The sequence below is a fragment of the Xiphophorus hellerii genome, chromosome 5 (genome assembly GCF_003331165.1).
Source record: "Xiphophorus hellerii strain 12219 chromosome 5, Xiphophorus_hellerii-4.1, whole genome shotgun sequence".
Lineage (NCBI taxonomy): Eukaryota > Metazoa > Chordata > Actinopteri > Cyprinodontiformes > Poeciliidae > Xiphophorus > Xiphophorus hellerii.
In genome coordinates, this window is record NC_045676.1 from 30385154 (window position 1) to 30618583 (window position 233430).

Genomic DNA, 233430 nt, shown 5'->3' on the forward strand with positions numbered 1-233430 from the left:
CCAAAGATGCAAACGGCCCCTTATCAGGTGACTAAATGTTCTTCCGACAAGCAGTGACAGCCAATCCGGGAAGACATTTCATGTGACATTTGGCGGTTTCTTTTTTTAATTATTTTTTTTAAATGTATTTCAGTAATATGGGTTACATACGCATATGTGCAAAGGTGTTAATAGAGGAGCCATGATTTCCGGAAGGCAGAGTTTCTTTTTCCTCTTCTTCTTCTTCCATTTTTTCTTCTTCTTCTTGAGATTCATTCGCAGTTTGTCAAAAAACTCCTTACCGCCACCAACCGGTAAGGAGTGTAGACGAAGGAGGAGTTTCAGAAGAGCAGGAGTTTCTTAAAGAGACAAAGTCCCAATTTTCAGGCAATAAATTAAGTCATATTTCTATAACACCCGAAGTTAACATAGTAACTTGATTGTGTTATTAATGACACCAAGTGCCTGAAAAACACATTATGCTTCCCCTTTTCTTCTTTAGATTTTCATGTTATTTATTCATCCGGATTCCAAAACCATGTTGACAATCCAATACAGCATGACAGCACTACCTTATGTGGTTGTTTGAAAAGAAAGGCAAACGCTGTGCAAAAGTCTTGTGTCACTCTTAATTTGGTTTTATTTTCCTTCCAGCCAGTTTGGCCTTCTTGTAAAGTTTTGGTTTTGATCAACTGTCTTCCAGACTTTCTGGAGGGTTTTAGAGGTTCTCTTTAAACTTTAGATGGTTCATGACTCGGTTTCTGTTCAGTGCCTTTATGATTTTTACTTGTTTGCCACTTAGCTGGGATCTCGAACTCTTAAGCGAAGAAGGCCAGTGTTGTGTGAGCATAAAAATTTGCAAAGAACCAGACTTAAATTTGATATTTGTGCATTTTGTTACCAACATTCAGTCACAAAAACAGGTAAATCTATAAATACTGCCAAACATCAAAATTTTGATCTCAACAAAGTGATTCTCAAACTGAGAATATTGATCTATTTGGAGATGATAAAAACTATTTTCTTTTAGTGTTTGCTGGATCTTCTCTCATTTGTTTTTATGCATGGCTTTCAGGTACTTCATATATGCTGGAGACTGTTAATGAATCCGGACCGATCTTAATTTTTTATCCAGTTTCCTACTTTTTGCCACATACTGAACAATGGGCTGTCCTGCAAGCTCCCAAAGTCTCCAGAAACCTTTGAATCGTCAGAAAACCTGGAGAACTCGAGACAACGGTTACAAAAAAAGTATCTCGCTCCTTAGATGTGAAGTATAAAAATGTAAGTCAGTGAGTTTCTGGAACAGCTTTGATCTGAAACATTCAACACATATTCTGTTAGCTCATCAAAAATGTCAAAAGTTCTGACTGATTTCGTCGTTCTTCACCTATTCCTTTTTCTTCTGACGTTTTTTGACTCTAACCCTCTGCCAGCTGTCCTAACTCCAAAACAACAAAACCTTTTGTTCGTTAGGCTTATGTTTCTATTATTCATAAACTGCCAGCACCTCTGATCAGGATTGTGGGTGGTTGGTAGATGAGATAAAGGTTTTATTGGGTGCAAGGTGAACATGTCCATGTGAACGGCTAATGAGATCCAGAAACAGACTTGGTACATCCAGAGAAGTCAAACGGCTGAGCAACGGTTAAACTAAATACGTGAGTCCGTGTGGGATGGTGCTTGGACGTTGCTTCCTGTCAAGTTTGCCCTTTGACCTGTGAGCTTTCCGTCTCTCCAGCTGTCTAGAGGAGAGGCTCTGCCACAGAGACGGACGTAATCAGATGGAAGGTCATCCTGTTGTTTAGAAACTGCAGGGAGAAGAATCTCTGCTTCGGTCCAAACTACCTAATGGTCCAACTGGTTCCTGCATATTGGGAGCTCGCCGCGGTCCGTGCGTATGAAGGTTCATTGCACTGGGCAATCAGAGATAAAGGGTTTTAAGAGTAATTAAGCTGCGGCTGACTGCAGGGCCTCATTAACACTGACGACCTTGTGGCATGACAACAGGAGCTGCTATCGCTCTAACGATGCACAAGGAGTGGACCCACCAGATCACAATCAACACTTTGCACGCGGATGGAAGGATGACTCCCGAAGCATTCAGACATCATGGCACATTTAATCTCACACAGTGATTACACCAGCAGAGCCACTGCTCTGGGCTGTTTGGTCATTCTCTGTGTAAATAAAATGCTTCAGTAATGACAGTAGCCATGAGTAACTTGTGATCCTGTGTCATCTCTATGAAGCAAGCGTCCTGTTAAATAATGGAGTTTTAAAAGGGTCAGTGTTATGTAAAATACAGGTTTTTTTTGAGGATTTTATCACGTTATAATGGTATTCCATCATCAAAAACGTACCTGGAGTGTTGCTTTGATCATTTCATCCGTGTTTGAGAAATCCTTTAATTTCACATGGCAACCATTCAGCTGCACAAAATGCCTGGGTGGACCTAGCCCCGCCTACGAGAACGAAGTTCCACAGAGCTGCAGTTTTCCAAGCTTTTTACTCCCCCACTCAGCTCCTTTAGACTAGCCATTAGTAATTAGCAAACACCTGCTGGAACTATGTATAATGAGCTCATTATAGGAGCTACTTCTTGTTACGTTGTTAAAGGGTTAATGCAGGAGAGACGCTGTGATGATTTCCTCAAGGCGGAGTTTCAGAAAGAGCAGGAGATTTTAAAGAGACAGAGGCCCAATTTCCAGGCATTAAATTATCAAGTCATATTTCTTTTAAGTCATATTTGATATATAGAGCATTTTTGGAGGTAACACAGTAACTCAATTATGCTATAAAATGCCACTATGTGTCTGGAAATCAAATGATACTGTCTCTTTACAGTCTGCGGATGATGTGACAAAGTGTAAAAAAAAAAAAATCCACGAGGTGTAAATATTCTTTTGCAAAGCTATGTATAAATGTAATGTGATGTTTGTTGGAGTAGCTGTTCTTCGGAACCTGTTTTATCAGAGAGAAAGCTCCTCATCAGAAGAACCTGGTCAGGACGATGGCAGAGGAAGCAAAAAGTGAAGTCGTAAAGATCACAGCTTCAATGGAGGCCATGACTGCTGTAACGTTCACACCAAACGAAGCTGCTGCACTGCACCAAACCCTTTCCTGTGTTACATCCTCTTTTAAGTGCTGCTAAAACTACTAAAGAAGAAGAAGAAAATGAGGAAATTCAAACATTTCAGACAGATCAAATCTGAGCGCTAGAAAGAATATTTGAGTTATTTTTGAGCAATGTATTTACTATTTGCTTCTCAAAAACCAACTATTGTTGTTCCACATAAGAACTTTTTTGTTTAGCTTTCTGTGCTGATCTGTGCTAGAAATAAGGAAATGGATGCAGGTGATCAAACCGGTGTACTGATCAATCTTAGACTGGTCAAAGTTCCTCAAACTTTGACCAGTCTAATTTTGAGGAACTTTGCCCAGATTGAAAACTGTAGCATTTTTACACTTCAACTGAGTTTTCTGAGTTCTTTTTAAAGGGTTCTGTAGAATGATGATCAGGAGTCAGTATCTTACCTGAAAAAGGATGTCTTTCTGAACAAACTGTGGTTAAATAAACATAAAAAAAGTTCTGATTAGAGAATCAAGCTAGTGGTTAATGTGTATGAATCCATAAAACATGAAAATCTCAACAGCATTTTATTCATCTTCCAATTTTTTTATGCTGAAATTTTAACTTTATGGGGGTCTAGAGTTGATTCTTTCAACTTGGAGTTGATTCTTTTAACTTTGAACTTTTTAATTAAATTGGCATAGACAGACATTTCTTTCTAGCACTTTAGGAAGCAATTTTCTTCTGCTATCTTTTGGGATTTGTCTTTATGGGTTTCTGTGATTTAATTTCAGGCTCACACTGTTTAGCTGAGGAGAGGTTTCTGGACAGGTCCGAATATTTCCCCTTTCTGGGTTCATCAAAAGTCTAGAAAATAGTGACCCAACAGCTACATCCCAGGGACTTCAGGTTCCTCTGTAGAAACGATGGTAGTCAAACCAAACTCCCGGCAGAGTTTAATGAAAGGTTACCCTCCCTCTTGCGGGGTGTTTGGCTAATCCTCGTAAAGACGTATAATCCCCAGGAAGAGCAAATATTACGACCTGCTTTAATCGCTCACACAGAAAACCTGGTGGGGGAATTCGATACGATTGTCTCGTTTCTGTTCTGAAGCGCAGACGGGCAGGAGCTAGCTGAGCGGGACTGAAGGGTGAAGAGGAGCTCTGGCAGAGGGACAGCGAATAGCGGGTGGCTCGGAATGACAATTGAGGCCCGAATTAGCATATTCAGATTGGGGGGGGGAATAAAAGTTCTTTAAAAGACAATGGCAACTGATATGCAAAGAGAGCTGGCCAAAGAAACAAGCTCCATACCTCGGCCCAGTGTTTGCAGCAGGAGGGGTGTGTGTGTGTGGGTACATGGGTGTTTGTCTGACCCAAACCAAGACGGTCCAAGACGCATTTTTGCAAACATCATAAAGCCATAAAAGGGGACGCTATGAAGAGGACAGCAGTCTTTAGAAGCAGGAAGAACTATTTAAAGACAGAACAGTCTGTGTTTCGATATCCAGGAGAGTCGACGGTCCACTCGCTTGTTCAAAGTCTCTCTCTGTTATGAGCCATGTGGTCCATTAGTGTCCTGCTGCTTTTCTAATCCTCATTCACATGTAATGGCCGACATTTCATCTTAATGTGTTAATTCATTCTCCGGCTGCTGAATGGGGAGTTTGAGTCCACAGAGACACTGTAATGAGTCCCACACCGACGGAAGAATTACAGCCGACAGAAACGGGTTAGAATGCAACAACCCATTGCAATGCTTTGTTTGGGATTTACTCTAAAAAATATCATAACGCAAATGCTCTTAAAGGGCTGATTGTGCTGTTAAAATATCAATGAATTCTTAAAACGAAACAATATTATTGACCATCTTTTTTCAGTCCCTCCAGGATTTGGTGTTTGTGGTGCTAATTTGGAAATAATTGCAATACTTACTCATGACAGTAAATGTGACTTTTTATTACTTCTGAGTTCTGAGTTCTGACATCAATCAAGGCTGAAGCAGCTGTTTAGTACAAGTAAGAAAGTTTTTGACAATTTTTGAGAAAAATCTGCAATAAGCTCCCAATTGTCAGTGCAAAAATTTGAGGGGATTTGTTGATTTTTACATGAATTTCCACAATAATTCTCAAGAAATTAGAGGGACTGATTGATAGAATTTGGCAGTAAACAGCTAAAACTCGCCATTACAGAAAATCTCTATCCGCCATCATCAGCGGCTATGCTAACTAGTTTAACTATTTACAACAAGCTATGCTAGTTGCAGTGTAGCAGAAAGCAAGGGAGAGAGAACGAGCAGCACCACACGAGACAGTGACTGACAGCACTAAGACCCGCCTCCTGGCTGTGATTGGCTGTTTCTAATTAGCATAGGAGAAGGACGAGGAGATCAACATTTTAACCGATTATCTGTTTCATACCAAACTGTCACGATATACTGACAGTTTCGACAAATATGTAATAAAGTTATTTTTTAAATAAATGTTACATACTGCAGCTTTATGGAATCATATTGTATGGAAATGGCAGAAAATTTGAGCGACTGAACTATCCCCAAATAACTGACTTTTGAATTGTATTTTGTATGTATTCATGTATATATTTTTAAATATATATTGTAATTCATCATGCTGCTAATGAGAAGTACCAAAGTCCTTATTGCAACAGTGACAACAAAGAGGATTCTGATTCAGTGTCCAGCCAGCAGACGGTCGGAGACATCAGACAGACAGACAGTAAGTCTTAGTCGGCTAATTGGCTTGTCCAAAAGATCTCTGATTTTCATTCAGTCAGGCTCCTAAACGTTGGATGCAAAAGGCCAACAGCCCCCTCTAACTGCCCCCCTCGCTCCCCGCCCCGGTCAAAGAGCAACACCCAACCCCAGATGTGGTTCCTCATTAATGCGGGGGCAGGGGACGACCGCAGGGATCTGGTTCACGAAAGACCTGCTACTCTCAGCTCCAGCCTCTCAAATGGCGGCGGTGATAAATCCTCTCTGCCTTCCTCTTCCGCTCTCCTTGAACAAATCAATCAGTCAAGATGCAAAACGCAGCAGCAGCCTGTGTGGACCGAGGGAACCAGGGGGGCTTCCTGGCATTGGAATTACTCTCTACATGTGGGGTCAATATGTGCAGCGCCTGAGAGTGTGTGCTGGAGAGGGAGTGTGTGAGTCAAACGTAGAGAGAGAGGAGGGGCTCTGGAGAGGGGGTGTTGTCAGGGTGTACCCCTCCCTCTGAAGGGCTATATAAAACAGAAGGGGGGGGATATGTTACCTTGGTCACTTTGAGACAACCTCACACTGGCTGGACCCACAGATCCTACTGGGAGCTGCTGACAAGTTCTAGGAAGGACGGGCTCACAGTTGATGGCTTCTCTCTGTTTGCTGGACTAGAAACAAGTTGGGGGAGGGCAAGAAGACGGAGCATCATCAGTCCATCCAGCACCAGAACCAGAACCAGAGAAAGTTTCCAAACTTTTGGAACATTTTCACAGCGGCGGCTCAGCCATGAAGGTCTTCAACTTGCTGTACTTGTTGGTGCTGATCACAGCGTTGGTGGCTCCCGTGTTTTCAGTCAGACCAGGTAAGACTCTACACAGCGACCCCTGACCTCACCTAACCCATACCCCACCCTTAAACCTAACCCTAAACTACCCGGCTCACTGTAACATTTACTCAACCACTTTGCTAGACCCTCAAAAGCAAACAGTTTGGTTTACATTAAGTTTAAAGATGTCAAATTTGAGAATGATGTAAATGTAAAAACTGATTTGAGAAAACAAATGATTAATACCTCCCCCAATAAAGATTGTGCCTTTTAGCTAAACATTACTAAACAAAAGCTAAACAAAGTGTTGAAACTGCACCACAGCAACTCAAATAGCAGTTTTAAGCTTAAAGACATTAACCAGTGAAAAATACCTAGCTGAATTTTATAACAATATCAATAATAACAATAATACAGTTTCTGAACAGATAATTAATAAAACATACCGATAGACGTTTAATTTTCTGCCAAAAATTATTATTCCATTTCTGTTAGCGGGAGGCTAAAGTTAGCATGGACTTGGCTGTTCAATAACGGGCTACTGCGCCGTTAGCTGGTCGAAACCAAATTAGTTTAAATTCTGTTCCACACTTGGTCAGTCTGCTCTGTAACTTTTGATTTTTTTAAATAGTTTGCGATCAGTGAAATCTTGAAATCTTCGTTGTTTTTTTTTTGTTGAAAAAAACAAAAAACGGTTTTGTTTTTTTGGACCCCCCCCCAGCCCTCTGCAAATTAAGACTGTTTTTAGCCTGTTAATCCATCTCAGAGGGTCACATATGTTCTACAGGTTTAACGGTCCTCCTAACTATTTTTGCGAACGCACTAAAAAATAAAATAGGAATTTCTGAATTAATTTGTTTCTGCGGTAAATTTCAAGACCACCAGCTCTGGTTGGCAGTTTAGGGGGTGAGGTGGCGGTCGGGGGTTCATTTGATGACGATGATGACGATGATGATGATGATGGCTGAAGGGTGGAGATGGCCGCCGGCGGTCGCACAGCAGCCACGAGGGCGACCCGGTCTGCAGCCTCCGGCGCTGCGGCGGGCTTTTGTTAATCGCCATGCAGATTCCGCAGCAGGGCCAGGTGTGGACGCCGGGCTTCAGGCGCTTCTTCTGGAGGGAGGCAGCTGCCGCTGGTGGAGGTGGGGGTCATAAAGTCATCCAGCAGTGGACCTCCTTCTTCCTGGGCTCGGCCTCCAGCGGCCTCTGAACCACGGGCCCAGAGAGGATTTATTGGGGACGTTCAGAAATAATCACGTGTTTGGTCTCTTTCTCTCCCGCTGCCCAGCTGCTGCTAAACGACTCGGCGCAGTAAAACAGTCGCAAGTGTTCACGAGGGATCAAGTTTATGGCGTAGTTCCATTTATAACCTGACCACAGGAAATCGATAAGTATCCTTGGACATTTTTAAAGAAGTTGTTCCATTAGTTTGGCTGTGTTGATGCAAACAGCATACAAATTTGTAAGTTTTATTTGACTGAATTTAGGGCATTTTTGTCGCCCTATAGCATTTTAGTTCCACTGAAAACCATTTAATTTTATTTGTTTAAATTAAAGTAATTTTAGTTTCCATGAAAAATCTTGCATTTTGTTAAAATTCCTTCCAGACAGTGGGGTAATGTTTGACATAAAGGTTAAGCATTGAAGCATAATTTTGTTTATTTATTTATTTTTTTTAAAAAAAAAAGGGTAAAATTACGTCATTAGCCAAAATGTTCCTGCAATTTAAGTACCGGTAAAAGCAACTTTGCAAGAATAATTACAATTAAAACTCACACATTTTCAACTTCCAAGTTGTTAGAGTAAAGTAACAGGTAAAAAAAAATTATTTACAAGAATGTTTGCACAAAATAAATAAACAATCAATGTTGCTGCCAATTCTTGACATACATATGCTCAGAAAATAATGGTGGGAAAAAACTACTTTGCTTGCTAAAACTGACTTTTAGGGAATAAAAATGGCGAGGACAGAAATTCAAAATGGCGTTCATTTAACCCTGTTAAGAGACGGGGTCCATTGGGCCCCACAAGCTTTTTATCCTGTGCGCGGTGAGGTGGGGTAGAACTTACCCAGTATGCGTGTCTGCAATTTTTTATTATTTTCTTTTTGTGTGTGTGTGTGTGTGTGGTTTTGGGAACTGACGGTCTGATGGAACACACCATAGCACTTGGGAAGCGTGGGGAAAACGCTTCTATAAATATGCTACATATAGAGTAGCATATGGTGCTATTTATAGAAATTTATTATATTTCTAAAACAAAATTTCATAACCAGGGGAGAAAAGAGCCGAGTGCCGTGCTAAGACTGCTGGAGGGTTAAAATAAAATTGTACCTATAATATTTATAATGAATTTTAAAAGAACTTTTCTTTGCGTCCTTAAAACAGCAGTGAGGTGTAAAAAAAAAATCATGAAACCCTACTGGACAGCCTCCAGATTATTTGCAGGATTAAATGTCTGAACAGCCATAACCAGCAGCTAACGCTCGTCCATGTCTCTTGTGTTGGTGTATTTTAAATACAGTCTTGTCTGTTTCAGACTTTCTGAACCTGAGGAGAAAATACCACAGACACCACTGTCCACACAGACGCTGCATGCCTCTTCACTCCAGAGTCCCGTTCCCCTGAGGTGAGCCGTGTTTCTGTGAAGCAGCTGCGTCATTTTGGTCGAGTTTATGGTGCAAATATCATAAGACAAAACTGACTCGCGGGGAACTTTTCAGCAATAAATACGGGCTTATTTTAAGTCGGTATTTTCTTAATATTGATGAAGAAAATATTTGTGCCTTTGTCAGATTCACGTATGTTCTAAGTGAAATAATCTGCCAAAGGAACAAATGCTTTTTCATTAATATTGAGACTTAAAACAAGCTCCTATATCTTGCTGAAAATGTACTTGTGAGTCAGTTTTGTCTTATTGCAGAGGTGCTAAGAGAGTTGAACTAGAAACTAGATTAAAAATACTTGGTAAGATTTTGTGTTTTTGCAGTGAAGCTGCATGGAGCAAAGCTGGGTTACAGGCCAGGCAGTTAGCAGGGTGGCTGTGATCAGCAGCAGTGGGTTCACGCAGAACAAGGGAGCGTGGAGGAAAAGGTTGAGGCATAAATCCAGCTAATGATGGAGAGAAATGCTTTAATGCAAGAGAGGCGATTCCTGCTCATTTACTCTGACGTCGTCTCAGCAGGACATTAAAGAAAGTGTTTTTTTCCATCCCAGGCCGAGGAAACTCTTCAGAGGAGCGCGGCTGTTTGTGATCCTCGGCGGCGTGGATGGATCAGACAAGACAGACAGACGCAGGAGGTGGAGGAGAAAAATCCATGAAACGCCACTCAGAGACGGCCATGATGCACCGCCAAAGGGAGAACTTCAAAGTCAGCCTCTCCTAGAGACTCGAGATGAAAAACTGTTCATTCAGGACAAGAGTTTAAACCATAAAAGCTGACAGCGGCGCGGCGCTCACAGGTGTGACTTCAGAGACGTGGAGCTTCATCCTGGAGTCACATTTCATAACCAGGAGAGGGAAGATTTATCATGAAGAATGTTCAGCGTTTAGCAGAAACGCTGCAGACCAAAGAGACTGAACAAATCTGTTTAGAATGTATGTATCTATGTATGCACTTCAGCTGCTGACTGAGAAACTTTTCCACCCGTTTAATAAAATGAATGTGCAGTTCTATTGTTTTTACCTTGCCCATTCTTCCTTCAAAAAAAAAAAATAAAAGAACTCAAGTCAGGTTAGATGGTGAACATCTGGAAAGAACAACTTTCTAGTCTTTCCACGGATTCTCAATTGGAATCAAGTTTGAACTTTGACTAGGCCATTTCAAGACAGTGATAAGGTCTGATACAGTCGGCTCCATTGCAGTTCTGGCTGTGAGTTTATGTCTGTTGGGAGGCGAACCTCTGTCACTGCTGAAGACGAGCATCCCCTCAGCATGATGCTGCCACCACCACCTGTTACAGTTGGACTTGTGGAGTTCGTGATCCACAGTGGACCTGTGGACAGATTGTCCCGCCTGAGATCTGCGTTAAAATACGGCTGAATCAGTTGGATTAATCACCATGAATCAATTTTTGAAATAATGGTTGACTGGAGTAAAAAAAACAACCATAAAATACATTTTACATTTCAGATCAAAAAGAAATATGTAAAAGTATTTTACCCAGAAGTCCTTAAGTGGAATATTTTTAGCCTCACCAGATTCTAATTCTGTAAAAAATAAAATAAAATAAAATTTTAAAAATCTCATGTTCATATTAAAAAATATATTTTTAGCAGGTGCATGCTTTGTTAGAAATGATCAAGTACACCAAGGAATGCTGTTATTGTATTTTAGGAAATCAGACTTTTATTTTCTTATTAAAAAACAGAATTTAAATATTTGTAGTTTTTAAGAGGTTAAGTGAAAAATGTGAAGAATGTGTCCATTACAAATTGTCCCTGTTTCAATGGAGACGCAGATAGTGACGGCCTCCCTGTTACCATGGCATTAAACTGAACATATGAAGCACAATAGTCCTGCTGTTGCCGCTGCAGCTGATCTAAAGTTCAAGTTAAGACGAAAGGAAGTAAGAAAAATCAAAGATTTTATTGATTCACAGAATTAACAACAAAACATGTCAGAAAAGTAATGCGATCGATAAACAGTGCATGTTGACCCAGGTAGATGATAACCTCTCTGTCCTTTGTGCAGATGCTCTTACTGCTCTGTTGCTTTCAGAGGAACAGACTGGAGGTCAGAGGTCAGTGAAGCTTGTAGAGCAGAGATAAAAACCTCCGTCACCTCAGATCTGTGACCCACGACTCCATCTCCTCCCTTCACCTTCCATCTTCCTCCTCCTCCTCCTCCTCCTCCTGCGTTATCAGTCCATCTCAGGTGCGGAGGCCTCGGCGGTGGAGCCGGCCGGCTCAGTGTGTGTGAACAGGTGTGTTTGCTCCACTTTATTGCTTCAGATCTCCTCTCAGAGCGGTGGAGCGATCTTCCTCCTGAGAGCTGGAGGTTTTCATCAGCAGGGTGAGCTCAGTGCTGAGCGGTGAGGTTGAGCAGCCTCTTGCTCAGTAACGTGTTGTGCTGTTTCAGGTACTCTATGAGGTCGGCCTGCTTCTCCACCACCTCCTCCAGACCGGACAAGCCTCTGAGACACAGGCAGGACATGCAGAGATTCAGTTATCAAAACACCTGCCTGTTTTTTTTTTTTTCTTTCTTTGGACTGTAGCTGCTTTTCTACTCATTTTTCTACTCATAAATGATTTATTTTATGATGGATTTAAATCCAAATCCACCACCTTCATCCTTCAGTCGATCTGTAAACCAGGCTTAAGTTTGGTGGGAGTTAGCAGATGCTAAGAACACTTTTTTTCTGTACACACATCTGTCAACTTTAGCATTTTCTTGTTTCCAACTAAGAACATGGAATTTAGTTGTGTTTGTATGAACTTTTAAATTTAAAGGGGCAGTATTATGTATTTTCTAGGCACATAGAATAATTTTATAGCACAATCAAGTGTGCTACCTGCAGTTGCTCTACAAAATGCTGAATATATCAAATATAATTTGAAATAAATTTGACTTGGCAATTTAAAGGCTTGAGATTGGGCCTCTGCCTCTTTAAGAAACTCCTGCTCTTTCTGGAACTCCACCTTCAGGAAGGCATCACAACATGGCTCCTCTATTAACCCTTTAACAAAGTTTTAACTGGTGTTTCGCTGAGAAGCAGCTCCTATGAAGAGCTCAGCAGATGTGCAGCTTCACCAGGTGTTTGCTAATTGCCGCCGGCTAGTCTGAAGGAGCTGAGTGAGTCGGAAGCTCAGGAGATTTCAAACTGCAGCTCTGAGGAGGAGCTTTGTCCTCAAAGGCGGAGCTAGGTCCACCCAGGCATTTTGCACAGCTGAATTGTTGCCATGGGAGATTAAAAGGTTTCTCAAACATGCATGAAAGAATCAAAGCAACACTCCAGGAATGATTTATTTTATGATGGAGCATAACATGATTTAAATCTAAAAAAAAAGTTCATTTTACACAATAAGTAAAATGACTTATGTAAAAACACTGGCCCTGTAAATCTTTGCCATGTTTTATTTGTTATAAAAGTATAAAAGATTTGATGACAAAACAACAGGCCACTAAACCTAAACCAATGTGACTGTAATGAATGACCGATCCAGTGGATTCCCTCTCTGTGGGGGTCAGCAGGTCAGAAGATGCAATAAATGCTTGTGCAACATATGACAGTAAAGACGCATCTGGAGGTCGCATTTCTCCTACTGGTCACAGAAATATCATATTTAAGCTCCTTTTGCAGAATTCATATTTTACATTCCCATGTTAAAACTTAAGCTTATTTGTATGAATGAAACTGTGATAGATTAAACTAACACTGATGGAGTTAAATTTTCTTACAGGACACAGATTCTCATTAAGATTTAAAATCCAAATCTTCTTAAGGGAAACTGCAGATGTTCATTTTCTGATCTGAGTGAATGCTTTGGGTTGTCGTCATGGTGAAAGAGGAAGCTTTAGTGTCAACATGGCACTGCCTCATTCTGAGGAGTTAGCTTATCCTGATCTATCTCTCTTTTTTTTATTTATTTTTAAAAAAAAAAAGGTTTTATTGGCTGTAGTGGCCTTTATGTGATAGTGAATTGACATAAAAGTGGGTAATGAGAGAAGTGGGAAGACATGTGGCAGAGGTCACCAGCCTGGGAATCGAACCTGCGACAGCTGCATCAAAGACTAAGGCCTCCATATGTGGGTTGTACTTAACCCCTCCGCCACCACAGAACCCTGTCCCCGATTGATCCATCTCTGGAGTTATGCTGCTGCAGGCTAAAGCGGCTGTAGGACAAACTGACCACTTTTCCCTCAACCTGCTACTTTCTTCTCCTACAACTCTGCAACTTGCATTATTTTCTGTTATTTCAGCTGCTGTCTTTATATTTATAAAATGACCTGACCTTGTGGTGTGAGTGTGTTTTGACTTGTCTCAATCATAGAAAGTGCTCCTCGGTCACTTCTTTTGCTCCGTCTTCTCAAACGCCAACCAATTTCAGTTTTAGTTTTTTTGTTGTTGTTATTTAGTTACAACAAAAGCTAAAGCTGAACTTGCTGAATGAAAATCCCCCTCAGTTAAATGACCTGATTTTGCGGTGGGGGTGGGCGTGTGTGTGTGTGTGTGTGTGTGGTGTACCTGAAGCCGGTCTCGGTCGGCAGGCTTGTGACGCTGTAGGTGTGTGAATGCTCCTCTTGGCTCACGTCTGGTGCAGCTCGCTGTCTGTTGAACTGCATTACCTTGACTATAAAAAAGACACACACAGCGACACATTTAGAGGCTTCAGGTTGTAATCTGAGTAAATGAAGAACATTAATAGCTGTGCTTCCATTGACAACAGAATTGAGAAAACAGAATTCACAAAAGTGCCATGGAAACAGTCAGATGATGATGCTACTGGGGAAAAGATGAAGAAGACGACAGGAAGTGGCAGAAGGATGACTGTGTGGAAAGTTTCTTAACTTATTCACGTGTGATTTTAATTTTAATCATTGCTTATTTAATAGAAACACCGCAAATGCGTTTCTTTCGACATTAGCGGAACCTAGACAAAGATTTGCACACATTTGTGATGGAAAGGCGGCTAATGAGAGGCTTCCAGCTGGGTGTGAAACGCCTCCCGTTTGTCTCTTTACTGTTTTTCCATTTTTCCAGTCTCACGTGAACCGTTCCATCCTACGCTCAGGAGTCGTCGTCCTCCGCTCCCCAGCCTCCAATTCTGACACCCTGAGAGTCCACCTTAACACTTGGGGCGAGATGTGGGAACAACCACAGCACAAACACACGGCGGCGTTGCCGGGAACCGAGATAAGAACACGAAGAGGTGTGGATGACGTGAGGAAGGCCGGCGGGATAAGACTCCAGAGTGATTAGCCAGAGGAAACAGAACCCTATCTTTACCTGAACAGTTCAGCTTCAGAGCATCCACACAATATAAAGAAATACTCCACATTCCTGCATAATGAGGTCCTAAATCTATGTGTGTGTGTGTGTGTGGGTGTGTGTGTGTGTGGGTGTGTGTGTGTGCGTAAATGAAGCTGCAGTAAGCAAGTATATGACGGAGAGAAAGAATGCTGAGAAGAGATTAGGTAGAGAACACGGCGGGAGGAAGGATGGATAATGCAGTTGACCTTAAAGTCAGAGAACACTTTATGAAACGAAATACAAATTAGCTCATAAATGATGTGTAACAGAGAGGGATGAGACAGAAAACACATGAAGAAGATACAAAAATGTAAAGAAAGATGAGACGCCAGCTGAAACCTGTCCATGCTTAGAGAGCATTCCCGACTCCTGCCAGTAGGAATGTCACCAAAACAACTTCACTGAGCGACTAGTTGTCCCTACAATACTGCCGTTTTGAGATCATTTTCACGTTATTTAGATGTAATGGAATAATAATGCTACAACACATTCTCAAAGATCACAAAAACCTTAAACTCTAATGAACATTTCATACTTTAACTGGGAGACGTTTTAAATATTCAAAATAAACTTTTCAGCAAGATATTGGAGTTTGTTTTAAGTCAATAATTCCTTAATGTTGATGAAAAAGTACCAGTTCCACTGGCAGATTATTTTACTTGTAAAATGGGAAAAATATCTTGTTGTAATTGAAATGGTTTGCCGGTGGAACTGGCACCTTTTCATCGAAATTAAGGAATTATTGACTTAAAATTAACTCCTACATGTGGACAAAAAGAAATTACTTTTAAGTTAGTTTTGTCTTATTTAAACTGTACAAAGATATTTTCACTAAAAAAAAATTTTTTTTAGTGAAAATAAAATATTTTTAAAGTAATTCTTATTATAATAATAATTATTTTAAGCTCTAAAGTAATTCGAGCTTACCATTTGAAGGTGGGAGCATCACATTGTCCCTTCATGCTTCATAGAAATGGAGAATAAATAGTGAATTTTACTGAAACAGTCCCGATAAGAATTTGAATGGGTGTGTTTTTTAAAGCAAGACGACTCCAAACACACGCAGCCAAGGATCGTCTCGGCTGGTTTAGGAGAAAGAAAACCAAGCTGCTAAACTGTCCCAGTCAATCCTAAAGGGAAAAGAATGACTGGTGAGGAATTGTGCAGAAGAAGATGTGGAGACAGCTGGTGTGAAAGAACGTACTAAAACCTCTCTGAGCAGCGCGCCGTAGTTCCTCCAGACCGGAGACCGTGGAGCTCAGACGATGAAATAAGGCTTTCTACAAAGCGTATAATTCACCTCAATAAGCAGGTTCTCTGTGCAGTTTCATTCATAACACACTGTATGTGTGTGTTAACTGGGTTGGTAGTGACATCTGGTGTGGAAATCATCTCAACAGAAACCGATGACATGTTCAGTACTGATGTTCTGCGCAGTAAATCAGAGCTAACCACCGTCTGTAGCTGTGTTTCCATCGACCATATGGATTTGACAGCTTGAAAATAAATTTGTTTAATGGAAACACAGCAATTTAAAAAAAAACAAATTTTTCGATAAAAACGAAGGATTATTGTTGTTGTTTTTTGTGATTGAATCGAAATTGGCTTATTATGCAAAGCAAAACTGCAATGGAATTTTTTTTTTTTTTGCATCACATGAGTCACATGATCCACAACCGGATGTTGTCACTGGCAAAAACCACAAAGAAGAAGACAACAGGAAGTGGTTGGAGGATTATGGTGCGGAAGGTTTTTAAATGACTGACTGTGTGAACAAACTTTATTAACATGTAATTTAAATTGTGAACGTGTTTTTTTTTTTTTACATTAGCAGAATATCGACAATGTTTTGTGTGCCTCTGTAAAGGAAATCCAACTAGTGACTCATAATAAACGTCACAACTGTTTCAATTATTATGGGAGCTAAACTTCACACCTCCTAGTATCAATCCTGAGCTTTCATTAAAGCTTTCTGCAGCTCGTAGCCTGGATATTATTAAACAGAGAACCTTCACAGCGTTTCAATGCCGCCGCCTTTCCTCTCCTCCAAAATCCAAACAGCCGATTATTTAAAAACTGTGTATTTTTCACAGCTTTCATTTCTACACTAATGCCTTGAGTAGACTAACAATGCAGTCTATCTATAACATAAACACTGTCACAGTAGATTTAAACCCAGAAAGGCAAACGCAGAGTGACAGGCGGCTAGCTGTAGCAGGCGGTGTGGAGGAGGTGGCACATTTCACGCCTTCCTGTCAAGAGACTCTCACGTGGTGAGACGCAGTCAGACTGCTCTCATCTGAAGCCTCTGTCACCCACCTGGAAGTGCACATTTCCAGGTGATAACAGTGAAGCTGCAGAAGTGCTAACAGCTAACGGCACCACACGAGTTTAAACAGGAGACAAAGGAGTCGGAGTACTTCCAGGGCTGCTGGGCGGAAATAAACGGGAATCACAGGAGCGTTGTGGTGGAGGAGTGTGGGGTCTGGGATTTTGTTACGGAGAGAATCCCAGTGTGGCCGTCTGCTTCCAGGTTTGACACGCTGGACATTCAGACGTGGTTTTCTCTCTGAGCCTCTGAGGATATTGAATCAGTTCAGACTCTTTGCTTGTTTTCCGATTAATCCACTATTCTCATTTTCAAACCTCAGAAAACCCGCAGATATAATAGATCAACAACAGGTTGACTGTAACTGAAACGTTAAAGGAGAAATATGATGTAAAATGGACTTTTTGGAGATTTGTATTATATTATCCCCTCATCTAAACCATACCTGGAGTTTTGCTTTGATTCTTTCATGCATGTTTGAGAAATCTTGTATTTTCCAGCCACGCAGAGCCATTTTATAGCACAATCAAGTAGTTATGAAAGTGCTATGCATATCAAATATGACTTTAAAAAATGCCTTGAAATTGGGCCTCTGTCGCTATAAAACTTCCTGCTCTGTCTGAAACTCCACCTCCAGGAAGTCATCAAAACATGGCTCTTCTATTGACCCTTTAACCATGTTTTTACCAGCGTCTCATTGGGAAGTAACTCCTATAATGAGCTCAGCAGATGAACAGTTCCACCAGGTGTTTGCTAACTCAGAGCTGCAGTTTAAGAGCTTTTGCCTCACAGAGCAGCCCTCCCCGTCAACTCCTCCGCTACTCAGCTCCTTCAGACTAGCCAGCAGCAATTAGCAAACACCTGGTGAAACTGGACGTCTCATTATTTAAGCTACTTCTGAGTGAAACGCTGGTAAAAATTTTGTTAAAGGGTTAATAGAGGAGCCATGTTAAGATGACTTCCTGAAGGCTTAGTTTTTAAAGAGACAGAGGTCCAATTTCAAGGTGTTACATTACAAAGGCAAATTTCTTTTAAAGTAATATTTAATATACACAACATTTTTATAACAACTGAGTTTAAAATAGTTACTTGATTGTACCATAAAATGATACTCTGTGTCTGGAAAACACACAATACTGCCCCCTTAAAAAATTACCAGAATGTCTTTATGCCAAGAAGAAATGCATCAACTATGTAGGGTTATGCTGCAGGTATCAGCATCCTTGCTGGTGCCATGCGCCCTGCGGGGCTCGCATTAACTCCGGCGCTGGCAGAACAGAAGGATGTGTTCTAAGTGGAGTCCTTTGAAGGCTTTGATGTGCACGCAGCTCTATAGAGCAGAGTGCATTCATGTTAAAATGAGAGGCAGAAACATACAGAGGAGCTCAAACAATCAGCCCGCATTTCAAAGAGCCGCTGAACGAGGCCTTCCTGTGTGGACTCCATAGCTGCAGGCGTCCATCTAGGAGCCATCTACTGGCGTCAGCGTGAGCTACCAGGAAGCGTTGCATGGTTTGACCATGCTGGACCGGCCTGATCTCAGTTGGAATGTGACTGTCAAACACAAACACATACCCCAGAGGAACACCAGACTAGATCAGCTGCCCTGTAAACACAGGGACAATACCTGGGTGGGTTGTGGGGGGGGACAGCGCTCCCCTTTGGCTAAATTAAATCCTCGTGCCTCTTATCTTCCCTCTGTGGCCGGCCGGTATCTCCCCCGGGCATCTGCGCCCTTCAGCGGCCAAACAAACCTTTAATATGGATTTCCTTTCAATCCAGACTCTTCGATAGCAACATCCTCTGCTCCACCATCTTCAGCAGCAGTTTCCCCATTACACGGCCAAAAGAAAAGCTGAAAGGTGAGGTGTCACCTGCAAATCCTGAATCGTTCTAATGCTGATCAGCCCATCGGACGGGGTTACTTTAAACTTTATGTTAAATTATTAACATAAGATGTTTAAATTTAACTTTAAATATCTCTTGAGACTCTTTTCATGTGACAGCCTCTAACATACACATTTTAATGGCTTTTCAACAGGTATTGTAATTGTAACGTTAATTGAAAGTAACACGCAGTGCAGCCATTTCATTAAATTGCAAACGGCTGCATGACATTTCATTTCCATATGAATACAGCTGTTCCAGGAAGGCCTTAGAGCAGTGGTCCCCAACCTTTTTAGTACCGGGGACCGGTTAAGTGTGCGCTCGGGTCGGGAGGACCGGGGGTGGGGGTGGGAGGTGTAGGGAGGAGACGGAAACCTATGCTGTTTGTGGGCTCAATGTTGCCGCGCAAGACGTAACCGACAGAATCCGGTTAAAGGATTTTCAAAATAAAAGACCCTCCAGACTCAATACATAACACGGAAATATTTAATTATTTCTTGCGCGGCCCGGTACCAATTGCCCGGGGTTTGGGGACCACTGCCTTAGAGGATATTATGAACAAAGATCAGCAGTATGTAACTTATATAAGAATGTATGTTTTTTTTTTTTCATATTATACTTATGTTATATTTTCACTACGTCGTGAAAGTATGAGACAGATAATCTGTGAATAAAAAAATAAATAAAATAAAAATTGAGCGTCTGCCTTTCCTTAGGGTTCTGCTGTCATCTGAACAAATAAGTTGCTCAGAAACGACCAATCACAACTTGGAGGAAGGTTTTAGTGCCATCACTCGCCCTTGTGTAAGCGCTGCTCAAACCCTGCCCCTGAATGATAAGCCTAGTTAGCATAGTCACAGATTACGACAGATATACAGTTTTTCTGTAATGTTAGTTGTTTCTCCACCATTAGCACACGTAGCAACGCGTACACAAGGTTGATTAACAGCACTAAGCCCCTCTTCCTCATCCTGACTGGTTGTTTTTGATCGTGTGCAGTTAATTTCTTCAGACAGAAAAACACAGGGAGGTGGAGTAGATCGATCTTTTCACAGATGATCAGTTTCATATTAAACTGTCATAAGATGGTGATCATTTTAACCAATATGGAGAAAACAGGTTTTTGTAAAAGTTACATACTGCAGCTTTAAACATCCCACAGAGCTCTGATCAATCAAACATGGCTGCCCACATTAGCCAATACGACTAGCACCAATTTTTTCCGTTAGTGCTCGGTTCTACCTGACCTGACTCAGGTCATCTACCATTACAACCACCTCAATGTGGGTTCGGTCGTCACGATGAGACGGCCTAAATAACGAGGTGCTGTTGTTTCTCATCGGCCATCAAGTAGAAAAGTGTCTGGACCTGGCTGCTGGACCACTGAAGTTCAGTGTTGCCACCTTGCTTCAGGCTTGGAATACGCTCAGTCATTTCAGGACGCTTTTAAAAACGCTTGGTTTGATTCTAGTAACTGTCTCGTGAATCAACTAGTGAACAACAAAGAGCGGCAATAAAATTCCCTTTTTTAAGAAAACTAATTAAAAATGCTGATGAGTCATAGCAGAGCACTCTGCCTTTTTCTTTTAAATCTCCGGGGAGTGTGTGTGAATGGTGGGCGGGGCCAGGAGCTCACTGAGCTTTCAGGCTGAGGGGGGATCCATGTCCTCTGCTTCAGAGGCTACACCAGGGGTGTCCAAAGTCGGTCCTGGAGGGCCGGCAGCCTGCATGTTTTAGTTCTCTCCCTGGTTTAACGCACCTGCCTCAAATGATGGCTCGTTAGAAGACCTAAAGGTTGTTGGTACCACCAGGGAGAGAACTAAAACGTGCAGGATGCCGGCCCTCCAGGACCGACTTTGGACACCACTGGGCTACACCAACAGACAAAAACGGCTAGAAGCCGTCTGCTAGCAGGCTTAGGGATACCAACTTCCTCTGAAAGGTTTAATACAAACTTTAAAAAACAAAAATAAATCCAACTTCTAGATCCAATAAAGTTGGATTTATTTTTGTTGAAAAAACAAAAATAAATCCAACTTCTAGACCAACTCCAGGACTGAAGTTGGTATCAAACTCCAGTCCTGGAGGGCCACTGCCCTGCAACCTTTAGATGTGCCTCTGCTGCACCACACCTGAACAGAATAATTAGATCATTAAGGCTCTGGAGAACTGATCTACACAAGAAGGAGGTCATTAAGCCATTTCATTCCAGTGTTTTGTACCTGTGGCAAATAAAAAAACTGCAGGACAGCGGCCGTTGAGGACTGGAGTTTGACACCCCTGTTCTAGATGAATAATTAAGAAATTTTTTTGCAGAAACTTTTCTGTAAATGTTTGTCATTTTAAGTGCTGTAATTCTGCCAGTTCTGATTTGCTGAGGATGCTCCAATGACAGACTGTTTCACTTATAACATGGGGAAAATGTCATGTTCTAAGTCAAATATTCTGACAATGGAGCTAGTATTTTTCATCATATGAAGGAGTTATTAGCTTAAAACAAGCTCCTATATCTTACTGAAAAGTTACTTGTAAATGACTTATATCAGGTGTACCATTTGCACTAGAAACTGGACTAAAGTACTGGGTAAGAGTTGTGCTTTTGCAGTGAAGCTAACTAAACATAACTAACCCGTTTTAGATTTCTAGTGGAGACAAAAACAGAAAAGACAACTGGATGGGTTGGGGAATAATCCTGAAAACTTTGCTGGGTGTTTGCGATAGAAGCAAAGGATGGACCCGGAGCTGAATGGCTGATTGTCATGCTGCTGAGTCTTAGAAAGGCAGGGCGGGTATTGTGATGCAAACATGCTCAGATAGAGTGGGGGGTTAGTGTGTGCGAGTGTGTGTGGGGGTGCGCGCGCGTGTGTGTGATTGGGCCTAATGTAATCTGCTTTGTGTGTCTCTGTAAAGGGAGCTGATCATTTTCTTGTGTTAGTCTTTTCATACGCGACCTCAAGTACAACAAGGAGCCATCTGCGGCATGTAAAATGCAGACAAATACCTTCATTTTAGAATCAATTAACAAAAATAGCAGGTTACAACTTGGAACAGAAACACCGTTATGGTGTAAACTTCATATACAGACGTAATAAGAACCCAAAGCAGCATTTTTCCAGAATCCAATCATTGTCTGCTGCGAGGAAATGTTTGTAGATGCATTTCCACAAATGTGCGCAAAACTTTGTCTATATTCCGCTAATGATGAAAGAACAACATTTTACATGTGTGGTGTTTCAATTAAATAAGAAACGCAATTAGAATCACATGTGAATAAGTTTGTACACATGATAAGTCAATGATAAAAATGCTGCACCATCATCCTGTCGTCTTCTTCGTGGTTTGTGCCTATGACTAATGAGATGTGAAAAAAGTGTTTCCATTGTGTTTTTGCAAACTAAACAAAGTTTGATATGGATTAAAAAATAATAATAATAAGAAGAAGAAACATTTCGCCCTAGTGCCAAAACTTATTATGGAAATTGCTGTTTCCATTGTGTGAAATTATTTTCTTAATATCAAATTACCAAATTATATGGTCGATGAAAACACAACTTCTCACTCTTCACCCTCCAATTTACATTAAATATACTTGAGCATTTTTACAATTATTTATCCTTCTATGTAGTTATTATTTCTGATGAATCATGATTATAAACTAATGCTACTGTACACAAGTACCATATGGTTGGGTTTATATGAAGGAGAGCCAGAAGAGGCCAACCTGTCTCTGAATGAATCAGTTATTATAACACTCAACAAGACGACATAATAATCATTAGAAGGTACCACTCTATGATAAAGGCTGTGGTATCAAAATTTGTGTTTTTTTGTTGTCGTTTTTAAAGATGTGAATACAGACTTTTTTATTTCCGAAATAAAAAACGTGCAAGAGAAAGCAAAAGTCTTGAGTTAACATTATTTCTTTGTATTCAAGGAGACATTTTTCATTTATTTGAACTTTCTTTAGAAATTTGGCTTTTGTTTCCCCCTCTTATTTGGAGTTTTTCTCTGATCCATTCAGATCTGAGAGAACTCCTAAACTCACCAGGAACCAGCACATAAAACCTTAGAACTAACCAGCTTCAAAGTGGATCTTTATCCACAGCCACAAAGACATGATTCCTTTTACAGAATCGATGGAAACTTAAAGATGTGGTGGAGGGATGCATCTCTCATGTTCTGCTTCAGATGTAAAAACCTTGAGTATATGATTTTCTAATTGGTAAATTTGCAGTGTTCACCATAGTTTGTCTTCTTGCCAAAAAGCTGAGTATCAATCTCAACATCAGAGTCCTGTGATCTACATTAAGCATCAGGTAAGCGGTTAGAGTTTACCTGTGTAGTAAAGGAGGCATGGCACGGCCACCAGAACTTCAACACCCAGAATGCTGAGCATCACAGAGACGTGGATCGTCTGCGGTAACCTCAGAGCCAGGAGCAGCAGCAGCAGAACATTACCTGGCACACAGAGAAACACGAGCGCTTTACTGCCATCTTGTGGAGAAATGTACCCTTTACAGAAAATTATAAATATTGCGATGCACTGGCGACCAGTCCAGGGTGACCCCGCCTCTCGCCCATTGACAGCTGGAGATAGGCACCAGCAGCCCCCTAAGAAAATGGATGGACGGATGGAGTTTAGATTTTATTTATTTATTTTACATCTTGCATCATTTTTATTACACTTCCCAATTTTATGTGACATCGTGGTTGTATTGTAAAAGAAAAAAAAAAAAAAGGAAACGTCTTAATTAGTGTGAAAGCGGCATCTGCGTTTCCATTAGCCATAAAATTGTGCATCTTGAAATTACAAAAATAAACTCAATGCCAACACGCAAATTTCAACAACTCAATAAACTCGATAAAAAGATTTTGCGCCAGGATGGTTTTCCACCTGTATGGAAAAAGATGTACAGTATTTGGTACAACTGCAATGGAAACACTTTTTTCACACCACACTAGTCAAGTGATCAACAGCGGGATGTTACTATTAGACGTCCCTTCTGATTGGCTGATAGATGATGAGCGCTAGCGCCATGGCTAAGTTATAAATATATCTTATTTAGCTGTTTTACATCTCTCACGGTCATGATTTCTCATGACTTATTTCAAGAACAAGCTTATTCACGTGTAATTTTAATTCAGTTTCTTATTTATCGTAGTCACTGCGATAGCAAAATAGTGCTTTTTTTCGACATCAGCACATCATAGACAAAGATTTGCTCACATCTGTAATGAAAACACAGCTGTGTGCCGTCCCACCTGTTGAATGTATGAGGAGCGGCAGCTGCTTGAGCCTCTGTGTCCGTCTGTAGAAGCTCAGGTATCCCCGGCTGCGGACGCGGCTGTGGTGGTGGTGCGTCCAGACAGTGAGCAGCAGCATCAGCACCCACAGGAACACCTTCCCGAACACGATGACGCTGTCGCCCTGCACGCTGCCCAAAATACGCGAGCACTCCTCCTCCTGGCCGAACTTCAGCACGCACAACACGCCCACACACAATGACAGCACCACGTACACAACCTGAGGACACCAAGAGAACAGACGCAGAAACTGGTTTAAGTTGAGGAATGTTGTAACGGCGACGTAAAACACAAACTATAATAACAGAAAGGTAATAAAAGTGCGCACAACGTACGTGCATTAGAGACAGGAAGCCAGCAGGACAGGTTATTGGCACAGACTGAAACTCTCTCCTCATGGCAGACTGGAGGGCATCAGCGGAGATCAGCGGTCCGTCCACCAGAGAGTCCTCCTCTGTGCTCTGCGTCATGTCTGCTGACGAGCCTGCCTGCTGGAGGAGGACGCCATCTTGGTCAAGACAAAAATGCTTTTTTTCTCTTTTTTTAAAGGTTTTTGGGGGAACTCGTGGGCTTTATTTTTCAGCGTGCACGCAAGAAATGGAGAGTGAAGGAAGAAGTCAAGCAGTCACAAGGTTGAGAATCAAATCCCGGACGGCTTTGTTCAAGATTAGTGGCCTCCATACATTTAATTTAATACCCACTCCACAACTACACCACGAATCGGCTTGTCACAATAACACATTTTGCTGGACGATAAATAGGCCCAGAAGTTATTGCGATAAACGATAATATTGTTGTTCTGAGACCATTTTCAGGTAGTGTAGTGGTAAAGGCATAACAAATGCAAATACACCCACTCAAAAATCGATATAATTTCAATTCTAATGAACATTATTTTAAAGATCCAAAAGAAACAAATAAAACAACATAAATAACAAATCAAATGAATTACGAAGTGTGTGATGGGATGATATACTGAAGGTGGAATGTCACAAAGAGCAGGAGTTTCTTAAAAAGCCAACAGTCCAATTTCAATGCGCTAAATTGCAAAGTCACAATTTATTTTAAGTCATGTTTGATATATTTAGCATTTTTATAACCATTGGAACTAACAGTCACTTGATTGTGCCTACAAAATACCGCTCCTTTAACTACGGCCTTCAGATTGTCTGCATTGTTGGTTCTGGTGTCTCTGATCTTCCTCCTTATCTACACATCTGTAGACTGAGGACTGGTGAGTGACCTGGCCAATCAAACACTGACATCATGGTCATTAAAGCCGGTGTGGGCACTTCTGACTGAGAAAATGGCATGGCTTCCCAACCAACCCCAGAATGTATAAACTTCTTTGATTCTGTACATCTTCCTCCAGACTCTGGGAGTTATTTTGATCAATCTTTACTTCTGGCTGTGCGAACAGCTCATGTTTTATTAATCTCCTCCTGATTCTAGCTTTACTTCACAATAATTATAAAACTATACCTTGCATTAATTAATACTAAAGAAGCCCCAATCTGGTATTAAGTCCATATACTGCTAACTAACAATCTTTCCAGTCGACTGACATTTCTGATTTGAACACTTGGATGGACATTTTTCCGAGAAACTGAAGTTGAGGTTTTTGTTAGTTTAACGCTCTAATAATTAGTATTAAAGGGAAATATATCACTGGATGTCTGAGTAAGACGGAACTTATTCAAACTGATATTGTAGAATCTGATTTATAGGCACTAGTAACATTTAAACTCGACATTAGCCTTAAAAATTACCCGGAAATGACAGATAAACGACAAAGAAAGCGGGTTATATTTATATTTGTGGGTTCTTCCAGACTGTCCGTCCTGAAAACATAAAGAGTTAATGAAAACTTACTGCCTAAACGAGCCTAAAATTCACCCTGTTTACAACTGACAGGTCGAACTAGCTAACGAGCTCTAAGGATATCTGACTGCAGCTAGCCGTTAACATGGCAACCAGTGACCGTAAAACGACAGGTTACTTACTGCATGAGGAGCAGGTCTCGCTGACTCCATGAACCTAAGAGTATGTTAAAGATCATAGAACAGACCAAAAACACACATCTGTGCGTTCTTCCTGATTTTTATTGGCGGTGGGAAGAGCATTACCGCCACCAACAGGTAAGGAGTAGGGCTACATGACTCAAAAAAAACAAACACTACTAACTACTACTATACATACAGTACATCCATATCCTATTAATTGGTTTCTCTAAAATCTCCTTAGGTGTTAGTGTGTGCGTGTTTAAATAATATTTAAATAATATTTATTTAATAGGAAAACATCATTCAATCCGCCATCTTTAAACCCAAACTAAAAAAAAACATTTTCAGCAACCGCTGCTGTTTCTTTGTCCTGTCTGTCTCTGTGTTGCCCAGTGATGGACTGGCGATCTGTACAGGGTGTACCCCGACTCTTGCCTGAAATGTCTCGCTGGACATAGGCACCAGCAACCAAGGGTGTAAGAACACACACACACACACACATATATTATAATCCCAATTAAGTACAACATAGTGGCAGGTTGCCCTCAGTCAGAGGACGTGAAAGCCAACATGAAAGCAAGTGAAAACTTATTTTACTGCATTATTATCCTTTTTCACTTCTCTACAAAACTACTGTAAAGTCACTACTTTAGGTCCAATAAAAAGAAGGAAAGTAGACAAAAACACACCAGATTAAACTGTTTTATTGATAAACATACACTTGTTATAAAAGACAATCAGAGCTTTGCTGCACTGAGGGCCAACATGGCTGTGAGGTGTTTACACCAAGCTGAGACAGAGGAAAGAATAAATCTGTGGAGAGGCAGCGCTTAGACAAAATAGAAGAGGTTTCAGGACATTTTGATTCACCAGGAAATAATTAACTTCATGTCACTAAGCAGAGAGTGGGTTATTTGGGGAAGTAGTGGTTCTTCAGACATTATTTGCTGGTATATAACTGTACTTCGAATCAAATCACATACACAACACTTCTATATCAGGCATGCACCCACTCACACACATTGTGCCTAGACCCAAAGGTCAAACTGAGTGTACAACACCTCACTATTGCATTCATTACGTAAGGCACTGATTCAGATGCAGTCTGAGAAGAAAGTAAAGCCAAAACATCAAAAACGGGAAACTACTTTGAGTAATTATTCATCAATAACATGCAGAGCCATTTTTGTAAAATGAAACTTGAAGAACAGTTTCTGTAAGTTAAAAAGGATTGTAAAACATTAAAATGATTAGAATGGTGTCAAAATAAAATTAAAGGCTCACTGTCCTTCCGAGAAAACACCACAATAACTTATATATGTTTTTATCATGCAAAACTGTAAACACAAAACCAAAATCATGTGTTAAAAGTTAGGAGTAAGGCATTACAATCATCAAGCTACTTTAGGTTATTCAATTTGAATCACCTTGCATCGCATTTGGAAATAATGGAGTCGCATGAGTCCAAAAGCAGGATTTAAGGGGCCAACATTTAATGTTCAGCTTAAGGGTTTAATGTTCAGCGTGTAACGAAGGAAAGTTCAGGCATAGATGTACAAACCTCGAAATGTGTTTGTTTCCCCCCATGAATACATCAATGCCAGTCACATTAAAACAGGCGTTTACATGTGTACAGTTAAGAAGTACATCAAAAGTATGTTGTCAAGAGGTTCAGTCCAGTTTAAAAATAAAACAAAGCAAAAGAGTCTGTTGTTTGTGCAATTCAGAGTAAAAACAGAATATTCCAGAGCTTCCAGGCTTTTCCCAAACAGCCACACTCATGGTTACAGAACTGGAGTTTATCCCGTCAGCGCCTCCAGTGTTGTAGTTCCAGTTAATCACGTGGTTCTTATAGAGGAGTGGGCTGACCTCTGCCTGCATAAAAAAAGGGGGGAAAAAGCAGAAGTTTTGTTTCTGTAGTGTTGTCTGCAGCAAGAGGATGTAAATTTCAAATCTGAATGGATTGAAAAACATGACATCATGTGTTTCCAGTTGTGCCTCTAGAGGGCGCATCTGACAATTCAAGAAGTATTTGAAACAATAAAACCTAAAAAAAAAAAAAACTTTTAAGGAAGAGTTTGCCAAAAAATCTGAAAGTAGAAATCTATTTCTTTTCAAAACTCAAAGGAGAAAAAAACAAGTTTACAATTCAGCTGCTGTTGAAGCAACAATTTTTATTCCAGCCTCATACATTTCATCTAAATATTAGATTTTCAGTTTGTTATCAAACTTATAAGGAGGCTGTCAAATGAGACTGCATTTATTCATTTTAAAGTTAAATTGTTTGTTTTCTGTGATCTAACCACACATTTTAAATGATTCTTCTCTTATAGTGCGATGGCAACATTTAGTCAAATGATGAAGGCTGAGTGCTGCGTCTCATCAAGCACATATACAGCTACTGGATTTTATTATACTTTACTATATTGTTAATACATTTTCAAAGTGATTTTTTTTTCCCTCCGAGAGCAAAAGTCAAAGTGCTGAAACCAGTGTGTGTTTTTTTTGATCAATGTGAATGTTTTCCCACCTCGAGATGCGATGTAGCACTCATAACAGCTCAGCAGTCCGTTCCGAATCCTGACGTCGGTCCCTGCTGTAGCGTCACCCAGTTGCCCTTTGCATACGCCACACTGAAAAATTAGATATTTTTTATTTTTCATCTTCTTTTTAGGAGTCTTGGATGACCAAGACAAACATTTTTCCTGTGAGGCTAAATCCCATTTCAGTTCTAGAAGCAAAGCGTCCAGACTGTATCTGTTGACTAGTGGTAAAGGCTTTCAAGCTCTTCAAAATGTAGTTTTTAGGAGCAAATTTAGGCTTTATCCAATCACCCTCTCTATCTCTACCGCTGTCCATTTGGACCTGCAGAGAACAGTGGTATGAAACAGACCTTAAAACACTGCATGTGGAAAAACAGGCCCAGAGTGTCAATGATCATAGCAGCTCCTCTTCCCAGAGGTTTGGAGCAGCCCGAACAAAGTCGCTTCCCACTGACACACCTGAAACAAACACAGGAAGAAAACGGCGGGCGTGACCTGCTGACGCCTGGACGTCTTCATGCGTCGGTGTGTGAACATTATTTACCTGCTGGGAGACGGAGGCTGAGGTGCTGAAGGGGAGACGTCCTGGTTACCTGCTACAGCATCATGTGATTCTGATCTGAATTACATTTGGGATGCAGGAAGTTTAGTCACATTCAGTCTTTGATGGCTGTGAACCACCAAGTTCAGTCATCAAATACGAGCTTCTTGTATTTTCTGTGCATGTTTAGGTCTGAATGTATTTCATAGATCTTCTTTAAAGATTTCAGGATATCTGCTCTGCTTTTAAGGATAATAAATGAAAGTAATCCATTAACCAGTAACATAATACTAAGAGTTGTTGCTGCTAAAGAAGGCTCTACAAGATATTAAATCATGGTCTGAACTCATGTTTTTTCACATAGATTTCTTAGTATGGCTACATGGCAACAACAGGGAAACTATTTACATTGTTCACTACATGTTAATTATTTTAGAACCTGATAAATATTATTATATTCTCATATGTAAAAATACTGTAATAAATTCAGAGAGGGGTGCACTTAATTTTTACCGTGACTTGAGGCAAACACTATTAAACTCTGCATTTATCATGTTTACGTTCACCTTTTGACATTTTGCATCTGGTTGGTCTGAGGGCTGCGGTCCAGAGATGACGTCTTCCACATTTCCTGTTTCTGTGGGAGCTGTTCATCACATCCAGGATCTAGCAGAAACACACAGCATAACGTCTCCCATTCACTGCGGTTCACACAAAAACTTGGACATAGTGCTGAGCACGTGTGCTTTATTCTCACCCTGGAAAAAATGAAGCTTCGATGCGTGCTGATCCTCACTTCCTGTGTGGATTTTCTGTCCGTTCTGCTGCAGAGACACGTTTCCTCTGACTGCGGCGTTGTTGTTTTCCTCGGCAGAAAAAGGCGCTGTGGCCATGCGCTCCAGCTGCCTCTGCACTGAGGCTGAGGGACTGAGAGGGGCCACGGTCTCTTCTAAAATTCGTCTTTCCTGGTCGAATAACCCGGACGGAGAACAGAAAGAGGAAAATCTAGGATAAACCGACCAAGAAGAAAATGATTTTTGCTTCCAGCGTCTCCATCCATGTGCTCCCACCTCTTCATTGTGCTTCCTCTCCTCCTCCTCCACCTCCAGCTGGGCTTTCTCCCACTCTTTCTTCAGCTTCTCTTGTTCTTTCTGGTATTGTTCCTGATGACAGACACAGTTTATGTTCAATGATAATCATCAAAGGCGAACACTCACTCACACACACACAAATGTATCACACAGACATACAGTTCTGGTCCATTTGTCATGGACATACACATCATGGTAAGTTTAAGATTTCCAATATATAAACAGCTGCTTTTCTAGGATGCAGTAATGATCCAACAAACAACATCGATGCATTTTTCAATTAAAAACTGAACTGAAAAGATTCGATTAGTTTTCAATGTGAATGTTTGGTTTTCGTACAAGGCCCAAAAATCTCTCATCTGACACTGGCTCACTTATGGAATACAAGAACTACTCCTAAAATAATGACCTAAGTTATTGACATGGCCATTATTTTAAGAAGTTGGCAATATGAAAGGGACTTTCAATACACAGAAAAGATAAACAGCCAATGATAGTAAAAGTTGCTCCGTGAATTTGGAATAGAACCACGCAAAGTTAGCTTGACGCAGAGAGAGGCTGAGGTGTTAACAGCTAATGTTTGCGCAACTGTAGCGACTAACCTCAGATAATACAAAACAAGATATATCTGACTAAAAAGAGAGAAAAATAAGTTCAAAAGAACAAGAACCCCGCCCCCCAAAAAACCCAAATGACATCTTCGACAAGAAGAACCCAAACGATTCAGTGACAAAGTAGCGTTAGCTGAAATTTATATCGAGCGCATGGGAACATTAAAGACGGACAAAAATAGTGATTTGTTTTATGTCGTGATATATATGTTGTACAATGAGCCATTGTGGATAGATAAAAACAGGAGTAAATTTCTGCCAAAAACCTCAAATTTTCTAGAAAAAGAACTGTACATCTTTGAACACCAAAAGTTGAAAATTTGCAAAAAATAACTCAGAAATATTGAGATTAAGCTCATACATTTTCTAGAATGAACAAGGAAATGTCTTGGCTTTAAAAGTTGAAAATTTGCAAGAAAAAACTAAGAAATTTAGACATGAATCTCAGAAATTTTCTAGAAATAACTTGGAACTTTCCGAGTTTCAAAAATTACAATCACTGCACCCTAGAAAAAAGCCCAACTAAAAGTCCAATATGAGTTTTGACAGATCCATCCAGAACATCGCTTCTCTCCAGATATACAACCTCACGCTGCAGTACCTGTAGGAGGCGCTCCTGCTCCTGCTGCCAGCTTTCCAAGCGCTTACGCTCCTCATTGGGGTCCCAGACCCAGTGATTAACACGTTTAGCCAAGTTCAACATGGGGGTCTCAATCTGACCAGACCCAACCAACAAGCACACCAACACAAAAAAAACACACATGTATACGAAGCAAAAGGGACAGAAAGAGAGGAAAGGTGAGGACACAAGCCTGACTACAGCGACCACTGGAGACGAAAGGTCAGGATGGGGTCAAATCTGAGGATGGAGGAGAAACAGAAAGGAAGAAACGGAGCTGAAAACGTAGAGATACTTACAGTCATGTTGCTCTCCTCCAGCCCCTCTGTGGAAAGACGAACATGTTAAACATCCTGACTGCTGGAGGAAACAGTACAAAGTTTTCAAGATGACAGAGAAGAGCAGATTTACCGGAGACACTGGGAGAGTATTCTGGTAAACTACTGGGTGATTGGACAGGCTGAGGATTCTCTTTCTCTGCTGGAGTCTCAGTGGCTCCATCCTGAGGGTTACATTTAAAATAAATAAGCTATTAAAGCCAAAAGACTGCCTCCAGATATTTGCCTCTATCAGAAAGTGAAGCAACAACAGTGAAAGACTAGAGAACTATGACAGCGTATTAGGACCATTGTACATGAAAAAAAGAGTAGATTTCCACCAAAAAATTCAGAAATCTCAAAACTTTTCTAGAAAAAACAAGGATATTTTTGAGTTTGTCCTACATTTTTCAGTAGAACATTTCTGAGAATAATCTCAAAAGTTTTTCAACTTTTGAAACTCAAATGTCCTTTTTTTTTCCTCCTGAAAATTGTTTGGTATTAATCTAAAAAATGCTGATTTTTTTTTTGTAGAAATGTACTCCTCCATTTTTTCCCCATCTACAATGGGCCGGACACACTGTCATTCTAAAACACTTCCTGACCATTGTGGTGATCTTTTCAATGTGCTGTTCTTGCTGAGGTCGCTGTTTTCTGTTCATGTAAATGTCTTAAAATATCCAAATAGAAACCAGACACCTGCTTTACATGATAAATTCTCCCAGGGAAGAAATTAAAGTGATATAACAACAGATCTATGTTCTCTACTGTACAGTTTCTCACATGCTAACATACTAAAGCTAAAAGCTAACTAAGAGGTGGAGGAAACAGCTGAGTCTACAGGAGGCTGGAAAGTATTCCGCCTCCTCTGTATTCCTTCTGTTTTTCTTTCCTCACATCATGGAATTTAAACGTTTTGTTCATTTTGACTGAACTACACATTAAACCAGCTCAGAGTTCTTTAGTGCCTTGCAGAAACATTTACACCCTCTGAACCTTTAACCTTGTTTTTCTTGCTAGCACAAGCTGATACTGATCCAAACTGACTGAACACTTTTCTTTTTTAAATGCAGACATAAACGTACTGAATTACTAATTTATCTGAAAACATCTTCACTAGTACATCACATTTAAATACACCGGTAGCTTCATAAGCTTGGTCAAACATATAAAAACAACTTTAATTTGCTCAGTCAATGCAATTAGGAGTAGAACAGTCAATGTAAAATAAATAATAAAAACTGAAACTGACAAAAACAAAAAGTTGGTGAAAAATAAACTTCAAACAAACTTTCTTCCAAAAGATTCAGAAAGAACAATTAGGAATTTTAAATATAATGTAAGATTAAATAATAAAACACGATGTCACTCAGAGCTCTAAGTATAGAATAAGACTGAACAGATCTGCCCTCATGGATCAGACACATTATCATCGATACCCCATCTACAATTTTTTTCAATACCAGGACCGATTCAGATATTAATGTCTGATCTCTAATCTAAAGACTTGAACAAATTTCCATCTGGGTTTGGGCTGCACTTAGTCACTCTGTGGGTCATAAGTTCAGGGGTCATCTGTAGTATTTGTTTTCAGTCTTGGTTACGTCTGACCAAATCATGTTCTGTACTCAGAATATGACGAGATGAGATATAACTTTCTGGCCCTCCGGAACAACACGAAGTCACTTGTTGGTTTTATCTCTATAAAATCAACCACTGACCACAATAATACTAACTTTGACAATAAATTGTGTTGAAGCTTTGTTTCTGCCTCCAACTTATTAAAACATATTCAACAATCTACTTTAAATTGTAAAACTGTAGAAAAAGCGTGATTATGAAACTACCTGAGCGTCGTCCTGGACGTCCGGGTGGAGCGGCTCCACGTGGGTCTTTGTAAGTTCTGTCACGATGGTGGTGGTGATGATGCAGTTTCGGCCTGCGATCAGGGAGTTGATGGCGGAGCCTGAAGTCAGGGCTGGCCTTTCGGTCAGTGGAGGCTGCGGCTGCTCTGCGCTGTCCTCTGGGGGATCCACTTCCTGTGTGTGCTGGGAGGAAACGGCTGGGTTTTCCTGTAGAGGGTCCGGAAGGGAAGCAAAGTCCTCAGCTGTGTCTCCGTTTAGCCGCACAGACCCGTCCAGCTGACAGGAAACAGAACAGCAGTTAGCATTTACACAGTACATCTTTGATGCAAGCTTTTAAATAAGCAGCTAATTTTATGCTAACATTATATTAAAAAAAAACATGTTTGTGTTTTAAATATCTGAAATTCTGCCAAACTGTCGTGGAAACACAAACCTTTCCTGTTTTATCCAGTTTTCACTCACGTTGTTTTTTACTTTTAAGCAGTTATGATGCACAGTAGCAAAACCTGAAACTGCTGCCGCACAAGTTACTCTACAGGTTGTTGAGTGAGTGAGTTAGCTGATGCCTCCAGCCTTGCTTAGCTCATTGTGAGAGGCGGAGCAGCTAAAGCCTTTCTTCTGCCTACATCTCCCAGATGTATACTGTTATTGATTTAGTGTCCAGCCCTGCTGTAAATCCATCTAAACAAATATTTTTTTGAAATGTTCTATCATTTAGTTGATCTGGATGTTTGGTGGGACTTGGTGAAAAATAAAATCGTCGTCAGAATCTTATCAAAATCAGAAAATTGATGGTCTTCAATCAAACTCCAACGATGCTGAAATCGTTTTCCTAACCAATGTGTTTGCTTTTCTGTTGAACTGTGCAGAATCAGTCTCACGTTTAGGGTGAAAAAGGTATTAAAGTAATTTACTAGCATCTCATTTTTATGTCAAAAACATATTGTCACAGTCCTGAGATTCACAGGATTAGACGACAGAAACGCAGCGCTCCTACCTGTTGGACCTCCACATGTTTGTGTTCAGGAGGAGAACACCTGGGCGGGCAGTAGGGCTTGGCCGCCAGCAGCGGGAGCGGTCTGGAGGGCGCAAGGGAGGGGAGTTTGTGTTTGGGTTGAGGTGTAGTAGCAGGTTCAGTGGGGGACTGAGGGGCTTCTGGGTCTGGCTGATTCTTATGCTCGTCATGAGGGTCTGTCAGGTGGGAGGGGGGCTCAGGAAGCTGTTCCGACTGGAACTTCTCACTGTGTGAGTTTGTGTCTTTGAGTTGGAGGGCATCTGGTGCAGAAGAGCTGCTGAGGTTCACACCAGACTGATGTTTTTCATGACTGTCCTCTGTCTGTCCACAGCATTCCTGTTCGGTGAGACCGTCTGTGTCCTGCTGGTTTGGACGCTCCAGCCTCTCTGAGTCATCGGCGCCTGACGTTTGGCTGTGCTCCTGCTCTGTCTGGTTCAGGAACTGGTTAGGTTTGTTAGTGCTTCTGGGCAGCTTCAGGCTGTCCAGTGTTGCATCGCTGATGGTGAAGCGGAGGGCGTAGCGCTGTAAAACCAAAGCTGCCTCCTCTGGAGTCGCTGCTTGTCTGTACGCTTCACACAGCTCAGCTTCCCTGCGTTCTCTGAGAAACAGGAACCAAGACAATTTAAAGGGGCAGTATTATGTTTTTTCCAGGCACATACTGTCATTTTATAGCACAATCATGTTCCTACTTCTTCAGTTGTTATAAAAATGCTGTATATATAATAAGACTTACAAAGTTTCTAACTTTGTAATTTAAAGCCTTGAAACTAGGTCCCTGTCTCTTTAAGAAACTCCTACTCTTTCTGAGACTCCCCCTTCAGGAAGTCATCACAACATGGCTCCTCTATTAACCCTTTAACAACATTTTTACCAGTTTTGCTCTCAGAAGCAGTTCCTATAGTGAGCTGAGCAGATGCTCAGTTCCACCAGCTGTTTGCTAATTGCTGCTGGCTAGTCTGAAGGAGCTGAATGGGGGAGCCATAGGGGAGTGTTGCTTGGAAACTGCAGCTCTGAAGAGGAGCTTCATCCTCAAAGGTGGTGCTATATCCACACAGGCATTTTGCACAATTGAATGGTTACCATGGAGATTAAAGAATTTCTCAAATATACATGAATGAATCAAGGCAACACTCCAGCAATGTTTTTGATGAGTGAATAAGATTAGAACATGAAGTGAAGCTTAAAGAATTTGATTTTACAGAATACTGCCCCTGGGTGGGTAGAGTAAGAAGTACAGTGTAGTAAAGCTACTCTTCAATGTAAATTTTTTTTCAAAATGTTACTCAAGTAAATGTAACTAGTTGCTACCTAACTCTGGCTGTAAATGTGCTACTCTCATGTTTAAAGTAAAACTATCTTACACTTACTTCTCCTCCACGATCTCCTTGTAAGTCTTAATGCTCTTCCTCTTATTGCCATCCACTCCGTTCCCCTTCATCCTTTTCTCCATCCTCTTCCTCTCCTCCTCCTTTTTAATCAGCTCCTGTGACGTGCTGCGGCGGTGGTTCTTCCAGCGGGCCAGGTCCTGAGACAAAAGTTCACAGCGTCCGTCAGTTTCAGTCTGCTGAACGCTACCTGACGCACGCCGTTTGAGGACAAGAAGAGCCTCACATCCTGCCACTGGTCCTCCTCTTCCACGAAAGCGTTGCTCTGCTGGTGCATGCGTTCGTATCGTGATGGGCTCAGCGAAGGGAAGTGTCCCGCCTCGTCCTCGTTGGCCATGTCTCCCATACTCGAACTCCTGTAAATGGAAAAAAACCCCAAAAAACACTGAGGATTTTGTCCGACAGAAAATCACACGTGTTGGTTTTTCTTGTGTTGCACACAGTTTGGAGCGATGTGTAGCGTGCGATGATAAACAATATGCAGTCCATACTTAAAAAGCAGCAGGCAAAACAAAAAATTGTACTGAACAACAGAAACGACTGGCAAACCCCCCCCCAAAAAACCCAGCAAGACATATGTGAAGGAATTTACTGATTTCAACCTAATAATCAGAATCACCTTCAGGTTTATAAATGTATAAAACACTGAGTTACAAAACATTTTTTTTGGAAGTTGTCTATGTTTTTTCAACTGAATTAGGACTATTTTCCACAGCTGAATCTGGAAATGACATCTATTTTTCTCAATCAGGTCAGGTTTTTATTCTAATGTCATTTAGAGAAATCTGATACTCTGACTGAATTGATGACATTTTTGTGACATTATCAGTTCATTTCCGTTAATATTTCTCATCCAAAAAAGGTTTTAGGAGAAAAAAAAATAGTTTTCTAACAGAGTGTATAAAATAAATGTTACGACATTTATTTTATACACTCTGTTGGATTTCTGTATATTGAATAATAAGGGTAAGTACATGTAAATTGAGCATTACGTCTTCATTGTGTAAAATTCTCCGTCTCTTTCTGTCCTGATGGAATCTCTCCTCCTGCTCTGGTTATCACTCATTGATCCAGATTCTCAGGAAACCGATCCATAAGTGAGAGCAAGTCATGCATTTTGATGCTCATGTTGCTCCATAGTCCAGAAAATTGTCCTGATTGCGCAAAACCAATGTGATTTTTTAATTCAGCACATCCACCATGACCCAAAACAGTTGAAAAACCCCAGATAATTTTTTTTCTGTTGACCAGTGTGATCCATCCGTCCATCGTTCAACTGTCTCTACAGCGTTTCCATTGACCATAAAATTGCGCAAATTGAAATGACATAGTGTTTTTTTCCATTGGCAGATTATTTCACTTATAAGGAATTACTGACTTAAGACAAGCTTCTATATCTGAAAAGTTCCTTGCACGTTAGTTTTGTCTTATTTCAAGAGGACCGAGGTATTTGCACAAGAAACTTGAGGAAAATTACTACAGATCTTGTGTTTTGAATAAATGAATCAAACGTTGTGGCCCAGCAGTAGCAATGAACAGTCATGAACATGGTTCCAGCAGGTTTGGGTGTTGCAAACGGTCTTTGCAGTTTGTTAACCAACACATTGACATGCAGCCCATGCATATGTCACCATGCAGGACGTCAGTGAGAGCGAGTCGGTGAAACTTACTCGTTGTCTAAGAGAAAAGCAACTCGTCGGCTCACCCTATAACAGCAGCAGAGGGGAGAGTTTGAGGATAACAGGAAGGCACGCCTCAAAGAAGAAGGTATGGAAGGTGAAAATGAGACAAAGTTCAATTGTTTCCATCATTGATATGAAGACATGACGAGCCGAGCAGAGAGAGAGCAGCTGTGATGTCAGTACTATTGTCCTGTTGGTCAAATCAGAGAAAAGATGAAAAATCAAACATTACTCTCACATCATTGGAGGAAGCTCATCCTCCAGCCAGCATGGTTTCTTTTCCCGCCTCATCTTCCCATCCTCGCTTTTCTCCTCCTCTCTTCCCACCTCCACCTGCTCCTCCACCCTCCAGGTGTGAGCCGAGGGAGGACTGGGAGGACATATGAGTGAGGAGGAGGGGGAAGAGGATGGTCCGATCGCATTGATAACAGCTGCATCAGGGACCTGCCTGCCCGCCAGCCCAGGACACGTCGGGCTGGACGGGGCTTTGAAAGGCGGAGCTTCAAGTTCCGCTGACATGGCAACACAGCCGCTGAAACAACGATCCAATGACAGAGCCAGGATTAACAGGAAACACATCGACACTCATCTGAACTGCTACCACAAAAACTGCCAGTTGATCGCCTTGTAGGATAAGTTCACTCTGATTTTAAATCATTGTCTTCTGATTTGTTTTGGCAAACTGGACCTTTCTGTGCTTTTAGCAAGTAAAAACATTTGCTTGTTCCTGACTAAAATACAGCAATGAAAACGATAGGAGATTTGAAAATTAGTTGTTACTAACTAAAATAATGTCCAACTTTACCCTGTCAAAAATTACACAGTTTCAATAAAAGAACAAAAGTTAATTCAAATCTAATCAAATGAAAAAGAAGTTGTCAGCACGTGCATGCTGTGGATAAGAGATTGCTTCAAAGGCAATGATTCAACAGAATCAGGAGCAAAAATTCAACCCATTGTAACAGCCAAATGTATGGAGGAGAATTAGGGCCACTGAAAAAAATAATCAGACTTTTCACATAATGCTGAGTTTAATCTCAAAAGCCTGACTTTAATCCTCTGACAACAAAAATATTTATTATGAGGGAAAAAATCGGAATTCTTAGATTACGGTTAAAATTCAGAGGGGAAAAAAGTCAGAATTCTTTTATTTATTTTTTTTAGTGGCCATAATCCTCTTCCATGCTCATGGTCTTCACTGTTTTATACTATGATTTGGACTAAATTTTCACTGAATATGCCAGATTGGATATAATTAAATTAAGCTTTTACTGAACTGAACTGAATATTAGCATATTTAGATTATCTTGATGTAAGAAGTGATTTTTTTAAATTCATACAAATACCCAATCAGAAAATAACAGACGTGTTAAACCGTATTGTGAGCAGAGTGAACTTATCCTTCATTTTGATTCAGTTCTGAAACATTAAACCCAGACAGTTTCACACTGAGCTGAAACCCAGCAGCCAGTCATGCCAACCAACGCCAGAGTTAGTGATCCAACAGCTGAAGAGCAGAACCATGTTAGAACTGAAAAGAGCTCATAGTTTCCATTAAGGCAGCTAATCATACATCAGCTATCAAACACTCCTGTAGCAAACCAGAACCAGTCAGTTCATTCAGAAATCACCAGGAAACCTTCTGATGTTTCCCTTCAACACACCACACTTGCTCTGTCAGGTATTCTAGTTTTAACTGCAGCGGGTTAGAAACACACCGGCCGTGTCTTCATTCCATCTCAGGAAATACCTTCCTCCGTCCATGTCTGCTCTGAGTTTGGATCTGTTGCCTGACTGCTTCCCTACAGTCTCTGAACTGATGTTGCGTCTGACCGACCCAGGGACCGGCAGGAACTGATTGAAGCCCTGATTTCCTCTGAAGGCCGCCGCTTTCTGGAATGTCCCGCTCCTCTGAGCCACCATGTCGTCTCTGTCCAGATCGGGGATGTTCTTGTCTCTATCGGACTCATCGGGTTCGCCTTCAGTTTGGATCGGTGCTCTGATCACTGCAGGCTTCAGTGAGCGGTGAGGTGTTTCTTCTGGGATTCTGGGCTGCTGGCTGGCCGCTCTAAAGCAGAACAGTCTGAACTGAAGTAACTAAACACCAATGATGAAGAAGCAGGCAACACCATTCTGTTTAGCAGCTTCAGCATCCTGCTAAGCACGGCAAACATCCATTTTCAGCCCACCTGGTGCCGATGAGCACTTCCTTGTTGCTAGGAGGCGCAGCATCAGCAGCAATTTCCCCTCGGCTGCTCCAACAAGACCCGGGCGGAGGCAGGAAACGCCTGAAATCTGCTGAGCCAGCTGTTTGTTTTAGGAAAGCACCTGTCCTCCTGGCCATCATGTCGTCCTTCTGAAGGTCGGGGATCCGCTCCTCTTCCTCCTCTTCGTCTTCTGCCTGTGCTCTCTGCTCGTACAGAGCAAAACGAGCGTCTATCTCGGCGGCCGTAGGGGTGGGTTCGGCGGTCCAGGGTCGGTGTTCCGCAAGGGGAGGGGAGGCTGCACAGCCATCCATGACAACACTATGGCATACAGCAGCAGAGATGGGTGACTGACCCACAAACTGTCGCAACGATTCGCATAACACGCAAAGCAACAGGGTAAGAGGAGAGCAGGAAGCAGAATAAATAATAATAATATGTTCTGCTTCTCCAAATTATGAAAAATTACCTAAAAGTGGGAAAAACCAAAACAAGTCCAAGAAATGATACATCTCCTAGAGCTGACTGTAACTCTGATAGGGATTTAAATGATGTTTGAGGTTAATAATTACACATATTCCTTCTGGAAATATCCATGCACACACCTTAAAAGCTTGGTATGAGACTGGGAGACAATTAAGATGATTAAATAAGGTAGCAGCTATTGCTGTTGCGATTCAGCGGCTTGTTTACACGACACCGGAGTTTCTTACACGGTGTTACACCACATTCTGTGACCACCGTATTGTGATCATAAAAAGCACTGTAGCATTATGCTACTATGCTACGCCAAAACCAGCCTAAAACATGCAGGATGCCAGCCCCAGAGTAGCAGATGAATGAAGTACTGAAGCCTCAATAAAGTTTTGACGCCCCCTGAACATTTACGATCACATCTTTCAAAGTATTTGGGGTGGAGGGGATTGTGTATTTAAAATTTAAAACTGTTGCATCATTTTAGCCATTTAAATCTGCAGTATGTAACTTCTATAGAAGAACGTCACTATATGTGTATGAGACAGATAACCTGTAAAAAGATCGATCTCCCTGTGCTGCTATTGTCTCAAGAAAACAACCGATCCCGCTCATAAACAACCAGTTAGAGTCAGGTGGAGGGTCTTGTTCAAGCTCGTGAATGTGCTGCTAAATGTGCTAATGGCGGAGAAACAACTTACTGTTACAGGAAAACCGTTTACCTACCGTCTGCAGAGTGCAGAGAGTGTTCACTCCGACATGATTGACAGCGCTAAGACTCGCCTCCTGGCTCTGATTGGTTGATTCAATCACATCACTGGGAGAAGGCAGAGGAGCTTGATTTTTTTCATATTATCTTTCTCATACCCTACTGTCACGACATAGTGACAATTTTAACAAATGCGTAAAAATATATGTATATTTTTATAAAAGTTACATACTGCAGCTTTAATTAAGACCCATCAGATGCCTGATTCTTCTTGTAGTTCTGCATGCATCGTGCAGCTTTGTTTCCTACTGATACTACAAACAGATCAATGCAACGCAGAGCAATTCAGAAGTGCTTTCAAACTACATGAGGTAGCGAAGGGAAATTTGCCATTAGGACCCTGAAACATGACGCAATGAGGGTAAAAAGCAGTGTCCTGACTACCTACTCCATGAGTAAAGCAACAGAAAGGGGCCAGTGCTGCTCAGAGCGATGCAGGCTGCTCTGGGTTTGGGCCTCGTCATATCTGGCCTCGTCCGTACCTGCGATCCCCCTCTGAAAGCCGGAAACCCAGGTCAACGGTAGTCCTGGCTACCGTTGCTTTGGACTGGAGTCGTCTAAGCGACTCCGGCTCCTCCCCTCCCGACGTGACTGCCGCTGTCGGCTGCTCGATCTCAGTCAGACCCCCAAAGGTCACAACCCTGCCATGACCTCGTCCAGCCTTTGCTGATCCGCTGATTCCGTAAGTTCTCTGCAGACAAGCCTGACACACGGGGGCTGGCCTATCCTCACTGTAGATGCAGTCTCACAAGTTAAGAGAAGGAAACACACGCATACACACACCCATACACAGAGGCACAGGAAGCAGACGGGGACAGGGCGGAGGAGAAATCATGGAAAAGAAGATCAGACTTTGAAGACAAAGGCTTGATGAGGTTGAAATGTTTAGTTAGACAGGAAGCGGTGGGTGAACGGAGGAGGACAGAGCGTGGGGTTTTCTGTTTGGATCACTTCAGCACACACTCGAACACACTTCGCATTTCTATCTCATCCACTATAAGGTAGCCGCATTTTCCTCCTCACTGCTGCTCGTCCGGAGCACAAAACACCCCTTTATCCTGTTCCTCATGTCGCAATGAGATCAGCACGGAGACAGAAACAAGGCCGGAGCAGTGCTCTCTGTCACACACACACACCAACACGCCCACACGCGCCAGCCAATTCCCTGCTCCTTTTAATGCCAGTTGAACAAGAATATAGAGAAGTGAAAATCTCCAACGATAAATAAAATGTAGTTTAGAAAGTTAAAACTTCTGAATGCGTTTCTGTAATGATTGCTAACTACTGTACATGTTTGGGGTGTAAACAAGACACTGCAGTGGTTATCTTGGCATTAATCATTTCTGTTGATTGATAATGACACAGATAAACACATGTTCAATGCATTGCGATGTTGGTTTGATAGGGGTTTTCTCTGGGGGGGAAAGGAAACCGGAAAAAATTGCAATTCTTCATCAACTGGAAGAAACAAACTAAAGGTGTGAAAACGTCCTCCGTCTCACCTGACCTAACGTCCAATTACTCTACATGTTTACATTTGTGATGGTAGATGGTACAGAGATTGTTTTCTCCTTCCATGTGATGGTTGTTATGGAAACTTTGCCTCTCAGCATGCCAGTTTTTGCTGCTGTTCTTTGAGATGTGCTCCTCCCTCACTGCCTCCTCTCTCTGCATGGTGGGAAGATGAATTTGAGTCATCGTAAAGCTCCCCCCTCCCTTCCCCACAGGTTCCACTGGTTTTAAACTATGTTTTTTATTATTAGATGAGTAGCTATTGTCTTGCTGCCATTTCCTGATTCAGAAAGATGAGCGCACATCTATCTTACAATAAAAGTAAAAAACAGCAAATCAATCATCCAACCAATGAAAAACGTTGACACAAACTATTGGTTGGATTTTTCTAAAATGTTCAGTAAGATATTAAAGTTCAATAACAAAAGATTGATCAATTTTAAGGCTTGGCTAAGTGTGGAGAGTCTGTATCTATATGTAGCTACCAGATACTCTAACTCACATTCAAGACACACTCACACTATTAGAGCTTTCACTTTGCATTCATTTACTCTAGCATTAGCTATTTTTAAAAATAATTTAACACACACACACACACACACACACAGATAGATATGATACAGTCATGTGAAAAAAAGAACACCCTACAGCATATTTAAGATCACTTTAACAACTCTGCAAAGTTCAAATTATATGCTAAAAGTAGACTTAATAAACCTTCAAACATTGTCATAGGATCAACAGCAGTTACAGTCTGGAATAATGCTCTTAGGGCAAAAGAGTCTAAATTATTCTGAATTATTTAGATACTAAAGCAGAGAAAATATTGGGTATGAACCAAACAGAGCACTCCAGGAAAAGAAGCATGGAGGTCAAAGTGTCATGGTTTGGCTGGACCTGGACGGCTCATCATCATACGACCCACCATGAATCCCAGCAGGTATCAGAACAGAGCACCGACTCATACCAGGACATCCAGCCAGGACTTCCTGAAAAGTCCTGGACCAATCCAAGGCCACATCTTGATCTCTTTGAGAAACCCTTCAAACATCTCTCAGCTGTAGGTGAGGAGTGGGTCAGACTTTCCTCAGGCTGACGTTAGAGATGGTGGAAGGCTACTAGAAGTGTCCAACAAGGGATAAGACTATGTATTAGGGAGATAGGGTGTCCTACATTATTTCTTATCAAACACATGAAGTGGTATCATGTGTCAGCTGAGTAAAAAATTATAATTTTTACAATGGTTACCTGTGATTAATCACTTTCTTTAACTGAGACAAACAAAAGAAGAACTAAATTTTGATGTGTTTGTGAACGTTTCTTTTGAAAAACTGATTTTTTTTAGTAGAGTGTCCTAACTTTTTCACCTGACAGTACATCCCTGACATACAGCACTGAACTACTCTCATACAAGCAGTGTGTTTGGCACCTTGGTTCAGTCATCCTGAGCCTCTCCCACTTCTGTACATCAGACGGACTCATGGAGGAGGAAACAAAGCTCATTGGTCCGTCCCTCTGAGGGAGGGGCCTGCTTTGGCCCCGCCTACGAGCCAGGTCATCTCTCTGCTTATTTGGCATCGCCTTATCTTTTCCCTCTTCTCCCTCATCCTCCTCTTCCTTCAGGGAGGGGTTGTCTTTACGGGTTATGATGTCACAGACCGCTTCCTTCACGCTGTAAAATCCATAGCCACAGGCGATAAGCGGGGAAACATTATCCATCAGAGTTAAGCATATGTCAACCACCGATATATGTTACTAGACTGGACATTACGTGACTAATGTGCCACGGGTGCGCCATTACTATGTATTGAGTCAGGAATATCAGTGATCGAGGAAAATAAAACAATAATGCAAAGAGTCTGAAAAAGGGACTCAATGTTTTCCTTTTAATTGTCAACACTGTGATAACTAGATAACCAGGTACAAGGGAATCCCATTTTACAGGTCAAGAAAAGGTTTTAAGTTTAAAAAATATGGAGAAGTTGGAAGTAGGTGAGTTATGCTAGCTTAATATGTACCTGTGCCGTGCAGTTTGGTGTTGTTTTGGTTCAGTTAACAGAAAAATGAGGTGACCAACACACCTACTCTCTGACAGATAATCAGGAGAAAAGGTGTATAATCCCTTAACTGGCGGCGAAAAAGGCAGAGTATTCAAACAAACTAGATTTGTCCCATGGATGGGATACCGCCAATTAAGGGGTTAAATTGAATAATCATAATCAATCAGCGCTATATTCAGACGATCCCTTATCAATAATTGCAATGTAAACATCAAACCTGAAAACATAAAACTATAATGGGCCCAGTGTTTTGGGGTTTTATGTACTTTTTGAGTGGGAAATGTTTTTGTGCTTTTTGATGTCGATTCCTGATACACTTGAACATAATCTCTCCCCTGTCAGCTAGTGGAGCTGTTGTCAGTTTGTTGCCATGACAACGTGTATGCGTGTAGAGTAAAGTTGACATAGGCTGAGTTTCCATTAACCACAAAACTGTGCAACTTGAAATTACCAAAAATAAATTAGCTTAACAAAATAAACATGGCAATTTTGAAACCAAAACAAAAAAAATACACGTTTTTTAATAAAATGTTTTTATGCTAGTATGTGGTGGTTTTTCAGCTGTATCAAAATAAATGTATGACGCAGAACTGCAATGGAAATGTTTTTTTTCCACATCACATGAGTCGTGATCAACAGCTGAATGCTACTGCTGGCAGAGATAACGAAGTGAACGACAAGAAGTGCAAGGAGGATGATGGTTTGTTTTTGTTCTTTTCAGACAACCTGCAGCTGGCTCCACAGATCTCTCACGGCATCACACAGTTCATAAAAAGTTGGTGTCATTTCAACGTGTTGAATCCATAACTATGTTCATGTGTGATTTTAGTTTAACTACTTATTTAATGGAAACACCACAGTTGCGAAATTGTGTTTTTTAGATGTTAGCAGAATGTAGACAAAGTTCCTCACACAATTGTGATGGAAACGCAACTGTAGAGACAGAGAAAAGGCAGAATGCAAGTGATTTGAAGTTGTTTTACATCTGTTTATCTGTATTATTTTCCATTGTTGTGGTGTGCTGGAGCCGCTGTAATTCCTAAATGTTCAATAAACAACAAAAAGCTGGACAAAGAGCCTTGTTTGTTTGTTGAAGGTGGCAATAGCCATCGCAATAATGAAGTAGGATGAAATATTTAATAAATCATAAATTATAAATCATAAATTTTAACAAACTATGGCTCACTCAGCAGCAAATATGTCAAATTAAATTATTGACCAATATAAAAGAGAAATCTCCTTAGTCCTCCCTTGCATCTTAACAGAAACTAAACTGTTGATAGATTTATTTATTTATCAATATCAATATAAATTTTTTACATATTTTATAATGTAAATATGTAAATATCAAAACATATTTTACAGATATTGGATAAGAAAAATATCACTGCAAACATTTTTGTGACCGATTCCTGGACCAGTCTGGCTTTGTTGACATGACTCAATGCATAGTAATGGTGCCTGTAGGTGCACGTCATTTGCAATTGTGGCTAATAGGCGCTATCCAATCCAGTAATGTATATCGATGTTGTCAACCAGTGGAAAAGGGAGAGATTTATTATTTATTATGGTTAGGAGAAAATGGAACGCATGAGACCCTAGCTGACCTGATCTCCGTCTGCTGCAGGGTCTGCTGTGAGGCTCGCCTGATGCCCTCCCAGCGCTCTCTGTCTTTGGTGGTGCAGGCTGGAGGAGGGACGAACTGATGGACCCTGGAGTTACCTGGGCTCCGGTGGACTCGTCGGGACGCCAAGTCGTCTCTGTGGACATCGGGAACCCTCCTCGTCTCCACGTCCTGCTCCCCGTCGGAGGAGGAATCACAAGCCGGACTGTGGGAGCTCAAAAATTCATTTTCAGAGCGAAGAATGATGTTCGGAGACGGTGACCTCGCTTCTTTTTCCTCCGTTATCGCAGTGCTAGGGGTCGCAGAGGGGACGGTGGACATGTTCAGAGAGCAAAACACACCTCCGGTAACATGAATCAATCAGCAGCAGGAACATGCGGGTTACTTGGGATGGTTAGTTTCTCTTCACAAAATCAGGAATCAACCAAAACAGGAAGCATTTAACTCAACACCAAACCACCTTCTCTAACAACACCAGAAACATCAAATCCATGACTCGTCCACCTTGTGACACAAACCTCATTGTGACGAAGCTCCACAAGCCACAACATCAGCTTAAGCCAAACTCTGTCAACACAACTAATTAGTGAGGGAAATCAGGCACAGCAGCCGCGCCTCTCATGCCCGTCCGCCCTGACCTGTTGTAGCGAACGGCAGCAGGTAGAACCTTAATTCCTGCCTTCTTCAACTTCTCCAGCCTCCTCTGCTCCAAAACCTCCAAGTCCTCTCCCTGTTTCAGTTTTTCAGCCTGGCTTTCAGGTGCCCAAGTCACCGTTTTGGGGTGTTTCTGCTGAAATCCAGTTCGTTTGATTTGTTCTGGAATGGTCTGAAGGTGACTGAGGAATGGAGTGTGATGGCAGGGGACAGATTAGGGGTTGAAGACCTCACACCTGTGGGATTCTTCTTTTTTTTTTTTACCTCTACAGAAAAGCATTTGTTTTTCCTTAAATAACTCAGATTGTTTTCTTGGTCATTACCTCCGCTGCTCTCCTTCCTCTGGGTGTTGTTTGCGTCGCGGGGTCGGGATGTAGCAGCTGGCATTGGCTCGGTTTGGAAGAAACTGGTTGAAGGGAACCGGGCATCTGGAGTCGCTGCTGGCTGTTCTTCTGGCCAACATGTCATCTTTCCGTACGTCGGGTTTCCTGCTGGGAGCGTCAGCCTCCGAGTCGCTGCCGCGTCCTGGGCATCAGGGCACAAACAATGTTAGAAAGGCATCAATTATGCAGAAAACATTCTGCTAACCACTGAATACAAATAAGTATAATAGCAACACATGCGATCAGTCTAAAAAGATTAACGTGTTAATATTACATTATGCAGATTACTCGCATTATATATTTTGTGTATTAGGGCCACTGTAGATAGAAAAAAATGAGGAGTAGTACATTTTGGCCAAAAAACTCAGACATTTTCAGATTAAGTCTGACATCTTGAGATTAATCTTAAAAATGTTCTACAGCAGGTGCCGTGGTGGCATAGTGGTTAGCGCGACCCATATTTGGAGGCCTTGAGTCCTCGACGCGGCCGTCGCGGGTTCGACTCCCGGACCCGACGATATTTGCCGCATGTCTTCCCCCCTTTCCTTCCCCGTTTCCTGTCAGCCCACTATCATATAAGGGACACTAGAGCCCACAAAAGACCCCCTGGAGGGGTAAAAAAAAAAAAAGTTCTACAAAAAAAAAGAGAGAAAATTTCTGAGTTTCAAAAGTTGAAAATTTGACTTTTGTAGCTCAGAAATATCCATGTTTTTTAAAGGAATTTTAATGTTTCAATCTCAAAATTTCTGTTTTCTGGTGGAAATTTACTCTTCCTCCTTTATGTTTTTTCTGTCTACAATGGCCCTAATACACTATTGTAGTTTTGACCTAAAAGCCCTCAGTGGGTTGCCTTTGTCACAGCAGTGTGTGACACGGTTCAATGCAGAGCTGAGAATGTGAGGAGAGTCAACATATCAACGTTAAGAAATAGAACAGACTGGACCAGGGAGGCAGCAGTGAGGCTCAGAGGAGAGCGGACCTCCTGACTTAAAAAAATTTGACTTTAGTATCTTGAAATTAGGCCTCTGTCTCTTTAAGAAACTCTTGCTTTTTCTAGAACTCTGCCTTCAGAAAGTCATCACAACATCTCTGCTCTATAAACCCTTTAACAACATGAGCTCAGCAGATGCCCAGTTCCACCAGGTGTTTGCTAATTGCTGCTGGCTAGTCTAAAGGAGCTGAGTCGGGGAGTCACACAGGAAGGCTGTGTCTTTGGGCGGAGCTAGGTCCACCCAGCATTTTGCACAGCTTAAATGGTTGCCACGGGAGATTCAAGGATTGCTCAAACATGCATGAAAGAATCAAGACAACATTCCAGATATTTTTTTGGTGAGGGAATAACATTAGAACATCACAAAAGGCTAAAACAAGTCAATTTTGCATAATACTGCCCCTATAAGCACATCACACCTCTAACCAGAACCACAAAGCCTAAAAATATGGACTGGACTTTGAATCGGTCTGCAGATGGTCAGTGAATATAGAAGGAAAAGTCCTAAGTGGGCAACCTAAATTAGTACACACACACACACACACACACACACACACACACACAGTGATGTCCAGCAGTTGTCTGCCCTCAGCCTTAGTCACCTTATGCCAAGGGTAAACCTAAAAATGGTGGAGGATAGCAGTCCATGTATTTATGGGTAAACAGTTTAATGTTTACAGGAATAGCTCAGCATTCCTGGACTTTGTTTCCAGAGCTGTTGAAGACAGTTTCTCCTGTTCTCTTGAGTGTGCTTTAAACAAAAAGAAAGCTTGAAACTAGTCAGCAAGCAGCAGCAAGAAACCTGTTACAACTCTCTAGGAAAAAACATCACAGAAGAAAACCAGCTGGTATAATCTTGGGGTGGTTGGGGTTTCATTATATGTTGTATTTGTACTTTATTTTTGTCCTTGTGGTTTATTTAAGTTCAAAAGGTTTTGACATATTTAATTCATTATTATTACTTATAAGTTGTTGCCATAGGAGTTTATCTTATTCTTGTGTTCTGTTTCTTGTATGTTTATTTATTTCTCTTTGATTATTTGTCAGGTTTTTCTCTTGGTTCTGCAAATGAAAACATGACACCAACCATCGCTGTTGCCTCGATTCACAACATCAGGAGAGGGGCTGTGCTGCGAGCGGGAACCGAAGGAATCCAGACTGTAGAAGCAAAAGCAGAAAAAAATCCCCAAAGGATATAAAATATTTAACTTTAAAAAAAAACAAAAAACATAGTTACATTTATCTAAATGCGAATGCAGCTTTTGTGTTGACAAGATGGCTGACGTCTGACCTGTCAAGAGAGTTGTCCCGAGTGTGTTGAGGCGGAGAGAGAGACTCGCTCCTCTCCGAGTCCCAGCAGTCGTAGCCGCTGTCTCGAACGCTGCGCTTCTGAGAGCTGTCGCCGCCATCGTCGCTTTCCTGCAGAGACAGAAAAACATCAACAGACAACCAGACAACAAAAGCTGTCCCAACCTTAACAATAAAACTGGACTTGAAACAGAGCACCGCTCAACAGCAAATGTTCCTTTCGCTGAACCCAAATTTGTTGTATTTTTTTAAAATAGCCTGAACTACAGATACATACATGTTGATAGGAGTACCAAAGTTTAAATATCTGCCACTTCAAAAATCCTTAAATGTGAAAGTTTTTGTGTCCTTCCTGCTGGTAAAATGTTTAATCATGCAGCACAACCCCTCTCCCAACCACTGCTGTGCACTGCCGACCAGCTGAGTCAAAGAAGGCTGCTGTGCTTTTTATTCAACTAAATTACAGGGTTTTTATTCAAAATCTTTACGTGGGTGAATGTGTCAAAGTCAAAATAACAAAGATAACAATTTAATTATTATGACTATAGTAACTAATATATTACATTGTTAATTTTATTCAATATTTGTACCCTTTTGTTATGTTCTCTGAAATGCCACTGGACCTGGTCAGTTTCAGTTTTTTTATTATTTATTTTACATTGGTTCTTGTACTCCTAACTGAACAAATTAAAGTTGTGTTGTTTTTACAAGGTGGACCAAGCTTGTTAACCTGTTGGTGTATTTAAGTGTGCTGTTCCGGTGCAGAGTTATCAGGTAAAATAAAAAGACAGAAACATTTAAGTCAATTCAGCTCTGTTCTCCTGTATCCTCCTTCAAACAGCAGGATACAGGAGAACATCTGTATTGGTATTGGAAGTGAAAAAATGAATGAAAGTTGTAAAAAACTAAGGTAGTGAATATCATCTGGAAACAGACATGTTGTTCCATGTTGTGTGGTATTCCAGACTCTTCCAGGTGTTTTCAGATTAGTTGACTCACCAGCTTCATTTGAGCCAGTAGCCCTTCAAACTCTTTCAGGTTCAGATTAGGACCGCTGTAGGAAGGACACCCACTGGCAGCTTTTCCAAGCCAGAAAACCGTGTTCAGCACCTGACAGGCAGACATGCAACATTTCCTTCATATCTAGAAGTGAGAGGGGAAGGAATGTGAGAGGACGGGCAGGGGGGATGAAACTGGAAACAAGGACTTACATTTTTTAGTTTGCGGTTGCAGTCAGAGTCCCTGAAAGCATTGAAGTATGTCATACATCACGCAATTTATGATTCAAGCGTTTAAAACAAATCACAGAGAATTGGTTATGTACTTGAGATTAGCGCGTATGGAAGTATCCTGTAAGTCCCCCGGGTCAAACAGCTGGGAGCCCTTCAAGCCCAACTCCTCACAGCCCCGGAGGAAGACGGACAAGTTGTCCTAGAGGGAGCAGCAGGGGACCAGAGGCAGTTAGCACCAATCAGGAGTCTGCTGTACTCAACATCACGCTGCAGAGGCGTCCTCTTACCAGCCCGGCGATGGGGGTGGGCAGTCTGTTGATCTTCTTCACCAGCCCGGGTTTGATTGCACTCAGCAGCCTGTGGAGGAGGGGCAGGAGCAGAGATTTACTGAGTCTCAGTCCGTGGGAGTTGTTGCTACGTCAGGCGTCAGAAAACAGAGAGTGATGTCAGGAGCCTTACTCGCATAACAGGATGCCGTTCTCTAGCGCGCTGCGGAAGTCTTTGTCTCCAAAGCTCTTCCCTGTTACAGCCTGCAGAGGGAGGACAGGAAGACATGAGGACATGGGGCGGAAGAAAAGGAGACATTTGTTCACGCAGCAGACAAGAAAATATCAAAGCCCACACGTGTTTGTACAAGTTTATTATGACAAAAAGACTTTCAAAGTTAGTGGAATAATCTGTTGACAGGACAAACATTAGATCTCCGTACATCAAGTCTTTATGGAAGAGTGAAGCTGGACAACAAATCAATAATAATAATGCATATACCGACAGACACATGATTAATATCAACAAATATGTATAGATTGTTCAATAACGTCACTGAACTCCAATCCAGAACTGCACATTTTCTCCTATTGTCGCTCTTCTATACAGGCTTCATTCTAAAGTGCAAAAGAAAGCGTTGTCCTGGCAACAGATTATCCCACCTGAGCGGTGGCTCTCTGCATCTCCTCCAGAGTTACCATGGGCCTTTAGCCTGCTTCTCTGATCCTGTCTGACCCGACAGATGAACAGAGCACCATGAGGCAGTCAACATTTGGCATGTTGTTCTCTAATCTTAAAGGGGCAGTATTATGTGTTTCCCATTAGCCACAAAGAATCATTTTAATCACACAATCAAGTAACTCTGTTACCTTCACTTGTCATAAAAAAGATGCATATATCAAATATGACTTAAAAGAACTTTGAATTCATAATTTAACGTCTCAAAATTGGGCCTCTGCCTCTTTAAGAACTACTACTCTTTCTGAAACTTTGCCTTCAGGAAGTCATCACAACATGGCTTGTCTATATAACATTTAACAAAGTTTTTACCAGTTTTTCACTGGTAAAAACATAATGAGGTCAGAAGATGTGCAGTTCCACCAGGTGCTTGCTAATTGCTGTTGGCTAGTCTGAAGGGGCCTGAGGGGGAGAGCTGCTCTGTAATAAGGAAGCTTGGAAACTGCAGCTCAGAGGAGGAGTTTCGTCCTCCACTGAGCTGAACGCAACCATTCAGCTGCGTTTTGCACAGTAAACAGAGTCTACACAGGTGGACTCTGTTTACTGACTTTTCTTAGTAAGAGATGGAAAAGCATGTCTTCTTGTCATTCCACCTCATGCACCACTTTGTGTTGATGTATCACCTACAATCCCAATGCATACATTTAAGTTTGTAAAAGGGTCAAGAGGTGCAAATATTTTTGCAAGGCATCTGATTTTTTTCATATGTGGGTCCAAATGTGGGTCAAATGAAAACACAAAACATTATTAGTTCTCTGTAGATCTGATTTAAATTCTGCAATTTAATCTCATTTGCCTTGGATTCATACACTGTGACTGACTGACAGAGGAACCTGCTGCTTCCCCATTGGCCCTCCCTCCTTTCAACATTTTGCATCAGTGGAGACAAATTAAAGCGATTCCAGGTCAGAGAAACACTGCTTTGTGTCCTCATTTCATTCTCTCTGAAATGCCACCACACATAGCCTCAATCCCCCAACCTGGACTGCAGTTGGGATTCATTGCTGTGCAGCAGGAGAGCCAGTGAGCTAACGGCGCTATCCTGCCAAATCACCAGCCCACATACTCACGCAAGGAAACAGAGAGGAGGAGAGAGATCTCAATGGCTGTTGTGTAACCAGCAACCGAAGATTAAGGGGAAAAGGAGGCTTGACTGGTGTATAGATGGTGTAAAGAAGTCTAATCCAGATTAGCTCAGATTATGGTTTGCACCCAAACTGTGACTTTTGCTGGATTATGGTTCATTAACGACAGCAGTCGACTAATATGGATTTTTAGAGGTTGGTGGAAATTAATAAGGATGCACGATTGTATGGGGAAATTTTTCTTTAAAAAGTATGAGCATTCATCTTCAGTTTATGAGCTGAAATTCATTCTTTCCCTCCCAGATATGTCAAATGTCAAATTTATTTACATAGCACTTTTAAAACAGGTTTAAAACTGCACCAAACTGCTGTGGATATTGTACTTCTCTCTCGCACTCAAAAATATTTGCTTTGGTTCAGTGCTCAGACTTAATGGCTCTTCAGGAAATAGCTTCTGAGTTCTGCACTTCCCAGTTTAAAATCCTCAATAAAGATACAAACATAAACAAGACAGTGAGTTTTCACAGTTTCTTCTTTGAATGGAGAGGCAGCTCTGCCTGGCAATTGCTTCAGACAACGAAGTGACTTTAACACCACTGCTAACCTGAGTACCAGTCGACCTGAAGAACATTTCCAGACTTAAAGCTCAGACAACAGACTACAACAGCTTCAGTTATTACAACTAAAAACTAGCGATCAGGCCTGAAATCTGGGTGTAGTGATGGACTCAGATCTGAACCTTCAGAGTCACCAGAAGAACCTTTCTAGAATTGGAGGACTAATCACTCAGCAAGATCTAGAAAAACTCATCCATTGTCAGGACTCTGGGTTGTTGGGTTGAGTTTAGCTTTTCATCTTTATCATTATGTTTTAGTTTTCTTTAGGTTAACCCTTAATGGTCATTTTAGTTTTATTTTTTGAGGTTATTTATTGTTGTTAGAATGATCTTGTTATTGCTCTCCTTATTTGAGTCTCCCTGTGGTGTTTCTAGTTATGTTTATTTCTTAGTTATTTCATCACTCTAGGTTCTGTTATTCTTACATGTCTGAGTCTAGGTATACCTTTCTTTAGTGGTTCCAGTTGAGTTATTTATTTGTTAGTCCTTCTAGCTTTCCCCCCTGTAGTGTTTCTAGCTTTTCTTATCTGGTTACCTTAGGTTTTGTTCCTTTATATCTGCATCCATGCCCATCATTCTTAAGTAATCCTAATTAGGTTATTTCTTAAGTCCTTCTAGCTCCCACATAGTGTTTCTAGGTTTCTTATTTTGTCACTTTATTTTTAGTTAGTCCTTTTGTCTGAATCTTTCCATCTTCCTTTAGTGATTCTAGTTAGGTTACTTCTTTGCTTAGTCCTTCTAGTTACTCTAGCTCTACATTCCTAAGTTCTTATTATTGTTAGATCAGCCTTGTTTCTGTTTAGGTTTGTTTATGTTTTCCCTCATATCTTTTTCTCTTCTAGTTTATCAGGTTTTCTTTAGTCTCAGTGTTTCTTTAGTATTAGAATTATTTTTCATCTCCCTGATGTTTAATCCCTTTTATTTTCCCCAGCAGATCTTCTTAGCCTCCCTGTGCCACCTTCTTCCCTCCCCTTGGCTAGTTCCTGTGCTAACTACTCCCACCTGCAATCAGTCATCTCATCTAGCTAGTTCCATTCTTACATTTGCTACCTCCCAGTATTTAAGCTCCTCTATCTCAGTCACAGTTCGCAAGTCTGTAATTGTCACTACCCTTGTTGCCCTCCCTGGATAACCCGATGACTCGTTTCTCCAGTTTGCTTTGTACCCTGGATTTTTTATTTCTGTAAGCTGATTTTCTTCATTAAAGAATCCACAATATCCTACACCTGTTGCTATTGGGTCCACTTCTACACACGTTATGACATCCATTTTTTTATCTTTAGTCACATTGATTACTGCAACAGTGTCCTCGCATGTTTGCTTAAAAAAAAGTCAATCCTCCAGCTGCAGCTGATCCAGAACGCTGCTGCTGGTGTTCTAACCAAAACCAAGAAGATAGAGCACATCACTCCAGTTCTAAAGTCCTTCCACTGAGAGAATAGTTAGTTTATAAATCACTGAACAGCTTAGCACCACAATACATTAAAGATCTGCTGTTATATCAACCTTCCAGACTCTCTGGTCTTCTGGTTCTGCTCTGCATCCAGAATCACGGAGAAGCAGCATTGAAATCTGGAACAAATTTCCCGAAAACTGCAAAATAGCCCAAACACTGAGTTCCTTTAACTCAAGGATTTGATGGAATACTATTGATTATTTTTGATGGTGTCTTTTGACAGAATGTAACGTTGGTTTGCTTGTTTCTCAATTGGTGACTATCATGTTTTAGTGGTGTGATTTGATGATTCTGATGATGGCATTTGACAAAATGTGATGTTTATAGCTTTCTGTCACAATTGGTGACTCTGTGACATTTTATGATGCAAAGTATTTTGATCTCTAAAGAGAACTGAGCAGAGTGAACTGAGCCCGGGTTTCAGTCACAGTCAGAGGAAGTTTGAGCACGAGCAGCAGGATCCAAAAAGGGGCTGAATATGCTTGAGCAAGAGGCATTTAAGTTTTGTGGGAGAGAAATTGAACACCTGAGAGTGAAAATAAGGAATCTTGTTCTCAGATTAAAATGTGTTCTTAGATTCTCAAAAGAGAGTTCAGATGCTCTGAAACGTTAGCTTAATGAAATTTGGCCCACGTTTTGATTTATCTTATACCCTTGCAGAACATCTGCTGATGTATCATAAGTGTTAAAGGAAAACACACATTTTACCATCTATAGTGAGAAAAACTCAGCATTGTTCTGCTTACATAAGTGATGACCAGATGTTTGCTTCTGGCATCGCCTCCGTTTTTGTCTTCATCACACAAAGTCTGAATGTCTACAGCTGTTTGAGACAATGTACACCAAAATCTGGGAAACTCATCATAAAAACTAAATCCAGAAATTTACTGACGGAATAAAAAACACAAATCAGTTAATTCTAGAAAAGTTCCCTCACTCCTGACACGTCCTCCAGTGTTTCAGGAAGTCTGGGTCTATGAAACATTTACAGCCTGATCATGCATAATTTACCTCCAGAAGATGGTGTTTTTTAAAATTTTTTTTAATGGGAACACTTTCTAGTGTTTTGTGTAGGTAGCGTGGGCTACAGACAGTTCGTGCAAAGTGGAGGTGCTGGTTCTGTGCGCTGAAACCCAAAGAGAAATCCAAGAGGAAAAGCTGCTGCAGAGTCTTAAACAAAAGGAAAAGGGGGGATTTTAAAACATGTCTAAATGTAAAAGCAGGGTGTATTTTAAGTTACGTTTGCTATGAAAACCCAGCCAAAAGCTTTCAGGGATATTTTAAAGCCAGTAATGGTAACTTGAGCCGCCTCTGTCTGCGTGGTGCTCTGCTCTGTGCAGACAGGGTGAATGGCAGCAGCAGCTACCATGGAGGCAGCATGTGTGTAGGCCTGTCACTGGAACAAACTTTACTGGACAATAAATTGTCCCAGAAGTTATTGTGATAAACAATAATATTGTCGTTTTGAGACCAGTTTCAAGTAATATGGTGGCAATGGCATAATAATGCAAGAGCACATTCTAAAAGATCAATAAACAGTCATTTCTAATTAACATGTGACACTGGAACTAGAAGATATTTTCAATATTCCAAATAAATGAAACAACCAAACCAACAAATAAAATGGACAATGAAGTTTCTATGAGCAAAACTGTCCTTCAAAAAAAGGGTCTAGTTGAGACCAAAGCACCAGACTGAAGACTTTTATAATCCAGTCTTTGATTTTTAAAAAAAGACACAAGAAAAACAAAATCATCCAAATAGTAATTATTGCACTTATTTTAGACTTAAACTTACTTTATTGTCACACACAACGGTGACTTTGGCAATGAAATGTCATTGCTTGGCTACTGGAGTACACAGAATAATATGTGTGTATGAATCAAATCAGATGCAATGGCAGGCAATATGGGAGGTTATCACACCCTCTGAATTCAGCTCAGCAAACCTCAATCACAGCTGCTTTATTTTACGACGCGTGTGTCCATCTGTCCAAACTGTGTGCGTGCATGTGTGTACTAAATGGAGGCGTACAGTATTCCCATCTCCTTTTACTACAGAGATGGACATTAAATTAGTGGTGGCTGCATATCCACTGAATGTCCCTGTGGCTTTTAGAGCACTGTAAATGTCACATAAATACAAATAAGCAGTGACCTATTTAAATGGATTTCAGAGGTCTTCCTCATCTTTAGGATATGGAGGAGACAGGAAGCACTGGCAACATGGTGACCCTATGAAGTTTTTACGTTTCTCGTGGACTCATGTTAAGGTCGCTGCAGATGGAGTAAGTGACAAAGTCTGTTCATCAGGAATTACTTCACGTCAAAATGGACAGAGACATATCAAAGAAGAAACAATGTCTGTCATTTAGTCCCTGCTAACAGCACTGATGAAGAGTATGTGTTAACAGACCTGCAGAGCAGGGGAGTGCAATTAGATAAGGACTGCAACTAACAATATTTTACTTATTCATTATTTTATTCATTATTCTGACGATTAATTGAATAAAGAATTGGCACATTCTGCAGATTTTTAGTTTAACCACTTTTTTATACAATATTAGAAATACATTAAAACATGCAAATAAATCAATATATTTTTTAAATAAAAAAAACATTGCTATGATGAAATAACAGCATTCATTTAGTGAATGCTTCATCATCAGTAAAGGATGCATCTGCAGGTAAAAAGTCCTTCAACCTGTGAAAAGCTCAGTTGTTTTTCCTCGACTTAACATCATCAGCACAGTGAAGGACTGATGTGGTGATTCATTTTTGGATTTACTGATTAATAATTAGATAGCAATAGGTGACTAATAAGAGATTTATTTGCAGAATTTAAACCAGGTGAAGCTAAAACTGCCACCAGATTAGCTGTGGGTAGAACACATTTACAGACAATAAGTGTTTTGTTTCTTTTATGCAAAATGTTTATATTTTTAAACAGTTTGGTGTTAATTACTGCTTTGATTATGTTCTCTCTGAAAATGACCATTTTTGGGGGTATGTATATTCAGTTAACAATTAATCACTTACTATAATAGTTGACGATAATTTCAGTAATTGATTAATTCGATTAATGGCTTCAGCCCTAGATTGGATGTGGAGATGAATGCTACCACAAGATGGCCCTTGCCCTGCCCACCAGGCTGCCTGCCCCCTCCGAGAAGATCACAGCATGTAGTAACTGTAGTGTTCTACAGTCAATGTCGTTCATTTTATTAGACTAAATGAGGGCAGATTGTGAGCCATTTCTGTTCCTACGCGGCTGCTTCTGTTTTATTACAAAATCAATGGTTCCACCAAACACCCGGGCCAGGGAGTAAAAATGTGCTTTTAAACGAGATTTACAAGCAAGCACTGATGGAAACTGTCTGATTTGTAGAGACAAACCGATCCATCGTGTCGAAGCGCCGCTGCAAAAGCGCTTTCCCCCTCCGGATTTACAGCCAACCTCAACAGCAGATACTTTTATTATAGCTTAGCCTCACAGATTACAGACATCCGGTCAGAACTACTCTAAGACCCGAGATGTCTGGGTGTTAACTGCATCTTTGTCAAACTTGACCTTCTTGACGACTGAGTCTAGCTATCAAAAAAACAATGAAATAGAGCAGACATCTTCACCGCTGTTGCTTCACATTCTTTCACTCAGCTCTCACACTCCTCCTCTGCCATGCAGAAACAGCTGGCTGTCTGGAGCTACTGGAGTTAATCCTTCCAGGACAGCTATGACATTTGGCACACACACAGGCTAAGTCAGACACACACACACACAAACACACATTCCTGTGTTTATTCCCAATGTGCTTGACCGTAGTATTTGCAACATGCTGCAGGTCAATACCAGCAGAGGTAAACTGCTGAATCTGCAGAAAATCAACCAGCCTGTCGCTGGTTTTAAACCACCTTCGAACAGTTTAGACATCTTTTTGACCGTTTTATATCTTCTGTGATCATTCATCTGCTTCACTGGACCCTGGAAACACCTGAGCGCCTGTCTGTGTTATGTTCCCATAGTGACAAGTGTCATCCAACCAGGGTGTGTCCAAGGCTCAATGCTGACTGGTATGTGTGCCTGTGTGTGCGCATACACTTTGCATACTTCATAGAAACGGCACACTGGAGCTTTACAGGGCAACTTGGTCAACTCTAAATCATCTCCACCTGTGGGCGAGTATAAATACACCCCTAGAAATAGTCAGAGCCAAAATAAGCGGAGAATTAGGGGACAGGAAGACGACAAAGCAAAAACACCGCAGGGGGGATTAAGACTTAGGAGGCCAGTATTAACCCAGAGGAGACAGTTCACACTAACGACAGGACAAAAAAAATCTGTTAAATACTGCGGGTCACCAACTGTCCCCAGGTGATTATTAATGTAGGTTTTAAACATTTCCATGAAAAATAATGATTTGAAGACAAAACATGAAAAATAGCTGGATGCTTAAAGTCGCACTTTTATGTAAAATCAACTTTTTTGAGCTTTACATCATGTTACAATGTTATTCCTTCGTCAAAAACATACCTGAATTGTTACTTTGATTCTTTCACGCATGTTTGAGAAATCCTGTAATCTCCCATGGCAACCATTCAGCTGTGCAAAACGTTTGATTGGACCTAGCACTACCTTCGAGGACGGAGCTCCTCCTCAGTGCTGCAGTTTCCAAGCTTCCACCTCACAGAGCAGCCCTTCCTTACATCTCCCCCAGCCAGCTCCTTCAGACTAGCTAGCAGCAATTAGCAGACACATGGTGGAACTACATTAAATTATACAAGCTACTTCTCAGTGAAACACTGGTAAAAACGTTATGAAAGGGTTAATAGAGGAGAGATGTGATGAATTCCTGAAGATGGAGTTTCAGAAAGAGCAGGAAGTTTTAAAGCAACAGAGGCCCAATTTAAAGGCGCTAAATCAAGAATTAAAATTCTTTTTGAGTCATGAACGATGGAAAATACATAAAACTGCCCCTTTAAAAGTATCCTATCCACTTACTGACGTTTCAGAAGAGGATACATACATCCAGTACATTACCATCAGTGACAGAGAGTAGTAAAAACTATTTCCTTCCTTGGCTTTTCAAAAAGCAAAACAATTTGCAGTCTAAGGCTGTATTATGTAATATTTCATATTCCCTCTAAGTTGTCCAAAATATTGGGCCAACCTTCCAAACCAAACAGGATGTCAACGCTGTCTGTTCATGTAACTTCTTCATTACCAACATGGTACGGTATCAACTATTAATGGTATCATAACACAAAAGAAAATAACAGGAGCAACAGACACTTGGTAAAGTGCTGACTAGTTCAACTGAACTAGTTAGAAGTTGCTGGAGACCTCCTAACTACAAGTTGCATTCAGATTAGCTCACGAGCTGAGGGGTCAGGAGCTTCATGGGATGGGTTTGCATGAACAAGATGTACCTGACTGGAAAGTTTCACTCAAAGAGGATAGAAAGGTTTAGTTTGTTTTCCAAAGGTTGAGCACAAAACTCCATCTTGACAAAAACAGCACACTGTACCCGCTGATTTTAAATACATGGGGTCCATTAAAGATGAATTGGCTCCTGATAGGATTAAAAGGTGAACTTTTGAAAGTGAGGCATGATATGATGTACAGGACTGAATGGGAAAGGTCAAAATTAGCAATTAAATGCCTGTGTTAACTGTTGATGATGGTTATAACTTTGTCTGTACACTAAAAAAAGAAGAAACACCAGACGACTCAATTTAAAAGATGCACCAATACAATATCTATATTGGTCAAAATATTTTTTAAATTCTAGACTGTTCGACCAGGGTAGTCAACCTATTGTTCCTGTCAGTTTCAATTTCTTCATGGTTTACTTTACATTGGCTTTTACATTTAATTATAGCTGGTCAGTTTGCTCCTATGGCTTTTACACCATGAAGGTCCATGTTTTCCAAAAATACTTCCAAACAGCTAATATGGAGCCAAGTGTGCTGAAACAGAGAGGCATCTAAAAGTTTCAGGACATGGGCCCTTGAGGACTGGAGTTAAAGGCTCTTTAAACGGTGCAAATTGTCATTTTTTCATCATTTTGAAACAGTAACTGCTAAGTGTCAGTTTAAATCTCCCTCCTGTGTATAAAAGCCTGGTACACAGAGAACCAGATGTGACATGCAGTGACGAAATGGTTGTTATTTTGCCACCTCACACTGTGAGAACGACGGTGAGTGAGGTAAAGAAATCTCCAAAGCTGCTAGAGAAAACAACAGAGGGGCATTTGGGTGGACGGGAGGTTGAGGGAGGACTGGTTTTCCATAACAACCAGTAGATGCTATCCAACTGCCAACTGGCTGTTTGAAAGAGAGGCCAAAAAAAGGTTGTTCTGTCCTACCATCGCCAACGTAAATTCGGGGAGTTTGCCAAAAACGACTGGGTCTAAACCGTAGTCCCTTGGTTTGATGAGACGGAGCTTTTCAACAGCAATCTCTCCACTTGTTTCTCTTCCAAAGGAAACTTTGTTAGAGTTCCAGGAGTCACGGTTTCTGAAATACCGCGACGCTGTGCAGTCACGTTCAATAAATTAGAATATGGATCTCCTGCATGGTGTAGCGGTAGAGTGAGCGCCGCATATACAGTCCTGGGTTCAATTCCAGACCCTGAGACCTGAGACCTTTTCTGCATGTCTTCCCCACCTTCTCTCTCCACACACTTTCTGCCAGGGTACTATCAATAAAGGCCACTAGTGGTGATTTTTTTATTTAAATACCCAGATGAGTCTCATTTGTTTAAAAGTATCTTTTGAAAATGCCATTGACTGTAAATGGGAAATCACCAAGATTAAGAGAAATTAAAGTGTTAAAGATTAGTCTTTTTCTACTGAATCTATATTATGCATTTCATTTGGTGATGGAGTCAGTGAAATAAATGAGCCGTTCAATAATATTCTGATTTACTGAATGGGACATTGTAAATAAAAATCTAATGCTCTTTGCTAAAAGACAGACAATTTTTTTTGCAAAGGATCCTTGATCAGAATAATACGACAAATCAACCCAGAAATGGTTCACCAGACACAAACCTTACCCTAAACCTAACTGTTACCAGTACACACTTAACCCTAAGCCTAATCTAAAACCAGTTCACACCTTATTCCCAAACCTAACCCACAACTTCAAAAACAGCACTTTTTCTTTAGCTGCCATAAGGGGCAGTCATCCTCACAATGTAGTATTTGTTGAAAAAATGGGCCTTGCAATGTGAGACATGCTAAAACACACACACACAAGTGTCAATAAATTTGCCTGGTGGCTAGATATTTTAAACCTAAATAATAAACCATTTAAAGTGTATTAAGCTGTTGTATTAAGTAGGTGTTTAATTGGAAGTGAATGTCTCAGAGCCTGAAGTGAACTGGGAGCAGAATAGGAACATGAACGCCTCAACATCCAGATGAAAGTCGTCTTGCTGCAGCCTTGGGGCTTTAATGCCTCAGCCTGTACAGGACGGAGCAGTGATGGAGTAAAAATAGGTCAGAATTCTGCTCTACAGGGGCTTATGGAGGGAGGCAGATGATGATGATGATGATGATGATGATGATGATGGGATGCAACAAAGCATAAATGATAATCTCATCCGGTGCGATCAGATGCTGGTAGGCAGCCCGGTTTCTTAGCCATGGCAACCGGAATCCCTTCTTCCCTGGGAAAGGGGGTCGGGGGCAGGGTGAGGGCGTTTCAACGCCTGGCCGGCAGCAACGTTACCAGATAAAAGCTGATAAATGGCGGGTTGGAGCTCAGTGATCTCAGCCTGGCTGCTTGCTTGCTAAAAGTGTTGAAGTGGACGCAGAGCTAGCTCCGTTGCTAGGCTCAACTGACAGCCTAGCGACGGTTGAAACTTTGTTGTCCCGAACGGTAACCCGACACTGCGCAGGCCCCCCAACAGGTGACGACCCGACGGCTGCCGTGTCTTTATTTATACCGCGGTGTGGCCCGTTTCAACCAAGTGTGCTGTTGGAGGCTCCCCCTGACTCACCTCGATCCATTTCTGCGCCTCCAGGCAGGCTGGCTCGGGATGGCTCGGCTCGGGACCGGCCATCAGTAGGGGGTGCGTTGGGAATTCGCGGATGTTGTGAAGTCTCTCTCGTTTTGTCCTCCACGCTCCGCGCGCAGTCTATGGAGTCACGTAGCCCCCCTCGCGCTCCAACTGCGTCGCCCTCAAAAAGAAGATGAGGCAGAAGAAGAAGACGCTTCTGGCGACGCTGCAATACGAACCAGGCGCTAAAAATATCGATTCCTTTCCGTGGGAGGCTGACTCCTCTCTTCTGCTGCTGCTGCTGCCGCCGAGCTTCAGGAGAAGGCGTGAACGCGCAGGCAGGAATCTCTGTAGGGGGGCGGGGGGGGGGGGGGGGGGGGGGGGGATCGAGAGAGGCAGGAAAGACAGAGGAGAGAGAGAGGGGATGGAGGGCGCTGCAGAAGATGTCCCGCTATATTACAATTCAGATAGTTCATCTAGTGGCGGCTGCTTGGTGTGTTTCATTTATTTTAATCGTTATTTAAAAATAAAAATAAAAAAGAAAGAAAAACTTACAATGTGTATGTGTTTTTTTTTTTTTTTTTTACATATTTGTTAAAACTGTCATAATGTCGTGACAGTATAATATCAGACAGATAATCTGAAACCCCCCCCCCCAACTATCTCCTCCACCTTCTTCTTCCTCCTGTGATCCTACTGCCATCTGCAGAAATGCACTGCTCTGTTAAAAGCAACCAATCAGAGGCAGGAGGACGGTCTAAGTGCTGTCAGTCACCCTCATGTATGTAGTGGAGCTAAATTTTTTCACAGATTACCCGTCTTATATTGTCATATGACCATTTTAAGAAGTATGTCAAAAAAACATGTTTTATCAGTTACCTTCTGCAGCTTTAAGCTGTGCTTTGGATACATAAAGTTTATGTATTTAATGTGACAAAATGTGGAAAGTTTTAAAGGGTTTGAGAACAATGGCAAAAATTAATTTGGCAAATGAATATGCATGCTTTTAGACTGGAACATGTAGAAAGACTCATCAGGTTTCATGACCTTGTTGATTTAGGCAAAAAAGCTTCTTCTTCTTCTTCTTCTTCTTCCAATGAAGCCCTCAAAATGTTCAAAACTGTTTCACAGTTTAGCTCAAAGAAAATATTTTTGATTTAAAATAAAAAGGTTACAGGTTGTGACGACATTACAAAAATGAATGGGAAGAGTTCTCAGTGAACATGAGATTAGAACATTCAGAAAACTTTGGCAAATCTCCAAACATTTTTTGAGCAGTTTATGAACTTAAAAAACAAAATAAAACAACCACAACAACAGAGGGTATTAAATATGTCAATTTGTAATTTGTTAGGGGGGGAAAAATGATAAAAGTTGTGATTTTACCTAAAATCACACTTCTGGCGACGTTGCAATACAAACCAGGCGCTAAAAATAAGCTTGTATGCAAGCTTTATACAAGTCCAGTAAGAGTGTCAACATTTTCTCTAATTTGGTGTTAAGGCTCTCGGTGCAGAGCTGTGCCTTTAAGACACCAGCTGGTGTCATTCATGTCTTAATTTAGCCACTTAATGCTAAATAGCAGCCAAATTCTAGAACAAGCCCAAAGTAAAGAGAACCAGGCCTTGGTAGGATTTATGAAAGAGTTTTATTTTCCTAAATTACATCATGTAATTAGAAATTTGTAATTAAAAATTTCTAGTAAAATACTAAAGTTTTAAACAGGAACAGAGCAAGTAAAAAAATCAGCATTGTCCTCTGGGATAAAGTTCATGATGCATTTACAGTGGTCATTCATGCCACACTAGATTTAGTACTGAAGTTAAAGATCCATTTTCTTTAGGAAAGACACTTAAACTGCCTGAGTTATGTTCACAGATCCTGATTGGCTTTGGGCCTTTAATTACATCAAGCATCCAAAGGCAGGATGTGACGTGAGTTAAAGGGGCAGTATTGTGTTTTCCAGCTAGATAGTGTTTTATAGCACAAATTACTGTGTCACCTTCAGTTGTGAAAATGTAGATTTCAAATATGCTTTAATTGTACTGTAATTTATCTTTGGCTTCGGTCTCTAAGAAACTTTCCAACACTTCACATTCAGGAAGCCATCACTCCCAACATTTTTACCAGTGCTTCACTAAGTACTGTAGCTGGTATGAGCTCAGCAGATGTGGAGTTCCACCAGGTGCTTGCCAATTGCTGCAGGCTAGTCTGAAGGAGCTGAGTGGGGGAGGGCTGCTCTGAGGCAGAAGTTTGGAAACTGTAGCTCTGAGGAGGATCTTTGTCCTCAAAGGTGGTCCTTTAAGGTCCAAAAATACCTGGCAAGAGTGTATAAGTGCAAATAAATTTTGATGTCAATTTAATGTTACAGCCTTAGATTAAAAAAGACAAACAAAAAAACAATTAGGTTTCTGGGTGTAGTTTGCACAGATGGTTGTCATGGGAGAATAGATTACTTAAAACGGGCATGAAAGAAACTCTAGGTATGTTTGAAGTAATGTAACAAAGATCAAAAGCCAATTTCACAGAATACTGCCCCTTTAATTGAAACATATCCAAATATTGTAGGACAGGCAAGTTAAAGTTACCATTTGGCAAATCAAGATTTTAGGGCAGTTTCATAATTTAAATAGTTTGAAATAGTCTGGATTATTCATTAAGGCACAGAGGTGGAGTCACATTTTATGAGTTTTTAATGAGGAAAAAAAAATCTGCAGTCATTGCAGCCTTTGGCCTACAGAGTAGAAAGTGATGATACATACTCCTGAGACACATGCAACTTTAAATTCAGTTTTATTAAATAGCCATAGCTGAACAGCAGCAAACCATTTGAAAAGTGCATAAAGGTAAACAAATGAAAAAGTTGAAGCAGTTACCTTAAAATAGCACATCAACCAAGTCTACAAGAGCACTTTAACTACACCGTCACTTTAATGAGATGTCTGGAAAATCTGAAATTATCTGATGCTTCTTGTTGATTCTAGAACCATTTCCACAAAGTCCATTCAAAAACATGGGGGGACAGACTCAAGTTTCCTGAAACTGTGCCCTAAACGACTCAAGTATTGCATACTGTGAAACTAATGGAGCTGAGTTGTTAATGCCCAGTCCTTGTGAACTACAACAACTAAAGGCATGCAGAACAGGAAGTAGTTTCCACAGTTTCAATCTTGTTGGCACAAAAGGTGTTAAAGCAGTTGAAGTTTGACAGATGAACATAGAAAACGTAATGACATGCACAGGTGATGTTTCACAGATCAGTGGCATTTGTGAATAATTTTCAATAAGCTTGGAACACTGGCAAAATAAAGTTCAGAATTTTGTGCTAATGCTAAACACGTTACAGTTGAGGGGATGAAATGTATTCTAGTGCATAGTGCCTCCAGATGTGAAATAACAGACAACTGTGGGTCATCTCTTAACAGTTTGCGATGTAAATGCTGTAGAACAATGTCGCTTACAATTTGTTTGAGTTGGTCACAATAATTTAAGACTGACAGAGAGCCACAGCCGAGAAGCGGACTTCATCTTTCTCTCGTTCCATGAAGCTGCGGCACACTTTGGCTGCATCCTGCAGACAGAAAACTCAAAGTGGATTCTTAAATTTAAAGTGCAAAAATGATTTGATACCATTAGGATAAAATGAAAAAAAATCTTACAATAAGGATCTTTTGAATGCTTTTCATATACAACTCAAGCCAGTTTATCATCAAATGAGAATTTATACAAAAGGTAAGTTGGTTTTTTTTAGCTTACAGTGACAAAGGTCTCATCTTTGGTTGCTCCATGGTTCACTGGTCCGTTCATCTTCCCATCTTTGACACAGAGATCGCTCCATTATGAATCAATGTCAAAAACATGATTAGGGTAAGTGTTTACATGCTTACCAAATTCATAGAGTTGTCCGTTCACATTCACAAAGGCGATAAAGTGGAAGTTTACTTGTTCACCTTCTGGCTGCATTAGGAAAAAAAAGTGTGTTGACAGTTGTTTATCTCAGAACTCCTAATACTAGTGTTAATATGCATAAGGGTAAAAGTTTCTGGTTTAAAGGTACGACTCATATCAAACTGTTGCCACAGTTTATAGATGCATCTTACCCGACATTGTCCCTCTCTTGCAACCTCATTGTGAGCCTCACAGATTACCTAGAGGAAGAGATTTGACAGGTTGTGTCAATGTTAATAATTCAGCCTATAGCTCCCCCCTGTGGCAGAAAGAAAACTGGCAGCTAATCATGCAAGACTGACAATTTGCTTTGGATTATTTTGGGTTCATGTAAAAAAAAAAAAAGAAAAAAAAAAAGCTCTATTTATTGAAAAACAGACTGACATGTTACAAAGCGTTTCTCTTTAGTCTGTACATTACCTTGTTTCCCTCCAGATGTTTGGAACGCTCATCTGGAGACATGCCAGCCGTCTCATCTAGAAAGGTCTTCAGGACTGAGCCGTTCTCTAAACACATTTGTCAAGTCAGCAAAGCGGTCGGCTCAAGCACAGTCAGCCATCACTACATTTTACCTGATCTGCTCCGAGACAGGTGATTGTCTGTTTCTCCAATATTAATATTTCATAAGTTTACAATTGACTAAGCCTGGAAAACCCAAACAGACAAATGAGAAGTTCAACCATGGACAGTTTTGTAGCAATACTTTGGAGATTAAAATATGATATCAGGGTTTCCCCCAGGAAACATGGCAAGCCTGGTGGGAGGGCAGTCCACCATGGTTAATTTTTAATTGGCATAAAATTAAGTTATGCTACAAAAATTTGGAGGTGCATGATCAGACAGTTGGAAATAGAGAGACCAAAAGGCTGGTGCAGCACAACTGATGCTCACCCCCCCAAAGCCCGAATCAATTTGTAAACTATAAACCTAGCTTAATCCGTCTTTATCACCGATTTATAGAAACAATATATAAAAATGTTTAGCCTGGTGGGATCGCTAGTAAAGCCTGGTGACCCACCAGGCTTATAATACACTGGGGAAACACCAATTGAGATTTGGTTTTATAAAAAACAAAACAAAACAATAAACACCACATTTTGCACAAAAATGACATGTACACATGTTCTAGATGTTTTAGTGACCACCCCAAAAAAAAAAAGTGAAATGATTTACTTTGATTATTCTAGTACTGTCAGATCCTGCTTGGATTAGGTTTTTCAAGTTTTGGCATTTTGCAACCCTGTCAAGGGAAACACATTTCCTATTAAATAGCATTTCAAAATTTAAAAGTGTTCAAGCTTCATGCTTGTGTAAAATCCAGGAGAAAAGTCACATTTGTCTGCTTGAAATGGGAGTTGTAATATTACAACACTGGGTCTTACAGGGTTGAAGTATTGTTTACATACAGACCAGGCCTGGGAAAAAACTTTCATGTCAAGAGCCAGCTTGTTCCTACTGTTAATCAAGACTCAACTTGTAGATGCAGAGCACCAATCACCTCAAATTACACTTGTTTTACTTTAAGCCTAACTACAAAAAAAGAAAAGAAAAAAAAGATTAACCATTACCACTACAAAATATGAAAAGGTTTTTACTGCTGCACTCACCAAAAGTCATTTTGGCCTTATTGTTGGCGATGGCGTGCACCAGGGCGATTGTGCCACAGGAATTAGAGGCGACCTGCTTCAGGAAGTAGACGTCAGAGCCTCCTGAAATCTTGTTCGCCTGCTGGGTCCTGAACGCCTCATGCTGCCATGCACAGATACAGTTAGTCTGATTTCATCTGCAGCCAACAACAGTTGGTGATGATCATTCATAGTTTCACTGAATGAAAACGAGGCCGTCCATTCTATATCTGGGAGGCATTTCAAGTTTGTACAGCAAAGCTGTTTATCAAGAGAAATCTGAAAGTTGACCATTTCTGCAGGAAACAAATGACGGGCAAGTTTCTGCCAGTTGTTCATAATACAAGTCCAAGCTACACTGCTTAAAAAAACCCGCAAAACTAGTCAAAGGCTTTAAAATAATTTTCACAATAGTTACAAAAAGGAACCAGGAGCTCTGACACTACCTTTTAGTTCACGTTTTAGACCCATCTGAAAACAAACCCATGCTTTTAACTCGGGGAAAATGTAGCTTCCTTTTTTAACATTTTGTCAACTTTGATACAGGCGTTTTAGAAAGGGTTGCTTACATATCCACATATTCGTTGTGATGAATTAAAAGTGATTTAAACCCCTTCTAAAAAATAATCTGAATGCTCCAACCTCTGCTTAGCAGGGAAACAACCAGGGTTCAGTTTTCTAAAGTCTTCAGATAAGAAAGTCTTCAGATAAGAAAGTCTGACTAATGAGTTTGACACAGAATCCGAGCTGCTGGACGTCCAGAGTAAAGCTGAAATTAGCCGTCATGCCAGCGTAATTCAAACAAAATGAGCAAAAACAATTACTCAGAACACATACCATCATCATACATACATTCTTTCCCTAGTGGCAGTAACCTCCTCAGCACGTCAGTGTTCTTCTTAGGCCTCTAATGAGCCATCATTTGATGCAGGTGTGCTAAACCATGGAGAGAACTAAAACATGCAGGATGCCGGCCCTCGAGGACCCACTCTGGGCACCCCTGCTGTACATGGACTCCCTTTTCAGTTCACCAACATTTTTTGTACCAAAAATCCTTTTTTCTGGAACAAACTTCCAGAAAACTGCAAACACCTGAAATACTGAGTTCCTTTAAATCAAGACTAAAAACCCAAAAGTTGCTTTGGAGAATTTAACATTTGATGTTTGTTGATTTTAAGATTTGACAAAATGGAATGTCTGATGTGTTGGCTTTGATGATGCATTTGATTTTTTTAAATGTTTTTATGATTTTAAGCATTTTGAACTGCCATGTTGCTGAAATGTACTATGAAAATAAACTGGACAGTTTGACTTTATTGGTGGTTTGCAATGTCTCAACTTTGTGAGAAACGGCATTTTGAATCTCCATTAGCGCCATAGAACGCCTAACAGATTCCTTGAAATACATCATTTGTATTGAATTGATGAGTTTAAATTTTATTACTATAATCATCTGATCAGAGAGATTGGCCTTTAATAGCCTACAGATCAATCTGGACACAAGACATCTGCTGATTCACTTCCTGACCATCAGTCGACTCCCAGCATGTCAGACCGAGTCTTCAGATTCTTACCCCTCTCTCTCTCCCTGCCTGCCCAGCCACCCCACCTAAACAGCCCCCGAGCCTTCCAGCTCGCCATGAATTACCTGTTGCGTCAGGGGGAAGAGCAGCATCAGGGCACAGGATGGCTTCGGGACGGCGGTTAGCTGCTCACCCTCCAGACCCAAAATATCCACGAAACGCCAGCGTCCACTCACACCGAGCTTGCGCATAATCTGAAACACGCAAAAGTCGTCCATTAAGAGCGAGCAGCTTCACACCTGGAAGCAAACGAGAGCGATATGTCGACAGAGGCGACTGGAAGATGCTAGGTCGGGGTCCAGACCACACCCTGCAGCCCAGACAGGAAGGATGCTGTCGCCCTTTAATACCCCACACACTCACACGCTTCCACCGCTCGTTGCTTACAAGAATTTATTAAAATACGCCACAATAATAAGTCAACTTTATATTCCTCCATCAGAAACCTGTCGGTACTCTGTATTCAGTGCAACAGTCCTGACTTAAGAGTTGCTGTGAAACTTACCTGACGGTTGGATTTAACGGTTACCAACTGTCGCCATTATTGATTCTAACGTTTAATACCAACCTTGTTCAGCATCTGAAATAAAAATGAAAACAAGAATATTAAAATTCACGGTTCTTGTTGAAGAACAGTTAAACTATCGATGGAGCAGCCGTTTTTCCCCACCTCGGGGTTGATTTCCATCGCAGTCCACTCCATGGTCGGAAGGTTTGGCAGTGACTCAGCAGATAAACCGTTAGACTAGAAAACTTCACTCTGATTTCAGACCTTTCAGCTCGAGCGAGTGGCGCACCCGACCTTTATAGCCCGGATCAAACCATACGCCAGCAGACGTCGGGGGGTCTTTCGGAAAGAATAACCGTTGGTGTGCGCATTTATAATTAAAATTCAGTTACGTGCAAATAGCTAGCTTTGTTTACTATTCTTCTAAACAAAATAACATCCAAAAAATAAGCTTCACTGTTGTGGAAAATAATTAGATGAAAGAAAGATGCTGCCTCTTTCCCCCCCCAGAATACAGTGGTTGAATCTGTTTCTGGAAACAAAGGTGTGACGTATTGATCGCTTCAGGGTTTATGTCAGAGCCAACTTCTCATCTGCTTAATGAATTCAATTTTATTTGTTATTCTCTCAACGCGAGTATATTACTGTCCGTGGCTGCATATTGTCGGTTTGTAAATAAAGCTTTTTTTAATTATTATTTTTTTTAAAGTTTCATATCTGCTTCAGATTTAAAAGATACGACTTGGAAGAAGGTTCAAGAAAGAGGGGAATGGCTGTAATTTCAAACAAATTCAGCTGGAATCAATCAGTCTATCAATCAATCAGTCTATCTATCTGCTACAATAAATAAAACAGTTGAAAATAAGAGCCTTAAAATATAGATTAAACATTAAAAGTAATAATTTTATATATAAATACAAATTTACATGCATTATTATAGACAAAAACTCTTAATACAAGAATAAGACCAAAACGACCAGACTATTTGAGACATAATTAGAAGAAGACACTTTAGGACAAAAATATTTCATAAAGTAACAACGCAAGAAATATCTGAACTACATATTTTTTGTTGACTATCGACTGTCTGCATCTTCTTTAAATGACTCAGCTACTTTTTTCACTTTCGCTGGTTCGCAACTCTGTCCGCTAGATGGGGCTGTAACCAAGTATGAATCAAGTTTGAACAGTGACCTTACCTGAAACAATAGCATTTTTTTTTCCAATTTGAACTCTTAATTTGTAGTTCTTTGCTTACTGCCTAATGAGAACATAGTGCTTACCCAACATGTTCATTATTGTAATTTGTTTGATACTTACCTGTTATTTTCACTATTCTTATCTGACAAAATATTATCATAAATCTAGGGAGAGTGTATGTTTATTTTAACTGTACATATTTCCGTATCAGATGACAACTTTATTGAGCAGTTTATGGCTCTTCTGTCCTCACTTGCATACATGACCAATGAACAAACAATATACACCCGAAAAACAGACCTCAACTATTCACCAAAGGTTAGTGATACACCATGAAATTAGGGTATATTTAAAATGCTCTATGACCTTTCCAGATAAACTTAACATGACCTGCTCTAAACTTTGAATGCACATGTCCAACTTTTCAGTGTTTTGGTACGTTTTGCACAACTCGTTGTTCTCTAACAAGTCCAGACCTAAATCCTATTTAGAATGTGTGAACACACACTCTTCAGGCATGTGCCTTTTTGTTTATATGGTGACATATCAGTGGGAGGAGGATTTTTGGCATACCAGTCCACAAGGCTCCACAGTGTTTCCCTTAACAATGCCAATCAGCATAGTTTGTTTCCATGGTGATATTCTTAATTGACAAGAGTCTGGTTTTGTTTCCTCATAACAGCACCTGAATGCGATTTAGTTTTGAGCTGAACATCATGTTGGACTTTTATGTGACCTATTTTATAACCTGCATTGATGCCCTCTAGTGTCTGTATTAATGTGAATGTTTTCTGTCTGTTAGCAGGGTCCTCCTATGATATTTAACACTAATAAATATTTAAAGACTTGCTATCCGGTGTCAGGTATGCTGTATGGATCGATCTTCTTTCAGGTCTGGTTTTATAAAGCCACATCCTGCCATAAGCAGGATGTGCCTTTATAGGTTGCCGCCATAAGCGGCCGACAGCTCTGGTTTCGGTTTCTTGCAATCCATCAATCCTGAGAGGCGGGATTCACTGGTCGCAGGACAGACAGGACAAACAACCATGCACACACATGCTCACACCTAAGGAGAATTTAACCAATTAACCTGACAGCCCGAGTACCCAGAGAGAACCCAAGCATGAGCAAGCACTCCCCGGGCCGGGAATCAAACCCAGGACCTTCTTGCTGCAAGGCAACAATGCTACCAACTGCGCCACTGTGCAGCCCGGTTTCCTGCAATATGGAACCATTTTTTAAACTTGAAAAACAACATATAGAAGTTATAGAAGACAATCTAAACGTAGGTGAACGTGAATTTTTTAATATTCTTTTTTTTCTGTTTAGGCGGAGACTTTTGCAGCCCAAGAGTTACACATGAAATAACCTAATAGTTATCAGGTGGTGAGGAAAAACATCTCCAGGCTGAATGAATGTCAGTCCTACCAAACCTAATTAGGTTTTAGGAACAAAATTATGCGTTGTTCACCTATTTTTTCAGCCTTCACTGCAGCTTTAACAGGAAGAGGTCTTCCTGCATTTGGCCCCATATTGAAGGCAGCTCTGGAGTTGTTTTTGCAAAACATGCAAAAATAATGTAAAACTGAAAATCAAATGAGTTACTCCTAATTTATTTATATTTTATTTTATTTTCTCAGACTTCAATCATAAAGACTCTAAAATGACTGATAAACTCAGGGAATAAACCTATGTGTGTATGCATGCAGTACCTCACCCAAATATTCATGCTACAAATCATTTTGCATTTTCTTTGGATTCTTTTTTAAAAATATATATAGTTTTATGTCAGACCAGCACAAAGAAGCGCACAATGGTGAAATGTTTGGGAGACCATAAATGGTTTGCAAAATTTTGCTCAAGTAATAATCTGAAAAGTTTAGCATGCTTTTGTTCCCTTCCCCTCAGCTCCCTCTAACATACAACCCAGTGCACTCACTGGTCTGTACAGAGGTCAACTAATGGTTAAATGAAGCCCAGCTGGGAGTAAATATCATCAGTATTAATGCAGGGATTCCGTGAAGCTGAGAAAGTACAAAGGAATATGAACGCGTTTGTGACGCACTTAACTGGACAGAAGGCACATGGAAAAAAACTTTAAAAGAGCTCCAGAAAACTTTCAAATGTGAAATGATGGTTCTATGACAACCGTATTTCCCAGAATGCTTTTAGAAGAAGCCGCGTGGCGTCATGGGACGCACCGGGGTGTGGTCAGCGCACTACAGAGTTTATGTTAGTGGTTTCCTCCTGCCGTCCTTCTCTCCTCTCTGCCGGCTGCGCTCGGAGCTTCTCCCGACGGCTACATCTCAGCGGTAAGTCCCGCTCAGATCCGGTTCAGATCCGCCTCAGCTGGGCAACTTTAGGAAAACTTTCTGCGCATCTGCAGTGAGGCAGAGATAGGAAAAGTACCTGTGAGGATTTAAAAGGAGAAGAAAAAAAGGAAAAGTTAACAGCTGCCTGACCGCAGAGCAGACAGAGCAGGAAACTCGGTTAAAGCTGGTCGAATCTATTTTTTAATGGATGTTCAGGTCAAAGTTTTGATTAACGCTCCTGTTTCTCTGCAGATCATCTTGAAAAACCTCCCAAGATCTTCAAAATGGCAAGTTCTTTCATTACAGCTATGACTAACGTCAAAAAGAAATTCTGGGAATATATATAAAAAAATGTATGGAATTAGAGTCTGGAGTTAAATCCGTTATTTATGCAAATATGTGACTCCTCGATTTTTAATCAGTCTGAACTTGTGGCCACGCCCACCAACTCCTTACTATGTGATCTTTAGCTTTTCCTCTGTTTGCACTCAGATGTCGTTTTTTTTTTTTTTTTTACTAGACTAGCTGTCTAAACTTTAATTATCGTGTTTTAAACCAAATCATGTGGCAGTGATTTCAGTTTTTCTAAATGAGGAAACATGTTGAGTCGGTATTTTACTGGCTTCTTGCAACTGTGTTGAATTTGAATGAATATACATTTTTAGCCACATTAATGTTTCAAATCTTTCAAGTTTGACCAGGTTTGGTGTGTACTGAAGGGCGTGTTCAGCACACAGACAGCTTTCGTTTGGGGAAGTTTGGTGTATGACTCACTGTGGGCTCTGTTTCCACTGGGTGGGGCCCTGGATCCCTCTCTGCTCTTTAATGCGCTCATTTCTGCCTCCCCTCCTTCTCTTAAAGGCAGATCAGCCGTGTTTCTCCTCACCAGGGTGGAGTTTGTATCAACGTTCCAATAAAACAGCCAAATTAAGACAGGAGGATTATTAAATCCTCCCGTCAGATTTAATAATCCGACGGGAGGATGTCTTTTATGATGCTTCAGTCTCTCGGCTGAAACTGAATCCAGATGTTTCATTGGGTTTTCAAAGCTTTCACACTTTGATATATATATTTTTTCATGTTTCAAGTTGAGACATTTTAAGATAAAGAAAACTTTAATTTAAGTACATTTATTTAGTGGAGGGAAAAATAAATCTCAAACTACAAAATAGATGTTTTCAATGTGGATGTTTTCAACATCCATTTTGTGTGCTTTAATTTCCACTCCACCTGTTTAAGTTGCTCGGTGTGTCTGCGAAACTTTATTTAGCAATACACCACTTCCTGCTTTCTCTGGCTGTAAATAGGACATGGTAGAGAATTTAAAAGGATGAAAACAAATCATGTTATTTGAGAAAGGCAGATGTGCACTGAAATTCAAAAGTCAGGAAATGACAAAAAGAAAACGGTAAGTGTATAAAAATAGTTTTATACACGCAGCCAGATATAAACAGAACTTAACAGAGTTTTGCTTGTTGTTGGAGGACTGCAGCAAAGGGGGGCATCTTGTCGGGTCGCCATAGCAACCTTCAGGAGTGATTTCTATGGCGACCAGTTGTTTGGAAGGGATGCAGGAAAGAGTTGCTGACCTACCACCACAAACTCAGAAGTGTGGAGTTTGTGAATATCAACAAACTCCACACTTCTGAGTTTGGACTTTTAACTTTCAGCTTCAGTCAAATGAGACTAAAGCTGAACCTTTTAAATGCCTTTAGCAAACAAACACTGCATACAGGTGAAGAGAGTATATCATTATGAAATATTTTAAATCAGAGATGTTTTTCATTATTTAAATCATTGCACTTTCAAGTTAAATTTTTCTGCCTAACAGACAGGCTTACTTTCAATATTTAAATGGCTGACTAAACACGGTCAGCTCATATGAACCAGCTTTTTAAAACAACATCCTGTGTTAATTTAATGCTTTAAAGCTGCTCTCTGTTTGTAACTTTTATAAAACCTTTTTTTTCCTGTGAATTTGTTGAAACTGTCTCTATGTCATGACAGTGTAGGAGACAGATAATCTGTGAATAAATTGAGCTCCTCTGCCTTCATTCAGTGCTATCTAGAAACAACCAATCAGAGCCAGGAGGTGGGTCTTAGAGCTGTCAATCAAGCCCATGTGTGAGAATGCTAAGACTAGTTAGCATAGCCATCAGAACGGGTTTCCTGTGGTAATGTGAGTTATTTCTCACCATTACCACATGTGGCAGCGAGTACATGAGGGTGATTGATAGTGCTAAGACCCTCCTCCTGGCTCTGATTGGTTCCTTCTAACCGGGAGCGGTGCATTTCTTCAGATGGCAACCACAGCACAGGGAGGAGGTGAAGGAGCTTGATCTTTTCACAGATTTTTTTTGTCTCATATTATATATATATATTATATATACGGTTTTAACAAATATGTAAAAAAAAAGTTTAAAGTGCAAAAACATCCCAATAATTTTCCATTTTTTTGTTAGAGCTGCATTTGGTTTCCATGGTGGAAACGCTGACACAAGGTGTTGGAGGGCAGGTCTCATCACATCCAAGCTGCTCATATTGAAATGTATTTAATATTTAAAATGCATTTCATGACATAATGAGGGTCTCCCTGTCATATTGGCATACATAAATAGAGAGGAGAGATGCCGCCTATGATTTAGCGGCTCAGACTGCCTCCATGTCTGAACTCGCTCAGTAGACAAATCCCACACATTCCGGAGGAAACGTTTTATCACCTTCCCAATCAGCTGTTTGACAGCTGAGCTACCAGACCTGATAAGCTAGTGACGTTGATGGAGAGAGAGTTTCCTGGTGCCATGTTGGCATTCCTGCCTGCTGAAACCGGCACAGTTCTCCTTGTTGGCTCCGGCAGTAATTCCCCCCGCCCGCCTTTCATGACTTCAGGATCAGAATTCCAGAAGCATTCCAGTGGTTTTCCTCTCCAAACATCTCTCTCTTCTCCTAGAAAATAAAAAAAAAACGCTTCACTGATACGATGCAGATGTGCTACAGTCTGATCTGATGCGGGAACAACATTGTTTAACTGTAAATTTATTAAAAGGTTGACTTGTATTACATTATTTTTTTCAGTTCTCATTAGTCTACTACTTTCAAAATTTCTGCTATATCCAGGTCAACTGACTAATAGTCAAACTGAATTACAGTTATTTTTTTAGCTTCATGCTTCTGTGCTTTGGTTTATCTCTAAACTGAATTCAAAAAGCAGCTTGCACTAAATGTATAAAGTTACATAAACAACTAGCAGATGCCTGGTTTTTAAATGCGCAATGTAAAGGACAGAGATGGGTCTTGTGCAAAAGCATCAACTATAGGAACAGATGATTTGTAGTGAAGCAGAAGAGTTGGCTCCCACTTTGTTTTTCCTTTTGCTGCTCAGCTCTCACTCTCAGTGGCTCCGCCCTCCTCACAGCAGAACTTTGTTTTGATTGGCTCATCTAATACTGACAGTCTTCTCGAAAACAGAGCAAGTATTAACTAAGAAGAGGAGCCGCATCAACCCATCCGGGCTGAGGTGTTAGATTGTTTTGAATGCCAACCTGCAGTGCAGACATAGACGGATTGCTGAGTTTGGTTCTGTTTGAGAGATTTGTTAAAAATGTTTTCCTAATTTGTTCTTGTGTCAAATAAAAATTAAAAAATGTAATTAAAATATTAAAAGAACAAATACATAACATTTGACAAGTACACAAGTCTTACTGCTTTTTGTTTTTCCCAGCTTGCCATCCAAAAATATGTCTAGATATTTGAATATTTAATACTATATGGCGGAACTCTGAGTATTTTTCCCCTTTGGCAACATATTTGTACAATTTTTCTGTTATTGTACTTGGCTAGTTTTTTTTATATATTTAAATTTTAATGGATGTTCAGGTTAGGAATGCACTAACCCATTCCTAACCCAGATTCTAGGGTTAGGAATGTTCACGGAACTTCCCATTCCATGAACTTTGGAATGGGAAGTTCAAATATCAGAACTTCCCATTCCAAAATCTCAGGTATAAAATATAAATCCAATATAGAAAACAGCGCTGAATTGACTTAAAACGTGTCTATTCACACACAGACATAAATGTACCGAATTACAAGCAGATGAAAAGTAGCCTTTTCAATGCATTTTTAGCAATGCTATTCATGTACAAAATCACTGTTACATAAACCTATTCTATTCCTTTGTTTAATGGTAAAGAATAATATGCGATTCTCTTTCCTGATCAAGTTAAATCATAGGTGTAAGTTGACCTAATGGAAATCTGCTGAATGAATTAAGAATATATACAGTATATGTAATTTTTCCATAATTTCCTGGTTTCAGGCCACCAGAGGAACTGTTAAAGCCAGCACTAACTTCAAAGCCAGTGCAGATGCGGAGGTTCTGCAGAAAGCCATGAAAGGATTGGGTAAGATCCTCATCTTGCGGTCAAATCTGCAGCAGACCGATGAATGTTTTAGGGAAGGCCGTGTAGTAAGCAGTGATCCCCACCCACTCAGCCAGCAGTGAGTCATGAACACGTGAGCAGCTGAGGGTAACATGAAACTCCTCTGTGGGCGCAAGCAGAACTGCTGACTGTGACGCTGGGCCGCGTTTGTGTGGGCTACGCTGATCCAACCAAGAATCCTCCTAAATGGATCGGGCTTGTTATTGTGGTTACATAACATGGGTGTCATGTGAGAGTCGCTATCGTGGCTCGCCTGAGTAACCATGGTGTTTGTTGCCGTAGGGACCGACGAGGATGCCATCCTGCAGCTGCTGACTGCTCGCAGCAACGCCCAACGACAGGAGATCAAGGCGGCCTACAAGACTCTGTTTGGAAAGGTCAGGGTGCAAGTTCCTGTAGAGCTTGACCTTTAACCTCTAATGAAGAGTGAACCTGACATCACTCTGGCCCTAGACACTTCTGTGTGGTTTTCCTGAATTTAAGTTGATACATGTTAAAAACGTTATGAAATCACCTTCAAGTTTGCATTTGCTGAATTCACTGTTGACAGAAGTTTCCTTTTAAATGTATGTAACTTTTACAAAAGAAACATTTTTTCACAAATTTGTTGAAATTGTTACTACATGGTGACGGTATGGTATGAGACAGATAATCAGTGAAAAAAATCGAAACCTGCCTTCTCCCAGTGCTAACTAGAAATAACTAATCAGAACCAGGAGGAGGGTGTTGGCGCTGTCAATCACCCTCTGTGTGACGCTGCTTATCCCTCATTTGCTCTCGGCTACGCTGCAGCTAGCAGAGCCAGTTGTGAATGCTCAGGCTAGATAGCCATGCCACCGTAAATGGCAATTAAACTGTTTTCCTGTAACAGTGAGTTGTTTCTCCACAAGTAGCACAATTAGCAGTGAGTACACAAGATTGATTGACAGCGGTAAGGCACTCCTCTTGACTCTGATGGTTTTTGACTGGGAGCTACTACTGCCATTTCTTCAGATGGCTGTAGTAGCTCAGGTAGATTAATGTTTTTCATGGTGTTGCTTTAGATTTTTATCTGCAGGACCAGTGAAATGGTCTAGCATAAAAGGTTGTGTATGCTGCTTTATCTAATATCTTTAGGTGAAAAAATATGTTAACTCCTGAGATTTTATCTCAGGCTGTTGTTCCACATAATGTTTGGCATTAAACACATTGCTACCACATTTAAAGGTGTCAAATGTTTAGAAATGCATACAGTCAATCTGTATTGGTAAGAGCAGGTAGCATAGCAGCTGACCGCGGCATTAGCTGACTCCAATGTTTTTCAAACAGCTGGTTAAACTGGGTTTGACTTCAGAGGGGAATGGAACCAGAATTGTTTCACTCTCCATCTATAACACCATTAGTCTATAAAAGCTTGAAGTTATTATAAATGATGCTACAGATAGACTGTGAAACCAAAGATGACTACAAAGTAAGTCACTAGCTAGCTTAGCAATTGAGAGCCAAAAACATGACTATAAGGTTAATTGGTCTTTCTAAATTGCCTTTAGCTGTGTTTGTGTGTGTGTGTGTGTGGGGTGTGTGTGTGTGTGATGAACTGGTGACCTGTCCAGAGTGTATCCTTCCTCTCACCCAGTAAACTCTTTAGATGGACACCAGCCCCCATGTTGACCCTGCAGGGATAAGTCTCAAACAGAGACACATCTGACACATTTTTTGAGATGCATTGTGATGCAGTAACTTTAATGTGTTCTTCATGATGTCAGGACCTGGTGGACGACCTGAAGGGAGAGCTGGGCGGCAAATTCGAGACGCTGGTCGTGGCTCTTATGACTCCGCCTCTCACCTATGATGTGACATGCCTTCGAAATGCCATCAAGGTATCAGACATGAGGCTGATTTAAAGCTTTCAGTGACTCTATTGAATGCTTGTCTGTTTGTTTTTGTTGACATTTCCCTCTTTTGACCTGTAGGGGGCAGGAACAGATGAGAAGGTTCTGGTGGAGATACTTTCCTCTAGAACACCTCAGCAGGTGAAGGACATAGTTGCTGCTTACAGACAAGGTGAGGCTTCTACAGATGCTCTGTTGATCACCTGACACGGAGCTCTTTGAGATCACCACACTATAATTTGGATGAGAAACTGTTCAACATAAACAGCTATTAGGATTTTTTCCCACCAAAACACTTCCAGTACTTTACTGAGCATGTGGCTCCAGTCTTGTTAAGAACTGGTTTGGTGTTTCAGTTCCAGAGAGCCGAATCAGTGCAGCTTCATTACATGACTAGGAATCTGTTGTGATAAATGCTGGATTATTTCTGAGTTTTTGAGTAGTTTTGTTTTTTTTGGGACTAAAGCCTCCTTATGAGGGTTGAGTACTCATAAGGAGTACTTACCCTAACCTGCACCACCGCCGTGCCCGTATTTTGAGTTTTTCTATGGGCTCACTGTGGAGAGAGATGGTTGATTCATTCAAATCAAAACAGACGGAGGGTGGATCTCATGCACCATAAGCATCATTAAAGCACTTGATTTGGAGTCAGGTCATTGTCCAACATTAGGTTGCAGTGATGCGTTTCCATTACAAATGTGCTCAAGACTTTGCAATCACAGCGTTTCCTATACAAAACAAAATTAAAATCACATGTGAGTAAGTTTGTTCATGCAGTCAGTTACTAAAAAACATGCCGCGCCAAATACTCCCTGTCTTCTGCTTTGTTGTTTGTGCCAGTGGCAACATCCAGGTGTTGACCATGTGACTTGTATGATGCCAAAAAAGTGTTTCCATTTCAGTTTTGCGAAGTAATTATTATTTTTTTTATACGTCCAGAAAAACCACCTCACCCTACTGCTAAAGATTTTTTGGTAACACTTTATTTGAAGGGGTGTGCAGAAGACTGACATGACGCTGTCAGAAACATGACATAACACCCGTTATGAACATGAAGGAGACTTTATAAATGGTTACGACTCTTGTACTGAAGTGCCATTTGGTAACTAAACACACGTTAAATGCAAAGTTGACAATTTTAAAATGTCAATGTCAAATTTATTTTTAAAGCACTTTAAAACAGGCATAAAACTGCACCAAAGTGCTGTACAAGAATGACAATAGATTTTTAATGTAAGGGTTAATGGAACTTAGCATTAAAAGTGTCATTATTTACCAAAAAATGCAAAGTTGACACTTTTAATACACTTTTAATCCAACCTTTAGTGCAACTTTGCATTAAAAGTGTCATTACTTACCGATTGCCTCTTCATGACAGTCATAAACATTCATGAAGACTCCTTCGTGTTCATAACAGATGTTATATCATGTATGACAGTGTCATGTCAGCCTTATGCACATCCCTTCAAATAAAGTGTTACCATGTTTTGTAATCAAATTGCTGTGTTTCTGTTAAGCAAATTTATTTTTGCAGCTTGTGACATTTGTACAGCACATTTCCTCTCTTAATGCCGCTATCATCAAGAGAGAGATTGGTCATGTTGTTACGACTGGTTAACACGTAGTTGTCTGTGCTCACAGCTTCACACACGCTTGTCTGTTCTTGGTCAAGGACATTTAAGCTCAACATGTTCATTCTGCCAACGTTCTGGACGGGAGACGTTCTTTAGTCTCTGGTGAGCAGAAGGAGCTCCTGGGTTGGAAACAAATCAAAGTGGTTGTGTTTGTGTTTCCCTCAGAGTATGACGACGACTTAGAGGAGGATGTATGTGGGGACACATCAGGTCACTTCAAGAGACTCCTGGTGATTCTCCTTCAGGTCAGTCTGAGTAGTTCCTCTTCTCTGGTTTTCCTCTTCTCTTCTGTTTCTACAGTATTTTTTTAAAATCTCCTTCCAGGCGAAAAGGCAGTCGGGAATCCAGGAGGGCAACATCGAGACTGATGCTCAGGTGAGTCTGTATTTTGTTTTCTCTGTGATGAGGGTGTAGCGTCATGCAGGATCTGCTGATCAGCTCTCCTGAATGAATGCAGTTAAGAGCCTTTTTGTGTCGTTTCTTTGACTTTGTATGACTTTGTGATTCAGATCCAGTTTGATCTGTTCATTTCACTCTTTCTATCTCTCTTTTTTTTCTTTACTGCAACATAAATGCAATCCAGAAATGTAACTCAGGGCCTCTAAATGGATTTAAAGATTTTTTTTTTTATCAGGGAAATAAAACAAATCCTGACTTTGAACGACAGAAAAAACATCTTGTTAAAATCCGTGCTGCGATTTTATAAGAGAAATTCTTAACATGATCACGCCTAAAAAAAAAACAACCCAAAATTGCTACTGTCTTTTTGTGTGATAAAACCAAACCAACAGGTTGCATCATATCACACACAGTATCTGAATTGATTCAGAGCTGTTGGATGGCAATTTTCTATTTACTGTACATTTAAAAGTAAACGGGGAAAAAACCCAGAACTAAACTTGATAAAACAAGAGACAACATGAAAGCTCTGATGGAGGAACGCCAGCATTTGGTCTGACAAACCAGTTAATGTAAATGCAGATGTAGATGAATAAAAAAACTTCCTGTACATAAACAAAGGGGAACCACCAACAGGAGATAGTCGTTTTGCCACTTTGCCATTTCATACCCGACCAGTTCTGCTTGTTTTGTAACCGACAAAATCTACCAACCATCCATCAGCAAAACAACAATTTAAAATACTATTTATATATACAGTAATTCATCTATAAGCTTGGGTGGACTGCTTTGCCTAAGGCCACATCAACGTCTGGAACTGAAACCACAAACTTTCAGATAGACAACTGTGCCATGGTTGTAATTTAAAGTAACTGTACTTCATTCATCATATAGTATAAGGAAATAAGTGTTTATATGATGCCAATAAATAACTGCAGTGGGAGGCCACATAGAGCTACTTAGGGTCAGAGGTCATATTCTAAGAGTGGTGAATGGATTGAATTTATGTAGTGCTTTTCTATTCATGCTGACCACTGAAAGCTTTTACTCTACAGTCACACACACACATACACACACACACCCCAGCACACTAATACACAGATTAGTAGACAGTTTGGGATTAAAGCTGCAGTATGTAACTTTTATAAAAATTATGGTTTTTTTTTAAATTGTTAAAATTATCATTGTGTCATGATGTTCTTGCTTTTGTATGCAAAAGCAAGAACCCCCCACTTGATGACTTTGTGTTTCTGTGTTTGATATGATGTAAAGCACTTTGAAATGCCTTGCTGCTGAAATGTGCTATACAAATAAAATTTGATTGATTGATGACAGTATAATATAAGCCAGATAATCTGAAAAAAAATCAAGCTCCTCTGCCGTCTCCCAATTCTCCCAGTACTAACTACAGAAACAAACCACTCAGTGAGAAACAACCAATCGGAACCAGGAGGAGGGTCTTAGCGCTGTCAATCACTCTCGTGCTCACTTCCTCCCGAATGCTCTTGGTTTTGCTACAGCTGGTTAACTAGCCGCTAATACTAAGGCTAGTTAGCACAGCCACTGATGATGGTAAAAGCTTTACGGGGTTAAAAGAGGACAACATTTGGATGCCATCAGCATAGTTATGAAAGGAAATGTTGTACTCCCTGTAATGTAAATAGAGCAGGAACTGAACCTGATCCCTGAGGTATATGATGTACATTACCTGCTGACTGTAACCGAGGAATAGATTATGCAGATTAGCTCATGCTTTGCATTACTTATCGATACAACAATCCTCAAGGCTTCATTAAAAGCTGCTGAACTGTTTGATAAATTTCAGGACATTCATTTCAAAAAGTTCTCCCTCCTAAATGAACGATTTAAATGAAACGACAGAGTCCGTCTGCAACAACGTGATTGTTGAAGGCGCTTTTGTTCCTGCCTGCAGGCTCTTTTTAAAGCAGGAGAGGAGAAGTATGGGACCGACGAACAGTCGTTCGTTACCATCCTGGGAAACCGGAGCGCCCAGCACCTGAGGAAAGGTTTGTTTTCTCATGTCAGCTGACTGAACACGGCGTAGCGTTGACGGCGGCTTGGATCAAGTGCTTTTCTACTCTTTGAGACAAACACAGGCAAAATAAACACATTAAAAGTTACTTTTAAACCAGTGGCTCAGACATCTTTAAGGTTGACCTCTGACCTTCTTCAGTCAAGCTGAAATCTGGAGCTGTGTTTCAGTGTTCGATGCCTACATGAAGATGTCTGGATATGAGATGGAGCAGAGTATTCAGAGGGAAACATCTGGAGGCCTGAAGGACCTGCTCCTGGCAGTGGGTAAGAAAACTAACCCAACCCCAATGTAGGCACCTCCTGTTAGCGTTTTAGCTTAACTCTCTGTTTCTTCTTCTAAATGACTGCGTTTGTTTTTTTGTTTTTAAGTGAAGTGTGCCAGGAGTGTTCCAGCCTATTTTGCGGAGACTCTTTACTACGCCATGAAAGTAAGACACTGTTTTACTATACATTTTTTGGAATTAAATTTATACAAAGTTCCCTTAAGACCAGGCCGGAAATCTGTTACTGCAGAAATGCGCCATCTTGGTAGGCAACCAGTGAACAGCGTTACATAAGAGCATCATTACTGAGAGTTAAATGTGTTTTTTAAGGCTTTTTCTGCTCTTTGGGAGAACCAGTTCAGTAACTAGCAACAGTCAACAAGTCATTTGTGTTTGCTGAGAGTCGTACAGCGAGGAGGATGACGATGTGGTTAGATGTGACAATGAGAATTGAAGTGTGATTGCATTGAAAGTGTGTAAAGTTGATCCGTGTCTCAAGAAAATAGCACCAGAAACGGCAAAAGATGCATTAATAATCAGATTATTAACAAGAATGTGCCTCCTTCTCTACTGCCTGCTATGTGTGACATACTGTATAATAAACAGCCGGTAGTAAAAAATGAGAAAGTTCTGTTTATTAACATTATGTGACTATAAATATGGTCACACAAACAGAGATTGCATGTGCTGAAGTTCAGCTCTGAATGTAATTTTTTTGCAGCTGTTGCAAGAAGAAGAAATTAATATTTGCACATCTACATTTTATACTTGCATTTCACACTTTGTGAAACGTAACAGTTTCGGTTCCGTTTAGAAACATTTGAAAATATCCTTACTGCTAATAAAGTGATCAGAGTCAGTCTGTGCCACATTAGATGATCTGTGTTTGTTTCCTCTGGATATTAATAGTCAGCCACACTGGTGAAAAGTTTGCTCAGCTTCACTGGATGTGATGAAAACGTCTCTTTACACACATTTGTTTTTACACCCTCGAGTCCAACAATATCCAACCGTCACTGTTCTTGAAGTGGGAAGCTGCTTCCGCCTGTGAAAATGGCGGCAGGAAACCCGGATGCAGGAAGTGTGGCATCATGTGGGAACTCTGTATATTTGGTTTGTAATTGTCTGTCAGCAGACGGATGATTTGAATGCAAGGTTCATGGAAGCTGCAGGGAACCAGCTGAAGCTCCAGCAGCATGATGTGTGTGTGTGTGTGTGTGTTTCAGGGAGCAGGGACAGACGACAACACCCTCATTAGAGTGATGGTGAGCCGCAGTGAAGTCGACTTGCTAGACATCCGAGCCGAGTTCAGGAAGATGTTTGCCTGCTCTCTGCATTCAATGATCAAGGTACGTACACGTTACAAATAACTCCATGCCCCACAAAAACATGTTGGAAATCAAAAAGGCTCCATAATTCTTCCTGTTGATGGCAGGGAGACACCGGCGGCGACTACAGGAAGACTCTGCTGTTGCTCTGCGGCGGAGACGATGCATAACTCCACCAGCAGGAGCCTGGAGCGCCTCCTCATATAAACTTGTCTTGTTTTGAGTGAGAGAGCATATCCATCAGGTCTTATGAAACCAAATATAGTCTTTGGAAGGTAGCTAACATTTTGTCCATATTAATGCAGCCTTTTCTACTAATATTATTCATTTACAAAACCAAAGGACCAGATTAGTTGTTTTTCTTTGCACTTTGTATGTCGGACCAGCGTATGCAACATTAAATGTTCCATTGAATAAAGATCAACTGAGTTGATTGTTTCTGTATTTTGTTTTTCAGTCGTACTGGTTTCAATTACACATGTAGTACTGTTTAAGGTCAGGAGAGGGAGACAGAGCGATTTAGATCAAATCCCAGCGCCTCATTGTAGAGATGTGATGGTAATTCCACTCATCAGGTTGGAACTGATTAATGGAGCAAAACAGTTGGGTGTGTTTCACTTCCTCTTGTGTTCTGTTATTTGTAACAATGCGAAGCTGATTTTATTTTTTTCAGTTTAGTAGAATTTCTGCTGCAGGTCTTTTTAAAACTTTACATCATGTTCTATTTTTTTAAGAGCAGCCCTCCCCAGTGACTCAGTTCCTTCAGACTAGCCAGCAGCAATTAGCAAGCACCTGGTGGAACAGGTGCTGAGCTCATTATAGGAGCTGCTCTTCAGTGCAACGCTAGTAGAAACATTGTTAAAAGGTTAATAGAGGAGCCATGTTGTGATGACTTCCTGAAGGCAAAGTTTCAAAAAGAGCTGGAGTTCTTAAAGAGACAGAGGCCCAATTTCTAGGTGTTGGATTATGATGTCAAATTTCTTTTAAGTCATATGTGATATATGCAGCATTTTAGCATCCAGAGGTAATATTACTTGGTTGGTTGTGCAATAAAATGGCACACTCCCAGGAAAATCCACAATACCGCCCCTTTAAAACCATCTGACGGTCCCTGTGAATATAAAAAATGAAACTGGAACTGAAACGACTGATGTGTTTTACCAACAAATTTTCTTCTTTTTCACGCAGAACTTCTCAACCAAACCATGACTCATCAATTCATGTTTAAAATCCTAAATCATCCCACTTTTCTTATTTTTCACTTCCACTGACTGAGCCAGAGTTTATTCTAAGTTTTAGTGTTATTTTTTTTCTTTCATTTATTTGTTTTATCTTAATGTTAAATTTTGGATTAAACATATTAGTTTTATCAGTTAGGGTTAAACTGATAATTATGTTAATCAGTTTTGTCAAAACATAACCGAAAGACATTTGAACCAATTTAAATTAGTTCATGATGTTAGTTTAGTTAGATAGTTAGTAGCATAAAAATGCATTTTATCCTCATTTTATTTATTTAAATCTTAATTTAATAACCATCAAAGACTTTGGCAAAAGAGCATAAAAATGATGGGTTAAACTTTAACCCATCATTTTTGAACTGTTAAAGGTTCCTCCTTCCACATTTATTTTTTTTCCACAAAGTTTGATTGAAACCAAATCACTTTCATGTCTCTTTTTTTTCCTCGAAGAGTTTTTGCGGCACTAGTGGCTCGTATTTTTTGCGACAGTAGGCAGACAGGAAAGAGGGCGAGCACATGCGGGAAAGGTCGCCGGGACCGGGAGTCGAACCCGCGACGTCCGCGTCGTGGACTAAGGCCTCCAAACGTGGGGCGTGCTGTGGTGGCGCAGGGGGTTTCATGTCTCCTTAACCGTGAATTGTTGGACCAGAGGATCCAAACTGTTTCCAGTAGATGAGCTCTGAGGAATCCTCCTCTTCCCTGTTTTTCTGCGTCTCTCTCTGTTTGTGTCTCTGGAGTGAAAGGAGAGGTTTTGTTACACCGCTCCACCACTCTCTTGTTATTCTTTTCATGGACAGATTTGCTCCTGATTGTTACCACGGAAACAGAGAGCCAATAAGGTGGTCCATACAGTAGGTTGTGAAGTCGGACCACTAGGAGCCACAGGAAGACAAACCCCCAGCTCCTCCCACAGTGTGTGTCTGTGTGGGCCTGGGACTGGGCTGTGGGTGGGAGGCTGGGGATCCATGCAGCTTTGTAGGTCAGACAGTGGAGAACACAGTTTTGTTTGGATGCGCCTTTTCTTTTCCTTTTTTTTTTTTTACACCTGCCACCCTTTCAATGCGCCTCTGACTTAGTATGAAGTAAAAACATTCAGACGAACTGAATGGAGACGCTTCTTTACTGTCATATATTTGGGATCATAGACAGATTTTATTAAATCTGTCTGAACCCGCACATTGCAAAGAAGTATCTACCCCCTTTTAGATTTCTGTTCCTCACATTTAGATGTTTCAACTCACCAAATATTAATATAAATGTAATCAGAGTAAATGCAGAAAGTCTAAAAGTTAGTTTTTAAATTTAATCAGCCAACCAGTCGAGATTATTTGTTGTAGATTTCAGGGACATGGCAGTTCAAAGTGCTTTACATCGTGAAATCATAAAAAAAAACAACAAAAAAAAAACATTACAAACGCACCATACAGTCAACAGCTGTGAAAACCAACATCAGACATTACATTTTGTCAAGTGCTATTGTTAAAATTATTGATAAACATAAAATATGTTAATCAGTGTTCCATTTCTTATGGTTCGAAAGCAACTCTAACAATTAGGATTTTAGCCTTGATTTAAATTGCCTACCAATCTGCGTATCAGTGTATAAATGTGTGTGTGTTTGTGAGTGCGACTGGGTGAATGTGACTCTGGTGTAAAGCGCTTTGAGTGGTGAAAATGACTGGAAAAGCGCTATATAAGTTCAGTCCATTAACAATTTACCATTGAAAGGAACTCAATGTTTCGGCTGTTCTGCAGTTTTCTGGAAGTGTGTTCCAGATTTCAAGTGCATAGAAGCTGAATGCTGCTTCTCTATGTTATTTATAAAGACAAAATAGTCCAAACCAACTTTGAACTATGTGAAAAAGTAAATTAAAGAACATATGAGCAATAAAGTCACAGAAATCTGGAAAATCAGGAAAGGGTTACTGAGCTATTTCTAAGGCTTTGGGACTCCTGCTCAAAACTCTGGGAGGCCAAAATAGATACAAACTGAGTGAAAACATCTTGGTGATTCTGGGGGATTTTTGGAAAAGTATTTTGTAAACTGATGAGACAAAAGAAGAAATTCGAGGGAGGTGTGTGTCTCGTTATATCTGGTGTAGCAAAGCATTTTAGGAAACATCATAAACGTTACACAAAATAAGAGTCAAACAATGTGGACCTGGATGACTATTTTTCTCCATGAAGGATTCTGTCATTTGATAACTGCATCTTGCATCAGCTTTGTCTGATATTAAAATTTGTTTGGTGATCTGAGACAGCTAAGCGAAAGAAGAAGAACCATTTTAGAACACAGCATCGAATAATTTACTCCTTTTGAGAAAACTGTTTGCAACATAAAAAAAAACATATTTCGACAGACAAAAATCATTTTTAAGGATCAGAGGCCTGAGCAGGCTGAAGTTGTTCAGTATTAATCTGACTGTTCTGTCACGAACTCTAACATTTAACAAGCTAGAGGAGGAATGTGGAGTCCTGAATGAACATCTTTGTTTTCTTTCCACCTTTCGACTTTGAGGTGAATTCTCTGGGAAGTTCATTTCTGGGACAACGGACTGTTGTTCTACTCTTTTTGTTTTTTACTTGTGAAAAATAATTTTCTCTGTAGAACAAATTACTTTAAATTGTTCTGAAAAGGCTTGATGACCCAAATTGGAATGTATGTTGTGTTGGCTTGACCCACACAAATGCACTATCAAATACAGCCATTGATCGTGCATTTGGTACTATCAATAGGTACCAAATGCATTTGTTAGCAAAGTTAGTCATTTAGATCAAAATGACCAAGTCGAGGCTCCACCTGATTACCAGGAAATAATAGTCAGATAGTTCAGTCTCAGTCTACTTGGTGAAGACAGAGAAAAGTAAAACTACTATAAAATGGAATAAAAGCAAACGTTTATAAATGTTAAGCTCAGTGACCTGTTTGCACCCAAGCAGTTTAGCACCACATAATGAAACACGGTTCCTTCCAATGACTTACACTGGGGTGTGTGAACAGAATGTTGGCCCAGGTGGCGGCTCAGGAGTGTGAGATGTTTGTACTTGAGCTGCATCCTGTTTGAGTCCTAATGTTTGTCGCTCCACATCCGTCAGGATGCGTCGTGGTTGCTGGAAATGCCGACAGAGTTGGAGACAGAGGCGTAGTGAAGTCACTCGTCGCTTGAACCGACACGCAGGAAACGTGGAAATAATTAAGATTGCAAACACAGAAACAAACGCTAAACCCTAAAAACCCCATACCGTGACAGCATCCCTGCCAAAGCTGATGGTGGAGGTGCAGAAACCCCTCATGCCGTTCAGAACGAGACAAAAACATCTTTGTGCAGACGTGAAAGCACTATGATAGCACAGCCGGGAGAACTGAAGCGATTCAATGGGTCATTGTCAGGAAATTTGACAAAGCCCCAACATGGCTTTTCAGCTTTTGTGTCCTGGTTCTTAGAAACGTTCAACAGTTTAACGTCGCAGTTTTAAATAAAATAGAACAGGATAAAAACATCTGTCTAAGGTGATCTGCCAGGAAGACTCTTTTTGACACAGTTTTTTCACAGCCTTTTGACTTGGTGATAATGAATGAAAACAGGATACAGCACCATTGTGCCTCACTTTGTGTTGGATAAAAGCTCAGAAATATTCTTTCTTTCAGATGTTTATAGTGATGCGTCTGCAGCTGGTTGGCCATCGGCACCATCTGCCTCCGTGAGAGAAAGAAACAAGTAAAGACAAGAAGGACGGAGTGCCTCATACCTCAACATCACTCAGATGAGACGATGATTATTGACGTTAATGACGTTCCTTCAGGCTCTTCTCTCCTGGGAGCTTTTGAGAGTATATCTATGGTGACAGGGCCGCCATTGTGTCTGCATGCAGAGGCTTTACGTCGTACAGGAGGGAACCGAACATGTCAAAATCCCTTTATAACTTGTGGTGAGAGTGAAAGGTCTGAGGAAAACGTCTGTCTGTCTGGTATTCAGAACATCTTCAGAAAGGGCTGAAAAGTTTGGGGTGTTGGTGGTTTTATCTATTTATCATGTCACTCTTTTCTAGTTTTAGCCGCTTTGTACATGACTTTTTCCGGGGATGACAAAGAGAAAACCTCCATTTGATGTTTTTGTGCCCAACGCAGATCAATTCATAACCATCTGGGGGAAAGTTTCGTAGCCTCTTTGAGAACCAAAGGTCTCAACCGATCATCTTATGGTCTGTTGTAGGGAAAATGTGAAAATATTCTCAACCAGCAGAAGATTTCTCACACTTATTTTAGTTTGAGCTGGGGTCATAATCTGTCATACTTTGTCAAAGTAAAAAGGTCCAAACTGGGATTGATTAATTAATAGGAATATGTTAAAATAATCAGCAAATCTAATTTAATTTAGCTGGGCTGAGAACTGCAGCTGCAGGGAGGAGCTATGTGGAAAAGGCGGAGCTTTGTGAAAGCAAGCGTTTAGGCACCCGGAGTGGTTGCCAGGGCAGATTAAAGGATTCCTCAAACTTGTATGGAAGAATCAAATCAACACTCCACATATGTTTTTGAGGGAGGGAACAACATTATCAGATGAAGTAAAGCTAGAAAAGAGTTTAACTTACATAATACCACCCCTTTAAAAACCAGAGAAAGCCTGGAGAACAACTGACCACTACCAGTTTAAGACATCAGAAAAGCTGGCTATTTTTAACAGAAATATAAAGAATTAAGGTTAAATTATATTTTCCTTCTAAATAGTTTAGTTGTGAATTTTCTCTACAGTCAGTTTAAGATTATAGCAAAGCTTTTCATTATTTTCAGACTTCAGGAAACTTGCGCTGCTGCAGATCACCGTCATGTTAGAATCCTACTGCAGTTGATGTTTGTGTCAAAGATCCAAAGTGTGAAAAACCAACTTCATACCAGTGAGCTGTCCCTGATTTATTTGTTTAAACACAAAGAAACAACTCACACAGGTGGACAGACACACATTTACTCTGCTTCCTTCTGCCCTATCAACCTCTGACCTCTAGCTACTTCCTGGCTGACTGCGTGCAGGTGCTGGGCTGAGCTGTAAACGGTCAGGTGACGGGGTCGGTCCTCAAACACCATTCTGTGCTGCCAAAGCCATTATGAAGGAAGAAGACCCCCACTGAGGGCAGGTCAGAGGTCGTGGGGGTCAAGAACAGACAGGAAGGCTTTAATGTCCACATCTGGGTCTGCACTTGTTCAGAGATAAAGTTTTATTTACACTTACTGCTGCAGATAGACGCCTCGGCACAAAGAAGCCCCTCTTGTAAACCTGTTTGTGAACGATGATGTTCAGGGAAATGTTCTGTGGCAGGCTGTGGGTCTGAAGAGGATTAGGCTGTTTGATAGGAACGAGGTAGAATGATTTCGTAAAATGTGAGCAAAACAAAAATGAAAACCTTTGAATCCAGTTTTTGCCTAGTAAAAACAAAAAGCTTTTTATCTGTTTAAATATTTAAAGGGGCAGTACGATGTTTTCCAGGCACATAGTTCCATTTTATAGCACAATCAGGTAACTATGTTACTCCCGGTTGTTATAAAAATTCTGTTTATATCAAATATTACTTAAAAGAAATTTGACTTTGTAATTTAACGCCTTGAACTTAGGCCTCTGTCTCTTTAAAAACTTCTGCTATTCTGAAACTCCGTCTTCAGGAACTTCTCACTACATTGCTCCTCTATTAACCCTTTAAGAATGTTTTTACCAGCGTTTCACTGAGAAGTAGATCCTATAATGAGCTCAGAAGATGCTCAGTTTCACCAGGTGTTTGCTAATTGTTGCTGGCTAGTCTGAAGGAGCTGAGCGAGTAAGCAAGCAAACATGCCTGCAGGAAAGATTCTTCATAAAATCAAGAAAAATATTGACAACCCTGACCATTCTCTTCATGGCAAAGTCATAGAAAATCAGAGCGTCTTCGATCATAAGCTTCTTCAAATTCGCTGTGATACAGATTGCTACAGGAAATCTTTCCTGCCCACAGCCATCACTTTCTACAATAACTGCATAATTTGAATTAATAAGATTCAACACTCATTTTCTTCTGAGATCAATGAAGTATTTTTGAATCGAAATGAATTTGCTTGAACAAATACAGTACTGGTGTCATATTTCAGGAAATATGTAAAAAAGAAAATGCATTTTATTTTAAGACACAACTTTTAGCATCTTTTTAAAAAAAGTTGTAAACCATCCTCAAATATTCTCCTTGATTTTTTAACCAGTTCTTGTGGCTGACTGTTTAATTTCTATATTTTTTTAATAGAAAATGGTAAAATGGCTAAACAAAGAGACAAACAAATGTGGCACTGCCAGTCAGAAGGAATCAAAAGAGGAGAAAAGGTCCATATTGACCCTTTGCTCAGACCTGCTGAAGACTTAAATATCATTTTAAACTAGTTCAGAGTAAAATTCCATCCAGAAAACAATGCAATTTAAGTAGTTTATTAACAAATACCATTAGAATCAGCATGAAGCATTAAATTATTTAACATTAACTGTAAAAGGCCCCACCAGCTTAAATCTAATATTTTACAATACCTTGCTAAATAATTCTTACCACTTAACTATTTTTTCCACATTTTGCCTTGTTACAACCACAGCCTCACAGGATTTGATTTGGATTTCATGTATCTGACCAACACAGTATGACAGAACCACAAAGTAGAAGACTCACGTTATTTTTTTACAAATAAGAATCTGAAACATGAGGCTCGCATTTAGTAAACGGACCATTTTACTCTCATTCCCCTAAATAAAATATAACAAAGCACACTGGAAAAGAAAATAGAGTTCCAACTTAAAAACAATACATGTTATTATATCACATGTCAATGTATTAAGCTTGTCAGGCTTACTTTATTTACATTTGTTTAATATATTTGTTTCTTGGATAAACTGACCTTGATTACTTCTGACCGTGTTGTCACCTGTTTTCCTTTTTCAGTCTATTATCTTCCAAACAAGAACGAGCAGAAATGTTTCTAACTGTGCAAAGGTTGGAAGCTGCAACTCAGGAGGGCTGAATATATGTGTACGCCACACTTATCAGAGTTTTACAAGTAAAAGAAAACAAACTGATATCCTTCTACTTCACAATTATTACTTATGTTGGTGTTTCATGTAAAGCCCTCAGAGAGGTATGGATGTTATTGCAAGGCTTCATATGGAGAGAAAATGTGACTTGGAATGAAAAGCAAAAAAAACTCACTTGAGGCTAACCTGCACTGAAAAACAAATGGTTGCTTGAACCGACTTTTTAAAAAATGACTCTAATTTGTTACAGCTAATTGTATTAGTTTTACTCGATCTAATTCAGATTTGAATAATTCTGAAATCAGAATTATAGCTTGAGCACAACTAATAAAATTTGCTGTAACACAATTTTTTTTTTAAAGATGTTTCAAAAGACATATTTTTCAGAGTGACCTTGAACACACTTCGGTTTAAGAACAGGAATTCCAACTGGATGCAAAATACTAGATATAAATGTCAATGAACGAACGAACGAACGAACGAATGAATGAATGAATGAATGAATGAATGAATGGTGTGTCGTCCTGAGGTCCGTCCTGCTAGCAGTCCTCGCTCTGCAGCATAGACATGAAGAACGCGCACACGCTGGCCCAGGAGCTGCAGAACTCCTCCGCTGTTTTCCGCTGATCCGCGCGCTTTACGCACGTCGCGCTCGTGGGCTGGACGGGCGGCGTCGTGGGAGCAGCGGTGCTTCTTTTCACGCTGTTCCGATCCAGTCTGAGGTTCGCATCTCTGGGCGCGTGCTTACACATGCCGGCTTTCACCAGCGCGCGACCGTCCGCGCACACTTTATCCCGCATCTTCTTGAAGGCGCGCGCCACTTGTTTCCAGAAGGCTTTGGGGTCCGAGTTGTAACCCGGACAGCTCCGAGGTCTGCCGAGGTACTCGCAGCGGGTCTTGTTGACGCCGCCCTGCCTCTCGCAGTTCACCCGGACCTTCACCGCTTCCCCCGCTTCTCCCGCGCGCCACGCGCACCGCGTCCCGTCGCTGGTGACGAACGTCCCTCCGCCGATCCGCTGCGCGGCGCCGGGCTGCTTGGCGCCAGAAGCCCGGAGGAGTCGGAGCTTCAGGAGAACCAAGAACAGCCCAATGGAGAAGAGAGCCCTCAGCGGAAACATCACTGCTTTCAGCAGAAAACTAAAAACACAAAATACAAAATCCACCTGAAAATGACAGAGAAACAGATGATGATGCACCTAAAGGATCATATTTATTTGAGCGATAGAAAATAATATGGGGTTTGATTCAAAAACTAAGATATCTTTGCCTCGAAACCTCAAAACCACCAAGTTCCAAATTATCTGCTTTTTCCATATTTGTATTTTAATAGTTTCACAGACAATTTATTGTCTGTGTTTCAAGTTTAATGTAAACATAATATATGCTAAATCAATTTTTAATATGAAATGATGTTTGAGTACAGATGGTATTAGATGAACACCAAAAACTACTTAATTGAGAGGGAACATATGTTTTAATCCACCCTGCTAACGCTTTAACGCGTCGAAAATATTAAATGTTCTTTATAATATATATACAGTATGCCATCTTACAGCCAAAGGGATCACATGTAAAGTGCTGAATCTTACCAGAATGAGGAGTGCCGCCGTGCGTAAATTCGCGTGCTTTGTCTCTCTGTGGCCCGGCGCGTGGTTTTTCATGCGTCGCTGTGCAGCACGCCCACTTATTCAACACATGCACTCTCATGTTCGCAGGCAAATAGTTTGAAAAGAAACCTGGCACCAGTTTCTGATGAACAGCTCTGGCATGGGCCGACACGACGTGTCTACATGTGAATTCACGCCTGGTGGAGATCAAGGCTCGATCAAGGGGGGCGTTAGGGCGCTGATGCACCCACAGTTACTGGAAGACTTTTTCTTTTCTAGTGCTAAGAATAATGCCAAAACGTCCATGTGAATGCCTTACAGTCTTATTCAATAAATGTATATACTGTATGTCCTGATCAGGCTCGTCTGATTAATAGCACCTTTCGAAAATAATCTTTTAGGAGGCATTAAACATCAGAGGTGTGACCAAGTCACTGTGTTGCAAGTCTCAAGTAAGTCTCAAGTCTCTGTCCTCAAGTCCGAGTCAAGTCTCAAGTAAAGACAGGCAAAAGTCGAGTCAAGTCTCAAGTCAGGAACCTTTAATTTCAAGTCATTTCGAGTCGTTTTTATTTTATTTTTTATAATTTGCAATTATACATAAAATTCAAATAATAGACCATTTGTTCGTTTTAAAATATGTATTTATCTCAAATGATAGAACATGTGTAGCTGAACACAAAGTATAAAAAACATTTTTAAATTGGACCACTTTATTGCCCAGTTCTGTTAAACTTGATATTCAATAAAAAAAGACGAAAATGCTGACATTTCCACAGCACAATACAAAGAACCATAACAGCAGTTTTTTCCTCTTTTCTCTGACCTGTCAAAACAATATATTGTCAATATAATTTCCCAACGTAGATGTCTTCAAATACACCAACCATCCTTAGATGATACTAGACCCGGCTCATCATCATGATGGGACAGAGAGACTCTGTTCCCTGTGTTCAGGTCCAGAATCTGCTTTCTGTTCCGGAGCCCCGCTCACTATCCACCGGCTTCCTGAGCTAACACGGTGCACATTATTTGTGGAGGCATTTGAAGGACCGGATTTATGGTAAATCATCACCAATTTAACCCGGAGTACACATGCTAACACGAAGTTAGCTAAAGTCAACTATCTTACAGCAAAAGAAAAGTGCCACCTACCGATCTTTGTGAAGCTTCAAATGCCGGACAAAGTTGGACGTCGTGGCATCTCCATCCGATATTCTCTTCTTGCATGTTTTACAAGTTGCAGTTCGTTTTTTAGTCGAAAGTTCAGAACCTACGTAGCCAAAAGAAATTACTCGCGGAAGCATATTCCAGCGGTTATTTCGTATTTCGTTCCCTGAGCTCTGTAGCTTTGCCGCGTTTTTTTAAACGTCCAAATCCTGTTAATTTGATTGGTTGTGCTGCAGCTACGTACACATACATACATAAGGAGAGAGGAAAAACATAGTGACGGTCTGCGCATATTGATACGGAATGAGTGAAATTAATTAATGACGCCACTTTATAAATAATGTGTTTTAAATTTTAAGACTTTGAGTAAAAAATATCAAGTCTTTTCAAGTAAACAGCTTCAAGTCGAGTCAAGTCCCAAGTCAATGGCATGAAAGTCAAAGTCAAGTCCGAGTCTTTGAGCATTTTTTCAAGTCAAGTCTCAAGTCCTGGTTTTAACGACTCGAGTCTGACTCGAGTCCAAGTCATGTGACTCGAGTCCCCACCTCTGTTAAACATACTACGAAATATAAATATGTTAAAACATACGTAATTTAATCTATATAATGAATTTCAATTGGTAATGGAACTGCTGACAAAGGAACTTTTCAGTCATATTCTAAATTATGGAATCAGTCTGTATTTGCTGAATGCTTGCCTACAGCTGAAAACAGTTTCACAATTCAGTAATATGCTAAACGTGTTTGCTGTGTTTTACAGAGGATCTAAATCAACACACCTAAACCTGTCTAGTTTCATTAATGTGTAAAAACTTCTGCTTTACCTGTAATCAGAGGCCCGTAGGTCCAGTTTGAGGGCAGAAGCTGTTGGAGACCTGATGGTGTACGGAGGACCGAAGCTGACAAAATTCAAAATAAAAGCAGAGATACAGAAACGGCGCAATGGATAAATCAATACACACAAAATGCACCAATTAATTTTAAAAAAGCAGAACCTTTCCTCGTGTTTTATAATTTAATTTAACTTGATGGTTGTTTTTTTCCTTCTTAATTCTAACAACTTATATTATGACCATAATATAAATGTTACAGAATTTTACTAAAATCAATGTCAATTAAATTATAAAACATAATGTAAAGTTTTATTTATTTATTTATTTTTAATTAATTGCTGCTTAATCGATGGTGGCAAAAGTGAATGGAGTTCATCCTGAAATTCGGAAGAAAGTTCGAGTCCCGTCTCTGCCGTTATGTCCTTGGGCAAGACACTTCACCTACTTTCCTGCTGGTGGTGGTCAGAAGGGTCTCAGGGCAGCTCTAGCTACTATCCGCAGCCACATGTATGTGTGAACGCGTATGTGAATGACTTTCAAGTCATCTGGACTCGATAAAGTCCAGAAGACTTGTATAAGTCCATGACATTTACCATTTTAAGTGTATTGGTTTATTTATTGGATCATCTGGTGTATTTCTGATTTTGTATTTTATTAAGTCAGTTTTGGTTTTCCATATGGGTCTGGTAAGTGGACAACTTGGCAAAAGTGTTTGTTTTTTTTCGTCACTTGCCTCTTATTGTCTCTTGGGGTTATAGTGTATGGGGATTAGTTACACTTTAATTATTTATGTCCTTTTCTCCATGTTTTGTTACAGTTTATCAAGCCTGATTGCAACTGTGTGTGTGTCACTGGGAAAAATCTGCTCTGTGATTTTTACAGCAAATGTTGACAAAAATGAAGGATAGAGATGGCACAGAATGTAAATAAAGATATCAATTTTAACTCCACAAACCCTGCACTGTCCCTTTAAGCCAAAGGCTGACATCTATAGTCCTGTAGGAGCGCTGTTCTGTAACCTTTGGATGCATTGCTGCTCCAACACACTTGAATCAAAAACCTGTATTACCTCCTTGGCAAGTTTAGCAAATACCTTGTCATCAATCATCCTCCAAACTCTAACAGACAAACAGCAGTTCTCAGCAGTGAGTCCATACAATGTGTATTTTTCTGATGTATGTATCAGGAAAATGGTCCCCATAATGCATCAAATACATAGTACACACACACACACACCCACACCCACATGCCTACCCCCACATGCCTACCCCCACATGCATGCACACACACTTCAAAGTTTTTCCTAGAATCAACAGTGTGGTAACTTTTACTGTTGGACTTTGTCAATGCATTTCTTTCTTCCCCTCCCCTTCCGATCTAAGAGTTTAGAGGCAGGTCTAACAGCTCGTCGCCTCTTTAACTGTAGCAACATGTTATATTTAGAGCAGAGTTCAGTTTCACTTTCGAGGAAGTGAAAATCAGCAAGTTATTCTGACTGCGAGGAGAAATGGCACACACAGGAGTTCAGTTGTATCGGGAAAAGTTCTCCTGTTCCATCTGTTTGGATCTACTGAAGGATCCGGTGACTACATCCTGTGGACACAGCTACTGCATGAGCTGCATTAAAGACCACTGGGATGTAGAGGACCAGAAGGGAATCCACAGCTGTCCTCAGTGCAGGAAGACTTTCAAACGCAGACCTGACCTCCAGAAAAACACCCTGTTAGCAGAGTTAGTGGAGGACCTGAAGAAGACTGGACTCCAACATGCTCCGACCGACCACTGTTATGCTGGACCTGGAGATGTTACCTGCGATGTCTGCACTGGGAGGAAGATGAAAGCTGTCAAGTTCTGTCTGGTTTGCTTGGCCTCATACTGTGAGGATCACCTCCAACCTCACTATGAATCTCATGCTTTTAAAAAACATAAACTTGTTAAAGCTTCTGCTGAACTTCAGCCGAACCTCTGCAGTCGTCATGACGAGGTGATGAAGATCTTCTGTCATACTGATCAGCAGTCCATCTGTTACCTCTGCACTATGGATGAACATAAAGGCCATGAAACAGTGCCAGCTGCAGCAGAAAGGACTGGGAAGCAGAAGGAGCTCCAGGTGAGGCGACAACAAATCCAGCAGAGAATCCAGAACAGAGAGGAAGACATGAAGCTGCTTCAACAGGAAGTGGAGGTCATCAATGTCTCTGCTGATAAAACAGTGGAGGACAGTGAGAAGATCTTCACTGAGCTGATGCGTCTCCTCCAGAAAAGAAGCTCTGAGGTGAAGCAGCAGATCAGATCCCAGCAGGAAACTGAAGTGAATCGAGTCAAAGATGTTCAGGAGAAGCTGGAGCAGGAGATCACTGAGCTGAAGAGGAAAGACGCTGAGCTGGAGCAGCTCTCTCACACACAGGATCACAACCAGTTTCTCCTCAACTACCCCTCACTGCCAGAACTCAGTGAGTCTACACGTTCATCCAGCATCGACATCCGTCCTCTGAGACACTTTGAGGACGTGACAGCAGCTATGTCAGAACTCAGAGAGAAGCTACAGGACGTCCTGAGGGACATGTGGACGAATGTCCCACTGACAGTCCCCCTGGTGGATGTTCTCCTGTCAGAACCAGAACCTAAGACCAGGAATGACTTCTTGAAATATTCAAAAAGAATCACTCTGGACCCAAACACAGCAAACACACATATATTATTATCTGAGGGAAACAAGAAAGGAACTTTGACGAAGGAAATGCAGTTTCATTTTGATCATCCAGACAGATTCTCTTATTGTCAGGTCCTGAGCAGAGAGAGTCTGACTGGGCGCTGTTACTGGGAGGTGGAGTGGAGGGGGAGAAGAGTTGATGTAGCAGTTTCATACAAGAGCATCAGCAGGTCAGGACAAGAATGTGAGTTTCGAAGCAATGACAAATGTTGGTCATTATATTGTTGCACAGACTGGTACACATGTTGGCACAACAGAGTTGGAAATCTAATATCAGTTCCGGTTTCGTCCAGAGTAGGAGTGTACGTGGATCACAGAGCCGGCGTTCTGTCTTTCTACCGCGTCTCTGGAACCATGACTCTCCTCCACAGAGTCCAGACCTGCTTTACTGAGCCGCTGCATGCTGGAGTTGGGTTTTACGATACTGGAGACTCTGCTAAGTTTATTGGACTGTAACAATAAACAGTTTAATGTTTAATGTTGAGGTCAGTGATTGGAGATCCAACTGGTTATTATGTGTTTCTTAGTCACCATCATTGTTGCTAAGTGGTCACTATTTGGTCACTTCCTCTCTGCTCAGAGATCAGTTGTCTTTAGAGAGTTATGCTTTGTTCTTCAGTTGTTTTGTTGATGGTGGGTTTAGTTTGAGTGCTGCCCCCTCCTGTTTCTGTTCAGCCATAAAGGCTACCACAGCTCAGGAAGGCTTTATTCACCTGAACTTTTTAAATTGATTTTGCCAAAATCCTTTGTTGGAAATAATAACAAAAAAACATTGCTTCCATGATCATTATGATCATTTGAGAACAGAGATGGTAAGAATTAAATTCTCTGTATTTATTGTATTTTTCATTAATTCACTGTATAAGAGTTCTTTGATTTTAATATAATTACTTATTTTGCCATGTAGATGAAAACAAACACAGGTTGTTTGTTGCTGTTTAGGCGTTTGTGGTGCTAAAATGGCCATACTACAACACGCAAACATTCTTAAATGTACATTACAGGTATTTTTGTTTTCCCAATGATTGCAGGATATATTTGGTTGTTCAAATGTGTTTTTTTTTATTCATCACTTGTTAAATATGGAGCAAAATTCAATACTATTCACACATGTACAGTAGAAGGAAACAAGGAAATTATTTCAATACTTTGCAATTGAAAAACTGATTTGTTTCACAACAGACACAGCTTCCATGGTGAACATTGCCACAATTAAAAAATGGCAACTTTTTATCACCTGATAATTTTATTAAAAATGCGCTAAAATTTAATTTAACAGCCCTAAAGGCAATTTCTCCTGCTTTGCTTCAGCTAATTAAAGAAATGCAGCTATTACTCCAAAAGAACCACCTTTTTTTAAATTATTTTTATAAATGACAGTGATTTAATACCAATATCTCAAAAGCTTAATTTAAGTTTTAAAATTTCTCTTGCATTTGTAACACTTTCTGTTTTGCCTTTTTCACACTGTTAGTTTGTGATTATTCTCTTTTTTACTTATTGTTTTTTTTTCTGCTCAGTTTTATCATGCCAAATGTACCTTTTATGTTACTGATGTGTGCCTTTTTAAATCATTTTCTTTAAATTTTCAATAAAGAGAAAAAAAAAACATTGCCATATTTCCACTTTTTAATGCAGCGAGGATTTGTGGGTAATAAACTTCACCAAAGCCCGTAGTAGATAGAGAAAGATCTAGTTGCAGCCGCAGCCAACTAGAAAACGCCACATGTGCCATGATTTGAGCGCCTCACACCGCCCCCTGGCGTCCCAAAGACGCCATTAATTTAAAGTGACTGAGTCCTCATGTATTCTCAGAAAAGCCGATGTGCGTTATTAGTATTTATAAAGTAAAAAACAAATCCCACACATTCGAATCGGCGTTTCAGAACATTTTAGGACAAACTAAAATCTTAATTTTGTTTAAGCTGAATCATATTTCAGTTGTGTTTGTTTTTATCAATTTATTTTCACTATATAATCTTTTTGTTTTTAATTGCATTTTGAATTTGGTTTCAATTCATCTTAGTTATCTTTTTCTTTACTTGTTCTAGATTTCATAATAAAATGTTAATTCTTAAAGTAAGAAATAACAAATACTGTTTTGTTTCTTAAGTTCATATTTAAAATACAACTTTGATTTTTGATCTAAAGACTTGCTCCCTAACAGATTTTCTCAGTTTCTGATTTTTTTTTTTGACACACTTCAGTGCTTCATGTGATTAACCAAATTTAAATAAATAAATAAATAAAATGCAGTTTTCAAATGACTATTTCACTTAAGGGGAAAAAATACATCTGATCCCACTTGGCCCTGCGTGAAAAAGTAACCACCAATTCTCCCATACACCTTCCCTAGTTTAATCATGTCATAAATCATATTTTCTAGAAAGTTATGTTGAGTTTCACTCACTGCACTCAGGCCTGATTACTGAGTAAGAACTCCTGCAGTGAACTGCTCTGTTCCCACAAGGAAATGTTATTGTGAATTTCACTTAACTCTTAGTTAGACATTTCACAACCACTAAATATTTTATTCGTACAGCATTATCAATGGTCAAGAAGAGACAAATAAATGCTTTGCTGAAGGGACAGCCTCCACAATGTAGCAAAAACGGCTAAAGTCAATAAAGCAAAAATCAGCATCACATGAATATAATACCAAAAAGGCTAAAATTACTGTTAAGTCGGCTATAGGGAAACAAACAATAAGAAACAACATGCAAACTTTAATACGTACTTAAACTAATAAAAAAATAAAAAATAAAACGAAACAAAACATCAACTGAAATTTCATTCTTGTTCACACTGAAACAAACCTCAATGTCTGACTTAACTTTGACTCAAACTAAACCCAACATCAACAAAACAGAAGAAGACAAAGTAGCTCCCTGAAGACAACTGATCTCTGAGCAGAGAGGAAATGATCAAACAGTGAGCGCTTAGCAACAATGATGGAGACTAGAGATTAGGGGATCAACAAAGTATTTTTATTATTATTATTATCATTATTATTATGATAATAATAATAATAATAATAATAATAATAAACACATTGTAACCAGCTGGAGCTCTGATCACTTCTGTCTGTTACACTTCAATAAACGTAACAGAGTCTCCATAACTATAAAACCCAACTCCAGCATGCAGCGGCTGAGTGAAGCAGGTCTGGACTCTGTGGAGGAGAGTCATGGTTCCAGAGACGCGGTAGAAAGACAGAACACCGGCTCTGTGATCCACGTACACTCCTACTCTGGACGAAACCGGAACTGACATTCGAGTTTCTACTCTGTTGTGAAAAAATATGTAATTTTGCTTGTGACAATATAATGTCCAAGATTTGTCAGTGTTTCGAAAATCGCAGTCACCTTCCGACCTGCTGATGCTCTTGTATGAAACTGCTAAATCGACTTCTGTCCCGCTCCACTCCACCTCCCAGTAACAGCGCCCAGTCAGACTCTCTCTGCTGAGGATCTGAGTGCAGTTGGTGAATCTGTCTGGATGATCAAAATAAAACTGGTCTTCCTCCACTAGAGTCACTTTCTTGTTTCCCTCGGATAACAACAGAAAGTTGTTTGCTGTGTTTGGGTCCAGAGTGATTCTTTTTGAATATTTCAAGAAGTCATTCCTGGTCTTAGGTTCTGGTTCTGACAGGAGAACATCCACCAGGGGGACTGTCAGTGGGACATTCGTCCACATGTCCCTCAGGACGTCCTGTAGCTTCTCTCTGAGTTCTGACATAGCTGCTGTCACGTCCTCAAAGTGTCTCAGAGGACGGATGTCGATGCTGGATGAACGTGTAGACTCACTGAGTTCTGGCAGTGAGGGGTAGTTGAGGAGAAACTGGTTGTGATCCTCTGTGTGTGAGAGCTGCTCCAGCTCAGCGTCTTTCCTCTTCAGCTCAGTGATCTCCTGCTCCAGCTTCTCCTGAACATCTTTGACTCGATTCACTTCAGTTTCCTGCTGGGATCTGATCCGCTGCTTCACCTCAGAGCTTCTTTTCTGGAGGAGACGCATCAGCTCAGTGAAGATCTTCTCACTGTCCTCCACTGTTTTATCAGCAGAGACATTGATGACCTCCACTTCCTGTTGAAGCAGCTTCATGTCTTCCTCTCTGTTCTGGATTCTCTGCTGGATTTGTTGTCGCCTCACCTGGAGCTCCTTCTGCTTTCCAGTCCTTTCTGCTGCAGCTGGCACTGTTTCATGGCCTTTATGTTCATCCATAGTGCAGAGGTAACAGATGGACTGCTGATCAGTACGACAGAAGATCTTCATCACCTCGTCATGACGACTGCAGAGGTTCTCCTGGAGCCTCTTCGTCGGGGGGATCAGTTTATGCTTCTTCAAAGGCGGAGCATCATAGTGAGGTTGGAGGTCTCTCAGGCAGTAGGAGGCCAAACAGGATAAACAGGACTTGACAGCTTTCATCTTCCTCCCAGTGCAGACATCACAGGCCACATCTCCAGGTCCAGCATAACAGTGGTCGGCCGGAGCATGTCGGAGTCCAGTCTTCTTCAGGTCCTCCACTAACTCTGCTAACAGGGTGTTTTTCTGGAGGTCGGGTCTGCGATTGAAAGTCTTCCTGCACTGAGGACAGCTGTGGATTCCCTTCTGGTCCTCTACATCCCAGTGGCCTTTAATACAGCTCATGCAGTAGCTGTGTCCGCAGGATGTAGTCACCGGATCCTTCAGTAGATCCCAACAGATGGAACAGGAGAACCTTTCCTGATCCTGCTGAACCCCTGCTTGCGCCATTTCTCCTCGCAGTGAGAATGACTTGCTGAATTTCACTGCCTCATAAATAAAAGCGGACTCTGACCCTTATCGTGTGTTGCTATGGTAAACTTGTAGATAAGATAAAACAAGGATATGTGTTGACAAAGGGTGTCTTTCTACCTGCATTAGTCACAGTAAAAACAATTTGCCACCTTTGTGAAAAGCTATATACTATCACCTGTTGATACTTCTCACATTGCAAGTGTGTTCAAGTATTTCTGCTAAACAGCTGCTATAAGACCCCATCCATTCACAAGATAGACAGAAAGGCAAAAACAAATCCCTTCATATCGTGTTGATGGCATGTTGATTTAGAGGTATAATGTGGATTAAGTTTTGATTATGGTTAGAAACAGACTAGTAATGGCTAGGGAAAAATCAATGGAAGTTAAGAAAAAAGTTCTAACATGGGTAGGAATACAAACTTGTGTGTAGACGGGTGCGTGTGCATGTTTGTGTGTGTGAGTGGGCGTTTGTTTGTAATACCTTGTGGGGACCATTTTCCTGACACATACTAAGTTGTGGGGACCCACTGCTCCTTTTGGGGACCGAAGCCTGTTTTTGGGTCAGGGGTCAGATTTAGGACTAAGGTGTGAATTTAGTTTTGGTTAGGGTTAGGGTTAGAGTAAGGTTTAGGCTGTAGAAATGAATGGAAGTCTATGGAAATTCCCCACAAACGTGTGTGTGTGTGTGTGTGTAGGGGTGTAGTGTGTGTGTGGGGGGGTGATGTAGGTGTGTGTGTGGGTGTGGGGGTGTGTGTGTGTGTGTGACCTCTGGAGCCTCCACACAGGTCTCCTCTGTTCATGCAAGGTGGCTCTTATGGACTCAATTGATCAGCTCTCACAGAGGAGTGCCTGGCTCTGCTCAGACACCTTCACTGACTGATTGTGTCTGTCAACTTCCTCAAGCCCAGCGGCCGTCCGGCAGCGGCCATGTTGTTACAGTCGGCGGCGATGGATACAAAGACATCTTTGAGAGTATGAGCGCATGCAGCAGGAGCAACAGAGCCACACGGGAGACGAGAGGTCGCCACTCTTCTATTTATTCTTTGCTCAGAATTTACATGACATCTGGGATAACGTTAGCAACAAAAATACAACACAAATACACCAAGGCGAGCTTCTTTCTTTGGCTCATTGTGTTTCTTTCCATATTATTATCATCTATTGATGACTCATTTTCAGATGATTTTGTGAAGAGAGTTCAAAGACCGGAGTCTGTGTTGTCAGGTTAGTAATTCCAATCTGAAAAAAGGGCAAAGAAGGTACTTAAAATTAAATTTTGTTCTAGTAAAAGTTAAACAAAAAGAGCAGTCTGGTGTTAAACTCAGTGGTGGACAATATCAAAGTACACTTGAGTACTGTAGTTAAGCACATTTAGAATATCTTTAATTTACTTGAGTATAAGTTTTTGGCAAACTTATGACTTTCAACTCCACTACATTTTGAGAAAGCTTGTCGTTTACTCGTTCCTCTTGGCTCAGCGTAGCTTTGTAGTGTGGTATTGTTGTTCTTATTTAGTGAAATGCAATTGGCCACTCGCTATGCTCCTTACAAGAAGAACCAATCAGCGTCGCCGCTCACACCTGGGATTTAGAATTACGTCATCCTCTTTAAATTTCGCGAGCTGAGCTCCCGCTTTGGAGAAAACAGCGCCACCATGGAAATATGGTGCCACACTACCACCACCATGTTTGATGTTTTAGTTCTGAAATGATTGGTTTAAAAGCTACAAAAGAAAAAATGCATAAAAAACCCCAAAGAATCATGAAATTTATGGATATTTCCAGAGCGCCACCATGGAAATATCCATGGTGAAATGTTTGTGTGGTTAAAATGACTTAACCACACAAATTTTGTCAATAAATACAAAAAAATACAATCTCAATTGTGGTTAGACAAGAATTCTCCTTTTCAAATTCTTTTTTAGAGTTAGAGTGTTTTTTATTTTAAAGAAAAAAGCTGAATTTTTATGCTAAGATTTTACAAATAATGTAAGTTTTTTGGAACAGAGCGGTTGTACAAGGCTCTGGATAAGCGCTCAGAAAATAACTAGAGTAAACTTTTGTAATCAACAACTAGTTTAGTAAGATTTGACCATGACTACCCATATTTTTACTCAAACACTAGAGCTGAGCAGTTTATCCACCACTGGTTAAACTTTACTTCTGCCTTCCCCTTCGCCTCAACTTTTCCTTCACCCACCTGTTATGATAAAAAAACAACTGAGTTGCATCTCAGTTTTGGAACCAGCCGATGACATAGCTGCAGAGGCCATGGAAGCTCTTCCAGCAGTACTCCGTGGCGAGGCGGGATGCCCTAGACGCCGGCTCCTCGGTGGGACGGGGAGCGGTCTTTGCCGGCTTGGGGGTGCTTCTCTTGCCCTGGGAGCCTCTGCCTGGCAGAGGTTTAGCTGGCTGAGGCTGCGGCTTTGTGGGCTGATGGGTGCCGGTGGGTTTGTTCTGCACTGCTGGCGCCGCTGGTTTGCGTTGCTCCTGACCGGGCTTTGCAGACTTTGGAGCTGAAGTCTTGGGCCAGGAGGTCATGAAGGTCATCTGAGCCTCATCAGAGTACTTCCTGCACATATGAGGGCGGTAGATTTTGGCCCCCTGGCAGGCGTTCTTCAGCTTCCTCAGCTCCCACGTCATCTGGACGAAGTAGTGCCGAGGGTTCTTGTTGTAGGCTCCACATTGGTTCGGTTGGCCCTGGAAGTCGCAGTAGTAGGAGCGCCCCGTAGCCTGGCTCGGGGATCTGCAGGAGACACGCAGACGGGTGAAGTTTCCCGCTCCGGACACCCCCATGGTGCATGAGTCCTTTGTCTTGGTGGTGAATCTGATGGTGTGGTCCCAGACGCTGGACTGCTGCTGCGGCTGCTTGCTGTCGTTGCTGCTGTCGTTGCTATGGGGGTTGGATCCGCAAACAGCTGCCGCCAAAAGCAGCGGCAACATCGCGACTTTCATCCCAGTCCTCATGGCTCTTGGCTGCTGCGGGGCACGGCTCCGTTCGCTCCTAAGGCACGCAAATGCAAACTTTTCAAGCTTGACAGATGGTTTTATTCACGATTCAGACGTAAACTCCTCCTCCACTTGCTAAGCTATTTTAAAAATGATCGACGAGACGGCTGGAAGGGGAAGAGGGCGCAGAAACCACAGGAGAAACAGGAGAAGCCGATGAAAAGCAAGAGGCATAAGAGAGGCTCACACATGAGGCCAGATGTTGGGGAACAGGAGGACCATTGACCATTGATGAGAAGGAGAGCAGCAGGAAAATGGAACTAAAATCTTGAAAGAATATTTGCCTCCTTACAGATTTCTTCCGTTCATTTTTTTTCCTTTGTCAGGCTCAGGATCTTTAAGATCATCAAATAATTTTAATATGAGACCAGATTAACTTGAGCATCTACAAAAGAGAGCATTCCAATGATTTTATTTTTATTTTTGCGTGAAAAAGCAAGGGCTGGTTGTGAAACCTTGGGGACAACGCGACTTTTACATCTCCTTCATAGAGGGCAGAAGTTCTTGTTTTATCAGTTATTTCAAGTCATCCAGGTGCTGAAGCAATGAAACAACCCCACATCACCACACTACCACCGCCATGTTTGATGTTTTAGTTCTGAAATGATTGGTTTAAAAGCTACAGAAGAAAAAAAACGCATTGAAGACCCCAAAGAATCATGAAATTTATCCAGATGTTTGTCGGCAAATACTTAATACTCTCACCAGTTCTTGCCTATAGTCTCATTTTTTCTGTGTAACAGAGGCAAGTGGGGCTTTGCAGTGCTTTATATGTTGTTGGGTTCTTTTGTTACTTCCTGGAAACGCATCAATAAATGCGTTTCTGTGACAAATGTCTTCAAGATTTTGACAATATTCCGCTAATGTCGAAAAACAAAAATACAATTTCGTAATTACTGTGTTTCCATTAAATAAGAAAGTCAATTAAAATCACACTGACGTGAGATCAGTAAAAAACATTATCCTTCAACTACTTCCTGTCTTCTTCTTCTTCATGGTTTGCGCCAGTGGAAACATCTGGTTGTTGATCACATGATGCAAAAAAGTATTTCCTTTGCAGTTTTGCGAGATAAACCAGTTGTGTTACGATTAAAAAAAAAGAAAAAAACATCCTAGTGGGAAAGCTTTTTAACGACAAAGAAGAGTTTTTCTGAAACTGCCGTGTTTCTATTAAGGGAATTTATTTTAAAAATGTCAAATACCGCAGTTATATGATCAATCAAAACGGTGCACTCTTAGCATCATTTTTGCAGGACGGCTGCCTCTCTGGAGGTACAACTCTGTTCTGTTTTAGTACTTGTGAATAATGGCTGTATCTGTATTTTATTGGAATACGAAAACCTTTAAAATGGTGTTTCTTAAATGTTTTTGAGCTTCTTTAGCTCAGGGCACACCATGTTGCTTTAGCCTGATTCATTTTGTCAGACACGTTCCATTAAAGTAATCCATAGATTTTTCTAAGCCTAGCTGTAATGAGATCTGCTTGTGGTTGGTAAAACAGAACTCGTCCTTCCGGCTAATTCACGAGAAACAAGGACTGTGGAGACGATTTTCCTCATTTGGTTTGAATAACATTTTATTCTGTTCGTAACTGAAATCATAAATTAAAACTGCATTATGGATTCAGTCGACAGCTGATGTGTGGCTGATGACATGTATGGTTAGTTTTGATCATGTTTAATCATGTTCTTACAATTAAAAGTTGACTTCATTTTGACAAAGCGTCAGTGTAAAGCTGCTAATAAGGTAAATATGCCTCTGGGCTGTGGAGACCACCAGCTTTAGTTTGATCTCATATTTGTTCAACTTTAAACTCTCTTTCGATTTGTGCAGCAGTGATTCTCTCAGAGAGTCATAGAAAAGTCCAACGCGGGTCTCCGGCAGAATTCCCATCTGGGGATTTTTGCGTCACCAGACACGAGTCTGACCACAAAGTTTCTGGCTCTGGGAGGCGACTTGTTTAATTTGGCTTCCAGGGACGGGTTGGTAATTAGTCTTTGAAGATGCAGATCCTGACCACCTATGCTGGCCCCTTTACATGTGGTTACACTCTGAAAAGATATTTGCTCTCAGTTGAAGTTGGGGGGCTTATTTACATTCAGCTCACTTAATTCATTTGGGTTGGTGATGACAACTTACTTTTATTGGTTCAGTTCACTTAGAAATCACTTTTTCATCTGAAATGAACTTTTTTACTATCATTCTAAGTAAAACTATTAAGTTGACTGCAGCTTTGTTGTCCTACGTCTACACAGACCCCAGTAGCAACCACAATGTGACCACCTTATCTTTTAAAGGGAGAGTATTATGTGTTTTCCATCCACAAAGTGCCATTTTATATTACAATCATGCTACCTTCAGTTGTAATAAAAATGCTACATATGTCAAATATGACTTAAAAGAAATTTTACTTCATACTTTAACGCCTTGAAATTGGGTCTCTGTCTCTTTAAAAACCCCTGCTCTTTCTCAGACTCCGCCTTCAGGAAGTCATCACAACATGTTTCCTCTATTAACCCTTTAACAACATTTTTACCAGCGTTTCACTGAGAAGTAGCTCCTATAATGAGCTCAGAGGATCTGCAGTTCCACCAGGTGTTGCTAATCGCTGCTGGCTAGTCTGAAGGAGCTGAGTGGGGGAGTCATGCGAGAGGGCTGCTGTGGGAGGCAGAAGCACAGAAACTGCAGCTCTGAGGAGATGCTAGGTCCACCCAGGTGTTTTGCACAGTTCAGTGGTTGCCATGGAGATAAAAGAATTTCTCAAACATAGATCAAAGAATCAAAGCAAAACTCCAGGTATGTTTTTGATGAGGGAATAAAATTTAGAACATGATGTAAAGATTTTTTAAAAAGTCAATTTTACACAACACTCTTTGTGGTGTGAATTTTATAGTTTCTTAAGAGTTAAAAAACTCTAAACTTATCTGACCTTGAGAACAGTTGTAACAATTTCTGGTCTACACATTAAAAAGTCAAAAGGAAGAAACACAAAAGACTCAAGTTGGACTCAAGTTTTTATTCACAGATTTGCTCCTTCTGAAGAAACTCCCAAAATTTCTCTTTGGTCCTTAGACCTCTGTTGTCATAGCAACAGGGCTTGCTGTAATGGACTACCGTGGGCTACGCTGCCTTTGCGCGTTAGCCATCCAAAAGTACTTACGTAACATCATGCTAAAAAGCAGCAGATGTTAACAACTGCAGCTTTTCTCACTTATTATGAGATAAACTGGAGCTGCCACTTAACTTGTACAGTATTTAAAGGCATAGTTCAACATTTTGGGAATCCCCTTTGTTTCCTGGTTGTTTGTGAAAAGAAAATATGTCCATAAATGTTATACAAACTTCAATGAATATTTGATCCATCCAAAGATATACTTGGTATAATCTCAAATGAAAGATATAATCTCAATTAAAATGTTATCCTACAAACTAAAATATACCTTTTACTAGCAAAGCAGGTGTTTGACATTTTAGGCTTTTTGTCCGGATGGATGGATGGATGGATGGATGGATGGATGGATGGATGGATGGATGGATGGATGGATGGATGGGCCAGAGTTTTCTGCAGACATTCATGATGATTAGAAGATAAAGTAAAGCTCTGGTGATCAGAAATAGTTCCCATTAAGCCATTATTAAGTTCATTTTCTATTTTTTGAAGGAGTATATCTTCAAAAGATATACTTTTATTTTGTTAGTTATCCATTAATGTGTTCAATTATGTAGCAAAACATATCGCCCTGACTGTGCTGTTTTACACTTCCCCCTAAACATGTACGCAATCAATCATCCCAAATAATTTAAGCTATGGTACAAATATCCACAGAGAGAAAAGAAAACATAAATCTACAACAAAACATGACTAACAGTATATAAAACAAAGATTAACAAAAGAATATATAAAACTTTCAAAAGTTTTGAAAGTGTATAAAATGGTGACTTCGGTGGTCGTGGTAAAACTGATGTAGGTGCAGCTTAATTCTCTGTTCTGATGCAGGAGCTGAGATTTCCACAGCATGAGAAGCTAGAAGGTTGCTGGAGCGACCGAGAGAGGATTTCATGAGTTTGCAGACGACGGCCTTCAGAGGTCTGTTACGAAGAGCTGGAGGAGCGCTGGGGGTGGGACGCCCCACCACACTCTTCCTGATTGTTGGTTTTTATTCCCTTTTTTTGTTCCACTGAAGCTTCAGGTGATCTAAAAGCTGGAAAAATCCCAGAGAACCTGGGAAAAGGATGGAAAGGAGCCACGGGTTAGACGGCTGTCACTTTGAAGGAATATTGGGGGCGTTGTAGATGGACAACAAAATGAGGAGTACATCTTTGCCAAAACATTTGGCTCAGAAATTCCCTAGAAAAAAAAAACTGAGTTTGAAAATTTGCTAGAAAATTCAAAATTTTGAGATTAAAGCTCAGAAATTTTTCAGAATTTTTTTATTTTTTATTTCTGAGTTTGAAAAAAAAATCTAACTTTGCTAGAAAAGACTCAAAATTTGACATTCAAATTCAGATAGCTTTTAGAAGAAATGGGAAATTTCTGAGTTTGGAAAGCGGAAAATTTGCTTGAAAAACCTGAAATTATGAATTTTATTTATTTATTTTTTAGAAAAAACTAAAATGTAAAATTTTGGAAATTTTCTGATTTTTAAAAGTAAGTCATTTTCCACTGTGGAAATTCAGGTATTTCCTTGTTTTTTTCCCCAGAACATTATTGAGATTATACCCCATATTTTAGAGGTTCTTGGTGGAGTATGTTAATATACTCCTTTTTTCTATCTGCAGTGGCCCTATTGTGATGTTGTACATCAGTGTTTAGGAGAGGAGAGTTTAAGAAGTGAGCGCTCACCTTTACCGGACTGATCAGTTCCAGTTCTCCTGTCCACTGTGGAGGAAGGACAGAAACAAAGTCAAACCAGGTGAAGCACATAAGAAATCCTCAGCTTTGACTATTTTCACTTTTCCAAATGCTGGAAAAGTCAACTCCCTTCTCTAGTTAGTACCCAAAACTATGCATTAAATTCAATTTCTTTGGAGCTTTGAAAGAGTGATAAGCTCTTTAATATGTTCTCTAATCAGAATAAACAAACATTTCCTCACTTCTGCAATTCTTTATTCAGCTCAATATAAACGCTTCTTGACTTTGCTCTTTTCTGTATGATGAAAATATATAATCATTGGGGAATAAAGGCAAATGTGCTCCTTTGTTTTGTCTGTGATGAAGAATTAATCCTGAGACTGATTTAGAGTTTGGAGACTGATCGGTTTCAGACTCATTCTGTGATTTATTCCAATTAAAAGTTTCTGCAGAGTTTTGTAAAACAATAAAGAGAAGCACATAAAGCATTTGCTTTGACTCATGGTGGCCAAAAAAGAAAAAAAAGGTGGGAAACTTATCAAAGTGGTCCATGTGAAAAGTGAAAGAAACATTGAGTATTATCATTACAAAACGGCTAATTTACAACTTTGCTCAGTAAAAGTTGAGACTCATGACTAATTTCTACGACAGAATCAGACGGAGACTTTGTTTCCCTTCCACTTTTACTTAAAATTTTAAGAAAAAAAAAGTTCAACAGGGCAAGAAGAAGAAATATGGTGAAGATGATGATGAAAGATGGATCTGGGCAGCAGGACGAAGCTGAACCGAGGAGGACGGTTTGATGGGCGGTCAGTGGAGTTAGTGATGGTCAGACGAAGGGTTTTCGCCGGTCATAAATACCTCTAACAGGGAAGTCACATCCTGCAGGTCACCATTCACTTGGTGGAGCAGAGGCCCGAGGGAACCAAGTCAGTGTTTCATTATAGGGAGCGCTAAACACACACACCCACACACACACACACGGGGAAGTCTTTATAAATAAATAAAAAAGACGTATTTTATTGAACTCTTTCTGATTTGCAGATGGAATTCCCTCCACCGCAAGCAGACAAGCGAAGTTTGATGCACAGCACTGCTCATACCTTTCCACTGACATCACACACCTGTTCGCCACCATTACCTGTTTCAGCAACACCTCCCCTCCATCAACACGTGATGAAGGGAAGGTGAAGGAGAGAGGGAACACCTTCCTGAAGCTAAAGAAAGTGAGCTGATCCTGAGGGAAAACGGTTGGAAAAGTATGAAAGGTCCAAAATATCCAAACGGTGAGGATGAAAGGCAAAAGGCATTGAAAAGCTGAGCGACATTAAAGAGTGACAAGCCACGGATAAGAGTATCTGGAGGAAACACCAGGATTGAACAAGAGGAGAATCAGCAGTCCAAGAAGAAGAAGAAAAAGAAAAAGAACAACGGAGGGAGACAGAAAATATGTCGGGTTAGTTTGGATTTGAGGTCAGCCAGAAAACACCCAGAATCTCTGAAAGCAGGAATGAAAATATTTTTCCTCTACGGGTGAAGGCGCAAAAAACAAAAATCTTTTCTTGGACTCACTCTTCGAAGACGTCCTCTGTGTCCATCCGTCTGTAGTATTTGGCCAGTTTGACGGAAAAGACGATGCTGGGAATCAGCAGGATGCAGCAGGCTCCTAAACCCATCCAAAACGTGTTCTGGGAAACAAATCCACCAGTTAAATAAATGGAGAGACTGGATGGAATGGCTGACAGAGCTTTAAATACAGAAAATACAAGTAAATGTTCTGAAGACGTTAAACTGAACTTGCTTAGATCATTTTGTGCCTCACTGTAAACGGCACTATACAATGAGGCACACTAAACTAGTGTCTTACTGGTTTACTGAAGCTAGTGTCTTATTGGTTTACTGAAGCTAGTGTCTTATTGGTTTACTTGATGAAGCTAGTAAGACACTAGCTACAAAGCTAGCTTACAAAACAGCTACAAAGCAACATGTTTAGCTCATGCTTAAAACAAACTGTTAAAATTGAATTTAAAAAACGTTTGTTAGATTTGTGATACAGAAATTGCTTGGCAGTGCCATTGATCGTAACCCTGGTGATTCTGTTAAAAGGATTTTTTTTTTTTAAATGTGCAATAAAGCGTGAATTCATTCATACGTTTTTCTTCAATTATTTTTGTGTCATCAAAAATGATCACTGAGACCAAATGACAAATTTTTCCAGACTTTTAATGACTATCTAACTAAACCGCCTCAGGTTATCTATATGTGAGAAACTAAAATGCACGCAGACAAGAATAAGTGACAGAGGTAGATTGATAAACTCTTAAAGATGTGCCTGTGTATAAACAACAAACAAATGCATCATTCATAAACTGGAAAAAATGGATCCTTTTAGTATTTTATTCATGAATAAAACTTTTGATGATGCATGATGTTAAAGTTAATAAGTGCTGCAAACATAAAGCTAAAACAGGCCAGAGTGAAAACAGAGGACAGTCTAGGCCCAGTGTGAGCTTCCTGTCCTGACACAGCCTGCTCCCAAAACACACTCTGCTCTAAACGAGCCATTGATATCTCTACAGCTGGCAGCCTGACTTCCTGCGAACACACAGAAACACCCACAGTGAGCTCTTACCACTGAGTCAATGATGAAGCTGCAACCCACTATCTCCATGCTGTCCACCATGTTGCTGACGGGTTTACACTGGGCTACCTCTGCAGATAGCTGCAGGGGACAAGGACACACAATACGAGCACAGTTTAGTCCCAGAGTGTTTGGTAGGGGGATGAGGGAGTACGGAGCTCTGTTGCTGCTGAAACCAACTTAGATCAACAGATGGAAGTCAATGGACTGGCTGTTATTTGCCAACACCAGAACATCTTGTTCAAGTGAACCAACTCCAGGAAGTCCATTAAGACTGGCACACTGTCTGTATAGTAAGGCCGGCTTAGTGTTAACAGTGGGCCTTTGTGCTGCTTTCCTGTCTTGACTCAATCAACTGAAAAGTGAAAATAAACCAGAGAAAAGAGTAGAAAAACACTCACAGAGTTTTTAACCCAGTCAGTGTACTGCTTGAAGTATCCGACCAGGCTGTGAACGAAGGCCTTCGTCTCCTGCAGAGAGGAGAGCACATCGTGATCAGATGGAGGTTTCAGCTTTAGACAGCTATTATTTATTAGCAATCTACCATTAAAATTAGGTTTTAATAAGGTTACAAAAACATTTTTTTGGAAGTTTTCTATGTTTTTTCAACTGAATTAGGACTATTTTGCACCGCTGAATCCAAAAATGACATCTATTTTTCTCAATCAGGTCAGGTTTTTATTCTAATGCCATTCAGAGAAATCTGATCTCCTGAATAAATTTATGACATTTTTGTGACATTATCATTTCATATCTGTTAATATTTCTGATCCAAAAAGGTTTTAGGAGAAAAATTTTTTTTTTCTAACGGAGTGTATTAATAAAATGCTACAAACTTGTATTTCTGTACATTGAAAAATAAACACTAATAAGGGTAAGTACATGTGAATTGAACATTTCGTCTTCATTGTGTAAAATTCTCCGTCTCTTTTCTGTCTGATGGAATCTCTCCTCCTGCTCATCACTCACTGATCCAGATTCTCAGGAAACCGATCCATAAGTGGGAACAAGTCATGCATTTTGATGCTCATGTTGCTCCATAGTTCAGAAAGTTGACGTGATTGAACAAAACCAATGTGATTTTTAAAGAGTTTTAAGAGGTTTTGCTACTTTTCACCCTTTTTGTCAGTTAAAAGTTAGAAGTTGAGTCACTGCTCCTCACGCATACTACAGAAAACCAAGAAAAGAAGCTGCTGCAGCTCTGTTTCTGTTCAATTTGTTTTGTCACATATGATGTAAAATCTAGAATATGTTTAATGCAGAAAAGAAAAGAAATGAGTTTGAGGGGAAACTGATGAGCAATAAGCAATAAATAAATTGTAAAAATGATAAATTAAAATGAGCTCAATCATTTCATTTCTGATGAATATCTTTTGAAGAGCAATTTTGTTTACAGACACTAAAACATTTATTTTGTTTCCATTGCAGTAAGAAGTTTTTATGTCTGTTTTATATATTGTTTTTGGTTGTCATGTCTTAATTTTGAATATTTGAAATATTTTCCAGTTCCAGTGTTTGGCCTTCTTTTCAAAGTTTATTGGTCTTTGAGAGGACAAACTTATTTTCGACCATCCCAAAATAACAATATTAACATTATACTGTAATAATTACTGGTACAATTTATCGTCCAGCAAAATAAGTTATTGTGACAGGCCCACATAAACTGTGTGTGTGTAACGGGATAAAGAGTGTAAAGTTTGCTGCATGTCGCTGAGTAAAGAAAGAGTAGGTTGCTAAACAAGTTATAAAAGATAAGAATATTCACAGCTCGTAAATTACATATATAAAAAAAACAGGAAAAAATGGAGCTTAAAGTATATAAAAATTAAATAGAAGAAATGGCACAAATGAAAAATCAGGTTGTACACCTTGATAAGCTTGGCTAAGCAGGTTTCTGTTTCCAAAGTTTTGCTTGGGTTTGTACCTGTTTCACCACATGCGAGGCATTTTGAGCGATGAGATATTCTGCTGCATCAATGGCGCTCAGGATGTTTGTGACTTTCATCTGAGACACAGAGAAGAATCAGTTCATATGAACAAAATCAACTGATTTCCAGCTGAAAATGGTTTTATTTGGACAGTTTTACTCACAGGCAGGTCGTTGGACATCTTCTGCAGCAGCTTGATGCCCTGGCTCAGGGTGCTCTGCACAACAAGACACAAAAACAAACAGTTTGGTATAGGTCTTGATAGTGAAAAATTATTATTGTGTATTTTACATTACATTTAGAATTCCTAATTGCACTTTCTGAACCATTTGAAAAAATGTTTGTTGCAGTTTACTTTTTCCATGTTTGACTAAGGTAGTCAATCTGTTGTTTTTGTCAGTTTCAATTTCTTTATCATTTATTTTATGTTGGCTGTTCTACATTTTTTTAAAACTGACTGAACAAATGAAAGTTGTTTTTACATGTTTGACCAGGCTTGTGAAGCTGTTGGTGTATTTAAGTGTGCTGTTCCTATGCAGAGTTATCAAATAAATTAGTAATTAAGTATATTTATGTGTGCTTTTTAAAATAGGAAACATTTTAAGTCAATTCAGCACCATTTTTCTGTACTGAATTGGTATCGGCCGATACTGAACCTCCGATATCGGTATCGGTATCGGATGCGATAAAAGTGGATCAGTGCATCCCTGGTGCAATATATAACTTAATCAGGCATGGACACTGCATACAAATAGAGGGGCAACAACACGATTATAAACATGTTGCTACGGTCACAGGAACACATGAACCACGATGTTACAGCAAGCACAGACAGAAAGCACCATGCAGCAGCTTACCCGCGCTCGGACATATTTCTGTTACCACGGGAACAGAGAGGGAGGGAAGGAGAAGTTAGAAGAAACTTAAAGGGGTTTGCAATGTAAAGTGACTGCAATGTGTTGGACGTACTTGTGGATAATAAATCAGTAATAATATCAGTGATCAATATAAATAGATAATACATCTGACAGAATATTCAATATTTAGAATATTCACTGAACTCCGAGCCAGAAAAGCACAGCATTGTGGAGGATGGAGGCAGAGAAAAGGCTTTAGCTGCTCAACCTCTCACAGCAAGCTAAGCAAGGCTGGTGGTATCAACTAACTCAATCCCTCTTTGGTTACCTAGCAACAACCTTACCATGGCTTGCTCCATGGGCACCACCTGCTCCCTGTGGATGCTTCTGATGCTGCTGGCGTGTCCCTTCAGAGCGTTCTCCAAAGCTCCACGGGGCTTTAAAAACACGATCGAACAAATCATTTAGGGTCATTCAAAAATTAATTGAGTAATTGTTTCTCCCTTCATGTTTCTACGGATCTACAGAGATTAGTCTGTTGTATAATGAAAGGCATGTTGTTGCTGGTGTAAGGGTTACCAGCTGTGAAGTTAAGACTCACCAGCTGGTCGGCTTGATCCTCCAGATCAGAGCAGAAAGACAGCAGATCCACAATAGTGACTCCCTTATTCACCTGAAAACAGTTTCATCCTTTCATTAATGACTTCAACAAAAATCCAAATCTTTGTGATCATCAAGAGGAACAAATGAGTCTTTATTTGTCTAACTGTTGCTGCCCAAGTGGTTAGAGTTTGGCATCAATTATCTTTTCTATCTAAATAAAAAAGATAATTGATGATACTTTATAAAATCATTTTTATTTAGCTCAATCTAAATAAAGCTACACTATGTGACTTTCATAAAAAGTATGCTTTTTTTTTTTTTTACATATTTGGTAAAACTGTCACTATGTCATCATGTAATATGAGACACATAATCTGAGAAAATATCAACCTCCTCCACCTCCTCCCTGTGATGGTATTGCCTGAAGAAATTCACTGCTCCTGACCAAAAACAACCAATCAGAGCCAGAAGGAGGGGCTTAGTGCTGTCAATCATTGTGAACATGCTGCTAAATTCTACATGCAAATGGTGGAGAAATAACTCACTGTTACAGAAAAACTGTTTATCCACCGTCATCGGCGGCCATGCTAACTAGCATTAGCATTTGCAACAGGAAAAGGCAATGAGGATGGAGGAGCTGCGTGCAGACGGGCTTGATTGACAACGCTAAGACCCTCCTCCTGGCTCTGATTGGTTGTTTCTAGTTAGCACTGGGCGAAGGCAGAGGAGCTTGATTTTTTTCACAGATAATCTGTCTCAGACCGTACTGTCATAACATTTTGACAGTCTCAGCAAATAAATATTTACATATTTTTTTCTTTTTTTTCACAAAAGTTACATACTGCAGCTTTAAGATACTAACTGAGGCATGCAGAGTTTGAGCTCTCATTGTTTAAATTTGGTCATTCTCAGGATATTCACTTACAGATTGCCAGCTAGTCTCATTTATTTTTGCAGGACTCAAACTCAAATTTTGAGAAACATTTTGGCCTTACAACCCTTCCTGGATTCATGGTCAGCAACAGTTGCCTCTCTAAGGGTATTGTTTAACATCATTTGCAAACTACCACAGCTGTTGTTTTCAATAGGGGGTGGTCAAATACATTTATTATTAACAGCGCTAAGCTTCTGTTTTACCCTTCTAACTTTATCAATAAGTAGCAAAGATGCAATTAAATTTAGCCATAAATATGTTGACAGTTATAAAAATGCTGATTTTCACCTGACAGTGAGACAGAAGGAAAGACAGACTAAGTTAACTAGACAGTATTTCTAATATAGTTTTTAACACATAGCTCACCTCAGCCAGGTAAGCCGGATAGTCGATTTCTCCAACTCCTGAGTTCGCGAAGTTCATGAGGTTGTCTCTGCCGGCCTGGTCCAGCAGCATGATGTCCCTCAGGTCCACCTGGACTCCTTCCAACACTTTGGCCAGATCTCTGTTGTACTGTTGTGAAGCAGACACAGATCATTGCGACCACAGCCACTCTGCCCCATCACAGAACCACAAACTGTGAAACGCCGACACTCACCACAGTCCTGTTTAGGAACGAGTTGATGTTGAAGATGTTCTCCAGCTGCAGAGCGTGATACAGGCCGTTGTTCTCATAGCACTCCCTGGTGGACAAACTTGTCATTACACGCGGGACCTCAGTTTCCATTTTTCAGACTCTCAGAGGAGAATTTGAAGATTTCTTGACCAGTTTTGTGAGATATTAAAACAATGTGCAAAACCAGATTACAGCATCACTTGTTTTATCTGCTAAATAGCACTCATACATCAAACCTACACATTTATGTTTCACATTAAAAAAAAATTCAGGGCTTAAAAGAAAATCAGAGTAGTTATTGAGAAGGAATGTATAATTTTAGGGCCATTTTAGATAGAAAAAAGAGAAAAGGACTAGTACACTTTGCTAGAAAAAACTCAGTAATTTTAACATTAACCTCAGACATTTCTAGAAAACACAGGGATATTTCTGAGTTTCAGAAGTACAAATTTGTGAGAAAACCCCCCAGAAATGTTCTAAAGTTTAAAAAGTAAAAAAACTTTTGACTTCTAAAGATTTTCTGAGTCAGAAAAAGTAAATTTTTTCCAAGTAAATTTACTTGGAAAAACTTCCAATTTTTCCAAATCGCTTCTAGAAAATTTCTGAGATTAATCTCAACAATTTCTGAGTATTTTCTTGCAAATGTTTGAGCTTTGGAGCTCAGATATGTCCTTGTTTCTTCAGGATTGCATTCAAATGATAGAAAAGAGTGTTTTCGGCACCTGTACATGCTGCCCAGAGTCAAGTCAATGTTTGGATTCTGGAAGAGCATCCCAGGAAGAAAATTACGTTTTTCAGGATGAACCAGGAATGGTGTATCGATAATCTGCACAAACACAAATGTGAACCAACAAAGCAACAATTTAGTCCACTATTCTGATCAGATATAAGAAAACAGATATGGAAGAAACTCGGGGTTCCTGAAGGGAGATTTCTGTCTTTGGTACCTTGAACAGCTGTCGGTTGGCCAGAGGTTCACAAATCAGCTTCTCCACGTTGCCTCCAACAACAAACAGAGTGGTAACGAGACCCATCAGCACCCAGGCAAAGATAAAGGAGAATCCCACACCTCTGAATGAAAGAAGATCAAAATAACCTCTAAAACACACTTTATTATCAAATTTGTCTCTAATTTGGTTGGTAAAAAAAAAGAAAAAAAAGTCAGAAAAAGCAACTGTAATTGTGAACATTTTGGAGGTAATATTACATTTTTGAAAAGTATGTTTATCCATTAAACAACTGTCAACCTTTAAAAAAATCTACAAATTATGGTTTTTTTTTTTTTTTTTGTTTTTTTTTTTACAGTTTTTGTCATTTATTGACAACAACAAAAAATACCAGCATTTTTTGACCATTGATGGGTAAGCCTGGGTCGTTTTGAGTGTTACAGCTGAAGACGGTGGCCTAAAAGCTGAGTTTGGAGCAGATTTAATGTATTGCAGTATTATATGTTTTCCAGCCACCTGATGCCATTTTATAGCATGATCAATTAACACCAGATGTTATTAAGTGCTATGTATGTCAAATATGAATTAAAAGAAATTTGACTTTCTGATTTAAAACCTTGAAATTGGGTCTCTGTCTCTTTAAGAAACTCCTGTTCTTTCTGAAACGCCGCCTTCAGGAAGTCATCTCAACATCTCTCCTCTATTATTCCTTTAACAATATTTTTACCAGTATTTCACTGAGACGTAGCTCCTATAATGAGCTCAGCAGATGTACAGTTCCAACAGGTGTTTGCTAATTGCTGCTGGCTAGTCTGAAGGAGCTTGGAAGCTTGGAAACTCCAGCTCTGAGGAGCAGCTTCCTCTCAAAGGTGTCTAGGTCCACCCAGGCGTTTTGCACAGCTGAATGGTTGCCATGGAGACTAAAGCATTTCTCAAACATGCATGAAATAGTCACGGCAACACTCCTGCTATGTTTCTGAACAACACGATGTAAAGCTCAAAAAAGTTGATTTTACATAATACCGCTCTCTTAAAGGTAAATTGTCACAGTCGCTTCAAAGCTCATCCTGATATAAATCTGTTGGTGTGTTGCTATGACAACGTACGCCATCAGCAGGTTTCCGCCGGTGTTGGACAGGCAGCCGCGTGTGGTCGGACTGGCCTGCTTGTCGTAGCCGCAGGTGCCGCAGAGCAGGCCCAGCATGTTGAAGGCCAGAATCAAGACCACGGTGCAGAGAACGGCCACGCAGGCAATCCACCTGCAGCACAGAAACACGTTTAACACGCTTTACTTCCTAAACCAAGAACCCAGAATATCATCTAAGTCTCAATTGAAGGTTTTTCACAAAAAAACCCCAGGAAAAACTCAGATGTTTATTATAAAGAAATGGTTGCTGGGTTATTGCTGTCACTGAGCAAATCGAAGCTAGTCTCAGCTGATCAGAATAAAAAAAGACAATCCATTTCAACATGTCATGGGATCAAGTTTCACCAACCGGTAGAAATCCATCTGGTCCACCTGGGGGTAAAAAGACTCGATGAACTTGTGTCTGTCGTTGAGAAAAATGGTGAAATTGGCGAGAGAGGATTCCACTGGGAACATCTTGGAGAAACTGGTGATCTCATTTCCAATCTTATCCAGCATGCTTTTCACTCCTGCAGCAACACACAGGAAGATAAGCTTACACTTCACATTGTCCTTAATACATAATAGTGGCAGCATCATGCATTTGGAGATGCTTTTTGTCACCAGGGTCAGGGAATCTGATCTAAATGCAAGGCAAGAAGAGAGCACAGGTCAATAATAATGTACCAGAAAGGCCCAGTCAAAGTCTTAGGTCTAACTAGGACTCCGTTGCGAGATATTCAAAGATGCTCTCTGTCCAATCTGACTCAGGTTGAGTTGGTCTGAAAAGAGGAAACGTTAAAAATAAAGGAAGATTTACAGCGGAGGTTGCTTTACAGCGTTTATTTAAGGGAGCTGAATGCAAATGCATGCCACACTGTAAAACAAAGTGGCAACCCATTTTTCTTCCACCTCACAGTTATGGAAATAACTGTGTTTTGGTCAATCACATAAAATCACAATAAAACCAGATGAAGGTTGTGATTACAGCGTGACAAACTGTGAAGGTAAAGGTGTGTGAATACTTTAGCATAAGATTCAGCATAAGTTAGACCAGCTGTATCTGCGTTAGGGTAGAAGAATGATGTCCAGATGATCTGATAATTGTTGTGTTTAGTGTATGATCTATAAATTTTGGTTCCAGTTTTTTGAAAATGGAGGCATGTGTATTGTACTTTATTTTATTCTGGAGTAACCTCATAACATTGGAACCTCAAAACATTGTCCTGAGATGTATGCAACGAAATTTCGTTCTGTATACACCCTGTGCATGCAAAATGATAATAAAGTCAGTCTAAGTCTAAGTCTAATTATGTAATACATACCATAAAATCAATACGTATTTACATATAATCAATGTTGACATTTTTTGGCTTATCTGAGTAGCTCTTCATTTCACCCTGAATTGATTCTCTTTATTATCACACTGAGAATGTAAAGTCCAGCCAACTTTGAAAAGTTTTCTGAATATGCATAATTAATTTTAACAGCATCAGAAAGAGAAGCATCCATTAGAACATGACTTACGAGGCAGAGCTGTGGTTCGTCATTTAAAGGCATGCATGTGAACGAAGACAGAAACATTTAGTCAAAGTTCATTTTGATCTCATTGAACCGCAATCCTCCACTCTCAAACACACAGGATGTGTGTTTACCTGTGACGATGTTCCTGGTCTGCTCTTTCACCATCGCTGGGGTGTCATTAAAGGAGGTGTAACCCTGAAGGCGTTTTTAAAAAAAAGAACAAGAAACAAAAGTGGAAAAATAGAATCAGGTCATATACTGAACTGCAGGCTGCTGATGGCTCAGAAACAAACAGTTACCTTTTGGACAATGTTGCTGAGATCTATTTTCAGTACAGTGTTTATGTTGTTCAAGGCTTCGTTAACATTTGGAAGCTGAAAGGGAGAACAGAGAAAAAAGACATGTGAGTTAACAGGAGAAAAAAAGGACGTTTTTATTCTAATTTTAATGTTACAATGTTTAAAGGGGCAACATTATGTGCTTTCCAGCCACATGCAAACACTTTATAGAACAATCAAGTGCAGTTACTATTTTACCCCCAGTTGTTTATAAAAATGCTGTACATATCTAGTCTGACTTCGTCATTTAGCGTCTTGAAATTGGGCCTCTGTCTCTTTAAAAACTCCTGTTCTTTCTGAAACTCCATCTTCAGGAAGTCATCACAACATGGCTCCTCTATTGACCCTTTAACAAAGTTTTTACCAGAGTTTCACTGAGAAGTAGCTCCTATAATGAGCTCGGCAGATGAACAGTTCCACCAGGTGTTTGCTAATTGCAGCTGGCTAGTCTGAAGGAGCTGAGTGGGGGAGTCACGTAAGAGGGCTGCTCTGTGAGGAAGAAGCTCTGAAACTGCAGCTGCAAGAAAGAGCTGGAAGTTGAAGGCAGGACTAAGTCCACCCAGGTGTTTTGCACAGCTGAATGGTTGCCATGGAGATTCAATGCAACACTCCAGGTATGTTTTTCATGAGGGAATAACATTATAACATGAGGCAAAGCTCAATAAAGTCAATTTTACACAGTACTGCCCCTTTAATGGACCAGCTCAGCACATATTTCTCATGAAAAAAATACACTTTTCCAGGTTTAAGTGAATTTTTACTGTATAAATACAAAAGTACACTGTAAACTTGTGACATATTTTACTATGGAAATATGCAAAAATCAGACTGGATCCATGGATGTGATTCCTACATCAGACCAGTGTGAAACTCTAGTATAAAAGTATTTCTCCTGACCTTGGAGAAGTCGGCGTTGGTTCCGAGCTGAGGCAGGGTGGAGCGGATCGTGTTGCAGGTGGGGGACACGGCGCCGTTGGTGCAGGCCGGGTCCGACAGGGTGTTGGACAGAGAGGAGCGCTCCCCGGCCAGGCTGGCCTGGAGCTTTCCCATTCCCTCCTGAAGGATCTCCAGCGCGGAGCTGACGTTCTCCAGAGCTTCTTTGGTTTCCCGCATGGCTACAAGAAAACAACAGAGAGGCAGAACCAAGTCAGAAACTACATTTAGTCGTTATTAAACTACACTCAGCACACTGACCACAAAATCCTCAACCAAGATATAAAATATATACAAGTTAATCTACAGAAATCAGAATATTATTTATCTTATTAATACAGTTCAAATTATGAAATTCATATCATCACCTTCCAAAAATAAATTTTCTTCTTTTTTTTTTTTTTTGCCAAAAGCCTTTTTTGGCTTAGGTCATTAATTTATGAAGGTGATGATATGTAAAATTAATTACAAACAATTAATTATTATGAATTATTTCTAGTAATTCTGATGTTTATAGTTTATATCTAACAAACCCAAAATCTAGTTTTTAATAAATTTACAATGACTTTAGTAAAAAAAAAAAAACAAAACATGCAGCTAGTCACTGACAACTTGCTCTATTAAAGAAGCTTCACAGGAAGATTTAGTGGAAGAAAAAACTTTGATGAAAGGCTGTTGAAACACAACCTTCATAATCTAGGCAAAAGGAGCCTCTACCAAGTACAATCCTTTTTGCTCATCTCATTTAGTAAAGTTTTATTTTTAGACATCTACATTTGGGTTTTCATTCATTATAAGCAATAATCATCAAAATTAACAGAAAAAATATTTTGTAATTAATCAATATGACACATAGTCACCTTCCTAAAATAATGGCCCAAGTCATTTTTTGCCAAAAGATGATTTAGGCAAAAAAAAAAAAAAAACGTATTTTAGGAGATGACGATGTGGCTTTGTTTTATAAATTGCATTACTGGAAACAAAGTTTTAACGATTTTTTCTTTTTTTTTTAGATGCACCTGCAAAACAAACATGAAGACTGCACTGAGGGCTGTTTCTAACACTCCCACAAACACAACACAAACACGGCACCACTGGACCCAGATCTGCCTCCTTTACCTTTAATAGCACTCTCAACTTTTGCTTCAGGTTAAAAGAAATGAAAAAGGGGCGCCATAGAAACAGGGAAGCACAAACAACGATGTGAGGATTTGATTGAACGTGATTAATCGTGTTAATAATCAATAACGTCCGATGAAAGTGGGTCACCTCCTGCCATTCGGAGGGCGATGTCCAGCGCAGGAACCACCTCTTTTTCCAGATGGCTGTGGATTCTGGCTCCCAGCAGAGGTCCGATGTCTGGCATCACACACACACACACACGCCCGCACACACACACGCACACACACACACACGTACACCCCCACACATCAGGTTTATGACAACATAAATATTAAAGCCAGAGATATTACAAAAAAACAATAATGTTAATAATCTTACTGTCGAGGTCTGACAGGACTTTGTTCTTGGCAGTGGTGTACTGGGCTGTCAGGTAGTCGATTTGCTGTGGGAGGAAACACTAACATGAAATATTATTGTTTTACATGAAACTCTCTGTCGGGGTGTGTGTGTGTGTGTGTGTGTGTGTGTGTGTGTGTGAGCGAGAGAGAGAAAGAGAGAGAGAGAGAGAGGGTACCGCTGGGGTGTTGTTAGCGAATGTCTTCAGGTCCCTCATGTTGGTGTTTATGAGTCTTCGGGTGCTTTTGATCTGAGTGCTGATGTTATGGTTGGCTGCATAGGCGACAAGAACTCCCAGACTGAAACACACAGATAGAGACAGAGTCAGACATGCAGCGGCCACAATGAACCGGCAGGAGGCAGCATCGCTGCAAAATGCCAACTCCAACTGAAATCCTGCAGCATCAAGCAAACCAATTATCTTTGAAATTACAGAACGTTCATTTCTTGCAAACAAAAAAACTCTTTAATTTCCAGTGTTCATTTTTGTGCTGTTAAACTCCAACATTGTTGTTGCAGCTGTGCAGTTTTTTGTTTGGTGTTTTTTCACTTATTTGCAATTTTGAATTTCCTGGGTGGAATCTGTTAGACTGGTCTGAATTTATTAGTCTTAATTCTTCGGGCTGAAATTGACTCCTAATATTTTCATGGTACACATGAAAAAATTAAAAATAAAACACAAAGCTGAAGTTCCTTCTGTCCTTCTCTGCTTCAATTTTTGTCTTTTTTTTTTAAATTTTAGATCAAAACTAAACCACTTGCAATTAAAATGATTTTCTTGCTTGTTCTTTATGGAAAAGCACATTAACTTCAGAACGTTAACTTCATCCAAGACTTGCACATGCACAAAGCAGGATTTCAAGGTGTTTTTTATGAAAACTTTTCCACCTTTTCCAAAGTCAGATTTTTCAGTTTCTGTCACTTTTTGTATGGCATAAACAACAAAAATATTAGAATATTGCATCCAGGCCGTGCCGTGGTGGCATAGCGGTTAGCGCGACCCGTATTTGGAGGCCTTGAGTCCTCGACGCGGCCGTCGCGGGTTCGACTCCCGGACCTGACGACATTTGCCGCGTGTCTTCCCCCTCTCCTTCCCCGTTTCCTGTCAGCCTACTATCATATAAGGGACACTAGAGTCCACAAAAATACCCCCTGGAGGGGTAAAAAAAAAAAGAATATTGCATCCATCTCGGGATGTTTTGTCTGTCCTTCAAAAGCTAACAAAATAATCTACATGTGCAATTTTAAACCAACTCTAGAAAAGCAAACATTTTTCCATAATCCTTATTGTTTCTCCCACATGGTTCCGGAGCTAGAAAATGCTTTAGTCGAACTTTACTTTATTTCTATAATACTGAATGAATAGTATTGAGTGGTGAGATGGAGTAAGGCCAAAAAATAACTGAGAAAAAAGTTCATGAGAGAACAAATGCCCTCTCAGGCTTTCTGTATGAACATGAGCAGGTTTGTGATATGAAAGGCCTCATTCAGATGGAGACACAAGGACCTCTGCAGTCAGTCAGTCAGTCATATCAGTAACACATAGCGATCCTGCAGACCCTGTTCCTGTGCACAGGTCAGGTGAACAAATGTCACATTTACAGTTACATGTTGGAGCTCTGCTCTGCATCACTAGCTGTGTGTCCATCACAAATCTTTGTCTATACTCTGCTAATGGTGGGAACCCCCCACCCCCACCTCCCCACAATTTTGCTATTGTGGTGTTTCCATTAAATAAGAAATGAAGGTAAAATCACATGTGAATAAACAAGTTCATGCGGTAAGTCTTTAAAAATCATGGCAGCGATGGATGCAAACAGTTACGTGATACATATTCATAATTTAGCCGTGGTGCTAGCGCTCATCATCTATCAGCCAATCAGAGGAGACGTTGGCGTCTTGTTCAGGCGTTGGGGCAACTAACCCGACTGCAAGGATGCAGCTAAATATGCAGCGTTTTGGGGAAATTATGACTTTACAGAAGAGTTATGGATTGAACACGTTGGACTGACACACAACTTTTTAAGAACTGTGATGCTGTGAGAGCTCTGGTGGAGCCGGCTGCAGTTTGTCTGAAAAAAACAAAAACAAACCATCATTCTACTACTACTTCCTGTCGTCTTCTTCATTGTTTTCAGCAGTGGTAACATTGGGCTGTTGATCATGTGACTTTTATGATGTGAAAAAAAAAATTGTCGTTGCAGTTCTGCAGAAAAAAATCTATTTCAATACGGCTGAAAATCCACATCATCGTAGCGCAAAACTGTGAGGTTTTTCGAAATTGACGTGTTTCCATTAAGCAAATTTGTTTTCAAAATGTCAACTTGCGCAGTTCTATGGTTCATGGAGCTCAGGTTGAGAGGATTGTTTAATGTAGGCAGATTTACATATGAGTCATATTCCTTCCATGTGTTGATGATGAATTTAACTGAATTCCAGTGATGTTCAGTACCGTAGAGATGCTTTGTATCCATCCCCTGACTTATGCTTTTAAACAACCTCTCCCCTAATATTTTCTATTGGTTGGAGTGTTCTTTAGTCTTCACAGTGTAATGCTGCCAGGAATACTAATACTTATGCTAAAATCTTTGGAGACATTAACTTTAAAGTAGGTGAATATTTATGCTATCACTTAATTTATTTTAAATATTGTCAGTTTTGTAGAAATCAGTTTCACTTTGACAGTTTAGGAAGATTTTTGTTGTTATTCTTTTTCATCAAAAAAAGCAAAACTTTGTTCCTTACGACTATTTGTAAAAGCAATAAAAAGGGGCATGAAAAATGGTCAGATGTTTCTGGCAGAAAATGTATTAGAGGCTGCGAAAAACTTGAATGCAGATTTTATTTTCAGCAGGATACTGACTTTGAACAGACATTCACTAGTTAGAAGCTACAATAAAATGGTTTACATAAAAACATATTCATGTGCTAGAATTCCCCAGCCAAGGCTCAGTTAAGAAACACTAGAGTTCACAGACACAACCTGTATGATTTGTCTGAGTTTGAGCTTTTCTTCAATGGAAAATTTGCAAATGTTTCCTCGGAACTGGAAGAGACACATGGCTAAAACTAAACTGAAGTTATTATCTTTGGATGCAAAGAGGAACAATCTAGAGTCGGCACACAGCTTCTGTTATTACAGCTAAAAACTGACAATCTGGTCTGAAATCTGGGTGTAGTGATGGACTCTGACCTGAACCTTCAGAGTCACATAAAGACAGTCACAAAGTCAGCCTTCTGTCACCTGAAAAACATTTGCAGGACAAAAGGCCTAATGTTCCAGCTTGATGTGTACCTGCTTGATGATTTTGATGATGGCATTTGATAAAATGCAATGTTTATTGCTTGTTTCATAATTTGTTACTGTGCTACGTTTTTATGGTGTAAAGCACTTTGAACTGCCTTGTTGCTTAAATGTGCGATGCAAACAGACTTAACTGAAAGTCTAGCCATTGTAACAGCAGAGGAAGGTTGTTCTATGATTTCTTTGCGAAAGAAACTGAACACAAATGTACATCTACACTTTTATGGGTTGTAAAAAAAACTTTCAAAACCATGAATCATTTCTCCACCACTGCATGCACTGCTTTGTGTTGGTCCGTCAGAGTAAATCCCAACAAAAGAAACTGAAGTTGGTGGTCTTAATGTGACAAGACTGTTCCACGCTTAAAAGCTCTTCCTCTTCACTAAACCTCATGAAGAGGCGAACTAACCGCCTGGCGACAGCCGAAGAGAGGAGGAGCACTCACATGATGAAGATGGTGGTGGCGATGAGTGAGGCGGTGAAGAATCCTCGGTGACAGTCCGCGTTCTTCCTCTGCCTCTGATGCATCTCACCGCCGCAGTTGTCGCAGCATCGACACATGCAGAAGCAGGTGGCGACGATGGGCGTGAGGACCACGAACACGATTCCAAAGACGCCGCAGATCAGGAATCCAGACTCATAGTGGATCCACTGCAGAGGGACAAGATGGTTCGTCAGTGCACGGTCAGACTGAGGCTTAGGGTGAAATCTGAGGAGTAAAAGGGTTTACCTGTAGCAACAGGACAACGTTTTCTGGCTGGGAGAGCCACAGCGTGGACAGAGGTTCAGGAGGAACAACAGAAACATAAAGCAGGATGAGAAACACAGCAAATATTGTTACTGAAGCAAATTTAGATGATGATCTTAAAGATAGTTTTTGTAGAAACTTTTGTAGTCCCAGGTTATCCCTGTTGTTTTTATTGCTGTTTTCTTGCAAAGTGAGGAAAATCTAGCCAGGCTTTCTGCAAATCTGCAAACGGCTTATTAGATTTTGTTTGTTAAAGCTCTGATTTGCAGAAGTTTCCAAGTTTTTCCTAGAAAATTTTTGGTATTAATCTCAAAATTTCAGATTTTTTTTTTTTTTTTTTTTGTGCAAATTTTCAACTTTTGAAGATTAAGAAGTTCTTCTCTTTGACTAAAAATTGTCTTAAATGAATCACAAAATGTCTGGGTTTTTTGGTGGAAATTTGCCCTTCCTTTTTTTCTTTCAGTGCCACTTACATGCCACTGTAAAAACCTCATCCACAAAGCTTTAATGACTGGAGAAAAATGAAGTTCTAATTACAGTTTTAAACTCTTAAAACTCAACATACCTTTCTCCATTCTTCTACTTTAATTCCTCCCATATTTTGCTGAATGATGCTAACAATAAGATCTGAAAGAAAAAACAACAACAAAAAAACAATTTCTTTATGTAAGTGCTTTGAATGTGCAGATAATGTTATGAAAAGAATAAACACTGATTCAGAGAGCGTACAGCTAAAGGTTCGGGACAAGAAATGAAGCGGAAGTGGGGGAAACAAAATCCATTTATCTGCTCACAAACAGACAGGACAGATTACACGGAATCAGTTTTTTTAATATCCGAGGACAGTATTGTGATGGTGTTTCCTCTTGCATCAAACAGCTGTGTGTTTACTGAGAGCCGCTTGAAGCGAGCCAGCGGGACTCCAGCTGGCTCCAGCTGTCCGAGTGTTTACTGTATATAGGTCAGCCGACACTAAGCCTTACCTGCTGAACGTTGACTCACCTGCTCTGTTACTCAGCAGGTAAACTGATTCCTTCACACATACACTCCTATTAGGACATCTGCTCACAGTACATCTGCCAGACGGTTGAAAAAAGTGGCAGATGTTTATTGATGATCTGAAAAGATTCACTTTTTATGTTGATTTCCGTTTTTGTTTATTTTAGAGGGGGTATTATTGTTTCCAGGCACATGGTTCCATTTCATAGCAAAATCAAGTAACTGTTACATTGAGCAGAAAAAAAATTAAATAAAATTGACATTGTAATTTAACGCCTTGAAACTGGGTCTTTGTCTCTTTAAAAACTCCTGCTCTTTCTGAAACTCGGCCTTCAGGAAGTCATCAGATCACTCCTCTATTAACCTTTTAACGAGGTTTTTACCAGCGTTTCACTGAGTAGTAGCTCCTGTAATGAGCTCAGCAGACATGCAGTTCTACCACCAGGTGTTTGCTAACTGCTGCTGGCTAGTTTGAAGGAGCTGAGTGGGGTGTTTGAATGGGGGACTGCTCTGAAACTTGGAAACTGCAGCTCAGAGGAGGGGCTTCAACCTCGAAGGCAGGGCTAGGTCCACCCAGGTGTTTTGAACAGCTGAATGGTTACCATGGGAGATTACAGGGTTTCTCAAACATGCATAAAAGAATCAAAGACACACCACAGGTATGTTTTTCATGAGGAAATAACATAATAGCATCAAAAGTTGATTTTACATAATACTGTCCCTTTAATATTTTTTTCAAAAGGTTACTCAGGTACAAGTTCAGGTACAAGTTTCCACCTCCGTGTGCTTCTACAGTAATTTTAGTAAGCTGGGAAAGTTTCATCATTGTTCCATGTTTTATCTATTTGTCGATTATGACTCTCAATGGGGTCTGTTGGAGGACCAAAGCCTCAGAAATGAAGCTGTAACTCTGTCTAGACTCATCTGTCCTTCAGTTTCGTTCAATCAGGACTTCATGTGTTGCATTTTGAGGTCTTGCTGCCTGCTTCATGTTGTCAGTCAGGTTCTATTAAAGTGAAATCTACATGTCAGGCAGTAATCAGATCTGGGTATGAAAAGTGAAACTAAGTAAAGTTACGTCTATTTGTGTATCACATTTCAGCGACAATGCAGTTCAAAGTGCTTTAGCACTTAGCATCTGACAGAACATAATGTTTATTGCTTTTTTTTAAAAATTGATGACTATCAACAAAATGATCAATACACATCAAATACGTTGATCAATGTTCCAGTTGCTAATCAAAGGCAGCTCTGAACAGGTGGGTTTTTAGCCTTGATTTAAGGGAGCTCAGCGTTTCAGCTGTTTTGCAGGTTTCTGAAAGTTTGTTCCAGACTAAGCCAAGAAATGTGATTGGTCATAGATCATTTATGGTTTAAGAAGGAGTTATTTTTTCATATGCCGGTTTGGGTATTTTTTTTCTCCCCTTAGTTGTTTAAATGACCCTCTGAAAACTGACTGTTGTTCACTAAGGTCGTCTATGATATTATTTATTTACATAAAACATTCAAGTCTCAAGAAACCAATTAAATGCTTTATGTTTACCCTTTCCTGATTTACCATTAGACAATGTCAAGTTTAATTGAATTATCAGATCTCTTAAATATATTTGTAAAAGTACAGTCCTGAACAGAAACACAGTAAATTATTTCGGCGACTAAATTATTTTACACCATAAAAAATAACACAGAAGGTGTAAATAAGCAGATGGAGGTCAGTTTATCATGTGAACGCTGACACAGCTGTCACACTAGACTCACCATCAGAGGACTGAAAAGTGACCCAGATTAATCCCCAGGATGCTTAGCAACAGCCTGTTCTTACCTGACTCAAACATTTACACTTTTCTTAGCTTACAAACAGATTCATCCATCATGATGGATGAGATCAGAATCAGTCAAATCTTTGAAACTTCAACCATTAAGTCCCAAAAAAGTGAAAATGTGGGGGGAAAAAAAGAAGAAGAAAAAAACCTACAATGATTCTATTTATAGACATCTGATTTTAGCCTTTCAGTATTTTGTTCTCTCCGGATGTTCATTGCAGATCTGGTTTTAAAAATTCTGCCTAATAATTTTACTGACTTGTAAAACTGTTACTGGTAAAACCTGAGAAAATGTTGCACCTTTGAAAAGTACCAGAGCTGCATCAATCAAACGGCAGCAGATCCAGATCTGACAATCATGTCTTAACTGGTGCTGATCTGTGATTGAGTTGTTTTTTTTTTTGTTCCTTTTCTCCAAACTCATCAAAGTTGAGAATTCCCAGCATTTCAAGGCTGTAAACACACCAGCCAAACTCTTGTACCTTGTTTATGCTCAGAAATGATCAGATGAAGTTTAGGAATCAATAATAATAAAAGATTTCAAGTGAATATAACTTAATTTTTGTTTGTACAAAACAAGTGGAGTGAAACTTTGGATGAAAAATGCTTGATTACTTAATCTATTTAAGTTGAGTCCATGCAGAAAAAGTTCAGTATTGGATTGGCCAACAGGGTATCCCACAATGCATTGTTTCATCACCAATAGCGACTAATTAAACCACTTTTTATTTGTCACAAAAATTAAAAGATGTTTAAGGTGGAAAGGCAGACTCCAAAACTTCATAAAGATTTGTGTGTCATTTAAGTAATTACAATATACTCAGCTTTGTTAAGTTACGCTAACTAAAATTGCGCATATTACTCAGGTAAATTAACCTAAAAATTATGAAGCAACAAGTTTGCATATATTCTTAGTTAAGGGAACTAGTTATGTTTTACAGTAGTTAAGTTTTTTGTACTATTATGTCATTACAACTTATTCAAAATTATCAAGTAAGTCAAGTTGTGTAAACGTAAGCTGCATAGCGTACACATGCTAACATTTTTAAGTTTTTAATACCTGATATTTCTTTGGTCGACGAGTTTGCATAATTTTTAAAAAATAAACTCCACTTGTGTTTTACAGTGTACAACCTCCATCAAAGAACCTCTAACCAGTATTGGCTGTGGCCAGGCTAATTAGGGTCTCTCTAAATAATGTTTTAGTGCCACAGGTCAACTTCATAGAGGCTGTAAACTCTCCTCGATACATTTAATCTCATCCTAATAAGCCTTTCTTGTGAGTTTAAGGAAAAGCAACAGTGATTTTGGATATTTCGGGGACCATCTGGTTAATCCTCTCAGCTCCATACACTCTTCAAAGTGAAAACAGATTTTTTTTTAGCTTTTCTTTGGTTGCTGTGTTGGGATGTGTTTGAAATCTGTGCGGAGAACATGGCAGACGCCGCCGGGGGAAAACGCTGCGGCTTACCCTGCAGATATGAGCATGTGAGCATATCTGAGTTGTGCCGGTGCCACCTGTTGTTGCTCAGCTGCTTAGCTAGCGTAAGCCACTGAGGGCAGTAAAGCTTAGACAGCTTATTTCAGTGACCCCTTATAAGAGGTAACTACTGTAACGGAGGGGAGAAGAAAGGAACAAACAACCACCAGAATCAGACCTGGAACGAAGCAGTAACCCGTGTGCCGACCGCAGAGCAACCGTTTTCTGCAGGTTTTCACACAAAATCTGGCCGCTACCCTTCTTTATGGCTGCCGTATTCCATCACTTTACCAATATCCAGCGTTATCTTGTAATTAAAAGCGCAGACAGCTTTAATATGTAAATCAGAACCTAAAACCTTCTTACGGCAAAGTGTAAAAATAGGCACAACACAATCCTCCACTCTGACCCGCTTGGAGAGATTACTGGGAGGTGTGGACGAAGCCTGATGCAACCTCAGCGTCCATATGTAAACTGCAGTAACATCGCTCTGCTTCACGTAGCAACAAAAACTGGTTCTGAAAACACGCTTCAATGAATTAACAGCTAAACATCGTTCATAGTCTATGGGTAAATTATCCAACTGGTTTTTCCTGTATTGTAGCTCCAGCAGAATGAAGTTAAAGACCAGTAGTAAGTTAAAGGTGCTTCGTGTAACTTTTATTAAAAAAAAAATGTTATTGACATATTTGTTAAATTTAACATTATGTCATGACATACTGATAAATTATGTCACAAGGCTCCTCTGCCTCTTCCCAGGGCTCCCAGTAGCAACCAATCAGAGCCAGGCGGAGGGTCTTAGTGCTGCCAATCACTCTCATGCTCACCCCTTCCCACTTGTTCTCTGCCATACTGCAGCTGGTTCACCACTACATAGCCATGAATGCTAATGCTAGTTAGCATGGCCACTGATAAACGCAAACAGTTTTCCTGGAACGGTAAGTTGTTTCTCCACTATTAGCACAAAAATATCTGCATTTTTCCATATTTTTCCTGACAGAAAATACCACTGGCTCAGTACTTATCTCGGGCTTTTTCTTTCATGCTGGATCGAGCACAAAGCATACTCCTGGTTTTCAATCATTACAGAAAGCATCGCTGGCCCAGTGGTTCTGTATTTAGCTGCCTCGGTTCTAAATGTTTACATTTGGAGACCAAATCTCCCATGTATATTATTTGTTCCCGTTTTTCAAACAAACTACTTGCAGTCCTGTGTGTTTGTCCCTTCTGTGGACAGAGCCATTATCTTTTACTGCCATTAACTCGATCTGCCATTTACTAACACCTTTTTTATAATCAGAAATGCCTTGGCTCGATGTTTCTTTTATTGGCTTAATGTTAGAGCTGTTGCTGTCTTTAATTTTGTCCATTTTATTTGCTCTTCTTTCTAATAAAAGGTATTGCTGGCCCAGAGCTCTGGTGCTCTTGTTCTTTGATGGAGTGACTGCAGCCATCAACCCTGACTATTTTTGTTTTCTCTTTCCTATAAAAAGTACAGATAAACTAGTGCTGCTGTTTTTCTTTTTCTCCTACACTCTGCATCCCCAGCAGATGGCTGCTCATCCTGAGGCAGGCATTTCTGGATGGTTTTCATGATAATAATTCTAAAGTCCTTCCACTGGCTCCCTGTAGCTCAGAGAACAGACTTTAAAACACTGCTGTTAGTTTATGAATCACTGAACGGTTTAGCACCACAATACGTTAAAGAGCTGCTGTTGTATCAACCTTCCACACCTCTCGAGTCTTCTGGTTCTGGTTCTGTTCTGCATCAGAAGCAGAACCAAACCAATCAGAAGCAGCATTCAGCTTCTATGCACCACAAATCTGGAACAAACTTCCAGAAAACTGCAAAACAGCTGAAGCACTGAGCTCCCTTAAATCATGGCTAAAACCCCACATGTTATGAGTTGCGTTTGATTATTACTAACTGGAAAATATATAATTACGGTCTTAATTACAAGTCTCCATTGTTTCCTCTTATTTTACCCCTGTAATGTTATGTTTTCTGTTAGTTTAACTGCACAACTAAGCTTGACAATGATCAGGAAATAGTTCCTTGCTACTGTCACTAAATGCTTACCAGTGTTGTATAGTAATGAAGTAAAAATACTTCACTACTTTACTTAAGTATATTTTGGAGTACTTCATACTTTCCTCGAGTATGAACATTTTTGATGACTTTCACTTTTACTTCACTATATTTCCGAACTTATTTGCGTACTTTTACTCCGATACATTTTCAAAGTGTGGTTTAGTTACTCGTTACAAAAAAGCGAGAGAGAGAAACGCAAGTGTTTTGACCCCACCTACTGATTAGCAAGTAGCAAGAAGGCTACCGAACAAAGTCAGTAGCCTACTAGCCTGGGCTTGTTCATCACCACCAATAAGATACACCTGTTTCGCTTCTCCCATTAAACACAAAGCAAGTCTCGCAATCAGCAGCAGCCACATGGAGGAGGAGACGGAGACCACAACGACTGCAACTACGTCGGACACGGCTCCAGGGGAACCACCAGCTGGTGATGAGAGCCCATAGCCTTATTTAAACACAATATACTCTTTCGTGGGTGTTAAAGATTCGTCGTACCGCATGAAGTTTATGTTATTCCTGCCCGAAGATGTGGAAATTCTATCTTACAAAAACTCCCCGTCCAACTTGAAGAAACACATCGAGGTAACTTCTTATGAAATGGTTATAATCCTCCTGTTTCAGTAACTATAGCTTGGTCACTAGGCACTATTGTATTGTGAAATCTTTAGCATAAATGAACTTTGTTTGGCATTGTTTCAGTTCCACACGTGGTGTATTTAGCTCAGGCCTAATGTTGACTGTAGCAGGCTACCTAGACTCCTCTGTTCAAGGGGGGACAGAAGCCATAGCGATAGCAATTTAGACTAAATTTAACTAATATAGGAAAGGCATGCAAGTTCAAAACCAGGTTTACAGATGCCAATAAGCTGCATTTCCCTCCCAATTCTTTTTTTCTTTTGCATAATGACCAGTTGTGTGCACCACCTACTGACTGTAGGATTGACTGATTCACTGATTTGTGAAGTAGAGTAATGGTAACAGATCTTTTTCTTCATGTTGGCCGCATTTTCTGTACTATTTATTTTTCTCATTTTCAGCACTGACCTTACTTGAAGGGAAAACTTAAGGCTTACAAAAACTTTGTATTTTCTGTCCTGGAGGGTTTACTAAGAAGCTGGTTCAGTTGTAAAGCAGGTTAAGTTAACCTTGTGCTATAGGTAAAGCACCTAATTTTCTTAACTAAATGATGCCTGCAGGTATATCTATTAGCAGGTTTAATTTTGCCTGCACTTGGTTGAGTACATTATTTTAAGTGTATTTGACAAGTTTACCAAAATATAAAAAATGTCATTCAAACTGCATTTGCCTTGTTTTACTTTTTACTTGTACTTTTCATTACATTACTTGAGTACATCCATTTTTACAGTAATTTCCATACTTAAGTACAAGAAGTTTCAGATACTTTAAGACTTTAACTCAAGTAACATTTCAGTCAGTGACTTGGACTTTTACCAAAGTCATATTTTGGAGAGGTATTCCTGGTTGCTTATTCAGAAATAACTAATTCATTGACTTTAAATGCAGATGAAATTCCAAAAGACCAAAAACTGAATGTATCAGCAACAAAGAGGCAAACAAGCTCATTATATAAGAAGTCTTCCACTTTGTTGAACAAGTTTGAACAGTAGACTTTGTCAACTTTTTAAGTTCTTCCTGATAAACAACATGTCCACAACTAATCACAGTAATTAAGTGAAACGGACAAACACCAGCATATGACCCACTTTCTGTGTGCCCAGCCATGTGTGTGTGTGTGTGTCATTGTGCCATCTGTAACAGTGGTGTATCAGCCCACTGTTAGCATTAGCCCAGTGGATGCTAATCCCCTAATCCAGCCTGTGTGCATCTAAGAGATAAGAAACCGATTCGCCTCTAAGAGAAAGAGGCTGAAATGCCTCCTCATGGTAAAATAAACCTTAGCAAAGATTTATTTTATATTTAGGTGTGAAACAAGGAGAATATTTTTGAAGAACTCCTAGCATGCTTCTTTTTCTTGGTTTTGGACTGACCTGCCTTTCATTGCTCTTAACATCAGTTTGACTTTGTTTTAAGCTATTCCTGTGGGATGGCGAAACAAATGCACCCATAACTCACTTCCTGTGTGAGTAGTAGAGACCATCTCTGTTCCACATTTCATATCAAAACCTGATTACACAATTTTCCACAGTTATTGGTTCTTGGCTAAATACTAAAGTTCACTGTAAATTAATGGCAGATAAATTCATAGATAGTAAATCTATCCATACTGACAGAGGTCTGGATGGATGGATGGATGGATGGATGGATGGATGGATGGATGGACGGACAGATGGATGGATGGACAGGCAGAAGAAGCATGTAACTTTTTTTGGATAATTTCTACAGTATTTTAGAATAAAACAGTCAGGGTTGGTGAGCTTATTTGATCAACTTGAACAACTTTTCAATGGCCAGTTTCTCATTTTTCGTCCTATATTTCCATGGGAACCACTGGTTTTCGCAGTAGAGTATTGCAAGACAAGATAGTGCTCATCACTTTACTTGTGCCCACCACCAGGAAGAGATCTAAAACATGCAGGATCCCGGCCCTCGAGGACCGACTCTGGGCACTACTGGCCTACAGCATCCCTGAGCTACTTCAAGGCATTAAAACCAAATTAGTGTACATTTTGAATTTCTCACTTTTCATATTTAAAATCCTAACCTGTAGTGATGCTGACTTATGCAAGGAAACATTCTGAAATCATTCTTTCAATTACAAATTTTCAAGAGTCACATTTTTTGCCTCCAAAAAAAAAGAAAAAAAAAGGAAACAAAGTTTGAACATTAGTAGGACAACATGAGGAGGACAACGTGAAACAACATATGCACTAGAGGTCTGTAGTATTGTCTGGTTTACGGTAAAACTCGTTCATATGTTGACCATGGTGAAAAAAATCAATAATGCAATATCAAATGATGAAAATGATTTGTCTAAAAGAGTGATTTTGTTCATATCTGTATATCATATCTCTCTCTCTCTCTCTCTCTCTCTCTCTCTCTCTCTCTCTATATATATATATATATATATATATATATACTGTTTTGAAGTTACATATTTGTTTGGCCAAATCCCAAAAACATAAATAAATAAAATTTAAAAAAAAGAAAATGAGGAATATCGTTTGTGACATAATTATTCTAGCTTTTTAAAAAAATATATCGTGATATTATCTTTTAGTAATATCCCTCACCCCTAGTATGAACATATATTTTTGGCACATTTGGACCCTCATAAAAAAGACCTATTTCTAATCTGCTTCTGGTTTGGAGATCACATTTCATGTTATCCCCACCATTTTGTAGCAATTAGCATACATCTACCTAATCTGATAACCTCTAAGATCTGCAACTGGATTAGCAGGAAGCCAACATGCAGAGGTAACCAACCAGGTGGCGGCTTTCTACATGAATGCATTCAAATGAACTAGCTCATGCTTTGTTACATGACAGACATGCAGTGAATCACCCTGATGCTGAACAGCATATTTACACTGTGTTTTTACTGGAAAATATTGGCTGTTTCATGCAGAAAAGAGCTGTGACCTTTTAACCCCAAGGCAAGCTGGCTGACTGACTGCTGAGTGTCTATACCCACGCAGGACCAAAGTCCACCTTTAACACAGATTTTGCCGTCTTTGTGGGGCCTCATCTCAGTAATGAAGGCTCACTTTCTAGTTGACCGAGACACATTAAGCATTACTTTATATGTCAGGATATGAACTCAAGGTTTAAGCCCCAACTCTGAATCAAACAGGTTAAACTGAGAGGCTTTTTTAAATTTTTTTGCAACTTGATTATCTGGGTGAGAGTTGGAATCAGCAGCACAAACAGAGAAGCTGCAGCTGCATGACGTCACAGTTCTGTTTCCAAAGATTAAAAGTCTTGAGCTAAAAATAATTTAGAATTTCTGAAGTTTTTCTCTTGACTAAAACATGCTTCTCCTGTTTTGGTCTAATAGAACAAGTGGACTTGACATTGTTCTTACACCGTCTTTTAAACCTAATTAGTGTTTCATGTCCACATTTCGACTTCATACGCATTGATATTGTTAACATAATCTTGAGCAATATTTGAGAAGGAAGTTTTTCTCTGGCTTTTCGCTGGTTTTGTTCTCGTTTATTGACCCGGCACTTGGAAATGTTCAGACTTGTAATTTAAGTTCCAGCATTTTATACACAAACTCCTTGTGTAAATATAAACTGAAGGAATTTGACACCGTATGGAGCCTTATAGAACTGTTTAAAACAAATTTTCTATTTGTTCACACAGTATTTTCCTCTTGTCAGTCACATAATTTCAATAGAATCTTCAGAGCATTTAAATAGAAAAATTGGTTTCTGAATTAAAAATGGTTTCTGATTCAAATCGTGACCCAAAAATTGGAATCAAATCGCTAGACACTGGAAGTTTTGAATCTGTAACTTTCTCCACTGTTTGTTCATTGAGTGTCAATAAATATGAAAATATGATTAAATGCTCTTACTGTGTGCAGTTTAGTGCTAAAAAATGACACTTCTTTATGCTGTCCTAAAGATGCATGTTGCAAATAGGAATGTTTTTCAAGTGTGTGTTGGGCTATGATTGCTGTCACCCAGTCACAGCCACAGACACCTAAAAATAAGTAATAAATAGTTATTATGGTCACTTTTATTTTTATCACAATACTACCACAAAATATCCTGCTAAGACTTGAAGTCCGTATCGTCCACCCCTAGTCCTCATCCTTTGTTTCCCTGATTTGCTGACACACACCAATAGCTTCTAGCTCCTAATAATATGTTCCTGCTTGTGTTACAGGTGAGCTTGTTTACTTGTTAATGGCTCAGAGAGCCTGGCGGTTCAGGTAGCAAACAGGTGAGACTGATCTGCCGCGCTCCTTAAGCAGCTCCCAACACCTCAGAGTCCGCCCGTGTGCGTTCGCCATGACTTTACATGCTTCTGATATGTAATGCGGGCGTTGACGTGCCCCGCCAGGTGGTCTGTGTACCTGTGCGTTCGGGGGACGGTGAGTCACACTGGAGAGTCCACAGCAGTGGCAGCATATGGCCCAGTGGATTAAGGTATTACGTGGTGATGCAGGTGACAGAGAAAGCCTCCTCTAAGCACTGATTTTGCTAATTGCTTACCGAGCCAGCGTCTATAACACTGGAAACCAAAATGGCAGCAACTTAAAACCTTCAATCCAATTGCTCTGTGCCATCCTCCAACGTGACCTCTCGTAGTTTTACGCACAAAACAAACTGGGTTCAATTGTTAGAACTCTGAAGCGGGCCGACGCAGAGAGAAAGGCCGACAGGTCTGAAACCCGATCACCAGTCAAACCAGGGAAAGTTCACTTATGGACTGTGATAGCAGCTGTGTTACCAGGGCAAATGTAAATTCTACTGAGGTTGAAAAAACATAATTTCCCAGCTGGGGAGTTTTTCATTAAATAAGAAATTCAATAAAAATCACACGTGAATAAGTTTGTTCATGTTAAAAGCCATTAATAATCATGGCAGCTACATGATTTAGGTCTGTCACAAAAACTAATTTTGTGGGACAATAAATTGTCCCAGAGGTTATTACGATAAATAATAATACTGAAACCATTTTCTAGTAATGGCATAGTAATAATGCAAGAACACCTTCGCAAAGATCAATAGACTCTGAATTCTAATGAACATTTAAAACTGTAACTGGAAGACATCTTACATATCCCAAAATAAATAAACAAAACAAGCAAAACAACAAATAAAATGAATTATTAAGTCTTTGTAAACAAAATTGTCCTTCAGCAACGGGGCTTGTTGAGACCAAAGCACCGGATTGAAAACTTTTGTCATCCAGTTTTTGGAAAAGAGAAAAACAATAAATCATCAAATGGAAATGATTGAGCTAGTTTTAATTTATCATGCGATGAACTGAATAATTGTTTATTGCAACAGGCCTATACATAATTCAGCCTTGGCATCAGCACTCATCATCTATCAGCCATCAGAGGAGACGTTTGAGTGACAAACCCCTCATTTCTGGGAGCGGCTACGTTTTAGGGAAATTATATTCTCTGATTTTACAGAAGAGTTATGGCTTCAAAATGTTGGAATGACAAAACTTTTTATGAACTGTGTGATGCTGTGAGAGCTGGAGGAGCCAGCTGCAAATTGTCTGAAAAAAAAACAACAACAAACAAACAAACTATCATCCTCCTACTGCTTCCTTCTTGTTTGTCGTTTCCGCCGGTAGTAACATCCGCCTGTTGATCACGTGACTCGTACGATGTGAAAAAAGTGTTTCCTTTGCAAAATACGTCTATTTTGACTGAAAAACCACCTCATCCTACCGCAAAAATTTGTTTGAGACGTGCTTCCATTAAGCAAATTTATTTTTGTAATTTCACATTGTATTTTACCACATGTGAGCGGTGACTTTTAAACTGACCTGGCAGTGGAAGATCTGTTTACTGTGCAAATACATCCTGTCACAGCAGTTTGTTTTTGGACTCTCCTCATTTTTGGACTCTGCTCTTTTACATATCACAATGGTCTTTGAGAGTGAGGTTGGCCATATGTTTTAACAACTTTTTAAAAAATAATTTTTTACCAGGACAATCTGCTCACAGCATACATTACGCAGCTTAGGGTCTTCCAAGGACCCATCATACCATTATATGGTTCCAGGATAAAATGGATGAATGACTTACATAACAGCTACACCAGCTCCTATTATCACAAATCCTAATGTTCAGATATTATCAATTTACTGCAGCAAATATGCCACTAAAAAAACCCTCTAATTTGGACATGAGTATGGAAACCATGAAGTAACTAACGTAAATAATCTTTTAACAATTCAGTTCCATATGTACCCTACCATAAACTTTACATGTACGGAGGTTCCAAAGTGTCACAATTAAAAGAGTAAATAAATAACCATACTACTACCTAGATGTCCCATAACTACAATTGATAAGAAATATAAATAAATTACTAAAATAAGTCATTTAGAAAATGAGAAATGTAGCTATTTTACAATTGAATTGCAAACCCATATTGTTTCATGATTATGGGTTTGCAATTCAGGCTAATTAGTCACTTGTTAAGGATATGAACAAAGAGCCACAGTGTCTTATTATTATTTAATAATTATTTTTTCATGCCTCAGTACACCACAGGAATTTGTGTATTAATTACTTATTCATTCATTCATTGAAATTACATGTACATGACAGACATGTCTTTATTTAGTTAGTTTTAGTAGAACTTTTAGTTCTACAATACTTTCCACATCTATACATTTTGATAGATAAAAATCATGAGTGATACATTCATAAAAATCTATAAAAAAATAAATTATGGCATATCTAAATATTTTTCAAAAAAAGGTGTGTTATTAAATTGTGGCATTTTTTGCCCTCCACACTCTGTACTTTTCCCCCGTGCTTTAATACAAATGCCTCCACAGGAAACTAGTCGGATTTATAACTTACCGGTCAAGTTTTACTTCATTACCACCTTAACAGTATAACACTCAGTTTGGCGATGGCCCTTCAGTTTAAATCCCTCACTTTATTATGTCAGAGATTTTAGTTCTGTTGTTATTTTTCGTGTATAAATACTTTTTTCTCTTTCTTTCTTTCTTTTCTCTCTCTTTTTTGCACTGATAACTTTGTGGTGAAAAATTAAACCAGAAAAAATCTATATATTTTTTAAAAGTCTATTACATCTAATAATAAAGCTGCTGTGTGTTTATTCATTATACCCGAATAAAGTCTATTAATAAGAAGAAGTCAGCCTTGACTGTGAGAATGGAGGAGCAGATGGTGTGATAATATTTTTAATCTCACCTTTGGGGAAAGAGTTTGGTTGAACCACGTACAGAAACGCGTGGACCATGTGGAAAAGGATTCCTATGGTCCCCGGCTCGTAGTAAGCGTGGGTATCATAAACCGCTGCGGGAACAAACCCAAAGTCCAACGGCTCCACCGGCGGAGGGGAGCGCTGCCTGCGGGGGTCGGCCCTGACCTCCTCCCGCTGGCCTTCCCTCTCTTCCGCCTGCTGCTCTGCGCTGGTGGCCCCGCACCAGAGCAGCAGGACGAGCCACCGTGTCCACAACATGGCTCAGAGACGACGAAGAAGCAAAAAAAAAGCACCAGAAGACCAGAGACCCAGTGGACAACCTGCTGTCCCAGTCGGGATGGAGAGAGCAGCTGACACCTGTTCCTCCCGCAGGACCGGAAACACCTTTAACATCCAGCGGTCGGTCGGTGAGGAAGCAGCCGTTAGGCTCTGGTGGTTCTCCTCCACGGACTCATCACGGACATCCTGCCGCGGTGTGTGGGGTTCTCACTCTGCCTGCCGGTGTCCTCGCGTTCACCGGACCGCGAGCTCAGAGCAGCCTAATCTCACGTGCACGGAGAGAGAGGGCTCAACTGAGCTCGTGCGCGCTGGAAAATTCGATGAGCGCATCTACGGCGCGTGACCCGGAGCGTCCGCTTGGTCATGTAGAGCTAAACATTTAGCATTAAAGATAACTTGAGCAAAATAGAAAAACATACATTTTCAAATGATTTCCTCAGGAAAAAAAGTTACTCAAAGCAAATAAGAAGAAACAAGTTAGCTAGCAATGACTCATTTTCTTATATTTTTCTTATTGGAGAAAAAAAAAAGACTGAACCGCTGTTCCACACGTTAAGATTATTTTTCAACAAATATTTCTAAAGCCTACATGTTAATGTTGCAGGAAATTGCTTTGAGTGTGATTATTTGGTACGTTGTGCCTCTTTTGCTCTACAAGCTGTTTAAAGCTTACTTTTTAAGATTATAATAAGATTTACAATCTAATGTTCTGGAAAGAGTACAGTCAGCTGTGCCGATTTCTCTGTGGTTTTGGACAGATTCTTATGTCTGCAAGCAGGAAAGGATTTTGTCACCCAACTGCTGTACATAAAGAAACATTAAAATATTCAGACAAATCTCAGTGCATGGAGGCTGTAGGGATAGCTCATGTCTACCATGCAGTGTCAATACATGCACAAATAAAACACCACGACAAATTCAGAGCAATCTGAAGTCAAGTAAAGACTTGCACAAATTTTTTTTTTTATTAAGTATGGCAGAGCACTCACAGTATTGTGCTCCTCACCATCAGAGCAGATTGTTACAAAAAACAGTTAGTCTGCTTGAGACCAAATATAAAAACAAGGGGAGGCTCAAACCATCTGCACAATATGATACATGTATCTGAACCACCACGTCTCTGCAAAACAGGGTTTGGATAACTTTGGAAAAATAAAATAAAATACTGCAACGAGAACTTTTACCTTTCCTTACAGAGCTGCTGTCTGCGTAAGAAACACAAGCTTGTGAGAAACAGCAAGGGGAAACCCAGACATTTTACCTGCCTGGGCTTATTTACAGACTGATAATTCTGGGGGAAACTTGACGCTTATTTCTTCCCACAAAAAAACTGGACCTGTAGCTTCACCGGTTAGATGTCACTGTGAAATATGACGGTCAACTCGCTAATGATAATCCAAGTCTTTGACGTCTCGTGAAACTGAAAGGAAGAAGAAGAAGGGAAGAAAAGAAAAGGCCAATGTGAGTGTAAGTATGTGATGACAGAGAGCCTTCAGAGTCTGCGCAGGCAGACAGTGGGCCGCTGTGTTTCCACTGCTAACAGAGAGCGCAGTGAGTCCTTTCACTGCAGTGAGTCCTTTCACTGCAGTGAGTCCTCCCCTGCTTTCACTCACATCACAGCAGAAACGGCTGCAAAACAAACTCAGTTTATTTTCCTTCCATCATAAAAGATACAAGACTTAAACCTCAGCATGTCAGATTCACACACGGAGAAACAAGGCCTGTAAGCCAGGGCTGCACAACATGCCTAAAAACCCTTTCACAACATACGTGTTTTATATCAGCCAATATCAACAATTGTTGATATCGATAATTATTGATGGACTTTTTTTTTTAATATGTCTGAGAAACTGCCAAGCTGCTGGTGTGACCTTTTCCTGATTTATCTAGTATTTCCTCCACGCTGTTGGTTTTTTTATTTTTAAGTACGATGGAGAAATCTGAAACTGTTGCTGTGCAAGTTAATCAGCAAGTTGTTGCTAGGTAACCAAAGCGTGAGTGAGTTAGTTGACACCACCAGCCTTGCTTAGCTGCTGGAGCCTAGCTCACTGTGTCAGGTTGAGCAGCTAACGCTTTTCCTCTCCCTACATCTCCCAGAATGCTGTGAGGTTCTGGATCAGAGTTCAGTGAATATTCTAGATCGTCATCTTCCTGAAATAATGTGTCTTTTTCTTTTATTTTTTTGCCAAAAGTTATTTTGGCAGAAAAAAAGATGTTTTAGGGGTCAAAAATAAATTATGGCAAAAAAATCTAATATCCTATCAAATGTATAATCTATTGAAATTGATCACTTGTCTGTCACCCTTTGGTCCACTAATCACAGATGACCTGTCACACTTGTTTTAATGTTTGGAAAGTTTCTCCTCAGATTTCTGCTGGTCTGTGTTGACTTGGATTAATTCAGATTATTTCTACCTCTCATCATCCTCACTTCTCAGTTAGTAATGTTCTGCTGTTAAAAAAAAAATTCTTTGAAATATATAAATGCACTGTCATCCAAAATTAATTAATACTTCAAAACCACCTTTAGTCACACTGCAGCCACATACTTACGTGTGTTTTATTTGGGATTTAATGTATCAGACCAACAGCATAATTGTAAAGCGGAAGGAAAAGAGCAACTAATTTTGAAATTATTGCAGAACTTATATGTATTTTTGAAGTTTGAAGGCAGCATCACAGTGAGGTACAGATAAAAATATGTTGCAAAAAACACTAATGTCAATTGTGAATCTGTGGCAGGACTACAAATTGGATTGTTCGGAGTTTCTCCATCCAGTCTGAATACATTTAAACTAATTTGCAAACATTAGCGGCCAAAACTTGCGGTGTGCAGATGAGAAAATCTGATGGAGAAAAGAGGTGCAGCCATAACTGTAGAAGAAGGTTCCAGAAAGGTTTTAACTCAGTGGGGCTGAAGACAAACGCAAGTCACACTTTTCCATTTTGTGTAGAGCAAAAAATGTTAAAGGGACAGTACTATGTATTTTCCAGGCAAAAAGTGGCACAACTGAGTAACTCGGTTCAGTTGTTCTAAAAAATCTGTTTGTATTCAAATATGACTTGAAATAAATTTGTCTTTGTAATTTAATGCCTTGAAATTGGGCCTCTGTCTCTTTAAGAAACGCCTGCTCTTTCTGAAACTCCGCCTTCAGGAAGGCAAAAAAATTGATTTTAAACAACACTGTCCCTTTAAAAACCTTATTTTTTCCCTGTTACTTCACAATTATGTTTGTCTACCGCATAAAATCCCCCCGAAAATCCAAGTCTGACATGGCAAATTTAAAAAAGTTAAAGGCTATACATGGTTTATCAATGCAGTGTAAGTTAAAGAAAACTAATAAGGAAGACCTGTTTTAATGTCACTGGTATTAAAATGGTCAGATTTCAGCTGCGTGTTCGTCTGTTTGCTGAACATAGGAGCTGATGGCGGTAAATGAGAGGAAACCTGCGGCGACTTCACGTAATCAACTGATTAACAGCAGATTTCACAGCAATTTGGGTCAACTGGTTCACAAACAGCTGATTTACAGGACAAGTCTTCACAAATCAGAGCCGGCGAGCGACAGCAGACAGTGAACTCCACGCTGGTTTGAACAGCTGAAACGCTCCCAAACCAAAGTTATTAATTTCTTTTAGCAGGAATTTCAGTCGCGAATTTAAGGATAAGATCAACGTCTCCAACATGCTCAAGGACGATGTTGCTACCATAGTTACACGACTTTGGAAACTGAAATCTCCCCTTAAAATAAATATTAAAAAATCACCTGCATCTTCACACGCCTTCACACAGTCCTCCCAGTGATATTAAAAGAAAGAGAAGACCCACACAGACGATTTCACACTAAAACTCCCCAGAAAAATGAAGCCGATGATTTCGGATGCTTGTTTGCGTCTCTCCTTCTGAACGTGTTGGCGCCAGTGTCTGCAGAATGCCTTCATGCGCAGCTGAAGGCTTCAAATTTAGAAAAAACATCCAACATTTTCAATAAAAAAAAAACATACTTTAAAGAGTTAAACTTGTCAGAGTTTCTTTTAAATAAAAAGTCGACATCTGACAACTTTTGTTCTATTAAAAAAAAACAAAAAAAACTTTTTGTTCAGGGAATAATTGTGCTTTTGAAACACACACAACCTCACAGTCCAGCTGCAATGCTCCAACAATCCAGACTGGGTTTCCTTTCAGTGGTTTTATTCTCTGTTTGGTTGTTTCCTGGTGTTCTTGCAGCACCCATCTGGAAACGTCTGATGTAACAGCCTGATGCCTTGGCTGGTTTTTGCCAGTAATAAATAAATAAATACTCAGAGTCAGGTGCATAAGTGCGAGTCGGGTCTGAGCGCGCTCCGTGACCCTCGTCAGATCCCTGGACAGGGACTGGGGTTCCCTTCGACGGTCAGTCTATCCGGTTTCCGCAGATGGTGAATCGGTCTATCTCCAGCAAGTCTTTCTTGGGCGTTCTGTGTTTGAGTCCGTCTCCTTCCAGTCTCATGTCATTGTTTAGAATTTTGTCCTCGTCGTCCTCGTCTGGCGTCGTCAGGAACGTGTCCGAGTCGCTCTTTGGGATGGCGGAGGAGGTGCCCTCTGGTTTCTCTGTGGGTGGAGAAACGCCCGGTATCAGTGATGCTCCTGCGCTGTCTGACGTGGGCTCTGCGGATGAGGAAGTGTTTAAGAGTTTAGCGGTAGAGAAATGTTCACAATGTGAAATTCCTTTGGTAGCTGTCAGGTATCAAATATCTCAACGTAGACAAAGACGTGTAAAGAAAACCCTTGAAAGAATTCAGGTTTTGCAGCAGCAGCGTGCTCTCGCACGACACAAAACCTCTTCAACATCAGTACATCTAAGTGGAGAAAGTAAGAAAATAAACAACTTTTGGTACAAATACTGGTGAGTCTAACAGGCCCATCAAAATAAATTAGAATGAATCATTTTCTTATTTGACACTCTACTTTTTTAAGTTAATAAAAATAATCAGAAATTTTAAAGGGGCAGTATTATATGTTTTCCAGCGACAGTATAATTTTATAACAAAATCAAGTAACTATGTTAACTTTTGATATAAATTATATATACGTGCATATCAAATATGTCTTAAACAAAAATTCAGTTTGTAATTTAACACCTTGAAATTGGGCTTCTGTCTCTTTGTTTTGCACAGCTGAATTGTTGCCATGGGAGACTAAAGGATTTCTCAAACAGGCATGAAAGAATCAAGGCAACACTCCAAGTACGGTATGTTTATGATGGGGGAATAACATAACATGGCGCAAAGCTCAAAAAAAGTCCATTTCACATAACACTGCCCTTTTAATTGCATGTGCTGCTGTATAACCCAGAGAGCAGCAGTCTGACCTTGCGGCGCTGCGGTGTGAGTGCTTTTGCTGCGGTTGGCTCTGGAGTTAGCACGGCTGGAGGCGACAGACGGGGGCGGGTCAAACAGCTTTTCCTCCATCTTGGCCTCTTTGACAAACATGCAGGATGTTCCAAGGAGAACGATGCTGTTGAGCACCTTCAGCGTGATCATCCTGCTCGCAACGACCAAAAAAAATATGAGAGTACAACGCAAACGTGCGAAAGCATAACAAGCGACAACGTTGCATTTCATATTTACCCCAAGTAGAACAGCAGCACACACATGAAGGAGAGCGAACCCTGGATCTTCACTGAGCTCGTCACCACTCTGATCAGCTGAAAACAGAAACAGAAAAAAAAACAGCTGGAACCATGCAACACTTTAGAAATGTAATATGGTGCTCTATGTTTATGTGTAAGCATCTAATGACGGACCAGCAGAGCTAAAGGAAGCGGAATGAAGCCCATTCTTCTGGATACGGAGTCGCTGTAGTCGGTGTAAGCCTGCAAACATTTTCAGAACAAAAAAAGCCTCATTTAACTTCTGACTCCAAAGACAAATCTAACTTTGTTCTGTTGGACAGAAATGTGAGAAAAAATATAAAAATTCAATCTTAAACATGCAATTGTGTTTAATATTCATAAACTACAGGTTCAAACGGTAATGCAGATTTTTAAAGTTGTTCCTACCAGGATTACAATAGTTTTATAGTACAAGTTTTGCCCTCATTTGTTAAAATATAACCACAAATGTCTGTGCATTTTATGGAAAATTATATGATGAACCAGAACCATGCAGTGCTTCATTATGAAAGAGAAAGAAATCGATAAATGTCTTTCTAAGTTTTCACCAGTAAAAATCTGAAAGGTGTGGTGTGTTTGTATTCAGTCGCCCCTCAAACAGCACTTTGTAGAACAAACGTCCTAAGCAGTTCCAGCTGTAGGTGTTTTGTTGTAAAACATCATTTTGCCCCTGTTGGTATTCTTGGTGGTTTATAAAAGTGGAAAGAAAAGTCGTCTTTGTCTTTTTTGGCTGCGTATACGTAGGCTGTGCACATTTAGAGTATCGTCCCTTTGCGAGGCTGTTGAATATTAATTAAGCCGAGTAAAATTTTATGCATTTTAATATGTCATTACTATCATTTTAAAAACTGGGAAGCAAATACAGAATATGAGGGGATTTTGTTGACCCTGTCGGTCAAAATGACTGAAGATGAAAAAGCCTAGCGTGACCTCTGACTGGAATTTAAGTTATTTTATACATCTAAACTTGATCAAATGCGCTTATTTCTTCAATAACTCTTACCAACTAAAAGTACACAGTTTCTGTATGTAATGAGTCCATTAAAGTGGCAATAAAAATAATTGCAAAAAACTGGAATCACTGGGAATCATACCATCAATATAACTAGCTGTGAAATATTGAAACTCTACAGAAAAGCAAGAATTTTTTGCACCACCCCCAATTCACCTTTTGCTCCCCAACTAATACTGAGAGGTCCGTTATTATGCCACCTCTCCACAAATACAGTACGATCCGAAATGATTCCTACAATATGAGAAATACTTGATACAGTATTCGGTGTAAAGACAGCTGCTAATCCAAGTTGTTTCACTCACATTTTTCTGTCGGCTGCTGACGAGGTCGAAGGCGAGGCTGGCTCTGTATTCTCCGTACACCTGGGAACACAAACAGAGAGAATTGATAGCTCTCAGTCAAGGAACCCATAAATAACCAAATGCTCAGCTAAAGCAGCCGACAGAAGGTATGTGTGTCTAAAAAGTGATGGGAAAGAGATGTTTCTTGCAAAAAAAAAGTGTGGTTGGCTTTAACAGTGTGAAATAATCAAGTAAATTCCTCCTTTAACAGGAGGAAGGAAAGAGGTGTTAAAGCCACCAACGTTGAAATGAATGGAGAGAAGGCGGCTCAGCTGCAGGCAGATCCTGTTTCAGACTGAAATATGCATGAGTGAGAGAGAGAGGAAACAGAACATTTACGGAAGGTGGAAGAGGAGAAGAAACACAAAGACAAAAATGATCCAGGTCAGGTTGAGTTTTTGGAGTTTGGGATAAAGAAACATCTGAGTGATAAAATACACCTCACAACATTTTACAACCAGCAACAAGAATGCAGCAAGTGGTTTCTGGATGGTAAATCAACAACGACAAAACACTTTTGTTTTCCAGCAGCCATTGTACAGCGCATACAGCTGATCAAACGTGCTGGAGCTATGCTTGGGTTGATATGGAACCACACATATGCTAAATCAAAGGACTCTGTGGCAAAAAAAAGAACCCTATCGGGACATCCCTCATTTTGGACATCCCATTTTATTTTTCATGTTATCAGAAACAAAAGAACGGAAGGCGTTGGTGAGAAGCTGAGTGTTTTGGTCAAACAGAAGCAGCAGATAGACAGTGAGATGCACATTGCACGACATTGTTATCTAACTTTTCTGAGTGAACAGACGTGAACAAAATTCTGACCAATCACACAACAGTTTGACATGCAGAGTGGGGTGAAAGTTCATCAGAGGGGTTGTGTTAAGAGGTGGATGACATGCGGCTGAAAACAAAATGATTTGGTTTTTGTTGCATAACTGCAACACCAGCTGCGTTTCCATTTCAAACGTGAGTAAACTTTGTACATTTTCCGCCAATGTCGAAAAAACACAACGTAACTAAATAAACGGAATTAAAATCACATGTGAATAAGTTTGTTCTCGTGATAAGTCATTAAAAAAAAATCTTTTTCTTCACGGGTTGCGCCGGTGGCAGTATCCGGTTGTTGGCTATGTGACGTGTGATGCTAAAAACGTGTTTCCATTTAACTTTTGCAAAATAAACCAATTCTGATATGGCCAAAAAAAAACCACCTCATCCTAGTGCCAAGACTTTTTAATTGAAAAATTTGTTTTTATTTTCAAAATTGTCATGTTTCTATTGAGCAAGTTTATTTCTGGAATGTCAAATTACACAATTATATGACAGCCAATCCTCTGACAACTGACAGACGCTCCAGAAAGTGCCTGTAACGCTGTCACTCCACTCTCTAGTGCCGTTTCTAAACATACCAGCTCCCTGAGGATCAAATCATTTTCAAACCCATCTCTGATTTAAATCTGATTTAAACGTTTTTATCAGTGAGTGTAAATAACCTGTTAAAGAGACATTAGGGGACTCACGTCAGCACTGATGTCATTAAATTTGGTGATGAAGGCGTGCTTGACAACGTCCACTGCCACTTCTGATGTGATCACCATGACTACGTCTGGGAACAGGACCCAGAAGTGGTCTAAAACAAACACAGGAAGCTGAAATCAATATAATTATTCAGATACGTAGGCTGATGAGAAAAGAAGTTTGTGTTAAGGGCTAAAGCAGAAGGAAAACGGATCTGCGCTGGGAGTCGTGTCATGCTACGTGCATTCTGAGCTGGTATTAGTTACCAGGATTCCATGAAAACTGCTCCATGTTTCTCAGACAGACAATGAGCAGAAGGATGTAGTTGGTGAACCTCTCCTTTATGTCTGTGGGAAACAAAACAAATCAATCCTGGATTAACCTACTTTCTGCCCACTGCCGCTCAGAGCGATCTCAGAAATTTACCTTGGATTAAATCAGGTTAAAGAGGGGAGGATAAAAATATCCCAAACGTGTGATTTTAGTGCGGAGGCTCCGACGGCTTCCGACTTACCGCTGTTGGACATCTGGAACAGGTTGTTCTTTTCAAACTTCTTAAACACGCTTCCTTTGATTTCCACAAACTGGGGAAACAAAATCAGAGCTTCAGTGGTTCTGCTGAGTTTTTAAGAGTAAATATTGAAAACAATTACACTCACATTGTTTGACATCATTATGGTGAGCAGAGACTTGTTATGGGAGTTGAAGGCTACATTCAGTGTAGTAGCCTGAACCATGATGAGAATGGCATGAAGGACTAGATCAGTAAAAGCTGAGGAAAACAGGTTTGAGGTAAAATACAAGATGAGTCCCATCAGTAACGCTTATTCTAAATACAAATGTTTACTTTGAATGAATGAATGAATGAATGAATGAATGAATGAATGAATGAATGAATGGGTGGATAGATGGATGGATGGATACTAATAAAGAAGGAAGGAAGGAGGGAAGGAAGGAAGAAAGGAAAGAAAGAAAGGAAGTAAGGAAGGAAGGAAAGGGTTAAAAACAAAGAGAGAACAAAGGAAAAAGAAGGAAAGGAAGGAAGAAAGGAAGGATGGAAGGAAGAAGGAAAGAAAGGAAGTAAGTAAGGAAGGAAAGGGTTAAAAAGAAAGAGAGAACAAAGGAAAAAAGAAGGAAAGAAAGAAAGGAAGGAAGGAACAAAGGAAGGAATATGGGAAATAAATGTTTCCATATTTGTTATCCTTTTCCAATCATACTCAGATTAACTATGACACATGGAGTGTTCTGGTTTTCCAGACTGTATAAACCCTTAAATGGTGTAAAACAGATGGAAATGCTCCATTCAGATCAGAATAAAGAATGAGAACATGATCATTTGGCTTCAATAATACAAACTGAAAACCTCCAGCTATGTTCCACTGCATTCAGAAATGAAAGGCTGGTGTGTGTTTCTAAGCTGTTGGTGTGTGTTTCTAAGCTGTTCCACTCAAACCGTCTTTCGGACAACTAGTCCATAAACAAAAACATAAAGATTGTTATTTTTAATAATCCAGATGGAGTGCAGTCTGGCAAATATTACTATCATTAAGTCTGTTTTCATCTCAGTGTTTTGGACTCTCAGAGGTCGGTCCCAGTGAGGATACAGACGTAGAGCACAGCCATGAGGAAGTGAGGAATCACTCCTATGTGTGCTCTCTTCTTCTCCTTGGGCTCGGTGGCGGTCCAGTACAGAGCATCCAGGATGTCTTGGCCAAACGACGAGAAGAGGCGATCGGCAACCTGGAGGAAAGCACCGACGGCAAATCAGTGGGTGGATGTGAAATCAGCTGACAAAGCCAGAACCCAGAGACAACCATGTGACTCTACCTCCAACATGTTGTAGATGATGTAGAGTTTGATGACGGACTGTCCCCGGATCAGATGGTACATCATGGAGTAATCCACGTAGCTCATCATGGAGTAGCACAGCACCATGATGAAGCCCTTCAGGACGTCGCACACCTGGGCAGGCTGCAGCAAACGGGAGCCGCTGGAGCCCAGAAAACATTACGAGGAACAGAATGTCACACGATGGGAAACATCCAAGCTAAAATCCAAAACACAAGAGCCACAAAATGCTGCTTACTATTATCCAATCAAACTGAATGAGTCGTGTAGAAATCTGCTGCCCTCTGGGGGTTAAAACCATCATCGCCACAGCAAAACATTCCCACAATTTCAATGGGTTTTTACTTACAACTATCAAATTGTATGAATCGTATAGATACTAGATTTAATCAAACAGATAAAATATAGAAAAAAAGTCAGTTTCACAGACAATTACATACTTTCCTAAAAACTTATAATGTAAAGGAATCCCTTAGTAACTATAAATGATTCTGCCTTGCAAAAGTTTCTGGAGTGCTGGAGTTTTTCCACACATGCTCATGTTATCCCTGCAAACTTAAACGTATTTGAATGGCATTTTATGTGCTAGACCAGGAATGTTGACGTCCAGTCATTGAGTTGTGACAAGACAATATGTGGAAAAGTTTCAATAAATCTGTATTTAAAATCATCTGCAAATTATATAACTGCAGATGTATAATAATAACATATTTCAAACTTACAGCATCGCTTAATCTTCTGTCTTATTTATTTTGCTTAAAGGGGCAGTATTATGTGTTTTCTAGGCACAAAGTGCCATTTTACAGCACAATCAAGTAGGGTCACTATGTTGCCTTCAGTTGGCAAAAAAAAAAGCAAAATATATATTAAATATGACTTAAAAGAAATTTGACTTTGTAATTTAATGCCTTGAAATTGGGCCTCTGTCTCTTTAAAGATTCCTGCTCTTTCTGAAACTCTGCGTCCAAGAAGTCATCACAACATGGCTCCTCTATTAACCTTTAAACAACATTTTTACCAGCGTTTCACAAACACGTAGTTTGTATGAGCTCAACAGAAGCACAGTTCCACCAGATGTTTGCTAATTGCTGCTTGCTAGTCTATAGGAGCTGAGAGGGGGGCATTGCAGGAGAGGGCTGCTCTGTCAGGGAGAGGCTTGGAAGCTTCCTGCAACTGGGTCCTTGAAGGCGGAGCTCAGTCCCCCCAGGAGATCTGCACAGCTGAATGGTAGCCATGGAGATTAAAGGACTTCTCCAAAAAGCATGAAAGAATCATTCTAATGTTGTTCAGGGGACAACATTAGAACATGATGAGAAGCTAAGGAAAAATGTGATTTAACGCCTCTTTAAACATCTATATCTGGTTTCACTTTAGTACCTGCTTAGTTACCCATTGAGTTTGGCTTCAACCTGTCTCACTCCCCATAGCTATTAGTGCAGATTACCCGAGGCCGCAGCATGGCACAGTCAGGAGTCGTAAAAGGGCCAGAATCACTCGGAGCGGCAGCAGGGTGAACACGTACAGAAAAGTATCCAGACAGAGGAAGAAGCCGAAAGTCATCAGCTGCAGGGAGAGCCGACAGACGGACATGTAAACGTGTGTGTTTAACTCTGGTGGGAGTGATCGATGATGGATTTCTCTGGCGCTCGTGTGTTTACCTTCTCCAACTCCTTGGGGATGCGGAGGCAGGTGTAGACCCTCTCTCTGCGCTCCGTGTATTTGGCCTCATTGTGTTCCAAAAAGTAGCCTCTGGTTAGCTCAGTGGTTATGAATCTGACCAGAGACAGATCTGGAAGTAATCGCACAGACACATAAATAATTAAAGGAAGAAAAATGGACATTAGAAATTAAATAAATTCCTTCATCGGGTCTTCTTCAGAAGCCACCATGAGCTGTCTAGATGAGATTTGACCTTCTTCTGATAATATATGAACATCAATTTCTAAATTAAATGCTAAATTTACATTCATCTGATCTAGTTAAGGAGTAGATTAACAAAAGGAAGGTGACAACTCCCATATCCTGGACATATCTGTGTTTGGCAGCTCTTGAAGCTCAGACTTTCAGTCTCCTCCAAACTCTGCTTCAAAGTTTTGTCATGGCTGTGATTCTTCCTGCTGCTAGTGGAGCTTTTTCCCCTTTTTGTGACAACAAGGGTGACAGCTCCAGGTCACAAAACCAAATATGTTTTATGATCTGGAGTGGAGGTGCAGAAAGAAAAAAAAAAATTCGATTATAAGAATTGCAATTCATAGGCCTAGGAATTCGGAAACATTTCAAAATGCTCAAAAACTGATTTTAGCCTGCTTAGTTTTCAGTAAATCATTAGATTTTGAAGTAAAACATTATATTTTGAATAATTCTTGTTTTATATTTAGTTAAGAAAAAGCCAAGCAGTTAAACTAACTTAAATACTGCTCATTTACGTTACAGAATTTTTTTCCCCCAACCTATTTTTGTTTAAATATAAACTGATGGAATTTGATACAGAGCGGAACCTTACAGCATTGTTTGAAATTAATGTTACATTTGTTTACACCATATTTTCCCATTTTCAGTTACATAACTTAAACATAATCTCTAGACCGTTTGAATAGAAAGATTGGTTTCTGAATCACACACACACACACACACACACATATATATATATATATATATATATATATATATATATATATATATATATATATATATATATGTATATAAATAATTAGTTTTGTGTAATACTCTGATTTCCCAAAATATTAAATATTGTAAAAATCAAAATGAACAGATCTAGTCACTTAAAGTATGTAATTATCTGTGCAATAATTCTACATAATATGAAAATGCTTCTTTTTTAATTCAGCTATCATATATATATATATATATATATATATATATATATATATATATATATATATATATATATATATATATATACAGTATATATATGATATTTCAATTCATTGTGTGCATTCACGAACTCAATTCTGTAGAGAATGCACGCTGTAGTTTTTGGACCTTGTAAAGAAACCTGAGAAAAAAGCCACACAGACAAGGCAACGCCTGTCACAGAATTACGAGGTGTAATGTAAGGAATGCAGCACAAACGAAGGGAACAGGCACGTTCACTCCGATTTTGGACAGACGAAATTCATAGGCAAGAACACTGATCATTACTCCTTGATAAGATTTGCTGTAATTAATAAAAAACTAACTTTGCACATAAACACGCTTATGTGCAAAAGCTTGCTAATGCGCCTGCGCAATGTATCTACGTCCAGCTAAACGAAGACGCAAGAAGCCTGTCCTGTACGTCTACATCAATTTGTTACCAGTAACCGCTGTGATAAAATACATAATACTTGGGTGCATCGCCACCGGATATGTCTTTGTGTTGTTTTGGTCAATCTCAGTGTTGTAAACACAACTGCTGCATCTGACTAGGCACTGCTGCACAGCCCCACGTCACTGAAATTTAGTTAAACTGCGAGCTAAAGGTCTTTGCTGTAATGCAAGGAGCAAATATGCGTGTAAATGCTTGTTGACAAATAGAAACAACAGCTCCAGTAGCCTGTTTGTATAGTGAAATTGTAGAAACAAGGCTGACTCTCACCTGACAGGTTGCCTTTTTGGCCTCTAGCGCCGCCATTTTTATCATGAAACCCCCGCGTGTCAGTAAGTCCGTCTTTCTTTTTATTCTGGTCCGCGTTAACGGCCTTAGTGGCTCTCTCCCTGTCCTCCTTCTCTTTTTCCTTCTCCTCTACCAGACCTGTCGACAGCGAGTCCGCCATCTTCGACAAAACGGCCTCAGCTGCTGCCAGGGAGACTGCGCAACGCGCCGTGACGTCACCACGCACCGTAACTTCACAATTTCACCAGAAGGTGTCGCCAAAGTGTTTGTTGGCTTCTGCCTGAATCTTCAAAAACCGATGACTGCTCACAGTTTGTTTGACAAAATACACGCTAATAAATATGGGGGGATTTTTCTGCCCATAAAGGACTTTCTAGCTCCTCAAATGAAAAGAGTCAGTGTTTACAACACTGAGATTGACCAGTGATCAGTGACCAAGAAGTGATTTAGACGTTTTTGCAGAGTATTCAGCGGAAATTTTACTTTTATTTAGCTCAATTTTGGTCTTCTATCTTCTTACTGCTTTGGTGAAATCTAGCTGTTTATTGGGTCTTTGTCCTAATAAATATAGACAGAAAAGAAAAATCTTATTTTTTTTACCATGACAATAACCATTAGAATGTGTAGTTTATTGCTTACCTCTCAATATATGTTCTTTGATAACAAAAAGGAAAAATCTTAATATTCCTCTCTAAGATATGTTTTCTTACATTATTGCTGAGAAAGAAATAATTTACTAATGGTATGAAATTAAACTATAATAATAAACTAATTTATATAATTTTAAGTCATATTGCAGTTTGACAAATAATCAGCACACACACACACACATATGAGTGTGTATATATCTATCCATCCATCCATTTTCTGTACACCCTTGCAGAAGGGTGTACAGAAAATGGACACCGTCCAAGACTGTACTCCGCCTCTCGCCGGGAACGTAGCTGGAGATAGGCACTGGCACCCCTCCTGACCCCATTAGGGACAAGGGTGAACAGAAAATGGATGGATGGATGGATGGATGGATGGATGGATGGAAGAAATGAAGGATGGGACAACATGTTGAGTTGATGCTTTCTGTTGACCTTTAGGGTCGTTGTTGTAGGTCAACCACATCTGTCATTTGACTTTAAGATTGTGTTTAATTTTACAGCTGATTGAGCAGCTATAGACTATAAGCCATAAGAAATGATTGATTCAAAGTTGGAGTTGGAAAAGGTTAATTTCTCCTGTGAATACATGTGTGTGTGGGCGTCTGTCTGGGTGTACGTGTGTGTGTGTTTGTTTGTGTATGCGCGGATAGAGTTTCTCCCGGTAAGAGATCTCCCTGACGCCCATAGATTCAATTTCTCCTCCCGTGTGACTTACACATGAATACATGGAACATCACGCCGGGCCCAGCGGCTTTTCATGAAGCTTCATAGCTTCTCTCTTCCCGAGCTGAGAGGAGACGATGAACGACTCCGTAAACCCATGGTGATCACCGAGCCCGCCCCGCGGCCGCTGCCCGGCGTCCTCTTACCTTCCCCGGGGCACCATGGGCTCGTAAGATGCCTTCTCTGTGGAAACGAATAACATTCTCGGTGGCCTCGGCGCTGTGTGTCGGCTCGGTGGCCCTCCTGGTGGTGGCCCTGTCCACAGAGCGGTGGGTTATCGGGCGGATTCTGTGTAAAACCGGGGTGGACATCGTGAACGCGTCCAGTCCGGAGATGGACCAGTTTATCGGGGACATTTACTACGGTTTGTTCCAGGGAGGAAAGATCAAGAGGTGCGGACTCGGGAACAGACGCTCCAAAATATACAGTAAGATCCAAAGTGACTGTAAGGGAGAGAGGTGGAGAGTACCCAATAATTATAAACGTCCAAGTAACAGTAGCACTACTTCAACTTTACTGAAGTTAAAGTAAAAAGTAGCCACCCAAGAAATTACTCAAGAGTTTGGTAAAAAGGCTAGTCATGTAACTGATCAAATCATTATTTAATATTTAAAAATGACATCATCAAAATATGAAGTTATATGAAAATGTTGGTATTTTAAGGACCAAAATGGGAATAATTCATGTAAATAACAGAATTACAAAATAACAAAATCAGATAAAAAATTATTTGAATGTAAAACTTATGGAACTTTAATATAGCCGAGTAAAAACTTTTTTTTATTTTTTTTTTACTTTTACTCAAATAAAAATATATCAAAGTAGTGCTACTTTTACTTGAGTACTTTATTTGACTATACATCTCTGATTAAAAATATAGAAAGTGAGGAAAACAAAAAACAAGCCTTAGAGCTTAAACACAATCTTGAACAACTTAAGATCAGATTTAGATCTTTTTTTTAAAATCTAGAACTAAAGCTTAATTTTAGGAGCTTTTTTTTTCACTTATATGCTTCACAGGTCAAAGTTAAGTTGTTTATGAAGCAAATAAAGAACATGCTGTCAAATGGTTCTGGACTGAAAATAAATATCCAAGTAAAATAAAGAAAGGCTCTTAGGTTTTCCTCCCTAAGCTCGTCCCTCTGGTCTGTGTGTCTCTGCAGTTTTTCCAAAGCTGGTGCAGACGCTGAATGGTGGTCTTCACATGATGGTGATTCTCTTCCTGCTGGTGGCGGTTGGCTTCGCCCTGGTCAGTCTGTCCTTCTGCATTTACAACGCACGCAAGGTCCCCTACCAGAGCATAAAAGGGCACAAAGGACTTTATCTATGGAACTTCATTGCTGGTAAAAAAGAAAAAAAACAACAAAAAATCACTGCATTTTTCTGCTTTGCTTCAACATGTTTTGCCTTTCTTAGGCTTTTTTGTGTTATTTATTTATTTATCTTTGCAATTTTTCTCAACTAAATTACTAACAATTAAGCCCAAACATTTTTTTTATCCCTTGAATATTTAGGTTTAAAATGATTTTTCATTCAATCAAGTGGTTTGTGTCCACAATCCAACGTGATGTAAAAAGTGTATTCATTAAAAATAATACTAGAAATTAATAATTCATAAAAACAAATTTGAATAGCATTACAATAATCAAACACTTATGAGTGTTGCTGAATAAAAAAGTGTAGCTTTTTGCAAGTTTCACTGATATTTGATGATTTATCTTTGATAATGAGGCCCAAGTCCAGGAGGTTCCAAGGCCTTGTTGCCATCGCCTTAATCTTTAGCTCATTTAGCAGAAGCTGGTATAACAGAGTGATTATCCACAGTGAAACATGTCCTGTAATGACATGAGCCTAAAGGCCACTCAGTGAGGAAGAAGCCATTCACCCAAATGAAACATTAAAAAGGAATATTCCAGTTTGCAAATGTCCACCGGGACAAAGATCTTCATTTCTGCAGACATGTCCAGTGGTCTGATGCCACTTCAGAGACAAGGTGAGACACTTGGTCAGAACACTGGCCTCTGCTCTGGCTGATACCCCCTGTGGTGGTGGACGGGCCATAATTTCAGCCAAATAACATCAGTCAACATTTTTAGATTTTTTAGGGGAAAAAAAACAACTTGGAGATTTCTGGGCTTGAAAGTTGAACATTTGCCAGAAAAAACATGACATTTTGAAGGATAATCTCAGAAATGTTCTAGAGCAAAGTTCTAGAACCAAGGCTGTGAGTTTCAAAAGTCAACAAACATCAAACAGTTTTGACTTTTGAAACCTTAGAAATTTCTAAGATTTCTTTCTAATAAAATTCTGTAACTAATCTAGGAGTTTTTTTCTCTTCTTTTTTTATATCGACAATGCTCCTAATACTGTATACAGATATGATAAATATAGATATTTAAATCTGAAGGGAAATGAAGTACTTTCTTCTGTTTGCAGCTCTTTTTGGCGCCCTGGGGGTTCTTTGTTTCCTGGCAGCCGTGAAGCACCACCGTCTGACTGAGCGGGTGGCAAACCATGGAGAAAACCTCTTTGTCCTGGAGGTTCTGGATAACAGCCTGAACTGGTCCTTCTGGCTGGGAGTTGGCAGCGTTGGGACTCACTTTGTCGTTTGTGGAGTGGTCGCTATGAGTCGCATCAAGTTGCCCAAACCGGAAATCAAGAAGCCGGAAGAGCCCACAATCTCTGCCCTTGACCTGCTTTACTGAAGAACACACACACATGTTTGCGTGACTATCTTTGTGGGGACTTTCCATTGACTTCCATTCATTTCTACAGCCTAAACCTTACACTTAACCTAACCCTAACAGAAACTCAATTCACACCTAATTCCTAAATCTTACCCCTGGCCCAAAAACAGTGTTTCCCCTTGTGAGGACCAGGCTTCAGTCCCCACAAGGAGCAGTGGGTCCCCACAACGCAGCATGAGTCAGGAAAATGGTCCCCACAAGGTATTATAAACAAACACACACACACACACACCCACACACAGAAAAAGAGTTATTGGTTGTGTCTTCTGCTTTCAGCGTGGAAAAGAAAAAACACTTACTGACATTTGTGATGACACTGTTTCATAGAAGCTAGACTTATTTCACACTCATTCTCACTGAAAACTGATTTTAAAGGACCTTGATGTTTATTTGTTCTTATTGGTTCTGAATAGATAATTGATGAAAAAGCAAACCTGTCCAGTTTAGACAGAGGGATTTATTGTTGGGTTTACTTTGTGGACGATGAAGAGTGGTCCAACAGAATCACTCTGAACATTTTACGTTCAGTATTGTAAATTCGGTTTGTGTAGTAAATAAATGTCTGTAAATATGCTATCTATTTTTTCATTGTACATAAAGAATGTAAATTACAGACATTTAAAATATCATTCCCAGTTATCTGATCCTTTTTTTGTGTGTGTGTCTGGTTCCTATTCAAAGCCTCTTTTAAGGCATTATGTTACTCTGCATGATTGCCTGTTGGATCCATAGAATTAATTTTGAGTTTGTTCAAGAAGCATAAATGGGGAAAAAAAAATTATCTTTGGTTTCTAACCAGTAGATATTTATGAATGTTTATGCAAGTCAAGAACTTTGATAATTTTATGGTAAAGTCCTGCATTTCTGAAAGACTGTTTAAGGTGGCCTAAGTTTGAGCGGGAAGTTTTCTTTTTGTTTAGGAAACCACCCAATGCAAACAATAAACTTGAAACAATCAAGCAAAAACCATTTTTTTAAATATAAGATTGCACGTAATTACATATATGATTCACTGTAGGCCCATGTTACAGTATCCATAGATAAATAAGCCTGTTGCATAATAAATTAAAAAGAGGCTTCAATAACTTTAATTGTGATGATTAAAATTTTTTTAAAGACAATTATGTTTATGGATCCATTTCAATTATGGTTTCAGTTGGGTGTGTGTCTTTTATTTCTGTTTTATTTATTGTTTTTTGTTGTGTTTTGTTTAGGATATTTAACATATCTTCCAGTTCCAGTGTCAAGACCAATAAACCTAAATGTATTGGTCTTTCACAGGGCAAACTGCATTATCATGCTATTATTAACATATTACTTGAAAATGATCTTAAATCAACAATATATTATTTATTGCAATAATTACTGGGGCAGTTTATCATCAAAATTTGGTATCGTGACAGACATGCCTATAACATTTTCCATATTTGGTCAAATTAGACTCATAAACTTTAATGCATTTTATTGTAAATTTACATGACAACTTACATTGAGTAGCAATTAACTGTAAAGTGTAACTAGAACGATCAGAGTTGCATTTAAAGCCACTTTGTACTCCGCAGGACAGACAGTGACACTTTGCCGCTAGGTGGCGACAAACCCCCGTCGTCCTATCTCGTCGGTGACGCCACTTTAACGCGACTCTGACGGGGTCGTCTGCCATCCTTTCCCGCACGAGAAGCGCCTGACCTTCCAGTGAGGTAAAACTAGGATATCAACTCAGATTATTACATGTTGAGGAGGTGACCATGCTTGTTGTGAGGAAAGCTGCGCAGGCGGCCGCGAGGAAACATCTCTGCAGGCCGTTCTCTGCCTCACACACTCACCTGCAGGAGAGAAAGGTGAGCAGTTTGCCAGGTGTTCAATGTTCCTGAGAGTCTCAGCAGCAGAGTGTGGACCTGTGAGTGTGTGTGTGTGTCTGCAGGGTCTGGTCCTGGGAGTCTTTGAGAAGGACGGAGAGGAGGAAGGTGGTCACCTGACGGAGGCAGCAGCCAGGTTTGACCAGTCTGTGTCTGGAAAGCTCTCAGAGCTGCTGAAAATGTGAGTTGCTTCTTCTGTCTGTCAGCTGATGTGATCGACAGTTTACATGTGCATCCCAGTAAAATAGAGTATCGTTAAAAGTTAACTGGCGATTCAATTTGAAAAAGTAAAAAACGTGTCTGGATTTATTAAAAACACAGTGGGATATTTCTAGAGCTTTAGTGTTGTATTATGACCTTGGTTTGATTTGAACAACATGAGGAAGACTGCTGTCTTCATACAGTCAAATGTGTCTTTCTCGTAAACACTGGAGAACGTGCGTTAAACATCTTTCAGCCAGCTGAACAGCAGTGGAGAAAACTCCTGTCACTAGTAACTGGCTCATCTTTTACTGCAATAACTAAACACACCAGAAAGTTTATGGTCACATTTTACCTCGGAATTATTGCCAGTTTTTGACTTTTCATGGATGCTGGTGGATTGGGTCTGTCACCATAACAAATTTTGCTGGATGATTAATTGTCCCTAAAGTTACAGCGATAAACAATAATGTTGTTGCTTTGAGAACATTTTTAAGTAACATAATTGTTATAGCATAATGATGCAAGAACACATTCTCAAAGATCAATAAACTTTCAATTCTAATGATAGTTTAACACTGGAAGAGGAAGACATTTTAAATATCCAAATGCAAAAAACAACAAATAAAACTAAATTATGAATACTCTGTAAGCAAAATTGTTCTCCATAAAAGGTGCTGGTTGAGACCAAAGCACCAGACTGAAGACATCCAGAGAGAGAGAGGCAAACAATAATTCATGCAAATGAAAATTATGAAGCTCCTGTTAAATGAGTTATTACTTATTTTGTCATGTCTAGTAATAATGCACCGATTACTATTTTTACTTCAGATACGATACAGATATCTGAGTCTTAGTATTGGTCGATACTGATCCAATACAGAAAAACAGTGAAAAAATGTTTTCAATATCGGGCCCAATACAGATATTAATATCAGATCGGTGCATCTCTAGTCAATGGGTCTGCTTGCTATTTTTACTATATTTTTTTTCTCTTATGTTAATTTTACTTATTCAGGAAATGGGATGACTGCAAAATGAATAAACTATTTATGGACAGCAGTTGAGTGTTTTTAAACGTTTTGTTTTTGCCCCCAGTTCTGGACCTGGTCTCAAGAAAGGCAAAAGCAGACTGTTCTATGGGATTCACCAGGTAACAAGACGCTGCTTTATCACTTCACTCCCCGTCTTCTAATGGCGACAGAGTAAAACGTGCTCTGATCTCCATCAGGACTTCCCCTGTGTCGCAGTAGTCGGGTTGGGCAAAGACAGTGAAGGAGTGTGTGGGGTTGAGAAGTGGGACAGCAGGAAGGAGAACATCAGGCAGGCCGTGTCTGGTACGATCCGCTCCGGCGTCTGATCTCACATACGGTTTCAGAAATGGTTTTGCTGATGTTTGCATATGTACATATTCTTTTTGTTCAGCTGGCTGTCGGACTCTCCAGGAGCTGGAGGTGGGTCACGTTGAGGTGGACGACTGCGGTGACGCCAAATCGGCAGCAGAAGGCGCCGTTCTGGGATTGTTTTCCTACGATGAACTGAAGTCTAAGAAGAAGACCAGAGTGACCTCACAGCTCCATGGAAGGTAACCTGAGCTTTTAAAATCTTTTGATTAACAAGAAAAAGAGCAACATGTTTCTTTCTAAGTACAAAAAGTATTTTCTAAAAACCTCTGACTACATTTTTTAATTTAAAAAGAATTTTTTGTTTTTGTTTTTTGTTTATTAAGTAATTTTAAAAAAATGTTTATTCATTTTTTCTTTTTTCCTTGATTAATCTATTTTGTATTATTGTATTTTCTTTCCTTAAAACATGTATCTCTATTTATCTTGCTTAAATTTGTCCTGTGTTTGTTTCAAAGTGAACTCTTGTTTTTGACGTGCTGTTTATTAATGCAATACCTGTCTGTTTTGCACATTTTGGTTCAATAAAGATAAAAACAAACAACAAAAAATATTTTCAATCTTTTTTTAACCACCCATTATTACAACTTGACTTCCACAAGCTATCTTTTCCTTTGTCCCTTTTGTAAATCTTTATAGAGATTCTGTATTTCATTATTTTCTCTCTCTCTCTTTTTTACATTCAGCTGAACATTTGAGTTTTTTACTCTTCTGTATTTTGAGTATTTCTCAGTCTGCAGGTTCTCTGGCACCGCTGACCGTCCCTCTCTGTGTCTCACCAGCGCTGACGTGGACGGCTGGAAGAAAGGCATCATTTATGCAGAAGGTCAAAACCTGGCACGTTTTCTCATGGAAGCTCCGGCCAATCGGATCACTCCGACTGCTTTTGCCAACACCATGGAAGAGAGACTGGCTCCGCACGCTGAACGAGTCACCATCAAAAAACGGTTTGTTGGGTTTTTTGAGACCATTTCCAATTCATATATTGCTAATGATATAATATTGCATAAACTCTATTTTTGTAAAAAAAAATAATATATATATATATATATATATATATATATATATATATATATATATTTGCTTTCTTTTTAACTTGTTTTTATACTTGCATCCTAATTTACCTTTTACCTATTTGTACTTTTGCTTATATATGTACTGTATTTTCTTGCTGTAAACACTGTAATTCTTCATTTATTGTCTTATTTATGAAATTACTTGCATTCTTTCTGGTTTTTCCACTGACAAATTAGATTTGCCGAACTGTTTTTTCTTTCCTTGCTCATACGTATATCTGCATTTTAAGTTATTGATTTACTCAACTATCTTAACTTTAATGATTGAGATATTAGTATGATTTGCTTACTTACTTATATGTATTGACTTGGTTACTTTACTTATTTATGTTTGGTTTTTTTTACTTTGTAACTTTTTATTTATTGTGTTTATTTGTTACCAACTGTTTGCTGCTATGACTGAGAATATGCTGATGTTGGTGGTTAAATATTTCCAGTGTTTATCTTGTGAGATTATGATTATTGACAATAGCAGAGAGAGAAGACTAGTTCTCACTGAGCACATAACCAGATTTATTATTATTACTTATTGGTGTTTGTGTATTTTACCTGAAGATCAAAGGCCTGGATGGAGGAGCAGCAGATGGGAGCGTTTCTCAGCGTGGCGCGGGGCTCAGAGGAGCCCCCTGTCTTCCTGGAGCTGCACTACAGCGGCTCAGCAGACAGCCAGCAGCCGCTGCTGCTGGTGGGGAAAGGCATCACGTTCGACAGGTTCATCACAAACACACTCACGACTCATATTGATTATGATCATGTTGTCTCATTGTTAGTAGGCTGTGTGTGAGCTTTGCCCCCCACTGATTCCTATATGTGTGTGTGTTCAGCGGTGGCATCTCTCTAAAGCCTTCTCAATCCATGGACGCAATGCGAGCCGACATGGGCGGAGCCGCCACGGTTTGCGCCTCCATTGTTGCCGCAGCGGCTCTGAAGCTCCCGGTGAATATCGTTGGTGGGCTTCTTCTTATTCCTTTCTGCCAATGCCTCCATTTTTATTGTGCCCAGACCAACATCCTCCATGTTTGTGCTCGGAGCAGGTCTGGCGCCGCTGTGTGAGAACATGCCCAGCGGGAAGGCCACTAAACCAGGCGATGTTGTCACGGCCAAGAACGGGAAGACAATCCAAGTAAATGAAGACGTGTGATTGGTCCAAACAGCTCCCTGACTGTGTTTACTAATGAGGTTTATTGTTTCATGAAGGTGGATAACACAGACGCAGAGGGCAGACTGATCCTGGCTGATGCTCTCTGTTATGGACACACCTTTAACCCCAGAGCTATCGTTAACGTTGCTACGCTAACAGGTGAGATCAGGTAGCAGGATTTACCGCTGCTGCTCTGTTAAAGTTATATGTGTTGTTATTATGTTATTAACTGAATAGAAGCGTTGTAGAGAAATGATGGTTGACGGTGTAGGACCTCTTGTTGCAGGCGCCATGGATGTAGCTCTGGGCTCGGCGGCAACAGGAGTGTTTACCAACTCAGACTGGCTGTGGGAGCAGCTGCAGCAGGTAGACAGGAAGCACAGCAACACTCACTACTGTACCAGCTTCTCTGTTGGCTTATGCTCTGTGTGTGGGTGTGGGTGTGTGTGCACGTGTGTAGGCAAGTGTTGTGACAGGTGACAGAGTTTGGAGGATGCCTCTGTTCCAACATTACACCAAGCAGGTCACGGACAGCCAGCTGGCTGACCTCAACAACATCGGCAAATACAGTCGGTACGTAGCGGACCGCTGCTACACTCTGATCCAGTTTTACCTGACTGGCTTTACACTGAATCCCTTCTCTTTATTTCTTACTTTTTTGCTTGACTCTTTTAATTTTTTTTTACTCCTTCTCACTCATTCTTCCTTGTTTCCTTTTGTGATTTCTTTTTGCTTGCACTCTTTCTTTGTTCTCTTTCTTTCTGTCCTCTTACTGCTTTACTCTTTCATCCTTCCTTTCTTTTTTTCTTTTTTCCATCACTTCTTATTTCGGTCTTTCCTTCCTTCCTGTCTCCCTTCCTTTTTTCTATTCTTCCTCCTCTCCTTTCCCTCCTTCCTTCCTCACATTTTTTGTCCGCTTTATAATTTTTGCCATGAATAAATATAGATTTATGGTGTTTATAGAACTGCCTGTAAAGTTGAGAAAAGTCTGTGAATTTAATTCTGGATCAGTCTGACATTTGAGCATGATAACTATGAAGGAAGGCTTGACGGCTTCTTTTTCTTTTCTTTTCATTTTTTTTCATTACTAGAATAATAATTGTAGTAATATTCAACAATAATTAAAAGAAAACCATAATGAAAAAAAAATTCTTTTTGATTGATTCAGTGCAAGAAAATGCTGTGAACAATTACTTTATTTCAGAAAAACAAAGTAATCTTATTAACTGGTTAATAAAAACAAAGTCATTAACAGGGTGAAAGTGGCCTGACCGCCTCCTGACCCAGCTCTCTGTTTATCCTGTGCAGTTCTGGCGGCGCGTGCACAGCTGCCGCCTTCCTCAGGGAGTTCGTCACGGCTCCTCACTGGGCTCACCTGGACATCGCTGGAGTGATGAGCAACAAAGACGAAGTTCCCTACCTCAGGAAGGGCATGTCCGGGAGGCCGACCCGCACGCTGGTGGAGTTTGCTGCCGGGCTGGCCCACAGCGGCTGAGAGGAGGATCAGGAGCAGATCTGACGAAGAGCGGGACTGTCCTGAGTCAGAGATCACACAACTAACAACATACATATGAATATAACAGATGTTACATAGGTAACATAGATGAGCTAATACAGAATTATATTGAGTATTAGTATTACACTGTGCTGTGAAAGGATATTTGGCCTCTTTCAGATTTCTCCTGTTTTTATTTTTTCACACTTAAAGCTAAAATATGTAACTTATATATATATATATATATATATATATATATATAACAAACTTATTTATTGAAACTGTCACTATGTCTTATGAGATGGATAATCTGAGAAAAAATCCAGCTCCTCTGCCTTCTCCCAGTGATAACTAGAAATGACCAATCAGAGCCAGGAGGCGGGTCATAGTGCTGTCAATCACCCTCTGTGTGGCTGCTCAAACAGAGCGTCATGAACCTCAAGTAGAGGGCAAATACTTGTCAACATAGGGCCAGGTCGGTTTGGGAAGATTTTCTTCTATATAATGTAAGTCTAAATTCAAAAATTGCATTTTTTTTTTTTGTATGTTGTTTTGCGGGGTTATCTTTTTCATATTAACATTAACTTGATCTGAAATGGGGGTTAAAAAAATCAAGAAGAAATCTGTGAGGGACAGATCAGTTTCACGGCATCGTAAAATAACAAACATATTTTGTTACAGCAATCATTGTTTCCAGCACATTTTTTGCAATTGACATGTTTTTAAAATGAGCTGTAATTGCTTATTAAAATCATCGGTTGTTTTTTAGAGTATGTTCCGCCCAGGCTGAAGGAATATGAAAATTAAACATTTAATACTGTTAAATATTGCCTTATCTACCACTTATTTTAAAAACTGGGCGTGCCGTGGTGGCGTAGGGCGTATCGCGACCCGTATTTGGAGGCCTTGAGTCCTCGACGCGGCCGTCGCGGGTTCGACTCCCGGACCCGACGACATTTGCCGCATGTCTTCCCCCCTCTCCTTCCCTGTTTCCTGTCAGCCCACTATCATATAAGGGACACTAGAGCCCACAAAAGACCCCCTGGAGGGGTAAAAAATACAAAAAACAACTAAATCCATCAGTTAAATTGAGAATATTTATTCAGTGACAAAAAAAAATATATATATTTTTTTACAAAATAACTGTTTTCACTAAAACATATTGTATGCTTTGGTTTTTTGTGTTGATGGGTATCTGTGGAGTTTAAATTATGTCTCCATTACTTTTTTTTAATCTGTGGGTATCAGTATGAGACCCAGTCGGCCGTTTCTTTATCTTTTTTTCTTTGGCGCTGAAATATATGTTCTATAAATGTTTCTACATTTATAGAAACATTTACAGTTTTTACAATCTTTTCGGTGGTGTCAATAGTTTCGCCAGCACTGTATCCTGCATGTCAAAACCACCGCGGTTAAAATTCCCCTACATTATCCATTGTTCAAATGTTGTAAATTCCTCCATCAACCAGCCTATTAGTTTGTATTTGTTCCTAATCGGATATCGCATTGTAAACTTATCTTGATTTTTTTGGTTTTAGTCGGATTGTTTTTCTACATTTCATAAGCTACATTGAGTCTTTGAAATGATTTTTGATGTATAAATCAGTCGATTTATCTTTATGGATAAAGCCACCTTGATGAAGCTTGGAGAATTACTGTTTATATCAAAACTTCAGCAGCAACAGCAAAATTTAATCTAAACAATCATAAAGAAATTATTAATCAATGCGGATCTTTATTCTTTCAGATTATTTCTATTTTGAGATTGGATGTCGTTATTTTTCTTCCACTTATTATTTAGTGTGGAGTATTGCTTGTTGTGCATCTTTTCACCTCATTTACATTCATAAATTATTATATTCGTACATTAGTTATTTAGTTCTCTTTGCGGGGTACCCTTTATCGCTGTATCAACGCAGTGCGCATGCGCGTTACCCGGATGGCAGACAGTGGAAGATGGCTTCGTCCATGAACGGTATGTTTCAAGGCCAGCAGCCGCCCGGTGCTCATCCCGTTGGGGGGCCTCCTGGACCGGCTCAGCCGAGCTTTTCCGGTACCGCTCCCCGGGTTCAGGGGAACAACACCCTGGTGGACGAACTGGAGGCTTCCTTCGAGGTAGGAGGTTAGAGGGCTACATTAGCTCTGTTGTTAGCATTAGCTGTTGTGGCTAACACACATACTCATTTATGAGCTAACTGTAGTTAAAATGTAGCATTTTCTATGAGTTGACCAGTTACAAACTGGAGCTTCAACTCGCCGTTTCACCGAACCATAATCACAATTTTACGACAACATAATGGGACCATTGTAGGTTGAAAGAAAGAGTAATAGTCCGCAAAAATAAAAAAAAACTTTTTTTCTTGATCAAACTCAAAAAAAAAAAAAGTTTGCAAATTTTTGATTCAAAGTGGAAAATGTTTGACTTGAAACTCAGAAATTTCCCAAAAAATTTTTCTAGAAAAAAATGCTTTAAAATTTTTCCGTTTTTTTTTAGCTGCAATTAACTCATTTCTTTCTTCTACGATGGCATTAGTACACGGTCGTACAGTTTCAGAAACAAACAAAAAAAAACACACACATAAATGTAGGTGACGACAGTTTCACACACATGACTAGAAAAGCAGAGTTAATTCTGAATATTGATACTATATATATATATATATATATATATATTTTTTTTTTTTTTAATTCCACTTTAAGTCTCTGATAGTTTCTCCCTGAAAGCTGCTTTGTTTATCTTCCAGGCTTGTTTTTCATCGTTAGTAAGTCAGGACTATGTGAACGGTACGGATCAGGAGGAGATTCGAACCGGTCAGTCTGCTGCATTGTTATATTGGAATCGTTTGCTCGTGGTAGTGTGTGTTTCAAAGCGTTCATGCTTATGTTGAAGGCGTGGACCAGTGCATCCAGAAGTTCCTGGATGTGGCTCGGCAAACTGAGTGCTTCTTCCTACAGAAGAGGCTTCAGCTCTCTGTGCAGAAACCAGAGCAGGTGTTGAAAGAGGTAAACATTTGGACCAAACTGTCATTTATGGGTTGCTAATTCCTTGCCTTCAGTATACTGTGGCTTCTCTCCTCTCAAGTCCAGTTCTTCTCTCTCTCCAGGACGTGTCGGACCTGCGTAATGAGCTGCAGAGGAAAGAACTGCTGGTCCAGAAGCATCTGGCCAAGCTGCACCACTGGCAGCAGGTGCTGGAGGACGTTAGCGGTCAGCATCGTAAACCCACAGACCTTCCCCCTCCGGGACCACTGGCCTTCCTGGAACAGGCCTCGGCTAGTCTGCCCCCAGCTCCTCTAAAACCCAGCTAAGACACCAAAGCGCCTTCTCATCTGTAGAAGCCGCCATGCTGGAGGAGAAGCTCCATCCGGACGGATACATGGGTTTAGGTTTGTAGACTGTATAGACGACTGTCGTTGGACCGATGTACATTTTTACTTTTACGGGGGTTTTTTCTAGTGTTTGATGTAAATATTTTTTAATGTAAAAATAAAATAAACGAGTCTGATACTATTTTCTCACCACATGACGTCAGATCATGACTAAGGATTTTCATTGGTTTGTAATTTGGTAAAATTTTCAGTACAAACACTCAACATGCGCATGAATGTGATATTAAAGAGACAGCATTATGTGTCTTTTAGGCACATAGTGCCATTTTATAGCACAATCAAGTAACTCTTACCTTCAGCTGTTATAAAAACGGTGAATATATCAAATATGACGTAGAAATTTGACTTTATAATTTAACACCTTCCATGTTTGTCGATGACTTTCAGAAAGTCATCACAACATGTCTCCTCTATTAACCCTTTAACAACGTTTTTACCAGCGTTTCACTGAGAAGTAGCTCCTATAATGAGTCCAGCTAATGTGCAGTTCCACCAGGTGTTTGCTAATTGCTCCTGGCTAGTCTGAAGGAGCTGAGTGGGGGAGTCACGGCGGAAGGCTTCTCTGTGAGGCGAGAGCTTGGAAACTGCAGCTCTGAGGAAGTACGGCTGAATGGTTGATGAAATGAATGGAGATGAAAGGATCAAAGCAACACTCCATGTATGTTTTGATGAGAGAATAATAGTAACATGATGTAAAGCTCAAAAAAATGTTTCTTTCTTTACATAATACTTCCCATTAATGGACTTTTTTTTCACTTGAATGAATAGAGTCTAACACAAAAACAGCAAGTGGGTGGACAGGTGTATTTTATACCTATACTTGGAGTTGGGTAAATCCCACAAATTGCAGAAAAACTAAGTTATTTATTTTTATTATTTTTGGCCATCAACAAAGTTCTGGCGTAAGAAGTTAATATCTGACCTCTGAGCAGAAACAGTGGAGCTCGTTTGTTTAAACTGGTTGGCTTTGAGGGGCAGGGATGGATAAAGAAAGCTAATATCAAATGTCTGGAGTGGTGAATATTTATGCAATCACTTATTTTCTGTTACATTCATTGTCATTTTGTAGAAACCAGTTTGTACTATGACCCTAAAGCAGGGGTGTCCAAACCTTTTGCAAAGAGGGCCAGATTTGATAAAGTGAAGATGCCCGGGGGCCAATAGTTTGTTCGGACATTTTTTAACTACAAAAGTTTCATGCAAATACACTCTGTTATAAAACAATTTTCATTGTCACAATTATCTTTATTTTTCAAATGACAAAATAACCAAATATAAGCCACTCAGGCAGATGAGAACAACTCTAAAAACACAAATTCTGCCTTTCATTCATATCTGGAGAGTCAGATAACATTGAACAAACTGTATGAAATACCTTAAATTTGCATGAGTTTAAAAATATCTTTGCCTCAAGAACATTTTAAACAGGAGTTATAAGTAATGCAAAGTTGTCTGTTATTTTTAAATCTTCAAACAAATGAATTTTGCTCTTGTCATTTACAATATCTTTCAGAAAGTAATAGTTTGTGTCACATCTACAGGTTCATAACCAAATCTTACTCAAGAGTTTAATAAAAATAAGTGCCATAAATCCAGGTGCATAAATGTTCTTTTGGCTCTTCACTGCTGATAGTGACAGACGTTACCGTTCAAAACACTCAGTTTTATGTCCTCAACTCTCCGTGCCACACTGTTACGTGCCAGGCAAACATTTTTCTCAAATTCTTGCTTCTTCTCAGGGCAAATGTTCTCCACCATTTTCATAACACAGTTTTGATAAATGTACCTTCAGTAAAAGGTTTGCCATGTTTAGCTATTAACATTAACATCGTAGCTTGCTTTGGTGGTATTTTCTTTTGACTCACAGGCCCGCGTGAAGAATCGCTGTTGTGATTACAGTGCAGCTTGGAGCTGCTTCACTTTTTCAGCACGGTCACTTCCTGTTAGCTTGTTGTATGTGTTAGCATGTTTACTCTGGTAGTGTCTCTTTACGTTGAAATCCTTAAACAAGGCAACCGTCTCATTACAAATTAGACAAGCACAATTGCCTTGATTTTCAGTGAAGAAGTATTGTAATTCCCATCTCTCTTGAAAGCGGCAGCCCTCACTGTCAACTTGTTTTCTTTGCAGTGGCCATGGCAGAAATGAGCGGAGAGGGGTTCGCTGCACTATTAAAGTGGTGCTGCCACCATTTGGTGAAAGGAGGAATTACAGTTTCAAGTTTTATGATTTATTTATTCTGTTTGACAGTGCAGTCGGGCCATAAATAATACATTATAAGACCGAAGCTGCGGGCCGTATTAAATCTGACCGCGGGCCGTGATTGGCCCTCGGGCCGAACTTTGGACATGCCTGCCCTAAAGGGATTTTTTTTGCAAAAAAAAGCTACAGTTTGTTACACACGATTGACTTGTACAAGCAATAAAAATGTAAAAGAAAATCCAGGGAGGGGTGAATATATTTTTATAGACACAATGTTTTTAAATTGTTGCAGCTGTATTTCACCCTGAATTTTTTTTTAATGGATCAATAAAGCTCTAAATTAAGAATATCCATGTCTTGAGATCACATAGACATCTGACCAGCACATAACTTAAAATGAAAATTGTTGCCTACAAACAGCAGTTTAATCTCTCTCCTCATTTATGAAGTGTTTTTGTGCAGTAGCATGATTTTGCTTTTTCTTCTTATTGAACATCACATCAACCTGTCCATTGTGACTAGGGAAGAAAATTAGCCACTTGGCTAAGAGCTCATGTATTTTGCCTGTAAATGTTAATAATGTCCCATTTTAAAAATTACACTTGAAACAATCAATAAAATAAATAAATAAATTCTTAGTGGTGGATGTAAAACAACAAAAGGACAATTTCTGTAATCTACTGACATGAACAAAGTGCTAATCTGCTAAAAATGCTAGAACCGCCACTGGATACCTCCCAGGGTCAAAACAGCCTTATTGTGTAATGCAATAAATAACTCTTGATATATCGGCAAAGAAAACATCCTATTAACTATATTTAGATCTGTAGCTTAATGCAAGTCATTTGCCATTCATTTGAAACCATTTTGATTCCACGTTTTTGCATTACGTAATTTCAAAGAAAGGAAGGCAGTGCTCTCACTGTAATCTATTCAGTGTGTTCACACCAGAACAGACTTGTTCTGCTCGGCTTCACAGCTCCTGCTTGTTCCTCACAGATGGGTTCTGGGGAAAGAGCTCTCCCCCCAAACCAGGGGCTGTGCTCTTCACTACACCCAAGATTGATACGAAATTTCATATTTTACAGTCAGGAGTTGTCTGTTTGTTTTATTTTTTTCTTTTTGTCCACCATTTAATTTTACTGGTACAACCTAAAGTGCACAGAAACGGCTTATTAAGTATGCAGCAGTTTATTTTATTGAAGGCATTACGCCACAACCCTACGATTCCTGATTAGCAGATCAATTTTAGGAGATGGCAAAAAAAAAATATAACGTATGCATATCATAAATGGATTAAATACTCAGGGTTTGAAAAAGGATGCTAAATAATTTTTATTACAGAAAATGAATTACACTTTGATTCAAATTTCAGCTCAAAGGGATAAACATAAATTTTAAGAATTAATATTAAAGGCTTATCATTTATTCATTTGTATTTTATTTCAAATAACTCAAATTTGAACTGGTAAAATGTAGCTTGATATTTGCATGTAATTGTAGCTAATTAAAGTTGTACTTTTAGAGATTGAATTAAACAGGTAGTTATTGACATTTATGAAGACTGTAATGAGCAAAAAAAGCATATGACTTCAAATATTAGCGTAAATCAAACACTTCCACTAAGTAGCTTAACCAATAAGAAAAAGGTCTGACCTTAAAAAAAGATAGTTAAGTCACTGTGACTTAATACGTTTACACTACTACTCACTACTTTGAACGTCTATTATTTATTTCTGTCATTTTACTTCAAAAATACGAAAAATATTGTCTGTATGGCAAGATAATATATCATATGATATACTGAACAAGGAATAAAACCTTCCCATTACAGACATAAGAATGTCTATGTCCATTTTATTTCTAAGAACATTTATCAGAACATTTTCACAGGCCGGGCCAGTAAAAAATTTGGGGCGGCACAATTAAAAAAACAAACAAACAATAAACAAAGAGATGCTCACGCTGTGTGAGATGGAAAGCGAACATGCTGTTTGGATGCTTTTCTTCATCAGAAAGCTGGAGAAGCTTGTCAAAATTTATGTTAATAAAATTTATTAACATTGTCTGTGGTTCTTTTTATGTAGATTGAGAAAATACCTATCATCCACCTAGGATGGATATATATATATATATATATATATATATATACAGTACAGACCAAAAGTTTGGACACACCTTTCTAATTCAATGGGTTTTCTTCATTTTCATGACTATTTATAAGGCAAGAAATCCCACTTATTAAGCTGACAGGGCTCACCTATGAAGTGAAAACCATTTCAGGTGACTACCTCTTGAAGCTCATCAAGAAAATGCAGAGTGTGTGCAAAGCAGTAATCACAGCAAAAGGTTGCTACTTTGAAGAAACTAGAATATAAGGGGGATTTTCAGTTGTTTTACACTGTTTTGTTTAGTGCATATTTCCACATGTGTTATTCATAGTTTTGATGCCTTCAGTGTGAATCTACAATGTCAATAGTCATGAAAATAAAGGAAACTCATTGAATTAAAAGGTGTGTCCAAACTTTTGGTCTGTACTATCCATCCATCCATCCATTTTCTGTTCACCCTTGTCCCTAATGGGGTCGGGAGGGTTGCTGGTGCCTATCTCCAGCTACGTTCCAGGCGGGAGGCGGGGTCACCCTGGACAGGTCGCCAGTCTGTCACAGGGCAACACAAAGACATACAGGACAAACAACCATGCACACACACACACACCCCTAGGGAGAATTTAGATAGACCAATTAACCTAACAGTCATGTTTTTGGACTGTGGGAGGAAGCCGGAGTACCCGGAGAGAACCCACGCATGCACAGGGAGAACATGCAAACTCCATGCAGAAAGACCCCGGCCGGGAATCGAACCCAGGACCTTCTTGCTGCAAGGCAACAGTGCTACCAACTGCGCCACTGTGCAGCCCTGGTCTGTACTATATATATATATATATATATATATATATTTATATATATATATAGCCTATATATTTATATTTGGCAAAAGTGATTTGTTTTCCCCCAGATAATTTTTTGGCAAAAATTATTTGGACCATTGGGAAGGTGACAATGTGCTAGAATGGCCTAGTCAAAGTCCAGATTTAAGTCCAAGTGAGGCTATGTGGAAATACTTGGAAACTGATGTTGATAGATACTCTCCATCCAGTCTGAGTTTCTAATATTTAGCAAACAATAATCCACAAAAATATTTGTCTTCAGATGTGAAAATCTTAATATAAAGCTATTTGTAGCTATTTAAATTGTTGATTCAGGAAGAGGGGGCTGCACAGAGGCGCCGTTTGGTAGAGCTGTTGCCTTGCAGCAAGAAGGTCCTGGGTTCGATTCCCAGCCTGGGGTCTTTCTGCACGGAGTTTGCATGTTCTCAATGTGCATGGTGGGTTCTCTCCGGGTACTCCGGCTTCCTCCCACAGTCTAAACACATGACTGTCAGGTTAATTGGTCTCTCTAAAATTCTCCCTAGGTGTGTGTGTGTGTGTGTGTGTGTGTGTGTGTGTGTGTGTGCATGGTTGTTTGTCCTGTCTGTCTCTGTGTTGCCCTGCGACAGACTGGCGACCTGTCCAGGGTGACCCCGCCTCTCGCCCGAAACGTTCACTGGAGATAGGCAGCAGCACCTCCCGACCCCATTAGGGACAAGGGTGTAAGAAAATGGATGGATTCAGGAAGAGCGGAGAATAAAAATAAAATAATCCCGGCAAAAATGCTCAAATGTTGTCTAAAACTGCAGCGCTGGGAGTGCAGTGTGATTATATGTGAAGACAGACCGCCATACCCGTCAGAGTCCACGCAGCCTCCTCCGATCAGTCTTCCACCGCTAGAGGGAGACAGCGCTTTCTTCTTGGACGCCTTAGCTGCTTAAAAGACCGTCTTTGCCGCCCTGTCCTTGTTTGTGCGTTTTAATCAGCTATTGGAAAATAACAGGTATCTTTCTCCGTCCCCCCTCCGGTTCCCAAAGACACCCAGGAAGGCACGGACAAATCAAGCCCGTCTGGTTCGGTGTGTGTGTGTGTGTGTGTGTGGTGGGGAGAGGGGCGCTACCTTCCTGACCGAAGCAGAAGAACAACTGCTGCCGCTGCTGGCCACGAGCCGCCGAGCTGAACCGAAACGTGTCCGCGGAGAGAGTCACCGCAGTGGGCTGGGTGTTGATGTGAGACAGGCTGCTTTAATGGGGCTTCTGTCAGCCCGCCTGCCCGCCCTCTGAGCCCCGATTCATGCCTGGATTCAGACCCATAAAAGAGCCATCTGTGGATATGGAATGGTGCATTCTGCAGGGCCAAGTTTTCAGCCTCTGAAAAACACCGGAATCATGGACAGTCATCCGCTGTAAGTGTGCACGCGCGCGCGCGTGTGTGTGTATGTGTGTTGACATTTCCCAATGGCTGCTTGACGGATGGTGCCGCAGTAGCAGAGACCCTGGGCAACCGGTGAGGCATCTGACTGAGCGGGGGAGAGTTTCTCCCGCAGCCTGGCGGTGGAGGGTCTGAATGATCCGGCGGATGCAGCAGCAGGAGGGGCAGGCTGCAGGATCCCGATCCGGGGATTTTGTTTCTTCTGTTTTTGTCCAAAGAGGACGAGCGTGGACTCCCACAACGGCGCGGGTGTGTGGGTGTGTTTGTGACAGAAAACAGGAGCGACGTGATTTTGCTACGAGCGGCATAAATGATGTTGTGTCGGTACTTTTATTATGAAGGAGAGGCCGGAGGTGGGGAGATTTCTAAGATGCATCAACTCCAACTGTTACCTGTCCAGCAGTTTCAGCGCCGTGTCTTTACTCTGCTGTATCAGTTTCCAAAATGAGTCCCGGGGGCCATGTACGGCCCTCTGCATGATTTCGTTTGGCCCTTTGGGTCCGCAATTCAGGAATGAAGCAAATTTGCGATTAATTCGCTCTGCCCAACCTCCCCCCACCCCAAACGTAAAATAAAAAAAGAAGAAAAAGTGGACAATAATCTCCAAAAAAGTTTGGGAGTTGTTTTTTTTTTTTCTCTGTCATTTAATACAGCGACTTTGTAACTTTTGAATTAACAGTAATTTACAGATTCCTTTTATTACTCAATATATTATTAGCAAATGTCTTAAGAACAAAAGCTTAAGTTTTAGTGAAAAAAAGTGTCTTTTGAAGATTAAATTAATTGGAAAATCTGTATTTTTCTTCTCCATTACATTTCTTGGGTTTTTATAGTTCAGTGATGTCAGCCGGTCCGCCATCTTGTTTGACAGGAGTGTTGTGACTTAGTTTTTTTTTTTAAAGCAAAATAAAAATTAAAATCAGATCTGGAAAAAATAGATTCTATTTTTAAGCCGTAAGCCAGCTGTACTTTGGAGCATGAATAAGGTTTACACACCAAATTTGAGATTTTATGCTGTAATAGTTAATTCTGTGGGTTGAAAAACACAAAACTGGGAAATGGTCCAGTTAAAACCTGAAGAAATATTTAAACCTGAGTTAAAAAGCTACATTACAAGGACTGTGATGTTCCTTATGCCATCCTCCATGCAGAAGGAATCCAGGTAGTGAAATCTGTGCGAGACGCTGGATGATTCTTTAAAGTGCGGTAGTGAAAATCTGGGCACCAATGTTGTTCCTTAAGTCTTTTTCAGCGACCGTTTTTAGAAGTTGCTGGCCTGAACATGTTGCTTTATTTTGAGTGTTTTTATTTTTTAGATGTCTGAGGAAGTTGGTGGCATTGAATCTATAGCTGTGAGAAGAGAAATATCAGAAATGAAATCAACAGCTCCATACTGTAGCCATGACAACATTATGTTGTACCAATAGGAATAGTCAGAAATGTTTGAGTTCTGGTGACGAGTCGTAAATACACTCACCATCAACAGCCATAGATATATTCATTTAGAAGTTTTAGTCATGTATTTAGTTTTTATTTTTGAGGGAGTTTAAAATCCAACCTGACTGATTCCTAAATGCTTGAATGGAAAACATCTGGACTTGTTCTCTTGTTGACCAACAAAGATTTACAGGAAATGAGAGGAAGACGTCCAGCTGCCGTTCATTAAAGCACTTCTGATCGTCTTTTCCTGCTTAACTGAGAATCTCCATCAACGTATTGACCTTTTAACAAGAGGTTAAAAGGTCAATAAATCGACCAGCCCATAAAGCACCCCTACTATCCTTTAGTTTGGGAGATCAGCCGATACTTCCATGTGAAGCCGATCTTATCCACCGTCTACCTCGGCAAAGGTCTAAAAATCAACCAGTCCTCTTTTGTCATTTCAGACAACAAAAAAAAACCAGTCAAAGCAGGTCGAGCTTTTTAAAGATTGGTAATCTGTGATTGGTCAGAAAGCTGCAATTGGCACACACCTCTTTTTAACTGATGTTTAAAAACAATAATATGATGCCCAAATGTATATATCTTAGTGATGTTGAGGGTTTTGTCTAATAAAGGCTGTGGTAATCCGACTTTTATGGCCCCACAACACACACCGAGTGTGAAGAACTAAAACATTGTTTTAGATGACTTAATGGTGAAGTCTGATTTATTTAAACCTTTGCCGTATAGAGAAAGTAAATTTTAACTTTTGACTGTGGAGCTCAATAGTTCTGAAGGTGTAAAACTTGCACAGATTTTTTTTGTTAGGCCTGTCGCAATTAAACAAGTAATTACATGATCAATTAAAACAAGCTTAATAACTTCCATTTGCATGATTTATTATTTTTCTCTTTTTCTACCAAAAACTGGATGGCAGAAGTCTTCAGTCTGGTACTTTGGTCTAGGTTAGCCTTTTTTTTTTTTTTTTTAAGCATAATTTTGACTTCATAATTAATTTCATTTGTTATTTTCTGTTGTTTTAGTTATTTATTTAGGATATTTAGAATGTCTTCCAGTTCCAGTATTAAATGTTCTTTGGATTTTAAAGTTTATTGATCTTTGAGAATGTCTTCTTGTATTTGTGTGCAGTTACATTTCTATTACTTGAAAGTGGCCTAAAAACAACAATATTATTGTTTATTGCAATAACGTCTGGGACAATTTATCATTATCATGACGGGACTAATTTCCACGCCTGCTTTAATGCCTGTGTGTGTTTATGTTCTGTATTAATGTGTGTGTGTGTGTGTTCCCTGTCAGGTGTACTAGGCTGTGTCCACACTCTCTGGATAAGGAGGATGGAGTGGAGAGGCAGGGCCCCGTCACCCTGAACCCTCGGCACATGAGGAAGGCCTTTAAGGTCATGAACGAGCTGCGCAGGTGATTTGTCCTCTCTGCCGGGTTGTTTGTCCTCCTCCGCTGTCGGTGTAACCTGCAACCTGTTTCCCGCTTCATCTCCTCTGTGCAGCCAGAGCCTGTTGTGTGATGTGACTATAGTTGCAGAGGATGTAGAGATTGCTGCTCACAGGGTGGTTCTGGCTGCCGGGAGCCCTTATTTCCACGCCATGTTTACAGGTACGGACCGTCCTCTGTCCCCGCCGCTTCAGTTAGGGCTGGACGATACGGCTAAAAAAATAAAACGTGACACGATAGCATTGATTCGTATCAGTCCATATAGATCATTTGTAGCGTCCAGTCAATGGTTAAATAATGATTTATTAAAACCACCCGTATCATTCATCAACCAATGTAAGAACTAGCCAACGAGAGCAAATAATACTAGAATCGTCTGCGCCATCCGTCGTCCTGCTACATATCCTGCTACAGCACAGTTCCTTTAATTTATCCTAGCAGTAGCACATTTTTCCATAAGAATTTCAAGATTCTCACATTTTTAATTTCAATCCCAGTTACATCCTTATTCCCTTATTGACTGAAGCTAAAATGGAGTTGCTTTTGATCCTTTTTTCTGTTTTGCTGTCAACCTTTTTTGTTCATTTCGATGAACTGCGTTCTGTTAACAAGAAAGTTACCAAAATAAAAGCTTATAAGCTTAACAGTAATTACAATAGCCTAACTTTACTCAGTTAGCCTTTACATAATTGTTGGTTAGTTTTTTTTTGTTTTAAATGTCTGAAATACAGACAAACTGGTGACCTTTCCTGTTTTATCCACAGTTTTAAATTTCATGCCTTTGATTTGCATTGTTAAGCAGTTATGAGGCTCAATGGAGAAACCGGAAACTGCTGCTGTGCAAGTCACTCAACAGGTTGTTGCTAAGTAACCAAAGAGTGAGTGAGTTGGTTGATGCTAGCCACCTTGCTTAGCACTCTTGTGAGAAGTTGAGCAGCTAAAGCCTTTCCTCTGCCTACATTCCCCAGAATGCCGTGCGGTTCTTGATCACAGTTCAGTGAATTTGTATATATTAAATATTTTAACAGACATATTATCTACTAATATTGCTCATGTGTTTATTGTAATATATATTGATATTGATTTATTGTCCAGCCATAATTTCAGTTTCTGTCTACCTGCTGTGTTTGTCACTAACTGAATCGTGACGTTTTTAAACGCCGCGGACAGGAGAGATGACGGAGAGCAGAGCGAAACGAGTGAGGATAAAGGAGATGGGCGGCTGGACTCTGGGCCTGCTGGTGGACTACATCTACACAGCAGAGATTCAGGTCACCGAGGACAACGTCCAGGTAACCAAGCACTCCGTGGTAAGATACTGACAGCGACATGTAAACGTATTCATACCTCTTAAACTTCTTCACATCACAACCAGCGTATTTTATTGGGGCTTTTTTTTAATGATTGACCAAAACAGAGAAGTGCATTACTGTGAAGAGAAAGGAATCTGATGTATGGTTTAAATTTTGACCAATAAAAATCAGGGAGTTCTTGGATGCGTTTCTATTCTCAGCTGGATTTGTATCTTGACTTTCAATCACATGAATAGTTATTTGATGTAAACCCTCTGTTGTAGCTCTGGTTCATGTTCAGGGTGGTTATCCTGATGGGAAGTGAACGTTGCCCCAGTGTCTGGTCCTCTGCAGCTTCTATCAGCGAGAGGAAAAATGGAGGATGCATGGAACTGATTAGCTGTAAATTCATGACCTTGTTTAGCAGTTCCACTGCAAATATTGTGACGGAATAGATGAGAAAATGTCATGGACTTTAGAGAAAAATAAACAGACTGAAAGAATGACCCAAAAAGAATATGAAGATATCTGTGCATCACAGAGAATACATGTAAATGCTCTCCTACACACTCACAGAGCACCAAAAATGTATTTAAGGGTTAAGAAATTTGATTTTTCATGATATGTCCCCTTTAACTCCCACTTGCTTTCATGTCTTTGCTGAGAATGATGCTGCCACTCCCATGTGTCACAGTGTTGGTGTTGTGGAACATTAGTTTTCAGAGTTAGGGTCTCATCCAGATCACCTCCCTCCACCGGTTTGCTTGGCGCCCTGCTCAGGTCTATGCTAAACCGTAACCATGACAGCTTCTGTCTTTCTCTTGGCCACTCTTTGTGTTTGCGCCCGCCAGGCTCTGCTGCCTGCAGCGGGACTGCTGCAGCTCAGCGAGGTGAAGAAGGCCTGCTGCGAGTTCCTGGGCTCCCAGCTCCACCCGTCCAACTGCCTGGGGATCAGAGCCTTCGCCGACCTACATGCCTGCTCCCAGCTTCTGTCTCTGGCTAACAGCTACGCAGGTTTGTGTCCTCAGACTCTGGCAACGCTTCCCACTGCTTCATTAAGTGCAGTTTGCATTTGTTCGGGACTATCTAGGACGGGGGGGCGGACGAGACAGAATGAGGACAGGTGTAATTAATGGAGACGCTGTGGAAAACTTCTGTTGGTGCCTGAGAAGTAGTACCGACGCATTATGTCTGTGCTGACAGAGCATAATTTCACGGAGGTGGTGGGGAGTGAGGAGTTTCTGAACCTGGGCATGGAGCAGGTGTCCAGCCTGATCGCCAGTGACAAGCTCACCATCCCGTCAGAGGAGAAGGTGCACGCCCCCACCGGCCCGCGCTCAGGTGTGATACAGCAGACACACAAACCTCGGCCTTATGCATGTCTGTGTTTCTGCAAAGGTGTTTGAAGCAGTGATCGCTTGGGTCAACCATGACAAAGATGTCCGACAGGAACACCTGGCCCACCTGATGGAGCATGTCCGTCTGCCGCTGCTCTCCAGAGAATACCTGGTGCAGGTACGTTCAACCTGTCTGCTTTTTGTTCATCAGATAAAATATCTAGATTATTTCACCAGAGAAGACCACTTCTTCTTATTGTTAGCATGTGTGAGCCATGAGATTTGAAACTTTTACTTCATCAAAGGGGCAGTATCATGTTTACGTTTTTGAGCATTACATCATGTTATATGTTATTCCCTCAAAAAACATATCTTGGGCATTGCTTTGATTCTTTCAGGCATGTTTGAGAAATCCTTTAATCTCCGTGGCAACCATTCAGCTGGGGAATCTATCACCACCTTTGAATGGAGCTCCTCCTCAAAAACTGAACCTGTGAGCTGCAGTTCCCAAGCTTCCACCTCACAGGAAGCTTGGGAACGTCTTGTGAAATCCCTCCAGACTAGCCAGCGGCATTTAGCAAACACCTGGTAGAACTGCACATCTGCTGAGCTTATATCACCCTGAGTTAATTACAGATTTGTTTGTTGCAAAACCCCCCAAAGAGGACAAACATCGTTTTTGCTTTTAAATGACTTTCATAAAATAGTATATTAGGACTAAACTAATCTCCAGACAATCCCTTTTTATACCAGATCAGTAAAATTAACATCGTTTGCTATAGCTGTAGGCATAGAAACGCATGCTGTAGTCTAAATTATGCAAAGTTTACATTTAACAAGTCAATGCTGAACATTTGATTAATTATGCAAAATAATTCAGTTGAAAGGGATAAAATTATTTATTTAAAACCTGAGAGAACATGCAGTCTAATAGAAACTGTATCTGACATGACTGGAAGCATCCGACTGTAGTGAATAAAACACCTTGACTCAAACGAGCAGAGCAAGAAGCTCTCAGTCGACGTCCCAGCTGATTCAGCAGCTGAGTTCTGTCAGAGATGAACACAGATGGTCACGACTCAACTGTTCCGTACGTTTGTTTCTGACTGAGTGTGAGATGATTATTCATGCTTTAGTCTCATCTTATATAGACTCTTCTAATAATCATTTTACCTATTCATTAGGAACAAGTTGGCCTGTTTCCAGGCAGAACTCTTTACACCTGCTTTTGTCTCTGTACAGTGACTGCTGGTACATCTTGGCAAGAATTGTAAAATTTCCAGTCCTTCTTTTCAGAAGCAAAGCTGTCTTGCTCCAGTTTTTGAGTCTGAACAGTGACAGTTTGTCTGGTCAGAGGGTAAATTAGTAGCACAGACTCATGTAGCGCGACAGCCAACCATAACGCATCGCTTCAGTCTTTGACTGCTGGAAATTATGCTGAAACTAGTTTATAACACATTAATTTAGACTTAGATTTATGTTATTGTCATTGCACAAAGACACAACAGTGAATTTGGCAATGACATGTCAAAGAAAAAAAAATCACTGAAGAACTATAAGTATTACTATTTATACATACAGACATATATATATACAGTACATATGCATACATACAAGTTACTGGTGCAGTTGACTTAAATTAGGTAAATGTAAACTGAGTTTTGATGGTGAGATTTTATAATTTCCTGTTTTCATTTTGACTTGAATACTGTTTTTATCTTCTATGGCTTGTTTTAGGTGTGTCAGATTTATTTCTCTGTGTTGCGAAGCGCTTAGTGACTTATAACTGTGAAATGATTTATATAATAAGATGATATTTACTGTAAAATTGGCGATTTGACATGAACTGTGAAGTTACTGAAATAATAACCTAAACATCCCTCCTTAAGTCCTGGAATAAATGTTATTACTTATTAGCCGCTAAAACAGGGCAAACAGAATAACCTTTGACTTAAGAATTTAAATGAAAGAAGTATTTACTATCCAGGATTCCAAACGTCTTGAAAATCCTGTAGAGTTTAACAGGCCAGGTCAGTTCAGTGTCGCCTTCACAGAGATGTTTGAATTCAAATAAAAATGATTGATCCCAAAGGAAAATTAAATGGTGTTGTAAATCATAGAAAAGGGCCAAGAAGTCACCCATGAGGTATGCCACCCCTAAGCCAAGCTACTGAGATTATACAGCAGCTAAGTAACAGCAAGTCTCCTGTTAATTTAAATGGATGACCTCAACAAAAACTTCAATGATTGTAGACATTGAAGAGAGTGCAATGATCAGTACTATCTGAGCTGATTAAGCTGTAGTGGACGAGTATTTGCACATTTTAGGCATTTTATTTTGTATGTTTGTTCTACAGTTTTTGTCTCTGGTAAGAAAATGTTTGCTCAATTTAAATCAAGAGTTTGTGTCGATGTAAATGTCCGATACCAAGAACGTTTGCTTCGGCTTTCCTCGAGCTTATCCTTGTGGCTACCAGAACCTGGTAGCTGGCTAGTTCCGTTTTCTGATTGCTTCCTGTTTGGCCATCAGCGTGTCGAGGAAGAGTTCTTGATAAAGAACAGCAGTGCCTGCAAAGACTACCTGATCGAGGCCATGAAGTACCACCTGTTGCCAGCCGACCAGCGAGCTCTGATGAAGACCGCTCGAACCCGGATGAGAACGCCGGTCTCCTGCCCTAAGGTACAGATAGTCACCTCTCAGAGCCTTCCCTTCAGAAGAGCTGAGATGTTCCAAGTGTTGTTCAAACACTCTTTTAAGTGCAGTGTGGCTTCTCTTGCATGTAGGTGATGGTGGTGGTTGGAGGTCAGGCGCCGAAGGCCATCCGAAGTGTTGAGTGTTTCGACTTTGAGGAGCAGCGATGGTACCAAGTGGCTGAACTTCCTACTAGAAGATGCAGAGCAGGTAGGAAAACCTGAACTGCTAAAACTGCCTTGTGATAGTATTCTCGCCCCATAAACTTTTTCCATGTTTTCCACATTACCGCCATAAAACTGAAAATGTTTAGCTTAGATTTTATTTCGGAGAGCAACTCAAAGTAGTGCTTAATTATAGCAAAGTGGAAGAAAGACTATGGAGTGCTTGTAATAGTTTCTCCCTCGAGAGCTGTGGACCTTGATTTGGTGATTGAACTGGGCCAAATGTGAAATCCCTTATAGGGGACAGAATATGTTTGCATTGCTCTGAATAAAGTGCTATGTACTCTGAAGATGGTGGAAAGCTGTGTCACCAGAGTACGTATAGACCAGCCTAAGGCTTCCTCTAAGATTTATAGAAACCTCCAAGCGAACACCAGTAAACAACTACTCGGTGTTGGGTCTCCAGGTGTGGTATACACGGGGGGGTCTGTGTATGCCGTTGGTGGTTTCAACGGCTCTTTGAGAGTGCGGACGGTGGACTGCTACGAACCGGTGATGGACCGCTGGACGAGCGTGAGCAGCATGCAGGACCGCAGGTCGACGCTTGGCGCCGCTGTGCTCAACGGACTCCTGTATGCCGTAGGGGGCTTCGACGGCAGCAGAGGTACTGCTTCCTCCTTCTCCGGTTGAAACCTGATGAGAAGCGATGGTTGACGGACGGTTTTTCCTCTTACTGGTTCATTCTCTGTGACTGCAGGTCTTTCCACAGTTGAGGCCTACAACGCCAAGACTGACGAGTGGTTCCACGTGTTGCCCATGAGCACCCGGCGCAGCAGCGTAGGAGTCGGTGTTGTCAATGGTGATTGCAGCTCTGTTTTTAATTTGAAGGTTGACAAATAGGCGGTACAAAAAGCGCAATAAACAACAAATAACAAATGTTTAGCCTACCGAGGTCTTAAGAAGTCTTAAGAGTTCATTGAACCTGCGAGCTTTTTACCGCTGTCCGGCGTGACACTTGCCACGCTCCTCCTTAGCGCCGCACTAAGACCGCAGTATTTTAGTTTTACAGATAAACCACTTTAAATACCATTAGTTGTTCAATTTGAAATGATTTCCAATGCTTCCAGGGATCCTGTATGCTGTGGGAGGTTATGACGGAGCCACCAGGCAGTGCTTGAGTACAGTGGAAGCTTACAATCCTAAAAGCAACGCGTGGAGCTACATAGCAGAGATGGGCACGAGACGCAGTGGAGCAGGTGTGTGCTTGTGTCATCAAATGTGAGTTTAGGTTTTATTAAAGGGTTAGTATTATGTGTTACAAAATTAACGTTTTTGTTTTTTTCTACACCAAACTCTCTTTGGTGTAGAAGTTCTTACTGAGGGAAGAAGACTGATAGTTTGGTGGTTCATCTATCTCTGACATGTCTAAAATATAAGAAACTACTAGAAAAACGCTTAAAAAAAAAGGCACACTGCTAATGATGACGGCTCCAATCCTGCTTATTGGTAAAATGAGATACTCAACAGTTGTGTTACTGCAACACAATTTGCCAGATAATCTGCATCTGATCCTGTCCGGTGCTTTTCCCAGGTGTGGGTGTGTTAAAAGGTTTGCTGTACGCTGTGGGGGGGCATGACGGTCCGTTGGTGAGGAAGAGCTGTGAAGTTTACGATCCAGCCACCAACAGCTGGCGGCAGGTAGCCGACATGAACATGTGTCGACGGAACGCAGGTGAGTCAGGAGGAGTCCCACCTGGACGCATCAGATGCTGGTTTTTCCACTGGTGGATGTTCGTCTCCGTGTGTCTGTGCTTTCAGGAGTGTGTGCCGTAAACAACCTGCTGTACGTGGTGGGAGGCGACGACGGCAGCTGCAACTTGGCCTCGGTGGAGTTCTACAACCCAACCACTGACAAGTGGACGCTATTGCCAACCTGCATGAGCACAGGCCGCAGTTATGCAGGTCAGTGAGCACGTCGAGCCCCACACACAATGTGACTTTTCCCAAGTTTTTTTTAAAACCCGTTTTTTCCCAAATAAAATTATTTGAAATGTGAATTACTGGGTTCATACTTTGAAAACCACATTTTGCTGCAACTAAAGCTGCAGATATTTTAGAATATGTCACCTTGCACATGTTTGCTGTGCTTTGGACTGAAACAAATTTTACTTTCTTCTACAAGAGCGTTCAGCATGTCCACTATGGACTTAAAATTTTATCACAAAATTTTCTATTATTATAATGATAAAAATGACAATGAGAACAAATTATTTTTTTACTTTTTTTTTTAGGTATGCCTGTGACTGCATGGCACAACAATCATAACTCCTTTAGTCAACCTGTCACATAAAGACAGTAACTGCATATTACTCATATTTATTGATGGTTATTGATATGCCTTCATTGAAGAAACAGTGTAGAAAAAAAAGCAAAACTAACAATTTCAACAATCTGGACAGTTTTAGGGGGTTTTAAACTTCATCAATTGGAATTTATCGCGACAAGGATAAATCAAAATCGTTTTGGGATAAATTTATCACAATAAATGATAAACGATACAACAAATGCCCAACACTACGTCTTCCATCCTCTGCTCAAAAGAGTGGTGACAAGGGCAGGGAAATTAATATTCCTTAAAGGGGCAGTATTGTGTAGAATACTGCCCCTTGTCGGAGCTTTACATCATGTTATGTTGTTCCCTCATAAAGTGCTGCTTTGATTCTTTCATGCATGTTTGAGAAGTCGTTTAATCTCCCATGACAACCAGTCAGCTGCAAAACACCCAGGTGGATCTAACGCCTCCTTTGAGGCACAGTTTCCAACCTTCTGAGACTCCCCCTCTCCTTCAGACTAGCCAGTGGCAATTAGCAAACACCTAGTAGAACTGCACATCTGCTCAGCTCTTTATAGGAGCTACTTCTCAGTGCAACGCTGGTAAATCGTTGTTAAATGTTTAGTAGAGGAGTGGTGTTGTGGTGACTTCCCAAAGGCGGAGTTTCAGAAAGAGCAGGGGCTTCTTAAAGAGGCAGAGAGGCAAGGCGTTAAATTAAGTAAAATTTCTTTTTAGTCATATTTGATATGTACGTTATTAGAACAAATGAATGTAATATAAGTACTTGATTGTGCTATAAAATTGCAGTAGGTGCCTGGGAACCCCTTAAATGTTGTTGCTTATCTGATAAATCCTAAATATTTAGCAGTGTTGGCTCATGTTTTGAAAGGTTCCCATGTTATGTACAGCTTTCTGAACATCTACAAGGCTTTGCGCATTTCGTTTGATATGACCAATGTGTGAGACATGGCAGCAGTAATGCAGCTCTGCTTCCTCCCTGTTGCAGGTGTGACGGTGATCGACAAGCCCTTATGACTGCTCCTGACTCCTGCCTCTGATTAAAAAGCGGAACGCGTTCTGCTGAACACCGATCTTGGATCTGCCTTCGATGCCAATGCGGAGATGGGCAGCATTAGCACAGCCACCGACGAAGATGTTGATGCTGGGAATGATGAAGGTTCTTGCACTTACATTGGGAGGCGCCGCAGCGGACAAGAGGCGTCGAACCTGCGTTTATTTTGGCTCCCGGCGGGACTGCGGCAGCGGAGGATACAGTCGGGTTGGAAGCACCACCTGGATCACTGCAGTGCCATCGAAACGCTACTGATATGAAGCTGCTATGACTGCAAAGTTACTTTAACACTAGTTAATTTTAACACAAACCAGATGAGAGAGAGAGAGCGAGAGAGGGAGAGAGACCACCCATCAGATCTGTGGCAGAGCGAAGGAGAGGAGGAGCATTTCTGCTTTTATTCCTCCGGGGAGGAAGCTGGTGTGCTTGCATATTAAGGTGCTCCATTGCTCGCACATGTAAGCATGTTTTTGTTTGCATCAGAGAGTCGGCGTGGTGAGGCCTTTTTTTCGACGCTGCATGAACACACTTTGTCTGACTTCTTAGCTATCCCAGTGTTGCAGCGAGGCCCCGACGAGTGCCTGAATGTCAGAGTCCTGTTTTGTAGCTTCGGTACCGGAACCAGGACAGCCGCTATTCTGAGATAAACAAATCATGACTTTAGGACGGTGCATTAGCTAGTGTTGAGGCAGAATAACAGAATGTTAAAAAGCACTTGAGAACATGATTATGTATATTTTTTTTTGTTGAGATAGGAGACTTTAATTTTGTCAGGAAGAGAGAGAGTGGAGTCTTGTTAACTAGCGGCCATATTTGCCGTGGTTGGAAACACTAATGAAAGCAGCAGCAGACTGAACTCTCAATGCATGGACTCTGTCTCTAACCTGTTCGCCAGTTTCCTCCTTTCCTTTGGTGTAATGACGTTTATAACTACTGCACACCCTGACGTAATATGAATGTGCCAATTTTAATGTCTCCTCTTTTCTGTCTCTTTTTACGGCTCCGTGTTTCTGATCTCTTCTCTCTTTCTGGAAAGTGACCAAACCTCCTCCTGAGTTTCTCTCTCTTCTGTCTCTTTCATTTCCTGCTATTGTCAGAGTCGCTCTGAAAAAGTGAAAGTGGTATCGCTGTTTCTCGTCAGTGTATTGATGAATGTCATGTAGGCTTATAACTCTGAAAATGTTTTATTACATGTTTTATATTATCATTAATAAATATGCTTCTTGTATTTAAAGCTGTGAAATGCTAATAATCTGTTTTTAAAACTTTGCCAAATCAGTAAAACATTTAAATTACACGTGTCATGTGTGATTCTTGTGAGTTTGCTTGTTGTGAATGTGCGTTGTTTCTCCTGGTAATCCGGTTTTAATTACATTTCCTGTGCAAAATAAAAAAAAAATATTAAGAAATTAATATTGGCATGTAATTTAAGGATACGTTAAAATTACTCTAATACACGGCATCTATTTAACTCAAGCTTTAATTGTCGTTTAAGTGTTTTACTTTCATAAGTATGTACAGTTGTACTTAAAAACTTATGGTGGTAAACAATTCTTCAGACTTGCATTGTATTTGTCCCACGTTTTATTCAGCTGAGCCTTTAGGTCTGTTATTTCTACAGAGACAGCTGAGGTTGGAGCACGTAGCAATATTTAACAGCAAACTAAAGCCAAACATTATATATAAAAAAAGAAAAACTAAATGTGACTAAAGTTCTGATGGCAGACACCCCCACCACCCCATCTCTACCCTCATCCAGCCCGCTGGACTTATGAAAACAGATCCGGCCTCCTATTGGCTTTCACTGCAGAGCCCTCCAGTCTCACTATCATCGCTCCATTCCGCGAACCAATCAGCGAAGCCGCTCTGGTCATGACGTCACTCTCCTCTCGTGTCGGCCAATAGAATTTTCCAATATTACTGTACTTGACCAGGTAGTCCTCCTCTTCCTCAGGTAGACGGACGCGCTGCGGAAAGGTGAGGCTGTCAAGTTGTTCAGTTCTGCAGGGGAACAGTTAGCTGATTTAAAAGTTTTTACAACATGTTTTGTTAACTTTAAAAGGTTTATTATCTTGTTTCGGTGTTTACGTGGGGTTTTAGCTAATATGCATATTGGGCTAACGGTGTGGCGTAACTTGTCTCTCATAAATATTACTGAATATGTGATTGTTGCTTGAGTTTTGATCTATCCTTTAGTTGGTCTTTGTTTAATTAATATTTTTGAAGGACTTTAAACGCTGTAAAAAAAAAATAATCTAAATGTACGTATTTGCAGATATGTGGTTTGAAGTTTGGTAGACGCAGCAAATGAATCTTGTTTATTTTTGTAAAACTCGACACTTTATTTACTGAACTTAAATTGGTCAAATAAGAAACCAATTCTATTTTGTGTCACGAGCAAAAAAGTGTGTCGCCTTAGTTTTGAACATTTTGCTTCCAAAACGCTGGAATCTTTATAGTGGTCAAAATTCAAGGAGTGTTCCCCTAAAAACAAAGGTCAAAAGCACAAAGAGTGACTTTGGAAACATACCAGAAATGGTCAAAATAACTACATAACTACATTAGAGTTATTAGACAAATAAATCCAAACTAATTTTGTATAACTAAAAGATGATTAAACAGGAAACAACACATATTTAAGAAATACAAAACTTAGACACATTAATAAAAGACTTCAGCCATAAATAGTAATTGCATAAATAAATGTAAATGATAAATTGTTTTTCATTATAAAATGACACTGTAGCAAAACAGTACAATCTAATTTATGAGAATAAAGAAAAAAAATTCAAGAAAATATTTTATGTCTGTTATCTTCTGTAAATATTTCTCTCTCACTGACTTTCTGGAGGCCTGAAGAGTGAAAACACCTTAAACCAGCAGTTTAATTCAAAGTGTTATTGTAATTTCATATTTTGTTAGTCAGTGCCTGAAATTTTGAGCGGTTTGTCTGTGTGTGTTTTAAAATGTCATTTTGGACATTTCATAAGAGAAACAGAGTCCTGACAAGTACCTTCTTATTCCTCTTTGCATCTTTGACTATCAGCAGCTCACTGATAGTAAACATTGCTAACTGAGTCTCCTTCTCTCAGTAATGGCACCTGCAATGAAGAGTGTTGTTACAGGAAGCCTGCTTTATGCCGTGTCTGCTGTTGTTTTGTTTTCAACCAGCCAATCACCACTCAAAACCGATCAAACGTCTGATTACGACCACAAAATGGCTTCTTATCTGTCTTTAAATTGGTAACAGTCTGTGTTATTTTGATAATTATAGTAATTCCTGCTTAATCAACAGAAATAAATTTGACCTTTATGACTTCTGGGAATAAAGTTCTTGGGAGAGTTCCAGCTTCAGCGATAGAGGCACAGAGCTGGCTCAGTTTAGCAGCTGTTTTTTAATGGCTGAATGATTCATTCAGTAGGTCGGAGTTGAACAACTTAAGAAACAAAAGCAGCTCTCTGAAATTGGGATGAGACAGAAAATAATTGAAAAAGTAGCCAAAGTCAAAAGAAAATCCATGAAAGTCTATAAATGAAGGCCCAGTGCTGTACATATAACAAATAGACTTGAGGTAAAGTGATACATGCGGATAAATGATATCTCTGAAACAGTGCAGTTACACTGATTTCTGCTTCTGACGTATAACTACGATGTAATTACTACGTCTAAGCGTGTTGGTGTCTTCCTCCAGACTGCATCCTCACATCATGGCGGCGAACGGGACATCAGACATCCTGAGCTCTGCCTTCCTGGCAGTGGAGTACGTAGACGCTGTGCTGCCAGAAAACCCCCTGCAGCCCTCCCTGAAGCACGCCTGGGGTTACATGCTGGACAACTACACCAAGTTCCAGATCGCCACATGGGGGTCGCTCATCGTCCACGAATTCATCTACTTCCTGTTCTGTCTGCCCGGCTTCCTCTTCCAGTTCTTGCCCTTCATGCAGAAATACAAAATCCAGCAGGTCGGTGTTTGTTCTACGCTGCTTGGCGTGGCTTTAGGTTTTGATATGTCGCTTTGTGCATTGTGACAGAAGTGTGTGTTCGTTGCAGGACAAGCCGGAGACGTGGGAGAAGCAGTGGACATGTTTTAAGATGCTGCTGTTCAACCACTTCGTCATCCAGTTTCCTTTAATCTGTGGAACATATTACTTCACAGAGTTCTTCAGCATCCCGTACGACTGGGACTCCATGCCCCGCTGGTCAGTGACCCACATGAACCGTTTGATATTAATTAGTTGCCTCATCTTTGTTAATTTGTTAAATATTAAAATGGCAGTATTACGTAAAATCATCTATTTTGAGCTTTACATCACGTTGTAATATTATTTCTTCATCAAAAACACCTGGAGTGTTTCCTTGATTCCTTTGTTGCATGTTTACAAAATCTGGATGTAGGGAGAAACATCGGCGTCAGCTTTCTGCTCCGTAGAACACTGAGCATCTGCCAGCAGTGTGCTACTCATCGCTAACAGCTACTGACCTTAGGCAAGAGTGTGTTCACCCTACCATCTCCCTTCATACCGTGTGTTGGAGCAGGTTGCTACAATCGATAGTAGCCACACAGGCACAGCCTCTAGAAGGAAACAAACGCACCCAGTACAAAACGTTTATTCTATTGGCTGAGAGGTTGCCAGACGACGGTGCATTTTTGCTCCAGAAGCAAGCAGAAAATGTTTGGTAAGCGAGCAGAGAGTCCGAGCAGAGGCTATGTCTGAGCGCGAGGAGAAGTTTTGAGTACAAGCATTACAAGTTTTGAGAAGAAGTACATGAAGTCCTGCTTTCAAAATGAAAATGTAAGCAAAAGTATTAAACGTTTTGAGAACAAAAGACATGAAATCCTGCTTCCAGACAGAAAATGTGTGCTCTTGGATTATGGCAGAAAAATTCCCTATACACTATGATAATTTATGCAACAACTGAGTGCAACAAATTGGTTTCAATATACTTTTAAGGTTGAAAGGGATAATTTATTATGAAGTCAATTTTTAATAGTATGTTTTGTAGGATGCATCAATCCACTATTTTCCCTTCCGATACCGATACAGATATTGGATGTTTAGTAATGGCTGATACTGATTTGATACAGAAAAAAAGTGCTGCAATGACTTAAAATGCTTCTTATTTTTTAAATATAGACATAAATGTACAGAATTAAAAATGTAAATGACAACTCTGCACCAGTATAGCACACTTAAATACTTCACAAGCTTGGTCAAACATGTTAAAACAGCACAGCTTCATCTGTTCAATCACTGCAATTAGGAGTAGAACAGCCAATGGAAAATAAGTAAAAAAGAAGTAAAACTGACAAAAACTAGAACTTGACCACGTTGGTCAAACTTAAAAATAAACTCCAACGAAACTTCTTTCAAAAGGTTCAGAAAGTGCAATTAGGATTCTAAAAATAGTGTAAAATAAATCATATTTTGCATGTAGCACGAAACATAGAATTAGACTGAATAGATCTGCTCTTATGGAGTAGGCACATTGTCACCGATATCCGCTCTAGGGTATAAACAGTTTAGGATTTTTCAAAATTGAATTTGAATTGACTGAAGTGTGGCGATAAGGTTTATTGGACGTGCTGTCGTTTGTCACTGGTCTGTCAGGTGAATCGTTGGGTTTTTGTCTAACACTCCCCTCCTCTGCTGCCTCTCAGGACGTCTCTTCTGGCTCGGTGCTTCGGCTGCGCTGTCGTCGAGGACACCTGGCACTACTTCCTCCACCGCATACTGCACCACAGGCGCATCTACAAATACATCCACAAAGTCCACCACGAGTTCACGGTGAGCCAAGCGGCCGGGCCGATAAACAAACACGCAATCTTTACTGAAGAGTTACTTATTAAATGTGACGTGACGTGTCCTCCTCCGTGTCCCAGGCTCCGTTCGGCATGCAGGCGGAGTACGCCCACCCGCTGGAGACCATCATCCTGGGCGCCGGCTTCTTCATCGGCATCATGATCTTCTGTAACCATGTGTTCTTCCTCTGGGCCTGGGTGGCTTTCCGTCTGCTGGAGACCATCGATGTTCACAGGTGGGACACAATCAGACCTTCGACATCTGGCTGTGGTTCATGGGGTTGACCATTAGAGGGCCACAGAGGACAGCATTAACACATTTCAGGAACCATGGGAGCTTGTTTTTGTTTGAAAGCATTGCACTAATGTTCCTTGTGGATTTTATTTATTTGTTTTTGGCCGGTGCAGAAGAGAAGAAAAGTCTCGTTTGAAGGATAAATTCAATTAAAAATGTTTTAGTTAAATGAACGAAAAGCAGCTATGTTTTAGAAATCTCTGTTTTAACCCTGACCATTCATGAAACTTTCTTTTACAAAAAAATGTTTTAGTCAGTGGCTTCATCAGATTTGCTGTAATACAGACTGCTACAGGAGATCTAACCTGCCAACAGTCATCATCGTCTAAAGTAACTCTTTGGCGAATTTGAATTAATATGAGTTACAGCAACATTTAATTTCTGCCTTGGGATCAAAAGAGTATCTTTGAATCGAATTGAATTTATCTTGTAAATGTATTTTCGCCATTTAGAATCAAATTAATGAAATGTTTTATTGTCTTTGTATGTTTTCCACTCTTTTGTGAGAAATTATTATAATTTCTATTTAATCTAGTAAATAAGTGACATTTATTTATCTCCAACACCTTTTAGAATTAAAAACAACAAAGTGGTATTCACATTATACTGTGAATACCACAATAAATGAAAAAAAGAACATAAAAATTTAAATATGTAAATTTTTTTAGTTGAATGTCACACATGAAACTACTCTTTAAGGACGCTTTAAGGCATGCATGTATTGAAATAATGTTTTTATGTTGTTTACCCTGAAACAAACAGAGAATGATCTAGTCATTAAAGTAAGTAAAGTTGTAACACATAAATCGTCCTTTATTCAACAGGATTGAATTGAATCGCAGATTCAAAAGTGATTTTCTTACCAAATTAGGAAAATGTTGTAGCCTATTATTTTAATATATTGGTGTAGTAATTTGCATAATAAGGCAGTAATACTTTAATAATAGTTGGAAATAAAAGAAAAGTTCAGATGTCTTCTCTGTTGAAATGAAGATTGTGACTGAATATGTTTTTAAGAAACCAACAAGAAGTAAACAACAGCTGTCTGCCGTGTCACGACTAGATTTCCTCTTCCTGTTCTAATAGATCAGCTCTCCTCTGCTCTGCTCTCTCTCTCTCTAAACGTGACTGACCTTCATCTCCTCTGTCATGTCTCATCACAGCGGCTACGACATCCCTCTGAACCCGCTCCACCTCATCCCTTTCTACGCCGGCGCCCGTTTCCATGACTTCCACCACATGAACTTTGTGGGGAACTACGCCTCCACCTTCACCTGGTGGGACAAGCTCCTGAACACCGACAACCAGTACAACAAGTACCTGGAGAAACAGGGCGGGAAGAAGGAGCAGTAAAGCGGACTCTGTGCACCGAATGTTGGTCCTCTCTGCTCACTGAAGGGGTGTGGAGAAAAAACAAAACCCCGCTCTGATGTGTTGTGAATCCGAATCAGACTGAGAGTTGGCTTCAGTTTGCCTCCTGTGCCTTAATAATCATGCTATCTCTGTCACCAGCTGCAGCCTGAATAAAGAAAACATCAACATCCTCATTTTGCTCTTTGCTTTTCATCAGATGAAATGTGAAGGCGGTGCGCCGTGTCACTGTGGTTGTGAAATGCTCTTGTTTACCTCTGAATGTTTCAGCACTTTAGCACTTCCTCCTTATGCTGTTGAGTTCTTCCAGCTAATCCCCAGGCTTCAGCAGAAACCATCTAATCGGGGTTCGATGCAAATGTTCTTGTAAATTTTAGGTAGAAAAAGGGAATTGGCTCATGTGTCTCTTCCGTGTTTTCCTACTCTATTTTTTCATATCAGAATCAAATGCCTTTTTTAATTTGAACAGTAAAAGAAGCGCTGACTGTGTATTGTTTCTTCTGTACTTGTGTTAAAATAAAAGCTTGTAAATACGGAAAGTGGATATTTTGGTTGAAGTTGTGTTTTTTGATCGTGTTAATGGTCGAAATAGTAATTTTTTTGTTCATTTTTGAAGAGAATGCATTTGTTTGTTATTCTGCACCTTGAAATATCCCCTGCAGCTTCAGCCAGCACACAGGCCAACACAGTGTAGTCAACCAATCCAAAAGCAGCTAACGCTAAACAGGAAGTTGGGTAATACTTTCAAAACATACGTAAATAATTCAAAGAGCATGCAGGTGTTGCAATTTAATTTCACCTTACATGTATCAATTTACAATTCTCAAGTCTAGAAATAAAAAAAAACTAATTCTTGGAAGAAAATAGTTTTTTAATAACTTTGCAATAATTGTTTATGATTGAAGAACACTGGTCTAAGTAGCTTTTTGTTAAATTTGATATTTCGAACAGATAATATAAAATTGCATGTCACTTGTTCATGATAACTTGTTTTAACTTTTATTTTCTCTTTCTTCTTTCTTGACTTTACTTTTGTCTGTTCGAAATAAATAAATAAATATTTACTGCATTGCATTTGTGAGTCACTTTTGATAACAGCGTCTACCGAATGCACAAGCATATATTTTGTGCATTTTTAATGGCTATGAAACTGAAAAGATTATGTAAATGTCTTCGTCTCTTCAAATATAAGCCAATAACTTAAATTTATTTTGTAGGTATGAAAATTTACATCAAAAAATTTGCTAAAAAAAACCCGGTGGAAATTACTGAGTTTTCTTGCAAATTTGCAACTTTTCAGACTCATAAATATCCACGTTTCTTTGTAGAAAATATTTTAGATTCATCTAAAAATGTCTGATTTTTTTCTAGCAAATCTGCGACTTTTCGAACTCAGAAATGTCAAAGTTTTTCTGAGACTTCACGGCGGAAATCTACTCTTTTTATTCTGTCTAGTACGCCGTCGTATGAACGCCTTTATTTTGGAAGTTGTGGCAGGAAGTGCGGGACTTCTGCGTTGGCTTCACGCCTCTCGCGCTCCTCTCAGGTACAGCAGCGCATCACGCGCAGAGGGAAGCAGAGGGAGGCAGAGAGAGAGAGATATTTATAGCCCAGAGCGAAGCGGCTGCGCATCGATAAGACTCTGGAGCAAGCCGTCGGTAGACGAGGCTGACTTACGGTTAAACGAGGAAACGAGACGAAATGAAACTCTTTTCTTCTTTTCTGTTCGCCGCCGCGGCGCTCGCGCTGGCCGCCGCGGCCAGTACCGGTACAGACGCCGGGATCTCCTTCGAGTACCATCGTTACGACGAGCTGCGGAAAGCGCTGGTGTCGGTGTGGCTGCAGTGCCCAACCATTACCCGCATCTACACCATTGGAGAGAGCTTTGAAGGCCGAGAGCTGCTCGTGCTTGAGATGTCCGACAACCCCGGGACGCACGAACCAGGTCAGTTTTTACGCACACAGCCTGCGTGAAAATGCGCTGATTTTATACATCCCAATTATTCTGTCGGGTTTATCCCGCTGTTGGGAAGACGTCACCACTTCTTCTGGTCACATTGACGCACGAGGCAGTTTGGCGCATAGCAGATTGTTCATTCTTATTGTATGGAGGATAGAAAAATGCATAAAGGAGGTGCGCAGGTGAGTTTAATCTGCGTCTCCAGACCCTGGTGCATCACCTCCCAGATATTCAGATGATAGATTGTAGCACCAGCAACGAAAAGCCGCCATTTTGCTGGTTGATCAGCATCTTTGAGTCGTGATTCTGGGAAAACACCTCTCCACCACACCTCAGAAGACTCTGAGAGATGATGAACCACACTTTGTGCTAAAGCAATTTAAAATCCACTCCTTCACAAATTATTAAAATGAGTGAGAAGTGTTTCTTACAACCCTTATTGGCAGCCTAAAGGGGGAGAGAAGCCACAGTGTTTTTTTTTGTTACAAGAAAAATAAAAGTGGCTAGCTGGTCTTAGATTAAAATAATTATTTTTTCGTTTATTTAGTTGCATTTGCATATCTAACAATTTGTACAGTATTATTGTAGAAAGAGGGAAAATAAATGTACACATATACAGTACATATTTCAAGTTTTTATATATATTCAAGGGGTGAATTGAAGTATATGTTGTCCCACCTCTATACTAATCATCTGCTTCCAGTTTTATGTCAAATGTCCCAAGTCTGATTAAAGACAGATCCACCAATCAGACTTTTCCTGGTTTTGATTTTTTTCTACTATGGTGGCTTATCTAAGGACTGCAGTACATAAATGAGATGAAACTCTAAATGCAGGAATTACAAGATACATCAAAGCATAATTCATCACCTTTGTCTGATTTTTACAAACAGATAAAATCAGATTTTTAAGCTATACAAAGCTTAAAAATGTGCATCAAAGTAAAACAGTTAGTTGTTTATGGACAAAAATAATTGTTCTGTGTTTTTGATGGATTTCATTAAAACAAAGAAAACAGATTTTATATGGTCTAATGCTAGGAAAGTCAATCTATGTTGGTTGCATTTATTTCCTCTCATGGCTGTTGGAGAAAACATTCAATGAAAACAAAATGTAAAACAAAAATTCCCGACCTGTTACGGTTTATGTTGTATTTGAGATGGGCCGTTCTCAGACTCATTTTACTGGGGTCAGCCCCCCGGACCCCAGGATATAGCTTCTGTTCTCTGATAAAATTCCTGACAAAATTAAAAAAAATAAGTTGCGAACAAGGTTCCCAAAGACCAGACTTAAAAGTCTGCAACATAGTGTCAACGCTTGGAAGAAAAATGTGAAGGAGTGAAGAAAACCTAACCTGATTTCACACCTGCAGTCAAGCCTGGAGGAAGGGTGACATTCTGGGCCTGCGTTGCTTCTTCAGACCCAGGAAGATTTATTGTAATCGATGGAACCATGAAGTCTGCCCTATAACTATAAAGTTCCGTCTTCACTTTGTGACCTTACGTTCTAGCACACTACTGTTACTCAGCAGGCCAGTGTTTCAACGCACTACTGCAAGCCCATCTTTCTAATGGCCAAAAACTCAAAGGTTTTTTTCAGTTTCCTTGTCAGTTTGGACTAAGACCTTAAACAGTCCATTAATTCTAGAAAACTCCAAAGTGTCTGAATAAAGCCAATTCTGCCAGAAAGGAGCCACAGCAATTTAAAAGACCTATTGCTAGTCTTTTGAATAAGATTTATTAAAGGGCCAATATTATATGTTTCCCAGGCACATAGTATAATTTTATTGCACAATCAAGTAACTATGTTACCTGCAGTTATTATAAAACTGCTGTTTATATCAAATATTACTTTAAGGAGATTTTACTTTGTAATTTAAAACCTTAAAATTGGACCATTGTCTTTTTAAAAACTACCTGAATATACAGAATAATCAGGGTTTTCTATTAATAACAACACCAGGGTTAATCAGAGTCACACTGTGAACGAGTGAATCAGAAATGTTTTCACACATGAATCAGCTGCCACAGACTCTGGACCTTAACAGCAAACCATAGCCAACCATAGCCAATGGCTGTCCAACATAGTATTAAAATCTGTGACCTTTTTTGTTTTGTGGTCATTTTTAATTTTTGGGCAGGTGGAATCTTTATTTGCTTCTCATGGGAGAAATTCTGCTTGAAAAATCCCATCATACAGCCCACAACATCAGAAAAGATCAAATAAATAAATAGTACAGAAAAAAAAACATAAGACATTAATCACAAAATCATTTTTCAGGAATTTCCACACATTGGACTGAGTCATAAACAGTGTATGTTCATTTATAATACAACTCGTATAAACGAGCTCTGCTGCTAAACTAGTTGGATAAACACTCTAAATCTTGTTCCAGTTTGGAAACGATGTTGCCTGTGACAGGTCCTGAACCAGAACCAAACCCAAGTCCTGAGCCAGAACCAAACCCAAGTCCTGAACCAGAACCAAGTCAGGCTGAATGTAAACACCACTGGTTCTGGAGAAAATGATGTTCAAATCCAACTGCCTGTAGTGTCCTACCAGGCCAGGTGACAAGTTGATGATATAGGATTCTCTCGTGCTGCATTCAGGTACAGCTGGGACACAAGGCTGTCAAAGAATCCAAACAATTCTAAAGTGATTTAAATATGTTTTATCTTAAATATGGTCATAGTCTTATTCACAAAGAAATGTAAACATCAACTTGGAGTATTTCTATATGGTATATTGTTGTTCAGGGATTGGCTGTGACTGTCATGAATTGCGGTGTGGATGAGTGGTGAGGCAGACGCGATGGAACCAGGTTAGATGAATAATGAGGATTTAATGCATAAAAATCCCAAAACAGTCCACAAACACCGGGCAGCATGGCCGAGCGGAAGCCAGGGCTCGACGCCCGTAGCAACCGGTTACACGAAGGACTAGACGACGGAGACGACACATACAACCAAGCCAAATGAGACGAGGACCCGACAAAGACACAGACACACAGGTGACACTAAATACACAGGGGGTAATCAGGGAATGAGAAACACCTGGGAGAAATCGAGGGGAGAACAGGACAACAGGGAGGCACAGAGACACAGAAAACTCGAAATAAACACACAGAAAAACACGGAACATGACAGTGACTGCCTATAGCCCACTACTTTAACCAGATCTACAGTCAGTTCCGTACTTTCTGCTTTTTGACATGTTAGAACAAAATAAAATGAAAATATTTTCAGAATACTATAAGGTCTACCAAAAAAAAAGAATTGTTTCATTTGCTGTTTTAATTCAACCTTCAGTGCAAATCATTCACTTCAGACAAGAAAGCAGCGTGAGAAACACGTCTGGTCCCTATTAGAGAGGTAATGGATTAGCCTGCAGTTCTTTTATCCTTTAATGATGTTTGGGAGTGATTCACTGATTCCTATCTTGGACTCCAACAATAGATTTGACTGTGACAAACATCAGGAAGTAATTTCCTTCTTGAAAATCCTCTCCAACATCCCGTAGGAAATAACGTTACATAATCCCCCCCAAAAAAGGTAATAGAGAGAATTTTGTTGGATTTTAACAAAAAACGTTTCATGCAGCATTTACTGCATTAAAGTGTATTTTCTCCTCCGGCAGTGTTTGGTCTGACCGCAGGACTCAGTGCAGCTCACCTCACACAGTCTCACACACACAGTAATGATCGTATACTAAATAAGCCTGTAATAGTGTTGTGGGCGTACACTGGCATGAGTCACAGTAGCAGGCCGGAGCCCTCATTACCAACAGATGAGTTTCCAAGCTGCTGCTGCTCTTTTTTTTTTTTTTTTTTTTTACAGCTCCCTCATTTTGCTAAGCAGAGCATCTGGCAGTGGAGCGCAGGAAGACAGGCACAGAAATGTTGGTTACATTTGCAGAATAAAATCCTAATCTTCCTTTGAGATATCCCTCAGATATCTGTGCACCGTGTTCACATGAAGGTGGAGCTGAAATAGCTGTTGCCAGGGTGACAGATCGGCTTAGTGCGCTGAGCCGACTGCTTGGTGATTGGCTGGCTGAATGCTTCTGAAAGACTATGGTGGTTGAACTGATGCGTCTGTCGGTGTGCAGCAGCCATCTGTCTGCAGCACAGGGACTGCCCACAGCCCAGCATGTAAACACAGGTCACAACTAATATAGCAGTTTGTTTTGTTGCTGTTTTTACAGAAAAAGTGTGACTTTGTGCTCTCAAAAGCATTAAATATCCTAATTTATTTTCATATTTGCATCCAAATAACCACCTTTTCTGCTAACCATTTTTATGTATTCTCAAGCCTTTTCTAAGTGTGTTTTTATTTTCACTAATTTGTGAAATTCTGTTAAAATGTGCTTGATTCTTTAGCCAAGCTGCATATTTTGCAGTTTGTACCGTAACAATTAGTAGGGATGAACCGATCTGGTTATTTCAATTCCGATGCCTATCCCCATATCTGAGGTTTAGCAAAAGCCGATTGATACAAAAAAAACAGTCCTTAATTTACTTTAAACCTTTCTTTTTTTTAATTGCACACAGAATTGTACTGAATTACATATTTATTTGGTAACTCTACACCAGTACAGCACACTAAAATACAACAATAGCTTCGGTCAAAATATGTAAAAACAACACAGCTTTAATTTGTTCAGTCAGTTCAATTAGGAGTAGAACACTGTAAAATAAGTAATAATGAAACTAAAACTGACAAAAATAACAGGCTGACTACGTTGGTTAAACATGTAAAAATAAACTGCAACAAACCGTCTTTCAAATGACGTCAGTAGGCTCTTCTACTGACTGTGTTCAGTGAGACGGGTCTTCGAACGCTTTTGCTTTCGATTAGAAATAAAGACAAAGATGAATCTTTCTCTCATTATTGGAACAGACTCTTCTTATATGATAACAGAAATTTCCACTCGAAAAACGAGCCGCATTCTAGATAGGTTTTTAAGAACACAATACACATCCACACAGAGAGCAGCCAGAATCACAGCTGAATATGTCGTAAGAGTTGAAATGCGGTGTACTAAATATAAAAGTGCCTTTTGAAATGAAATGAGTTTTCTGTAGAAAGCAAAACATCACAGAACAAAGAGCAGTTACTGTGTGTATTTTTGGACATTTTGTTCCCTTGTGGACTTGGATCCTCTTCCTGTTGGATGGAGGAGGAGGTGATGAGAAAGACAGATAAAAGAAAAAAAGAAAGGAAAGATTATTGAAGAATCTGAAAATATGACCTGAATGCTGACGTGACGAGGTCAGGACGTAAAAGCCAGGTGGGCAAACAAACACAGGAGTGTTAATCGAAGCTGAAGGAAAGGCCAAGCTGTCAGCTTGAGGTCATTTATTATACATCTGGTTCTACTTCCTCATATGAATGCCCCCCTCAAGTAAGGAATAACAGCCAAACAGAAGAGAGAAAAATAACAGATAAAATATAACAATAACAATTGAAATAACAGGAAATAAGGAAACCTGATAATGAAAGGTTTTTCTTAAGTTTCTTAAGGCTTTGTGTAGTCTTTTTTTTTGGATTGCAGTGTTTGTTTAGTTCAAATAACAGAAGAAAGGACTAGAAGTTGCTGTTGATGTTGATTGTTGATTTAAAAAAAATTTTTGGTTCAGAATATTTTCAGAAATCAGTTCACCAGAAATAAAACACACCCTCAACATGATGCTGCCACAATTGTTCCTCACAGCTTGGATCATGTTTTCAGTTTTGTAAGCGTCTCCCTTTTTCCTGCAAAATTAATGATGGCCATCATGGCCAAATTTATCAAATTTAGTTCCATCAAAAACGTTGTTAAAGGGCTAATAGAGGAGTCATGTTGTGGTGACGTCCTGAAGGCGGAGCTTCAGAAAGAACAGGAATTTCTTAACGAGATAGAGGCCCAATTTCAAGGCAATGAATTAGGGCGTAAATTGTTTTAAGTCATATATATGATATACACAACATTTTTATAACAACTGAAGTTACTTGATTGTGCTTTAAAATGGCACTATGTGCCTGGGAAATATATAATACTGCCTCTTCAAAAAAGCAGGTTGAAACCTTCAGTCATGACACAACTATACTACGATACGATCCAAAAGAATCCATACATCACCGTGGTTTTCTCGTTTGTGTGCAGGGATGTCAGTAATACAAGCTGTCAGCGCTTATATTACAGAGCTAACAAATATCTCTCCTATCATAGTGATGCTGTGTCTACTGGAAGGACCAGCAGAGTGTGTTTGCTCAGTCTGCTGCTTCGTTTGTCTCCTTAAGCACCTGCTGCTGTCAGGGTTGCCACGATGATGAGGGCGCTCTGATGTGACGCTCCATTACCGACTGTGGCCGCAGTCATTATGGCCAGGTCACCTTAGAAACCTTATTGATCACCTGTCAGACGACTTTAACAAACAAAGTAGGATGGGCCGGGGGGAATTAGGAGATGTGTCACATTTACGGTCAGGAGTCAGAAATCACCCGGAGTTAGAGGAACAACCCGCGTCTTTGTTGATTTGATCAAATTTTGGTTTTGACTTTTGTATAATGGATGAGAAAATTTTTGACTTTCAAAACCCAGAAATGTTAAATTTTGACCATGTCAAAATTTGTACGTTTTTTTGGCAGGAATGTACTCATTTTTTCTGTCTACAATGGCCCTAATACGCAGTCGTAAAGTCCATCTCTGAATGGATGAAAAAAGATGGGTTTTTTTTAGGAACCTAAATAAAGTTCAGTCTTGAATCCACCTGAGATGCTGTGGCACAATCTTTAAAAAGCTACTCCTGCTCAGAACCCTCCAATGTGTCTGGATTAAAACCATTCTGCCAAAAAAGTGAGTCAAACATCCTTCATAGTAAAATACAGCACACACCGGTGTAATCATTTACAGCATATGAAACATAGTTGTTCATGCAGAAGGGGCCAATCTCCAGGTACAAAGCATAAATCCAACTTCTAGTGTGTGTGTGCTTCAAAGTCTGTAAAACCTATTCACCAGTCCTGAAACCATTGGTGGCAGAGAAACCAGATTTGAGCGTTTAAAAATAACCTTATTACAACCAGATGTGTGTGGGGGTGAATGGGTGGGTGTGTCACACACTTCAAGAAACATTAGAGAAAATAAAAAGGACAAAATAAACACGCTTTCACAGCAGAATAGGGGTGGGTAAGATGGAGTTAAAGTTTTATCGGAATATTTTGTGATAGTAAAAAGGATGATACAAACAATTTATTTGTACTTTTGTTATGTAGCTGTAGTACAGCAATCATAGGAGTCCCACCAACAAAAATAGTTCTCCTGAGAAATGTAGAGAAGTGTGATTTGTATCACTAAACTGTAGACAGTAACTGAATGTAATCATATTTTCAAAGGTATTGATATATGGAATTTATTGTGACAATAATAAATAAAAATTCTTATCATGATAAGAAATGTATCACAATAAATGATACGATACATGCCCACCCCTACATCTGAATAACGGTTTTGATATGATTGTCTGGACAGCATCATTGAGACAAAGTAAAATCAGAGTTTTTACAAACAATAACAATGTTGTGAGTGGATCTGAACAGCTTTAAACAAACCAGCTCCCACCTCATGTTCTCCCCATGTGCCAATGAAGAACTCTGATTCTTTACTGAACAGAAGTGCTTTTGTTCCCCAACACGCAGAGAAGCTCTTTTGTTTTCCAACAGCTGCACAAAACCATTAATAGTCAAACACACCATGTTTACCGGCGCCTGCAGTGGTCAGCACTGTTGCCTTGCTGCAGGAGGGTCTGCAGTTTGAATCCCAGGAACCTTTCTGCAGAGTACTAGTTCTCCTTACGCATGCATGCTTTCTCTCTGGGCACTCCAGCTTCATATAGCAGTTCAAAATCATAAAGCTTACTGATTATACTAAGTTGATGTTTGTTAGTCCTTTGTGTTGCCACGTGATGGACTGGTGACCTGTCTGCTTCTTGTCCACATATTGCCTTACGGAGTTGTGTGAGGTGAAACAGTGTGTGAATGTGTTAATGGAGCTGTCAGCAGCCGGCGGCCCTGCACCAGCCTTCAGACTGATCAATCAGTGGCTGCCTCACTTTAGTCTGCTGCCTCCAAGTCATTACTGTCTGAACATGGCTGCAGCGTTCAGCTCTGGTTAGCCTTCCAGCAGATGAGTCAAGGCAGCCATTACTGCTGGGCTCTTGATGTACCACAGAGCGACAGGTTACTCTGGGGCAGACATGTCCAAATGTCTGTTTATGCTCCCTGGGCTGAATTTGTGCGGCCCCTTGATACACATTTGTCTCACCAGTGCAGGTGGAGTAATTTTTTATCCAATTAGGACAAAACTACACTTTTTCAAATAAAGAGCGACCTAAGTCACGTTTAATTGCTGAGAAACGACTGAATCTTTTTCAGTTGTCTTCAGCCCAAAATAAATGAGCAAAATGGTAGCTGAAGTTTTGCATCCATAATGATTCCTACAGAAAAGTTTGACTATGTTTTTTTTGTTGAACTAAAATATTTCATGCTTAGTTGTTTTTCAGCAGGAACAAAATTATTTAATAAAAACCTTTTAGTGTTTTTGTCATGTCCTGGGTTGCTTTGAGATGATTTGGGGTTTGATTTATTTATTCTAGTTTCTTTCCTTAGTTTCTTTCTTTGATTAGACCAGCCTTGTTTCTGTTTTACCTTAGTTCTCTTCTTCCTAGTGATTGTAGTGTATTAGGTTTATTACTTGCCTGGTTATTCTTTGTGACTCTCTTAGATTCATTTTCTTAGTTTCCTTGTTTTCACTCCCTCAGCCTTGCTGTCCCTCTCTCTCCTCAGCCTGTCTTCTGCTCTCTCCCCTCACACCTGCAATCTGTTTCTAATCAGCCATTTCTTCCTTGTTCAGTGATCAAGCTCCCCAGTATATTTACCACTTCTAAATATACTGAGACGTGATGGGAAGATTCTTGCTGATTCTTCCCATTACGTCTTAGTTTCTTCCTGGTTCTCATTTCCCCATTGTTAGTTTACCCTGACTTGCTGCATTTTTTCTGGTTGTTGTAAGTTTTCAGTTGTATTATTAAAGAAAATTTAACATTATCCATGTTCCTATCTCCTGTTTGCATTTTGGGCCATCCACAATCTTAGTGCTCATACCAGTTTTAGTTGGGAAAAAAAATTGACCCATGAGTATCCTTGATTTTGGCCCATGTAATAAAAAGTTTGGGCACTCTAGGGGTAAACATATCTGAATGATGACTTCTTGTGTCAAAGATGGTGGACGTTGTCTCTTAATTTTGCCGTCATCAGTTTAAGGAAAAAACCTGAATAACAAGTGTAGTTCCTCCTCGGCTGAAATGATCTTAGAGCTGTTCCTGTTTTGTCTGCAGGCGAGCCTGAGTTTAAATACATCGCCAACATGCACGGCAACGAGGCAGTGGGCAGAGAGCTGGTCATCTACCTAGCCCAGTACCTCTGCAATCAGTACCAGCAAGGCAACGACACCATCATCGAGCTCATCCACAACACCCGGATCCACCTGATGCCCTCCATGAACCCAGACGGTTTCGAGAAAGCAGCCTCACAGGTCAGGACACTGGCCTGAAAAGTTTGACAGATTTATTACACTTGCAGCAAAAGTCTTTTAAAGAGGTGGGATAATGGGAAAAATAAAGTAAAAGTAAAATCTGACCTTTATTTAATTACATTGTTTCAGAGAGAAAAGTCAGAACCAAGGTTAAAACTCAAAAACTAAGATGGAGAAAACATTTTCATTAACTGAAAAGAATAAAAATGACAATTAATGGGGGGAAACTAACTAACTGTAACTGTGTTGTGCGTCTATAAACTAACTAAAACATAGTGATATCCTTCTTTTTGTTAGCCTTTCCAACTGATATGAAGTTGTTTTTTTTCCTTCACAAGCAGTTTATGTCAGCTGTCTGCAAATTACTATGCTCCATTCTCCTGCTGGCGGCGCTCATGCTAATCCACAAAATGACAACAGCAAAAGTTGGGAGAAAACTCCAGAGTCAGTTCTTTATTCAACAATAACTGAATACGTTTTTTGAAAATGATATCTTCTGTTGAGTATTCATTAACCATCCATCCATTTTCTGTACACCCTTGTCCCTAGTGGGGTCAGGAGGTGCTGGTGTCTATCTCCAGCGAACGTTTCGGGCGAGAGGCGGGGTCACCCTGGACAGGTCGCCAGTCTGGGCAACACAGAGACAGACAGGCACTATATATCCTGTTAAGGATATAAATAAGTCTTACCTAAAGTGAAACACTGAGTCAATCAAGAACGAATCAAAATCCATTTTGGTTATTATTTTATTAAGAATTTAAGCAAAGAATATGAGCAATGACTCCCCTGGCTAGTCCAGGGAAGTGAAGAAAAGATGAAGGTACATTGATTGGCAAAATTGATTGAAATAAAACAAAGTTTTTACATAACACACACCTAAGGACAATTTAGAGACCAATTAACCTGACAGTCATGTTTTTGGACTGTGGGAGGAAGCCGGAGTACCTAGAGAGAACCCACCATGCAAACTCCATGCAGAAAGACCCCAGGCCGGGAATTGAACCCAGGACCTTCTTGCTATGCAGCCCCTTATTCATTAACCAATGAATATTTAATCACAATACAGTACTGTGACTACGTCTAAAATTAATCAAAGTATGAAAAAGCTAAAGCTACTACAATAACTAATAAAAATATACTAAACAATATTTAACTAATAATAGTCCTAAAAACTAAAAGATAAACTAAAATTGGAATTCTTTATTTTCACCACAAAACTAAGGGATTTTTAACATAGAAGATATTTATAAATGTGGGAAAGTTATGTTTTTTTAGGGCTTCTTTAGGTTTGGGGTCTTTAGATCATAAAAATTGATCACTTGCTCCTACTCTGGATTTTCCTCTTTTCTTCTCTCTTCGCTTCAGCTCAGCTCTCATGTTTTCTGTTGGATTCAGGTTAAGTTTCTGTCCAGGGTCTTCTGTTTTCATCTGACCTCATGTTCTGGATCATAATCTTACAGAAAGGCCCAGTAACGACCCTTTTTCAGTTTCCTGGCTGAGGCCAAAAGGCTTTAACTTGAAGCATTCCTGGTACTGCATCATAATTCCTCCATCATAGTTGTGGGCATTGGGTCCTTTTCCACATATGTCCTTTGTTTAGCATCTAATATAATCTCATCAGACTGTACTTTAAATATCCATAGCACTTTATTTTAAAGTGAAGCCAGGGTAGTGTGATATGCTATTGGTACATGATTTGTACATATGTTCACTATTGTATTCAGTTGCATTAATTTGTGTCTTTGTACATTTTCTAACCCCTTCTTCCTATTCCCCCTGCGAAGCCTGGAGAGATCAAGGACTGGTTTGTGGGCCGCAGCAACGCTCAGGGCGTGGATCTGAACCGCAACTTCCCTGATCTGGACCGCATCGTCTACATCAATGAGCGGGAGGGCGGGGCCAACAACCATCTGCTGCAGAATATGAAGAAAGCCGTGGATGAAAACACGAAGGCAAGCAATTAGTCAAAGTGATTCAGTGACTTATTTACTCAGCTTTTGCAACTCATCCCCAAGCCAGTTCCTTCCTGTTATGTCAGAGACCTTTACAGTACTAAGCGAAAGCTTCAACCCCCCACTCCTCCTCAAATCATATTTTTTTTTCTCCTTTAAGGGAACCAAAGTTTCTTGTCATTTTGTGAAGTGGTCACTGGACTTTCTCTGGATTCTCTCTTTGTCCTGTCCAGATTTTAAACAGTGTGCTTTAAAATGACAGGAGGGGGAACGTCTGAAAATAGCTGACAGTACAGATATTACTTTAAAAGATACTTTGCCTGTAAATTGGGTTGGTAGTGTAGCTATTTTAGATTTTAAAAGTAACATTCTTTACTTAGCAACATTATTTATTTTTGTATACAGATTTTAAAGGAGCAGTTATTTTTTTTAGCTTTACATCATGTTATAATGTTAAAGTGCCTTGATTCTTTCATGCATGTTTAAGAAATCCTTGAATCTCCCTTGGCAAACATTAAAATGTGTAAAATTTCAGGGTGGTAACAAGTGCAGGTAACATAGTTACTTGATTGTCCTATAAAATGGCACTATGTGGCTGAAAAGTGCACATTTCTGCCCCTCCCTTTAAAGATAACATCTTTTCTGTCTTTCCAGCTGACTGCTGAGACCAAAGCAGTGATCCACTGGATCATGGACATCCCCTTCGTCCTGTCAGCCAACCTGCATGGAGGAGACATTGTGGCCAACTATCCCTATGACGAGACCCGCAGTGGTGAATATGAATCTTATACACATTTGGTTTTGTTTAATTAATTGCACGAAGGTGTTTTTGTGTTTGTCATTAATTTGCTCAAAAATATGTCACTTATAATAAAAACACCAAAGATTTTATTTGTTTAGTATTTCCTCATAAAGTTAGTTGAAACCAGAAGGAAAGTCTTTGATTTCACCCCTCCTACTGTGTTATTACAGAGCAACCAGACTGTTACCTTGTAATGTGGAACAAAAGCAGGTGTTCTGCTAACACTTTATAACGGCTGTTAAACATTTCCTGGCTGTTTTTCTTTGCCTCACGCCGATCCTTTAAAGAATCCGCCCACGAGTACAGCGCCAGCCCGGACGATGTGATGTTCAAGTCTCTGGCCAGAGCCTATTCCATGTTCAACCCCGTAATGTCCGACCCACACCGACCTCCCTGCCGTAAGAACGACGACGACTCCAGCTTCAAGGACGGCATCACCAACGGAGGGGCCTGGTACAGTGTGCCAGGAGGTGAGACTTCCTGCCAGGCAGTGTTGTTCTGGGCATCTCTTTCTTTTGTTTTGTTTTGTTTTATTCTGTTTGGAAATCACCTGTTAAAGAACCAGAGTATTGGATGCAGTGACATCTAGTGGCTTAAATTGCACGTTGCAACCTAGCTTTTTCCATGTGGGGAAATTAAACAAAGCAGACTGGGCTGTGGTTGCTAATGCTGAACATACATTTTTGCTTTACAACATATGTTAAGAATAATAGAATTTAGATAAACTGGAATGCTTAAAAAAAACTAAAGAATGGAAAATACATTTATTATTTTATCTATTTGTAGTTAGTTTTCGAAATGCCTTTTAAAACCGATTCAAAGGGTGGCTCAACAGAATAGATGTCCATCTAAAAATAAAACACATATATTATTGAAAAGTTTATGAAATTTTGTGACTCCACCACTAAGTGAAACACATATTAATTCAGACACAGATGATTTTTTAAGCCTTTATTTTTGTTAGTTATGAGAAAGTCATGTTTTACATAACATGACTCTTTAAATAACAAAAGTCATATTATTTAAAACATGACTTTTAATATAGTACTACATCAAACCATTAAAAATGTTAAATACAGAAATGTGGGGTTACAGAAAAGTGTGTTTAATACTTGGCTAAAGGTTCTTATTTTTAATCCGACCAATGAGCCTCAAGACATTTTCTAATTTATTGAGATGTACCTTCATTACATGAAGCTTGATCAAGGTATTGATCTCAATACCTTGAGATTGATCAACGTATTGATCAACCTTGTCAATAAAATGTCTCTCTGTTTAGTGAGACATTTTGTCTCACTAAATAGAAACTTGAAGTGGTGCCCAAGTGTTTGACCTTCAAGCTAAAGACTTGGGCAACCCTCTTATTGCAGGTTTTTAGCTTTTTCAGTTATCCTCCTAACAGATTGTTTTTCAACTAAATTGCACACAATAAATATCACATTATTTTCTCCAAGAAAGCTTTGAAATGAATTACAATGGTCTCATTTTAGGAAATCACCTTAAAAAAAATTAAAAATAAAATTGCTGCACCTTTGAGAGCCATGTGAAACTTGTGTCTATCGGGGATTGTCAGATATCTTCACTTGTATCATCAGTTTTCTGGTCTTCCAGTGCAGTTTTCTGCTTCTGTAAAAGTACTATCCTGTTACAGGGATGCAGGATTTCAACTATCTGAGCAGCAACTGCTTTGAGATCACCCTGGAGCTCAGCTGTGACAAGTTTCCCAACGAAGAGATGCTGAAGAACTACTGGGAGCAGAACCGTGACTCCCTCGTCAACTACATTGAGCAGGTTGGCATCGCTCTGTGTTTAGGAATCCTGAACGTCGTCGTCCTGTTTCAGACGCAGCTTAATCAAAAAATATTCCTTCATTTCAAGTAACAAGGCTCCAGTATTTGATACAAAAATCGATCTGGCAGCTGTTTACAGGACAATAAATCATAAAAAGTCACCAGAGCCGAAATAATATTAACTTGTGCATTTGTTGCTTTAAATATTACATCTTTAAAGGAACTCGTATTTAATAGCATAAATGAAAATATTTTACACTTTCTCTTTTTCAATAATGTGGTGAGATTTGCCACCAGAAAGCTTCTCTGCTGAGTTTTTGAATCTTCTTTGTGCGTTGGGCTCAGACTCATCGCGGTGTGAAGGGCTTCGTCCGGGACCTGCAGGGAAGCCCCATCTCCAACGCCACCATCTCTGTGGAGGGAATCGACCATGACATCACCACAGGTAATGACCCTCACAGAAAATGAATAAAACCCTATGACAAATCTGACGTGCAGCATGATAAAAAAACAAAACATCTCGACAACTCAATGACCCCATCTTGTGGCCAAAATGTGTACTTCATCTTTTTTTCTGAATGAGTCAGAGGTGACATGTTCTAACATACAGTGAGCTGCTGAGGTTCTGACAGCGGTTTCATTTGTTCACATTTTGTCTCACTAAATAGAAACTTGAAGTGGTTTGCTCTCGGGTCTCATGTCATTGTTATGTTCAGCCTCCACACTTTGTAAGGACTTCTGTTCGCTGCAGTGACAGCTGCTGGATGTTTGGACTCTACCAGCTTTACACATCTACAGACTTAATTGCTCCCCATTCTTCTTTGAAAATTAAATTTTTAAAGAGACAGAGGTCCAATTTCAAGGTTTTAATTTCTTTTAAGTCATATTATATGTGAAAACATTTCGAGCGATATGAATACCTTTATAGAACTGTTCATAACGGCGTCAGTGAGGTAAAACATTGATGTGATGCTTTTCATAGCTCAGTATCAAACATTAAACCATACATGTGTGTCTTATAGCCAAAGATGGAGACTACTGGCGCCTCCTGGCTCCAGGAAACTACAAGGTGGCCGCCTCTGCTCCAGGGTTCCTGACAGTCATCAAGAAGGTGGCTGTTCCCTACAGCCCTGCCACTAGGGTGAGACCTGTAGGCAGTGACAGCAAACCAAAACAAGTTTATAGCTCTTCTCCCAAACTGAACGCACTCTGGTTCTCTTCATCTCCTGTCCTTTGACCTTAGTTCCTAGAAAGAAAAGATGAAAACAGTATAGTTGATGTCAAAAATGTTGGTGTCACCATTTAACTTCATTTTACACTGTGTTCCAAATTATTATGCAGATTGGATTTAAGTGTCATAAAGATTAAACTTTTTGTTGTGCTATTACATTTATAGATGGTATTGTGTGTCAGGGCTCTTTGAATCACTACAATTAATTTCAGAGAGCTGGTTGATTAGTTTGTCTGGTGAGCTCAATTAAAGGAAATCTACTGAAGAAGGATGTTCCACATTATTAAACAGGCCACAGGTTTCAAGCAATATGGAAAAGAGAAAGGATCTCTGCTGACGAAAATGATCAGAAAATGTAGTGCCATATGACAAGATATGAAAACATTAGATATTTAACAAAAACTGAAGCGTTATCGTACTGTGAAGAGATTTGGGGCTGATTCAGAACAAAGATGGGTTTGTACAGATAAAGGCAGAATGAGGAAGGTTTCTGTTAGACAAATTTATCAGATGAAGAGAGCAGCTGTTAAAATGCCTTTACAAAGCAGCAAACAGTTATTTGAAGCTGCTGGAGCCTCTGGAACCTCAAGGTGGAGGATCCTCCAGAGGCTTGCGGTGCATGAAGCTACTATTGGGCCCCTAACCAGAGCTCACAAGCAGAAACGGTCTCAGTGGGCCCTGCTGTACATGAAGATTAATTTTCAAACAGACTTGTTCACTGATGACTGCTGTGCAACCCTGGATGGTCCAGATGGACGCAGTAGTGGATTGGTGGTGGATGGCCACCACATCCCAACAGGCTGTGACGTCAGCAAGGAGGTGGTGGAGTCATGCTGTGGGCTGAAATCATGAGGAGAGAATCATTGGTCGGCCCCTTCAGAGTCCTGAAGGTGTGAAAATGACCTCAGCAAAGTAGATGGACTTTCTGACTGATCACTTTCTTTCATGGTTCAAAAAGAAGAGCCGAACCTTCAGTAGCAAAATCATTTTCATGCATGACAATGAATGCTGCAAGGAATACCACTGTGTCATTGGCTGCTATGGGCATAAAAGGGGAGAAACTCCAGGTGTGGTCACCATCCTCCTCTGACCTCTGACCTCAACCCTATTGAGAACCTTTGGAGTTTCCTCAAGCAGAAGATCTGAGGGTGGAATGCAGTTCATATCAAACCAGCAGCTCTGGGAAGATTTTCTGACATCCTGCAAAGATTCAAGCAGAAACTTTCCACAAACTCACAAGTTCAATGGATCAAGAATTGTGCTGTGATATCAAAGAAGGTCCTATGTTAACATGTAACTTGGTCTGTTAAGATGTTTTTGATTGAAACAGCTTTTGATTTTAGTACATGTGAACACTTAATGCTGCACATTCAAAGAATGACCGTTTGCAGTTCTTTATAATCCATAAAATGTTTAGAAAATCTGCTGTGCATAATGATTTGGAACATTTTGCATTTTGAGTTTTTTATTTTAAAAAAAAATACAGTTCTCCTAGGGAGCTTTGTTCAGTAAAATTAGATTTATACTGTAATAGTTCATGACTTGAAAATTATACTGACCATCATTTGCACTGACCATTTAGGAAAAATCTGAGAAAATATCACTTGCATAATAATTTGGAACATGGTGTAATGCTGTAGATGGTTTTCACTAATCACAAAGTTTTCACCTGTGAAACCTTGAATCTACTTGTAAAAACAAATAAATGTTTTCTGTGATGCAAAGGGAGGGTTTCGCCCATTTTACTTATTAGATCTTGGTGGGTTCATACTGACCTAATCACAGTGTTTGAAACCTGCTGGACGCAGATTGCATCAGTTGTAATTGCAGCAGTGTCATTCTGTGCACCTTTTCAGAACAACAGTAACATGTTCTGACCGCACTGATTTCAGGTGGACTTTGAGCTGGAGTCCCTGATGGAGCGGAAGGAGGAGGAGCGGGAGGAGCTGATGGACTGGTGGAAAATGATGTCGGAGACGCTGAACTTCTGAGCCGTTTCAGACCACCTGCACATCCGTGTAAAATATATTCATCCTGTGTGCCCGCCCCACTCTAAAGAGTATATGTTGTCTGTCTTTTGTTCCTTTTACATTAATATCTGCTAATATCGTTTGATTTTATCTTCATAATACCTGTAGGTCGTTGAAATATGGAATAAAAAGCTGGTACTAAGAAGGAGCTGGCGGGTAGTTTGGTGGCAGTGAGGCTGCTCTTTATTTCTGTGGTGTTTATTTCACATGAATGGTGAACATGGCCTATATAACAAACTGATGACTGAAGTAATGAGTAATTATGTATGTAGAAAAGCTGTCTATATCATCTTTTTGTTGTCCTGTTTTAAATGTCTCTGTTTCTCCGACCTTTGGTACAAAAGAGAAAAACACATTTCCTACATCTCCTAACAACTGTGAGCACACTTGCTGATAATTCACCCTGTTTCTGTTTTGTCTTATTAAAAATAAATCAACACTATGGTTCTGAGATAATCAGGGACATTAAAACCACTGTAACTTCAATGTAAACAGTCTGTCAAGACAGGCTGATAATCCTGTATGTTATTTATTTTGTAGATTTTTTTATTTTAATCTTAAGCACACACTTAAGCTAAAAATGGATGTTCATAATATACACTGTATTTATAAACTGCATATAACTAGAGATGTGTGTCATTTTTGTTACTAAGATGAAAGAAAATTAGGCCAAAAATGCTTAAATATATTTATTTGAAAGCCATTCCTTCGCATGTGCACTGCACAGAAAATAGTATGAAACATGGTACTGCTGTACCATGTTTCATACTAACTATATTCAAACTATATACCAAGTTTGAGAAGAGTAAAGATTGATTGAATGTATAAATACAGAAATAGATGTGAAGCGTGAAGAATAATCCGATTAATAAATTTCCCCTCTTTATGTTGTGAAGCTGCTTTTTTGTGTCTTTCTTTTGTTCAACTCATTCCAATATTAGCAGCCGCTTCAACCAGAGAGAGCACACAGTCATGGCAGAACGTTTATGCATGGAGTTTTTTTTGTGTTGTTTAGATAAAAACAATAAAAGTGTGTCAGCTGGATTTTATTTGATTGCAAAGAGCTTTACTGTACCTTGAAACCCTCCTGCGGTCTTAGCATGACGCTCAGGAGGAGCGCAGCAGATGTTACGGTCCGACAGCGGGAGTGTAGGGAGGTGTACCGTCAGACTGTCAGTTCATGAAACTACAAAAATTCTGAGTTCTACACAAAACTCAAAATGCAGGCGGGGTTGGTGCGACCTCTCTGGACCAAGCACAGGGTAATAAATAGTTTGCGGGGTCCAATTGACTGTCTTTTAAGATTTTTAAAAGTGTGCAAGACACCACATTTTTCACATTTTTCATGTTAAAGCAGCAAAATTGTATGTTTTTAAAAAAAAATTTATGCCACAGACCAATATGAAATAGATGATAATCACTAAGTGGAAAGAGAGTAATACATGATTTTCAATAAGCTAAAAAATAAATTAGGATACTCAGAAGGTAACCAAATTAGTACATAGAGTCCAACTTTTTCCCAGTTTTTCTGTGAAGGACTCAGAGTTAGAGAACATTAGTGAACAGAGCATCATAAAGATACATGGCGCCACCAGCTTTAATCAGAGAAACGGGTGCAGGACTATTCTAAAGCTTTTTTTTCTCTGATGAATTTTCCTTCTGACTGTTTTAGATGTTTGAAAACTCTTGTTCGCTGAAATAAAGATTAGCAATACCATGTGTCCTGTTTGGTACCAACCACATCGAAGACAGAGCGAAAGAGAGAAATGAAAAGCAGCTTCAGGATTATTCTGGTGATGATCTGGATTTTCCAGCATGATGGAGCTCAACGTCACTAAACTGATAACTATGCAGCAACTCTGAGATGGTGACGGTAAAATATTTGAAATGCAGTCATAAAGCTAAAGCGCTGAGTCAGGATTTGGTTCAGAAGTTGATGTCCATCATGATACACTGAAGTAATAAAGTTTCAACATTGGACTCATGCACTCTTTTGGATGTATTTGACAATGACAGTCAAATAAAGAGTTATGAAGTTGTTCTATTTTCAAATTTTTGGAAGACAGGAATATGCTAAATAAAATCATAAATCTGTCAAATAAAATATTGAAGCCCTCAAAACGTGATGCTTAATGATCATCAAACCTTTAGATATGACTGTGCTCTTTGGTGTCTAAGGTCATGGTACTGGAGTTTCCCCTTTTGTTAAATGTTATACAACTTTCCTCATTTTGATTTGTTTTAAAAAAATTATTTTACGTTTAAGCATAAAGTAGGAATAACATCATGTAGCAGAAACTGCCAGAGCCATTCAGCCTTTAATATGTTTTTATTTGTTGCGATATTGTCTTTGATAGAAATGTAAAGAATAATTTATGTAATCACAACTAGCTTAAGAACACTTTCTTCAACAAATGTTTTACAGTAGCCTAACTCATCAACAGGTCAAAAAAAAAGTTAACAAAGTTAGTTAACAAAAAATATCTAATTTAAAGACATATTTGTTGCTATTGTATGTGCAAAGAATATTAAACTGTTGTCTCACTTAGCTGTATTTCGAGCCACTAGATGGCAGAGAAATATCCATCTGTGTTTGTTCTCATTCCAAGAGCAAGAGCTAAATTTTGTTAAACAAGCATGACCAGATACTGTAGTTTCATACATCATTGTGTAGTTGTTTTATCTGCATGATTTATGATTTTTGTCCAATTAATATGTTTTCATTTCCTGGCTCTGACATCATGGAGAACTTTACTATCGTTATCTGTGGAAGATGCCATCAAAAAAAATTCATTTACTTTACTGAATAAGAAAAAAAATGCATTCGACGAAGGCCAGCAGAATTTATAGAACGTCACTTATTTTCTCAGAAAGACGATCAATAATATGTTATATGCTGTACAAAATTCCCTTTATCTTAATTCATTTTACTTTAAAAAAAAAAATCATATTTTACAAGATTTTACAAGCTACTAAGTCAGTTAAAAACATGCACAGAGCTCAGTTCAACTCTTACAGTTGTCCTGCTTCTGCAGGTCATTTCAAATTAAAAGTGATTCTACTTGGTGATTCAAATTTATTCGTGTAGCAGATTTCAGCAAGAGGCAGTTCACCATAAAAACATAAACAAGCAATAAACATATTTTCTCAAATGTCCTCTAAAAAATCATCAGAAAATATTTGAATAAACACTAAAATTGATCAATGTTACAGTTAGGATTAATGAAAGGCAACTCTGAACAGATGGCTTTATTTATTTATTTTGCATTGATTTAAAGGAGCTCTGTGTTTCAGCTGTTTTGCCATTTTCTGGAAGTTTGGTCCAGATTTGTGGTGCATAGAAGCTGAATGCTGCTTCTCCATGTTTGGTTCTGGTTCTGGGGATGCAGAACAGAACCAGGACCAGAAGACCTGAGAGGTTCTGGAAGGTTGATACAACAACAGCAGATATTTAATGTGTTGCGGTGCTAAGCCGTTCAGTGATTTATAAACTAACAACAGTATTTTAAAGTCTATTCTCTCAGTGTAGGGACTATAGAACTGGGTGATGAGCTCCATCTTCCTGGTTCAGTGAGAATTCTGGGGCACTTCTTCTCTTCTTCTTCTTTGACCTCCTCCTGGTACTTTTCATATAGGCTGACCCATTTTCACCCTCTTAATCCATCTGTTCCCAAGTACAAGTCACATATTTTCACTCTAAATAGTTCATTGTCCGGATCCTTGCTGTTTTTCACCAAAAAAGCGTCAAACTCAGTTACAGTCTAATGAGCTTGAATAAGTGAAATCGCCTGAGTGTAAGCGAGGCAAAAAGACAAACAGCAAATAGAGATCAGGAACAAGAGGGAGGAGCTGCTGGTGAGGAGGATGGACATCGGAACATCCAGCTTCGGACAAATGTGTTGGGGCTTCAAGTATAAATGTGTACAAATGTTGTAAGAAATTCGCATGTTACTTTCATAGCATTAAATCACACTGACATTTTCAAACTTTCAACATGAGCACATTTAAACATGGTGAAAAGTTCAGTGAGAAGAAATGACATTTTGTCAAAGTAACCAACAACATGATTGCTTATATCTCTATCAGCCTCTTAAAAGGGGCAGTATTATGTGTTTTTCATGTAATATTATGCCATGCTATTCCATTTTATGGCATAATAAAGTTACCTTCACTGGTTAGAAAAATGCTGTACAATCAAATAGAACTTGAAAGAAATTTGACTACAATTTAACGCCTTGAAATTTAGCCTCTGTCTCTTTAAGAAACTCCTGCTCTTTCTGAAACTTCCTTCAGGAAGTTATTGCAACATGGCTCCTCTATTAACCCTTTCACAACAATTTTACCAGTGTTGCACTGAAAAGTAGCTTCTTTAATCAGCTCAACCAATTGCTGATGCTAGTCTGAAGGAGCTGAGTGGAGGAGGTGAGCAACACTCCCTCACTCAGCAACGTTTTTGATGAGGGAATGACATCATAGCATGATATAAAGCTCAAAAACGTTGATTTTTACATCAAACAAATATAATTTTGGAAAGACTAAATCAATCATTAGAACTTTTGATCACGTCAACAAGTTAACTTAATTTGCTTGATTGATAATCTATGAGGTCACTAAAGAGGTGTTTAAGAATTTTATGTAAAATGTGTAAAATTAAGGGATGTGTTCAACTTTACATGAACAGCAAATGAGACTAAAGAATCTATAAGTTATAATGCTTTATATCTATAAAATTTGGAATACACTTACCTTTGCTTTTAAATGCATGTGTAGCATCCCTGCTTTAAAAAATAGCTGCACATATCTTGTAATCTGAAGACAAAAAAAATCAGCATAAATTTTGAGCAAATCTTTTCAGCTTTGTTCTCCAGTAGAAGACGCTGCTTCATTTTTCTCCTCTCCACTTCCTCACCAAGCAACGGTGGCACTTTTACTCCAACTCTGTGGCTGAGTCTGCAGTTTAAGCCTTGGATGCTAACTCTGCAGATCAATGAGAACCTTTGCCTATTAGTCATAGCGGCCCTATTAGCATCTGCTATTAGCATCTTGTCATCAATACCATTGACTGACGCAGGACGCAGTAGGGCTGAGAGGAGGAAGAGGACATTAATCTGATCCGACAGGCCACACCAGTCAGATCTGATACTAGACACGACAGCTGATGTTTTACAGTCTGATAATAAATCTGCAGCAGATTCAAGTGACAAATGAGGGTGCTGCTGCAATTATAAGTCAAGTAAATGAAGTGATTTTTTTTGTTATAGACAGTAAATGAATCAAGGAATTGACAGAAACAAGTGCATGTTAGCATTTTTTATTTACTTTCCTCGTTCAGTCTGTCCACACCAACATGGTATGAAAAAGTTAAGACGTCCTTACAATTGGTGTTTTTCTTCCAAGTAATATTTCTTCACAAATCGTAACTTTCTGCTCTACTAGAATACAAGATCGAGTTTATTTATGAAGCACATTTTAAAACACGCAAGCTTGCCAAAGTGCTGTACATGTTAATAAGAAATGAATCAAACTAAAGTAAATAAAAACACAGACGTCCAGCAGACAGTTAGAGCAGAGGCAGCAGAAAAGCAAATTAACACAACTAATCGAAGGCAAAGGAAAGAGACTTTGAAACAGGAAGTGGAGATCTGTGTTTAAAGAAGGTTTTGCAGCCACAAAGGAAAAGGCTGAATCTCCTTTAAACTTTCGCCTGGTGTTTAAGACAAATGCAAGCAGCTGGTCGGCTCCAGGTACAAGGAGAACGTCCGTGCAAACTTTTATAAGCTATCATTAACATTTTAAAATGAATTCTGTCCTGCACAGGGACACAGGGAGCTACTGAGCTGGACAGGACAGGTCATGTCTCTGTCCGCCAGTCAGAAGGCCGCAGTGAAAACATGGAGCTGGGAATCTTCCTGAGAGTGAGCGCCTGAACAAAATGCAGGAGAACAGCAACGGCTCATCCAGGAGGTCACAACTAACCCAGAGACTGTTAGTCACAACTAACAGTCTGCAGACTCCACTTGTCTCTGTTAAGGTCAGAGTAAATAGAGATGAAATAGACAAAATGAGAAAATAAAGCAACTAAAGCAGGCTAAAACACGTTACGTTTTCACTGAGAGCATAATTGTGGAATTGGAAATAAAGAAAATAAACTTGCTTAATGCAAACACTGGATTTTTTTTTTTTTAATCACAATTTTTAAGTTTTTGCATGAGGATGACATGGTTTTTCAGTCGTATCAAAATGAATATTTTGCTAGAAATGAAAGTCCATTGATCATTGAGATGGTGTAGGTGCAGTAATATTAACATAAAAACAATAATTTCTCTATATTGATGAAGGGTACTTCATTGGCAGATTATTTCACTTATTACAAAACACTTTTCCAATATTATAAGTGAAATAATCTGTCAATGGAACAAATACTTTTACAGCAATATTACAAATTTATAACAAGCTCCTATTTCTTGCTGAAAGTTACTTGTAAGAGTACTAATATAGAGACTAGACCAGAAGTACTTGGTCTGACGGGGTGTTTTTACAGTGCACTCTGTTCCTAACCCTAATCGTAAACCATAAACAGCGCTTCATGTTGTGGGGCATTTTGGTTCTCACAACATGGTGTTTGTTGACAAAATGGACCAATGTATTAAATACAAGGACACACATACACACACGCATGCAGCGCCCCCCCCCCCACACACACACACCCACCCACCCACACACCCACACACGCACCCCCACACACACAGTGTGTAAGATCCATACAGCATATTTCTGCTGCTTCTCTGAAAGGAAGCCTATCTGCAGGGAGCAGAGGCCAATGGAGACTCTGCTGAGTTTCTGTCATTTCAGAGGATTTTACATTTTCTCTAATATGAATTTATGGGGACTAAGTTTAACCCCAATGACCTCATGCTGACCTTCTAAGGTCAGGACCCTTCTCTGAAACCTTACCTGTTTAAAGCCATACAATATGAATGTAAATAGATTTGTGTTGTTATTAAATTAAAAACAGACACACAGACTCATGCACACACACCCACACACACACACACCCACACACACACACACCCACACACACACACACACACAATGCAGTTCCTGGAGAACTGCTGTGTCGGCGAAGGAAAGCTCGGTGCACACTTCAGCTTCCACACAGCAGGACGGTGTGAACAGGACGATTCAGTCGTGCTAACGGTCATTGCTCTGTTTGCACGCATTTTATGGCTTCCACTTCATGCAAATGTTGTAGCCTCACTTCTCTCTAGACTTCTTCTATCCAGTTACCCTGCTATTGCAAAAGTAAAAAAAACCCAAAAGAAACTAAGAAACATTTTTTAATTATTTTTTCAGGTCATCAGAAAACCTGAGGTTGCTTCAATCATGCCCAAACATAATTTGACTCCTGAAATATTCTTTTTTTTTTTTTTAAAAGAAAAAAGAAGTTCTTTGGTTACAGAAGATCATAAAGTCACAGAGTGCACAGACCATCTTGTCAGAAACACTATTAATGATTATCTGATGAAGGTTTAGATTAAATGTCAAAAAAATGTTTCCTCCATAATTGTTAAAACTGTCACCATGTTGTGACAGTGTAACATGAGACAGATAATCAGTGAAAAAAAACTATACTCCACCACCTACCAGTGCAACTGTTACCATCTGAAGAAATGAACCGCTCCAAAAACAACCAATCAGAGCCAGGAGGAGGGGCATAGCGCTGTCAATCAATGCTGCTCAAAGTGCTAATGGCAGAGAAACAACTTACCTTTACAGGAAAACTATTTATCCACCAACATTGGCAGCCATGCTAACTAGCTTTAGCATTTGTGTCATGCTATGTTGTAGTGACAGCTTAGTAGCTTGGCACAGAGCAAATGGGAAGCGTTGCGCACGAGAGTGATTGACAGCGCTAAGACCCTCCTCCTGGCTCTGATTGGTTGTTTATGACTGAGTGGTGTATTTCTGCAGTTGGTACTGGGAGCACTGGGAGCTGGATTTTTTTCACAGATGATCTGTTTTACATCATTCTGTCTCAGCATAATGATAATTTTATCAAATATAAATGCTACATCCTGCAGCTTTAAGCTTTTGTGGGGGGTTTGTTCTCAGCATCGCCTCTCCTGCATGTTTTGTTTGTGATTCTTGATTCAAAGGATTTTAACTAACCTAAAATTTGTTGAAAAACTAAGTATAGCAGAAAACCTCTAGAATTTCATTTACACACTAGGTATGTAATGCTTGAATTTAAAGAGGATGCCCCATGGACTAGGGCATCCATTTTTGCTTTTCTCGGAAATTGCTTGCCTTTTGTCATTTTCATTTTCCAACAGAATCACGTCGTTCCCTTATTCTCCCTTTTAGTGCCTCGATTACAGAATCATTCTTCCATCTTTCAGAGACACAACAAGAATCGTTTCACTTAGGTCACAAAACTGGCACGTGCGCACTCAGTGGCTCACACAGGCATGCTGTGAAACACACAAAAATCAGAGGTGGAGAGATGAAAGTGCAGAATAGTGTTGCACAAAGGAGGAAATAATAACAGAAGGGAAAGAATGGCACTCACAGCTTGGCATTCAAACAGAGGATTTCCTCTCCGTTCCTTGTCCTCCCTCCGCTCTTTCTGTTTACCCACGACTCATATGTCTCGTATGCGGAGCAGGTTAACGACCACCTCATCACAGTCTGAACCTGAAAACGTGGAATCCGAAGTTTCCCCGCCACATCCTCCTGTGGAAGTGAGTTGGTCTTCAGAGCTCGAAAACTTCCAAGACTCCCCAAGACGCCACTAAAGGCGAAACGAGATTTCAGCAGCAGAAGGGATGAGGATATTAAACTTCAAAGACATTTTTGGAGCCTACTGAACAATATCCAAGTATTATTCACCGTTTTACTATGTTGTTGAGTCAGCAGACTGTCTTCCTGTGGCATTTCAACAACAACAAAAAAAAAGGTGATGAATGTCTCAGGCCAAATATTTGCTTCCTATAGGGGAAGTTCATGAAACACTTAGGACACTATCACAGTCAGCAGGCCTGGGAGAAAACATGTTGTTTTCTTACCTTTGCTGCTCTTCTCCTTTCAGCCTCATAACAGATAAAACATGATGAACCAGTTCTATCTAAGTGTTCTGCAGCAAACTCAGCAAAAGAATTGCATTGTCACTTTTACCTTGTACTTAAAGCTGCAGTGTGTAACTTTTACAAAAATATGTCATTTTACATATTTGCCAAAAATGTCTCTACGTCGTGACACCAGCTGCATTTCCACTGACTGTACAATTTGACATTTTGAAAAAAACTTTGCTTAATGGACAAAACAACAATTTTGAAAAAACTTGTTTGTTTTTGGATAAAAAGGTTTGGTGCTGGGATGAGGTGTTTTTTTGTTGTTGTTGTTGTTTTTTTTTTGGCCGTATCAAAATTGGTGCTTATCGCAAAACTCGCATCACGAGTCACAAGAAGAAGAAGAAGAAGAAGAAGATGACAGGAAGTAGTTGGAGAATGATGTTGCTGCGTGATTTTCAATAGACTTATCATGAACAAATATATTTATCTGTGATTTTAATTGCGTTTCTTATTTAATGGAAACACCGCAACGGTGAAATTGTGTTGTTTAGACTTTAGCAGAAGGTGGATAAAGTTTGGCTCACGTTTGAAAACAAAGCTAACGTCAATATCAAATTTGACAGCATATCCGAGGAGTTTGTGTCATATTATACTGTCACGACATAATGATAATTTTATGTAAAAAGCATTTTTTAAAATAAAAGTTACACACTGCAGCTTTAAGTCTTAATGAATGTCATACACTAACCCAATAGCCACTCATTTATAATTTCATATTTAAGATATTCATTTAACCAAAATGTATGAGCACATTTTGAAATGCCTTATCAGTAAGAGGTGCTGCCCAGGCACAGGCAGAACGAGCTACGACTGGTCTATTTGTGTACAGAGAGAAGAGGAGAGGACAGTGTGTGTAAACTTCTGAATTTGAACAGATTTGACTTAAAGGAAATCCTCCCTTTATTGAGACATTTAGACACATTAATCATCCTGGTTCTCCTAGCCAACCTTGACAGGAGAGATGTCGTCTGACTTTCAAATTGGACACAAAAAAGAAAAGCCAATGTGTCTTATGCTGTGCATAAAAACATCTCATTTCAGCTGTATAATAAAGCAATCGTTTTCAAATTAACACAAAATAAATTGAATTACAGCAAAAGTAACCACAAGCAGAGGAAAGAAGAAGGCTGCTTTTCTGAAAGTGTGCAACTGGAAATTAGATGAACACATTTAAGACCTTTTTCTAAAAATGTGGAATTCATTACAGCAACTTCAACTATCCCTTTAACTTCAAGTTAAAGCGATAGTGATATGAAAAATCTGCTTTTTTCAGCTTTACATCATGCTATAATGTTATTCCCTCATCAAAGTAATACATGGAGTGTTGCTTGGTTCTTTCATGAGAAAGCCATTAATCTCCATGGCAACCATTCAGGCAAAACACCTTGCTGGACCTAGCTCCACCTTCGAGGACGAAGCTCCTCCTCATAGCAGCAGCTTTCAAGCTTCTTAGTTTCCTCCTCATAGAGAACTACCCAGTGACTCTTCCTCTTGGCTCCTTCAGACTAGTCAGCAGCAATTAGCAAACACCTGGTGGAACTGAGTATCTGCTGAGCTCATTATAGGAGCTCCTTCAACTGCTGGACAAATGTTGTTAAAGTGCTAATAGAGGAGAGATGCCTTCCTGAATGTGGAGTTTCAGAAAAAAAAACAGAGTTCCTCTGTCTTTTTAAAGAGACAAAAGCCCAATTTCAAGGTGTTAAATTACAAAGTAAAATTTCTAACAAGTCATATTTACAAAGGTAGCATTTTTTAACAACTGATGGAAAAATAGTTACTGTATTGCTAACTATAAGATCCCGCTGTGCTTGGAAAGACATAATACTGCCCCTTTTGGACTCCAGCCAACAGTAAGATATGATATAAATAAACTTTAAATTCCCCGTTTTTCTTACTTAAGTGCTTTTGTTTGGTATAAATCATATTGTTTTTAGGTAGACATGCAGTGTAACCCTTGTGGAATCCAAGGCAGCTCTCTATAGATTTATTGTTTTCAGAAGAAGAAGAAAAAAAAAGAGCTAATTGTAATAACAGCGGCTGCAGAGCGCAGCACTTGGCAGAGCCTCGAGGGACTGTTGTTCAGTTGGAGCGTTTCTCTTTTACCGTTGTGTGTCTGTGTGGAAGCGAACGCAGCTTCGGGGTCGGTGTGCAGGGTCAGAATGCTGGCGAGGTACTTTCACCGACTTCCAGAGACTTACCAATCAATAACGGCTCCAAATGGGGACAGAAATACCTGCACACAGCACTTCACTCCCGCTGCTGGATCCTTTTTAAGAAAGGAAGCATTTTGCTGAATAGATTGTGTAGATGTTGCCCACACGGAACTAAGGGGAAGTGGATGGAGAAGGCCACTGGAGGCCTTCCACAGGCTTAATAGGCAATTAGCCTGGAAAAAAAAAGTGATCATAAATGCACACCTAAAAAAAACCACACACAAGCAGTCCCTGTTGGAGGAAACAACTGCCGTTCTGGAAGGACCTCAGAAGTTAGTTATGGAGGGTCGGGATTTCCACGGCTCAGCCTGGAGAATCTGTAAACAGGACCACTGAGGAAATGACTTCCTGCTTTGCTTTGGAGAAATGAACATTTATGGTCAGAGGAAAAAGCAGAACATTTAACATACAAGACATTTATGCCATTTCTTTGGAAAGTACCCAAGCTGATACGAATGAGTGGAATGGAACAAAGTAAATGAGCAGCACCTAATAAGATTAATATTAATTCATGTAACTAGTATTTCTTATAAAAGAGCAAAACTTTGTCTAGGCTTTGGAGTTGAATGATTGAAACTGTATGATATTTATGAATGTGTTTCCTTGTAACAAGGCGGTCCTTTGCGGTGCAGATGTATGTTGAGGCAGCAACGTTGGTTTATTCATCATTAGAACCAACCAAACATACAACCGTAGCTTTAAATAGTCTCAGCTGAATTAAACATCAAATTGGTGAAGTTCCCTTCAATTCACAGGGAACTTCACCAATTCACAAATACATTTACTGAATACATTTACTTTTTATACATATTTTATGTTTTATCCTTACAGCAGAAGCGTCTTTATGAAACACCACAAAAAAAACCTTCCCCCCACTTCTCCATGGCCTCCCCCAGAACCTATAAATGGCATCTGGACCCCCAGGGGAAGTATTTGTCCAGACGCCCTGGAGAGAAACCGACGGGTGAGTCATTCTGAGCACCTCCACATCATTTTTGCATCCACACTTAGCAGATTCCACCAAAAAAACCCAAACAAACAAACAAAAAAAAGCACTTAGTGAAGTTCTTTGCTCTGAGTAAGTTATCCTTCCCTCACAGGCCTCCACCTCACTTCTCACTGAGGAGCAGCTGTGCAGAACCTGCATCAAAACGCTACATGCTAATTATTAAAATACTCAATAAATATTCAATAGATACTCAAAACAGTGCAGTGCCAAATAAAATGCTAGTTGTGGTGCTACTTTTAATAAAGCGCTGAAGTAAAAATAGTCCCATTAACTCTTCATTACACCACTCTTTTTGTTTATTTTTATTTTTCCTTTTTTTTTTTTTAGCTGAATTTCATTTTACACCCTGAATGCTGATTGTGGATGGGAGGTGTTCAACGTTTGTTGGAAAGTATGTTTTCTATATTTCATTTATGCAAAAGGTCAAAACATTGTAAACAAAAAATTGGACTCTACAAACTGTTTGGTTTCTGTATAAACGTCGCCTCGCTCTGAAGACAAACACCCCAACCATGAAACACGGCGAGGGCAGCATCATGCTGTGGGGAGGCTGTGATTGGCAGGACAGAGTTGAGTACAATCCTCACTGGAAACCTGGAGAACTTGATTTGGAAGGAGGCTCAAGACATAAACGCACAACCAGAACTGAAATGAAATGTGTTAGACTGTCGGTCCAAAGTGACTCTGTTCAGTCTGAATGAGCTTGAGTTTGAAATAGGAAATGAGTGAAATGTGCAGAACCGATTGAGGCAAAACCCCAAAAGACGCGGCTTGGATTATTTTCTAAAAATGTTACTTTTCTTTTTATTCGTATTTAAAAATGTCTTCATTGAGAAGAAAGTGGAACCAAAGTCAAATTCCTTGTTTGTGTGGATAAACGTGGTGAATAAATCTGGTTCATATTTTTACTGCTCAATACAGAAGACGGTTAGTGGAAAATTAAAAAAATAAAAATCTGTCTTTTTTCACAGAATTCATTACATTTCCTCTTGGAATTCTGACTTTTGATCTCAAAAGATTAAAGTCAGAATCCTGATGAAAAAAAAAACAAAATTTTGAGATTAAAATCAAAATTTTGAGATTCATTTATTTTTATTTTTACTTTTTTTTCCAGATTTAGAACATCAGGCATCACGTTTCTTCCATAACACCAGCAT

At 39.9% G+C, this 233430-nt stretch overlaps 17 protein-coding genes and 1 long non-coding RNA gene across 32 annotated transcripts; 9 read left to right on the top strand and 9 right to left on the bottom strand.

The window, feature by feature from the left end:
- Positions 1–6243: 6243 nt before the first annotated feature.
- On the top strand, positions 6244–10269 carry apela (apelin receptor early endogenous ligand). The gene is made up of 3 exons (XM_032563908.1): positions 6244–6632; positions 9135–9224; positions 9812–10269. Exons 1-2 carry the CDS (start codon positions 6557–6559, stop codon positions 9221–9223), a joined length of 165 nt encoding a protein of 54 aa, XP_032419799.1. The 5' UTR covers positions 6244–6556; the 3' UTR covers position 9224; positions 9812–10269.
- Positions 10270–11160: 891 nt separating this feature from the next.
- tmem192 (transmembrane protein 192) lies at positions 11161–26211 on the bottom strand. Of its 2 annotated transcripts, none has more exons than XM_032563904.1 (6): positions 26093–26211; positions 24425–24577; positions 24048–24309; positions 23121–23243; positions 13784–13889; positions 11161–11731 (listed from the first exon to the last, which is right to left on the bottom strand). In XM_032563904.1, the coding sequence occupies exons 1-6, from the start codon at positions 26120–26122 to the stop codon at positions 11617–11619; spliced, it is 789 nt and encodes a 262-aa protein (XP_032419795.1). In that variant the 5' UTR covers positions 26123–26211; the 3' UTR covers positions 11161–11616. The 2 variants fall into 2 exon arrangements, with proteins under 2 accessions (XP_032419795.1, XP_032419794.1); XM_032563903.1 differs by having other exon boundaries at positions 24425–24580.
- Positions 26212–26780: 569 nt separating this feature from the next.
- On the bottom strand, positions 26781–63492 carry LOC116719867 (LIM and calponin homology domains-containing protein 1-like). 5 transcript variants are annotated; one of them, XM_032562621.1, is made up of 31 exons: positions 63139–63492; positions 51432–51502; positions 51260–51329; positions 51065–51171; positions 50952–50982; positions 50740–50850; positions 49724–49851; positions 49520–49590; positions 47382–47583; positions 47043–47240; positions 46388–46696; positions 44150–44392; positions 41691–41939; positions 39951–40286; positions 39512–39829; positions 38000–38293; positions 37750–37785; positions 36306–36435; positions 36062–36219; positions 34677–35292; positions 33662–33955; positions 31909–31999; positions 31797–31822; positions 31480–31593; positions 30247–30339; positions 29934–30141; positions 29743–29842; positions 29180–29254; positions 28986–29094; positions 28623–28725; positions 26781–27967 (listed from the first exon to the last, which is right to left on the bottom strand). In XM_032562621.1, the coding sequence occupies exons 1-31, from the start codon at positions 63199–63201 to the stop codon at positions 27942–27944; spliced, it is 4980 nt and encodes a 1659-aa protein (XP_032418512.1). In that variant the 5' UTR covers positions 63202–63492; the 3' UTR covers positions 26781–27941. The 5 variants fall into 5 exon arrangements, with proteins under 5 accessions (XP_032418512.1, XP_032418513.1, XP_032418514.1 ...); XM_032562622.1 differs by lacking the exon at positions 31480–31593; XM_032562623.1 differs by lacking the exon at positions 47043–47240 and having other exon boundaries at positions 63139–63491.
- Positions 63493–65914: 2422 nt separating this feature from the next.
- On the bottom strand, positions 65915–71090 carry uchl1 (ubiquitin carboxyl-terminal esterase L1 (ubiquitin thiolesterase)). The gene is made up of 9 exons (XM_032562706.1): positions 70965–71090; positions 70863–70874; positions 70360–70488; positions 68694–68835; positions 67507–67592; positions 67239–67286; positions 67026–67095; positions 66895–66953; positions 65915–66709 (listed from the first exon to the last, which is right to left on the bottom strand). Exons 1-9 carry the CDS (start codon positions 70995–70997, stop codon positions 66626–66628), a joined length of 663 nt encoding a protein of 220 aa, XP_032418597.1. The 5' UTR covers positions 70998–71090; the 3' UTR covers positions 65915–66625.
- anxa5b (annexin A5b) lies at positions 69503–86740 on the top strand. Its single transcript, XM_032562702.1, has 15 exons — positions 69503–69575; positions 73100–73104; positions 74218–74314; positions 74567–74601; positions 78633–78717; positions 79039–79133; positions 80502–80615; positions 80709–80799; positions 82427–82506; positions 82586–82636; positions 84594–84687; positions 84884–84979; positions 85085–85143; positions 86205–86327; positions 86414–86740. The coding sequence occupies exons 1-15, from the start codon at positions 69518–69520 to the stop codon at positions 86474–86476; spliced, it is 1146 nt and encodes a 381-aa protein (XP_032418593.1). The 5' UTR covers positions 69503–69517; the 3' UTR covers positions 86477–86740.
- Positions 83391–96400, bottom strand: LOC116719901 (fibroblast growth factor-binding protein 1). Of its 3 annotated transcripts, XR_004339284.1 has the most exons (3): positions 96168–96400; positions 94925–95741; positions 83391–83403 (listed from the first exon to the last, which is right to left on the bottom strand). XR_004339284.1 is itself a non-coding variant. In XM_032562703.1 (2 exons), exons 1-2 carry the CDS (start codon positions 96237–96239, stop codon positions 95118–95120), a joined length of 696 nt encoding a protein of 231 aa, XP_032418594.1. In that variant the 5' UTR covers positions 96240–96400; the 3' UTR covers positions 93972–95117. The 3 variants fall into 3 exon arrangements, 2 of the variants coding, with proteins under 2 accessions (XP_032418594.1, XP_032418596.1); XM_032562703.1 differs by lacking the exon at positions 83391–83403 and having other exon boundaries at positions 93972–95741; XM_032562705.1 differs by lacking the exon at positions 83391–83403 and having other exon boundaries at positions 93972–95715; positions 96168–96395.
- Positions 96401–99585: 3185 nt separating this feature from the next.
- On the top strand, positions 99586–101365 carry LOC116719422 (tripartite motif-containing protein 16-like). Its single transcript, XM_032561932.1, has one exon. The coding sequence runs from the start codon at positions 99692–99694 to the stop codon at positions 101351–101353; it is 1662 nt and encodes a 553-aa protein (XP_032417823.1). The 5' UTR covers positions 99586–99691; the 3' UTR covers positions 101354–101365.
- A 1822-nt stretch (positions 101366–103187) lies between these two features.
- Positions 103188–105805, bottom strand: LOC116719502 (tripartite motif-containing protein 16-like). Its single transcript, XM_032562030.1, has one exon. It carries the CDS (start codon positions 105647–105649, stop codon positions 103985–103987), a length of 1665 nt encoding a protein of 554 aa, XP_032417921.1. The 5' UTR covers positions 105650–105805; the 3' UTR covers positions 103188–103984.
- An 891-nt stretch (positions 105806–106696) lies between these two features.
- On the bottom strand, positions 106697–108825 carry fgfbp2b (fibroblast growth factor binding protein 2b). Its single transcript, XM_032562020.1, has 2 exons — positions 107875–108825; positions 106697–106914 (listed from the first exon to the last, which is right to left on the bottom strand). Exon 1 carries the CDS (start codon positions 108639–108641, stop codon positions 107907–107909), a length of 735 nt encoding a protein of 244 aa, XP_032417911.1. The 5' UTR covers positions 108642–108825; the 3' UTR covers positions 106697–106914; positions 107875–107906.
- A 2854-nt stretch (positions 108826–111679) lies between these two features.
- Positions 111680–146383, bottom strand: prom1b (prominin 1 b). 5 transcript variants are annotated; one of them, XR_004339450.1, is made up of 28 exons: positions 145793–146382; positions 132118–132179; positions 131535–131561; positions 131250–131455; positions 127679–127799; positions 127483–127546; positions 127252–127341; positions 125947–126164; positions 125011–125085; positions 124843–124906; positions 124715–124723; positions 123558–123717; positions 123168–123320; positions 122062–122185; positions 121837–121940; positions 121097–121181; positions 120865–121011; positions 119563–119634; positions 119306–119398; positions 118962–118979; positions 118268–118321; positions 118101–118181; positions 116578–116646; positions 116168–116257; positions 115108–115223; positions 114397–114488; positions 113527–113562; positions 111680–112905 (listed from the first exon to the last, which is right to left on the bottom strand). XR_004339450.1 is itself a non-coding variant. In XM_032564126.1 (27 exons), exons 1-26 carry the CDS (start codon positions 146061–146063, stop codon positions 113541–113543), a joined length of 2595 nt encoding a protein of 864 aa, XP_032420017.1. In that variant the 5' UTR covers positions 146064–146383; the 3' UTR covers positions 111680–112905; positions 113527–113540. The 5 variants fall into 5 exon arrangements, 1 of the variants encoding a protein (XP_032420017.1); XR_004339451.1 differs by lacking the exon at positions 124715–124723; XR_004339452.1 differs by lacking the exon at positions 118962–118979.
- A 630-nt stretch (positions 146384–147013) lies between these two features.
- tapt1b (transmembrane anterior posterior transformation 1b) lies at positions 147014–160289 on the bottom strand. Its single transcript, XM_032563514.1, has 14 exons — positions 160065–160289; positions 158125–158255; positions 157911–158029; positions 156446–156608; positions 156223–156358; positions 155278–155375; positions 155133–155202; positions 154885–154965; positions 154621–154730; positions 153056–153115; positions 151871–151939; positions 151695–151771; positions 151436–151608; positions 147014–150732 (listed from the first exon to the last, which is right to left on the bottom strand). The coding sequence occupies exons 1-14, from the start codon at positions 160240–160242 to the stop codon at positions 150479–150481; spliced, it is 1719 nt and encodes a 572-aa protein (XP_032419405.1). The 5' UTR covers positions 160243–160289; the 3' UTR covers positions 147014–150478.
- A 1125-nt stretch (positions 160290–161414) lies between these two features.
- Positions 161415–165287, top strand: clrn2 (clarin 2). The gene is made up of 3 exons (XM_032562170.1): positions 161415–161885; positions 162622–162801; positions 163895–165287. Exons 1-3 carry the CDS (start codon positions 161633–161635, stop codon positions 164161–164163), a joined length of 702 nt encoding a protein of 233 aa, XP_032418061.1. The 5' UTR covers positions 161415–161632; the 3' UTR covers positions 164164–165287.
- Positions 165288–165837: 550 nt separating this feature from the next.
- On the top strand, positions 165838–171543 carry lap3 (leucine aminopeptidase 3). The gene is made up of 13 exons (XM_032563769.1): positions 165838–166046; positions 166130–166245; positions 167364–167418; positions 167497–167602; positions 167691–167850; positions 168451–168615; positions 169300–169455; positions 169569–169693; positions 169779–169867; positions 169942–170044; positions 170172–170251; positions 170346–170458; positions 171194–171543. Exons 1-13 carry the CDS (start codon positions 165954–165956, stop codon positions 171378–171380), a joined length of 1548 nt encoding a protein of 515 aa, XP_032419660.1. The 5' UTR covers positions 165838–165953; the 3' UTR covers positions 171381–171543.
- A 604-nt stretch (positions 171544–172147) lies between these two features.
- LOC116720483 (uncharacterized) lies at positions 172148–172644 on the bottom strand. Its single transcript, XR_004339394.1, has 2 exons — positions 172449–172644; positions 172148–172235 (listed from the first exon to the last, which is right to left on the bottom strand). It is a non-coding gene; the product is annotated as an uncharacterized LOC116720483 (long non-coding RNA).
- A 570-nt stretch (positions 172645–173214) lies between these two features.
- On the top strand, positions 173215–174911 carry med28 (mediator complex subunit 28). The gene is made up of 4 exons (XM_032563770.1): positions 173215–173495; positions 174125–174191; positions 174271–174383; positions 174485–174911. Exons 1-4 carry the CDS (start codon positions 173337–173339, stop codon positions 174686–174688), a joined length of 543 nt encoding a protein of 180 aa, XP_032419661.1. The 5' UTR covers positions 173215–173336; the 3' UTR covers positions 174689–174911.
- A 5909-nt stretch (positions 174912–180820) lies between these two features.
- Positions 180821–194412, top strand: klhl2 (kelch-like family member 2). Of its 4 annotated transcripts, none has more exons than XM_032563540.1 (15): positions 180821–181305; positions 184074–184193; positions 184282–184388; positions 185397–185536; positions 186370–186532; positions 186722–186831; positions 186917–187033; positions 189386–189535; positions 189640–189757; positions 190178–190375; positions 190469–190570; positions 190839–190967; positions 191303–191443; positions 191530–191673; positions 193050–194412. In XM_032563540.1, the coding sequence occupies exons 1-15, from the start codon at positions 181238–181240 to the stop codon at positions 193076–193078; spliced, it is 1836 nt and encodes a 611-aa protein (XP_032419431.1). In that variant the 5' UTR covers positions 180821–181237; the 3' UTR covers positions 193079–194412. The 4 variants fall into 4 exon arrangements, with proteins under 4 accessions (XP_032419431.1, XP_032419432.1, XP_032419428.1 ...); XM_032563541.1 differs by having other exon boundaries at positions 180822–181305; positions 185397–185518; XM_032563537.1 differs by lacking the exon at positions 180821–181305 and adding an exon at positions 181349–181775.
- A 585-nt stretch (positions 194413–194997) lies between these two features.
- Positions 194998–201126, top strand: msmo1 (methylsterol monooxygenase 1). The gene is made up of 6 exons (XM_032562937.1): positions 194998–195092; positions 196808–197078; positions 197167–197315; positions 198776–198902; positions 198998–199152; positions 200375–201126. The coding sequence occupies exons 2-6, from the start codon at positions 196824–196826 to the stop codon at positions 200562–200564; spliced, it is 876 nt and encodes a 291-aa protein (XP_032418828.1). The 5' UTR covers positions 194998–195092; positions 196808–196823; the 3' UTR covers positions 200565–201126.
- Positions 201127–202127: 1001 nt separating this feature from the next.
- Positions 202128–220815, top strand: cpe (carboxypeptidase E). Its single transcript, XM_032562936.1, has 9 exons — positions 202128–202527; positions 211919–212115; positions 213900–214067; positions 214722–214839; positions 215157–215339; positions 216521–216660; positions 217005–217104; positions 217682–217800; positions 219783–220815. Exons 1-9 carry the CDS (start codon positions 202284–202286, stop codon positions 219879–219881), a joined length of 1368 nt encoding a protein of 455 aa, XP_032418827.1. The 5' UTR covers positions 202128–202283; the 3' UTR covers positions 219882–220815.
- Positions 220816–233430: the final 12615 nt, after the last annotated feature.

What these genes read in the sequence shown, in the direction of transcription:
- anxa5b (XM_032562702.1), top strand. Translation starts at nt 69,518, where the DNA reads ATGAGCAAAAACAATTACTCAGAACACATACCATCATCATACATACAT. An exon ending in CTCCCAAGATCTTCAAAATG is followed by an intron (nt 74,602 to 78,632) that starts GCAAGTTCTTTC and finishes TCCTGGTTTCAG; the next exon opens with GCCACCAGAGGAACTGTTAA. An exon ending in ACATCGAGACTGATGCTCAG is followed by an intron (nt 82,637 to 84,593) that starts GTGAGTCTGTAT and finishes TCCTGCCTGCAG; the next exon opens with GCTCTTTTTAAAGCAGGAGA.
- clrn2 (XM_032562170.1), top strand. Translation starts at nt 161,633, where the DNA reads ATGCCTTCTCTGTGGAAACGAATAACATTCTCGGTGGCCTCGGCGCTG. An exon ending in CAGACGCTCCAAAATATACA is followed by an intron (nt 161,886 to 162,621) that starts GTAAGATCCAAA and finishes GTGTCTCTGCAG; the next exon opens with TTTTTCCAAAGCTGGTGCAG. An exon ending in TCTATGGAACTTCATTGCTG is followed by an intron (nt 162,802 to 163,894) that starts GTAAAAAAGAAA and finishes TTCTGTTTGCAG; the next exon opens with CTCTTTTTGGCGCCCTGGGG.
- med28 (XM_032563770.1), top strand. Translation starts at nt 173,337, where the DNA reads ATGGCTTCGTCCATGAACGGTATGTTTCAAGGCCAGCAGCCGCCCGGT. An exon ending in AACTGGAGGCTTCCTTCGAG is followed by an intron (nt 173,496 to 174,124) that starts GTAGGAGGTTAG and finishes TTTATCTTCCAG; the next exon opens with GCTTGTTTTTCATCGTTAGT. An exon ending in TCAGGAGGAGATTCGAACCG is followed by an intron (nt 174,192 to 174,270) that starts GTCAGTCTGCTG and finishes CTTATGTTGAAG; the next exon opens with GCGTGGACCAGTGCATCCAG.
- LOC116719422 (XM_032561932.1), top strand. Translation starts at nt 99,692, where the DNA reads ATGGCACACACAGGAGTTCAGTTGTATCGGGAAAAGTTCTCCTGTTCC.
- LOC116719502 (XM_032562030.1), bottom strand. Translation starts at nt 105,649, where the DNA reads ATGGCGCAAGCAGGGGTTCAGCAGGATCAGGAAAGGTTCTCCTGTTCC.
- msmo1 (XM_032562937.1), top strand. Translation starts at nt 196,824, where the DNA reads ATGGCGGCGAACGGGACATCAGACATCCTGAGCTCTGCCTTCCTGGCA. An exon ending in TGGGACTCCATGCCCCGCTG is followed by an intron (nt 197,316 to 198,775) that starts GTCAGTGACCCA and finishes GCTGCCTCTCAG; the next exon opens with GACGTCTCTTCTGGCTCGGT. An exon ending in GAGACCATCGATGTTCACAG is followed by an intron (nt 199,153 to 200,374) that starts GTGGGACACAAT and finishes GTCTCATCACAG; the next exon opens with CGGCTACGACATCCCTCTGA.
- fgfbp2b (XM_032562020.1), bottom strand. Translation starts at nt 108,641, where the DNA reads ATGAGGACTGGGATGAAAGTCGCGATGTTGCCGCTGCTTTTGGCGGCA.
- cpe (XM_032562936.1), top strand. Translation starts at nt 202,284, where the DNA reads ATGAAACTCTTTTCTTCTTTTCTGTTCGCCGCCGCGGCGCTCGCGCTG. An exon ending in CCGTGGATGAAAACACGAAG is followed by an intron (nt 214,068 to 214,721) that starts GCAAGCAATTAG and finishes CTGTCTTTCCAG; the next exon opens with CTGACTGCTGAGACCAAAGC. An exon ending in CTGGTACAGTGTGCCAGGAG is followed by an intron (nt 215,340 to 216,520) that starts GTGAGACTTCCT and finishes ATCCTGTTACAG; the next exon opens with GGATGCAGGATTTCAACTAT.
- LOC116719867 (XM_032562621.1), bottom strand. Translation starts at nt 63,201, where the DNA reads ATGGCCGGTCCCGAGCCGAGCCATCCCGAGCCAGCCTGCCTGGAGGCG. An exon ending in GAGGAAGGAGAGCAGCGGAG is followed by an intron (nt 47,241 to 47,381) that starts GTAATGACCAAG and finishes TCCATTCCTCAG; the next exon opens with TCACCTTCAGACCATTCCAG. An exon ending in AAGGAGATCGTGGAGGAGAA is followed by an intron (nt 35,293 to 36,061) that starts GTAAGTGTAAGA and finishes CCTGTTTCTCAG; the next exon opens with AGAACGCAGGGAAGCTGAGC.
- klhl2 (XM_032563537.1), top strand. Translation starts at nt 181,642, where the DNA reads ATGATGTTGTGTCGGTACTTTTATTATGAAGGAGAGGCCGGAGGTGGG. An exon ending in CCAGAGAATACCTGGTGCAG is followed by an intron (nt 187,034 to 189,385) that starts GTACGTTCAACC and finishes TTTGGCCATCAG; the next exon opens with CGTGTCGAGGAAGAGTTCTT. An exon ending in GGGCTTCGACGGCAGCAGAG is followed by an intron (nt 190,376 to 190,468) that starts GTACTGCTTCCT and finishes CTGTGACTGCAG; the next exon opens with GTCTTTCCACAGTTGAGGCC.
- LOC116719901 (XM_032562703.1), bottom strand. Translation starts at nt 96,239, where the DNA reads ATGAAAAACCACGCGCCGGGCCACAGAGAGACAAAGCACGCGAATTTA. An exon ending in CGGCGGCACTCCTCATTCTG is followed by an intron (nt 95,742 to 96,167) that starts GTAAGATTCAGC and finishes TGTCATTTTCAG; the next exon opens with GTGGATTTTGTATTTTGTGT.
- lap3 (XM_032563769.1), top strand. Translation starts at nt 165,954, where the DNA reads ATGCTTGTTGTGAGGAAAGCTGCGCAGGCGGCCGCGAGGAAACATCTC. An exon ending in CTCACCTGCAGGAGAGAAAG is followed by an intron (nt 166,047 to 166,129) that starts GTGAGCAGTTTG and finishes GTGTGTCTGCAG; the next exon opens with GGTCTGGTCCTGGGAGTCTT. An exon ending in TGTTCTATGGGATTCACCAG is followed by an intron (nt 167,419 to 167,496) that starts GTAACAAGACGC and finishes GATCTCCATCAG; the next exon opens with GACTTCCCCTGTGTCGCAGT.
- tapt1b (XM_032563514.1), bottom strand. Translation starts at nt 160,242, where the DNA reads ATGGCGGACTCGCTGTCGACAGGTCTGGTAGAGGAGAAGGAAAAAGAG. An exon ending in GTGCTGCTGTTCTACTTGGG is followed by an intron (nt 151,609 to 151,694) that starts GTAAATATGAAA and finishes CGTTGCGAGCAG; the next exon opens with GATGATCACGCTGAAGGTGC. An exon ending in TCACACCGCAGCGCCGCAAG is followed by an intron (nt 150,733 to 151,435) that starts GTCAGACTGCTG and finishes CCTCATCCGCAG; the next exon opens with AGCCCACGTCAGACAGCGCA.
- uchl1 (XM_032562706.1), bottom strand. Translation starts at nt 70,997, where the DNA reads ATGGAGTGGACTGCGATGGAAATCAACCCCGAG. An exon ending in TCTTCCCCCTGACGCAACAG is followed by an intron (nt 68,836 to 70,359) that starts GTAATTCATGGC and finishes TGTGCATGGCAG; the next exon opens with CATGAGGCGTTCAGGACCCA. An exon ending in TAAGGCCAAAATGACTTTTG is followed by an intron (nt 67,593 to 68,693) that starts GTGAGTGCAGCA and finishes AAATGTGTTTAG; the next exon opens with AGAACGGCTCAGTCCTGAAG.
- tmem192 (XM_032563903.1), bottom strand. Translation starts at nt 26,122, where the DNA reads ATGGAGTCAGCGAGACCTGCTCCTCATGCA. An exon ending in ATGCCTCCTTTACTACACAG is followed by an intron (nt 13,890 to 23,120) that starts GTAAACTCTAAC and finishes TCTTTTTTATAG; the next exon opens with TCAAGGTAATGCAGTTCAAC. An exon ending in CCGACCGAGACCGGCTTCAG is followed by an intron (nt 11,732 to 13,783) that starts GTACACCACACA and finishes CCTGTGTCTCAG; the next exon opens with AGGCTTGTCCGGTCTGGAGG.
- apela (XM_032563908.1), top strand. Translation starts at nt 6,557, where the DNA reads ATGAAGGTCTTCAACTTGCTGTACTTGTTGGTGCTGATCACAGCGTTG. An exon ending in CGTGTTTTCAGTCAGACCAG is followed by an intron (nt 6,633 to 9,134) that starts GTAAGACTCTAC and finishes TGTCTGTTTCAG; the next exon opens with ACTTTCTGAACCTGAGGAGA.
- prom1b (XM_032564126.1), bottom strand. Translation starts at nt 146,063, where the DNA reads ATGTTGTGGACACGGTGGCTCGTCCTGCTGCTCTGGTGCGGGGCCACC. An exon ending in TCAGCAACATTGTCCAAAAG is followed by an intron (nt 124,907 to 125,010) that starts GTAACTGTTTGT and finishes AAACGCCTTCAG; the next exon opens with GGTTACACCTCCTTTAATGA. An exon ending in GGCGGAAACCTGCTGATGGC is followed by an intron (nt 122,186 to 123,167) that starts GTACGTTGTCAT and finishes TCTTTCATTCAG; the next exon opens with AGGTGTGGGATTCTCCTTTA.